Below are 288,358 nucleotides of genomic sequence, written 5' to 3' on the forward strand. Positions count from 1 at the left end.
ATGAAACATCAATGACTTCTCTGTGAAAATGGTATCACTTCTGAAGCGCACAGTCTTCCTGGAGCCAAACTTTTAAAAGATTCCTTGTTAGGTTAAAGGAGAAGGAAGGAATTGAACAGTGACTTGCTTCCCTGTCACTGCAAATAACATGTATAGAGTCTAACTGAATGGAGATTGTGAGCTCTAGAAAGTATTCAATCTAAAATTTTTATCTTCCAAGTGCAAGTTTCTGAACTCCTCCTTCTGTTCTTGGCACATGCAACGAATGACTTACACTGTTCTTTTTGTTCATTTATATCACCTTTATTATTTTTACAAATACCCAACACATCCTGCACTCATTCCTCTTATTTCCCCCTCAACAACAATCCTGTGATGTAAACTATATATATATATATATATATATGCCTACAATCCCATCAAGTCTTATGGAACCACAAGATGTATCTACTCGGTTAATAGCACTTGTTATCTGGAATTATATATATATATATATATATATATATATATATATATATATATTTGGGATAGGCTGGTTATGGAGTCTAGTCTAGTCTAGTCTAGTCTAGTCTAGTCTAGTCTAGTCTAGTCTAGTCTAGTTTAGTTTAGTTTAGTTTAGTTTAGTTTAGTTTAGGACTGGTTGTTTTTTCTGATCACTTTTATTCTTTCATTTATATGTATTGTGTCTTTTATATTTGTAAATCACCAAGACACTTTATTTTAAAATGGAAATAAAGAAATAAAATCTAATGATTGAGCATTCTAACTGCAATTGAAATCCAAAAATAGGCCAGGTCCAAAATTTTTCTACAGTTGATAGCAAAGGAAAATGTTTGGTAAAAATTCAAAAGTTCTGATACTACTAAGTAAGCATGAGTAAAATATTTTGGTTGTTTAAAAAAAATACTGAAACAGCTGTATTATGGCATTTTATGACTATATACAATAAAATTCTAAAGTATACTAAAATTTCTTTTTCAAATGAACTGGCATTTAGGTTATTGATTCAATCACTTTGTAATTTTGATTGTATTTTTAAAAGATGCTTTCATAATTTTATAAATGCCCATTAATAATAATGTAATCAATCTTCTCGTAAAGGGTATTAAAAAAATTCTTGTTAGTTAGAATCAACATGTGCAAGGCAACCTTGATTTTACCACCATCATTTGTTTCAGAAAACCAAAAAACCCACCCCAAAATTTAGTATCTTTAAGAAATAATAAACAAGATACTTGCCAGTTCTTAGAGCCAAGATTTTGAGCAAAGATATAATTTTAATCAAATTGTCACCCTGAAATGACTGAGGAGAAATGTGCAAACACCTGAGGTAATTTTAGAAAATAATGTTAAGGAGACAAAATCCTCATTGCAGAAAAAAAACAATTGCCTAATCAGCCAAGTTTAATTTAGAAGCAACGTAAAGCTCTAGAGAGAAGCTAAGTTCACTCCACACTAATTTGTTTTAACAACGGTTTGTTGAAGAAGTCACTATTGGCTAGTTCACACATTCTGTAAACCACAATGGCTGGCTTCACATAATATACATTAATATCTGACTAGCTTTTCTTAGGATTCAGGTCGTATGGAAAAAGCTTCCTCAGTACAAACTGTTCATAGAGCTGTCTGTCCTTAAATTGTATTAGCATCCTAGGCAAATGGGCTTCTCTCTGCTACTCAGGAGATGACATTTTCTCGTTTATGTAACATCTGAATGTGGCCAATGTATTGACGATTTGAATATTTGCAAGGATTGAACCAGGTTTTTCCTACTCATCATCCAGCATTCCGAACTATGCAGCACATTGATGATAGGATAAACTGAAGTTGCTTTTTTTAAAAAAGTCCTGTCTTTCTGTTTTTGTATAACAAACATAGACCTTAAAAGTGTGTATAGAAACAGTTCAGGAGTTGGAATAATTAAGTCTTATGGCATTGGGTTCGTTGTATTATGTCTGCACTTTAGTCTTAAATTCATTGGATTTGAATCAAATTCATGTTTTAAATCAAATACCTGTTTGTCAAATTCATGTAGGCCTCCTTGCCTATACTCCTATTTCAAATGTATCAAGGCATTAAGAAGTAGTGACATTTCATGCATTGAGAAGTATCCAAGATAACTCTTATTATACAACTTTGGAAAAATAAACTTTTGTTCATTTAAAGGAGTGGATTGTCATAATATGCTATTTAACTACATTTGAATTATTTGTTTTTTCAACAGAGGGGTTATTCAGAAAACAGAAGGTTTTCAAGCAATTTGAAACCATATCCTCAAATTATGTATTATGCGTATTTTCAGGCATATTTTCTTTTAAAATTTATTATATATATTATCAATACTATTGTTAATCCAAACCGTATTGATTGTTTATATTTGTGTAAGATCATATTTATATTGATGTATTTTTGTTTTTAACATTTTGTAATTTTATTTTTATTTTTTTATTAAAATTATTAATTTTATTAAAAATATTATTTCTTAAAAAGCAAGATAAGACATTTACTATTATACATTACTATAAATGCTGGTAATTCGCATAAGAAATTACAGTTTGGCAAGACATTGGCACAAATGAGCCATCAGTGGTCTAAATTAAAGAGCACTTAGAAAGATAACATTAGAGCCATTTAATGTGATAGCAAAAATCTTGTAATTATTTTCATTATAATAATTCAAGATGTTTCACTAAATGTATGTATGTAGGTGTGTATGCATAATGAATGAGATGTAGAAAAGTTACTTTTAATGTTTTCCATACTTAGTCTAACGCTTTTTAAAAACAGAGAGCATATTTTTTGGTAAAATAATTCATTACCTTAGGCAAAAATGGTTCCGTTTGACCCCACATTTCAATCCTGAGCTACAAATATTCTCCTTTATTGTGAATATATTTATTTATTTCCCATCTTTAATATTCTTTTTTTAAAATCTTGGAAGTATTTCTCTTGAAAACATTTAGTGATAACTGGTAATGCAATGTTTAGCCCTACAGGCCACTGAATAATTATTATGATATGAAAATGTAAGAATATAACAGAAAAACAGAAATGCAAAATTCCCATGGCAGTTATTGAAACATTTATGAAAATATCTAAGGAAAACTAAAATCAAGCTGGGCTTTGTGCTGGAAAAGTCATCATCTGGGTGGATACCAACTTTAAGAAAATTTCTGTTCAAAACTGTACAGGGAAAAGAAATAAAACCCTATACACATCTGCTTTTTGGTTTAAAACAGTAGATAGGGCTGGATGCAAAGTAAGCTTTTAATTGCATCAGGGACCAGACATCTCAGGATTTTGGGGTTTGTTTTTTTTCTGTCTTCACAACTGGGAATATGAAGTTTTGAGATGCTAAAAATGGTTCCGATCATAGATAGCTGCTTTGAGAAATCTACAGCCTGAATGCTCTCAACATAACTGTTCAATTAAAACATACATTTTAACTGCGGTAGCATCTTGTAGCCAAAAATGAAACAGTCTTTTTAACAGAAACCAACCTTTCAGCTGTTCCCATTAATGCAGACCAGAGAGGCATAATATTTCTCAGGACAAAACCTGTACTTTGAATGACTTTGAATGACATGCCAGGGGAAACTTTCCAAAAATAGGTAATATCAGGCCAAGAAATAAATGGAATCGGGACAAAAATCTACATTTCTTTAAAATTCAATGCAGCTTGCTTAGTTTTCTTTTTCTGACATATTACAAATACAATTTGATGACAATTTTTTAAGGGACTTTGGGCTATATCAAGTGATTTTGGAATGGGTCATGTCAGTGCTGAACCTCAAGACTGTACACCCTTGTATAAAAAATATTGGTGTAGAAAACAAAGGAACTACATTTTCTTATGGTGAATTACTAGTTCCCCACAAATCATCAGTTTATTAATTTATCAGTAAAATAGATGATACAAGCTACAATTACAAATGTCATATGTGAATGTTTTGCTATTTTTAAAAAAACCCTTCTTGCAAATTCTGTATATTATTAAGAAAACAATGTATATATTTTTTTTAATTTGCCCAAATGTTAACAATCTTCACTGCCAGCAAAGGATTGTCTGATTTTTGTAGCCCGGATGTAGTAGCCCTCTTTTAATAAGTGTGTTTAACTTTGCAGCCTTAATTCAGTTAAAACAGCTAAATTGGGATGTGTACACATATTAGCATGTAATGTAACTAGGTATTTAAATTTACTTTCTTCTGCATATTGATCAGCTCTGTTTCAGACCTGGTTGTTTTTTAATGGAATTTAGACGTGATCTGTAACTTTTGTCGGGCTGAACGAAACTCAGAAAGTCAGACAGAAGTTTTAGACCTTGTTTTTCCACTGAAAATTTGAATGGCAGAAAAAGTGCATAGAAAGCTCAAAGCATCTTGGATTCACAACAAAGATATTTTCCTTAGATAGCTGATGGAATATTTGGGCAAATAGAAGGCAGATCTGAAACAAATATGTTTAAGAGGGGTAGACTGATCTTGGAGATAGTCAGAAGTCCCAAGCAGTGATTCTCCTATGTTTGCAATTCAGCTTTGGAGGGGTTTATGGTCCTGTTTAGGTAAACAGCTTGTGACTGTTTATTTCATTACTGACCAGTAATAGGCCACCATTGTTTAATACAGGTGTCTGCCCAGCAGGTGGGAAATTGAAAAAACTCTTAAGTGTGATCCAGGAAAATGGTCTGCTCCTTCCTACACTTGATAAGGAAGGTGTCCTCTCTCTGTCTATGTCGGCATTATGGCAGTTATTACTATACATTTAGCCTCCAGGAATCTCCACAGCAGACTGTTTTCTACACTTTCACACTGCAGGAAACTAAATTAGCTCTTTTTCCCATTAGTTGAAATCAGGAGCTAACATTTGAGGTAACACTTTGTAGCAAATCTTCCACACTGTATGTCAATTCCGATCAATATCTCAAATCAGAGATGTTATAATATGTTAAATCTTTTCAGTATTAGTGGGTCCTTCATAACAAATACATTTCACTTTCACTAGACTGATAAATTGCCATCACTTTATTCCCACTTCCAAAAAAAGACTTCAAAGGTGTTTACATGTGCAGTTCCAAGACCTTAAAATGCAGCTGTTCTGCAAAATGTTCTCCAGGAATTGTTCCAATAATCAGAATGTCACCTAGATGTAAAATAAAATGCTCTTTTGAAGAAATAATCTGAACTTCTGCTAAAAGATCTTCCATTAACCTTCAGAATATCCTGCAGGTATTGCATATCCTAAATGGGATCATACTGAAGTCAAATATTAATTGCCCAATAATGTAGTTTGTACTACCGTATTTCCCCAAAAATAAGACCCTGTCTCACATTTATTTGAACCCTGAAATAAGCGCTTGGCCTTATTGCCATGCCCTCAAAAGTCTGATTGGGCTTATTATCAGGGGATGTCTTATTTGGGGGAAACAGGGTATATACCCATTTAAACCTCCCAATATCTACTGGTCGGACGTAACATAGAAAGTTATTAACCAACGTATCAAAGGTATTGTCAATTCTAAGAGAAAGTTAGACAGTTAACACAAAACATAATTATTCCATGGTTTCCCCACATAATGATACATAGATTTCATAGCATCTTTTCTGGTTATATATACTGTGTGTGTGTGTGTGTGTGTGTGTGTGTGCATATGTATATGTATATAGTCAGAACATATATATATATATATATATATATATATATATATATATATATATAGGTCTTTGTTATTGGTCTCCGTAAAATTGGAAGTGTCTTGGCGGCGTTTGACGAGTCTCATTCGTCATCTTCAGGCGTGCTTCTGAACATTGCTCCCAGAAGCACGAAGCTGAAGCCTGAAGATGACGAATGAGACTTCGTCAAACGCCGCCAAGACACTTCCAATTTTACGTGGAGAAACCCAAATAACCAAAGACCTACATACAAACACCCGCGAAAACCTCAGAAAACATATATATATATATATATATATATATATATATATATATATATATATATATATATATATATATATATGAACATATATATAAATGTATACATATATATACATTCTGACTATATACATACACACACACACACACACACATATATATATACATGCACACATACATATATGTATATAGGCATAAAGTTTAGGGTTAGTGTTAGGATCATGTTGAGCTTGAACAACCATTTCAAAAGCTTATGGTTTTTTAATGCAATTTGTTCGAATCTTACTGTACTTTATATAACTAATCACTTGTACTGGAACAAGACCCTTCTTCAAACAATGGGCTATAATTCTGGGGAGCCTAAACAGTTTAGAAGTGGGCTGGTCACATTTTTTTTAAAAAGCTGATCAGGCTTGTACAGGCAGAATAGGAACAGTCAAAAATCACTCTGATTTGGTTTAGGTAAATGCATAACAAATGGTTTCAGTGAAGTTTGAGCACCTGTGTTATATAGAGATTAAATTTTAATTTACTGGAATACTTATTTCTAGCTTGGGAGTTACAGAGATTCATTTATCATGTTAAGATACTATAGTACTGCAAAGTTCCCAATTGGCATGAATACATTGGTCCATGAAGTATATATTGCTTCTAACAATATTTCCCAATCTTTCCAATCCAATTTTTCACCGAATGATTAGTAGTTGCTTCATTTTGTAAAGGAACAACTAGTTCTTCTACTATCTTATCGTGCATCTTGGAATTTAAACTGCCTTCTCTCCTTGAAAATGTATTCTAATCAATGTTCAAATGTGAGTATTCCAACTTATTTCACCATACTTAAGAAATGGGTTCCATGCAGAACATCTGAACATAATTTTTATAGTCACTAAGAATTCATGAGCCAGTTTTATGTCATCTACAGTAAGTTTGCAGTTATTTAACTTATTCCACTAACAGGAAGGATAGACCATCACTCATTTTTTAAATTGTTTTTCAACCCTGTAGAGATTCCTTGATACTTTTCCTCTCTCCAAATATTAAGGATAAAAAAAATACTCTCTCTGTTTTCTTAACTGATAACAGTGACTATATACGATATGCCCATTGCTCAAGCCAATACTTCTATACCTGGATTATCTGGGTTATCTAAGGGACTGCCTCTCCCTGATTACACCAGCCAATTAGAATTGGTAAAGAAGGTATGTTGTGGGTACCAGCTGCCAGGGACTTACATTTGGTAGGACCCCGGAGGCAGGACTTCTATGCCATGATACCTGCCTTATGGAACATAGCTGCCCCACCCTCCAAAAAAATAGGTTATCTCCATCCTTCTTCATATTTTGGAAATCCCTCCAGACCTAGTTATGTCATCAGGCCTAGAGGGCCCAGGGAACCAGACATTCTTACATGGCTCCACTGTGGTTTCTATACTGTATTCACACGCTCTGTGTGGGTTTGTATATTTTACAATTTTAATAATATTCTAATTTTTAATAATGCTTTTAAAGTTTTATGATGTTGTTCTATTTTTTTATTCAATCATTGCATGCACAATATTGTGAATCCCTTCTTCAAGATGGGCAGCCATATAAACATTATTAATAAATAAAATAAGTTAAACTCTTTATACATATTCCTGTTATTTACATTGTACTTCATCGCCTTCAGCTTTCATGCTCAATTGTGCCATATTTCCATCTGTTGCTTCCTCAACTGTCTCAGTTCAATCTCCTTGAGTTTTAGACCTCAAGGAGAACTGCAGAAAAAACAATTGCTACCAACCTGCCTTCCATTGAGGACCTGTATACTGCACGAGTCAAAAAGAGGGCTGTGAAAATATTTACAGACCCCTCACACCCCGGACATAAACTGTTTCAATTCCTACTCTCAAAACGATGCTAGAGTACTACACACCAAAACAACTAGACACAAGAACAGTATTTTCCCGAACGCAATCACTATGCTAAACAAAATAATTCCCTCAAAACTGTCGAACTATTTACTAAATCTGCACTATTATTAATCTTCCCATCGTTCTCATCACCCATCTCCTCCCACTTATGACCCTATGACTGTAACTCTGTTGTTTGTATTCTTACGATTTATATTAATGTTTGCTGATTGTTTATTTGTACCCTATGACTATCATTAAGTGTTGTATCTTAGAATTCTTGATGAACATATCTTTTCTTTTATGTACACTGAGAGCATATGCACCAAGACAAATTCCTTGTGTGTCCAATCACACTTGGCGAATAAAAAATAAATAAATTCTATTCTATTCTATTCTATTCTATTCTATTCTATTCTATTCTATTCTATTCTATTCTATTCTATTCTCCTGGGATTTGTGAGTTGGTCAAATGTTTTGGCCTTATATGCATACTACTGAAACTGTGAGATATGATTTTTCCAGAGCAGAGGAAACTGATAATGTCTCTCTGAAAAATTGCACATCATAGATTCATATCCCATCTAATAGTGACTTCACATTTTTTTAACCAATTCAATCCTGTTGCTCAGTTAAAAAAAAATCACACTATACCCAAAATTATTTCAAATATTGATGACAGCTTTAAAATCTGCTATAAAATGAATCCTGAATCAAAAGTTGGAATTAAGATTGCTGGGAGAAATATCAACAATCTCAGATACGCAGATGATACCACTTTAATGGCAGAAAATAAAGAGGAACTTGATGCGGGTGAAGGAGGAGAGTGCAAAAGTTGGCTTGGAACTCAACATTAAGAAAACAAGGATCATGGCATCCGGCCCTCTCAATTCCTGGCAAATAGACGAGGAAGAAATGGAGGTAGTGACAGATTTTATTTTCCTGGGCTCCAAGAGCACCACAGATGGGGACTGTAGCCAAGAAATTAAAAGACGTTTGCTCCTGGGGAAGAAAGCTATGGCAAATCTAGACAGCATACTAAAAAGCAGAGATATCACCCTGCCAACAAAAGTGCATATAGTCAAGGCTACGGTTTTCCCAGTTGCAATGTATGTCTGTGAAAGTTGGACCATAAGAAAGGCTGAGCACCAAAGAATTGAGGCCTTTGAACTCTGGTGCTGGAGAAGACTCCTGCGAGTCCCTTGGACTGCAAGGTGATCCAACCGGTCAGTCCTAGAGGAGATCAACCCCTGACTGCTCTTTAGAAGGCCAGATCCTGAAGATGAGACTCAAATACTTTGGCCACCTAATGAGAAGGACTCTCTGGAGAAGAGCCTAATGCTGAGAAAGATTGAGGGCAAAAGAAGAATGGGACAAAAGAGAATGAGGTGGCTGGATGGAGTCACTTGTTCTGTTTCCCTTCCCCCAATACTCCCAGCAAAGAGTCCGTCAGAGGCCTTCCTTTTTTTTTTCCCTTTTATTTACATAGATACATGTCCTGGCCACGTCTACCCACGGGCCTGCCAAGTTTCTGGAGATAACGAGGAAATTATAGATAAGGCCAGAATTACTCACGAATATATTCTTCCCTCCATGAAATAGTTAGCTCGCGCCAAATTCATTGCTTTGTCCGAGACAAAAAACCAGGAAGTCCCGCCTCCTATTTATAGTCTCTGCAGATGTCACTGCATGACAATTATGACTTGGCTTTGTCCCAACTCTTCCGCTGCTGCGCGCCGATCAAGCCTTCGTAATCTTGCGTCCCTCCAAAACTGTTCTTGGGGCGTTGCCAAATCAGAAGAAGGCCGGAGAATCAGGCTTGCCGGCCCCTCCCTTTGAGTGGGTGCCAGGGAGGGAGAGGGCTCAAGAGAAACAGGGCTTGCCAGGTCTTCTCCCTCATTTTCTGAATCATCCGAGTCCAGGAGTCTGGGTCCAGGAACCTGGGTCACAACACTATCCCTCACCGCAGGGCCCTTCCCCCGGGGCTGACGATCGGGATGCGGTCGGGCTGGGTTCTGCTCATGGAAGGCCTGCACCAGGTCAGGGGCATGAACGTCGGAGGCATCTACCCAGGAGAAATCAGTCCCGTATCCCTTCCACGCGATCAAATATTGGAAACGACCCTTTAGCCAGCGAGAGTCTCGACGCTGTGGACTTCAGATTCCTCCGACCCGTCCTCGGCGACAGTGACGGTGCTGTTGGGCACCGAAGGGGACTCGGTGTGGCCTCAGGAACCAGAAGGGACCGGTGAAAACGGGTGGATCCGCATGGATCGTGGCAGGGTCAGTCGGTAGGCTACCGGGTTGATGACTGCCTCGACAGGGAACGGGCCGATGAATCGGTGGTCCAACTTCTTTACCGGCGGTCGGACGGGAGGTGTTTGGTGGAGAGCCACACCGGTCTCCAACTGCCAGCGGGGCGTTGCCCGTCGGGAGCGGTCAGCGGACGTTTGTAGTCCTCCTTTGCCCGATTCAGCTGCTGGCGTACCAACTGTTGGACCGCATGCAATTCCGTCAGGAAGGTCTGCGTTCGGGAACAGGAGAGTCCGGTGGTGCCAGAGGAAGAGCGCGGATGGTACCCCACATTGGCAAAGAACGGGTCATCTGAGTAGAGGTGTGCTGAGAGTTGTTAAAAGCAAACTCCGCCAGGGACAGGTAGTCGCCCAGTTGTCCTGTTGCTGGTTGATGAAGCAACGGAGATACTGTTCCAGTATACCGATGACCTTCTCTGTACCCCGCCGGTCTCCGGATGGTGCGATGACGACAGACATACCTGCACCTCCAACGCGCCATCAGGCTCTTCCAGAAGCGGGCTGTGAACTGAACTCCAGCGGTCCGAAACCACCCTGTCCGGTAGACCATGGAGGCGGAAGATGTGCTGCAGAAAGAGGCGGGCGTTTTGCGGCTGTGGGCAGTCCGCGGCATGGGATGAAGTGTGCCATCTTGGTGAGCATGTCCACCACCACCAGCACCGTGGTGAACCCAGAGGACGGCGGCAGGTCTGTCAGGAAATCCATAGAGATCGCCCCCCAGGGTCTGTCGGGTGTCGGCAAGGGTTGGAGGAGCCCGGGAGGGGCCCCCGTGGCGGTCTTGGCTTGCCGGCACGGTACGCAGGGTGTCACGGAGGCATGTATATCATGCCGCACTCGGGGCCACCAAAAGGTCCGTGTCACCAGGTGGAGGGTCTTGAAGAACCCAAAATGTCCTGCTGCAGGGTTGTCGTGGCACTGGGTCATGACGAGGGCTCGGAGTGGTCCTGTGGGTACATATAATCGCCCCCGAAACTTGAGTAAGTCCTCCTCCAAGGTCCAAGGAGGCGGGGCCCACCTCCGCTCTCCTTTGCTGCGACCAGGCGTCCTGGCGCTGCGCCTCGCACCTGGGCCCGCAAGTCCACTGGCTCCGTGCTGCGCCAAGGCTTCTGCCGCAGCACTGTCCGTGGAGGAAGGGGGTCCTTGGCGCAGAGGTACTCTGGCTTGCGGGACAGGGCATCCGCCCGGTTGTGACCGCTGGGAATGTAGGTCACGCGGAAGTTGAACCGGCAAAACAACGACCACGGATCTGCCGCTGGTTTAACTTCCGAGCTGTGGTGAGGTGCTCGAGATTCCGATGGTCCGTTCGGACCTCCACCTGATGTCGGGCCCTCCAGATGGTGTCGCCAAGCCTCGAATGCAGCCTTGATAGCCAGCAACTCTTTTCCCAGATAGTGTAGTTGCGCTCGGAAGGGTTGAGTTTCCGGGAGTAGTGCGCAGGAAAAGTGTGCCACCATTCGCCGGAGCCTGTAGCAGCACCGCTCCCAGAGCCACATTGACGCGTCCGTTTCCACCACAAAAGGCCGGAGCGGGTCGGGATGCCTCAGGACGGGTTCCGTGACGAAGGCTTTCTTGAGGCTGTGAATGCTTCTTGCTGCGGGGACCCCACGGAATGCAACCTTCTTCCTGAGGAGCTGGGTAAGTGGAGCTGTCAGTGTGGCGAAGCCGGGATGAAGGTCCGGTAGTAGTTGGCGAAGCCCAGTAGGCGCTGAACATCCTTCACCCGACGAGGGCTTCCCAGCTACACAAAGCTTCTACTTTACATGGGTCCATGGCTATGCCTCGGGCGAGATGATATGCCCGAGGAATTCTATGGAAGTCCGGAAGAAGACGATTTCTCCAGCTTCGCATTGAGTTGTTGCTCCCGCAAGCGTTGCAGAACCAGACTGACGTGTCGAAGGTGGCTTTCCTGGACCGGGAGTAAATCAGGATGTCGCCGAGGTAGATAACCACGAACCGATCCAACATGTCTCGAACACGCTGCTCATGAAGTGCTGAAAACGGCGGAGCATTGGTCAACCCAAATGGCATGACAGTGTATTCGTAGTGTCCGTATCGGGTGCCGAATGCCGTCTTCCATTCGTCTTCTTCTCGTATCCGCACCAGGTTGTAGGCCCCCCGGAGATCGAGCTTGGTGAAGATCGTGGCCTCCCGCAACCTTTCCAGTAGCTCCGGATGAGCGGCAGGGGTAGCGATTCCGCACCGTAATGGCGTTTAGCCGCGGTAATCACAGCATAGGCGCAAGTCCCTGTCTTCTTCTTCACAAAGAGGACCGGGGCCGAGAGAGGACTTTGAAGGCCGGATGAACCTCGGGCCAGGTTTTTGTCCAGGAAGTCCCTGAGGCGGCCAACTCGGGCTCCGACATGGAATACAGGCGTCCCACAGGCAGTGGTGCGTTGGGCAGAAGGTCCACGGGCAATCGTAGGGGCCGATGCGGGGTAGTCGGTCCGCCTCCTTCTCGCTGAACACGCCGGGCGAAGTCCGTCAGCTCAGGAGGCAAGGTGATGGCAGCGGTGGGGACGTTCTGGCCGGCACAGGTGTGGCGGATGTGATCGACGCACTGCAGACTCGGGAAAGAGATGGCGTTCGCGACCAGGCCACCTGAGGATCGTGGGTCCGCCAGGCCAACCCAAGGACCAAGGGAAAATGAAGGTCCGCCGTGACATAAAACTGGATCGCCTCCTCATGGTCCCCAATAGCCAGGCGCAAAGGCTGGGTGGCGAATTTAATGGGGCCGGACACCAGTTCTCGCCCATCAATTGTCTCTACCCGCATCGGAGGGTCCACCGGAACCACGGGACCGCAAACTGGGTCACAAAGGCCTGGTCCATAAAGTTTGTTGTGGCCCTGAGTCCACCAGCGCATGCGCCTGGAGCCCGTCCGACTGGTTCCCCAACCATATCCGTGTGTCCAGAATCAGATGCCGAGGGGCCCAGAGTCTACTTCCGCAACGCGTCCAGTGGGGCTTAATGCGTGCCCGACCTAGGGTTTCCCAGGTCGGGCCTGCTCCGCTTCGATTGGTCACGCTGTGATTCGGGACGGCGTCGTGCCCCCGCTTTCTGGGGCAAGAAGCGGCGGTGGCGGGCTCCCACAGTACAGGCACAATCCCCTTGGCGCCTCGGTTCCGCTCCTGGGCTGTTAGGCGAGGTCTGGCCGCTCCCAACTCCATGGGCTCTTCCGCAGCGGTTACAAAACGTGGGGCGACCCTGGGTGCTGGTGGTGCAGGAAGTGGGGTGCAGATGTCGACGGAGGGTCCCGGGGTGCGACGGGACGGTCGCCGTTGCAGACGGGCATCGAGGCGGAGACAAAGGGCACCAAGTTGTCGAGGGTCCGCGGCGCCCACGCGGGCCAGCTCGCCTTGCAATTCCTCTGAGAGTCCCTCCTGAACGCGCCCACCAGCGCTGCATCATTCCAGTCAGAGTCCTGGCACAAAAGACGAAATTCGGCGATGTACTCCTGCAGGGGCGTTTCCTTGACGGAGTTCCTTAAGGCGCCTGGTTGCCGCCAGCATTCGAACGGGTCCTCATACATGGTGCGAGGTGCTGCCAAAACGCTGTTGGTCCGCCAGCAGGGGCTGTCCTGGAGCAAGAGGGCGTGGCCCATCGAGCAGCCGAGCCGGAAAGAAGGTTAATCACGAAGGCCACCTTAGCCCGGTCGTCTGGGAAATCCTCTGGCCTCATAGCCATGTAGAGCTGGCACTGTCCCAAGAAGGTCGGGAACATCTCAGGCTGCCCAGAAAACTTATCCGCACGGTTATCGGGCACTGCGGCGAGGAGGAGGAGTGGGAGGATGGGGGGCTGCAGGCACATTCCTGGCAGCAAGTTGTCTCCTTTTATACAGTTCTGCTGGAGGCTTCGACCAATCAGCAACGTGCTGATTTCCCGCTCAAATATTTAAAGGTACAAACATGAATACATAACACTTACGATTTATATTAATGTTTGCTGATTGTTTATTTGTACCCTATGACTATCATTAAGTGTTGTATCTTAGAATTCTTGATGAACATATCTTTTCTTTTATGTACACTGAGAGCATATGCACCAAGACAAATTCCTTGTGTGTCCAATCACACTTGGCAAATAAAAAATAAATAAATTCTATTCTATTCTATTCTATTCTATTCTATTCTATTCTATTCTATTCTATTCTATTCTATTCTCCTGGGATTTGTGAGTTGGTCAAATGTTTTGGCCTTATATGCATACTACTGAAACTGTGAGATATGATTTTTCCAGAGCAGAGGAAACTGATAATGTCTCTCTGAAAAATTGCACATCATAGATTCATATCCCATCTAATAGTGACTTCACATTTTTTTAACCAATTCAATCCTGTTGCTCAGTTAAAAAAAAATCACACTATACCCAAAATTATTTCAAATATTGATGACAGCTTTAAAATCTGCTATAAAATGAATCCTGAATCAAAAGTTGGAATTAAGATTGCTGGGAGAAATATCAACAATCTCAGATACGCAGATGATACCACTTTAATGGCAGAAAATAAAGAGGAACTTGATGCGGGTGAAGGAGGAGAGTGCAAAAGTTGGCTTGGAACTCAACATTAAGAAAACAAGGATCATGGCATCCGGCCCTCTCAATTCCTGGCAAATAGACGAGGAAGAAATGGAGGTAGTGACAGATTTTATTTTCCTGGGCTCCAAGAGCACCACAGATGGGGACTGTAGCCAAGAAATTAAAAGCCGTTTGCTCCTGGGGAAGAAAGCTATGGCAAATCTAGACAGCATACTAAAAAGCAGAGATATCACCCTGCCAACAAAAGTGCATATAGTCAAGGCTACGGTTTTCCCAGTTGCAATGTATGTCTGTGAAAGTTGGACCATAAGAAAGGCTGAGCACCAAAGAATTGAGGCCTTTGAACTCTGGTGCTGGAGAAGACTCCTGCGAGTCCCTTGGACTGCAAGGTGATCCAACCGGTCAGTCCTAGAGGAGATCAACCCCTGACTGCTCTTTAGAAGGCCAGATCCTGAAGATGAGACTCAAATACTTTGGCCACCTAATGAGAAGGACTCTCTGGAGAAGAGCCTAATGCTGAGAAAGATTGAGGGCAAAAGAAGAATGGGACAAAAGAGAATGAGGTGGCTGGATGGAGTCACTGAAGCAGTAGATGTGAGCTGAAATGGACTCCAGAGGATGGTAGAGGACAGTAAGGCCTGGAGGAATGTTGTCCATGGGGTCATGATGATTTGGATATGACTTCGCAATTAACAACAATACAGTCAAGCCACAACAGGATACAGATATAGTCTTCAGAGGTTGTCCTCTTCTTTTACTTTTACGGAGCCCCTTTCTATCAGATCTATGATTCTTTGCAAAACTATACTCAATTGATAATAATCTCAACAGATTCCAGAATGTGGTCCTTATCAGCTTCATCAGCTTCTTCCTTGCAATTTTCCTTACTTTAAGAGCCAAAAAGCAGTGATAAGTTTCAATTTGTTCACCCCAATCTGTCTGCAGATATTTCCAGAAGAGGCTTTTTAGGGTTAAACACTTCCACAGACCTACTTTCATTGTTTCTTTTAATGAAGAAAATTAACAAGAGCCATGGAACATTATTTGCTGCTAATGTGATGCTATGTAGCAGTGTTTCTTAACCTTGGCAAATCTCAAACATATGGACTTCAACTCCCAGAATTCCCTAGCCAGACTTGCTGGCTTGTTGAAGTCCACATCTGAAAGTTGCCAAGGTTGAGAAACACCGCTATAGTATATGCTGTGATTTATTGTTGCAATTGCTAGCTTTTATCTGTATTTTATGCTGCAGCCAAATATTGATTTGATTTACACTATATATATTTTTAACAGATAGAGTTCCTACAAACTGTTGGGTGATTAATAATAATAACAACAGAGTTGGAAGGACCCTACACCATCTCAGTCAGATGGTTATCCAACATTTTCTTAAAAATTTCCAGTCTTGGAGCATTCACAACTTCTGCAGGCAAGTCGTTCCACTTATTAATTGTTCTAATTGTCAGGAAATTTCTCCTTAGTTCTAAGTTGCTTCTTCCTTGATCAGATATGATTTTGTAGTAAAAAGCAAGTCCATGTGTCATACCAATGAAAAAGTTCAGATTTTATGACGGTGACTATTTGGAGATGAATACTGTTTTTTAAAAAAGATTTTTTATTAAACTTATTTTCTGACATCTTGCTGTCATGCAAATCCAAAATCAGCAAGATGGGCATAAACTAAATTTAATAAAGACATCTATCTATCATCTTCCTTATGGCCAACCGCCAGATGAGTTGGATATGACTTCGCAATTAACAACAATACAGTCAAGCCACAACAGGATACAGATATAGTCTTCAGAGGTTGTCCTCTTCTTTTACTTTTACGGAGCCCCTTTCTATCAGATCTATGATTCTTTGCAAAACTATACTCAATTGATAATAATCTCAACAGATTCCAGAATGTGGTCCTTATCAGCTTCATCAGCTTCTTCCTTGCAATTTTCCTTACTTTAAGAGCCAAAAAGCAGTGATAAGTTTCAATTTGTTCACCCCAATCTGTCTGCAGATATTTCCAGAAGAGGCTTTTTAGGGTTAAACACTTCCACAGACCTACTTTCATTGTTTCTTTTAATGAAGAAAATACACTGATAAGAGAGATGAAAATGCTTCACAGTGTCTTTTTCCTTAAGGACCAATTCCCATTTACATTGCTACACTCATCTGAAGTCTTCTGGTTACTCTATCAAATGAGTTAAAGCATGATTAAGACAGTAAGCTTATCCTTATAATGGCACCATTTTCTTTTTAAATATGAAGAAAATTAACAAGAGCCATGGAACATTATTTGCTGCTAATGTGATGCTATGTAGCAGTGTTTCTTAACCTTGGCAAATCTCAAACATATGGACTTCAACTCCCAGAATTCCCTAGCCAGACTTGCTGGCTTGTTGAAGTCCACACATCTGAAAGTTGCCAAGGTTGAGAAACACCGCTATAGTATATGCTGTGATTTATTGTTGCAATTGCTAGCTTTTATCTGTATTTTATGCTGCAGCCAAATATTGATTTGATTTACACTATATATATTTTTTAACAGATAGAGTTCCCTACAAACTGTTGGGTGATTAATAATAATAGCAGCAACAAAAGTTTTTTTTGGAATATAAAAGCTCCATGACTAACCACTGAACTGAATAGAAGGTAGGATTGAACACAAACAGGAAAATACAGTAGTGAGTGAAGCGTCATCTCTTCCTTATGGCCAACCGCCAGATGATTTGGACCAGTGGTGAAATCCATTTTTTTTTACTACCGGTTCTGTGGGCATGGCTTGGTGGGCGTGGTGTGGCTTGGTGGGTGTGGCTTGGCAAGTGTGACAAAGGAAGGATACTGCAAAATCCCCATTCCCTCCCCACTCTGGGGCCAGCCAGAGGTGATATTTGCTGGTTCTCTGAACTGCTCAAAATTTCCGCTACCAGTTCTCCAGAACCTGTCAGAACCTGCTGGATTTCACCCCTGAGTTGGACTGGAGTCGTCTATTACTTCTAGATTTTAGATTGGGGATAGCTATGATTCAACCTTCAAGCATCCGTTGGTGGAAGTGATTGGAATGTAATAATAATAACAACAGAGTTGGAAGGGACCCTACACCATCTCAGTCAGTTGGTTATCCAACATTTTCTTAAAAATTTCCAGTCTTGGAGCATTCACAACTTCTGCAGGCAAGTCGTTCCACTTATTAATTGTTCTAATTGTCAGGAAATTTCTCCTTAGTTCTAAGTTGCTTCTTTCCTTGATCAGATATGATTTTGTAGTAAAAAGCAAGTCCATGTGTCATACCAATGAAAAAGTTCAGATTTTATGACGGTGACTATTTGGAGATGAATACGGTTTTTTAAAAAAGATTTTTTTATTAAACTTATTTTCTGACATCTTGCTGTCATGCAAATCCAAAATCAGCAAGATGGGCATAAACTAAATTTAATAAAGACATCTATCTATCTATCTATCTATCTATCTATCTATCTATCTATCTATCTATCTATCTATCTATCATCTTCCTTATGATTTATATTGATATATTGATCATCAATTGTGTTGTAAATGTTGTACCTTGATGAACGTATCTTTTCTTTTATGTACACTGAGAGCATATGCACCAAGACAAATTCCTTGTGTGTCCAATCACACTTGGCCAATAAAATTCTATTCTATTCTATTCTATTCTATTCTATTCTATTCTATTCTATTCTATTCTATCTATCTATCTATCTATCTATCTATCTATCTCTATCTATCTATCTATCTATCTATCTATCTATCTATCTATCTATCTTCTATCTATCCATCCATCCATCCATCCATCCATCCATCCATCCAACTGACCAACCAACCTTTATTTTCATAGATAATTCTAGGTGGCAAACATACCTAATATTCCTTCTTTCTTCTCTTTTTCCCACAACAACTCTGTGAGATAGGTTGGGGTGAGAGTGGCTGGCCCAAAAACATCCAAGTAGCTTTCATGTCTAAGTCAAGACTAGAATTCATAGTCTCCTGGTTTCTAAGGGTAGCTTAGCCACTAGACCAAATATATACAGTATTAATTTGTAACTTAAACCATTCATTTTTTCCGTTTGCTGAGAAAATAGGCATGTTACTTTATCTTCCAAATAACTTTGTAGGCTGAGATATAGTAAGTAGCTCAAAGATCACCCACAGAGTTTATATGGCTGAGTAGTGACTTGAACCCGAGTCCTTGTCTTCACTCAATGCTCTTTCTTTCTCTCTTACCATTGCACAACACTGTAATTTAGCCATAATGGTTGGCTGCTAATGCTACAATTTACGTAACAAAAAATCCTTTTATATGCAGTGTGTGGGTGATTTTAAGCCCACTGCCCAAATCACAAAACAAGCATAGAATGTTTGTAAAAATACTACCATTGTGGAACCTAAGCAGGAAGCCCCCTTTTAAAGAGTACTTACAATTAAAATCTAATTAAACAACCATAACTCAAGAAGCAATGAATGAACTGGCTAATTGCAACAAGTGTTAATCAAATAAAGCTCAATCGGTAAAGCAGCATTTTGCATCCCAAGGTTTATTTCCAGTTTAGAATTCTTTAACCAACTTAATGCACGTTTGCTGAGGAGAGGGCCTCTGAAAAGTCTCATCCAGCAAAAGCCTGAAACTAAGAAAAGCCTCTCTCACCCGGGGTAAATTATGTTTTTATGTTGTTTTTCAGAAAAACTTTTTCCAAAACAGTAATCCCAAAAAAGAGAGAAATTAAAAGAAAAGGAAAGAAAAGAATAAACACCCGAAAGAATCCGACGACGGTGGCTGTGCCCCCCCCTCCAGCTAATGTTTAACGTGAAGACGAGCAGTCAAGGTTCCCCATTAGCGAGAATTAGCGAGAGGGGATCGCCGAGTGGCTTGCTTTCTAGCCCGGCTGCCTCTTTCCGAAAGTGACGGGAGATACAAGCAGGGGGGGAGGCAGCCAGCAGCTCTCCAGATGGCTGGTGAAAGTGTTTGTCTTGGGTTACTCGAGGGCGGTCTGGACTTTTAAAGGAAGCAGCCGTGGGGAGCGGCTCGGCTGGGGAGCAAGTGGCACGTCCACTGTATAAGGGGGGAGGTAGGGGTGGGTGGGGGGAGGAGGCGGGAAAAGGCAGGAAAACGAAGGGAGCCTGCTGCCCAAGAGGACAAGAGACCCGAGGGTAGTTAACATATACTTGACCCCCCCACACACACACACACGCACCACCGTCCGCCCCGTTTTTTCCCTTTCCTCCCGACACAGATGTCTCCTAACTCTATCACCTCCCACTGCTTTAAGCCCTTCCTTCTGCACCTGGGTAGCTGAGCCAGGCCAGCTGCTTGCAGTCGGCTGCTTGACTTTAGAGGTGGCTGTAGAAGAGGAGGAGGAGTGGGTTGGGGGGGGGGAAGAAGAGACCCAGGCGCACTCACTCACTCACCCACGCACCCACCCATCCATACACGCGCGCACACGCACACACGCGGAGGGAGGCAAACAAACAAGCGGCGGAGACGCTCCTGCAGGGCGGGTCTGCGCAGCCATTGCATGGAGCGGCTTGCCCAAGGCGGTCGGGCGCAAGGGAAGCCCGCCGATCTATGACTCGCCGCCTTCGCGAGAGGCAGCAAGCGGGCGCCTCGCCGTTGACAGCGCCGGACGAGCGGCTGCTGCTGGGACTTCGGCTCGCCTCGGCTCGCCACAAAAGAGGATCTCCGGCCGGTCGCCTGTCAAGACTCTCGGCTCGTTTCCCCGCTTTTCTTTTTCTTTCTTTCTTTTCTTTTTTTTTTTTTTGCGCCGGGGATGATTTTGCAAACCAGGTGTGATTGCTCCTGGCTCTCGGCGCGGCCCCTCCAGTAAAGCTCCCGCAGCCCCAGCCAAAGCTGCACGGGCCGGAGGAAGGACAGCTGGACTTTGGGCTTTGTGTTTCGTTTCCCGTTTTCCCCCCCACTTTCCCGGCATTTGGACTCGAGTGCGCGGTCGTGTGGACCGGGGTCCTCCGGATTGGTGGGGGGGGGGAAGGATTTTTTTTAAAAAAAAAAAAGAAGAAGAAAGGAAGCGAGGTTCACCTTCTCCTCTTTCCTCGCTCGCCTTTCTCCGCCAGCCGGCCTGGGGCTGTCGGCTCTTCCTTCAAGAAGGACGGGAACTTTTTATTTTCAGCTCTCTCGGCCTGTGGCGAATGGTTGGAGTCTCCAGTCCTTTTCGGTGTAAGTATCTCTTCCGCCGCCGCCGCCCCATCCCCGGCAAAGCGTTTATCGTTGATAGGAGAGATCAGCAGCGCTGTTAAAGAGCCCGGAGCTGCGTTGGAGGACCGGATTCTGGGGGCAGGCGGGAAATCCTGAGCCTCTCCCCCTCCCGCGCTGCTGCTTAAACTAGGCGGGCTCCAGAGGCAGCCTTGCAGCCTCTCGGATTGAGGCTTCTCTTCGCCCGCCGAGAGGAGGGTTGCTTGGCGAAAAGCAGCAACGTCGGTTCTTGCCTTTTGGCCCGATCGACGTTTTCCTCCAAGCAACCCAGCGCAGGAGAAAAAAGTTTTAGCCCTGCGTTTTAAGTTCCGCCTGCCGTCTAGATCCGGAGCGGCAAGCGGCGTGTCTCATCCGAGACTTAAAAATCTGAGCTAATAGGAAAATAGACGGGGATTTTTCCTCGCTCTCTTTTTTTTCCCCCCCGAGGAAAAAAAGTACAGGAGCGCCTCTGAGCATGTACCGAATGATTTCGTTGAACGCCGAATAATAATCAGAGCCGTGCAGTTAGGCGAGTGGGGGGGGGGTGCTAAGTGCTAAGATATAACGCTGATTTCTTTCCTAAAAATGTGCTGTCCCCGTGGGAAGTTGTTCCTTGCTGGGTACGAGTTCGTGCGATGCAAGATTGTTTGACAGATTTTAAACACCCGTAGTGATGGCTTTGCTATATAGGTAATCATCAGGATAAATGCGGGTCAGGTACGTTCTGCACCGAACACAATATAGAAAGGGTATCAAAAGGCACCCTTTATTTGCCTTTATTGCAGAAATGCCTTTCAGGTAAGATGCACTAGGCGTTGCTTTTTCAAATCCGAAATTATTATGAGTGTCACTACAATACATGTCAATATGTGGAAGGAGAAATGCACAAAACTGTGTATTAACTGTAAAAAAACCCGGGAAATTGAAAGTTCTAATTAAATTACTTTCGGAAATGCTGGTTTTATGAAAAGAGGTCTGAAACAGGTTCCAGTTTTCTAAATGTATTGCATGTGCCTAACTGGACATGTTTACTTAGAAGTAGGAGTCACTGAGGTCAGTGGTCCTTCCAGGTAAGTGTATAGCATTTAGACAGAATTACAGCCCAAGTTTATAAATCACTGATATGTTTTCTTTAAAATCATCACTATTCAAAAATCATAGATATACAACTGATCACTAACCATTTTCATTGATTTGAAGTTTTATTCACTTTACTGTTAGGAAAAGCTGGTCAGGAAATCTCTTCAAACTATATTGGATTTAAATTAGCACATATGAGCCAGGCTTTCTTCTATTCTTTAGATGTAAGTGGAGTACTATTTATCCTTGAACCAGATAGGTGACTATCATATGGTGAATTACACCTTTGAACTACTTTTCTTTGACAGCACATCTGGAAATAGAAGGGTAGTGCAATTGTCCTATTGCACTGCACAGGACTTACTCCTAGATAAATGCATAAATATGCAGCCTTAGATTCGCTTTAGATTTTATATTAGATTTTATTTTTTTTAAAAAAGGTGGGAGATTTCCTAAGATATATAACAATCTGGCCCACCTCCTTGATGGATGACTTCTGAGTCTTGGAATGCAAAAATTCATGTACTTAATGTATCTCTGACCCCTTTAACTTTTAACATTGCTTCTCCTAATTAATCTGTTCAGGTCCCAGACTTAAATGGCTGTCTACAGCTGCTCAAAATTGATTTATTCCCTGATGGTGGTCCGAGTTGCTGACCAAATCATATTTTTTCTCCCTTTCAGTGCTAGGCAGATTTCTATCTGTTTTGACTGTTTAATGAATGCATAGTTCTGAAATAAACTCAAAATACCTTAATAGCAATTTCAGAATTGTATCACGTGAATATTTGTGTCATGAATAACGTACTTCAAATGCTCCCCAAATTGGTACCTTTTTAGACATGATGGCATTATTTGTTGAGAAAGATGCTCCTCATGCTGATCTCAAGGACTCTGTACTTAGTTTTTATTCAGCTAATCAATGATTAGCGAGACTGTAGAAAATAGAGAGCTATAACATGGATGGTATTCTTATACTAGATTTAAGGATTGAATCATAATCGATAAATGATAAAAGCTATTGCTTTTTTGAGAGATGCTGGAAAGATTAGTTTAAATAATTCTGGAATGATTTCCTGCATAAAGCCAACTGATATGATCTTACATTTTTTAAAAACAGAATTGTTTTCCAAAGACTTTTTTCTAGAAACCCAAACTGAATTTTTTTTTTTAATCAGAAGCACATGCCAATAACCAGTCATTAAATGAATGACAGGAGATGAGGAGATAGGTGGCTTCTTCAAGCCTCATCAATGATGAAATGTCATTATATTCACAAGTATTTTCTTTAAAGTATTGGTATGAAACTTTTCAAGACAGCATATCAAATTTCATTGTGCATAATGAATCAGCTTGGTCAATTCTACCTCTCCCTTTCTAACTCCAGTACTGTACTGTGTAACGTTATAAATATAGTTTATTGTTTAGTTTAGAAAGCTTATAGCAACAGCTGATTGGGAAATCAAATCTTCACATACAAACGAGAAATGCTTCACTTTCAAAATCTTGTGAATGAACCAAGTAATAATTCTATTTTGCAGTGGAATGTAGTTAATGATATCAGGCCATTTCATTCTAGTATCTGCTGCTATTCAGCTTTTTTTTCTTCAAAGGTATCCATCATTTCAGTTTTTTTTAATTTTATTTTTGAAATAGCATTTTCCCATTCCCATTGTTAAACTACTGCCGATGACCCTCCACTAAAGCGCCACAAGTATACCTTCTACTGTATCAATTTGTCATCATGTTTCTGCAGCACATCATATCTTATGCTGACAAGTACTGTGTGTTGCATGGAAAAGGAAGCAGGAAGCTCAGGGCACCTGAAATAGTGGTCAATGGCCAGCAAGCTTAAGGAATTCTCCTCTGTCAACTCCTATTTCTCACTGTTTTGAAATGGAGCTCAGCTGACAGCCACTGAAAGGAGAACCACTGAGCTTCTGTGGAGCATTTCTTTAGCAGGCATTCTGAAAGTAGTTTGCATTGCAGACAGGGAAGCATTCTTGAAATTGGGATTTGTTCATAACTTCAACTTTGTTTACTGCAGTCCCAGTGCTGTTAAATATTAGATAATTCCAAAGGATTTATATTTGGTAATCAGTGTGCCAATATGGACCTTTTTTTAAAAAAAACAAACCAAATATTTTCCAGTGCCCCCATTAAGTTCAATTTGAAACTACTCAACAGAAACAAAATAATAATCTGTTGTTCGATGAAGGTGATTTGTTTTGAATTGGCTCTGCCTAGAAGAAGTTTTTAAAAATGACATTTTTCTCAAGAGCTCTGACTTAAGAAGTGATCGTTATGGGAGTTTTACTATCACATAAAAAGGAATATTACTATTAGAATGTAAATGGACCATCTTTCATGGAAGAATGGACTTCAGTGTGAATTTTTTTTTTAAATCTCCACATTCCTTTTAACATGCTGAGCACTGAATGATCTCACTAGACAAAAGCCTTCCAATACATGGCATAATTACTTTTTCACATGAATTCATACATTGTTAAATACAGCATTTGATTTTTTTTTAAATTGAACAATTATATTATAATTCAAGCTTGATTTTATTTAAGCTATAGGGGAATAAAAGTAGCAGTGAATAAGACCAGTATTTACAAATAAGAATAGTTAAAAGATTAATGATTGTGAAAAGAGAGACTTTGATTTAGAATTTATTAGCTTAATCTGATAGACATCAACATCCATCTTCATTATTTTTTTACCTTCCTTGATAAGAAGTTCTCAAATGATGTTTGAAGAGCAGTGAATGTTTTTATTAAAGTAAGCATAGCCTTGGCATAATGGAAGTAATTGTGAGTGATAAGAAGAGAGTAGAGCTCTATATGTTGTCTAAACAGAAATAGATACTTTTGGTCTATTTCTAGAGCCCAGTTTGTATGAGAAGGGTCACCTGTCTGTTCACACTAATTAAAGACTGAAAAGAGAGAAGAAAGAAAGAAAGAAAGAAAGAAAGAAAGAAAGAAAGAAAGAAAGAAAGAAAGAAAGAAAGGAAAAGAAATTTCCTTGCAATGAAATTTAATTATATTATTACAAAGTAGTGGTGTATAAACAGGACAGTCCTAATTTTGAAAGGCAGTAAATGCTATGTGGTTGCCATGGACTTGTAGTATGCATCAGAGATGGATGAGCTGGGGATGCTAAATTTACATTAAGCATGAATTTTAGTAGCAAATCATAATATTCCTCATTTTAATACAAGATATGTAGGATAGTGTACAGAAATTTACTAAAATGAAAGAGGAATATTTTAGTCCAAGCATGCATTTTCTGTGCATTCTATTTAACCTGATTGTGTGGATACACATGATCACTAATCTTAGAGGACTAAAATATATACACTGTGCCATAAAAAAAGATCTTAGGAATTTCTACCACATCTGCTTATAGTAATTATGACCATAATTAACATAAGAATTACAAGCGAAGTGATGATGAGCTGAGCAATGAGGTATTATGGCATAATAGTCATATGTCGGTATTCTCACATTATTGCACACTAGAATTCACATATTCAATGCAAGAAAAGATGTTAGATTTCGAAGCATTAAGCAGCTAAAAAGGCTTCTCTGCCTAAGGCAGATGGACCTTTTTGATTTACAGGAAGGTAACCATTATTAAGAGAGAATCAGTTGAAATTAAGATTTATAGCCCCAAGCTTGAACTTTCAGACAGCTTTGATTATGAATGGTTCATCTCTTACACATTTTCATTCTGACTATCAAGTATATCATACATATTGCTTCCTTTTTCTGTAAAGAAAAAAGTAGTGGAACGTGTTAATAGATATTTTTTATCAAAAAATAAGATGCCTTATAAGGGCAGTGTATGTTGTAGGTCTGGAAAATAAGTACAGGGAATTTTGAACTAAACAGTTGGACAGAATTCTTTATTGGAAGATGTGTTGTAGACCTGGGTCCAAATTCAGTGTTTCTCATAATGACTTGTGCTTTTATTTTCTAAGATGTAATGTAGGATAAAGTTCAGATTGATTTTAAATTAGCAAACCAGTGCTGTGAATATTGACTTGGAATTAACGTTTTCTTAAGCCGTGATCATCTTAATTTGATTTCCTGAATAAATTATAATTATCTGGATATACGTAATTCACTAAACCATTACAAATCGTAATATGCTAAACCAAAAACAAGCTCACAAACGGGTATGTAAATCCAGCCATGGCATTCCATACATTTGCAGTCCTACATCTAAAATAGCTACTACCAGAAATGATCTATTTGCAGTGAGCATACTTTCTTTTTGTGTGAATATATATATCTATTTTTCTTTGAATCTAGTGGCCCAAAACATGAGTGTGAAGAGAAAGGGATAACAAGAAGTGGAAGTGTTGTGTCTTTCAAATAGATGAAAATGAACACATACCACTTTAAGCCAATATAATTTGTTATTTTTCACAATGTACATTTAGAAATTTTGGACAACAATTATCTAATTTTTCCTTTCCCTATAAAACTGATTTCTTGAAACAAAATTACATTGCAACTACTGGTACTTGGTTCTAGTAAATTATATTGATGATCAAGCTAATAGAACTGTCTCTTAAGGGTGTTTAAATAGAAATAAATGTAAGCATAAGCTTTATAGGAAAGAAAAGTACATGTCTCATCAATATCTTAATGATGCTATGAAAAAATTACATTATTTGTTTGTTTGATTATGTGTCATCAAGTCAGTGTTGACTCTTATATTATATTAGTTTACTCAGAGGATTTATGCTAAATAACCTTTATGTATGATATAAGTTTCCATATAAATGAATCACTCTTTTGATGTTAAATGCTGGATTGGACCTTTTATCCATTTACTTTAATAGAAAAGGGGTGCTAAAAAGATTTTGGGTGGGATAGTAGGGTACTTGTCCTTTGTTTTGCAGTTATTCCAAAATAAATTAAGGATCATATTATGGCAATGATTGCTCATTTCTACTTGTTGAGAGGTGCCTTTTAGATCAGGTCAGACATCAGTCTAGGCTTACATGCTGTGCCTGGTTTTGACAAACAGATGCTTCATGGAAGATTGCAAGCTGGGACAAATAATTGGGAGAAAAACATTTGCCTCTATTTGCCTTTATTTGATATCTAGAAGAATGCTTCTTCAGAATATACTGGTAGTTATTATGGCAAATAATTAATAGCACTTGATGCCGTCTCCATGAGCTTGTAGAATGTGTTGGTTGGTTATCCTGTTTGATATACAGTGTGAGTTTTTTTCCTACTTGGCTTTATTCTGATTTCATATAAAAATTGCATTTCTGTTTTTTACATCAGTTAGGAGAGGTCTCAATCACTAACCATCCCATTTGTTATTCTTCGGTACTCCTGTGTGAAAAAAGAATAACTTGTCCAATAGTTTCTTTTAAAAAATAAACATTGGCTTTGCCATTGGAAAGCAGTGGATTAGAAAAATGTCTTTCTTCTGTTTCATAAGCATATTAGATAGCAAAAGAAGAAATCCAAAAATGGTCAAAGACTGAATTCAATATGACTTGCTAATTTATCAGATTACATTACTTAGTTGTCTGTTTCACATAAATTAAAAGGAAGGGAAACCTTCTTAGTTGGCAGTTCAGGGAAGAGATTATAGATTGTATATCTCTTTTATTACATGTTGAAGCCAGTTAATTTGAGGTGGAATACATGGCTCATTGGGTTGTCAGTTTAGGACATATAGTTCAGATCCTAATTTAAGGTAGGTCATATTGATGGCACCACCACCATTTTTGTTCCTCCCTTTGTAACTATATTTGGGGGGGGGGGAAATTGGGGCAGGAAAGAAGGATGTAAAAATAAAATATAAGTAAAAGCAAACAAAATACAAGTCAAGTTTTTTGGAACCAAAAGTTATTCTTATTAATTGGCATAATTAGCCACATTGTACCAATGAAAATAAATATATTTTATTGTAAGATACATTTTTAATGGCATATAAAAATGAACCCAATTAATAAAATTTATTATCTAGATTGACTTTCTTGGCATGGCATATTCTAGTAAATAACTCCATCTTGGCACATTTCTTCATCAAACAAGAATGTGTTTTTGCTAGCTCTACACTGAAGGAAGACAACTAAAACTATTCCACTCAGCTTTGATTACAGCTTTCATTACCCATTACAGTGCGATATTATGCATTTTGCAAAATTAAACAAAGGGAAAAGAGCAAGCAGTCCATGAAATAGGCAGGTGGATTGACATGTATGAATGCTAATCATTAGAAAAGGAAAATTAAATTATTATTCAATGCTAAGGGAAACAGTTAATATGTTATATGAAAATGAACGAATGTCACCTTTCCTAATCTTGATTTTAAACCCTGGGGCAGATTGCTCATACAATCATATTGGTTGGACTACAGTGACTGTACCCTAATGCAATAAAATTAGATGTTTTTTGCAGTCCAAAACTCTGGAATGCCTGGATTGTCCTCTGTTAGGTGTTGAATTGAATTGAATACAGGATTGAATTCCCCATGGAGCTATGAAAAATTGGGTAACCTTGGACCACTCACCACCTTTCAGCCAATGCAGCATTACAGGATGGTTGTGAGCATAAAACACAGTCCATAGAAGAGTGGTGCACACTAGCCTGATCCCTTTGAGGAAACTTAGATTATAAATACAATAAATCAATTTGCCTGTGCATCCATTTTTTACTTCATATCTTTTGGGGCATGACACCTGGCTCAGAAAGAGCATTGCCTAGCATTCAACTTAGTCCTGTTCTGAGAGAGAGAGAGAGAGAGAGAGAGAGAGAGAGATGCTTACAAAGTGAATGTTAACTTAAGGGGAGAAAAAAAATGGAGATCTGGAAACCGCTTGCAGCTCTGCTTAGCAGGTGTGTGTGTGTTTGTGTGTGTATGTGTATCAAAGTTGGTCTTTCTACTTCCAGAAGGAGTTGCCCCTCTCAGTCATAGGCCAATGCCTTTCTCTCCCCCTCTGTTTATTTTTCCTGCTTCCATCTGGATCAGGCTGATATTGTAATCACCCTGATGCACATTGCCTCTCTCTCTCTCCCCCTACTCTCCCCCCTTTTCTCTCACACACAATGTGCCATCCTGACAAGGCTTTTACTTCAGATAAGCTGCAATGTGTGTTTAATGAATACAAAGCCCTCGCTGCGCTGCTGTCTCGGTTCCTGCCCGTGTGCTCCTCAGCCAGAAGGTAATCTCCAAGCAGAGGGAGGGAGGGAGGGAGAGAGGGAGGGGGGAGTACCATCGGTTCTGCCTCTTCTGCAACAGCCCTCGCCGGGTTTTTTTTCTCTCTCTCTAAATGATGCTAAAGTTGATAACAGGCTCCAAGTGAAGATGTAACCTCTTATCTTGCCTCTCCTCTTAGTTGGTGGAGAATTTACATTTAAAGATTAGCCTGGAGTGAGACGAGAAGAGGGATCTATCTACCTGTGTATGTTGGGGAGAGGTGTGATATACACCCTGTCCCTCCCCCCCCCATTTATTCAACCGGACTTGCAAAAGTGGGATTATTTTCCCCACCTTTCCTCGCTTCACTCTTGTTTGTTTAATTGTTCAACCTGATTGGATTTAGTTTTTCTTTTTAAAGAACACGATAAAGACACCATGGCTTTTGGGTGGGTGGGTAAAAAGGTACATTGACAAGCTTTTTACAGGCTGAGATGGGAATTAAAAATGAATCCCGTAAGAGTATATTTCATTCTTTTATTGAATGAGAATGGGGGAAAGAAGCTGTTTTTGTGTGTGTGCAAGATTTGGCCAGGGTGTGATGATTTTGGGATTGATGATTTTTTTGAAGAAATTGAGAAGGTTTATGTCTGCTCATCTCTTCTCATCCATCTTTACTAAAGTTCTTCCATTCATGTTCTGTGTTACGGGTTCAGGATGAATACATGTATGAATAAGAAGTCCCAAGCAGACTAATTTAGAAGTATGTTTAGACAGATCAATGAGGTTTACTCTTTTGCAATAGTTCAAATAGTTTTTAACTATTGAGTCTTTGTAGTAGGATATCTGATTTGGATTTTATACCTGGATGTGTGAATAATTTCTGTCAAAAAGAGTGATACTACAGTTTAAAGAAAGAAAATGTGTGTTTAATGTTAGAATCTTTGATTTTAGATGATATGGCTCGCATTTTCCTATGTAGGTTTTTTTTTAATGGTATTATGCTCAGTAGCCTTCAAAACTGGAAAAAAAGAGAAATAATATAATGGAGGAAATATTGTAAATTTGTAATTAATATTTTAAAAACTTTCTACTACTGTAAATATTTAAACTAAAAAAATGAAGTGAACTATAAATCGGCCCAGAGAATTGTTGTTTGTAAATAAGCTCCTTAGAAACCAAATATGTCTTAACACGGAGGGGATTAACCTTTTTGCTACAGTGCTTGGTCAGGTGTATGCATAGCTAGTTAAAGAAACATGATCCAATAGCTGCAAGCCTAATTAAAATCTGTTTAAAGCTGAACGGGGTGGGAAGTCATGGATCCATGTTGACAACAGAAGATCAATGGGATGAGACAATAGAGTCCCATTACTTTACTTGCATTGACTGAATATATTGACATTTCAGGTTTACGAGTGCCTCAGTAAGCAAGCATGATGGAACACAAGTTCACAAACAAGAATGCAGGAGTGCCACATATATTATTGTATGTTGTGTCTGCGTTCAGGTCTCCTTATCATTAAAGCAGAATAGCAATGGTTAATTGCAGAAGACATGGGAAGGTTTAGATCTCTATCTGTTACATAAAGCAAATCTTAGGAACTTCTTCAATTGACCCAAGAATATATAGTATTTCTGGGTTTGCATTTTCACATGTTGTGTCAGGAATTAGTTGGTTTACCATTTTTCTGTGAGAATTGGCAAATATTGGCAAATGTGGCAAAACCTATTATTCATTCGGAATCCACCATACCACTGGATTCATAGATTTAAATTATACCATTCATTTATCATATCTCTTTCTCTGAGTCCATGTCAGAGAAACAATTTCTCATATAATTGTTGTGATTTTATTTTGCTGGCATTTTGAATCATCGTCCACTGCCTGAGTGTACTGATATATTTTGAAGACAAGTTAGATATGAAACATATTAAAACCTTTATTATCTCAAATTCTTTGAGACACTATAAAATGGACCATTAGTACAATAAAACTCATCAGTGCTAGGCAAGCCTGGAAATAAAAATTAATTTAAAGCAGACAAAGAACTAACACGACAAGAATCACCAGTGATTTAACTCTTTTTTTAAAAAATGTCAATGAAAATATAGGATGAATTCAAATAGTACTATAATAATACAACAGTTGTGGCCATGAAGTGAACTCCTGATGTTTCTCTGAAATGATGTAGAGAAAATGAATCCTTCATAACATTTTCGTGAAAATTTTAGGTTTCGTTTGATCAGCAGGTGCTGCTGAGATGAAAGCCACGTGTAAATTTTCAGAAGGCCATAAGTGTAAATTCAGAAAAGGAAAGTGATAAGAGAAAATGCAATCAGTTTTCCTGTTTTCAATTTGTGCAGGATTTGAAGAGCTGTTTTGTTAAACTGCTACATCTGTTCCAATATGAATATTGAACTACTTCCACTAAAAATAACACCCTATAATTTGCAAGCCACTGCAATCTTTTGTTAATGTGAGTGGGTTATTTGGGGGAAAAATTGGTTCTGAAAAACTGATTCTAGCTTAATGTGCACTTTTGCTTATTAGCAATTTTATCAGGAGCAGGAAAATAGTATTATGAAGCTAGGAATTTATTATGATAATGAGAAATAAATGTGTTTTCTTAAGCAAACATTTGTACGTTGTGTAGCACTTGTTAATTTTGGGAGGAAAAGTCACTTTGAAACTAGCCTTAGATTATTTTTTCTCTTTATTTTAACATGACATGTATCCATTTTCTACTATTCTAGCATTCTGCACAATAATAATAATACAGTGCCTGTTTCTTCTTAGACCAGCAAATCAAAATTTTAAGGTAATCAAGGGTATTTTAGTCAATAGGTCTTTCAGTGCAACTTTTTCCATATTTAAATAAAATGGCTAAATTATGCTTGAGTGTATTCATTAGAAAGCCTCTTCAGTCACGTTGCTAATCAAATTTAATGGAATGCACAGGATACAAATTTTAAAAGCATGTGTGTAATAAAAAGTATAGAATAGGCAAGGGAAAGAGCTAAGCATTTGTGAAATCAGATTTTTTTAAAAAAACCAATGAAGGAAAAATGCTAAGTGATATTCAAAATGAGATATGAAAAAAGAGATTAGTATGCCAAGGGATTTTTTTGTAAGTGCAATAAATACCCAAGTTTTAAATACATATTTTTCTTCAGATTTTTGGTAATATTATAAATACAGTCATTGGCCTACTAAAAATAATATAACATCAGAAGCTCAGTTGAATAAGTAACAAGGTGAATTACGTTAGTGGAATAATCCACAAGTGAAAGGAAAGTTTCTGAAGAACCTTTTCTTTTCTTCGGTTCTACTCAGTAATTTGTATGGACTGTTACATAATGAAACAGAACATCTGAACGAAAAGATTTCCTATGTTACAAAGCAATTCTTGTAATTGCCATTATAGGCGAGACTCCATCTAGTGGATACATTTGTTCTTCCAGTAGCAACAATGAAACTGGACTATTGTTATTTTAAATTATTGGTTAGCATCGGTTAGCATAGGTCATTCTCCATCACATTTTAAAACCAGGAGTGTTAACCACCACCTGAGAAAGTAGTTTCACGGCCCACCTCAGTTATATAGGAACCTGTAGTTACCTTGATGGCTATAGGACGCTTCAATATCTGCCTGGCTGGATGTTAATATGCAATTTGCATAAGTAGCAGTCATTACCACCAACCAGTTTTCCTTTGTGATTCACTTTAACTGAAGAGCTATAGGCTACATTGCTTGCCTGACTGATGATGACCGCACAGTCACCTCCTTAGGTGGTAGTTCAAATGTCATGTTTCAATTCGCTGGGTCAAAAGACTTTCCACAATGGACTGTCTGGCTTATGTTCTGTTTTCAGTGTAACATTTCCTGATTGGTTTTAGAGCAGCAGGATGCAAACTACTCTTTCATCATTTTATCACAACATGTTGTGTTAATACATATAACAAGGTGGCATCAAGATGTTCATGTTGACACTTGCCATGATTTTTCCTCAATAATAAAAAAAAAGCTTACACCATTTATATCTGCTTTAATACCTCAGCTAAGTATTTGTTTTCCCCCCAAAACAATAATAACAAATGTTATTTGTTGTTCTCCATGATGAAAGGTTTGTATCCAAGAGTGGCACATTGTGATATAAATAGAAAGCATAGATGATGCATTTAAAATAAACCAGTTAAAAATGTAAAGTAGCATAGTAAAAAAGATCTTTGCTTTAGGGCCTGAGAAAATGCAGTTTAATGAACTGTTTAAAAACATCTCCTCAGATGGGCCTTAACCAAAGACTGTACTGCTATTGAATGGCAGCATTCCAAAGAATTAAGATGATAGAATTGCTATATGGAAGAATGGATAGCAAGGGACAGAAATGTTTGTTCCAATATGATTTTTCTCTGATATTGAAATAGAGAAGCATGCAAAAATACTTCTGCAAAGGAAATTTGGGAAGAATGCTACAGTAGATTAAGAAAGCATGCTTAAAGGGACTTCCAGGTAGAATTGTTTGTTAAAGCGATTAAGTCTCTCAGCTGCCAGAAATTTGATAGCATTGCCAGACATTTATGAACAATGGTGCCAGATTGTGGGTTTGTTCTTTAAACATAAATTAGTGCTGTTGCTGGGGCGAAAAGTGTCGCTATATTACAGAAAAACTTAAAAGGTAAATGTGTCAGCAGATTCAGAAGAGTTATAGAATTAGGATTCTAGTTCTGGATTGTGGAGTTGTGTTCTTTGAGGGAAGACTAATATATGACTGAAAAGATGCTTAACTTTATCATCTTTTACCTATCATTCCAACCTGACTATCAGGTTTTAAGTATACTGTGCAAAGCTGACTTGAAATGACATACTTACTTATCAGATATACACACCTCAGGTCAAAAAACATATTTCCAAATAAAAGGCCAATCTATTTTTCTGTACTTCCCCTTTCCATAAACCTTAAATTTATTGCATTTATTAAATTTGACTGGGAAACAGTAGTTGTACAATGAATAACGGAAAGTAGTCCCATACACAATAATTTAGGCACAAATGTGCTTCTTATAGATAGAAGATATTGTATATACAATGGCATTGCTTCTACTGTTTAGCCATGAGCTAAACAGTAGAAGCATTACCTACAGCAGCAGCATTTAGGGCTGAAAAGGTCTATTTCTTTGGTTGAATTTTTCATTCAAGTTGTGATTTTTAGTATAAAAAGGCATGTGAAAATATCTACAATCTTCATATGCAGTTCACTTATGCATTTTAGTGCTGTTTACCCAGGCATGTATTTTCGATTGGCCACTCCATCGCAAAATAGGAAAACCATAGAATATTTTTGTTTAGATTTGCATATTAGTTTGGAGAAGCATGAATGAGTATGGTTTGTATTAGCATATGAATCAAAATAATTTCTTCCTCATTCCTAATATTGTTGTTTCCTCAATATATATTTCAAAGCTATTGTTAAGAGATTGCCATTGTCTTAATTGTGTTTCCTTTGTTTGAAAATCTAACATGGATCTTAAAGCATTATTCCAGATAGCAAAATTGGTCTGTTTGGAATTATATATCACCTCACTGTGAACAATATTTCTAAAGTTTTATTCTCCAATATATCTTCCTAATTATAAGGGGAAGCAGGTATTGCAATACATTTTGGCAGATGTTAGTTGTCAACTTTCACACTTGCATTTATGAGCCAAGGTTCAGTAACTTTGCTTTCCCTTGGAATAATCGATGCTGCTCTTTGTGTTTTGAGGTGTTCCTATTCCATAATAAACACAATTGGGCATATTGCACTAGTCGCATGCATGGCTGTTTAAACAAACATAAAGGAAGAATATTCATTTAAAACTATTGTCATTTTACAGGGTGGTCCAAGTTAAAATGAGATTTGAAACCTTGGGATGTTTATGATCTTCGAGGCCCATGGCTAAGGAGAATAAATAAGATTAGTTAGTCTGGCTTGGTATAAACTGGCTTCCTATATAACGGCTGTTTTCAAGTGATGATCATTGAGGTGAGAATACGGTGTTAAAATTGATTTGTCAATCTTAAAAAGTTATGTTTTATCCATATCCTTCTATTATTATAAACATTATTTATGTATATGCTCTTGGGATTTTTGAAGTTGAGAGCCTAATGGAATGAGAAAAAGAAGAGCAACACAATGAAAATATTTATTGTTGTCTTGCCTTCATTATTTTCATAAATAACTCAATGCAGCAAAAAATCCTCCTTCTTGGGGTAATACTTGGGATAATAATAATGTTACTAATGATTATGATGTTGAAAGATGGTCACAGTGATGTTTAAGGATTCTGTTTCTAGGTTACTCACTGGGAGGTGGATCAGTGACATGGATGAATAAGAGAAATCCTTATTCATCCATGTGACTAGTGTATTTGTAGAATATGAAGTGGGGAGACTAAAAGTTTAGGCAACTGATACCAATTTTGCATTGATACACTTTTCTAAAGTGTGTGTGTGTGTGTGTGTGTGTGTGTGAGAGAGAGAGAGAGAGAGAGAGAGAGAGAGAGAGAGAGAGAGAGAGATCAGCTGCAGTAGTGGCAGCAATAGGCAAATAATGTTTGCAGCTGGGCAATTACAGAAGTCCCTAAGATCTGCGACTGTCAACCATGAACACAGATGCCTTCAAAGTTATGTTTTTCTTCTGTGTGGAAGTCACTGGCATGGAACAGATGCCTTCATTCTGAAGAAACCGGACACTGGATATAATTGATTCTGTCTTCTCTTTGTTCTCTAGGGATGGTCCCTCATCTATGATATTAGATAAGGGAGATGGAATAAAAAAGGGGAAACAAATATTTGTAGAGAGTTTTCATAGTGTGATATGAATTATTGCACTATGAAATTCTGATCTATTTGCAATGTATTTTCCTTTTATATTTAAAGATGGATCATATTTTTGTTCATTGTGTAAGGAGTTTTTTTTAATTAGAGTTTCTTCTTGGCAAGTATTAAATCAACAAGATTGGAATATGATGATTTATCAACCACCTGACGCTTAGAATGTAATGAGCGATGTTAGATATGTAAGTAAATACAAAATGATCACATGCAAAAGATCTATGTTTATTATTTTTCCATCTCTTAAAAATGGCAGACTTAGTTGGGAGATGTTGTACAAGTTTAAAAATACACAGCTTTTTCTTTGTGTTACACTGACAATTTTACTATGCTTCCTTCCTTCCTTCCTTCCTTCCTTCCTTCCTTCCTTCCTTCCTTCCTTCCTTCCTCCCTCCCTCCCTCCCTCCCTCCCTCCCTCCCTCCATCATAACTATAAAGGAACACATTACAGTGAACAAAATGGGCCTTCTTTAATGAAAAATAATTAATCAGTTGTAATAACTACAAGTTTGAACTACATATATTGAATTGATTGAGATTATAGCATGATTAACCTTTGGTTAGCCACATCTTTCAGTGAGATAAAACTAAATTACTCAAAGGGTACCCTAACTAAGGGTACCTACCCTGTTTTCCCGAAAATAAGACCCAACTGGAAAATAAGGCCTAGCATGATTTTTCAGGATGCTCATAATATAAGCCCTACCCCGGAAATAAGCCCCAGTTAAGATCGTCAGCAGATGGAGGCATTTATTACTGTATTTCCCCCCAAATAAGACCTAACCAGAAAATAAGCCATAATGCATCTTTTGGAGCAAAAATTAATATAAGACCCGGTCTTATTTTGGGAGACACACGGTAGTGATTATCCTGTTTGCTTTGCTTTTTTTGGAATTTTCATCTTTCCGGAATAATATGGAAATTGAGGCTATTCCTCAAAAGTACTTTGATTTTATTTGTTCAACTTATTTCTAACTCATTTGGGAATTCAATTTGGGAAACCGCTAGAGATAGAATCTCATCTTCTGTACTGATTCTGTAACTAACTTTGGATACTGTCCATTGAAAAACAGCCTCTTTGAATGAACTTGAAAATATATATATATATATTGCAGAGTCTCCAAGCTGTTGAATGATTTAGTGCATTTTGCAGTAGCTGTTCTTTGTTAGCTTGGCTTTTTCTCTGCACTTATAAATATTAATTCATACCTAGAGGCAAGAAATATCCTTTTTTCCTTTTAGAATTATTCCTAAACCATTTGAAATGTTATAATCCCCTTGTGTTGTTATATTTAGTTTATTCTCAGTTTTTTCTTTAAATTACCACTGGTAGTGGTTGAGTGAGGTTGGCTATCCTCCAAACCAGATGATCAACTAAAAATGTGACGTTTTATGTCCTAATTGCTCATGGATGCTGAATCACTGTTCGTAGTGAATTTAGCAATACCTCAAGTGTTCCTGACTGGAAGTGTTCAAAATTTTAAATCTTTCTTTTATTTTCAAGTCTGGAATACAATATCAAGATCTTGAAGTGCTGGGGTAATCGGCATTACTAACACACAATATGATTTGATCACTGTCTATTAATAATTATAGAACCGTGCTTTCTATTATACCACAGTACAGAATAGCAGGATATAAGAAGGATGTATCTTGAAACTTAGTGCAATAACTATAGTGGGAGGTAGAGCTAAGAAGATACAGTTAACTCAGTGGGGATTACTTCTAAGGACTGTGTGCTAAACATGTAGAATGACAAACTAGGACTGAGCATCCTAGACTCAGATTTTTATTCCGGCTATGAAGCTAACTGGGTAACCTTGGACCAATCTAAATCTTTCACTGAAGGCTATTAACATGGTAGTTGTGAAAATAAAATGAAATCGAGGAAGAACCATATATGCTGCCTTGGATTTTTCAAAAGAGGGAATAGACATTTATTTCATAGATAGAAAAATAAGCAAGAACCAAAGTCTTCTCTTCTTTCCTCCCATGAGACAAATCTCTTTGAAACAGACATTTCTAATGTCAGATTATCTATTTCTTCTTGTTAAATACAAATTCTTTGTATTAAGTTTCATTCCCCCTACCAGATCTATTACATTGTCAAATGACTAGTGGGGAATAAAATACCTAGGGGAATAAAATACCTAGGGTACAGGTATTTAGTTAAAATGAAGTTGGTACAGCCCTTAGTTTTTTTCACAGTTCCATAAGTTTGGGCTGACTTTGGCATGCAAACGTTTAATTTTGTAGTAAGCATTGTGCTTTGTTTTTTCACTTCCTGCACTACTTTTGTAATCTCTGCTTTGTGATACCATTTTAAAAGGATCTCTGTGATGGGATTATAGTAGCTCCTTTAGTCCAGGGGTCTCCAACCGTGGCAACTTTAAGACTTGTGGACTTCATCTCCCATTGTTCCTCGGCCAGCTTGAGGAACTCTGGGAGTTGAAGCCCACAAGTCTTAAAGTTGCCAAGGTTGGAGACCCCTACTTTAGTCCATCAACTCATTATGACCAAGTGATCAGGGGTGGGTTCTACTTACCTTTACTACTGGTTCGCAATGGGAGCACACTCACTTGCATTGCTCGCATACACACACGTGCTTCTGCGCATACGCAGATCATCCATGATAACATCCGGGCAGATGGGTGGAGCCACCCGCCGCTTTTATTACCGGTTGCAAGAACCGGACCAAACCGGGAGCAACCCACCACTGCAAGTGATAGCCTGGTAATATTCTGAAAAACAGATCTTTGTTTTAAAAAATATGCTATTCTTGTTCCAGAATACTGGTAATCAGAATTAAATATTTCTTGCTGTTTGTGAATTTCCTACTTTCTTTACAGTACATAGATAGCTTCCATTCATTTATATGGTGGGAAATAAATTGTTGCAGTTAGTTTTGAAAAAAAAACAGTGCAGACATTCTGATATAGGCCTTGTATTGCATATTTTATCACATTTATACTTTAATTGTCCATCATGAAAGCACTTGTTAAAGTTTTGCAATCTACTGCAGTTTCTTGAAATTTGGGATGCTGTGGATCTCCAGGCTACAGCCCATAAACTGGACTTTAGATTTGGAATTTCTGTTTTGGAAAATCACATTGAATATAGTTTTTTAAAAAACTATGTAGATAAGAAAGTTCAAGAGGGATTTTTTTTTTGCCAAAACTTTTGATTTGAGGTTGACATGCTAAATACACAATAACCTACTGAAACGATAAAAATATGAAATAATCTCTAATAAGAGAAAGATCTAGACAACTTTTCTTGACCAAAAATTGAAAATGCAACAAAATCAAGAACAAAAATAAAATGAAGGCCATGTACATATATCCCAACTAGGAATGCCTAATTTAGGAATATTCTTACTGTTCCTAACATATTTTCTGTATATGGGGTTATGAGCATTTGCTTCTAATAATATTTGCTCAGAAATATTCACAGTTGAGTATCAGTTGGTGCACACTTGCTTGCATTTTACAGATATGCACCTGTATATGGTATCTCTATGTAAGCGCAATTTAAAAATAGAAAAAGAATAAAATTGAATGTGCATACAGTACATATTATGTACTGATCAATCAGAGAATTTTTACTTCTATTTATATTATTGGATTGTTTCTCCTTTGCTGTGGATAGTACATTTCGCCAATATCTGTCCTAATCCAGCTCTAGTTACATAATGTTAAATATGATTAGCTGCATTAGTATTGAACAGAATGAACATCCCTTGTAACGTTGTACAAGCAGATATTGATAGTCAATTCTAATGAATATATAATTTATATAATTTATAGAATCTAATATAATATACAATTTATAGAATCTACATTCTAATGAATATATAATTTATTGTCCCAGCACTCTGCATCTATCACATGATCAAGAGTTTGCATGTTTCCCTCCATATCTTCTGGACAGAAAGTGGTAACTATATAACTATAACTATATTTACAATCCAGTAGCCAAGTATAAAAATGGAATCCTTAAAGTTAATGTATTATATATAATAAATAAATGTTTCTTCAATGTTTAGATCAATATTGGCTTGTTTAACTGAACTGTACAAGTAGTCCTCATTTAGTGATCATACTTGGGACTATAACTCAGTCCTTAAGTGAAACAATTGCTAAGTGAAACTGTGCTCACAGTTTTACTTCAATTTCTCTTTGTGTTACAACTGAAAATTGTAAATGTGAGAAATTACTTTTTCATCACCATCCTAAGTGGGAACAGTCACTAAATAAGGACTATTTGTAGTGAAGAGAAACCAGCTTCCAGGATTTAAGTAAAAAAATAAGCTGTAGATGAATAAAGTAAAATCCTGAGATTTCCTAATAGCTAGTCCAGAAAAGGGAATACAATTAATATTTATAAACAGGACAGAATTTAGAGATCAGAATACAAACCAAATGTACACATTCCTGGGACTAAGGTTTATTGCAATATTCAACAGCTGTATTTATTTTTTATTTATTTACTCAATAATACTCTTGATCTGATATGTTGGAATGACAACACTGACAAATGATTAAAGTATCGACATTCCTAAAAGTATAATTTTGTCCCTTTTAGGTTAAAAAAAGGGATATGAAAATTTTGCTAATTATGTGCCAGCAGTTTTGGCTCAAAAGCAATCTATCTGGAGTCTGATGCATTTCTCATGTGAACTGCTGTTGCTGAACAAATTGCTTTCTCTTTTCCAATGGTAATATAATCCTGTGTATGCTTAGGTGATGAAGGGATTCCTGACAGTAAGTAAGCAATGCAGGAATGGTAACTGCATTTGATTTTCTTTTACGTTGATTTCAATATGTGTAGTCTTTACATCCTATTAAATACTTTGAAAGATAAACTGAGGTTTGGACAGGCCCAGCAACCCCTCTTCTTAAAACCTTAGTTTGGCTGAATATCTTACAAGGGAGTAGAAGGAATAAGATAAAAGTATTCTTACTCTAAGGTTAACTGATTTCACTCTCTACCTATTGCATTCTATGAAAAATAAATACATTTCGCATATGGTTAAGATTGATCAAAAAATATTCTGCATGCCAGTGATTACATTCCCATCTGTGATTAAGAGTTTCTGTCTGCATCTGGTTTTCACATTATATTTCTGTAACAAGAATCTTTTATATGGCAGAGTTCATTCTCTGTATTTTCTATTAACTGCAGCTTGAACTACTGCACGGATCACAGATTTACACATATGGCTTTAATTACTTCATACCATTGAGAAAAAGTAATATTTGTTTGGAAATGTATGTTTTCAGCATTTCCATGGTTATGCAACACGATGAGCTTTTCGAATAATATTCTTAGGGAGAAATACAAATTGTTAAAGTTTAAAATCCTTTTGGCTGGATTTTAAATTGGTCCAGACATTTTAGTTTTAAGATTGAACATTAAGTAATAAAAATAGTATATTGCCTCCTTGCCTGTTTCATTTTTAGATGTAATAGAAAGAAAGATAGACTTTCAAAGTATATTTTAAAATTCTTATAATTATTACCGCTGCTACTATGACTACAGTATCATTTAAAATGATATTTTAGTAGTACTTTAGAAGGCAAAGCTATTCATAAAAAAATAAGTTGCAATATATCCACTTGCAGGGAGTAAAACCAGTTAAAGTTAATGGAACTTACTCCTAGTAGACTTATAGGGAGGGTACTTGAATGACACGTGCCTCAACCTTACACAAATGTTAATGATCAGTGCTATTGAACTGTCAATATATTCTTCATATAGATGTTTAGGATACTTTTCTTAATAAAAAGACAGGATGTAAATTCAATAATTAATAAAATAATGGGCTTGAACTGAGGCTGTGCAATAGGAATAAGTTTGTAAGTATGAGTGTTATGACTGAAATGGAGCCTGCCAATAAGGTTCTATTGTAACAACTCATGCAAGTTGTAAATTTGGTCATCTGTGTGACTGACCAGATTTTATATTTTTTGCAAGTTGTATAGCCAAGGTTATATACTGAACTAGTTCCATGGTTCTCTATCAAAAGTAAATGCCCGTTTTTGGCAAAACCATCATAAAACAAGCTCATGTGACTGTGGGACACTGCAAATGGCTGCCAATGTGGCCCAGTTGTCAATGCCTGAGGTGTGGCCAGCCTTGGAATTTGAAATTTGGATTATAAATACCCCCCAGGTAGATCCATTGTAACTTCCAACGATCGCTAAGTGACTGGTTGTAAGTTGAAGTTCACCTCTAATGCACCATTCTAGAAGTCCACCTTTAATGCACCGTACCACAGCTGCAGTGGCGCAGTGGTTAGAAAGCTGTACTGCAGGCTACTTCTGCTGACTGTCGGCTGCCTGAAATTTGGTAGTTTGAATCTCAACAAGCTCAAGGTTGACTCAGCCTTCCAGCCTTCTGAGGTCAGTGAAATGAGGACCCAGATTGTTGGGGGCAACGTGCTGACTATAAATCACTTATAGAGGGCTGTAAAGCACTGTTAAGCAGTATATACAGTGTTTCCCTGAAAATACGACATGTCCTGAAAATCAGTCCAAGCCTGATTTTTGGAGTGGGCGTAAATATACGCCCTCCCCCGAAAATAAGCCTTAGTGAAGGGTTGGGCATGGCCAGCATAGAAGGCAGTCCTTCCCTTCCCTGGTCAGCTAATGGCAGCTGGGCCCCTTAATCACAACCCACGGATCAGCTAAGCTGAATGGGAGCTGCCTCTCGTTCTCTCTCTCCCCAGGATTCTTGGCGCTCACCCATCTCCCATCCATCCATCCATCCCCCTCGCCTAAAAACTCCCACCCCACTTGCAAGAGAGCAGCTGGCCAGTACCTCTTGCCACGTGGTGCCGACCCAGCAGACACCCCACCTCCGCCAGGCAGAGCGCTATTCACCGACTGAGCGGTATCCTAGGATCATGATGTGGGCGAAGCCGGTGAGCACCAGGTCCTTGAGGAGTCTGTGCCGCTGCCATCCCAGCACTGAGGATGGCTTCCTCTGTGGCTTCCAACCCCTGGTTGGAACCATAGAGCAGGAAGCGCACTCCCAGAATGGCTGCTGCTGGTGCAGAGTCTTTTGGCAGCAGCCCCTCCGAGAGTGCACTTCCCGCTCTATGGTTCCAGTTCCATGTAGCTGCTCCGGCTCGGCAGTAGGCAGCTGGCTCAACTGGCCTCTTCTTCGCTTCCAGGGGCTTCCAGCCTGGGTTTGGAAGCCACAGAAGAAGCCATCCTCAGTGCTGGGACAGTGGCGCACAGACTCCCCGCGGGGCTCCCCATGCAGCTTCCTTCACCCTTCGCTGCCACTCTGCCCCAGATGCTGGAAGACTTGGCAGCAGGTGGCTGGCCCTACCAGCTTCTTCTCCACTTCCAGTCGGATGCTCACTGGCTTCGCCCACATCGACATGGTGAGGCCTGGGTGGCGTATGACTGGAGGCAGGGTGGAGACAGGTGCTCATGTGGCTTGGCACCTTTGGGCCACTCGTGTTCCACCAGCCCCTGTGGGAGGGGAGGGGCTTGATGGTGGCGTGTGGAGGGAGCCTATCTGCCGGACTCCCGGCTGTGAGTGTGCAGGCTACCTGGTGGCCACCATGTGGCAAGAGGTGCCGGGCAGCTGCTCTCTTGTGAGCAGGCTCCCAAAGAGTCGGGTGCAGGGACATGAGGACACGGGCACGACCTCGGGTGAATAGCTGACAAGCGGTCGTGTTGTGCTGCCAAAAGCAGTGCAACACAGCAGCAGCCATGAGCACTCCCAAAATAATAAGACCCCCCGATAATAATGCCAAGCCCTTATTTCAGGGTTCAAAAGAAAATAAGACTCTGTCTTACTTTCGGGAAAACACGGTAAGTCTAAGTGCTATTGCTATTCTTTGCAAATAACTGCTGTATATCATTTAAACAATTTTAGTAGGTTAGTTTATCCCCTATATAATTAATTCTTTTACTTTAAAAAAACAAAGTAGGTATTCAAGGAATGAAAGAGTGGGATAAATTTTGAATAAATAAGTAAATATAGCTACATAAAACATTAAATGTTTTGTTTAGTAAACTTGCAAAAATGTAGACAAATTATGTTCCTTTAAAACTGTCTGTTTCCAAATATTTGTAAATATCTAAGATTTATTTTGTAATTTGCATGAATCAGTATAATTAAACATATAGCCTTTATATTCTGCTTTGGACCTCAGAACACTATTTTGATAGTGATTTTGCATAATTTTTATAATATGCCATCTGCTAACCCTTTTTCTTGCATTAAACAGATTTGTGGAACCTATTAGTCAAATGATAATTGTTGTATAAAATAAATTATCTGTTTCAATATAACTCTTTAAACACTTTATTAAGATATCTCAAAGCATAAACATTATTCTTCTGAGGTTGCATGGTTTAAGGAGATGGGTTTGTAGCTGACAAATATTAGTTGGGCAAAACATGCTGCCTGTAAGTTTAATAAAAAAAATTAAATGTTATAACAATATAAAAGTTATTTTTTTAATATAAAAGGTTTTTTGTTTATTAAAAACATGGAAAATATCTCATTTGTGGCCTGATTTGTTTTTATAAATATTTAACTTCCATTAAAACTGTTAGGATTTACTTCCAAAGAAAGCATTGATTCATAATGTATCCTGGACATCTCAAATATGGTTTCCGTGAACACAAAACTCTGCCTACTAAGCCAGAGTGTGCCAAATGATTTCTAGGTAAATGAATGGATGAATTTTCACTTGCCAAGATTTTTTTACACAAGCGCGCATGTGCATGCACCTGCACACACAAACACACACACACACGGACGTGTTGGAGGGCATTCTGATTCCAGTTTTTTCCAGGGGTTCGGGAGAACCTTTAGTTAAGATTCTGTGCAGTTTGGAGAACCCCCAAATCCCACTCCTGGCTGGCCCTGGCCACCCTGCCCTGCACCTCCCAGGAGTCCCCACGCGGCCCATTTTGGATGCAGGTAAGTGCAGGGCATGTGCGGAGGCTTGGGGAGGGCGAAAAATGGGCCTACTGGAAGTTCGGGAAGGCCAGAAATGGCCCCGTTTCTGGTCTGCAGAACACCTCCAGAGCCCGGGGAGGGCAAAAATGCCCCCCCAACTGGTGCAGGAAACAGACTAGGCCATGCCCACCATGGCCATGCCCACCAAGCAACCAGGCAGAGAAACCCTTGCTAAAATTTTTGAAGCCCACTCCTGCCTTTATCTAAGATACAATCTCTTCCTCGCTAACCTTGAGATGACAGAATCTGGTGGTGAATTGGATTCCCCCCCCCCTTTTTTTTCCATCCAATTTTTCAACAGGACACTTTTTTTTTATCAAGTCACTTGATAAAACACAGAAGAGAGGAGACAAGGAAATCCTGTGGCTCCTGAAACTTTCCTTCCCTCCTTCCGTCTCAATTTTTAATTTCTTTTTGTTATATTAGTCTTTTTCCCCCCCTTCTTGTCCTCTGTGTTCTATAGATCAGGGGTCTCCAAACTTGGCAACTTTAAGACTTGTGGACTCAGCAAAGCAGGCTGAGGAATTCTGAGAGTTGAAGTCCACAAGTCTTAAAGTTGCCAAGGTTGGAGACCCCTGCTATAGATAGAACCACGACCAATTGCCTTTTCAAACGGCAGCAATACATTGCAGTTTGATGAAATACAACTGGAAGTAATAAATAAATAAATAAATAAATAAATAAATAAATAAATAAATAAATAAATAAATAAATAAAACTTCTCACAACTAGGAGTGGCTTGCTTATACTGTCTGTGTGTAAAGGAGCTGTACACAATTTTTTAAATCATTTTTGACTGCATGGTTGACTGCCTGAACAAGTCCGTGCAGTTTTCTTGACAGTATTTTAAGAAGTGGTTTGCCATTCTTTTCTTCCTAGGATTGAGAGTCTGGCTCAGGATCACCCATAGGCTTTGTGCTTAAGGCATGATGAGACATCCCCTTCTTCTGGTTTCTATCCTGTTGTTTTAACCACTGCACCAAACTGGCTGTGCAATAACATTACACAGACAGACAGACATTTTCTGTAACATCGTGTTACCTTGATGTTTTACAAAGCAAATGTATATTGATAAATTACATTAGAAAAATGCAGAAATAAAAGTAAATGAAACACAGAAAAGGTGCAGGTTTTATATTTCCATTTATCTAAAAAAAAATGCTTTACCGTCTGGTTGAACCTTGGTGGCAATCCTTGGAGCATTCATGGTAGCCCTATTCCCAGTCTGAGCTGATTGTAATTGGTTCTGAGATAATTCACTTGAAGTACTTTGAACAAGCCTGTTGTATCTGCTTAGTTTAATAGTATTTTCCCTTTTTGCTTAGTTGCCCTTGAAGAGTTTCCCCCTCCCTTCCCCCTTCCCCCTCCCTCTCTCATTTTACTCATCAAGACGTTTTGTAGGTAATCCATTTACCTCCAAACACGTAAATCTTTATGCAGAGCTTTAAATTAAACTTGTAGCTTGTAGCATTGAAAGAATATGTAGAATCCCAGGAAGCTGCCTAAACTGATTATTCTATCTTTGCACTGTCCTTAATCACTGTTAGTGATCCATTAGAGTTTCTGGTAAGAATTTTTCCTAGCTGGAGATAATAGGGTTAGTAACTGAGATTCTATCGATAGAAAGTGACTGTTTATATAATCACTGTAGATTTTACTTTGTTAAGATCATATATGCATCCTTTGACTAGTACAAGGGAGTGTAACATCAGAAAAGAAAGTTAACAGAGGCAGTTTTTAAAAACTTAGGAACCCAGCTATTTGTTTTGTTATTGAACAGACTAAAAAATAAAGCCCTAAAACAAAGTTAAAAAAAAAAACAGAACACAACAGTACAGAATAGCCTTATTTGGCCAAGTGTGATTAGTCACACAAGAAATTTCTCTCTGGTGCAGAAGCTCTTAAAGAAACATTAAGGTGCAACCAAGGTAAGAGCATAATCTAAAAGATATCTTGCTAAGAGCCTCCACGCAAGTGGAATGAGAATTATACTAAGAAATACTTAATCCCTTTGTATTTGCTTAACATTTGGAAAGGAAGAAAGAAGCTTCATGCAGAGATCTTCTGAAAACAGATAATTCTGCTTTGTTGCTACCTTGGTACTTGGGATTTATCAATAATTTCAAATCTCGTATTTTAGTTCTAGCAGATCCTGATTGCAAAGAGGCAGGGTGAGAACAAGCAGTTATCCGGTGGGCAGCCTCCTTTCTTGATGCTGCACAAATTGAAATTGTTGGGCTATGATACACTTTTTTGTAATCAAAGAGATATTAGTTATGGCAGATTGCTGGGCTGAAGAATATCTTCCCAATGGTACCCAACATGATTTACTGCATTTCACTTACCTTATATCACTGAAACCAATAAAGAAACATCAGCCGAAGAAACAAATTTACTACCTTTTAGGTGGTTGGAGAAAGAGATTTGATTTGGAAATCCGAATCTAATATATAGTTTTGCAGGGGATGGTGTCAACAACAGAGTCCATGACACGAATCCCAAAAGCTTCAGATTTAGTCCCTGCTGTCTGCAGAGTAATTAAAAAGGACCAGGTAACCACTGATAAGAAAATTTCATCTATTTGGACTTTTGGAAGGCTGAGTAGATAATTGAGTCTTATAGCCAGACCCAGGATGTAGCAGTTGCCTTGGTTTTTCTATAAACAGTTGATTTCACTTAAATCTTGGAGGTCATCCAGACTAGTAATTTGAAGCGTAATCCAGCCATCACTGTGGCGATATAAAACATGTCTCATTAGTAATATATTGTTGCAGCAGTGGCTGGAATGGGCCTATAAATTATCAACCTGAAGGAGTTCATAGTTACAAGCTATATATAATTGACTTTATTACTCATTCAGCATTTTTTGCATTTTCCTAGAGACTTAAACATTTACTAAATGTATTGGGTTCAGACTGTAAGTACAATGCAAAATATTGCCTTTAGGATTATGCCTTTTGTTCTTTTTAATTATTTTTTTTTAAAGCATCTAGTATTAACATGTAAACAGAAGGCCTTTGTGCTTCAGACTGGCTGTGATATGTGCGTTTTTGTTTTTCCTCCCCTTTTGTTGTTGTCAATAGAAAAGATTGATCACTGGACTGGTGAACGTAATAGCTGTCCCAGTCAGAAAAGGAGAGAGGAAATTAGCAGGAAGATTGGTGGAAAATGATATCTGTCAAAAGAAACACTTGGAGAGCACTGAGTTTAGTAATAGGTGACTGCCGGAAAAAAGGGAACTTTGAATTTTGCCAAGGTAAGGAACAGATTTGTAATTCAACATGCTGTTTTTGAGAAGAAAAATAATGATTTTTTTTTTGGCTTGTTTCTTAACTGTGTGTTTAAATCTCCTTGTTATCTTATATGTTTGCTGCTCCTCCTAAATTATTTGGTCTAACATTATAAAGCTTTTGGATTGTAGATGGCAAATTTAAGAGAATCTATAAAAGAAAATGCCTCATTTACTTTTATCTCAAATGAGTGAGATGCCCAATTGAGGGGAAGAAGACAGATATGTAATGAACACATACACTTTGCCCCTGCCTTCAATTTCTTCCCCTCCAATTTTGGATTTAAACTTCCAACAGCATCCATATACAACCAGACTTTCTCTCTATGGCTTCTTTCTCTGGTTTTTTCCAGAATCCCAGTTTCCAGGATACGCTAAAGAAAAATAAAGGCCTAAGCAAGGTTTTAACTGCACTTCCTTGTGGAAAGAGCCACCAGGTATAGTCTGAGCAGTATATCTTTAGCATTCTCCTGATTTGCTTTTAAGCCAAACTATAGCTAAGTGTGAGATCCTGATGCAATCAATGTTTAAGTCTGGGACAAAAAAGATGAGAGACTGCAGGAGAAAAGGTTGACCATGATTATTTAAGTTATTCTTGGCTTAATTTTAAGAGCCATGGTGTCACAGTGGTTAGAATGCAGTATTGCAGGCTAATTCTGCCAACTGCCAGCAGTTCAATTTTCATCGGTTCAAGGTTGACTCAGCCTTCCATCCTTGTGAGGTCAGTAAAATGAGAACCGAGTTTGTTGACGACAATATGCTGACTTAGTAAACCACTTAGAGAGGGCTGTAAAGCACTGTGAAGATATATATGTCTAAGTGCTATTGCTATTAATTTTAGGAAATTGTTTAAGAAATAAAAAAGCTGAAAAAGGGGTTCTTAAGGAACAATTGAAAAACAATCTTAAAAGATGGTGCTACACATCTGTTCTTAGAGATAGTTCCAGGATATGGCACAGCAGTGAAGAAAATATGAAGGCTTAAAGACTATTTTATGCTTAGTATATCAATATTAGAGCCAATATGTGCCACAAAATGAACAGGAATACTTTGAGTGGCAGGTGGCATATATATGTGTGGGATGTTTGAGATGGCATATTTCCCTCCTTATCACACATAGATATTGAAGGTTTTCAGTGTATATGATTGGCTCTTTAAAACTATATATGTCTACCCATTTATTCAGAAATAGATCCAGCGGCACTAATGAAGGAGTTGTAGACAAAGTACTTTAACGTAGCATCAACACTGCTATTAAAGTTGGAATCATTTTATGATTTAAATATTTTTTTTTACATTCTTTCAAATATGTCTTCGAGTTATGATGAATAATTCTAAAAGAGTTGAAAAGGCAACAACATTTTGAATGCACCATTTGATCTATATAGGTAGATACAGTAGACGAGGTATAAGGTATTTCCATTACAAATGACAGTCTTGGGTTTTGGCAATCCATGACAAAATTTAGCTTTTTTTCTGCCTTTTAGGCTACAAAGACTTTCTTTGGCCATGTCTCTGCAAAAAGGGAAGTCACTAATCATTTATTTTCATGAAGTCCTACATAAAGTATATTTATTTCAATCAGACCAGTTCTTATTAAACCTTCGCCATTTCACTTTAGTTGATCAGCCTACAAATGTTTTTTTTTTCTTTTCAAATGATATATGTTCATAATTTGCCTCATGTACCAACCATCTTGTGTCTCATTCCCTAACCGGTGTTTGTCTGAAGTGTTGGGACTACAACAAAATTACCAATAAGAAACTTCTCCAGCACTTATAGCTGTCTTCTTTTCTCCAAAAGCCAAACTCTTTGGGGATATTGGCCTTCTTCCATCATGTGAAACTCTGCAAAAGTTTTTAAACTTTTTTTCCTGGAGTACTTTAAATCCCATTTATTTCAGGGCAAAATAAAATACATCTTTCTTTCTCTTTTAGTGAATCAATAGGTTTGAAAATCAAGTGGTTTATTTGGATTAATAATAGATTTCAGAAAGTTTTGAACTGAAGGTCAACAAAACCTCCATTTTAAGATAAATTTTGGCAACCTTCAGATCATAGACATGCCCAAATATCTCCCCATCATGCCACTAAAATTCATTAGCAAACTGGTGGTTACCATGTCACATTTTTTCAGCTTTTTCCCCCTCAAAGGTTATTTCACAGAGTCCCACCATAGAAATAATTTAATGTTATTGAATGGGGTTTGCAGGGCTGCAGCAATGACCCCATGATAGACTAACCCTTTTTACCCACATAGAAAGCCTAATGTTTAATTACAGAATTTCAGGTACCATCTTGTATTTTGTACTCTGCCCTGCATGTGTCCCAGCTGATTGTGGGAAAAGTTTGTCTCTGACCCATTTTTTTTTTCTTTTTGTAACAGGAGGAGAGCTAGGTATATTATTTTTTCATTGGCTTTTAAGAGTTTTGTTTTGCTTCTGTTTGTAGTTTTAATTCTGTTACAATTTGTGGTTATAATTTTGTAAGCATACATTGATATTGGACAGTTTATGCCAGATGACAAATAAATTGCTTTGTATATTTCCTTCAATGATCTTAAAGTCTTTTTTTTAAGGTCTTTTTTCCCCTATTTCCTACAAATATTTTTTCCTATTCTCTGGACAATGTCAGAATTTTTCAAATTGGGTTCCACAAAACACTAGGGTTCTGCTAAACATTGATAAGTAAGCAATGTGGTGGCTCAGTGACTAATATGCTGAGCTTGTTGACTGAAAGGTCAGCAGTTCAGCGATTCTAATCCCTAGTGTCACATAATGATGAGCTCCCGTTACTTGTCCCAGCTTCTGCCAACCTAGCAATTCGAAAGCACTTAAAAATGCAAGTAGAAAGATAAGGACCACCTTTAGTGGGAAGGTAAAAGCGTTCCAGGTGCCTTTGGTGTTTAGTCATGCCGGCCACATGACCACGGAGACATCTTCCGACAGCGCTGGCTACTCGGCTTTGAAACAGAGATGAGCACTGCCCCCTAGAGTTTGGAACGACTAGCACATCGTTAGTTGTGCAAGGGGAACCTTTACCTTTACCTTTAATCTGTCCTAGAAAGAAAACATTGGGCAACAATATTTATATGAAACAGTCAAAAGATTATATGTATGTGGTAATAAGGTAACCTTTACCTTTTAAAGATTGATGGTCTCTAAGTAAAAAAAAAAAAAGCTCATTGGAACACAGCCAATTTTATGTCACTAGAGTTTTTGCCCTTGATCAGGAGCTCCAGAATATTTTTTTAAAAAAATAACAAGTTACAAGAAGTTACACTGTCTGAAAAAAGTTTGAAAACCACATTTCCTTCAGTCCTTAAAGGCTATAACATAATCCTTCCCTTCCCCATCTTTAGAGTTCAAAATAGGTTGCTCTGTTTTTGCAAAATCTCTAGGTTGCTTGCCCCTATCTAAAAGCATCTACTTATTAGTAGGCACTTATGAGATTGGAAATTTGGCCACTGATCTTAAACTGAACTAAATTTTTTCAAACAAATTGAGAAGCAATGCTGCCTTTTGAAATCATGTCAGGAAAGAACAATGCATACAGCAACCTTCTTCCAAGGTTTAGCTTAATGAATGTATTTCCTTTACATTTTTAAAGAAGTTGCCCTTTCAATGGTGTGATTAAGTATCAGATTTCATCTGCTTGTTAATGAAAAACAGAGATGAAACAAGCCTGAAATATCAGCATTACTTCCTCCAGAGACCTGAAAAAACGCTTAAGTAAGGTGGCCCATAGACTGCTTTATTTCTTATTTGCTATTTAGACTTTCAGTGGTGAAATAAAACAGTTACACTATTAAACCACTTGTCCACTGCAGTTCTTGAAAGAGTTTCCATTTCTATCCTGCGTCTTTAAAAATAATAAGTTAGACATTGTGTTGAGGATCAGAGAGACAGCTTCACATCCCTACTCAGCTGTTGCATTCTCAGCCAAGCCACATTACAGCGATATGGCAACAAGAATAAACCATGGTTGTTTGCCTGGAGAGACTCAAAATGTGGACGTAATAATAATAAGCAATTTGGAGAATAATGAGAATTAAAATCCCAATATAGGATTTTTATTTATTGTATGTATGTGTATGCAAGTCAAGTATTGACTGGATTAGTCTGCCTGCAATTTTCTTGGCAAGATTTTCAGAAGTGGTTTGGCATTGCCTGCTTCCTGGGAACTGAAAGAGAGAGTGACTGTCCCAAGGTCACCCAGATCAGTGGTCGGATTCAGCTGGTTCTCTCTGGATTGCGCAAACAAGCAGCGACTGCGGGAGGCTCTGCCCACCCGCCCGGACGTAATGTGCAACTACTGCACATGCGCAGAAGACCGTGCACATGCGCAGAGGTGGTGCGTGAAAGCGAAGCGAGAGTGCATGTTCGTGTGCATGCTCACATTTGCAAACCAGTAGGGAAGATGAGTGAATCCCACCTCTGACCCAGACGGCTTCAAGCTTAAAGTGGGACTAGAACTCCTGGTCTCCCAGTTTCTAGTCTGGTGCCTTAATCACTACACCAAACTGGCTCTTTATTATTGTGTTATAATTTACCTGAACTTGTTGAGGAGAAATATCATTATGTCAACAATAATAGTTTTTATTACTGTTTCAATTTAAAAGTTTAATTTACTTCTCACACATCACCACAGAACCTAGAATTGACTTATTAAAAAAGCTTATAGATTAATTATTACATTAATATCACAGTTTCCTTCAAGAGATACTTGGGATAGACGTGTAATCAATTTTGCAGAATACTTCCAGTTGTAATTAACCAGACAGTATTTTCATAAGCAAACCTACAACAAACTATGGAACGCCCTTTGGCTAGTTTCATTTAGGCATATAGCACACATAACAGGATAAGATATAGCAATTTTAAAAATCATAGAAGTCAATATTTATGACTTAGTGTGGTGTGAATGCACTTTGTTAAGGTTTCAGGACTGCCTAGACCCCAATAAAAGGTCCATATGACTGTGTAGGAATTCTTATTCTTTATATAAGCTGCGTTTATTGATCATTTTAATTTCTTACTTGTTTTAATTTATTGATGCTTATATTTGTTTAAATTGATTTACATTTGTTTAAACGTTTCGAATAGATATCTAACAATATTTCAAGGTACTTTGGAAAACTAGTATTCAAAAGTTGCTAAGAAATTCATTGTACTCAAGATTTATACATCTTCCTAGAGGTAAGAATAAAATTAGTCATTATATCGATTGATTGGTCAACAGGAATTGGCTGACTAGCTTATTGCCAGAGTCTGATGTTGGGGGTTGCTGAGAGGGATTGACCCAAAGTTACCCAGCTGGCCTGTGTACTTAATCCAGGACTTTAATTTACAGTCCCCTGGTTTCTAGCCTGGAGTCTTAACCAGTAGACCAAACTAGCTCTCTCATTGCATTTACATATAGGCAGAAATATTCCAATTTAGTACACAGAAATTACTGCCAGTAATCATCCCATTCAACCATTTCTTTCTTATGTTTAGTCATCATTTAGTATTATTTCTAAAGTCCACATTTTGCATGGTAATTTTACTTACAATTTTAAGTAATTACTGGTATAATTATATTGAGCAACCTCCCTTAAAAGGGGTGGCTCAGGGGCTAGGATGTTGAGCTTGTTGATCAAAAGGTCGGCATCTCGGCGGTTCGAATCTCTAGTGCTGCTGTGTAACGGGGTGAGCTCCCATTACTTGTCCCAGCTTCTGCCAAACTAGAAGTTTCGAAAGCATGTAAAAATGCAAGTAGAAAAAATAGGGACCACCTTTGGTGGGAAGGTAACAGCATTCCATACGCCTTTGGCGTTAAGTCATGCCAGCCACATGACCACGGAGATGTCTTCAGACAGCACTGGCTCTTTGGCTTTGAAACAGAGATGAGCACTGCCCCCTAGAGTCGGCAACGACTAGCACGTATGTGCGAGGGGAACCTTTACCTTTACCTTTAACCTCCTGTTCAACATCTATATGAAGCCGCTGGTGAGGTCATCAGTGGCTTTGGGGTGAGTTATCACCTGTACGCTGATGATACTCAGCTGTACTTTTCCACCCCAGGCCACCCCAGCGAAGCTGTCAGTGCTGTCCCGTTGTCTGGAGGCCGACGGGTCTGGATGGGGAGAAACAGACTCAGACTCAATCCATCCAAGACGGAGTGGCTGTGGATGCCGGCATCTCGGTACAGTCAGCTGCAACCGCAGCTGACTGTTGGGGGCGAGTCACTGGCCCCAACGGAAAGGGTGAGCAACCGTTCTCCTGGATGGACGGCTGTCGTCAAGATCATTTGGCGGCCATCTCCAGGAGAGCTTTACCAGGTTCGCCTGGTCCACCAGTTGCGCCTTTCTAGACCGGGATGCCTTATGCATGGTCACTCATGCTCGTCACTTCTCGCCTGGATTATTGCAATGCTCTCTACATGGGGCTACCCTGAAGTGCACTGAGACTTCAGCTAGTCCAGAATGCAGCTGCGCTGGTGATTGAGGGAGCACCACGTTGCTCCCGGTAACACCACTCCCGCGCAGTCTGCCCTGGCTACCTGTGGTCTTCCAGGTGCGCTTCAAGGTTTTGGTTACCACCTTCAAAGCGCTCCATGGCTTAGGGCCCGGGTACTTACGGGACCGCCTGCTGTTACCACATGCCTCCCACCGACCCGTGTGCTCTCACAGAGAGGTCTTCTCAGGGTGCCGTCCGCCAGGCAGTGTCGGCTGACGGCCCCAGGGAAGGGCCTTCTGTGGAGCACCTACTCTGGAACGAACTTCCCCAGTTTACGCCAATTACCTGACCTTCGGACCTTTCGCGGAACTGAAAACTTATTTATTCATTCAAGCGGACTGGCCTGATTTTTTAATTGCTAAATTTTAAATTCTTAAATTTTAAATTTTAATTGTATTTTATTGGGTATTTTATATGGTCAATTTGGAGGGTTTTAATTTCGGCCTTTATGGAATAAGTTTTTTAATTGTTATTTTAGGGTGTATATAAATTGTTTTAATGCAGGCTGTACACTGCCCTGAGTCCTTCGGGAGAAGGGCGGTATAAAAGTTTAATTTACTTCTCACACATCACCACAGAACCTAGAATTGACTTATTAAAAAAGCTTATAGATTAATTATTACATTAATATCACAGTTTCCTTCAAGAGATACTTGGGATAGACGTGTAATCAATTTTGCAGAATACTTCCAGTTGTAATTAACCAGACAGTATTTTCATAAGCAAACCTACAACAAACTATGGAACGCCCTTTGGCTAGTTTCATTTAGGCATATAGCACACATAACAGGATAAGATATAGCAATTTTAAAAATCATAGAAGTCAATATTTATGACTTAGTGTGGTGTGAATGCACTTTGTTAAGGTTTCAGGACTGCCTAGACCCCAATAAAAGGTCCATATGACTGTGTAGGAATTCTTATTCTTTATATAAGCTGCGTTTATTGATCATTTTAATTTCTTACTTGTTGTAATTTATTGATGCTTATATTTGTTTAAATTGATTTACATTTGTTTAAACATTTCGAATAGATATCTAACAATATTTCAAGGTACTTTGGAAAACTAGTATTCAAAAGTTGCTAAGAAATTCATTGTACTCAAGATTTATACATCTTCCTAGAGGTAAGAATAAAATTAGTCATTATATCGATTGATTGGTCAACAGGAATTGGCTGACTAGCTTATTGCCAGAGTCTGATGTTGGGGGTTGCTGAGAGGGATTGACCCAAAGTTACCCAGCTGGCCTGTGTACTTAATCCAGGACTTTAATTTACAGTCCCCTGGTTTCTAGCCTGGAGTCTTAACCAGTAGACCAAACTAGCTCTCTCATTGCATTTACATATAGGCAGAAATATTCCAATTTAGTACACAGAAATTACTGCCAGTAATCATCCCATTCAACCATTTCTTTCTTATGTTTAGTCATCCTTTAGTATTACTTCTAAAGCCCACATTTTGCATGGTAATTTTACTTACAATTTTAAGTAATTACTGGTATAATTATATTGAGCAACCTCCCTTAAAAGGGGTGGCTCAGGGGCTAGGACGTTGAGCTTGTTGATCGAAAGGTGGGCATCTCGGCGGTTCGAATCCCTAGTGCTGCTGTGTAATGGGGTGAGCTCCCATTACTTGTCCCAGCTTCTGCCAACCTAGAAGTTTCGAAAGCATGTAAAAATGCAAGTAGAAAAAATAGGGACCACCTTTGGTGGGAAGGTAACAGCATTCCATACGCCTTTGGCGTTGAGTCATGCCAGCCACATGACCACGGAGATGTCTTCGGACAGCACTGGCTCTTTGGCTTTGAAACAGAGATGAGCACTGCCCCCTAGAGTCGGCAACGACTAGCACGTATGTGCGAGGGGAACCTTTACCTTTACCTTTTAACCTCCCTTCACATATTTATTTTACAGAAATATGCAGAAACAGACTCAGACTCAATCCATCCAAGACGGAGTGGCTGTGGATGCCGGCATCTCGGTACAGTCAGCTGCAACCGCAGCTGACTGTTGGGGGCGAGTCACTGGCCCCAACGGAAAGGGTGCGCAACTTGGGCGTTCTCCTGGATGGACGGCTGTCGTTCGAAGATCATTTGGCGGCCATCTCCAGGAGAGCTTTTTACCAGGTTCGCCTGGTCCACCAGTTGCGCCCCTTTCTAGACCGGGATGCCTTATGCATGGTCACTCATGCTCTCGTCACTTCTCACCTGGATTATTGCAATGCTCTCTACATGGGGCTACCCCTGAAGTGCACTCGGAGACTTCAGCTAGTCCAGAATGCAGCTGCGCGGGTGATTGAGGGAGCACCACGTTGCTCCCGGGTAACACCACTCCTGCGCAGTCTGCACTGGCTACCTGTGGTCTTCCAGGTGCGCTTCAAGGTTTTGGTTACCACCTTCAAAGCGCTCCATGGCTTAGGGCCCGGGTACTTACGGGACCGCCTGCTGTTACCACATGCCTCCCACCGACCCGTGTGCTCTCACAGAGAGGGTCTTCTCAGGGTGCCGTCCGCCAGGCAGTGTCGGCTGACGGCCCCCAGGGGAAGGGCCTTCTCTGTGGGAGCACCTACTTTCTGGAACGAACTTCCCCCCAGTTTACGCCAATTACCTGACCTTCGGACCTTTCGCCGGGAACTGAAAACTTATTTATTCATTCAAGCGGGACTGGCCTGATTTTTTAATTGCTAAATTTTTAAATTCTTAAATTTTAAATTTTAATTGTATTTTATTGGGTATTTTATATGGTCAATTTGGAGGGTTTTAATTTCGGCCTTTATGGAATAAGTTTTTTAATTGTTATTTTAGGGTGTATATAAATTGTTTTAATGCAGGCTGTACACTGCCCTGAGTCCTTCGGGAGAAGGGCGGTATAAAAGTTTAATTAAATAAAATAAATAAATAAATAAATAAATTTATTTTACAGAAATATGCAGAAACGAGTGAATTATGTCCTTGCTATGTCAGTTGGATATTGTCCTAGTTCTCTAAAATTTTAGTAATGAACAATAACATAGGGATAAGGAGATATCCCCCTTCATCTACACCAGGGTCCCTAAAACCTGGCAGCTTTAAGACTTGTGGACTTAAACTCCCAGAATTCTCCAGCCAGCATAGCCAGCATTCTGGGAGTTGAAGTCCATGAATCTTAAAGCTGCCAAGTTTGAAGACTTCTGATTTACACAATACAAAACAAAAGGATAGAGCAAAACTTATTCAAGTTGTCAATGTGATTAGCAGGAAAAATAAGTGTAGAAAGAAAAATAAATGTAGAAAGAAAAATGCCCACATATTTTATCTGTGATTTTTTTATTTTATTTTAAGATTACCTTTCTAGGAATCCAGATTATATAGCAAACCTTGCTTTGGAGAACTGAAGTGAGTTGTATGTTCTCTTGACCTCTCTTGCCATATCTTTGATTTCTCTTGGACAGCTTGAGTTTATGGACAAGCTAAACCCTAAACCGGTTTTCTTTAAACAAATTATAATATATGTGTCCTGGTCTGTGGTACATTCTTTCTTTGTTTTTGCAAGCCCGGGGATTTAATGAAATACTGAAAATCATTGATCATGCTGGTTGAAGCTAACTGTAGTTGTTTTGCAAAATATTTGGAGGGTACCAGTTATTCCCGTATTACAGGAGTGTACATAAAATCAGCGCTTCTAAGTACAACTGATTTCTGGCTGAGATGCAACCCATTTGTTTGTGTAAGTCAGATTGAAATGGAACAATTAAAGAGGTGACTATTCTGTTCAACTTCCTTTCTCTGACTATAAGAAAATGCTGGGCTAGTGGCCAAATTCAGAAGTACAAACAAAATAGAGTAAACACATTATATAAAACATATATATTAGGAGACGACTTCCGGTATCCGGCGGCAACGGACATCTGGAGGTGCCTCTCCTGCCTCCAGTGTCCGAATCCGGCCGCCTCCGAGGCCCTTAGGGGCCAGGTGTTCCGAAAAGGACACCTGCCGCACGGACGGCTCGCCAGGGGTCTCCCAGCCGATATACAGGACTGGGGGGACCGATGCTGGCGCGTCCTAGGCTCGGAGGGGTTCGGAGGCCTCAGGCCGCGGCCATTACTTTGGTCGTCGCATGGGCCGCTGTGCCCGGTGACACCGGGGCTTTGGATTTATAATTGCAGCAGCCTGGTGGCGAACAGGAACGGAGAAGAATTGAGGAAGGAGAAGGGAAGGAGATATCGGCAAATGTGAGTGGAGTGCTCCGAGTGCGGGGGTTTCACATTTGCAAACCAGTAGGGAAGATGAGTGAATCCCACCTCTGACCCAGACGGCTTCAAGCTTAAGGTGGGACTAGAACTCCTGGTCTCCCAGTTTCTAGCCTGATGCCTTAATCACTAGACCAAACTGGCTCTTTATTATTGTGTTATAATTTACCTGAACTTGTTGAGGAGAAATATCATTATGTCAACAATAATAGTTTTTATTACTGTTTCAATTTAAAAGTTTAATTTACTTCTCACACATCACCACAGAACCTAGAATTGACTTATTAAAAAAGCTTATAGATTAATTATTACATTAATATCACAGTTTCCTTCAAGAGATACTTGGGATAGACGTGTAATCAATTTTGCAGAATACTTCCAGTTGTAATTAACCAGACAGTATTTTCATAAGCAAACCTACAACAAACTATGGAACGCCCTTTGGCTAGTTTCATTTAGGCATATAGCACACATAACAGGATAAGATATAGCAATTTTAAAAATCATAGAAGTCAATATTTATGACTTAGTGTGGTGTGAATGCACTTTGTTAAGGTTTCAGGACTGCCTAGACCCCAATAAAAGGTCCATATGACTGTGTAGGAATTCTTATTCTTTATATAAGCTGCGTTTATTGATCATTTTAATTTCTTACTTGTTGTAATTTATTGATGCTTATATTTGTTTAAATTGATTTACATTTGTTTAAACATTTCGAATAGATATCTAACAATATTTCAAGGTACTTTGGAAAACTAGTATTCAAAAGTTGCTAAGAAATTCATTGTACTCAAGATTTATACATCTTCCTAGAGGTAAGAATAAAATTAGTCATTATATCGATTGATTGGTCAACAGGAATTGGCTGACTAGCTTATTGCCAGAGTCTGATGTTGGGGGTTGCTGAGAGGGATTGACCCAAAGTTACCCAGCTGGCCTGTGTACTTAATCCAGGACTTTAATTTACAGTCCCCTGGTTTCTAGCCTGGAGTCTTAACCAGTAGACCAAACTAGCTCTCTCATTGCATTTACATATAGGCAGAAATATTCCAATTTAGTACACAGAAATTACTGCCAGTAATCATCCCATTCAACCATTTCTTTCTTATGTTTAGTCATCATTTAGTATTATTTCTAAAGCCCACATTTTGCATGGTAATTTTACTTACAATTTTAAGTAATTACTGGTATAATTATATTGAGCAACCTCCCTTAAAAGGGGTGGCTCAGGGGCTAGGACGTTGAGCTTGTTGATCGAAAGGTGGGCATCTCGGCGGTTCGAATCCCTAGTGCTGCTGTGTAATGGGGTGAGCTCCCATTACTTGTCCCAGCTTCTGCCAACCTAGAAGTTTCGAAAGCATGTAAAAATGCAAGTAGAAAAAATAGGGACCACCTTTGGTGGGAAGGTAACAGCATTCCATACGCCTTTGGCGTTGAGTCATGCCAGCCACATGACCACGGAGATGTCTTCGGACAGCACTGGCTCTTTGGCTTTGAAACGGAGATGAGCACTGCCCCCTAGAGTCGGCAACGACTAGCACGTATGTGCGAGGGGAACCTTTACCTTTACCTTTTAACCTCCCTTCACATATTTATTTTACAGAAATATGCAGAAACGAGTGAATTATGTCCTTGCTATGTCAGTTGGATATTGTCCTAGTTCTCTAAAATGTTAGTAATGAACAATAACATAGGGATAAGGAGATATCCCCCTTCATCTACACCAGGGTCCCTAAAACCTGGCAGCTTTAAGACTTGTGGACTTCAACTCCCAGAATTCTCCAACCAGCATAGCCAGCATTCTGGGAGTTGAAGTCCATGAATCTTAAAGCTGCCAAGTTTGAAGACTTCTGATCTACACAATACAAAACAAAAGGATAGAGCAAAACTTATTCAAGTTGTCAATGTGATTAGCAGGAAAAATAAGTGTAGAAAGAAAAATAAATGTAGAAAGAAAAATGCCCACATATTTTATCTGTGATTTTTTTATTTTATTTTAAGATTACCTTTCTAGGAATCCAGATTATATAGCAAACCTTGCTTTGGAGAACTGAAGTGAGTTGTATGTTCTCTTGACCTCTCTTGCCATATCTTTGATTTCTCTTGGACAGCTTGAGTTTATGGACAAGCTAAACCCAAAGCCTATTCAGTGCCAAACCACAGTTTACGGTTTTCTTTAAACAAATTATAATATATGTGTCCTGGTCTGTGGTACATTCTTTCTTTGTTTTTGCAAGCCCGGGGATTTAATGAAATACTGAAAATCATTGATCATGCTGGTTGAAGCTAACTGTAGTTGTTTTGCAAAATATTTGGAGGGTACCAGTTATTCCCGTATTACAGGAGTGTACATAAAATCAGCGCTTCTAAGTACAACTGATTTCTGGCTAAGATGCAACCCATTTGTTTGTGTAAGTCAGATTGAAATGGAACAATTAAAGAGGTGACTATTCTGTTCAACTTCCTTTCTCTGACTATAAGAAAATGCTGGGCTAGTGGCCAAATTCAGAAGTACAAACAAAATAGAGTAAACACATTATATAAAACATATATTAAAAATAAGAAGAATTCAGCTGGAAAACAGTATTTGAAGGAGAATGAAATGTTTTTCTTTTTGTCTTACTTTTTTTGTTCTGCTATAGTTTGCTATAACAAACTCTGGATTGCTTGCTTCAGAATTCAAAGCAAATTTTATTCGATTCCATAATGTTTTTAAAAATGGATCTTTCATTATATGGGTTCATGTCAGTGGTGGGATTCAAATTTTTTTACTACCGGTTCTGTGGGCATGGCTTGGTGGGCATGGCATGGGTAGGTGGGTGTCGCTTGGTGGGTGTGGCAGGGGAAGGATACTGTAAAATCTCCATTTCTTCTCGATCAGTTGGGACTCGGGAGGCAGAGAATAGATGGGGGGTGGGGCCAGTCAAAGGTGGTATTTACTGGTTCGCCAAACTACTCAAAATTTCTGCTAACGATTCTCCAGAACTGGTCAGAACCTGCTGAATACCACCTCTGGTTCACGTGACCCTTTACATAGATAGATCAAGGATCCGTTAGGGTGTGCTTTCTAGTAGTAGTTATATAGTTGGTGTTAGTATGATAATGGCTTTGGAGTGTAGGACAACCTCATGTTCTTAAAGGTTTTTGATTGCAATCCATTACTTTTAACCATGCTATTTGACACTCCTGAGAACTGAACCTGGAGTACATAAAACAAACTTGAGTCTGGCAACTGCCTGGATACCTCTAAGCAGTTTTCTTGGCAACATTTACAGAAGTGGCACTGCCTTTTTCTTAGGTTTGAGAGAGAACTCAAAGTCACCCAGCTGGCTCCCTGTCTAAGACAGGACTAGAATTTAAAGTATTCCAGTTTCTAATATGGTGCTGTTAACCACTACATTAAACTGACTTTCTAATTATATAAGTTGCTACAATAGCCTTATTCATTGCCGACCTGTCAAACTGCACAAATAAGCAATATAACATAAATAAGCTACAATTATTGGCAAAAGTTTGTGAGTTAAATTAAGGCTGAGATGTGGAGCGAGGTGATAGATGTTCCTTTCTATTATATGGAGATGAGCAATGTAGGGCTTATTGTTAAAATAAAACGATAAAATGGGACACGCATATTACACATTATCTACGTCAGCTCTTTTCATCCCTTTCTGTCAACAACTTTTCTGATCAGTTGTCCTACAGTAGAAGAGAAGACAGAAAAGTAATCAGTGGCCCTAGGAAAAATTAACATATGCTTTTGCTCCTTTTACTATAAATAATAGATTTAAAAGTAGCATAATGGTTGAATTAGGCTCAAGTATTCATGTAGCAACTTCTTAATTGCTTTAAGTATCCTGGTGGATTGTGGTAGTTGTTAATTGCTAATCTAGCAACTCACCCAGAAAGTACAGTTCCAAAAGAAGTTTTAAAGAAGTTGGCAGCTGAAACATGTTACATGTGGAACAAGACTTTTGAGCCGTGGTGGCGCAGTGGTTAGAGTGCAGTACTGCAGGCTATTTCTGCTGCATGCCGGCTGCCTGAAATTTGGCAGTTCAAATCTCATCAAGCTGAACGTTGACTCAGTCTTCCATCCTTCTGAGGGTAAAACGAGGAGGCAGATTGTTGGGGCAATATGCTGACTCTGTAAACCGCTTAGAGAGGGTGTTGTGTCTTGTCCGCTCTCACCGCAGCCGGGGTCTGCTTATCTGCTCCCGAACACGGAGGAATGTATGCCTCCCGGCCCCAGTCCTGGCTCCATGCCCAGACAAGCTGCAGAGGAGGGGGCACCTCCCGGTCCCAGCCCTGGCTCCATGCCCAAGCAGGCTGCAGAGGAGGGAGCATCCCCCGGCCCCAGCCCTGGCTCCATGCCCAGGCAAACGGAGCAGCTAGACCCCTCCCCCTCCTCCACAGCATGTGAGCCTGAGGAAAGTTTACTTCCAACAGGGCCGGTTTAGCTCACGCTGGTAAAGCCTGTTATTAAGAACACAGTAGCCTGCAATTACTGCAGGTTCGAGCCCGGCCCAAGGTTGACTCAGCCTTCCATCCTTTATAAGGTAGGTAAAATGAGGACCCAGATTGTTGGGGGGGCAATAAGTTGACTTTGTAAAAATATACAAAAATAGAATGAGACTATTGCCTTATACACTGTAAGCCGCCCTGAATCTTCGGAGAAGGGCGGGGTATAAATGTAAACAAAAAAAACAAAAAACAACAACAACAACAGCTGATTGGAGTGACCCTCGCATCAGAAGATTGGATAGGCGGAGGCAACAGAAGGAAGGGAGGGGCAGGCCTTAATGAGTGCTGAGTCATGGAGCCACACCCCATGGCCTATATAAAGGATCTACTTTCTGGCAGTCTCTGAGTCAGGCAAAAGTCGAACTTATCTTGCTGAAGTCACTTACTGGTCTCCTGCCTGCTCTGAGGACTTTGCTAGGACTTTGGGCAGAGCTGCAGAGGCAAGCCTGATTCGGATTTCCCTGACCTGGCCGTCAGCGGAGGAGTGGGACACGACAGAGGGCTTAGAGAGGGCTGTAAAGCAGTATATAAGCCTAAGTGCTATTGCTAAGTGTTATTATATTTACCTGATTCCCTATCTATGAGCTAATAGCTTGGTTCATAAAAAAATACAGACAATTATATTAAAAGAGATTAGAATCAGAGTAGGACAATACATGTGATAGCAAAACCCATGAGGAATGGTGTTGGAGATTCAGCGTATTCAAGATTTGTTTTAGAGCCATAAGCCTGTTTGATGGCTTTACAAAAGGAATAATAAAGGAGATAGATGGTGTTTTGAGTAAAATAGTATAAGAAGTCCTCACAATCATGTATTTAGCGATTGCTTGAAGTTACAATGGCACTGAAAAAGTGACTTATGACCATTGTCACACTTACAACCTTACAATATCCCTATAGTCATGTGATCAGAATTCAGATGCTTGGCAACTGCCATGTATATATAATGATTGCCATGTCCTGGGGTCATGTGATCACCTTTTGCAACCTTCTGACAAGCAAAGTCTACGGGGAAGCCAGATTCACTTAACAATCAAGTTACTAACGTAACAACTGAAGTGATTCACTTAACATCTGTGGCAGGGTCATAAAATGGGACAAAACTCACATAGCAACTGTCTTGCTTAACAGTGGAAATTTTGGGCTCAACTGTGATAGGTCAAGGTTTACCTGTAGTGAAATCTTCATAGTTCTGCAGCTGTAGTCAGTGTGGAATATAAGAAATCAGTTACTTTCACTTGAGCAATTAAAGGAAACTTTTAGGGTGTTCCTAGGAATCTCTTTAAGATTCTAATTCTGCCAGGTTTGTGTTGTTGCTTTTTTTAAGAATAAAATGGATTGTGTTGAGTCAAGGAGCTATACTGCATTAAAGAAAACATGACACAACGATAACCAAACAGAGAGCTAGCACACTTGAGTGTTTTTGTAACAACTATCTCTTGAAAATCCAATACTTATAGTGAAGTCCTATTGTTTTGGCTTCTTGTCCTGCAAGTGTGAGCCTTATGCGTTACCATTCCATAGTTAAATCCAAGATAATATGGAATGCACGCCCTCCACATCAAGACCATAAACATCAGGATCTGTTTCATGTAGTAATAATAATAATAACTGAGTTGGAAGGGACCTTGGAGGCCTTCTAGTCCAACCCCCTGCCCAGGCAGGAAACCCTACACCATTTCAGACAAATAGTTATCCAACATTTTCTTTAAAAATTCCATTGTTGGAGCATTCACAACTACAGCAGGCAAGTTGTTCCACCGATTAATTGTTCTAACCGTCAAGAAATTTCTCCTTAGTTCTAGGTTGCTTCTCTCCTTGATTATTTTCCATCCATTGCCTCTTGTCCTACCCTTAGGTGCTTTAGAGAATAGTTTGACTTCCTCTTCTTTCTGGCAACCCCTGAGATATTGGAACACTGCTATCATGTCTCCCCTAGTCCTTTTCGTTAAACTAGACGTATCGAGTTCCTGCAACCGTTCTTCATATGTTTTAGCCTCCAGTCCCCTAAACATCTTTGTTGCTCTTCTCTGCACTTTTTCTAGAGTCTCAACATCTTTTTTTACATCGTGGCGATCAAAACTGAATGCAATATTCCAAGTGTGGCCTTACCAAGGCATTATAAAGTGGTATTAACACTTCATGTGATCTTGATTCTATCCCTCTGTTTATGTAGTTCTTGAATGTTAAGACAACTTGAGTTTCCCTCTAAATATGGAAGGACTGGTTCGCTTGTGCTCAATTCCAGAGGCTGGTGAATCTAAATTTTGATCCAGATTAGAAGGTTTATGATGGTGTTACCTTATTACCACATGCCTATAACCTTCTGATTGTTTCATATAAATATTGCTGCCCAAAGTTTTCTTTCTAGGACAGATTAAAGGTAAAGGTAAAGGTTCCCCTCGCACATATGTGCTAGTCGTTCCTGACTCTAGGGGATGGTGCTCATCTCCGTTTCAAAGCCGAAGAGCCAGCGATGTCCGAAGACATCTCCGTGGTCATGTGGCCAGCACAACTAAACACCAAAGGTGCATGGAACCTTCCTACCAAAGGTGGTCCCTATTTTTCTACTTGCATTTTTTATGTGCTTTCGAACTGCTAGTTTGGCAGAAGCTAGGACAAGTAACCGAGCTCACCTGTTATGTGGCACTAGGGATTCGAACCGCTGAACTGCAGACCTTTCGATCAACAAGCTCAGCATCTTAGCCCCTGAGCCACCATTTGCTAGTTTGTTGTAATTTCTAGATTCTTTTATTAATAGGTCTAATGATTGGGAAGGGGAAAACGTCTCCATATATTAGAAAGGGCAATAGCAGAAACTTCAGAAATGGTGTCTGAAGGCATGTAGAGGATCACAGCAGGATTTTTAATCTCATGTTCACTGAAATGAGTGTTGCATGGGAGAAACATCTCTGGCTTAGAAAACTGTTCGTTTCCGCTCATGTTTGATTTGTTTCTTCTACAAAAAAAGCAAACATAAGTAGGGTATCATCAATCTCCAATGCTTTTCCATCAAAGGAAGCAAAATCCCATAGCAGTGGCCTTGCAGCTTAATGCTACTTAGAGCAAGTAGGGAATATAACATAACGTATGTTCAAAACAGTTAGAAACTGCCTTCAAAACATTCATACCTTTTAAAAGAAATATGTTAAACCTGTAAGATGATATTATGTAGGCAAAGAGAGAAAAGAGCCTTAGTTTATAAAATGAATATATATTTTAATTTATTCTACTTCTCTTTAGAGACAGATTTGGCCACATGTGTGCATGAGAGAGCAAACATTTTTCTTGGTAATATAGTAAGTGTCTGATACCATTAATAGGCTTTGCCTCACACAGAGTTCTGAGTATATTGTACCACTGCTCAGTGATCCAGGCCAGTGTGAGGCATGAAATCAATTTATTTGAATCTCTTTGCCTCTATAGGAATTTGGCAGCATGTCAGTTGTTTTCATTTAATGTTCTTTGTGTTGAACATGGACAAGTGAGCTTGCTTTTGTACAGCTCCTCTCTTGTCTTTCAGCCTGTGTTCTATACAACAAATTCTTGAGACAAAGCAGAATGTTACTCACTTTTTAATTTTAAAAAATGTTTTATTTCACATGGCATTTTAAACAGTAGGAAATTAGATCAATTTCAAAGCCTTTGCTTCTGTGTTGCTTGCCAGCCATGTGTTCTGCATCAAACAATTCAAACATCTCTGCTGTGTGGCTACTGGCAAATTTGTGTGTGTGTGTGTGTAGAGGAAGGGAGAGAGAGGGAAATTCTGTATTTACATTCTGTTAATTCCTAATGCTTCTTTAAATTACTGTTCCTATAATAAATCTTTGGGTTATGATAAGGTTTAACAATAATTAAGGAGGCAGATACTTTGATATCCATTAAAGTTAAGATGATCTTCTGGCAACCCTGTCTGTGTTCAATATATGGATGACCACCAGGTGGCATCAAAGAGATAGAGAGAACTCTTAATTCTTTTATGTCAACTCATAAGCATCCAGATTTTTGCAGCCCAGGAGACATCAGTCTAATTATTTATAATTTACGTATTCTTTACCCTTTACATATTTAAATTGCTAATTTATTTCTAGTTGATACAGTGTTCCTTCACATCTCTATTTCTTAAAATAAAAAAAACATTATGAAGCTGCTTACTCAGAACAATTCTGGGGGAAAAAACTAGCAAATTTGCTTCAGTGAAGGAAGAGTTGTGGGCACTTATGTCACTCAGAGAATACACATATCTAGAAGATTATGTTGATGCTTCAGGCAGTTCTTGCGGAAGTTGATATGTAGAAGCTTGGAGCCACCGCACTGGCTGAGTCTTGTACTTTCAAGCCCCTGCTTCCTTGTTTAATTACCTGAAGAGCAAAACATCCAATCTGGAAGCCTGTGAAAATCCAGTATCTCTCGCTGCAGGTTGTTGCTCCGATATCCTGGAAAGGCAACCCTGTCAATGTACTAACGTCAGGGCAGGTTCCTGACAGTCGGCTATCTCTGTTGGGCTTCAGTTCCTTTCATTCAGGAGGCATTGTCTACAAGAGGGCTTGGTCAGGAATGTGAGGTTCCTGCCGGTACTGTTCTTCCAGTGCTGACAACTCTGGCAGGGAAGGCCAAAATTTTTTTTGTCTTTCAAAAGGGGAAAAGAGTTGGCTCTGGTTATGCTTTCTTTTTATAATTTCTGGCCTTGGTGTATTGCTGACCTCTACTACAACATCACAGCATGTTGGCTGGTTGGCTTCTGAAGTATTCTTTTTTAGTTCAGTCGATGCTAGTTTAATCAATTCTGGTAATCCTGCAAGGAAAAAATATATATATTTGTGGCGAAAAACCATAGTGCCGTATAAAAGATTTTTCCTCCTGCTATTAAATAAACACAGCAAATCCATATTGAGGTAATGTTTGTTAGATTCTGACTTTGCTGTATTTTAAAAATGGATTGTTCCTTCATTGAAGGTTAAAAGTGTCGCATTTATTACTCTTTAAGGTGCTCTGCTTATGCCATAAACAAGCACAGACGCCCCACTGTACAATTCAAATTAATGTCCCTATATAAAAACAAAGTATTTTTTAGTGTCTTTGGTTTGTTTGCCTTAATTTGAGGATGAGGAAGGCTTTAGATGAAAGAGGATGCAATACTGTAGAATAAGGAGGAGAAAATGTTTCAACGGGGGTTTTTGTGTGTGTGCATTTTTAAATGTTTGTTGTAGTGTAACTATTGAATTAATATGTTCAATATGGAAAGTGAAATATTTAAGCATCTTTTATGAAGTATAATATACATGAGAATTATGTAAAACTAGGTTATTCCATTATATGGAAAGGTTTCTAGAGAATCAAATGAGAGATTGGATTTTTTCTTCCAAGATCGGAGCAGGGAAACAAACATCAACTCTACCCTTCTGACTCTTGAAGGAATATCTGGAGCAGCCTTCCAATCCACAAATCTGGAGCTCTGATATCAGGAAGTTAAAAAACGGGGAGGGTGAGGAATGGAATCTGTGTCATGAGCTGGATGGGAGACTATTTGGATCCAAACATTCCAGAGGTTTTTCCAGCTTTCCAAGTTTAAAACAATCCTTGAGTGGATTTAAATTAACTATTTTTTTAAAAAAAGAAAAGCTAACTGGAAATGGCAAAAGGAATGCCAACATATTTTTATTTATTTTATTTTATTTTATTAGATTTATAAACCACCCTTCTCCCAAAGGACTCAGGGCGGTGTACAGCCAAAATAAAAAGAAACAATGTACAGTTAAAATAAAATTGAAAAACTTATTATACAGTGTGGCCGGAATTAAAACAGTTAAAAAATCTAAAAAACCCCAATTAAAACCAGAGAGAAATTTAAAATTTAAAACTAAACAATTTAAGAAAGCCCCGCACGAACAAACAGATATGTTTTCAGTTCGCGGCGAAAAGTCTAAAGGTCAGGTATTTGACGTAAACCAGGGGGAAGTTCATTCCAAAGAGTGGGGGCCCCCACAGAGAAGGATCTTCCCCTGGGGGCCGCCAGCCGACATTGTCTGGCGGATGGCACCCTGAGAAGGCCCTCTCTGTGCGAGCGTACGGGTCGGTGGGAGGCATGAGGTAACAGAAGGCGGTCCCGTAAGTACCTCAATTCTGCACCTCAATTCTGTTGTGGTGTTTGCCTTCACAGGATCCTGGATTCCTTAATAGTCCCAGACCTGGCACATTCTAAGAAGTCTTGTAGGATTAAAATGCCTGTTCTTTATTCAGTAGGCTTAAGTCTTGGCTGTAGGTTTGTTCAAGAAAATATCAAATAATCGAGGCCTACAAGAAAATTTTTCTGTTCAATCTTATAATTTTGATACTACTTAATAAAAGGCTGTAGATAATGTACTACAATATAATGCATGATGTAAACATAAAAAAGAAGGTATCCTTTAAATCTCTAATAAAAATATTATATATTTTTTAAATATAAATATTAAATATTAACCATCACTAAAGTAGCACCCAGCATTCACATTAAAATAACCCAACAGCATCAAAAGTTCAGTACCAAAAATCATCTTGGGATGGGAGGAGCCAGGTCAACTTCAGAAAGCTTAATTTTCTTTTGTTCCATGCAGTCTTCAGTTACTAAACTCTTCACTTAATCTCTGGCCCAACCAGATAATATTTTACGTCAAAAACCAGATTACCTTTTCTGGCAGTTTCATGTACCCATATTTTTCAGAGTATAAGACGCACCTGAGTATAAGACGCACCTTAGTTTTTGGGGAGGAAAATAAGAAAAAAGCTGATTGGTAGGTGGATCGACCTCTCGGAAGACCCCCAATCAGCTGTTTCCAGAGGTGAATTTTAGCAACAGTTTCCTTGGTTGTGAGCTCTGTGCCTTGATTATTATTTTTTTTTGCTTTTTTTTCTGCCTCTGAAACTTCTAAAACTCAGTTTTAGAAAAAACCCTTTTTTCTGCCTCTGAAAGCCCCCAAACAGAGCTTCAGAAAAAAAGCCTCTGAAGCTCTTCTTTGGGAGCTTCTTTTCTGAAGCTCTGTTTGGAGGCTGTTTTTCTGAAGCTCTGTTTTCTGAAGCTTTTTTTCTGATGCTTTTTCAGCCTCTGAAACCTCCGTTTGAGAAGCTGGATGGGGCTACATTCGTAGTATAAGACGCACCCAGATTTTCACCCTCTTTTGGGGAAAAAAGGTGCGTCTATACTATGAAAAATACGGTAAATGTTAAATGACATAAAGAAAAAAATGAGTCTCGGGGTACAAAACACTGCAGCAACTATGAATATAGTTCTTCTCATAATCACTGATTCATCCATTCCACTCAGGAAGGAGTGGAACAATTGTAAAATGGTTGACCCTAGATTTGCAAGTAGACTAGAAGAGTGTCATTAAGAGTTCTAATAGGACAAAGATATATCGGGTACAAGCAACCAGAGCCACTTGTGAGTAATCTCAAGCAGAAGCTTTATTGTTAACCTATATTACAGGACGCTTACTAGACTGACTGTATTTTTTTGGGGATGGTCAGATAAAGCTTCAGGGATTCGGGAAGAAATCAGGTCTGTGCTACTTTCTGCAGTGCAAGGACTCTTAAACTCAGCCCCTCTTGACACGTCCCTTCAGTATAGTTGGAGATTCTACTGCAGTGTAACATTCAAGTTTGGACATGACTCATCCCCCAGTGCCGAAGTCTCAATTCCAACTGGAAGGGATTCTAACAGTTTGCTTCATCTAGTATTCTCTGTAGCCAAAGCCCTACCATCTTCTTGAAAACTTTCTCCACAAAAGGAAAAAAATGAAAACAATGTGAAAATTGTATACCCCCTCCACTAAAGACACATTCATAGAATCCTAGAGTTGCAAGAGACTTTGAAGGTCTTCTAATCCAGACCGCTGTTTAGGGAGGAATTTTGCAGACCAAGGTCCACCCAGTTTTTTTGAAAACTTCCAGTTATGGAGCACCCACAATTTCAGAAGGCAAAGTAAATGAGGCGCTATCCAATAAGAAGTGTTTCTTCAAATATGTCAACAGCAAGAAGACAACAATTGGCTTACCTTGAATGGAGACATTTTAGCAAATGAATAAGCCGAGGGGTTGTTCTGGAGAAGATTTATATAGAACAAGAACCATGTCATAGGTTATTGTTGATTTTCTCCCAACAACTGCACAAGGAGGTTTATCTGGAAGGAGTCTAGATGTGCCAGTTTAACTTATTGTGACTTTGTTCTCCCCATATTTTATTACAGTATGCTACAGTACAGTTCCGCTACCTTAGGTCAAATCTGATTCCATCAAGCATATTTCCATCAAGGTGTCTGCAATACTTGCCATCAATAGAGAAAATCTACTATACAGATAGTCCTCGACTTACAGCCATTCATTTCATGACAGTTCGGAGTTACAACAGCACTGAAAAAAGTGACTTTCAACTATTCCTTGAACTTACGACTATTGTAGCAGCACCACATTCACAGGATCAAAATTTAGACGCTTTGCAACCAGCATGTGTTTACAATGATTTCAACATCCCAGGATCACTTGATTACTGTTAGAGAGCTTCCCAGCCAGCTTCTGACAACAGAGTTAATGGGAGGAGTTGGATTGGCTTAACAACTAAACAATTCGCTTAACAACTGCAGCGATTTGTTGAACAACCCTGGCAAAAGTCATAAAATCAGGAACGGCTCACTTAACAGCTGCCTTACTTAGCAATGGAAATTTTTATCCCAGTTTTGGTCAGAGGTCGAGGATTACCAATATAAATTTGAGAAATAAATAAATAAAACCTATATGTTTCTTAAATGAGTAAGGATGAGTTACAGATACGATTTGAGAAGTGTTTGCGACACCATTAAACTAATTTGACAAGTCCCAGTTGAAGTAAAGGCACTCATAGTAAACGAAAGAGCCAAAGATCGTTCTTTGGGAAATTATGTTTAAGATGATATCTATCATATAATATTTTCATATTACTCAGAAGTACAGGAAAGAATGGTGCAACACTCTGGTTGCTATATGTATCTAGTTGCAATTAATGTGAGTTTGAATAATATGATTATTTGATTTAGTGTGAATTTTGCACCATTGAGGCTTGCAAGCGCGCAATTACAGTTGGAGTTTAGAAGCTGTTAATCTTTTTGTGTGTAATATGGAAAAAAGAAAAATTCCATTAGAGGAAAACAGTACAAGTTTTTAAAAGAAGACACATTATTACTTTACAGAAAAAAAAAATAGATGTAACTGAATAGTATGGACGTGATCATAGCAACGCTAAAATAGAATGGAGTTGGAATGCCTGAATCTACAATAATTTTTAAAAAAATTTTGCTTTCTGTAATTACTCTGTGACTTTGTCAACCGTAAATTGAAATTAGGTGTACATTCTTTTTATCATTTACTGCAATATTTCTTTAGTATGCATATTAAACATGTATTTTTGAACATTTTCATGGACTTTTTTGTCAAGCTAGACCCATTTACCTTATTTTCCATAGAAATAGTACTTCAAATAGTACAAATTCAACTAATGTCCATGGGATTCTCTAACTTCACTAATCAAGACTTATCTGTATGAGAAACTTTAAACAAGCACCACACACCAAAATGGTTGTGCACTTGATCCCAACCATCAACAGCTGCTGGAAAGCTGTCCTTTAATCAAGGAGAGAGCATGGCATTTATTTTCTTTCTGTCTTCTTCAGTGTAGGCTAGTAACTCAACCATAACCACTTCCCAAAGCCTGGGATTTCGGCTGGGATAATTTAAAGACAAGTGATGATAAATCTATCCCAGTGAGGCAAATTCCACTAACCAAGACATTTGGATAACATTGGTGTGTAAATTAGCAGCTCTAGAGTATAGCTAATGGATATATTAAATAGAAAAGAAGGGGAAAAGGAAAAACTAGCAGCCTCCCCTTACAGTATTACTGTAGTTTAGTAATCTGAATTTATATAGACAGCTCTATAGTGTTGCATATTTGCTCCACCTGGTGGATTTCATGAAGAATGTCTTAATCCCTTTTAATAAGGAGCTTCGTCCAACTGAAACACAAGATCCTACTCAGAGTAAAGCCATCTTTCAAATTTATTTTACAATAAAGTCCTTCTTTAAAAGGCAATCTATTCAAAGTAAAAAATTGATATCAGATGGTTTGCTTCCCTGCATTCATTTAGTTTAGTGATTCTTTAGCAAGCAGACATATGTCAAACCAATTAATAAGCCCCCTACCTCAATTTCATCTAAATATGCAACTTTTTGAGGTTCAGAATGATAGTTGAAAGTTGTCTCTCACTCCTTTGCGAACAGGCAACAGTTGATATAAGAAATAGCAGTTCCACCCCAAGTAGGTGATTGTGTGCAGAGATATTTCTGTAGAGTATTTGGCATAAGAAAGTCCAAGTCTAGCTGACAGAGGTTATTTTCTTCGGAATCCAATTGGATATGTTAATATATGGATTATATCACTTCAGCCTTCCTGCATTTCTCCCTCCCTGTCTCCCACATATACACAGCTAATTCTAAATTTTAAACAATCTTTAGCATAAAGTGAAAGTTAGAAACTCGGGTTGCCATATGTGGAGAATTTTGAAATCTTTTTGTTCCCTTTATTTAAACATGCTGCCCACAATCCTTTTTAGCATTTATTGTTGTAATAAAATGGGGGGGGAGGGGAACCAGAGGTGGGGAATGAAATTGGTATCCCATGAATGGTTCCACAGAGCTCTGGAGCTCTGAAATGTTACTTGCAGTGTGGTGTGGAGCAAGTATTCAGAAAAAAAAATATCTGTCCAGATGGCTGCCAGAGATGCTGGTTTTTGTCTCTGGTGCTGAGAGGAGGGAAGTCACTGGAGCATACGCTATCAACCCTTTGCATTTTAACAAAACTAACTCGCTCTCTTGTCAAAATGGGGAGGTGGTGACACTGGAACAAAAAAAAAGTTTTCTATTGCAATCCCTTCTCAAAAGGGGGAAAACACATCAGAAATATCAAAATCCTCCTTTTTTGTTTTTTTTTTTAAAAGGAAGTCTAATATTTATATAAAGGAATTACTGCATTCCCTTTTGGAAGCTATATTGCATTGGGCATATACCAAAGGCCTTTCTATGTATGGATGTACAATGAAACAATAATGGATTGGTTTTAATGTCAGATATAAGAGATTCAAATCATTTGGGAGATGATATTTGTGCTCAGAATAAGATTTCTGGACATTAATTAGCTTCATTGGTTATATGGAAGTCTGTATGGTAGGTTACAGATATTTCTATTATACATTTATGATTGAATATAAAGTTAAAGGTATAGCATTGTTTCATTGGAAAGATGTATGTGAGCTGTCTAGTCCCTTTCAATTTGCAAAGTGAATTGCAAGATAGTAACTGATTATTCATAATGTTTATTTATGTTATTTGTATAATATCCAGTTTATAAGACTCTGGACAGTACCTTATTTCCAGTTTGAAATGGCTTAAATTAGGTGTATATAATTTTTAGTATGCGTGTTAATTTTACATAATTTCATTAACTGGATTTAGATTTTATTTATTACATTCAGTATGTAGCCAAGTTACCATGATGCTGACAAATTTCACATAGTTGGCCTCCTTCTAAATGTATAGAGTGTACATTTAATACATAAGACCTCTTTTAAGATTATTATAGAGGAGGATTCCCTGTTCCCGCCTATCCCAAAGCATATTGAGAATAGAAAAAAACAACCTCCCTCCTTCCCTCTTCCCCCATACAAAAAAATACACATACGCTAGTCTCTAAACATAGCTACTTTTTAAAGAAAAAAAGTATTTAGGCAAAGTGTTGGCATTATTCTTTTTTTCTTCCAGATATAAATTGAAAAAACAAATCACATGTCATCATGAATTATTTTAATGATTTTTTGAGTGGAAAGAAAATTGTCTTTGTTAAAGGTTTAGTGTAGATACTGTGTCATGGCAGGACTAAGAAGAAAATCAATTATTTGAATCTCTGATCTCTGTTGGAACATTTGTGCTCTAACTTGAGTGCAGTTATGATATCTAAATGCAGGTCTTTACACACAGATTTATCTTTTGTAAAAGGTGTGACACATCTAATTTTCATCTTAATATGAAATAAGACAAAACACATTACTGGAAACCTGTTTTCAATGTTTTTTAACGAAAGGAAAGTGACATAGAAATTTGCTAGAGAAATATAATAGAGAATACTGTCACTCAGTGCAAGACATTAATAGATGATTTCATTTGATATTGTGTTTACTGTACATCACATTGACAGTCTAATGAATAAAGTTACGAAAGCGTCCAAAAGGAATTTCTCCACAAAAAAAAACACCTCAACACTTCTTTATTTGTTAGGTGGGTTTGCCTTGTCAGTAAAATTTCTAGTGAAAACACTGATGACTTCCAGCTGAGTGGAAAAATCCAGTCTTTGGGATCTAACAAAACCTAGCAGATCAGAATTCAAAAGCCCAATGAATGCTTCTTTTTTCACTTATCGGTCACCCATAAAATATTATTTTCCAATATGTCAGCCTCATTTGGTGTCCAGTGGCCTGAGTAGGAAAATGGAACAAGTGAGTGGACATTACTGAGTCTGTTCTTTTCAACTAGCATGCTGCTTCATGGAGTAGCTTTTCCTCTAGATGAGGGGGTGTCCTAATGACCATTCATCAGTCCTCGTTGCCTGATCATTGAGTGCCTCCTCATTCAGTTTATCAAGCCTTGCACATAAAAAGTCAGAATAAGCATTATTCAGCTTTGTTAATGCCAAGTAGGAGTAAAATGCTCCATTTGAACCCATTTTGCCCTAGGTTTTTTCACTTTGTTAATGCAGTCCTGCTTAAATAAGTGCCTTTATTGGGTCAGTCAGACTATCTGAAACTATTAATTGTCTTGAACTGAATAGCTGGTGGCAGGCCAGAACAGATGGGATAGAAAAGTATTTGGTTGGATGTATTGCTTTCAATTAGGATCAATGAGGTTTCAATGCCTTTGAATTAACTCACTTAATAGTGGCTGTGTGAAGTCACAGTGTATCACAACAGTCTGTGTGGATAAGAGAATGGAAGTTGGAAAGATCCTCAGAAAAGCATTTTCTTCCATAGCTGCTGATAACAAAGAACTTTCATCAACTATATATGCAGTTCAAGGGACTTCCATGTATTGTAGTAAGTTAGCATAAGCACAAGGAGGAAAAGGGTCTGTTTTCAAGTTACAGGCCACTATCCTGACCTGCATATTGTTTTATTATGCTTACATTAATTTCAGCACACCTGATTGCACAAGGAGTTATAGGCTTAAGGCTCTAGCATGTGGGAATATTCTTTCCTGTGGATAATTTTTTAGTTATAGTTTTATAAGTACACTACATTTCTCTGCACACAAGAAACAGGAATATGTTTAGTTTCTTGTATTGATGAGGGGATTCTATGCAAACCAGGCAAGGAATACTGATAGTTTTCAGAAATGCTAATCACTATTCAGATGTTCTTAATCACTTATTTTGGGCTCATTTTATGAAAAACAAAACAAAAAGTGAAATTGAGTAAAAACTGTTACAGCATTGCTTAAATGCATTAAAAAATTTAAAAAATCCAGAAGTATTTATTTAAGGAGAACTGGCAAATCGGTTGCTTGCCTCGGAGTACTAAATATGGGAGGGGGTGGCAGGGCAAGTAGATTATTCTGCATCTGGCTGCTTGAGAAAATGCTGAAGTAGGCCTCAGATGTACAGGCATTCTGTGAGCCGCCTTCCATAAGTAGTCTTCTAGGTGAGAATCTCTAGGGATCCAGTTTTTGTTGACGTGGATCAATTTAAATGGCAATTACTGTAGTCAGATAACAGCTTAAAAAGCCTTTTTACACATAGAAAAGATGCATAATCACACAGCATATGGTAGCATTCAATTTTCTGAGCCATAGTTTAAGGATTTACAATGTGTTGATATTGACCCACTTTTAAGATTGAATACAATTCTATTTTATTTAAATGTGTGGTACCTTTAGACCCATTCTTTTCTCCTCTGTTTCTAAAGCTACATCTGCCTTGCTTGTGCAGTGATGAAACACTGCTTTTCCATTAGCAAAAATGCCCCCTGTCTACTCACATCTGAAGCATAGCCTTATCTGTTTGCTTTTAAATCATAAATAAAGAAGTAGTGGTCTCTCTTAAACACTTCATTGCATAAATATTATCATCATGTTCCCTTTTGCTTTCTTCTTTTCAGGTTAGTTGATGATGTCTGTAACACATTTGCTTTATAAGAGTTTTGTTCTCATTTCCTACATCACCCAGAACTGTATTGTATAATATACATTAGACATCTGACTGCTGTTGTCCTCCAAACAAATACCATTATGTTGTTACCGTTGGCATTGAGGAAGCATTGTACATTTTTTCTTTAAAAAAAGAATACCACAAATTCAGCAGTAGACTTCTCTCTATGTGTGTGTCTCCCTCCCTCCCTCCCTCCCTCCCATGCCTGAAAGTATAGTACATCATTTAATACATGATCAGTAGCAAGTATAATCAGTTTGCTTCAAAGTGCCAAGTAGTTCATCAGACAATTCCTACTTTTATATATTCTTCCTTCCTTTCTTCCTCCCTCCATCCCTCCCTCCCTCTTTCCTTCCTGGAAGAAAAAGACAATAAATACAACACATACTGAGTAGATTACATTTTCACTTAGGTCCAAAACATTCCTTTATATACTGACACATTTAAATGGCTTTTCTTCCCTGGTAAATTGACATGAACATATAGATTTGGGGAAACGTTTAGAGAAAAAGCAGTAATATGGCTTTGTTTGAATGGAGCTTAAATTGGAAACAAGGTGAGGTGTTTTGTTTTGTTTTTAAATGGGAGGGGATAGTGGATGAGTGAATAGAGTTGGCTTTTCCCCTTGCTTGGAATTTTGCGTAAGCCTGAATGCATTGTGGAAGGTATATGGGGATCAAGCTTCTGTTTCGCCTAAGAAGCAGAGGATGCTTTACAAAGGACAGAAGACAGACTGCTGAGAGGAAAATAGGCGGCTTTAGATAAAGCACTGTAACAAAGACTCGTAGTTTTATGTATCATGGTGTCCATTAAAGCTTAATAAGGAAGAGTGCATTGAACCTAGTCAGGCATATGTTATTCATGGAAAGAATAAACATTTAGGAGACGTGCAGAAATAAAAAAAAAATGGGAAGAAACACGATTGTTTAGCTTTTGAAAAAAGCTTTGCAGGGAAGATTTCTGTTTTCATCTCCCACAGTTTGATATGCAAGGTAGAGGGGAGAGTAAGCTACAAATGTTTGGAGCATATCAATGCTAGAATCCCAGGGGGGTTAAATGCACTGTGGTAAAATGAAACTGGACTGCCTTTAAGTGTGTTCTATTTTATACATTCCATTGAGAGCCTGACAAAAGGAATGATTTTGATACTCTGCTCACAGTGATAAAAACCATATCTCCACAGCAAAATTATTTCCCTTTCCTTGAAAAAAAAAAAAACACTCGTATGCTTAAACCCATTGCTTCTGCACTTTAAAATTAGCAGTCCAGGTTCAGCTGCCCCCTCCCCTTTTAACATTTTATAGCCATTAATTGGGAAGAGAAACAGAGAAGGAAGCGCGGGTTTTTAATAGATGCTTTCTCTGGAAGAAAGGGTTAACTTTTAAAGAGGGAGAAAATGAATAATTCAGTGTTCAGCTTTATCACTCTGCATTTTGCTATCTATTCTTTTGGTCCTCTGGAACTTGCCGTGAAAGGTACAGTAGAAGAAGTCAGCTGTGGGGAGGGGGGACTGTGATAATTTGCACACCCATCCCTGTCATTGTTCTGCCTGAAGAGATGGGGTTAGGTTCAAGGCCACATGTGCTCCTGTCATCATTCACATTTCTGCTCCAAGTGCAATAGAGAGTGTCAGCTCTCCATCTGTCTTTGCAAATGTATGAGCCCAGCATCCTGCTTCCAGCTACAGAGGCACAATCAGTTAGGATGGCCCTCCTTGTTCCTCTGTGTTCATTCCAGAACAGGAGGCACTGAGACCTAAATAACCTCGCCTTTAGGAGAGAATCGGTTACTGTGGCTCTGTTTTATTCATAATGCCTGGTAAGTGCCCCCCTTTCTTTCTTTCTTTCTTTCTTTCTTTCTTTCTTTCTTTCTTTCTTTCTTTCTTTCTTTCTTTCTTTCTTTCTTGATTTTCCTTCTACGCACTAATCATTTTATGGACAGTTTTTTTGACAGATAAACAGAAGACTTTTGAGGCTGGCATATGCAAAGAATAGTTTGAAATGTGAATTGCATCCTATTTGTAGCGGGGCTGTGTAAAGTGTGTGAACGAGTGTGTATGTGTGTGTGTGTTGAGAGAGAGAGACAGAAGGATTATTTAGGGTATAATACATTGCAATGTTGAATATTAAAGGAAGAAAACGCAGTGGCCAGCCCGTCTGCCTAGAAATGCACGATTCGGTGAGTTTGTGATGAGAAAAGGGGTTTTATTTCTTATGTTTGATTATATTCTTTTATCTGTAAATCTTACATCAAGGAAGGAGGACTTGTGTAATCGTGAGGAAAGTCCTCACAATGAGCTTTCGGAAAAGCTGTTTGTGTTAGAGACCTGAAGTGAGAGGGAATACAAGAAATTGCTTCTGATTTTGCACTTAATACCAACCCGCTGTCTTTCACAAGCAGCAGCTGAATATTGGAACTGTATTTCTCCTTAACATCTCCTTAAAACTGCATATCTGCTGAATGAGTGAAACTGTTATGGAAGTGGAAATTTTTAGCATGTCAGTTTCCTCCTGAAAATATTATCCTTGGACCTTGACCTCTTGCCTAATTGATAAATGGTACTGCCAGTGGAAATATTTCATTGGTGTCGAGTAAATTATGTGAAGGGATTGGGGGGGGAGTATGTGTGCGAGAGAGGAAAAAGGGAATCTTTTGTAAACGAAGGAAGAATGGAGCCTTTCTCTTGAGTGTGCATTCTGCAATGTACATGTATATTTGCAACATATTCGTGTAATGATAATTGCATTACTTATATATATATAGATTTTAAATAACACTGAGTGATTCTATAACTGGTTATTTTAGGTGATGGGGAGGGGAGAAGAAAAGATGCTGTCTTTGCTGAAGTGTGTGTACCCATCACAGATGGTGTTTTGAAATAGTATCTGCCAGTTTGCTTTGACCACAGTTGTATGTAGGTATTGCCAGTGTTTGAAGAATTTATTTTTCTAGGATATGTATTCCTGATCATTTCTGTCACTGATTTTTGTCACAATTGCAGTCCGAAATCAAGAAAGTGAGAATACATGTGCTCATAGAACAAGGCTGAGAATTGATGCAGAGATACAGGAAAATTAATTTGAATAAATATCAACCAAAGATAGGAAATATCAGTTTTAACTCTTTGTCTGGAAGTGATAATGTGCAGATCTTGTATTCTGAGAGAAGTAATCTTAATTAGTTACATAGCTATGACTGCAGTGATCCTTCACATTGAAATGCTGCAATGTTTTCTATCGGAGTTTTGATGTATAGATATATAAACTGTAAATGCTTCTTTGGAATGTTATGTTTGTTATAAAGACGGTCTTAGAAATAAATAGTTTTGTGATACTTAAACTGTCACAGAGGGTCTAAAGCATGCATATCTATATACAGTTATCTGTATCTTTAAACTTAATAAGTCATTGGCTCTCAAATTACTTAATCTACCTACTAGTTAAATCACCATGCATCTTTAATAAAAAGGGGTTGAACTCCACTTGTTTCTATAGACACTTATCAGCGCTGTAGAATTTAATAATTACATAAAATTTTAATTTCCAGCAGGCTTTTTAACTGGAAACAAAAATGATGTACAAGCGAGGCTTTGGGAAGAGAGAGTCGTAATGTTAGCTCTGAGTGTTAGAAAACCTTGCACTTGGATACAGAGAATACCCTAACAGCTGTGACTGAGAGCATGTGCCAGAATGAAGATACTTGAGCAGATCTGACACTTGGCTATTTTTGACACCCATCTGTACTCCCTACCCCCCTTTCCTTTAGGATGCACTGCCTCTCAATCTGTTCATAGCATATTTCAGCCTTTTATTATTATATTGTTGGTATTTTTTCCTCCAAATCGACATTATTAGCCATCTGGGAAAGATTTTGTACTTTTAAAATAAAGATATAATTCTCAGGAGAGGAAAAGATGTTTAAATTTTATGAAATCAATATTATGTCATTGCTGTTGTATGTATGTGCCTTGAGTTTTGGGGAAGCATTCTTGCAAGAAATTCAGGTATTTGGGATTCTTGCATTGCAAGAAAAAAAATTGAAGGATTACATACAGTATTCATATCTTTTCTGGTTTTAAGTATAGCAATAATACTCTTAGTTATAAGTGTGATTAGCTATAAATATTTGCTGTAGGTGGAAACCTTTCTAAAGCCACTATTGCTAGAGAGGGATAGGTAAAATTATAGTACAATAAGATAGGTATTTTAAATAAATTTATATAGATATATGGATGGTACCAATACATGACATTTTACAACATAGCATTTCAAGTTGGTCCATAATACACAGCCCTATTCATAATTCTATGAAACTAGGCCTTAATTTTCAGTAAATTCAGTAAATCATATAAAGTATACATGTCTTTAAGGTTGGAGCTTTATAGTCTCTTGAATTTAGTAGGAATTACTTCTGAGTAGATGTAATTAAAATTGTACAGAATGGCAGTAATTTTGTACTGTTCACTTTTTAAACAAAACGCCAGCCACAGTTTATGAATTTGTTTTGTTATTAACATTGGTTTAGAGTTGTTTTTTTGTTTTTTTTGCTTTTGTAAAATTACAAATCTACCAGTCATTTTACTATCCTTTCAAATAGCAGATGTTGGCCTACAGAATGCTTTATTGTTGCCCTTAGCAATCTTCAGGATAGTTGCCTTAAAAGGACAATCACTAATCACAGTCGTTGCAGCCCAGAAATAATGCTGTTCTTTCAGAAGATGGCTGGTATTAGGTCAGACCACCCCTTCTTTACTTCTGCTCTCCAGATGTGGCTGCAAAACTTTTTAAGTTCATGTTTCTAGGGGGAGGAAAAAAAAAAGAGGAGGAGGGAATGTTTTCAAATCTGGTTTTACTTAAGACATCTCCATTCTGGAGTACATTTCATAAATTGCCCACATATTTTTCTTAGCAGAGAACTTAACTGGCTATAATTTTAAACACATGGTTACATCATGTGATATTTTCAAAACATTTGTACACATAAGCTATAAGGTCCCAGCCGAAATGATCCATCATCTCACAACCAGCCCTTTTTTAAACAGTATATCTGCATTTTCCATTTAGCAGAGCTATATATTATTAGCTTACTTTCTGGGTAGTAAAACATTGCATTGCTGATTGTAAAACATGGACTTTATTATCTGTTGAAAATTGATTTGGCATTTATAGCCACTGTGTACCAGAGAAAGGCTTTCTGGATTTAAAATTAGTGCAAGCCACTGATGATATGTTTAAAGAAAGGAAGCACAATAGCTGTTGTCCCAGTAACTTCACCTTAGGAAGATCCACCTGTATCAAACTTTATGTTTATTTCATTCTGGTTGAATGTACATGTGAATACTATTATGCAGCAAACAGCTTAAACGCTATTAACTTGGCTCAGTTCTGTATTAACTTGCTGTTGCTATGCTATTACTTCAGGACAATGCTTTACAAAACAAGTGTTCTGCCAATTGTAGAAAGTATGTCTGGAAATATTTAAAGGGCTTCAGCAGTTAATGCTGTATCACTGTTTCAGTCATCATACTTAACTCTTGGCCCAACTGAGGGGTTTAGCCAGTGAGTAAAACCTGGATGGATACTTTTGCCTCCTGGAAAACATATTGACAGTTGGAGAAAGTTATTTAAATATTTTCAAGAGGCACAATTTTGTTCTCTCTGTCATCTTTCATGTTAGCAAGAGTTTCTGAAGTTATTCAGAATAAATCTATTTTGGTGATTTTGAGAGAAGAACTTTCTGTCTGGCTTGCATACAATATAATCTAAATAGAGCTGTTATTTCTCAATAGTAGAACTTAATCTTAATTATTTCTCAGTAATAATATTAAATCTTTCTAACAGACAGATTCTCTCATATATTCAGTTTATCCTCCTGAAACTTATTTCAGGCAAAAGATTCTAATAGGCAGTCAGTCTGTCTATATGTCTCTATGCATCCATCTCCGATTATTGATTTGATTTCACAATTTTGGGCCCCAATTTTGACCAGAACCTTATGGAATTTTTGTATAGAAAGTGAATAATGAATTTCTGTCATAAATCAGTCCACAATTGATTTATTTAAAAAAACTTGAATGGTGAATGAATTTATATGTAGGCACATCAGTATGTGTATATTTGTTAGATATGGAGACTTTTATTTTCTCCAGGACCTATAAGTAGCTTGCATAGAGACTACTATTTAATTTTATCCTCGCTACAAAAACCTGTAACATATAATGTGAGGCACGATAACTAATCCAATGTTACCCAGTACATTTCTACAACTATGAATGTACCTGAAACAGAGTTGAGTCAGTCCAAATCCCATATTTTGACCACTGGCTCTTGACGAAAGCAAAAATTGCAAATTCAATAAGGTAAAGGTAAAAGCTCCCCTCGCAGATATGTGCTAGTCGTTCCCGACTCTAGGCGTGGTGCTCATCTCCGTTTCAAGGCCGAAGAGCCAGTATCTCCGTGGTCATGTGGCCAGCATGACTAAACGCCAAAGGCGCACGGACCGCTGTTACCTTCCCACCAAAGGTGGTCCCTATTTTTCTACTTGCATTTTTTACGTGCTTTTGAACTGTTAGGTTGGCAGAAGCTGGGACAAGTAACAGGAGCTCATCCTGTTACGCGGCACTAGGGATTCAAACTGCTGAACTTCTGACCTTCCGATCAACAAGCTCAGCTTCTTAGCCTGTACAGCTATTTTCCAAGTCTGGTGTTCTTTAGATACTTTGGCCATCAGCTCCATGTTTTTTGAATCACCTTTTTATTCTTATTGAGGAACACAATAAGATTTGAATAATTTTGTGTGGGACTGTACTGAAATATACCAGGAGCATATTTACAACTTTTGCTTTACTTAATTATACTAAATCACGGGTGTCAAACTCTCGGCATCACGTTGCTATCACTTGACATATTGTGACCTTTTCCCCATTCGCGGACCTGGGGTAGGCGTGGAATGCACAAGATGCATCTGGCCCAAGGGCCTGCTATTTTGACACCCATGTACTACATTGTAGCTCAGTTCTCATGATTGGCTTAGCAAGGATGAAGTGTGAGTGAATGACAATATGTCAATTTTTTGTCTTTCTCTATGTTCTTCATTGAACTTCAGCAATGTCACAGCCAAAGTGTTTTCTTTTTTTCACTGTGTAGAATCTGTATATTCTGCATGCAAACAAACTTTAGGACTTATACCTGAATTTTGGAACTATCTCAATTGAAGAATATTAAGGTTGAGATAATGCAAAAGGACAGAAAAAATTCAGAACAAATGTACTATTTAAAAAAAAACACCTTTCCAACTCTATTTCCTCCCTTACATTTTATACTCTTTTCTCATATGATAATGTGCCAGGGACACGGTAGCTCAGTGGCTAAGACACTAAGCTTGTCGACTGAAAGGTCGGCAGTTGAGTGGTTCGAATCCCTAGTGTCACATAACAGGGTGAGCTCCCATTACTTGTCCCAGTTTCTGCCAACCTAGCAGTTTGAAAGCAGGTAAAAAATAGGAACCAGCGTTCCATCCGTCTTTGGTGTTTAATCATGCTGGCCACATGACCATGGAGATGTCTTCGGACAGCACTGGCTCTTGGGCTTTGAAATGGAGATGAGCACCGCTCCCTAGAGTTGGGAACAACTAGCACATATGTGCAAGGGGAACATTTACCTTTACATATAATAATGTAAATTACTACAAGGTGGGCTTGATTAAATTGTGTTAAACAACCTGTTTTTAGCATGCTACAGTTAGGTATTATCAGACCCATAAAATCCCTAGACATTAATGTTTTAGGAGCTTTAACCAATTCATTCTTCATTTCCTAAAATCAACTTGGCAAAGAATAAACATAGCCACTGTTTCATTTTAGGTGAATTTACATTAGGAGGACCAGGTCTACATTGCAAAGCTGTAGATGGTGTTAGATAGTAGGCATTTTGTGTTTTTCTTTGTTGCCACTTATGGTTATCTGAATTTTTGAAGCCCAATTCTGAAAGATTTAACATACATGCAATCTGTACTTTTGTATAGAAGGAAATACTTGCTTATGCATTGTGAAAGGCTGAGGCATTAACAATTGAACAAAAATTCACAAAGCCCGAAAGTTGTTTCTTGCAAGCCCCATTAATTATATATGACTATATTGCTCAGAAAATTTTAGTAGATAATCATCATATGTGATTATTATAAGTGCTACCATGTTGTCTTCTTTGATAACTACCTATATAGTAGGTATTATACTCTTCTGTATACCTTATACAGAAATTAAAGGACTGAGACTTTTAATGGCACCTATACTTTCAACATTTTCATGTGAAGGTTTAGAATTATAAGCATCTGATTATTACTTTAATTATTATTCATTATCCCTTCAAGGTAGATCAGGTAGATCTACCCTTTAAGGTAGATCAGATTAGGAATTCAATGTAATGTAGGTCAATACTACAATTATTGTAAAAGTATAATAACAGATTCTTGCAAATCTGAATGTACTTCCTGCTTTCCTCCCTTTACCTTCGTAAGAACTTCATAGGGGTGAAATTATTCAGATTACATTCTTGCTCCAGTCTCAATCCTCTTTTATTTGACTATTGTCTTGGTAGGGACTTTTCCTCCTGTCCTTCAGGGCCATTCCCTCTGTCCTCTACACATTACCACTTTTGATACATTTGATTTTTTGGTTTGGGGGGGAGGAGGAGAAGCAGCAGCAGGAATTTGGCACTGTGCAACATACATTCTATTAACACTTCAAACAAGAAATATTATTATGCACATAGTTATGAATGCTCATTTGATTTTTGTTCCTCTTCTTCATTTAGCTCATTTCACTTTTAGCTCTGTAGTTAGACATTTTTTCCATTCACAGTATTTCAAAGACAAGTTGGACTTGAAAGTGCATATTTGCTAGGGATTTCATTTAAATAAACTATAACACTTTTTTAATAATTGTTGAAAAAAGTCTCAGATTTTAAAAAGCAGCTATGGAGAAAATTAAACTGCCAAATATATCCATCATTATATATTCTTAATCTTGGAAACAAAAAAGAAATGTATACACTAATAACTACACAGTATAGGAACACAAGGAATATTGCATGATGAATTCATCTAATTTAATATCTTTCCCAAATATAAGAAATTAATATATTTCAACTTTTATGATAGGATGGTGGAGAAAAAGGACAAGGTAGCTGTTAGAACTACTTACAACGTATTAAATGAGAGCAGTGAAGGATCTGTCTTGTCAATTGCATTATTTTGCAATCCAGATAGTAATTTTTTTTTTTGTTTGTTTTACATTTATACCCTGCCCTTCTCCGAAGACTCAGGGCGGCTTACAGTGTATAAGGCAATAGTCTCATTCTATTTGTATATTTTTACAAAGTCAACTTATTGCCCCCCCAACAATCTGGGTCCTCATTTTACCTACCTTATAAAGGATGGAAGGCTGAGTCAACCTTGGGCCGGGCTTGAACCTGCAGTAATTGCAGGCTTTGTGTTCTTAATAACAGGCTTTACCAGCCTGCGCTATTTCACCGGCCCTTGCAGCAGAACATACCTGTCTTTGCTCTACTACATATCAAGTGCTTTACTGATATTTGGTTAGGTTCAGACTTAGCTAGGGTTGGATGACAGGGCCAACCTTCTGCAGCCAGCTGACCTGTATGTGTGTTCAAGTTATTATTCATGGAATTTCCAGTCAGCACAACAAAAGCATTCAGTATGCTAACATTGCCTATTTCTGGTTTCGGTGTTATATCAGCATCCTGTTTGTGCATAGTTGCATTTTATTTTTATTTTTTTAAAAAAAATGCCTATGGAAACATCTATTTCAGGAGACTTAGTTCATAATGAATTTTAAAAGAAAGAAAAAGTGCAATTTCTGCTTCCCTCAATATATAGAATACTTACTCAATCAAAATGACAAGAAGTATATAATTTGTTAGCCATGTGGAAAAACGTCTTTTCTCCTCACAATTTTATCTAAAAATTCAAAGCTTCCCGCAGTTGTTTCATTTGTGGGGAAGCGGGTGTTCCTTTTGAAATTGATAGTAAGCAAAAAGATTCTAGAACCACTGAATTGGAGGAAGCCTAGTAGGCCACTCAGTTCACATCTAGCTTATCGTCCCGCCATCTGGAGGTAGGAAATCCAGTTCTAGTATATCCCCAAGAGATTGCTATCCATTCTCTTTAAAGATCTTCAGTGAAATATAGAGAAAGAGCCATCTGCTCTTTTAATTAATTAGTTCTGTTCTTAAACTACTCTTTCAATAAAAGATTAAACCAAAAGACTGTAAAATCTAGTTTTTATTGCATTTTTAAATTATTTTATTGGTTTCTTAAGCTGTTAAAACATTTTAGATATTTTTAATGTTTAAACTATGTTTTGTAATCTGTCTAAAATGCTTCATATGTAGAATGGAAATACAATACTGTCAGTTATTATAATGTATGTCACATGTCACTGAGAAGTTCACAAGCGATACAGTCCTGTTCATATTCCCAGCATCCTAATGACTACTGATATTATTTATTATTAATTGGTTTGATTTGTTTTGATTTGTATAGCTGCCCTTCCTTATCACCCAAGTGATTCTGAGTGGCTCTCAGAGTTAAAACAACAATCCAATTAAATGTTTAAAAACCAGTATAGCTACATAAAGCGATCAATATCTAATCCTTAATTGTGTAATCTGTTTTTAAAAACATTTAAATGGATATATTTCATCACAATTTTGGGAGTACATTCCACAGATTTATCACATAGTTTGGGAAACATATTTTGTCTTTAATTTCCTATTGTTTAGTTATCAGGTCTAATTTCATATTTTTTCTAAGCTACCATGTTTAGAAAGCAAAAACAATTCTGTGAGAGATAAGTTTGTGGTTGGTAATAATAAATGCATTTCTCTTTTCTATAATTTCTGTTTTAAGGAAGAGAGATGGAGAAGGGAGTGTTAAAAAAGAAGAAACAATAGAGAGAGAATTAGATCACTCAATGAAGGGCACTTTGAGTGAATATAGCCCTTCAGATTTTTATTTATATGGCCATCCTTCTCTAATTAGAACTTCCATTCTAATCCCTGCTCTGACTGCAAGCTAGGAATATTTTTCTCAAAATAATTTTTATTAGTCATCTAGTATAAATACGGAACATTAAATAAACCAATACACAAAGGTAATAATCTTTCAATTACATCTCTGCTCCCTCTTTTATAACAATACAGGTATTTCCAGCAATTATCAATTCTTTATAGCTGTATGTCAAGGTTACCCATCTTCAATTATCCTTTCTTCTTTATAGTACCACAATCGGCATCACTGATGCATATTTTTAAAATAAACAGGAAAATAGAGGATAAATATAGCTGAGAGAAAAAAAAGTGTACATACAGACACAAGTAGAAAGAGGAACAAAACACATCACTATTGCAATGTATAAACATGTATAAGTAACAAAGAGAGACATTGCTATTGGGATCAAATATTTTAATAATGCTTTGTATTCTTGTTTCTTTGCTTTCCTTCATGTAGCTCTAGAAGCTTGTCAGTCATCTGAAGTTATTTGCCCTATTGGCATCTTCTTATGGCGCACCTGTTGTCTTGCAGCCATTTTTTGAACAAACTGAAATAGAAAAAGAGCGTGATGTAACCAGAAGGCAATGTTCCACTTCATGTTCTGGAAAGAGAAATATTATATGTGAATGGCTGGCTCATATAAGCATTGTTTACATTTAGAAAATAAGCGTATCAGGATTTCTGTACATCCTGTCGATAATCCTGTGTTCCACCATCCTTCTAGAATGATCTCAGAAATGGTAAATCACAAACTACTGGTGGCCACACATTGTGATGAGCAAGATGGAACTCATTTTAACATTATAGCAATAGCAATGGCAATTAGACTTACATACCGCTTTACAGCCCTCTCTAAGTGATTTACAGAGTCAGCATATTGCTCCCAACAATTTGGGTTCTCATTTTACCTACCTCGGAAGGATGGAAGGCTGAGTCAACCTTGAACCTGGTGAGATTTGAACTGCGGAACAGCAGGCACCTGGCAGTCAGCAGAAGTAACCAGCAGTACTGAACTCTAACCACTGCACGACCATGGATCGTTATTATGCTTTTATTTTTAGATAACAATTTTGGTCCATGCTTACTTCTGCCAATAATAATACAAAAGCTATAGTTCTAGACTTTAAAAAGTCATAGTACTGATTTTTGTAATCTGGGTCCCACTGCTGAACTCAAATAAGTTTGTTATGATCATTACCAATAGATTTAAATGCTATTATGCCACACAATTCTGTCCAGAGAAGTCTCAGCAATAGCAGTTAATATAACTATTCTAATTAAAAATGCATAAACTCTTCTGGACTTCAAAGATTAATGCTATCAATTGTGTAGCTAGTCAGTAGAGTCAAGGGGGACAATCATACTAATATCCTTCATGCAGCCTAGAGTTATTAAAAACTGAAATAAGTTATTCTCTTTTGAAACCAGATATGGTAACTTTTTACACTAATATCTGTCTATTCTGATTGAAATAAACTCCTTAGTATATCAAACAGAGATTTCCCCCATACTTGATTCCTGAATCTTTAACTGCAGATTTTAAGATTTTGATTTTAAAACCCTCAACTTCAGTTTTGCTCAGTTTGTAATCTTAGCATCGTACTTCTCAAAATCCTCTGATCATTTACTTAAAAATATAAACACATATAAATGCATTGTGATAGCTAATTCATGAAATTATCAAGATAAGAGTGATGGTCATGGTTAAAAAAAGGAATGGGCAGCTTGAGTTTAGAAAGCTAGGTGGGTTTTTGTTTTTGTTTTTTGCTATGGCCATTGATGTAGTATGACAAGCCCAGTCGGGCAGATAAACTTAAAGTTATTAACAAGGAACTTTTGGATACAAAAATATAATTTCCAAATCATTAAAAACATGAAATTATCTAAATCTTGTGAAAATAGCTGAAGTCAATCAGGTTAGTTTATGGATATCTCATTGCTATTCTAATATTTATGATGATATGCTTCAACTAAATGCAGAGAAGACATGGAAAAAACACACATAAGTGAGTTGCATAATGGACAGGATAACTGATACATTTTGCAGAAATGTTTGTCTGGGAGGTTTATAGAGCTGTGCAGGCCATCTTTGTTTTTAGATGAATGAAGGTGAACAACAATTCACCTTCTAGTCCCTTCCGTTGTATGTTCCTCTTGCTACCTTAACTATTTTCACCTAAAGCAGGGGTCTGCAAAGTTGGCTCTTTTAAGACTTGTGGACTTCAACTCCCAGAGTTCCTCAGCCAGCAAAGCTTGCTGAGGAACTCTGGGATTTGAAGTCCACAAGTCTTAAAAGAGCCAAGTTTGCAGACCCCTGACCTAAAGCATCTGGATAACATAGTGGTTAGTGCACTGCCCTTTGATTCAGGAACCTTGGGTTTAAATTTCAGCTGCTACCTCTTTACCTGTAGGGGTCCTTGAGCAAAGACACCTTAATGTTTCACCTGCCTACCTCAGATACACAGTAAGAAAAACTAAAAAGTCGTGCCAGCTCAGACATCATGAAGATTAACAAGGTCCACACGAATTGTGGGAGAAACAGAACAGTCTAAACCAGGGGTGTCCAAACTTGGCAACTTTAAGACTTGTGCTGGCTGAGGAATACTGGGAGTTGAAGTCCACAAGTCTTAAAGTTGCCAAGTTTGGACACCCCTGCTCTATCCATTTTGGACATCTCTGGACTCTTAAAGAAGACTTTTGCACTGAAATTAGCTTTGAACAACACAGTAAGCTGTAGATAGATATACTACTAGAGGCAGAGAGAGAAGCTCAGAGAGCAAAGCCGGCTGAGGAATTCTGGGAGCTGAAATCCACAAGTCTTAAAGTTGGCAAGTTTGGACACCCCGGTCTAAAAAATAAGCAGGCCATTGGAACAAACCAATACATTCATGAGACAAGAGAGCCTGGAATTAATAGCATCCTTCTACAACAGAGACGATATATGATATATGAAACATATAAGAGAACGATAGATGGTCAGAACTCCCTCAGCCAGAAAATTACAATGATTGGATACAGATACAAGTTCAAAAGTGAAATTACCATCAGCTACCTCCTTTGCATGGATAAGTTGAAATAGTGTTCAAAGAGTGAATGAGACATTGATTCATTGATCCAGCTGTCACAGCTCTACAGTGAGGACATTGGGATGTCATTCAGATGAAGAAGTGGGGATGGATCGTAGTAAAGAAAGGGAAGGCAGTTAAGACTGATGGGGTGGAATTATCAACAGGCCACATAGCAGACATACAAACCAGCTATAAGTACTCAGGCAGCACCAGACAGGATGAAAGTCAAACACAGGAACTGCCATGGCAAGAGAGGAACTGCCATGCCAAGGCTCTTCATGGGAGGTACCATTTAGAAAATTTTACCAGTGCCTGGACAAAAAGACAGCACTGAGGTACTAATCATAGCAGCACAAGAAGAAGCACTGCTACACTAGACAGGATCCAAGATGCAGAGAGGCCCCAGAGACAGTTCAATTTATAATGGCAGAGAGTAAGATAAAGGCAGGAACAGTATGCATTGAACATTACAACCAGATAGTGTTGTGTACAGAAACATCTATAGAGGGTTAGACCCTTGAAAGTCCAAATGGCACATTCCCCAGAAGATTGTGGAGGGTTAAGATTTTGTGGGATGTCTAGATCAGATAGGCGAATACTGGCCCATTAACTAGGTATCATAATAATAGATATGGACTAGAAAACAGTGCTAGTGATAGATGTAGCCATGCCAAGTGACAGTACCATTAGAAATAAATGTGAGAAGCTGGAGAAGTACCAGGGTCTGAAGGAAGAACCAGAGAGGATGAGAAAAGTAACCAAGAAACTGGTCTCATTGACAATATGTTCTCTCTTTCTCTCTCTCTCCCTCACTCCCTCTCTCTCTCTCCACTCTTTCTCTGCCCCTCTTCCTTCTCTTTTCTCTTTCTGTTTGTGCAGCAAGCCAGTCAGTTAACTCCTGTCACAACCAATGGATCAATCAAGTGTTGATCCAAAACAAAAAAAAGTGAACCCTTGCAGGAGTATGCTAGAAAGGAGAGAGGGAGGGGAGGAGAGAGAGAGAATGTGTGTATGTGTATATGTTTTAATTCATATATATTTTAATTTAATATTATTTTTTGTGTTTTGATAATATTGCAAAATACTATCAAATAATGTTTCCATTTGGAATTTACATGCCAAGATCTGACTTCTTGCTTCAAGCATGTTTCCTTCTAATTCATTAGAGATGAGCAATCTATGGCATGCAGGCCACTTATGATTTCCTAGCACACCCCCTAATTTTGTGCTTTCAATTTCAGTAGCCAAATGACTGTTGTTGTTGTTGTTGTTGTTGTTGTAATGTGCAATTTTCACTTGGATAAGAGGTAGTGTTAGGATTTAAGAACGGGATAGCTCAGGCTGTTAAGAGCCTGTTATTAGAACACAGTAGCCTGCAATTACTGCAGGTTCAAGCCCGGCTCAAGGTTGATTCAGCCTTCCATCCTTTATAAGGTAGGTAAAATGAGGACCCAGATTGTTGGGGGGGCAATAAGTTGACTTTGTAAAAAATATACAAATAGAATGAGACTATTGCCTTATACACTGTAAGCCGCCCTGAGTCTTCGGAGAAGGGCGGGATATAAATGTAAACAAAAAAAAAAAAGAACTATGAGATTAAATTTTAAATCTGCTCAAAAAACAAACAAAAACATTTTCATAATCACTCTTTCATTCCATCCAGTCCCTAAAATGAATGAGGCAAGCTGATGTTTTTCAGCCTAGCAGAGCCATAGCTCTCAGAGGAAATTACCATTAAAAGAGAAATAAGGAAAGAGCTATGGAACTGGGTCACAGTGACAAGGATGGGAGCTCATTTTTCACTTCCAATACTTAAGTTGGTTACCTGATTATGTCTTCTCACATATTATTTCTAATATAACAACCTGTCCCTAATCTATTACATTTTTTAAGTCTGAAAAATTCCAGGAAGCTACAGAAACAAGTAGATTGTATAAAAATGTGAGAAATGGGATGAATTGTTCTTTTGAGATTTGAGTGATGGATTTCTCCCTTTCTTCTTAATCTACTCATGAGCATTAAAGTGTGCACATTAATGGCTGGTTGATTTTGCCTGAAAACACTGCTGGTTCAGAACACAACTTTGTATAATAATTCAAGAGATGGCACTGCAGAAAAAAAATAACAATATAGATGGCAAAGGCAAGAACATTAAAATGACACAATTCTCTTTTATCTGTTAGCCTTGGTTTTCACTTCAAATAAAGTAAAACAATGAATTGTTAATTCTGTTAAGAGCTTCTGTGAGTTACCAAATATAATTGTCCACTGTCTTTCATCCATTTTCTTTTCAATTTTTAGAATAAGATTGTAATTTTACAGATTATCCCAACTTGTGCCTCCGGTTCTAAGATAGCTGGGTCACTAACAACACTTACTTATCCTTTAGAACAGCAAATATTTATTCATTTATCTTTTCTAAAATACCTACTAGGCATATTGCATTAAGGGAACACCTCTGAGGCAGGGGAAGTTGTTGTTCTTGGATCTTCTTGGATCTTCATACATAATAATAGTAAATTCTAATAGTTTGTAAAAAGTGTTTAGGGATGGTGGAGGTTTTTTTGGCAGTAGACAGTTTTACAGCCTTGCTATCCTAGTTATCAAATGGTGCTAAGGAGAACTCTGAAGGTATTTGGAGTAACCCGAGTTTCTTTCATCAAAATTATAGTGGCCTTTAGATACAGTGTGTCTGTGCGTGTTACACACACATGTATAATACACACATATATAACTTAGAACAAACACACACACACATCAGTGGTGAAATTCAATTTTTTTTTACTACCAGTTCTGTGGGCATGGCATGGTGAGCATGGTGTGGCTTGGTGGGCATGGCAGGAGAAGGATACTGCAAAATCTCCATTCCCACCCCACTCCAGGGGAAGGATATTGCAAAATCCCTATTCCCTCCCCACTTGGGCCAGCCAGAGGTGGCATTTGCCAGTTCTCCAAACTACTCAAAATTTCCGCTACTGGTTCTCCAGAACCTGTCAGAACCTGATTGATTTCACTCATGACACATACGCAGATACATGCTAGTCATTCCAAACTCTAGGGAGCGATGCTTATCTCCGTTTGAAAGCTAAAAATCCTGTGGTGTCCAAAGATATCTCCATTGTCATGTGGCCGGCATAACTAAATGCCAAAGCTACACGGAACGCTGTTACCTTCCCACCAAAGGTGGTCCCTATTTTTCTATTTGCATTTTTTACATGCTTCCGAACTGCTAGGTTGGCAGAAGCTGGGGCAAGTAATGGGACCTCACCCCATTACGTGGCACTAGGGATTCGAACCGCTGAACTGCCAACGTTTAGATCGACAAGCTAAGCATCTTAGCCACTGAGCCACTTTATATATATGTGTGTGTGTGTGTGTAAAATTGGAAGTGCCTTGGCGACGTTTCGACGAAGTCTCATTTGTCATCTTCAGGCTGGTGTTTACAGCTTTGTGCTTCTAGGAGCACCCCTACCCAAACAGAATACACCCCCATCCAATCAGAGCACAGCCAACCCCACCATCCAATCAGAGCACAGCCAAACTCCCAACCAATCAGAACACCTCCACCCAATCAGAACACAGCCAAGCTCCCAACCAATCAGTTCAAACCCCCACTAGCACTTAAAAGGAAGAAACAGCTGCAATCATACATTGCTCCTAGAAGCACGAAGCTGTAAACACCAGCCTGAAGATGACAAAGGAGACTTTGTCGAAACGTCGCCAAGACACTTCTAATTTTATGCGGGAGAAAACCCGAATAACAAGAGACAGACAGACAGACAGACAGACAGACAGACAGACATATATATGTGTGTGTGTGTGTGTGTGTGTGTGTGTGTGTGTGTGTAGATCTTTGGTTATTCGGGTTTTCTCCCGCGTAAAATTGGAAGTGTCTTGGCGACGTTTCGACGAAGTCTCATTTGTCATCTTCAGGCTGGTGTTTACAGCTTCGTGCTTCTAGGAGCACCCCTACCCAAACAGAATACACCCCCATCCAATCAGAGCACAGCCAACCCCACCATCCAATCAGAGCACAGCCAAACTCCCAACCAATCAGAACACACCTCCACCCAATCAGAACACAGCCAAGCTCCCAACCAATCAGTTCAAACCCCCACTAGCACTTAAAAGGAAGAAACAGCTGCAATCATACATTGTTCCTAGAAGCACGAAGCTGTAAACACCAGCCTGAAGGTGACAAAGGAGACTTTGTCGAAATGTCGCCAAGACACTTCTAATTTTATGCGGGAGAAAACCCGAATAACCAGAGACAGACAGACAGACAGACAGACAGACAGACAGACAGACAGACAGACATATATATATGTGTGTGTGTGTGTGTGTGTGTGTGTGTGTGTGTGTGTGTGTGTGTGTGTAGATCTTTGGTTATTCAGGTTTTCTCCTGCGTAAAATTGGAAGTGTCTTGGCGACGTTTCGACGAAGTCTCATTCGTCATCTTCAGGCTTCAGCTTCGTGCTTCTGGGAGCAATGTGTGACTGCAGCTGTTTCTTCCTTTTTAACTGCTAGTGGGGGTTTGAACTGATTGGGTGGGAGCTTGGCTGTGCTCTGATTGGATGGGGTTTTTTTGGTGCTCTGATTGGATGGGGGTGTGTCCTGTTTGGGTGGGGGCTTGGTTGTGCTCAGATTAGTCTGAGCTGCAGGGGCATTTGAGCTGGTGAGCTGCACAGCTGTTGTCCGGCTTCGTGTTGGTGGTCGTGCCACATCTTCACAGTGGGTGTCAGTCTGCTGCATGTATGGATTGGAGGGGTTTGAAATGGCCATTGAGATAGAAAAACGCCCACACAGCATGAACAAACAAGATGATACCTCCCGCCTACCAGCCATTTGGAAACCTGCCCTTATTGACAAACGTGTCCCTAACACGAGGAATGACAGCAGACCCACACTCACGAGGTCCACACAGGATGTCACCACCACACATCCACCCAGAAAGCAGACCCAAACCCACACTGATCATGAAGCACGATTAAGGACCAGAAGCCAGACCGCAGCTGCAACATTGGCCATTTCAAACCCCTCCAATCTATACATGCAGCAGACTGACACCCACTGTGAAGATGTGGCACGACCGCCAACACGAAGCCGGACAACAGCTGTGCAGCTCACCAGCTCAAATCCCCCTGCAGCTCAGACTAATCTGAGCACAACCAAGCCCCCACCCAAAGAGGACACACCCCCATCCAATCAGAGCACCAAAAAACGCCCATCCAATCAGAGCACAGCCAAGCTCCCACCCAATCAGTTCAAACCCCCACTAGCAGTTAAAAAGGAAGAAACAGCTGCAGTCACACATTGCTCCCAGAAGCACGAAGCTGAAGCCTGAAGATGACGAATGAGACTTCGTCGAAACGTCGCCAAGACACTTCCAATTTTACACGAGAGAAAACCCAAATAACCAAAGATCTACATACAAACACCCGCGAAAACCTCAGAAAATATATATATAATAAACAAATAATATATGTTCATGTATATGTGTGTGTAAACTTACATGAATAATATTAAGCAGTGAATGGTTGGGATGAATGAAATCTCTGGCAAAGTTTTACAGTCCAGTAGAATTACAAATAGCTGTTTGGGTAAATTCAGTAAAATCAAAGCAAGGTCAGTGATCAAACACTGTTTCAGAGTCACCATCAGGTAAAGATTTGTAAGCCTAATTATTAGGAAACCTTTCTAAGTCTATCATTTGATCACAAGATAGATCTTTGCAGGCCTTCTACTCAGAAGGACATTCTGGTTTAAGATAATTCTGTAAGAAGCCATTAAATTGACCTGATTTGCTCTGTTACATAACCTTCATAGGATTAGTCAATGATTCAACTTAGTACTTTATTAGAAGGGACCTTTTCTCCATCTTGAGGGAGTAGATGTGGTTGAGAGATCTCCCCACAGAGAATAAGTGTTTTCCATTCCTCCTCCAAGTTGCTGCTTTAATTCAAGAAAATCCAGGAAATAATAGAATTCTGAAAACTTTTGGAAACTAAAATCTCTGATTCCCTAAATTAATCTGAATGTGAAATTCATTTTTGAGATATGAATGATAAGAGAGGGAAGAACACAGTGTATGACAAGCTGTTTGTTGATCATTGTTGTTACTATCTTTCAGAATTGGTACTTTTCAATAAGTGTAGCCTGGCCCTGTTTCTTGCCTTTCCTTTATGAGATAAAATAGATTGAAAAGGATGCTTTGACATCTTTGGAGAAATCTGCTTTGGGAGCAGATAATAAATACTAAGAAACGTGTAAGAATAGGCAAAGCTGAGGATTTCCTGTTTAAATAAAGAAAAAAGAAAGCAGGGAGCATTAATACATCTTCCTAGGGTTTGATGAGACATCTCTGCCTACCATTCCATCTGGTGCTTATGATACCATGGCATATTAACTTGCTGCATGCTGCAAGTTTATAATGTATTCAAAGCAGGAAAGCATCACTTGCATATTAATTGACACATCTTCTACTTAGGAGCCTTCTTTTGCATTTCAATTATGTTCATTTCATTTAAGCCTTGAGCATACAGAGGTGAGTTGTTGTTGTTGTTTTTAACTTTTTCTTCTCTTTTGGAATTGTGCAAATGCCATGTATAATTTATACCTGAGAGCAAATTCTTACGTATTAATTAGGGAGAGGATTATGATTGCTAGTGGCCAAGATACAAAATTCTGATTTTTTAAAATATTCTGTTTTCCAATATATCACATTATATCTTTTAGTCAGATAGGAAAAGGTTTATTCTTATAAAATAGCCTTGGCTGTGCCCTTTAAAATATTTCATAATGGTATTTGGAGAAATTGAAAATTTCTATGATTTTCTATCTTCATTATCCAAAAAGTTATGTAGCACCTACTATCTGATTTTATTTTTCCTCTTTAAGCAATATTTTTAAAAGAAACTTTGACTATGCAAATAATTAATGTTGTTTAATTTTGAGTCTATCTTTCCTGCAAACTGTAGGTCTTAACTTATGATCATATTTTAACAGTTCGTCGTTTCATTTGGTGACTTATTCTTTTGACATAGTTGTTTAATCTCTTGTAACTTATCAGAAGTTAATCTATCCCTAATAAATAAAGCCACCCAGATTGCTTAAGATAGGCAGTCATATAAATATTTTAAATAAAATATATAAAAATAAATGTATGCAAACTGTGCTAAACAATTATTGCCTATACATATTTGTATGATTAAAAGAGACAGCTATACTGTACTATACTATACTACTATAGTACATAGTATAACGTTTATTCAAAATGGTTCTTGTCTCCTTGTTTTTTTTTCTTTATTTTAAAAAATAGTAACCATCTGAAATTTGGAAGTGTGAGGAGACAACTTTTAAGTATTTGGTACTGCCTTTCCTAATCAAAATTAGGGCTCCTGTTTGCCCTGGGAAAAAAGTTGCCATTGGTGCTAATTGGAGGATTGAATTAATGGTTAATTACAGTGACCTGAGCCACCAGCAGTGAGTTTAAAATCCTCTGAAAGCAGGAGCTGCTAATTATTGTAGGGCTAGTCTATGGTGCCATATTTGAATTCATATGATAAACAGCTGTTACTTGGTCATTGGTTTTCTCAAGAAATGCATAATTTATTATCTGCCAATTAAATTATCTGAAAGTTCCACAAGCATGTGACATTTAGGATTTTCTGATTTATCTATCATTATCTATATAGGTTTGAACCCCAAGAGCTATAATCAGAACACGAAAATATGTTCATATGGTTCTATTAACTTTTGGGTAGGCATATGAATTGCTGCTAGGTGTCTCACAGTGCTACATCATCATAATTCAGAATGGAGTTATTAGAATAATACAGGGAATATAATGAGTTAGGAAGATACAATCTGTAAATATAGAGTTACCTCTAATACAGAACTCAGTGTACAATGCTTTAAGCAGACAGATTTATCTGATTCAGGGTTATTCTTCTCAAGTGATCATTTTTTTAAAAAAACTTTCTTTTAAATCAGAAATACTTCTTCCTTACTATTAAAGGGAACGAAGAGCTATTGTTGGCCTTTGAGTGCATGTAGCAGAAGGTCACATTAATAAAATAGGGCAAAGAAGGAACAGAAAAGTAAGTAGAATGATGTGGGTTTTGATCATAAACTCCTGTGGGGATACACACTGGCATTGGGATCCACATTTAAAATTATTTCCATCTACTTTTACATGTTCTTTTTAATATTTATTTTTCTTTGAATTTACCTTTGAAATCAAATAATGCAGACATCCATCCACATATACACACTCAGAAAACCTTCTTCCAGTGGAATTTTGATAGAAGAACATCTGGAAATAAACAGTTGAACTAGCATCGGACAGCTTGAAAAAGCACTGATGATTATGAGCCAGTGCTGTTTTCTTTGATCATACTATGGTAAAGATTATATGACCTTTGACTTGGTAGTTGGTTGTTATTTGCATTTTTCTTAGAAAAGTAAGAAAAGTTTAATCTTCTTACTTGATGATTGAATCAAATGTTGATTGTAGGTTGGCAAAATGAGCAGGAGGACAGTGCAGATGAAGCAGGATGCAAAGCTATTATGATAAACAAAAGACTTTCTTCTTCTTGATGGTTTACGTTCATAACTTGTACAACTGTGTGCAAATGTACAGTGTTCCCACTGTTTTAAATCAAAGAGTAAACTTGGAACTTGGTGGGTAGAGATTGGAGATTAGATTAGACTGTCATTTTTGCATTGGTGTATACTGCTGACTGAAGCTGAACAATTAAATGCAACTTCTTGCTTTATTGAAATGACTATACAGTATGTTGTTTAAATAACTAAGCAGCAATATCATCAGTAATAATATAGGTTCGCTGTAAACAAAAAGAATTGGGGTTACACACCTGCAAAGAATTTACAAATGAGTTAAAGATGATGTAGCATTTAAAATGCAGATCAACAAGCACATATGAAACACCATAGATCAGAAGGTGCTGCTATTGTAAAAAAAATGGTTCATACATGTAGCAATATCAAGGAAAAGTCAAATTAAACATACACACACACACACAGTGCAACAAAATGTCAGGATTTGCAAATTTGCAAAGGTGCAAGTTTTTGGAAGAAAAACTCAAGTATAGTACCAATAGTAATCAAAGCTCTTTGAGCTATACCGAATTCTAGCACAATTCATCAGAGTTGATACCATTGACTGTAAAAAAAACCAAAAACCTTGCTAGCAACTTCCTACATATTCCAATGTCATCTTCATGATTCCTAGGCTGTTTTTTAGAACCTGATTCATCAGAAAATACTCAGTCTAAAACCTGTGGTATTCACTGGGTAAACAGATAATTGTAATAGAGCAGCAGCTGTAGATATAAAGAGCTTTTGAAAGTGTTATTTATGCATAATGTTACTGAAACTGTTAACAGCAGCAATCCTCTAAGGAAGTTAAACATTATTCATGTCACATATTGCAGAAGGGAGAAATAAAACTGAGAATGGCTTGGCAAACGAATATAATGTAAAATATTTCTTTTGTACATAATTTTCTCAAATATATACTTTTTAGTACACATCGTCCTTCTACAATGTAATGTGTAGAGTCTTAGAATCCAGGTAAAGCTTGTTTGTGTTACACAAAGTCAATTTTGGAAGACGACTAGAGTTTTCTAACGGAGGAATTAGTCATGGATTTTTCCAACATATATCCCCAAAAATCTTTGATCTTGGTAACTTTATATTCATGTATAAATGCTCTGGAGCCAAATGTGAGAGGTGGCCCAGTTGAACAGGAATGAATCATTTACCTATGTGCTATTATAGATATAAAAATTAAAAATATGAAACATTAAAGATGTTTTTTAAAAAAATTGCTATAGTGATTGATGTATTAAACAACCATCCAGAAAGCAAGTGGATATGGGTATAAGTGACACAATTATAAACTTTTTTGAAATAAAAATGAAATAAACTGGTAAAGAAAATATCCCATAACCCCTCCCCACCGCTCCCTGGAGGGTAAAGCTCATTTGGCTCCTTAATGCTTGAAGAACTATTTCTGCCAAAGCCACTTTACTAAGTGGAGCAACAGATGCTGCCGTCATTCTTTTTTCCTCTTGGCTCTTTTGTATTTTTTGCTAGGAAAAGTATTCCTAAAAAATGTTATACTATTGCTGCTCCCCTAAGCAGCTCCTGGAATTTTCTGCCTCTGCCTCCCATTGTACCTTTTATTGAGAAAATATTAATTTCAAACCATAAGAAATTTAAACCACAAACCATTTTCTATTTATCTAAGTAAGATTTATAGTGATGGTGATAAGGAAGCATGATTCCAATGAAGAAAACCAACGATGCTCATCAAAATGCTTTAATATCTATTTTAGATGCTGCAAGATATTTACAATTACACACATTAAACACGGGCATTGGAGAACAAAGGAAAATATAAGATATCATCAAGAGAGTAAAAGAATTAAACTGGAAATGGGCTGATCGCATAGCAAGAAGAAGTGATGGAAAGTGGGCCAAGGAAGTCGTAGAATAGATCCCACTTGATAAAAAGTGTCCACGAAAGAGACCTAAAACTAGATGGATCAATGACATCAGCAAGTATTGTGGGCCCAGTTGGCAAAAGGAAAGTCAGGACCATATTGGTTGGAAACATACAGAAGAGGCTTTCATCCTGCAGTGGATAGACAATACCTAAAATGATGATGATGACGTGCACACACGCACACGTTGAATAAATTGATATTTTATATATGGGAGAAAGCTGATATAATTTTCCGTATCTATATTTTTATTTGTTTATTGTTTTTAGGAATTTTTTTTGACATATTGACTCCCAAAGTAATTAAGGATAAAAACAATAATAATAGTTCTAATCTAAAACCAAATTTAAAAAATAATTGACATAAAGTCTGATCTAACAATATAACCTGGGCAATCAAATCAGAAAATCAGAATTAGCAAAATTAGTAATACTATTAGAAGTAAAAAAAAACCACAGAGCAAATCACATGAACAATATGGATATGGATAAAATGTGCAACAGGCTCATAATTTCTAGAGCTGAGCAAATCATTTGATGGGTCACTTTGCAAGTAAATATGATGCCATTGTGAATCTATTTCTCAGAGGATCGATGCATCCACTTGAGGTTTTGGAGCAGCTGTTTCAAGGCACTTCTGAAATCTTCTGAACATGTTTGTGGATGCCCAAAAATACTTTTGTTGAAATAATCAGGAATGGTGTAAGATGGCAAAGACAAGAGCTTGAACCATACTTAAAATAGAAGCTCATGGAAATGCCTTTATAAACGATTTAAATGGACCTATTCTAAATTTTAAGTGTAACCCAAAAAACCCAAATCCAGTAAAAAGTCAAATAATTGCCCTTAAATATCCATTTGGATTAAGGTACATATTTAAATATTTAAATACAGAAAAACAATAAAGAGCGCACCCTTTTAATGAACGGATAGTCTTTTAGGTCACAGTTGACTGAATTAAATATTCTAAAACCTTTATCAGAAACCAGATCATTCTTGCTTCTGTATGTCCCTCTAGTCCACATATGAATTGACTGCAGTGGTGAAATCCAATTTATTTTTACTACCGGTTTTGTGGGCGTGGCTTGGTGGGCGTGGCAGGGGAAGGATACTGCAAAATCCCCATTCCCTCCCCACTCTGGGGCCGCCAGGGGTGGTATTTGCCAGTTCTCTGAACTGCTCAAAATTTCCACTACCGGTTCTCCAGACCCTGTTAGAACCTGCTGGTTTCATCCAGATTTGACTGTATATGTAATATCCTTGCCATTCTAATTAAAATATAAAGGAAACTTCCAATTGCCTTCTAGATTTTGAAAATCTATTTTGAATTGTCCCGCAGATTCCAAAAAGTCATAATGGATGTGAAATGATTTATTAAGGGTTTCTTAGAAAATATGTTTTTTTTGCTTAGCATGGTTTGTTTCAAGATTCCTACTTGCCAATAATGATTCCTTAGGTGATTCTATTTGGAGGCAAAATAGATGGCAAAAGTTAGTATGGACTACTGTACTGGTAGTCCTAGATTTACAATAGTTCATTTAGTGACCATTCAAAGCTATAATAGCACTGAAAAAAGTGACTTATGACCATTTTTCACACTTACATTGCAGACTCCCCATGGTCACATTATCAAAATTCAGAAGTTTGGCAACTGATTCATACTTATGACGGTTGAAGGTCCTGGAGTCATGTGATTAGGTTTTGTGACCTTCTGACAAGCAAAATCAATGGGAATCTAGATTCATTTAACAACCATATTGCTAACTAAGTATGAAATGATTCACTTAACAGTTGTGGCAAGAAGCGTCATAAAATGGGGCAAAACTCACTTAACAAATGTTTCACTTAGCAACATAAATTTATGGCTCAGTTGTGGTTGTAACTCAAGGACTACCTCCATTTGTAGTGTGGCTTTTTTATTTCTGGAGAGTCACATGAACAAGATGACAAAACTGTAAAATAATATTTCTTCCATCCCTCTTACCTTCTTTTTCTTTTCCTGTTCTTTTCTCTGTCCACTCCCTTCCTTGAGAAGCATACCAGGCATTGAAATCAACCTAGTGAATCATTCTACAAATAAAGATTTCAAGCACTGGGAGATTGCACTAATGACTCTCCTACCTTACTTCTTTTTAAATATTGTTTTAGCAATTATCTGTGTATGTACTGTGGCTGTGGATCATATGCTGCACAGGAGGATGCTGAAGATACTGAGAATTAGTAACAGCTATGTGGTAACGTGATTAGCAACTCAAAAAAAATACCGAAAAACCAGAGAGGGCAGTCAGCCCAAGACATTATGCTGCCTATGGAGATGGCAAATGTTTCTCTTCTTTAAATAAAAATATATAAGACTGAAGGCCGGCCAAGTTATTTAGGGGTGTTAAGCAGATATACACAGAAAGAGACATAGACAGAGTGTGTAATTAATTAAATAAATCAGGGAACCCAAATCAGTTTTCTGAGGTAACCGCCTCATGCTTCATAGTTCCAAGAAACTAAAAAGATCTTAGGGACTATTTGAAGAGTAGATAGGTTGATTGGTAGGTAGGTAGATGATAGACAGACAGACAGACAGACGTGTGTCTATTAACTTCTACATGAAAGTAAATGGGAACATATTAGAATCAGCACTCAAATAATAGACATTAATAGTAATAGAAATAGAATAGGAATTTTAAAATTATCTGAAATGGGATCTTTATTTATCCTTAGCAGATAATTTCCTTCCATTGTATCAGAAAGTGGGGAAAAAGGAGTTGATCCCACTAACCTTAATCCTAAAATCCTGTTCCAAAATTTATTTATCTATTGCAAACCAATAGATGTAATCTACATACACTTCTGCAAAGCTTTTGACTCAGTAGTACACGATAAACTTCTAAAATTAAAATCCTACGGCATTTCAGGACCTCTTCACAATTGGATAACTGCTTTCCTGTCAAACAGACAACAAGTGGTCAAAATTGGCAATGCTCTATCAAATCCTGTTCCTGTCAAAAGTGGCGTTCCTCAAGGCAGCGTTCTTGGACCAACACTTTCATACTATACATAAATGATCTCTGTGACCATATCTCAAGTTATTGTGTTCTCTTTGCTGACGATGTCAAACTATTTAACACCACCAACAATACTACTACCCTTCAAAAAGTCCTTGACTTTGTATCTGATTGGTCTAAAACTTGGCAACTCCAAATCTCAACCAGCAAATGCTCTGTCTTACACATTGGAAAAAAGAACTCAAATACTAAGTACAAGCTTGATGGACATTACCTTACAGATGACCCCCACCCTGTTAAAGACCCAATAAACTTAAATATCAACTGACCTTTATCAATACTCTGACCAAAATACCACAATGGGTTTCAAACATTTTAAGGTTTTTTTAAATGTGCACATTTTGGGTTATTTTTAATTTTGTTTTCATATATATTTCCTTTCCTCACTCATCAGATATTGTAGAACCTAATGTTCTTTTATAAGGAATTCAAAATAAAACTCATTCTGTAAAAAGAAAATAGTATTCAAATAACTGGGTTTGCCGCCAAATATATGAAATTGAAATGTTTTGCTAGCATATTATTTATTTATTTATTTATTTATTTATTTATTTATTTATTTCCAATCCCTGTATAAATTTGTATATTTAGGTTTATATTATTATATGATTTGATTTTAGGAAAGTTTTTATGCCTGATTTTGTAGGAAATGACCAGGAGATTAAAATTAAGCATGGGAAATCAGAAATCCAGGCAGTTCAAATGAATATAAAGGTTCATTGTAAGCTTATGTTCTGCAGAAGTCAGAACTACTAAAGGTCAAAGCAAATTGGTGGTAGATAAGAGTCAATAGAATTCAAGGTAGGCTGGATTTAAATCTCTTGTGGGCATGCAAGAACTCAAGACTGATGACATACTTGACACCGCCCCCTTGGGGTCAGCCTGATCATCTCCTACAGATTTACTTTGCAATTTTTTTTTGTTTACTGCTAGGAGATGAACATTTTGAAATAATTATAATTCTTAATGCATTAGGACATTGTGATAATATTAAAATTAAGTTTTTTATAATTTTGAGTTCTTAATCACTCTTTTTTTCTTCTGATGGTGTTGAGTCATCATTGGCTTTTCTTGGTCATTTCCTGAACAAGTCTCTGTAGTTTTCATGGCAAGGTTTTCAGAAGTAGTTTGCCATTGCCTCCATCCTGGCTGTGAGAGAGAATGACTGACCCAAGGTCATCCAACTGACTTTGTGTCATAGGCAGGATTAGAATTTATGGTCTCCCAGTTTCTAGTCCGATTCTGTAACACTGCACCAACTTGGTTCATGTTTATTGTCTGTTAGCTGGTATGAAATCTATGTTTATTAAAAATACATTTGGTCTTAGTCATTTTCACTAACAGGTGGTTGATTATTAGTTACGGGTAAAGCAGCAACTTTAGTCAGCATTTCAATAACCTTGAATGGCATCTTACAATATTGTTAACATCTGCACATTTTGTGAAGAGTCATATTTATTGCAGCTGTACTTGAGCCTGAATGTATGAAAAAAGGAAAATAAAGTTAAGAATGATGCAGCTGTCTTTCATGAAAAAGACTTATCATTTTTTTCTCATTGCAATAGTTTTATATGCTAGTAGAGCTGTTTACAGCAACATTTTTAATAGTGATTGAAAAAGTCATAACTTCAAGTACAAGTGACGTAAAATTTGAAGAACCTCAATTTCCCCCAAATATGGGGAAAATTACCACATATGAACACATAGGTTATATTATAGTAATGGTTGAAAGTATTTAGATAGAAGACTATCAGAAAATTCTGTAAATCAGGTGGAGAAGTAACGTCTTGGAAGAAGACAATGGCAAACAACTTTCATGTTCCTCCCAAGAACACTATATAGATGTGTTATTTAGCGCTTCTACTTATATTCCCAACATATAGTATGCATATGTTTTCCTTTTAAACTTCTCCTCCTAAAAAGCAAAACTTAGCTTGAGTGAAAAATTATTCCAAGAAGTGGTTAGCGAACTATTCACTTCAGTTACTTATTATTTCTCTAATATATTCTGTAGATTTTAGTAAAAGTGCATAGAAATATTACTTGTGAAGAACTTTTTAAAGTTAAAAAAGTGAAATGGACATGTGTGTCCAAGCTTTCAAAGAGTTGTTCTTTTCTTTTCTTTTTTTCCCCTTAAGATTGAAAAAATCCAAATGCAGGATAAGAAGAAACTTACAGAATTGTCTATCTTTCATTTTTCAGATACATAGATAACATAAATATACAAAGTATATACTCCTCAAACTGTATACTTTTCTATTGCTTTTCTCTTCCAAAGTAGTAGTCTTGTTTCTATCAAGAACTGTATGTGAGAGTAACACAACCAATGTTGACAAATTCAGGGGCAAGGTTTTAATAGCATATGCATTTTCCCTGAACTTCTATAGAAGCAATGTAAGTACCGATATTTGATATCAGTAGAAATAGTTGATGTTGTCAATTTAGCAACATTATATTCATGTTGAAATTTAAGAGATATTAATAGGCTGAAAATACTTATTTTATTTGAAAGGAAATGGAGCAAACTGCAATGTATTCAAAATTGGAATACATTGGAATTGGAGTGTTTCTAATTCAGATCTTCCCTTTAGATACTGTAGGCAGTTGTTATTTTTCTTTTGATCATAGGTATTTGCTGAGAAGCAGGAACCATTACACAAAAATTTTAGTGGGAAAATATGGCCTTTGTGAGAGATTTCTTTTCTAGCTTTCATCATAGTATATCAGGCCTCTGTCATAGTTTATCAATGTTTCTTGCATGAACTACCACCAGATGCTTTTGATATATACCTAATTGCAACCATTTATAACCATATAAAAATCTGTATCTTTGAAACATCTGATATGGTTTAGAAACTGAAATAGGATTAAAACAATCCTGTTCATATTGGTTTGGAAACAAAAGTACATGACTACGGGGGGGTTGGGAGGAACTATATACCATCTTTTAGCAGCCTATTGGTGGTATTGGACTATCTTCAAGAGAAGCAACCATTGAAAATGTTTCCATATTTAATAAAGAACTGCCTTAGTCAAGAGGCAGCCTGGGAGGTGTGGTAAATTATAGAAGTGGCAAGGAAATACATAAAGACCAACCCACTTAGACTTTCATTGTTCCTTGAATTAATTGGTAATCATAGGATTCACATCTGGCTAGTAAGAATGTTAGCCTTAATTTTCTTAAATAATTTTGAAATCAGTTTTAAAAAATAATTACAATTTTGCTTTCTAACCTTATGACTAATAGCCATTAAACAGGATAAATTGGGGTCCAAGTTAGTTCTATATGTAATTTTTGCATAGGTGATGGGGGGGGGAGAAGGAGAGAGAGAAAGAGAGAATGAGAGAATAATATACAAGAAGATGTGAGGAGGGGAAATTATTTCTCCCCCTGGTCTGTTACAGCTCTATATTTGAATCAATATATAGCTTCATTTTCTGTTGGTGAAATAATTATCTCAGATTTTTTTTCTAAAATACAATAACATACACTGTTTTATTATTTAAAATTGCTGTGTTCTAATTCCTTTTGGCCACACAACTGCATATTTTTTTATAAAGGAAAAGCAATGTAGTTTACAAATTTTAGAAGCTATTCTATTTAGAAAACTTCATCTTGTTTATTGATCAATGGTTTACTGAGAATTAATGGTCAAGATAGCGTTGGTTTATTGCAGATGGACATAGAACATTAAAAGAAATTGATATTCATCGTATAAAGGAAATGACCTTTATAATAACAATAGAATTTTAAACTGCTTACTGTCACTTAAGTAAAAGAACATCCTATACTTCCTAGATTAGTTATGGATTAGAAACTTTTTTCTTACATCCTATACCTTACTCTCAACTCCAATTGACCTGTTTTTATGGCTTGAAATGATATTTTCAGTTTCAGAAAGATGGAAAAGTGTTTTCATGAGATGATACTATAAACCTTGATTTACTAATGATGAGAAAAAAAAGAAATAAATGAAGGAATTCTGTCTGTGTCTGTTGTCATGTAAAAACTATAAAAAAAGTAGTTTGAAAAGAGTTTGAAAGATGCTGTAGTAAAAAATAAAGGTAAAAGTTTCCCTGCCAGTCATGTCCGACTCTAGGGCATGGTGCTCATCTCTGTTTCTTGGTGAAGGAAGCCAATCTTGTCCAAAGATAATGGTCATGTGGGAAGCATGGCTATAGGCCAAAAGCACACAAAACACCATTACTTTCCCACTGAAGTGGTATCTATTAATCTACTTGCGTTAGTAGATTAATATGCTGTAGTATCAATATGTAATATGAAAATTATTTGAAGAAAATCTTCATACCAAATGTTTTTGCAGCTGTCAAACAGCTTTCAACTTGTGGACAAGATCCACCAAGCAGAAGAGGATATGTAGAGCTAACGATTTGTTGGACATTAACTGCTGAAACTGCCCGCAAAGCAAGGTGCCTTAAAGTGAACCATGGAACTTCCCTCTAGCAGTTTTACAGAAGCAGCTTAAACTACCTGTATTATTATTTACACTACACTTGTAGAGTGTTGTTGTTGTTTTTAATATTATTTTTAAAAGTATTAATTTAAAAAAAACCAATACAACAAGCTATGTCCTCTTTTACCAGCCTTTTACTGAAAGGCTAGATAAAACATATTCATCTGACCTCTTGATCAAACTGCAGTTGCTGTTGTTGTTTTCTGTGTTGAAATAGAAACATATATGTGTTACCTTGTGATTGACTATGAGTGTGATGTAGGTTATCTTCTCCTTTCAAGGGACCCCATTTTTCAAGTTTCCATAGAAAAAGGAGTGACTTTATAAATTGTGATTTGACAAGTCACTAATATTGTGCTAATATTTTTCAGTCCCAGATTTCTGGTCAGTTGATAATGCAATTGAGCAGGGGTCTCCAACCTTGTTCCCTTTAAGACTCCAAGGTTGGAGACCCCTGCAATTGAGAATTCAGAGAAACTTGAAGGATTTTAAAGGGGAAAAAATGCATGGTTACTGATAGTAAAGACTAACTGTTCATACTCAAGTAGTCAAGAAAAGTTCTGTTTATTTTGTCACCAGATGGTATTGTTACTTTCAAGGTATGTTGATCAGATTTGACAGGGTTTGTTTAAGCTTACTGTTTGTTATATTGACGACATATTTCTCTACAAATGTACAATATGTCATTTTGTTTGAAAAGTGTACAGTTGTTTAACTGCATACAGTATTCAAGAAATGAAAAGAATATGTATGAATGTATGTGTGCATATAAATTTTTTTTTTTTTAAGGAAAAAAGTGGCACACAATATTTTCTGGGCTGAAAAGCAGTTCTTGGTCTACAAATGAAATTAAAATGGTAAATACAGTTACTATCAGAACTATGCACAGAGTTGGATTTTAAGGCCAAAGCGTGATTCTGAGTATGCATATTTATAAATGTAGCACCTGTTGGGAATGCCATAGAGCAGTATTTTTGATGATCTTTCGCAGCTGCTCAGAGATGGCCAGGAAAATATATTTAGCTGAAGTTGTTCTCAGAAAGTGTAACAGGTCCTTCTCATCTGATTACTGCCCCAACAAATAAGTTAATGTTGATATTTTAAATATATTGAACTATTTCCTCATTGTCTCATAATTTGAGGAGGACCTTGAGAAGATTGTGTATGATTCTGGGACTAAACTGTATAGGCATTGTTTCACAAGTTGTTCCTTATAACTGGTTAATAGTCACCAGGAGGTTAATACATTGATGTATTCTACTCATCTTAATCAGGACAGAATGAACAGAAATGCTGTCCACGTTGACTGTTATGGCTCAAGACACTTCTGTTTTGAAAATGCGGTTGTATCCATGGTTGTATCCATCATGGGAACAAATTGCGAGATACATTTTCTTTTAGCCATCTTTTAAACATCCATAGGCTTGAATGACCATCCTAGAATTGAGAAAGATTATTATTGTGCTGAAAATTTCAGGATTTTGATCCATGCATTGGTAACAGGATGGTTTCATAAGCCAGTCCCAACATGCTTCCAAATCATTCAGCTGATTTTTCAGCTTGTTTATGCAGAAAATGTACTCTACTAACCATAGTTTTATTAAAGGTTCATGCAATTGCACTGTTAATACTTATTGCGCTCTTTCATCTCCATCCCAGATGGGACTTGTTCATTTCCATGTATCCTTCTCAAAATGAAGTATCTTCTTTATCTCCTGATTAACCACTTGGAGATATAAAAACTGCTCTCTCATAGTCTCACTGACAACTGAAAATTTGAACTTCAATTTCATCAAACCAGATTCAGTATGTTCAAAGTACAAGGACAAATACAAACTGGAAAAGATTGGTTGCACATATTATCAGGGCCAATGAATTAATGGTTCTAAAGCACTTAGAGCCAACTTGTTCATTTGGAGTATTTACAAACAATATTTATACTTTGCCTACCTGCACTGCAGCTGGAGACAATGGATTCAACATAAAATCAGTGGCTTCTCTCTTCTTTTCTCCATTCTTGAGTATGAAATTCAGTCCTCTGCTTCTATTATTATTATTGGCTATCTAGATCAGGGGTGTCAAACTCAAGGCCCGTGGGCCAGATTCAGCCAGCAGGGTGTTTAGATCTAGCCCATGGGGCTGTCCTGGAAACAGCAAAGTACTGGCCCGTGGTGCCTCTGCCAACAAAAACAGAGCTCAGGAGGGCCACGCACAGCCCTCCAGAGATCCGTTTTCACTGGCAGAGGGTTGCAGGAAGCCATTACAGTGGAAAACAGAGCTTGTGAGCCTGTTTTCGCTGGCAGAGCACTCAGGCTACCATAGGTGAGCTGGCCACACCCATCCTGCCATGCCCACCCCACCCCACCCCACCCCAGCCCCCCGAGATTAAACACAACCCTGATGCAGCCCTCAATGAAATTAAGTTTGACACCCCTGATCTAGATGTTTTTTATTCCCATAAATGATTCTGTGTTTGCCTTACAGTCCTTCTGCACAGGCCACATTTTATGTGAAATCATAGGCTTAATACTTCAGTCTCTTATCATAACGAAGCCAAAGTAATTCCAGCTTCCTTCGATTTCTCTCTATAGCCTTCCCTAATGCCATTTCCCCCCTCCATTTTTAAGTTACTTCAATATGTGTTTTTTCTTACTCTGCAAGAAAAAATAATGTTTTCAATTATTTGACAAAGGCATGAATTAAAAATTACTTTTGAAGCATTATGTAAACATTATTATCACTCAAAGCCAGACTTTTAAAGTTATTCGGCACTAAAAAAAAACAACTTAGTATTTTACCAACATGAAAACAAAACAAATTTAATACATTTTAGAAATCAAATGATATAAAAAAGTATCACATAGTCATAAAACAGAACATAAAATTTGATGCCCAGAAACTGTTTCAGATACTTTCATTAAAAGATACATAGAGGAATAAGCTTGCCAACATTAAAAATAGGAATGCAAGATACTCCTATTGGACCACCCAGCAATGTTATCATTGTTGACATATTTTCATATTTTACTTTCCATATAATTGATTCCCTGGCTAACACTATTCATGAGGATGCTATTCTGTGGCTTGTAAATGTTCTTTATATGAGAGAGCTCAGACAGTGATATCAATATTGCTCTTAGATGTCAATCCATTTTTTTCTCTGTATCCATCATTGCACTTTCCCCATCACTACTATTACTATTCTTAATAAATTCTGTTTACCTGATTCTCCTGTATGAAATATAAGTGCTTTTCCTGGATTGATGGATATTTAATTTCTACTGTCATGCTAGTTTAATAGTTAACTTGGTTCTAGGTGAAATAAAGACAAAGCAATCTAAATGATTTACTTAGCATTTTTATACAGTAGATGAGCATTATGGAGTAGAGTCTATTAATAGCATTTGCATTTGTGAATTCTTTTGCAATTTCTTCCAAACCTTGCATTTACTATATATCCTTTAATTTTGATCACTGTCTTTGAGACAAAGAAAATGTTTGGTTGTAAATTATTCCAAATATATCATTTCTCATTTGTATTAAAATAAAGGTAAAGTTTCCCCTGACACATATATGCTAGTCGTTCCTGACTCTAGGAGGCAATGCTCATCTCCATTTCAAAGCTGAAGAGCCAGCTTTGTCCAAAGACGACATCTCTGTGGTCATGTGGCCAGGATGAATAAACGCCAAAGGCGCACGGAACGCTGTTACCTTCCCACCAAAGGTGGTCCCTATTTTTCTACTTGCATTTTTTACGTGCTTTCGAACTGCTTGTTTGTCAGAAGCTGGGACAAGTAACAGGAGCTCATCCCGTTACGAGGCACTAGGGATTCGAACCGTTGAACTGCCGACCTTTCGATCGACAAACTCAGTGTCTTAGCCACTAAGCCACCACATCCCTCTTATATTAAAAATACCAAATAACAATTCATGGAAGATTTATCAGTGGATTACCATAATAAGAAACCCTGCGGTACATTGGTTAGAATGCAGTATTGCAGGCAAACTCTGCTCACAGCCTGGAGTTTGGTACAATATATAGGTAGCGATAATGTTAAATGACATTTTCAAGACAAGTCAAGCAAATTAGCATATTTGAATAAATATAAAAGATGTGATTGGAATTGTTAGGGAAAGCTTTGTGATCAGGTGCTTTAATTCATCTAATGCTTATTTTGCTTTTGTATATAAAAATACTTATTTAAATTGCTTTGCGGATTATAGGTAATCAATAGATCTACTTAAAGCTACCTCTCTACCATTTTGTTTCCTTTATTTCAGTTAATATCCTTTTTGCAAACAGCCCACTTATGGATTCTTACGTTAATGAATTACATTTATGAATTAATGGATTTCTAAATTAACGAATGAATTACATTAAGGAGTAGAGGCAGTTATTATATATCCCTTCCTCTTATAAATATCAATGTACTGCAAGCTTCCTAAAAATAAATTAAAAAGACACATGAACAGGATTACACAATACTGGTAATACTTATTGATTTAAATTTCCAGAGACATCAATGTCCTTCTCTGCCTATAGTAATTGCAACATACCAGTTTCCAGCATCCTTCCAAAGCGTTCAGCTGATTCTTCTTTATGCACAAAGTGAATATTGTTAAAACAAATTGGGCAGTATTTTTATTAAAAGTCCATAGAATTGTAGTGTTAATACTTGCTGTACTCTTCCACTTCCACCCAGATGGGACTTTAGCAAATTGAGTATAGTTTACTTCCTTGCTTCCTCTGTTTTGGAGTCTTGGTCAAAAGAGAGAGACAGTATAAGTAGTGGATAAAACATTACACTGGCATCAGGAGATCCAGGTCTTAGTCCATCCTCAGCCACAGAAACTCACTGGATGATTTTAGGCATGTGTCTCAGCATGACCCACCTCATAGGGCTGGTGCTGTGTAAAAATTAGGAGTGGGGAGTTATATGCATACACCCTTGAACACCTTAACAGAAAAGTAGATAATGCATAAATGAGAACATGAAAGGTAGATGAGTTAAGGAGGCTTCCTTACACAAAAGGATACAAGAGGTCAGAAGCCCCATATAGGACTCCAAATACTGTATGCTGCTTGGTGGTTAGCAGTCAAACCGTTTATGTAAAACCAATTTCTTAACCCAGTTTCTGTTTTATTTTGTTTTTGCTTTATATATAAAGTAGCATAGGATACCCAGCTTCTTTTCCTAATTTGTAATCCAGTTGATTCTATGGGCAGTGCCTTCAGGGAAGGATCACTATCACGTAATTTATAAAACACGATCTCTCACTTGAGTAAACATTCTTGCTGTATTTTTAATTTCTGATTTTAATTACGGTAGTATGCTTAATAAGAATGGTTGGTTAGATTTTGAAAGCTGCTTTAAACAGCAACTAAAAATATAAGTAAACCGCACTGTGAAAAATCAATTAAATGCATTGAAAAAAAGTATTAGGATAAAAAGTCTACAAAGCTATTAAATAATTGCTAAGTGAGGAAGTACGTCAGAAAGCTCAAACCCTTATATAGGTTGTATTGCAGACTTAGCCATTCTGCAGACATATTGACATGTTTATGGGGAGTACATCTTCCAGCAGCTTTTGATAACTGTGGATCATAGTATTCTCCTGGATTCCCATTGAAGGGAGTGGTTATGGTGGAAGGAAAGGTCTCAGAGACTATTGAGTGACTGTGCCTCTAAATCCTGGCATTTATGTTATCAATTGCACAGAACATTTAACTTGGAGTATTTGCTGCTATCTGAAGTTTTGGGAGGCAGGTACCAGGCATCTGGCACTAGTCTCATCAAAATCCTGATGACATTCAGATCTTGTTCTGCATAACATTTGAATTAGGAAAACTATGTCTGGTTTTGATCTAATAACTGGATACTGTGATTTGATGATGATGATGAGCAATAAACAAAATCTAAATACTGACGAATGAAAAACTTTGCGGATGGGTTTCTAGGTATGGGAATTGGCATTTGACTGTTTTCATTTTGATTGCATTTCCTTGGAAAGATTAGGTATGTATCTTGGGGTGCTTCTAGACTCATTGCTATTATTATAGTGATGGTGAAGTGGGTTACAGTTCATGAAAAGGTCTTAAGCCTTTTACTAAAATTTATTAGTCAAAAAAGATGTTACCTAATTTTTGACTACAGTAGATTAACATTTTTCTTCTACATTCCAGTTAATATACCTATGCCCTTTCCCAGCTTTGATAGTCTATGTATTGTTGTCTATAATGCACTGATAACCTCTTGCACATATTAAGTCTATTGTTTTTGAAGTTGGGTTATCTTTTGATCCTACATTGTGGACTAAACTGACCCTTGATATTTTGTAAGAACGTACAGTTAACATTTTAACTCCTTTGTCTCTTAGAGCCTCTGTATAAAAGTTAGATGGGTATTTTCCTGTGTTTCTGCTTTCCTGTCTTTTTTGTTTTTAGTATGTCTTCTTTAAATGTATTGTATATTTTAAAATTTTGTTTTGAGATAATTTTGTATAGGAACAGTATAAAAATATCATAATCATCCCTTTTGTTTAAATTAGCATGACCATCTTCATCCTTGTTAAAATGAGATATAATAAAACTAACTTATCCCACTAGATATATAGCCATTCAGCTATTATGTTGTTCCATAATTCTTCCACATATCTCAAGCTATAAAAAAATACTTTGGGTAAATTCATGTCAGTTTCATAATTTCAAGTTGTAGGGTCAGGTTGGCTCACAAATGATGAGTCAAAAACTATCTGTCTTGGACATGGTGGAGATGGAATAAAAGAGGTTGAGGTGGAACCTTGTGATATCTTATAATTGATATACCTTATAAGCGGAATAATTGTATTTTTCCTCTTCGTACATTTATGTGTCTTTCTTACGAAGGCTCCCTGATCTTTTGTAGAAAAGTACAGAATTGTTATCATTGGCAAAAGAAAATTTCTTTCTAAATATTGTTCTATAAAATATTCAATGAATATATATTTAAGATCTGCCTTAAAACTTCTTCATCCATCAATAGATCAATAGATGTCCAAAGGCAGAGGTACTTCTGCCTTGTAGCTCAATTGTCTCCACCAATCAATTTAGCTTGCAGCCTTATTTATCAAGAAAAGACTAGGATGGCCTATAGTATATCAAAAATGTGATCTATCTTTCCTTAAAACGCTTCAAGATTTGTGTATGTGTATTCTTAATTGTAACATGTAATGATAACTCATCTGCACATACTTTTTGGAGCATTTAAACCCATGTTTCCATTTGCTATCTGTATAATCATAATTCTTCCTATAATCATAGTGCTTGATTTGCCATCGAATGCAACTGACGTAGTACAAAATTTAGTTAATAACACTAGACAAAACAAATAGTATGCTTAATACACTCATGTGACCCACAGACACAATTATTTCTGGAGTTCCAGATCACTTTATGCCTTCTTGAGTATCAGATCAGTTTTGCATACATGAGGAATTAAAACTTCATAATTGGTTGATAAGGTACATTCTAAAGTAGTGGGATGGCAAAAAAAAATGATACATTCAGCAAACTTTATAAATATTATACTGATTTTCTACAGGTTAGCAGAAACATGTTCTCACAATGAATCAGTGAAGAGTACTTTTTAAGAATCTTTTATGCCTGGACATACATCTGGAACTCCTTATACTAGCTAACAGTAAAGTAAATGCCACTGCTTATTATATCCTACTTTTTTATTTTAAAGAGGAAATTGAAACCACACCACTTGCAGAACTGCCTGACATTAAATTGGCTATTGAAAAAGCATCAGTTGTGTATTTACATATTCCATATTTTGTTCCATACATCACCCTTCCCTGATGCACTTGAATTGGATGTTTTCCATATAAGCTAAAAATATATGAAAAACTATCTTGTTTTTCAAAATGGGCTGGCTATAAAAACCATTTTTTTTCTGTAAGTGGACACATTTTTTTAGTGATTTCTTTCTTTGTGTGTGTGTATGTATATGTATGTATATGTTTTCTGAGGTTTTCGTGGGTGTTTGTATGTAGGTCTTTGGTTATTTGGGTTTTCTCCCGTGTAATATTGGAAGTGTCTTGGCGACATTTCGACGAAGTCTCATTTCGCAGCTGCAACATTAGCCATTTCAAACCCCTCCAATCCATACATGCAGCAGACTGACACCCACTATGAAGATGTAGCACGACCACGAACACGAAGCCAAACAGCAGCAGTGCAGCTCACCAGCTCAAATCCCCCTGCAACTCAGACTAATCTGAGCACAACCAAGCCCCCACCCAAACAGGACACACCCCCAGCCAATCAGAGCACAAAAAAACGCCCATCCAATCAGAGCACAGCCAAGCTCCCACCCAATCAGTTCAAACCCCCACTAGCAGTTAAAAAGGAAGAAACAGCTGCAATCACACATTGCTCCCAGAAGCATGAAGCTGAAGCCTGAAGATGACGAATGAGACTTCGTCGAAATGTCGCCAAGACACTTCCAATTTTACGCGGGAGAAAACCCGAATAACCAAAGACCTACATGTATGTGTGTGTGTGTGTGTGTGTGTGTGTGTGTGTATATGTGTGTGTGTATATACACACACATACACATATACATACATACACACACACACACACACACGTGTGTGTGTGTGTGTGTATGTGTGTTTTCATAGGTTTTCACGGGTATAGGTATGTAGGTCTTGGTGTATTCGGGTCTTTTCCCGTGTAAGGTTGAGAGTATTTTGGCGACGTTTCGACAAGGTCTCACTCATCTTCAAGTGGTGCTTACAGCTTCATGCTTGTGCGAGCAAAGTGTGGTTGGAGTTGCCGTCTCTATATAAATACTGGTGTGGAGTGTTGGCTTTGTTGCTGTAAGCGGGTTGGTTGTCTGTGTGGTTGCATCTTGATTGGTAGGTGAAGTGGTTGTTTGCAGATTAGTCGACTGTTTCATAGGCACACAATTAGGACCACACTCACACAGGATGCCCACACCAACTAATGGGCACACAACTAGGACCACACCCACACAGGATGCTATGAAACAGCCGACTAATCTGCAAACACACTCTACCTACCAATCAAGATGCAATCACACAGCCAACCAACCCGCTTACAGCAACAAAGTCAACACTCCACACCTCCCTACCAGTATTTATAGAGAGGCAGCAGCTCCGACCACGCTTTGCTCGCACAAGCATAAAGCTGTAAGCACCAGCCGGAAGGTGACGAGTGAGACCTCGTCGAAATGTCGCCAAGATACTCTCAACCTTACATGGGAAAAGACCCAAATAAGCCAAGACCGACCTACACACACACACACACACACACACACACACACACACACACACACACACACACACACACATACATATATTTATATATATATATATATATATATATATATATATATATATATATATATATATATATATTTATATATATATATATATATATATAATATTTGTTTTCGTAGGTTTTCACGGGTATAGGTTTTGGCATATTCGGGTCTTTTCCCGTGTAAGGTTGAGAGTATCTTGGCGACATTTCTATGAGGTCTCACTCATCATCTTCAAGCTGGTACTTTTGCCTTCGAGCTTCTGTGGGTAAATCAAGATGCAACCACACAGCCAACCAATCTGCTCACAGCAACACTCCCCATCTCCCACCAGTATTTATAGAGAAACGGCAGCTCCGACCACGCTTTGCCCACAGAAGCTCAAAGCCGAAAGCACCAGCCTGAAGATGATGAGTGAGACCTCATCGAAATATCGCCAAGATACTCTTAACCTTACACGGGAAAAGACCCGAATAAGCCAAGACCGACCGACCTACCTACACACATACACACACACACACACACACACACACATATATATATAAGTTGGAAACACTTGCAGTACATATAGCAGTTCATCTAAAAGCTAGGTATAGAGTTAAAAATAATTCCCATAATAAGAACCAAATGTATGACAAAGAACAGCTCAGTGTCAGATACCAAAACAATCCACAGAAGAGACGTCATAATTTAAAGTTGGTTTTACAGCATTCTTTAATTTAGAGTGGGGCAAAATGCTTCTGTGATTAAATCACAGCTTCCTGCTCTTTGCTTCTAGAAGAGGTTCAAGAATGTATATTTCATTTTTAAAATATAATACGAAACAAATGGAGGACATGTGTGCAGACTTAAAGCATATTTTATGAATTTATCTTAAGGCTCTCCTGTTACCAGAGGATTGTGAGTGCATAGGTTGGATTTGGGCTGTTATTTCACCATCTACTCTCATCATGAATTTATTGCAGAGACAAAAGCCAATGAGTTTCAACCAAATCTATTTCCTTGGCTTTAAGCTGTGTTAGAAAAGTTGGCTGTTTCTCAGTTTTTAAAATGCAGCACATATTTCTTTACAGTTCATAAGGAACTTATATAAAGCAAAACACAGTGGTTGAACTTTGCAGCAAAGAGAGCTAAATTATTGGGTTACCTGCATAAGATTTGCTGAGTCTGTTTTTTGTTAGAAATTCACAAGAAAAGACCCTTGACCCGTGGGTGCCAATAGTTGTAGACATTTTGCTTTGTGTCCTTAATAGGTCAGACTCTTGCAGTGACCTCAGTTAGATCCTACCATAATTAAATCCTAGCGTCTTGGTTACTTACCTGTCCTGTGTTCTTGGTAAGATAGTATCCCGAGAATTCTTGACACATGGAAAAGTATGCCAAACTCTTATAGATAAGATTTCAGGTTATTAATATCAGAAGGAAAGAAGGAAATACTGTAAAAAAAATCAAGAAATATTGTTGTTGAACATCTGAAGAAAAACATTTTATAATTCTACGCTTTAATAGACAGAATGGCAATCACTATCAGTATGAAAGTGTTTCCAACTTGAGTTCATTGCCCCACACACATGCAGTCTCAAAATAATTATGGCTCCATCATGGTTTTTGGAATGCTTCTTGTTGGACTACAGTTGAGTTGTTGATGTTCACAGAATTTTATTGAGGTGTGGATCACTCAAAAGAAGGTGCAGCGATTTGTGTATTTATTGTACTCATGAGCAATTAATTGGTATACCACCTGGTATCACACTTCAGTTTCATGTAACTATAAATCTAGGCTCTCCACTCCTTATTCTGAAATTGGTTTCCTCAGTGGTAAATTCACACACAACTCAGTTGATGCAGATATTTTACTGCAGACAAAAATGAAGCCTGGCACAAACAGAATCTCTACTTATTACAGTATACAGCAATATTTCTGTGTCTGTCTATAAGAAAAAGAGACAGCTTGTATGTCTGCTTCCTATCATAGAAGGCTGTTGAGATAAATTGTAATATCAAAACAGTTCTCTTAAAAAATAATCTTGACTTCTAAAGCACATTTTTCTATTTCTTCAATAGTTTAAAATGGTTATTTCAAATAAGAAAAGCTGAGGATGGACTTTAAAAAAATTCTTATGTGATACTACTTCAGTGAAGTAATTAATTTATTGCATGACTCTTGGTGTCCAACAATTAAAAACAAAAACAATTTAATACTATAAAATAGCATCTGGGAACAACACACAACAAACAAAACACTGTCAATACAGCCAAGAAACAATCCAGATCTTTGCTGGTTTGACTAATTGGTCTACAATGATATAGCATATAGGATAGCATACAATGACATGCTAAAGAGTACCTGAGTGGAGATTTCTCATATGCTATAGGACTACAGCTATGGCTTAATGATAATAGCTAGCCATGCTATTCATGTTAGCTCTACTAACATAAAATAATGACAGTGAATTAGTCTTTAAGCAACTCAGTAAAGAAAAAGAAAAAAGGAAGCAGAGAACAGAGAGAAAATCTTATGGTTTCTTTCATTTGCCTGTTCTCTGAATTTGGGATTAATTTGCCTTTGAATCCATATTTGTACAAAATACTTTGCATCCTCAATATTCCTCAATACAATTGGTAAATGAAGCACATCTCAAATGTTACTTATTTAATATTTTTCTTTAGTTTGGAGATGAGAACTTTAATTCCAGAGTTAAGAATAGAACAAATTAAACATTTCAGATATCTTTCTCCCCATTCTTCCCTCTGGGAAATTTAAGAGCGTGAGATTGAGGAACAAATTACAGATATTCTCATATCTTCTGTTTCCTATTTCAATCAGCTCTTAGTTTTGAGTAAAAGTGGGGGGAAAATCATGTCACATACCAAATAATGTTTTGCCTTAACATTATGCTAATTTACTCCTGGGAGAGAATTTCAGAGCATGGGTAGCAGTGTTTTGTGGGGGGAGGACAGGAGCAAAATTTCAGTTGTGGTGCCCTGAGCTTGAATTTTCTTCAGAGAGCTGAAATAGGCTACAATTACATCTGGTTAGTCTCTATAAAAGATGTGAAGATACCTTGAATTTCATTTCCTAGATAGTCACACAAAATTAAAGTAATGACTAATTCATACACACCCTAGATGTGATTGTAAAACGTTTTTGGTTTGCTTGCCCACTTTTGTGCCTAGCCAATACATAGTCAGCCTGGCATTGTGACTATAAATAACAACAAAATAATCTTGCTCCTTTGCAGACCCAAAAAAGACTTAAGAAAATAAAATGTGTCTCGCATCCTGCCCTTGACTCACAGAAAAACAAAGATGATTAAGGGACTAGAGGCTAAAACACATAAAGCAGGGCTGTGAAACTACAGATGCGTAACACACTGGCCATATCCATGCCCGGTTTAGTGAAGAGGAAAAAAGTCCCGATACATCACGTGACGCCACTGTGACAACATGAGTTTAACATCCCTGATATAAAGAATGGTTGTTGGAATTGGGTATGGCTAGCTTAGTGAAAAGAAGGAGTAGGAATGACATGATAGCAGTGTTCCGATATCTAAGGTGCTGCCGTAAATGTTGTACCTTGATGAACGTATCTTTTCTTTTATGTACACTGAGAGCATATGCACCAAGACAAATTCCTTGTGTGTCCAATCACACTTGGCCAATAAAATTCTATTCTATTCTATTCTATTCTATTCTATTCTATTCTATTCTATTCTATTCTATTCTATTCTAAAGAAGGAGACAATCTATTCTCCAAAGCACCTGAAGACACCAAAGCACTTGAAGAAGTAATGGATGGAAACAAACAAGGAGAGAAGCAACCTAGAAATAAGGATAAATTTTCTAACAGTTAGAACAATTAACCAGTGGAACAACTTCAAGAAGTTGTGGGTGCTCCAACCCTGGAAGTTGTTAAGAAGATGTTGGATAACCATTTGTCTGAAATGGTATAGGGCGGTGATGGCGAACCTTTTAGCCACAGAATGCCCAAACCAGAAGGCACATCCATGCCAGAGCGCCGGAACCTGACAACCAGCTGGCCAGCGCACATGCGCGCATCGGAAACCCGACAACCAGCTGGCTGAGCTGGGGCGACGGGGCACATGCCCACAGACAGGGCTCTGGTACGCGTGCTATAGGTTCGCCATCACAGGTATAGGATTTCCTGCCTGAGCAGGGGGTTGGATTAGAAGACCTCCAAGATCCCTTCCAACTCTGATATTCTGTTATTCTGTTATAGAAACAAAGGACTACTTCTACAAAGGACAGCCATCTATTACTCCTATTTTTGTTACTTTGAAAAATTGAATTTTTTATGGGATCCTTCTGACTATAACCACTCATTGCCATTATCTTGCCAATTTGATCTATAGGTTGTATTAGAATGAAATTATCAAGATTGCTATCCATTTTTCTTTGCCCTAAGTGATGGGAGAAAGGTAAATTTGTGTTGAAAATTTAACAGGTGAAGTGGAAGATAAGCCTGAGATAAAGTGGGGGGAGCTTTTTGGAGATGCTATGTGAGCCTCCTCCTGCTTCATCCGACTTCTTTCCTATGATCCATTGATCTCTGAGAGGTGAATTAAAACTTTAGTTACATAAACTCATTCTGTCATACCTAAATATAACTTGATCTAGTAATTAGAACATCTAACATGGAAATTCTGACCACCTTTACTAGCTAGCTTCTACTTCTTAATAGCTTTTTTTTCTGTTATTAGTACATTTACAAAAACATAAAGCTGCCATTTGCAGGTTTACAATCTTTCTACATCTCCTTTGTTTCAGTGTCAAAGTTAGATTTAAAAATTAATAACACTGTCTAAGATAACTCAGTTTTTGTGATTGCTTTTGACATTATGGACAGATTTCCATCATGATAGTGTACATTGCACATCTAGTTCCGTTCAAAAATAATACATATAATTATGGCCAATGATTGATGCAGATTTTGAAAAGTATTTTTTAAAATGTCCAATGTAGCATATAGTTATAGTGTTTAAGTTTTAAGATTTGTCATTTCCTCAATTCTACCATTTTTTACACATTTACAAGGTATCAGAATTATCCAAATTACTGGTAAGTCGTCTTTTATATGATTCCTCAAGCCCATTCCAACAACTGAAGGATTTCTTTGAAACCCTGGGAACTAATAGAAGTTCCATATACCAAAAATTCTTATAATATTGAATAACACTACTAATTAATTTATAATTAGGTTACATAGATTATTATTATGCATAATCATTTCAAATTAGTTTAAATTCATTTTTAAAAGCTTAGAAAGTAATTTACAGATTGAAAGATACCAGTTGTTTTTAATAGTGCCGTGTGCGATATATGAACTAGTATTGTGTTCACCAACACAACAGACTGCTAGCCAAGTGGTTTACAGTCTTTTACCTTGCCCCAAAACTCTGAGAACGTAGATTGCATAGTAAGCGGAAGGTAATTGCAAGGAGTTGGAAAATATAACTCTCATTATATTAATAGAAGACTTCATCTATAATATTGGCTATAAACCTTATGGGGCAACTAATATATCAGAATAGGATGTTCTCTTGTCTAGTTGAATAATAAATGGAGCTTTTGCCTTGAAGATGGTACAGTCATTCAGGCCACCCACACTTACTTTCCTCTTTTTTTTCCTTCCTTTTTTGAGCTCAACCCATTTTTCAACTGCTCTAAAATGGGAGGCAATATGTTGCCATTGTGTTGTAGAGAGAAAGAAATTACTTTTTCAGTTCCCAGGAATTGAACTGGAGGGATATCTTGTGATTACCTTTTCACAACTGGAATATAACTTCCTTTCCTTCCTCCATATACCGCTCCCTCTCTGTTCATGTCCAGGCTCACACATGTTTTCAGATCTGTGTACCTGGAATACATTCTCCAACACTTCAGCATGAGTGTTAGCAGAATGCAAAACAGATGGGCCAGCAGTTGCCAATGTTATCTTCTGGCCAGCTCTGGCAAGTCTCTCTTCTCTCTCCTTTCTTGGCATGGCAGAAATATCTGCCTTTATTTAGGGCAGCCTGTATTCCCTGCCATGCCTCTTTTCCTCTGTTGCATTGTAGGCTAAATGCTATTTATTTGCTCGCTGCGGAGGCTGTAGGTGAGTGCAACCAACAATTAACATTTCCAAACTTGTCGGGTTTAAATTTATTTACCTTGCCTATTAAATATTTGGTCACAGTATCAGCCAAGTCATTTCTTTTCCTAGGGAACACTCATTTTCACCCATATCTGTAGATGTCTTAATATTTAGTCCCACAGTTTGCCAAGTGCTTTACTTTTTAGGTTTAATTCTGTAAAAAAAAAAAAAAGGTTAACTCTGATAAGTTCTGAGAATGAAATGATGACTCCCGGTCTTTATTTTCCATTACAAAATTCTATTTTCTCTTAAAAGAAATTTTGAAAAATAAATGCTTGATTGTCTACTGAATTGAAATTATAACCTGAAGGAGTCAGAGTTTCTACAGATTGCAGTTTCTTTCTTGAAAGTGACACATTCAAACATGGGCTTGTTTTCATATTGTTACTGCTCACTTCAGCGGGGTTTCCATTGGATTTAATTGTTTTGGATGCTACCCAAACATATTCTTTTTCACTGATCTTGTCCTCTTGTGCCTTTGATTTTTTTAAAAACAAAGGTTTGAAGAGGATTTTTTAAAAATTCATTTTACCCATTGTGACCTGCAAAATAAATCATACAGGAAATCAAACTGGATTTAGCTATATTTATTTAAGTGTTTGTATTTCAGTCACTGTCGTTTAATGATTAGACTTCTTACACAGACTTTTAATTCAATGCTATTAAATTTAGCATCATCTTAATATTGTATCTTCTGCCAAGGGAAGTGGCTAAGGGACCATCGATACAGCCAATATAAACAATTGGGGTGTGAAAAAGAAAAATATGAAACAATGTTTTGCCCTTTTACTTCCATGGAGATTTCTATTAACTGCTAGTTTGATTTTTAAAGTCTAAATAGCAAATTATGTTTACTAATTTTTCTCTATCCACAAAGATAACTTGATACACTATTTTTCCAACGTTCTTATAAAATGTAGCACTTTTATACTAGTAAGTTTGCAAAGCATGTAACATCATCCCTGACTAAACAACCTTCTCAGATTTTTTTTCTCAAATGTCAAATTTGATGATTCAGAGACTACAAGAAATTCAAACAATCCACAGTATTAAGAATAAATCACACAGTTAATTTCCAGACGTTATGTGGAATATTAACCATGCCATTAAGGATTATATGTGGTGCTTTGTAAATGCTTTCATCTTTACACAGACCTTACAGCTGTTAGGTTGCTTGCTGTGCGCATGTATCAAGTGTATAGGGGAAAAAAGGTATAGGAAAAAGACTACCTTGCTTGGCCACTTAATCTAGCAATATCATGAGAAATATTGTGTAATCATGAGTTATATTAGGGAGTCAGAGAAGTTTCCAGTTTTGTAGGTGACTTTGAAAATTAATTAACATTGATGTACATTAAAGTACCTCCTTAAATAGCATATAAAATGTCTTCATGGTATGCTTACATGCTACATCACTAAGAGTATTTAATCAAATGTATATTATATCAAGTCTTAAATGTATTAACTTGGAAGTATTGCTGTTGCTTCATTGTAGAAACATGACTGAGTACAGGGATATAGTTACATTTGATTGATTGCATTCAGCAGTGGGTTTTTGCTCAACCATGGAAGAAGATACAGGTGGTCCTCGACTTACAACATTTCATTTAGTGACCCTTCAAAGGTACAACAGCAAAATACAACAGAAAAGTGACTTGTGATGGTTTGTCATATTTATGACCATTGCAGCATCCCCATGGTCATGTGACCAAAATTCAGATGGAATTTTGAATAGAATAGAATTCTTTATTGGCCCTGTGTGATTGGACACACAAGGAATTTGTCTTTGGTGCATATGCTCTCAGTGTACATAAAAAAACAAGATATATTCGTCAATAATCATAAGTACAACACTTAATGATAGTCATAGGATACAAATAAGCAATCATACTAGGAAACAATATCAATATAAATCGTAAGGATACAAGCAACATAGTTACAGTCATGCAGTCATAAGTGGGAGGAGATGATGATAGGAACGATGAGAAAACTAATAGTAATGCAAACTTAGTGAATAGTTTGACAGTGTTGAGGGAATTATTTGTTTAGCAGAGTGATGGCGTTTGGGAAAAAACTGTTCTTGTGTCTAGTTGTTTTGGTGTGCAGTGCTCTGTAGTGTCGTTTTGAGGGTAGGAGTTGAAACAGTTTATGTCCAGGATGTGAGGGGTCTATAAATATTTTCACAGCCCTCTTTTTGACTCATGCAGTATACAGGTCCTCAATCGCAGGTTGGTAGTAAAAGATGCTTGGCAACTAGTTCATACTTATGATGGTTGCAGTACCTTGGGATTGTGTGATCAACTTTTGCAACTTTCCGACAAGTAAAGTCAATGGGGAAGCTAGATTCACAGAACAACCGTGTCACTAACTTAACAACTGCAGGGATTCACTTAACCACAGTGGGAAGAAAAGACGTAAAATGGGGCAGAGCTCACTTCACAAATGTCTGACTTAGCAACAGAAAGTTTGGGCTCAATTGTGATTGTAAGTCGAGGATTACCTATAGTTATAGCAAGCCAAATCACAGACTAATTTTTATTAAAAGCAATGCATTGGGAAAACTGGTGGAATATGCCCTTGTGTCTACAATCCAAACTCTAATTGCGAAGAACTGGATCTTTCTAACTTTCATGGGTTTGTTTACAGTGTTTGGCCCATAGAATGGCAGTGCCAGGAAAATAAAATAGAGTAAATATCAAATGTTGAAAGTGTTGTGTAGCTGATCTTCATGAAAGAATCATAATGCCAGCATTTCTCACTTAGTTATTGATGGCCCTCTTCTTAAGGCTATAATCTCTTTATACCAAGCATCATTCTTCCAGTGACAACACCACCTGAACTCAATTATAGAAGACTTAAGGATAATGCTATCACACATTCTGGTTCGCTTTCAATAACGGGAAAAAATGATTCTCAAATTAAAGAAACTTATCCAATCCTAAAATATATTTGTACATCTCAGAACTGAAAAATGTTATATTTGGTAGCTGGTATTTTTGTTGTCATTGTTTTCTGCACCTATTTGACCACATAATTTTTTTTATCTATTACAGATCGGATTGAGAAGCATTCCACAATGCCAGATTCACCTGTGGATGTGAAGACACAATCCAGGCTGACCCCTCCAACAATGCCTCCTCCCCCAACTACCCAAGGAGCCCCAAGAACCAGTTCTTTCACACCCACAACATGTAAGGCAGAAACTATTGATCTGTCATTGACCAATAGAAGTACATTCAGTAAAGTGAACCAAATAAAACTGTCCCCTAACAATTATTGGTGTTTTGTGAGTGAAGTTTACACATAAAGTAGTGAAATTCACTCATGGCATGTAATTATACTTTTCTTCTATATATATATATGTTTCTGATAAGCAAAGTGAAGTTGCAGCAAACATCTTGAACTTTCTTTTTGCTTTCATGTTCTCATTTTGGATAGCAAGAGATAAGAGATAAACTTACTTTCTAAAAACAAGAGTCATAATATTAATTAAACTATTAATTGTCCCCCTCCACTATACAAATCTCCAGCATTTGCTTATCCTTGCTCATCCTTCTCTCCAGCTCAATAGTTAAGTCTATTGTTTGTTTGCATTGTAGCCTTCTGAATAAGAGTTGATAGAGAAAATGGTGATAGGGAAAAAAATGAACTTTTTTGACACCCGAATTAGCCATTTCCAATTTATTACATTTACTATATTGGTATATCTATCCAGCTGATTGTGGTAGATTTAAAGCTCACTCATTTTTAAAAGCAGCTCAACAACTATTTAGATTGGAAAGTTGTGCCTCAATTTGTAATAATTGTAACCCAACTTCTCTAACCACATAATGACAGGGATGCTATTATATATTTCTGTTTTTCCTGTTCTATTTTCAGAAGCATTGTTTCCCCACTGTCAGCAGCTGTCTGGTTTTTCCCTATTCTTATAGTATATTGTGATAAGTAACATCTGTATACATGCTCAGATAGGAGCAGTGCCAGAAAAAACCCAACAAGCTGTACTTCCTCATATTTCCCTATATTAAGGAGAGGTTATTTAAAACTGAAAAGTATTAGAACCACAAAAAATAAAGATATTAAAAATATATGCAACATTAATTCTTTCAGGTTAGAAGGGGAGGCTTGTGTGTGCATACACACGCACACAAAAAATACCAAAAATTAAATTTCTACCTACAACTCAGGTCCAGGTAATCCAGTCCAATCTCCTCCATGAAGGTTCTTCAGGCTATAATTTTAAAAAGTATAAAGTCTTCAATGAATTTGTTTCACTTTTTTATAACTTTTCAAAAATCCAGTGCAATTATGGCAAGCCTGGGCTCATGACAGATCCTTTTTTCTTTTTTCAGTCACTTCCTGCAATGAATTTATGATCACAGAATTCTGCTTCGTGGTATTGTTACTCTGTACTGTACTGTACTCTGTACTGTTATGAGATCAGTCTTATTCGCCTGGGTTTGAGTCTCAAAACCCTCTCAGTCTGGAATATTTCATTATACATTAAAGAGGTCCTTATAAAAAAAGAATCACGTCCTGAAAATTGCCCAGTCAATTCATGCTAAAGAATGAAGCACAGTTTTGAAAACCTGCACACTTTACATAATGTAACATGTGCAGGAACCAGGTTTTTATGGGGTTTTATGCACAGAGCCATACAATCAACACAATTGGGAATTTAAGGAACTTGTGATCAGACAGCAAATGCATTTTTTAAAAAAGAAGCCTTTCTCTTTTACTCTTTCTCATGGAAGCCAAGAGAGAAAATTAAAAACATACTAGTTTTGAGTCACAGTTTTAAGGAATGTGGTGGGTTCCTTATTTTAAACCCACAAGATTTCAATGTTATGGAAACAGTAATTATTGATTCTAAAAGTCTTTTTGGATAAACTCCATAAGGATGTTGTTTTGAAAAAAGAATGGTAAGAGTTTCCTAGGTAGGCCATCTTAATCTTCTGGAAGAAAGGTTAACTTTCAATCTAATGAATACTTACATATGTGTGTGTACATTTCAACAAAATGCTTACTTTGGTAATCAGGTTTTCATTCCATTAAAATGTATCATGTGCGCCTATTGAAGCCAACAATTATAATTGCAAAACTATATGCATGCAGAATTTACCTCCTGAAGGACAACAGGAAGCTGATATTTGCCTCCTATTTAAAATATCAGAAAAAGATAGTTATTCAATATGTTGTTCTCTTTTAGGATAAGATTAATGTTAGGGCTGAGAAAGAGCTGAGAGACTCATTTGGATTTTGAAAGCATGTTGGAAGAACCCTAAAAAAAATAGCTGGGATTGATAGTTTGCGAAATATCTACTATGATTGATGTAGTTTTGCAACTAATCCTCTGGTACCCCAATTTTAAATTAAAGTCAAGTAGGATAGGGAAGTTGTAAGTAATCACTCAAAGAATCCACGGGTCTGTTTCTGAGAATCTAATAAAAGAAAGCTATTGCCCAATACCTTTTTGAAATCTAAAGCATTTACTGCAATTTATCTACAGTATCTTTACTATTTAAGAAAACAACAAGTTAGTGAACTAACGGGATAATAGAATTGGAAGAGACCTTGGAAGTCTTCTAGTCCAATAGAATAGAATAGAATAGAATTTTTTATTGGCCAAGTGTGATTGGACACACAAGGAATTTGTCTTGGTGCATATGCTCTCAGTGTACATAAAAGAAAAGATCCTCTGCTCGAGCAGGAAACCCTATACTATTTTGGATAAATGGTTGTCCAATTGCTTTAAACCATTGCATTTCCCCATTGCTTATTTGTACAAAATACTGCCTTCAGAAATATTCTAACTTGGGGAAATATGAAACTGACAACATGTCTTTCTCTTCTTCTTTCCTTTTTTAGTAACTAATGGCACAAGCCATTCACCAACAGCTTTGAATGGGGCTCCTTCCCCACCAAATGGCTTTAGCAATGGCCCATCTTCCTCCTCCTCCTCATCTTTGGCTAATCAGCAATTACCACCAGCTTGTGGAGCTCGGCAGCTTAGCAAACTGAAGAGATTTCTTACAACTTTACAGCAATTTGGCAATGACATTTCACCAGAGATTGGGGAGAGAGTGCGTACCCTTGTGCTAGGACTTGTGGTGAGTGAATTAAATTATTGAATGACTCTGGATTTCTTTCTTTCTCTTCAGACTTTCCTTGAAACCTCCCTTTTATTTATATACCTGACAAGAAGATAAGTGGTACTTACATTTTATTTATTTCATTTATACCCCAGCATTCTTCCAAGGGGCTCAAAGAAGTGTTTTTAGCCTGATCTATCCTGTTGAGGCAAGTAAGTCTTAATCATAATGATTTGCCCAATCTTTGAACCCTGTTTGAACCCTGGATTTCCATAATACTCTAAAAAAAATCTTCCTGTTTCATGATTTTAGAACTACCCTGCACATAGTATGATTGGAATTTTAGGACAGAGAAGGAAAGTACTTTATCACATACCACAGATTTAATTTATGAGCTTGTTAGCACAAGGTGATGGCCGTTAAAAGGGGATCAGGTGTCTTCTTGGATCTTGGGAGCCATGGTGGTGCAGTGATTAGAACGAAGTATTGCAGGTTGACTCTGACTCTGCCCACTGCAAGGAGTTTGATCCAACTGGCTCAAGGTTAACTCAGCCTTCCAACCTTCTGAGATCAGTAAAATGAGGACCCAGATTGTTGGGGACAATATGCTTATTCTGTAAACAGTTTAGAGAGTGCTGTAAAATACTATGAAGCTATATGTAAGTCTAAGTCTTATTGCCAGTGCTGTATCAGTCACTGGTATAGAATTCTTATAGGATTTGCAACCATTTCTGCTAGACTTCCAATCATATATGTTTTTTGTTTCCAGAATACTATGGTTGTGCCACCATAAAAGGAAAATAATGGATGTTATGGTCTGATTCAGCATACCCCCTATGTTTTTGCATTCCAACAGTAGTAGATATTGAGCTTATGCTCTATTTAAATGAAGGAAGTGGGTTTATCAGTCTCAGATACTCAGATTAAATATAGGTTTCAGCAGAGCATTCACATATTTCTTTACTTGGATTGTGTATAAACAATGGAGAATCATGAGGTACTCAGAGGCAATATAGGTAGTCCTTGACTTACAACAGTTCTTTTTTATATTTTATTGATTGATTGATTGATTGATTGATTGATTGACTGTTTGAAGTTACAATGGCACTGAAAAAACTGACTGATGACCATTTTTCATACATATGACCATTACAGTATCTCCATGGTCACATGATCAGACTCTTGGTAACTGGCTCATATATATGATGTTGCAGTGTCTTGGAGTCATATGATCATCTTTTGCGACTGTCTGACAAGCAAAGTCAGTGGGGAAGCCAGATTCACTTAACAGCTGTGTTACTAACTTCACAACTTCAGTGATTCACTTAACCAACTGTGGCAACAAAGGTCATAAAATGGAACAAAATGCATTTAACAACTGTTTCACTTAGCAACAGAAATTTTATGCTCAGTTAGGTTGAGAAGTTGAGGCCCACCCGTACTGAAAATAGCCTTCGACAAGACAGCCGCATCTCATTCTGAGTTTACAACTGATTAACACACACACTGCGCTGTAGGAATTGAATCTCCACAAATCTTTATGGAAAATAATATAAAAAATCAATACATACTGAGTTATGGCTGGGCCATTATTTACTGTCTTGAAGCTCTGTACCAATAGCAGTATGAGTAGTAACTGTCATGCAGAGACAATTGACTGTTAAATAGATGTTTCTGCTAGTTTGGTACTTTCCCCAAATATATTATCCCTGTTCTGTTTCTCATACATGAGGTACAAACATGACTGCATAAAGACATGAATTTCAATGAAACCAGACCCTTTTTCCCCAGAACTAATATAATCTTAAAGGTAATCTGAATTACAGAAATACAACAATAAAAGTAGTGGTGGTATTTTTAATACTATATTAGTAATGTTTTTTCTGAGGTAAAGTGAATGCTACAACATTATTAATACAAAGCTGTTAAGAACAATTCTCTGTGTAAAATATTGCAAGCCTAATATATATTGCCAAAACATTTCTATTATCCATTTTACAGAGTCAGTTTTTTTTTTTCATTCAACAGAACTCTACTTTGACAATTGAAGAATTTCATTCCAAACTGCAAGAAGCCACTAACTTCCCACTGCGACCTTTTGTCATCCCATTTTTGAAGGTATTGCACAGATCATTGATCTGGAAACTATTTTAAACCATATCATTGCTCGGTCACAGATGTGTATTATAGTTCTGTTTTTTAAGTGAGTGAGGAAAATGATTCTCATTTTTAAGGGCTCCATTTTTAGCGTAAGTGGGATAAACTCTTTTAGAATAATTATTTCCTATATATTCATAGCTAACTAGATAGAATTTGTCAGCTCTGTAATATCTATTTTCAGTTATAAAATCATTTTTCAGTTGTGCTACCTCATACTCTGTTCAATCCATTTTCTCCTATGTATGGTTGATTGACAGTGCCTCCTTCAGCAGATATAGCTCCATTGATCCAACTCTTGCACAGCTTGGTTTATTTATTATAATAGTAGCAGTAAAAATTGAAATCGCCTAATAATGTTCCTGCCGTTTTAGTAACAAGGTTCAAGCTAAATTTCTGATACTCATATTTAAAAAGGTGGAAAACACTAGATAGATAGATAGATAGATAGATAGATAGATAGATAGATAGATAGATAGATAGATAGATAGATAGATGATAGATAGATAAGAGATGAGAGAGAGAGAAAGATCATTTCACACATGATGTGATAACATAATGACCTGGAAGCCCATACACAGATAGTCCTTAACTTAACAACAGTTCATTTAGTGATAGTTCAAAGTTACAGTGATACTGAAAAAAATTACTTATCACCATTGCTCACACTTACCATCATTGCAACATCCCCATGGTCACGTAATCAAAATTCAGAAATTTGGGAACTGACAATTCATATTTATGACAGTTGCAGTGTCCCAGGGTCATGTGATCACTTTTTGTAGCTTTCTGACAAGCAAAGCCAATGGGGAAACCAGATTCACTTAACAATCCTGTTACTAACTTCACAACTGCAGTGATTTACTTAAACCCTATGGGAAGAAAGGTCGTAAAACTCATTTAACAAATGTCTCGCTTAGCAACAGAAATTTGGGGCTCAGTTGTGGTCATAAATCGAGGACTACCTGTATATACTTTGAAAAGACTCTTCTCTGAAACTTATACAGTTGAACATTACAAAGACCAATCAGAATCATCTGGAGGATACAGTGCTTTCATCAAAATAATGAAAACAGAACCTTACTGCACACTCCACCTTACAAATACATATACTGTACATGTCTACAACATCACAGCAAGCACAAGGGGTGAAGCTTTTTCTCAGCAATATCTTTCATCCAGACAGTTAGGTTAGAACTGGTGATTTGGCTTATAATATATTGCATGTATTGTGTCAGCTGGCCAACAGAAAACCCTTTTTCAATCTCTTGCATTAGGAAACCAGATGTCTTGAGTTTCCCTTCCCCCTTAGATATCCTGTCAGAATCACCAGCTTCCTACAGCAAGGAACTAGTGATCTGAAACAAAATCATTCAGCACAGTGAAAGCCTCATTACTTTCCACTTCCTTCAAGCAAACTTGGTCAAGATTTCTGTGAGGAAGGGCTCTTCAATAAATATATACAGGAAACAATTTCAGCCTTTCCTCATATGTCACATTACTAAACGTGCCATTTGCAAAAGGTTCACTATCTCATATCAAAATTCAGTTAACTTCATATATTGCCTTATACACTGTAAGCCGCCCTGAGTCTTCGGAGAAGGGCGGGGTATAAATGTAAAAACAAAACAAAAACAAAACAAATATGGTGCCAAAAAAAAATGGAAAACACTGGCTCTACCAGGTTTTTATTTTATAAAAATGAATACAACAAAAGATAAAACATGCAGACCACGGGTCATATGGTTTCCCTCAGTTACATGAAATAAGCAATGCTGATTTATTGGATTTTATTTTCCAGGGTAGGAGGTTGGAGCAGAAAATTTAAAGACCTCTTTTAAAAAAGCAAATATTCCCAAATCCCTAAAATGAAAAAGAGGTTAAGAAGTAAAGCCTGTTTGCTACAGAAATATCTTGAAGTTTTGAATTCCCAGATTTTCCCTCAGGCATTGGGTCTGGATGGTAATTGAGTCTAGTGTATAAAGCTGCTGTTGTTATTAGATTTTTTGCTTTTTTTGCTTTTTTCCAATAGTGTATTGGGAACTTTGCTCAGCCACATTGTATTATTTATATTTAAATTTGGGAAATAGATATTTAAGCTATTATTTTTACTTTTTTGTTATCAGTTGTTGGCTTTTTTTCAACAGTCATATAATTTGATAATTATAATTTCTCACCTTTATTGTTTTTTTGTAAATATCTCAAGGTGGTGAACACACACATTACTCCTTCTTCCTCCTATTTTCGCCACAACAAAAACCCTGTGAGGTGGACTGGGCTGAGAGAGATTGGCCCAAGGTCACCCAGCTGGCTTTCATGGCTAAGACAAGACTTGAACTCACAATTTCCGGCTTTCTAGCCTAGAGCCTTAACCACTAGACCAAACTCACTCTGTATGTTCTCAATTTTCAATGTTTTATGGCTCGACTATGTTGAGATGGGCAGGCACTTAAACCATTTAAATAAAATAAGTAATCATCCATAGACTTTGTAACTCCTATCTAAAACAAAATCAACAATATTGCCTTCCCCAGTCCCAATTCATTATATATAAATTATGAGGTGGCAGTCCCATAGGAGCTTTTTCAAAAGGCAACTGAACTTTCTTGTTTTTCTTTGAAGATGTTTCGCTTCTCATCCAAGAATCTTCTTCAGCTCTGAGCTGAAGAAGCTTCTTGGATAAGAAGCAAAACGTCTTCAAAGAAAAACAAGGAAGTCCAGTTGCCTCTTGAAAATGCATCTTTGGGACAACCGTGACCTGGATTACTGCGTCTCTCCATAGACATGAGGTGGCAGAATATAAAAGAAATTACAAAGTATTATTGATTGTTATGTGATAAAACTTAGTATTTTACTGTTATATTGTAATGCATATGAAGCTGGGATGAATCTAGAATTATTTAATCAGAACAGATCTGCAAATAAAAAAAATACCCATAAAACAGAAACTTTAATTTCAATTCAAAAGCAATTCCTATCATTTTAAATAGCCACATGTCAAATACTTGTTATTCATTGTTATTATGTACAACGTTTTTATTCAGTTGTTTAACAAGACGAGTGGGGAGGGAGAAACATTCAGTTACAATTCTCACATCGAATGAGATTTTATTTTTCTGCGTGTCTTTAAGAGGGAGAAGTATTTCAGTGTTGCATTTCATCATATCTAAATATTATCATGGTGAAGTAAACAGCTTTAAAAAGGGAATACAAAAGAGAATAAGTGGGGGGGGGGACTGCAAGGATACTTCTAGACCTTTCCATCATTGCTTCACACCATATGGTTGTCATATCATTTATTTGGGATCACTAGAATCAAAGATGCAACTTCTCTTTTCTTCTTCTAATTTTAGTGCTTTTCCTCAAAGGAGACATTAATGACAAAAACCATATGGTTGTGGCAACACGGGCCTTAATAAGTGCATTGAAATGCTGCTGTAACAATATGCATTAAAGTCTTGTTTTCATTAAGCTAATGTAACTCACAGACCCTCAGTTCCATTTTGCATTTATGGAGAAACATTTACTGGAAGGATATTAGACACCGTTCTAATTACCTAATCTGGCACCAGAATTAGAGCAAGCAAAATTGCTTTGCATTACCATATTTAAAAAAAAAATTGGCAGAAGATGTTTATGGAGTCAGTAAATTAAACAGAGTACTAAGGGAAAGAGTGCATGTATTATGTCATTTGTATGTATACATTTGTTAATGGTCATGTATATGTCTCTCATTACTTATTTGCTTATGTAGCTATGCATATTTAATCTATCAATTATAGCATAATTTAATATATTCCCCAATCCCAATAGGTATTTTCAGTACAAATTTCTCTAATTATAGGTTCTTTTTTTCTTATTAATAAATATTAATTTAAAACAAGTTTTCAGCAATTCGTTGTGAATGTGCTTGATTTAATTCAATTTTAATAAAATATTAGAAGCTTACGGATCTCATCATTCCATTGCAAAGCTTGTTTATATTTTGTGACCAGGATTTCTTTTTCAAACACATATTAATTCCCTTTCTGGGGATGAGCCAAAAAAGCCTGGCCAAAAACATCTGCATGCAAGATGTCTAGCACATGATATCATTTTCCTAAATACCATTTGGGAATGATATTTAAAGACTGCATAGATGCATCCGTATGCAGGCTGAAAACACTTCCTACATAATGCTAGGAAGAAAACTTTGGTACAGATGGGAAGAGGATAGCAAGTAGATATGAGTGGGCTTTTAGATATATGTCCATATACTAATATGAGTTCTACCTATGCTATTTCAAAATGAAAACTTCAGAAAACTTCATGAAATTAATATTAATTTATAATCCTGTTTCATGTATCTGGTAGAAGGAATAGAACTTTTAATGCCTCTGAGAAGATAAATGTGGAAGCTTCCAATATGGGCACAAATTAGGAATGCACATGATGAAAAAGCCATCCAGAAGTTTCCTTGTTCACGTTTATACACACATGTACGCATGCAAAGCTTCTTTGGCTCAGAAAAAAATGTTTTTTTAAAAAAGTTTCTTATAAAAGTAGATATCTAGAATTAGTTAGCATAGGAGAATACAACATATGATGGATTCTGTAGCAAACAATCACCTTTTCAACAAGCTGCAAAACATGCTTGCTGAAATTTATCACATGGTACCTATTGCAGACAACTCATATCATATCACATTCAGCACAAAACATGAACATTAACAGGAAGGGACCTTGGAGGTCCTCTAGTCTAACCCCCTGCTCAAGCAGTTGTTTAAATTTTCCTGCAAATTCCAAGTTTCAAGAGACAATTCTTGATTTGGAAGTGCATGCTAATGAATTCTCATAGAAGAAAGAAAATTACAGAAGCTCTGAGAATCTTTTAAGATTACAAGAAAAGTTTTATTTGCCTTTAAGAACTCTCTCTTTCCCCCCTCCCTTCTTCTCTCGCTTTCTCTCTCCCCACTCTCTCTCTCATTCCTCTCTCTGTCTCCCCTCCTTCTCTCTCTTCCCCTCCCTCCCCTCTCTCCTCTCTCTCTCTCTCCCTCCTTCCCGCTCTCTCTCCTCTCTTTCATTCATCTCTCCCCTCCCTCTCTCTCCCCTCCTTCTCTTTCCCCTCCCACTCTCTCTCCTCTCCCTTTCCCCTCCCTTTCTCTCTCCTCTCTCATTCCTCTTTCTCTCCCCTCCGTCTCTTTCTCTCTTCTCCCACCTCTCTCCTCCCTCTCTCTTTTTCTCATTCCTCTCTCTCCCCTCCCTCCCTTTCTTCTCCCTCCCTCTCTCACTCATTCATTTCTCTCTCTTTCCCCTCCCCCTCCCTCCCTCTCTCTCTCCCTTGTGTTGTGTGTGCGTGTGTGCACACATGTGTACATATCTTTCTTTCCTCTCCTATCATCCTCTTCTGTCAAAGAGACCTTCACCTCCCCCAAGCACGCTGCAGTGTTTTTCCTTATTTCTGCCTGAGGCTGTACACAGCAGCTGGAGAAGGGCCAGATGGTCACAGAGGAGAGAGATGTTTGTTGTTCAGTATTGCAAAGCATATGATAGTTTTTCGTAGCCAGGAGAGTTTTGCTTTCCACTCTCCTTTCTAAAAAAGCCCCATTCAAAGCTTTGTATTATTGGCAAAGTTACCAAACCATTGTTTGTTGGCACTGGAACTATCAGTTTTGATACATTTTTTCCCCCAATGTTATCAATATTTAACATTGGGGGACAAGGTGATGACTTCAGCCCAGTGGTGAAATCCAATTCTTTTTACTACTGGTTCTGTGGGCGTGGCGTGGTGTCGCTTGGTGGGCATAGCAGAGGAAAGATATTGCAAAATCTCCATTCCCACCTCATTCTGGGGCCCAATCAGAGGTGATATTCGCCAGTTCTCCGAACTACTCAAAATTGATTCTCCAGAACCTGTCAGAACCTGCTGGATGTCACCCCTGCTTCATCCTTCACAGACCCAGTTTTCTCCTGATGTGTTGAGATTAGACATTGCAGAATGTTTAGTCTGCATAGACAAGTCATGTGAGAAGTAAAATCCCACCTTTTCGTAATTGAAATTACATTCCATTTTTATCTATATATTTGTGACAGAGCTAACTGCTCAGTGATATATGTCATAAGCTCCTTTTCTATTCTCCCAGGCCAATTTGCCCCTGCTACAGCGGGAGCTCCTACATTGTGCAAGGCTGGCCAAGCAAAATCCCGCCCAGTACCTCGCTCAACATGAGCAGCTGCTTCTGGATGCCAGCACCACCTCACCTGTTGACTCCTCAGAGCTGCTTCTCGATGTGAACGAAAACGGGAAGAGGCGAACTCCAGACAGGTAAACATCTATGAGTATTTCTTCCAGGTAAACTGCCTTTGCAATGTTTATTTTGTCAATTTTTGTCTCAACAGTATGCCTTCTTCTCCCTGCACGAATACCACAGATCTCCATCATCCAGCAAAAAGCTTCTTCCTGTGTGTAAGGATGGATGGATGGATGAGCATAAGCAAAGTAGACGGATGGAGGGATGGGAATGGAATGTGTTACTTTAGCTTTGCCCTAGCAGAACACTGGCATACAGTAAAGAAAAGCTACAGTCAGAAAATGTAGCCCTTGGAGTGAAACTACCCCCCTTACCTGTATTGGGCAGAAGGGATTTCAATGCATTGAGTCGCTTTGACTGCGTTTTCAAAATATTTCAAGAGGAACTGTAAAGAGAAAATGAGGGTCTGTTACATTATTTTATTGGACACATGTGAATAGAAAAATGTGATGCACAAAGGGAAGTGGATTTTGATTTAGCTCTTTTTATAGATTATGAAGTAATTTATAGTAATGGCACATTTGTCATTATTTGTTGTTGTTAGTGTGTCCGACCCATCGCAACCCCATGGACAACATTCCTTCAGGCCTTCCTGTCCTCCACCATCCCCCGGAGACCATTTAAGCTCATGCCAATTGCTTCAGTGACTCTATCCAGCCACCTCATTCTCTGTCGTCCCTTCTTCTTTTGCCCTCAATCTTTCCCAGCATTAGGCACTTCTCCAGTGAATCCTTCCTTCTCATTAGGTGGCCAAAGTATTTGAGTTTCATCTTCAGGATCTGGACTTCTAAAGAGAAGTCAGGGTTGATCTCCTCTAGGACTGACTGGTTTGATTGCCTTGCAATCCAAAGGACTTGCAGGAGTCTTCTCCAGCACCATAGTTCAAATGCTTCCAATCTTTGGCGCTCAGATTTTCTTATGGTCCAACTTTCACAGCCATACATTGCAACTGGGAAAACCATAGCCTTGACTATATGCACTTTTGTTGGCAGGATGATGTCTCTGCTTTTTAGTACGCTGTCTAAGTTTGCCATAGTTGTCATTATTATTATTATTATTACCCCACAGTTTATATATTGGAAAAGAATTATTATTGAATTCAACTGTAGTTTACATATTATTTGCAAATTATGTAAACATACTGGGTGTGATTTAATTTGCAGAGTTTTCACATTGAAGAATGCTCATACTCTAAAAAAGATCCACTTTTTTACTTCCAATGTTTTCATTTAGTCCATTAGAATATATGCAACTTGAACTACCCAGAATGTGGGGGAAAGCATACAAAATTTGCCAAAATATCTCACAGTAATGTAATTATTAACTACTAAGATTCCTATACATTCCATATTGGCCTGCACATGATTGTCATATTTGAGAATATTTGGATAAATGTGCTGAATATATTGAAACCCCAGATCTTGCATATGTAATAGAAGGGTCTCAAAGTTGCAGCCTTGTATAAAATATATTGAATGACCACCTGCTGGATGGCCCATAGATAGAAGAAGAGCAGCAAGCAAAGATGACCTGTTGGCTGGTTTTGGGTCACCACAGCATGTCTCCTGGCCACAGTAAGATATGGTTGGCTGGGCTGCACAGGGGTGCCCTTCAGAAATTCTGATTAGTTCTCCAGTCCATGGCGGTTGTGCTTTGGGGGCAATGCCACCCTTTTTGATCAGGGTGGGAGGGAATCAACACTTCTCTAGAGAAGACAGGCTAGAAAGGTTGAGCTGCATGAAAGAAAGAAGAAGGAAGTAGTCAAAGAGGAAGGACACTCTCTTTGTTGGGGAAGAGTGGGAAAAACAGTAAAAAACAAGAACTCTAGGCAGGCAGGCAGGCAGGAAGGAAGGAAGAAAGGAAGGGAGGAAGGAGATGGAAAAGAAAAAGAAAAAAGATTGTGGCAGCTGTTAGTTAAATACCATTTCAGTAGCAAAAGTGAAATTGTGTTTGATTAGTGAAATAGTTTTATTATTAGATTTGCATGCTTCTAAATCCTTCTAGACCTCCAGTGGCTTACAGTAGTGCATATCATGCAAAGTTCAGCAGGTCCCTGGGTTAACAGCATCCCAGTTTGAGGGAAAGGAGCCTATTGTAGCAAAGTTTGTGTTAAATACACAATGATTCAAGTTAAATACACAATGGTTCAAATCCATTGTACAATACTACTTATACAATAATACTATTCCAGCTGACATACAATTTAATTGAAGGACAGACCTTGGGAACAGATCTCTTTATTAAACTGAGGACTACCTGTAATAAAATACCATGGTAACCTGAACAAAATCCGTATAAAATATAGAGTATACTAAGATAATTCCTGCAGCTTGCCAAAGTGGTTCTTTTCTACTCCACTACCCATGGAATGGAGCTGAAATTAGCAGAAAACTTTTTTTTGTTGTATCTAGTTAATGATCCAGGCAATCACTTAACATCCACAACTGGAAATGCCAGGATTGTGGTTCATGAGCAAAATATTCACATTGGCATCTTATTTCATGCCAGTGGTGAAATCTGAACCGGTTTACTACCGGTTTGCTGGCTGCGCATGTGTGCTTTGTGCCAAACGCTCACTGTGCGCATGCATGCGCAGTGCGCAGCACGCAGCAAATACGAGGTGCATGCACACGTGCAGTGCACAGCAAAAGGAGGCATGGAGTTAGTAGAACAGCGTGTGGGGGGCATAATCAGCATTGGCGTGTGATCTTTTTATTTTTAAAAGCATTTTTTACAACCCATTTGGCCAAATAGGTTATAAAAAAATGCTTTTAGAAGTAAAAAAAAAAATAAGGCTGTGATGATCAGGCAGCTCAGCTGTGATAGTCAGAGCCTTTTTTTACCTTTTAAAAGCATTTTTTAAAACCTATTCCTACCATTCGGGTGGGAAAAGCGAGCAAGCAGGAAAGAAGCAGCAAGCAGGCAAGTGGGCGATTGGATGGGCATGGACAGGGTGGGGGCAGGGATTTTTGCTACCAGTTCTGCGAACCACCCACCACCATCGCTACCGGATCGGCTGATCCAGTCCGAATCAGGAGCCTTTCACCCCTGCTTCATGCCCACTTTACTCAATGATTGAGATTTTGGTCTTAATTGCAGTCACAAGTTAGAGACTATCATGCCCTTTCTATCTTGGCTGTATGGTCAAATAGAGAAAAATAAAAAAAAATTAGAATGGATACTGAAGATAAAAATGCCCATATCATATCGGTATTTTTGAAATTGCTGAAACATTGTTTCATTTTCTTCATGAATAGAAGTAAATTTGGCATCCTGAAGCAAGTTTTTATCAGCTACTTGCTTTCAAGAATACTCCTATTCTTCTGGAAGCAATGTAAGAACATTTTAAGGCAGGAATTTTATTCCACTTTTTGTCTTTTGGCTGAGGCTGGATTTAGTTTGGCTTTGTTTTATTTTTTGGCAATTTAATACATTATAAACACAAAGTATTTTTAAGTAGACCCATATTTAATAATTACCTCAATTTACATTCTCCATTTACATTTGTCACATTACATGCTATCTTTTCTGTTAAAATAGAAAAGAAACACTGCATTTCTTGTTTTAATTTTGATCTATGCCCCTCCTACCTTAATTACTTGAACAATAGCAGTAGCACTTGGACTTATATACTGCTTCGCAGTGCTTTACAGCCCTTTCTGAGCAGTTTACAGAGTCAGCAAATTGCCCTCAACAATCTGGGTCCTCATTTTACTGACCTTGGAAAGATGGAAGGCCATGTCAGCCTTAAGCCGGTCAGAATCGAATTCCTGGCAGTCTGCAGAACTAGCTTGCCATACTGATATTATATACAACTTCTACCTAGCTACCTACTTTCCTTCCCTTCTCTTCCCTCCCTCCCTCCCTCCCTCCCTTTCCTTCCTTCCTTCCTTCCTTCCTTCCTTCCTTCCTTTCTTTCTCACCATGTCTGCATATTAATTTTCTACCTCTTGCTTTATATCTATATGCCCACTTCGGCTGTATGCAAAGTTTTATGAAATACTGACAGCAAAGCTCTCAGTGAATGTTTTCTTGGTGCATATGGTCTGACATGGATGAGCAGCCACGGTGAGATTTTGGAGTCTATTAAATGAGCTCATTAAAAAGATCAATCTGTTTCTGTAATAACACTGGAAGCCATCAGTCACTGAATGAGAGAAGAGAATGACACCTGAGGAGACAACACATTTTTAATAATTTTGTTTGGTATATTAGAAACAAAGTGAGAAATGGGTATAGATATATGTATATATGCATATAAATCTGTATATGTATATATACAATTCTTTTTTTCAATCCCTACAGAAAATGTGTATGTTTTCTAAAAAGAAGAGCTCATATTTGTGCATTTTTTAAAAAAAAACTATTCATTTATATACAGCAGTGGTAGTCAACCTGGTCCCTACCGCCCACTAGTGGGCGTTCCAGCTTTCATGGTGGCGGTAGGGGTTTTGTCCGATACTGAAGCACTTTCCTTTTTTTTAATTGACTTAAAAAAAAAATTCATAGAATTATTTAAAAACATTTTCATTAGGTTTTCATAAAATTCCCCGTGAAAATTTAAATTTCTGAAAATATACTATTTGTATCGCCCGCACATTTAGTTCACGTTACGTAAGTGAAACTAAATGGCGGTATAGTGCGACTGCAAACAAAAGAGCCTCATGACATCATGGTAACATATGGACTAGGTGCGAATGGGAAAAGGATCTAAGTTTTGTAAACCAGTTGTGATGCATCTGCTATGAAAGCAAATGCTATTTGGGATGTATTAATAGGAGCAAAGAGTCCAGTTGATGGAAAGCAATTATCTCTTTTTTAAATAGACCCCACTTGGAATATTGCATTTGATTCTGGGCATCACAAAACATCAACAAATGGTAAATAAAGAAAAGAACTACTCAAATGGTAAAGGGGACTAGAAACCAAATCCTAGAAGAAACTGGTTTTAGTAATCTAAAAGTTGTCATGTAAAGACAGAACATGTCTTGTTATATGTTCTCGGTTGTCTGAAAAAAGAGGACTAGAATGAAAAGTTGAAAATACAGAGAAGTCGATTTTGGCTAGATCAGTAACAGCTAACCTTTTCTGGACCGAGTGCCCAAAGCACACGTATGCATGAATGCGTGCATGCCCAAACCCCCAAAATGCAATTCACGCATGCCCCACACCCATGTGCATGCCCCCGCACGTGCCCCGCCCCCACACTTGCGCACGTGGCCCTCGCGCATGCGATCTGCCCCCACATGCACCCCACTCATGCATGCACGCGCAGCCTCCCTGCATGCACCCCATCCCCTGCACATGTGTAGCAGAGATCCAATGAGCAGCTGGCTAGCGGAAGGCACATGTGCATGCACGGCGGAGCTGAACTGGGGTGACGGCTCGCATGCCCACAGAGAGGGCACTGCGTGCCATAGGTCCTTCATCACGGGGCTAGATATTAGAAGGGATTTTATATTGGTAAAAGAGGTCAACCAACTGAATGGATTTCTTTATAAAGTAGCAATAGAACTAAAGCACTTAGACTTATAAACTGCTTCACAGTACTTTACAGCTCTCTCTCAGCAGTTTACAAAGTCAGTGTATTGCCCCAACAATCTGGATCCACATTTTACCAACCTTGGAAGTATGAGTCAACCTTGAGCGTGGTAAGATTCAAACTGCCAAATTGCAGTCACCCAGCAGTCAGCAGAAGAAGGCTTCAATACTGCATTCTAACCACTACGCCAAAGCAGCTCTTCCTTTCCTACTATGTTTAGTAGTAGGTTTCTTCATTGGCAGTCTTCATTTAGTGGCTGGATAATCATCTGTATGAAATGGTTTAGTAAGTCCTGTATCAAGTGAGGTATTGTAATAGATGACCTTCCAACTTCATGATTCTATTATTTTATTGAACCAATTTAAAATGGAATAGCAATACACAGCTCAAAATAGTTGTTTAAATGTTAAGATTCAGATATGGTTCCCCACTTCTAAACTCTTGTCAAAAATATTTGCTTTACAGCTTTATAAACCAAAGCCAATTTTTCAGTTCCATCTTTCCAAAACAATCAAATAAAATATACAGGTTTAACATTTGGTATCTTCTGTCATAAAACTAAGATTTTATTTTCCTTATAAGGAGATAAGAGGTTGTTTTTTTTAACATTTCTATTACCATTGGTAGGTTTATCAAGGAAGAACGATCGTTTTGTCTGTAACAGCAATCACATGCAATAAATTTTAAAAAGTACAGAAAGTGATCAATGTGTATTTGCAGTAGGTTCTCAGTAGCTATTGAAAGAATCCAATTTGAAAAATGAAAATGATCATCTCAAAAGTACAGTAAAGTAAACATGTTATGACACTTTTCTTTCAACTTTACTTTTGCTTTGTCTGTCTCTCCATATTGAAGAAAAACTTCATTTCAACCTCTGCTTTAATGCTATTATACAAACATAGATATTTTACAAGTGGCCTTTGAATATGAAGTTTCTAAAATGCATCTGTAAAATATTTGAAATGTAAATAGAAGACTCTGCAGAATCCTGATTACTTGATGTGCAGTATGGATATAGAAATAAACAGATTTTTCCTGATTTGCCAAGATTTTTACATTAAAAATGATTATATAGGCAGTTTCTAGGTTAAGAATGTCCAACCTACAATGATCTGCTGTGTGATTTTCTCATGCTTCCACTTACATTATAGCTGAGGTGGGCAAGAAATATTAGAACTCTATTGATAAAGGCTGTAAATAACAGACTCTTGAAAGCTCAATTGCATTTCCCTCTTCTTCCCTCTTATACCGGAGGAAAATCAAAGCAAGACAAATGGTGTAACAATGATTTGAAGGTACTGAATAAGTGACTTATACTAAACAGGCTCTCACTGCAGGGTTAGCAAAAAAACTAAATCAAAAGATACACTGAGAAAAAGAAGGCAAAAATAATAAGCCATTTGGTTAAAGTTACAAACATAGGACTGCTACCTCTGTATGATTTGTTTCAAACCCTATCATTCATTTATTCATATATACAATTTGTATTTGCCTTTTTTCCCATAGGACACTCAACCTAAACTGAATATATTTTGAGTTGACTCTAAAATTAGTATCAGTAGTAAATAATCTACAGGTAGTCCTCAATTTACAACCACAACTAAGACCAAAATTAATTCACCCATTTTATGACTTTTCTTGCCACATGAATCGTTGCAGTTGTTAAATTAGTAATATAGTTGTCGAGTGAATCTGGTTTCCCCATTTATTTTGCTTGTCAAAAGGTTGCAAAAGGGGGATCACATGACCCCGGGACACTGCGACCGTCATAAATGTGAGTCAATTGTCAAGCATCCCGAATGTCAATCACGTGACCATGGGATGCTGCAATTGTCATAAGTGTGGGGAAATGACCATAAGTCACTTTTTTTCAGGGCCGTTGTAACTTTGAACTGTCACTAAGTGAACTGTTGTAAGTTAAGGATTACCTGTACTGTAGTTTTCTCAAGCTGACACCTTCTACATAGGTTGGGACTTTATCTCCCTATTTCTTGGTGGGGAGGAGCAGAGGAATTGGAGAAGGCAAAATAATCAAAGTTGTGCAGCACTTCCTTGTGGCTTGGAAAAAGCCTTAATCAAATGTATGTATCTTTTTTTCCCGTAGAACCAAAGAAAATGGCTTTGACAGAGAGCCTTTGCACTCAGAGCATCCAAGCAAGCGGCCGTGCACTATTAGCCCGGGCCAGCGGTACAGTCCAAATAACAGCTTGTCTTACCAGCCTAATGGTCTGCCTCACCCTACTCCGCCTCCACCTCAGCATTACCGTTTGGATGATATGGCCATTGCCCACCACTACAGGGACTCATACAGACACCCCAACCACAGGGACCTCAGGGACAGAAACAGACCTATGGGTAAGCAAAGCTCTTCCTTCACTGGGGCTTCAGTCTCCATACATATCACCCTTTGGTTGTTATTTGAATCCCAGTGCTTGCCTGAAGATACCCATCCATGATAAATTGTTTTATTTAGCCATGGTGGTGCATTGGTTAGAGTTCAGTACTGCAGGCTACTTCTACTGGCTGCCGGCTGCCTACAATTTGGCAGTTCAAATCTCACCAGGCTCAAGGTTGACTCAACCTTCCATCCATGAGGACCCAGATTATTGGGGGCAATAGGCTGACTCTGTAAACCGCTTAGAGAGAGCTGTAAAGCACTGTGAACTGGTATATAAGTCTAAGTGCTATTGCTAAGTGCTATTTAGTTTCCTAGTATGGTTTTGATTGCTTATTTAGTGTCCTGTGAGTATCACTAAGTGTTGTATCTTATGATTCATGATGAATGTATTTTTTATGTACACTGAGAGCATATGTACCGAAGACAAATTCCTTGTGTGCCCAATCACACTTGGCCAATAAAGATTTATATCCTATCCTATCCTATCCTATCCTATCCTATCCTATCCTATCCTATCCTATCCTATCCTATCCTGAATGGCATTGCATTGCATTGCTTCCTCTTTTAGTGCAGGGCTCATGCAATCAAGTGTGAGGCCTATGTGACCATACAAGTTTTTATATGTCAGTCAGTGTGCTAGTTCTTGAGTAAACAACAAAGCTTTAGCCCAGGGGTCCCCAAACTTGGCAGCTTTAAGACTTGTGGACTTCAACTCCCAGAATTCTCAGCTATGTTGGCTGGAGAATTCTGGGAGTTGAAGTCCACAAGTCTTAAAGCTGCCAAGTTTGGGGACCCCTGCTTTAGCCTGTGAGTTCTCATTATGTTGGATCATAATGCTGTTAGCCAGTAATGGGCCCTTTTCTACCCTATGAAATGGAATACTTTTCTTACAAAATTAAAGAGGTCTTTGTCTTCATTTTGTATGATTTTTTTCCTATTGTTTTGTAATGACTCTCTTATGGATCAAAAGAAATCTATATACTTGTTAGTGGATTACTTTGGTTTGCCTTTATGGGATGTATTTCATTATATATGTAAGCTGCTTGGAGTAGATAAAGAGAAAAAAACTTCAAATCCATTAACCAAAATAATTCTTCCTATCCTCATTCTTCCCTATTTCTTTTTGAATGTTGATTAGATTAGATTAGCTTGCCTTAGTGTTTAATGATGCTCCTCTGTCCTGGGTATTGATCTGGCAGTCAGGGAATTAGAAAGGGATCCTTGATTATTATTTTTTTCTACTCTGAAAAATCTTACTGCTGATTCTAAGCATCATGAGCCACGGTGGCGCAGTGGTTAGAGTGCAGTACTGCAGGATATTTCTGCTGCCTGCAATTTGGCAGTTCAAGTCCCACTGGCTCAAGGTTGACTCAGCCTTCCATCCTTCCAAGTTAGGTAAAATGAGGACCCGGATTGTTGGGGGCAATAGGCTGACTCTGTAAACCGCTTAGAGAAGGCTGTAAAAGCACTATGAAATGGTATATAAGTCTAAGTACTATTGCTATTGCTATCATTACAAATTGGGTCTTAGGATTTTTTTTTTCTATTTTTAATTCTGTAGATTTACTTGATCCCAGAACTAATCCATGAGAATCAGGTCATTTTTTTTATTTACAACCATTTAATTACGACAACCTTGGAAAAAGTGGCTTACAGCCTGTACTTGCACTTATGACCATTGCACTATCCCAGTGGTCATGTAATCACAGTTCTGTGTTTGGCAGCTGGCTTGTATTTATTACTTGTTGCAGTATCCTCGGATCACATGATTACCATTTGGCAATTTTCAGCCAAAAACATCCATTTGGGGAAGGTGGACTTGCTTAATAACTGTGTGATTCATTTAACAACCATGTGATTTGCTTAAAAACCACCATAAAATTGTATATAAAATTGGGTCCAACTTGACATACAACTGCAATAATTTACAGAAAGTTCAGTCCCAATTGTGGTTGAAACTAAAGAACTACCTGTACTATGCAATGCCCCTAATCAAGCAATGTTAGTAATGCATATATTTATAGCCATAAGCTGAATAGGGAGCTATTATTAGATGACTCGTTCATGTTATTTATATGTAATACTTTACACTTTTTCTGGCAGGGTTGCATGGGACACGTCAAGAAGAAATGATTGATCATAGACTAACAGATAGAGAATGGGCCGAAGAATGGAAACACCTTGACCATGTAAGGAATGTCTGTATTCTATTTTGTAGTATAGACATCACACGTTTTAAATTTAATTTTAAGTTTAAAATTAGTCAGAAATGCTTATTATCTTTGTCCATAGATTATGAAAATTTGCAGCCTAATCCTAAATACACTTATAGATTGGAGTGGTTTTCACCTCTGTTATATTAGCACATGACAAGCAAACCCCATCATTATGTTCACACATAATGATGAATCCCGTTTCCTAACTTCATGGGTTTTGTTTGTCTTTGTGCTAATGTAACAGAGATGAAGACCACTCCAATCTATAAACATATTTAGGATTAGGCTGCAAATTTTCATAATCTGTATATATGAGAGAGAAAGATAGAGAGAAGGAATGTTATTTATGGTTACAAGAAGAAAACTGCTAATTTGAATGTCAACTATTTTGAACTCATTGAAGTGACGCTTGCCATTTTCACATGTGATATCACTGAAATTTTGCAAGATTTGGAAAGTCCACGATGACATGTTTAAAAAATTATTTGGAATCATTGAATTGCCAATTCCTGAAACATTCATTAAGATGTCCAAATGGATCTAAAATAACTGGACTCAAATTGTCCCTTATCTTTAAAACTACTTCCCAAGCCATCCCATGATAAATGAGCCCAACAGTTTTCACAGGATAAGCATGAAAACAAATGTTTATAGCAGATGGGCATACAACCATTCAAATTGTTGAAGGTTCCTTTGAAAACCAGTAGTAAGCATAGTATCAGGATCTGCTGGAGAATGGCCAAAAATGTCAAATCTGGATACTGGGACTTCCTTTGCTTTCTTATTTAAAAATAAATATAAATAAATTACAAATTATAAATTATAAATAATATGCCTAAAGAAGAGTAGGAGATTTATGTATAAGAGGTAGCCCTCCTACACATTCTTTGGAACAAAAAATCAGGGTGTTCACAGACTAAATACCTTATTTCCTTTGCACACCTGATTAGAAGAATAGAAATTGGAAATAGAACTTTTAAGACAGTATTGGGAGGAAGGAGATTCAGAGCATATGGCAATAGCTGTGACACCTTCATCCTTCATCTCTGCCTTGTGTGTCTGTCCTACACCTTCTCAACATTTCAGACATTGTTCCCACTGCAGAAAAAGTTGGAACTCCAAGCTAACTTCACCATTGAGCCCTGTATAGTAGATGCTATAACAGACGCAGTACTTCTGGAACAGCAATAGCAGCCACTTCTCTCACCTGTCCTCGCTCCACCCACAGTAAATATGGCCCTTCTGAATGGAAAATGACTTGGACTAACAGTTAGACGTGCTCTGTGCTGGCTGACCACCAGATTAAATTGGCTAAAATCCACTGCACTGCTTTGTTAATGTCAGTTTGGATACCATGTTCCAGATACTCAAACATAATCAGCCACCCAGACAGAGTGAGCCAGTTTAGTTCTCATTCAATGACACCACATTCACCTAGAAAGTATAGTCTGTTTGTGTGGCAGTCGGTGGTGAAACTTAAGTAGCATGTCCTACTGGGAAAATATGACAGCAGTAGATGGTGGGAGTCTATTTGGCACTTTTATGCAAGTGTGACCCTGCTCTATGGAATCTGGGTCTCATGGGCAGAATATTATGGGCAGTATTCCAGTATTTGAGAGGTTGCCACAAAGAGGAGGGGGTCAACTTATTCTCCAAAGCACCAGAAAGCAGGACAAGAAACAATGGATGGAAGCTAATCAAGGATAGAGGCAACCTGGAATTAAGGAGAAACTTCCTAACCATGAGAACAATTAACCAGTGGAACAGCTTGCCATCAGAAGTTCTGGGTGCTTCATCACTGGAGGTTTTTAAGAAGAGACTGGTCTGTCACTTTCTGAAATGGTTTAGGGTCTCCTGCTTGAGCAGGGGGTTAGACTAGTACATCTCGAAGGTCCCTTCCAGCTCTATTCTGATTGATATACATCAAATAAGCATTAATGTTTCATTATTCCCTTCCCCTTTTTGACATCTAGCTCTTAAATTGCATCATGGACATGGTAGAAAAAACAAGGCGATCTCTCACTGTGCTACGGCGATGTCAAGAAGCTGACCGGGAAGAACTTAATTACTGGATACGGCGGTACAGCGATGCAGAGGATTTGAAAAAAGGCAACGGTAGCAATCATTCTAGGCAGCAGAGTCCAGTGAACCCGGATCCTATCCCTTTAGGTATGGTGTCTTTAAACAATTCAGAAACAACTTCGAACACTTTTATGTTGCTGTGTTTATGAACTTGCATCTGTCTTCTTTTTTTAATCTTGGTCATATTTTTTTAATTACAGTTTTGTGGCTATAAAAAGGTTGCCTTTATTTAAAATCACACATTAAAGAGAAGGTCGAGGATTATCGAAATACGATATTTAGCTCTATGCATTCACTTGGATTAGGCTGTAGGGATTCTGTTTATTGGGGTAGAAAAAGAAAAGGGTTAGTAAATCGTTGTAAATTGATACACGAAAGAACTGTTCTGACCCCACCTTGGTATCTCTTGAAAATACAGAATATTAAAAACTTTCAAGCACGTGCCTTTCATTTGCAGCTTCTCTTTTAAACATGGTATGATAATAATGAATTAGAATTAGATTGTCTTACAAATTATAGAATTTAATAAAAGGAGAATAATATCATGGCAGTGTGTTATTAGTTCATAAGGAAAATAGTCAACAATTGATGAGTTGCCTATAAGGCAAGATAAGAACTATATCAACGTAGGTGCTATCCCACACTTACAGCATGTTTTTAAAAAATATTGTATCACAAAGAACAAACACTGCATTTTTCTGTATGTTGTAAATGTCACAAATCCCCTTTGTCATTTTTAATGAGCTAAACCACCCAGTAAAAATTACCAGCTTGTCATCTCCAGTAGCTATGGATGGAGGAAAAGAGGGCCATCTGTTATGCCTTTGTGTCTCCCCCCCTCCCCCCTTTATGAATTATATCAGTACCCATTCTGTAGATCAGTTTCAATTATAGCTATAATCTATCCTTTCTCAAGTTTATAATAATGCCTTTAATCCAGAATTCTCTGCAACCTTTGCACCAGGTGAAGTAGCAAGCACACATATGCTAGTCGCTACTCTGGCTTATGACCTTTCTAATAATAAGAAATGGTGTGAGATAAGGTACCGTAGCAGATGCATGCCGAATTGTGGGCATCTACTGTTAAAAGTAATTTATGAGTGTTGAGATATACAGTATCTCTGCCTGAGACCTTGGAGAACTGTGGTTGAAAGAAATAGCATTAGCACAGACTCGGAGTTTAAAACACTCCTTCCCCTTCCGCCCCCCCCAAAAAAACAGCTTTATTGATTTATTAGTTTTCTATCCTGTTGCAGTGATAAGAATCAATAATTGTAATGTTAATTGCATTATTTTTTCTTACATTTAAATTTATATATTCTGAACCACTTTCTTGAAATTTCTATACACTATTTATATTTGCATGTTTTATTTACTTATTTATTTATATCTGGTCTTTATTTTTTAAAAAAAATACTCAAGACGGTGAACATGCCGAATACTCTTACCTGCTCCTATTATTACCCACAACAACAACACTGTGTGGTGGGTTAGGCTGGGAGGAAATGCCTGGCCAAAAGTCACCCATATGGCTTTCATGCCTAAAGTGGGACTAGAACTCAGTTTCCTGGTTTCTAGACCAACAAGTTAAACACTACACCAAACTGACTTAAAGCTTCATTTTATTTATCCACTTGATAGAATGATAGATTGTTTTTCCTACTCTATGAATTTCTGTTGAAGAAGCCAATTTACTTGCTCAAGGACAGCTTGAGATACCTTTTGGGATTAAGAAAAGAACGAGATACTTTTTGTGATTAAGGAAGCTCTTCATTTATATTATCTTCTACACTTGTGAATAAATGCTAGATCGGTGTATCTTAGGCCTAATTTCATTAAAGACTACATAAGAATAAAAACACAACACATGTAGGAAGGAGGTAGATTTCCAGGAGGAAAGGGGTCCATTCCAGAGATATAAGACACAACTCAATCTAGATATCATGTGGGAAGGAAAAGGGTGAACCTAATAATTCACTGAATATATTGTAGATGCAGACAGTAGAGTTCTCAGTCTGCCAGGATTTTGTCTATATGTGAAACAATGAAAACTCAGATGGGAAGAAACACCAAGAGTCTTTGTTGGTTTGGGGCCTGACATACAGTATGTTAAGGTGGCTTGTTTCTATATCAGATCTATCTCAATTTCATTTGTTGATATTTTTCACAAAGCAAGCCTCATCAGTGTCCAAATATGATCTTTAGATAAGAAAGAGACAGTGTGGTTCCTTAGCTAACCTTACCCCAACCTTACCCAGGCATGAGATTGAAAAATTTCAGCAACCAGTTCACTGCCCGGTTGCTGGGTGGGTGTGGCCATGGGGCCGTGGCCTACTCAGCCTCCTGCACCACAGCGGGGGGGGCAGCATTTTCACCTTCCCCAGGCTCCAGAGGCTTTCTTGGAGCCTCCAGGAGGGCGAAAATGGCCTTCCCTGGGCACCGGAGGCTCTCCAGAGACCAGAAATGGGGCTGTTTCCAGACTTCTGATACTTCCAGTATGCCTGTTTTTCACCCTCTTCAGGCTCCAGAGTCTTTCCTAGAGCCTCCAGGAGAGTGAAAAGGGTCTCCCCCAGGCACTGGAGGTCCTCCGGAGGCTGGAAACAGGCCTGTTTCTGGACATCCGGTAGGTCTGTTTTTCGCCTTCCCAGAGCCTCCATGTGTGCCCTGCACTTACATGACATCTAAAACGGGCCGCATGGGGATTCCTGGGAGGGGCGGGGTCAGCCAGTCCTTGGAACAATCGGTTCAGCAAACCAGATTAAAATTAACATCCGGTTCTCCCGAACTAGTCCGAACCGGCTGAATCCCACCCCTGCCCAAATTCCAAAGATGCTTTTTTCAAGAGGCAACTGGACTTCCTGGTTTTTCTTTAAAGACGTTTCGCTGCTCATCCAAAAAGCTCCTTTAACTCTGAAGCTTCTTCAGCTTCTTGGATGACAAGTGAAATGTCGTCCGTGAAAACTTAAAAAGTCTAGTTGCCTCTTCAAAAAGCACCTTTGGGAAAACCATGACCTGGATGACTGAGAATCTCTATAGACACTTACCCCAAATGCCATTTTGTATATTACAAGACTGCTGATTATTCTTGCCTCTTACTTTACAAGATGAGATAGACCAACAACAAAATTTAAATGAGAAATCAAGTTCTAGCTGCATTTTTTACTATTATTCAGAGAATTCCCCCATTACTTCCATCCTATCCCAATGTAATAATTTCCTAATAATAATTATGCAAATATGAATAGAGCTTTACTTTTTCTATGAAAAAGCTCAAGGAATTGGGATAAATAAAATGAGTTAGAGATTTTTTTTATCAAACTGTCAGTTTGTTTTAGCTGTCAACCTGCATTTTCTCTTTTCATGCTTACAACACTGGTGATTTCTGTTGCATCAAATTCCCATATGATTTGCTGAATTCCAAAGTGCTTCTTACTAACAGGATTATAGACTGTCCTGTTCTTGAGGTTGATTAAGCTGCTTTATATTACTTTGACAATAGGACATGTCATCTTAATTTGTAAGGATCTTGTGAACTGAGTAAAATAATTGGTTAATGGTATTCATTGCATACGGTATGCCAAATCCATTGCAGTTTGGAACATATTTCATTTTGCTGTTATGTTTTTCTGTTTTCTTGTTCAGCGCTGAACAAATATATATTGGTCTAGTAGTTAGAAAAAAATCATTGAGTTATTGTGATTAACCTATTGTCATTTGAAAAGTAAAACATTAATATCCAAGTGATGCTTTTATTGTTTTTTTAATAAAAGCTACATCTCAGGTACAGAAGAATTTGTCAGTGTTGTTTCAAAGCCACTTCCTATTTTCAGGAAATAGAATAGAAGCAAATTTTATACCAGTCAATCAATGTTGATATTTAGACAAATTTCTAAAACAGAATATTAATTAGCTAGCTCACATCTAGAAAAAGATAATAGATTATAAGATACAAAGTCTGTTTATAAGAATTAGTCAACCGTATCTCTTTTGATTGAATCAGTGTTGATTATAAGCAAGCATTTGACAGAATCTCTGAAATTCGTAAAATGTAGATTATCTGATATTATTTGATTTATGAATCAATAATTTTAAAGAAATGTTTTGAATGTATGCTACAATTTTTGTCTGTGTACGATCATTGTTTCTAGTTCTATGAATTAAGTGAATAATATTATAAAGAGAGCAGTTGGGAGGACTCATTAACACCCTGCAAGACAGAGACAAGATTCAAACATGTTGAGAGGCTACAATGCTAGACTTGAAAACAAGGAAATATCCAACATGGATAAATGTCATGTACCAATACGACAATATTTGATTTCTTCAGAAGCTCTATCCCAGCAGTTTCTCATACATGTTAATACATTAGACATACTTCTCTAAAATATTATGTTGACTTCCATATCACAGAACATACATCATCAGATGAGAGACTAACTCTCTTCAAGGAATAACTTGCCACAGATGCCACATAACTTCTAACTGTTTAATTTGCTACAACAAAATTATATATTCTCTGCATCAAGAATTTATAAAAGAAGTTTCAAAAAAAACTGAGAAAGAATACATTATTTCTCCCAAGTACCAAAAAGACCATCCACTAGAGATGCTAAATTATCTTAATCTTATACTGTAAAATAGCAAAAATGGTATGACCTAATTTGCACATGCTAAACTAATGTGTGATTTGGATTGTACACTTCACTGAAACCATCTATGCAGTTCTAATTCAAAAATTATGGGCAAAAATATGGTAGCAAATGTTGTGTACAAAACAATAAATTAGAGAAAGATGCATTAAAAAAAACAAATTGAAATAAATATAAATTCCTTTTATTAGGTTCTCTCGCTAGCCTATTTGCAGATTAATGTGGGGCAAAAAATGAAGGAAACAATGCTATGTATGATACTATGGGTTCTTGGAGGAAAAGTGCATGTAAATGGAAATAAATAACCTCAGAATAGTAAAAAAATGTGATGGAATGAAGTGATGATTGAGGACTTTGAAATTTGGGAAAAGTGATACAGACTGCTGATAACATCTCTGTTAACATAACACATATAAAATAGATCTAGGATTGTTCCAGGTGAAGTTCTCTTATCCCAGGCAAAACACAATTTTTTAAGGAACTGTATATTCCTAAATATACAAGGAGGCACACTTTTCTTCTAAAATAAAATATTTATTATTGCAGCCAGCAACAAGATATAATGCTCTTGACTTTGCAAAACATCAACAAGATTCTCAAAGAAATAAGTCTGGACCATTTTCCTCCTCTATTTTCAAATCTTATAACTCTTTCCTTAGATGAGTGATATGGTATAAAATAATTAGAAATTTTGTTTACTTTCTGTTCTAAAATTATAAGATATTTGTCTCTGAAAACACAAAGTTATCTGGGCTAGCTTCACCCTATTCGTTTTTAAAATTATTTTTAAAATGTGGAAGTGTGTTTCTTATTTTCAGCATATATTATACCATACTTTCCTTTCCAGAAAAGAAAATTAAAAGCCATGTGGAAGTCCTTCATAGATCTTGATTTAATCTTTCTAATAGTGTCTTGGCTTTGTTATCTATATGAATTATGGGTTGGAATATGAGCTTGATTGATCTTCGTGCCTGGAAATTGAACCAATTAGCTGGCAATCCAGTGAATGATATCACTGAATTCCATTTAGCTTTGACTGTTACATACCTAAACAAATCAATACAGCATCTTGTTCCAGTTTTTATATCGTACCAAAAGGCTACTCTGTAGTAAAAATCATAGTTCCACTGAATGGCTTCTGCTCTTTTCTGCCCTACAGAAAATATTTATTCTAGTGTTCCATAATTCCTAGTATGTTACCTTTCTTGTAGCATTTAAAGGTTACACTACTCAGCATAGTTTCATTGATTTCAAAATCTAGTTATGGATTTTAATATTTTATAATAGCAAACAGTTAGCATTAAAATGTTTGTTATAGTTTTGTTTTGTTTTTCATAGTTCATGTTACTTTCTGTACACTGAATTGGTTTCATTTTGTCATACAGGTTAAGTGTCCTAGATCATTTAAAAAATTAAAAAATATTTTTCACCCCAGCACTCTAAATCAGTGGTCTCCAACCTTGGTCCCTTTAAGACTTGCGGACTTCAACTCCCAGAGCAAAGCTGGCTGAGGAACTCTGGAAGTTGAAGTCCGCAAGTCTTAAAGGGACCAAGGTTGGAGATCCCTGCTCTAAATAGCACTTTACTGATATTTTCAGTGTCTCCAGCTTCCTTTGGCTTGTAGACTTTGGAAACAAAGAAAAGAGGGCTTAAGAAGCAGTAATTTCAGACACAGATTGTCCTTAGGACAATCAATTTAGGACCACAATTGGGACCAGAATTTCTGTTACTGAACAGGATGTTTGTTAAGTGAATCATATCCAGTTGTATGATCTTTAAACTAATCATTGCAGATTGTTAGGCAAATCTGGCCTAACATCTTCCCCCATTTATTTTGCTTTCCAGAAGTCAGTTGGGAAGGTCACAAATGATTACATGACCCCAGGACGCCTCAGACATCATAAATACAAATTAGTTGCTAAGCTCCCAAATTGTTATCAACTGACTGTGGGGATTCTACGACAATTATAAGTAGTGGGGCTGGTTGTAAGTCACTTTTTTCAGTGTAATTTCCAGTTGTGATTTTGAACGGTCACTAAACAAATGGTTGTAGGTCAAGGACTACCCTTACATTGCATATTTTCATGTTGTACAGATTTTCCAAGGTTTCAGTGAGTATTGCTAACAGATAAGATACAAGCCCCCAAGTGCATTTAGGAATCATCAGGATGTAGCACTTTGAATGGATTCTCTTGACAGATCTTTAACCAATCCTCCCCCATAAAGGCCAATAGCAGCCACCAGCATCAAACTGACTGAGGAGTTTATGTGTATAATATCAGAGTTACAACCAGCCCCTCTACTTTCTCATCAACATCTCAAACTGAATATGAAATCTAGTATATGTCCTGCTGAATGATTCAGGCCAAATAACAGGAGAGGTTGATGATCATCATGGTAAAAATGAAATCCTTAACCATTGTTAACTTGGCAATCTTAGTGTGGCCCTGTTTTGTGTAGGAATTACTTTAATTATTTCTGCCAACTGCCTTTCAGCTGTCGTTTTAATCACCATTTAGGAAATAGGTGCAAGTGTTAAACACGGTTGCAGAATATTCATGACTATTCAGCAAGACGAGAGAGGCAAAGGTTATTTTATTAAGTATATACTGATTAACAAGATAGAAAAACTTAGAACAACAGAGTTGGAAGTGACCTTGGATATCTTCTAAATTCAATCCTTGCTCAAGCAGGAAATCCAACATCATTGCACACCAATTCTTCTTAAAAGCCTCCAAGAGCACTCACAACTTTTGGAGCATGGGTGTCAAATTCAATCGCGTCACGTGACATATCATGACTTTTTTGCCTTTGCAGAGCTGGGGTGGGTGATGCATCTGGCCCACGGGCCACCAGTTTAACAGGCCTGTTCTAGAGGCAAGTCGTTTCACTGATTAATTGTTCTGTCAGGAAATTTCTCCTTAGTTCTAGGTTGGTTCTCTCCTTGATTAGCTTCCATCCATTGCTTCTTGTCCTGCCTTCCGATGCTTTAGAGAATAGATTGACCTCCTCTTCTTTGGGGCAGCTCCTTAGATATTGTAACACTGCTATCATGTCACCCCTAGTCCTTCTCTTCATTAAACTAGACATATTAAATTCGTGCATCCTTTCTTCATATGTTTTAGCTTCCAGTCCCCTAGAGGGTTTTATAAAGCCCTTATGGTAGGGTTTATTCAGGATTAAGCATATGAAGTCTTGTTTCAAATACCTATAGATAAAAAGTGTGCAGACTATGCACATTGGGATTATTATTCCACTCAATTTCCACAAATCAAAGGAAGGGAGCCTGACCATAAGGGTATGTATATATAATGCAGTACACACCTCTCCAAAATATACCCCTTAAAACAGTGCATATTATTAATGGTGATTGTGATGATAATGATTACTGTGCTGTGGCACTATTTGTGATCAATCTAAAAGGAATGATGGGTATTGTTAACTTTGAACATACACAAGAAAAGTATTCCTTTCTGCTGAAGAACAGGTTTGCCTAAAGAAGACATTGGTAACTACAAAAACAGAGAGAGAGAGAGATTCTAAAGATGCAAGTTATAGAAAAGATTACTAAAGGATTGAAAAAGATAAGAAATAAAATAGAAATATCTCCCTTTAACTGAATAGAACATAGCATTAAAAGCATGTTTGATAGAATCCAGATGGAGCTACAGTTTCAAGCTACAAGCATAGACTGAAAAAGGCTGCAAAAAATAATGTATCTCCCAAGAATAACCAGGATATATTCAGGACATGAGCTTTCACCACAAGAACATGTCAGTCCTGATTACATCTCTCTTGTCCTTTAACCTTTATGCCTGAGGGCTGCCAACCACAAGGGATAAAAGAAAATAAGTCTTCCACAAATTTCCAAATCTAAATCAAAATAGTCCAAAAGCAGCCGACAAAGCACCCATAAGCAAAACTGCAAGGAGTAGACATTATAATTTTTTATAAGGGCAAAAGATAAAGAGCACTGAACAAAAGAGGCAAGCTGAAGTATTTCAGTTAAAGAGTCAAGCACAATTTAAAATCCAGAGTTGGATCATAAAATCCAATTCCCTGTTTGGTGCAGGAATCTATTACTCCAGATTACTTCAGAGGATAATTAGAACTGCAGAAAAAATAATTGCTACCAACCTGCCTTCCATTGAGAACCTGTATACTGCACGAATCAAGGAGAGGGCCGTGAAAATATTTACAGACCCCTTGCATCCTGGACATAAACTGTTTCAACTCCTACCCTCAAAACGACACTATAGAGCACTGCACACCAGAACAACTAGACACAAGAACAGTTTTTTCCCGAAGGCCATCACTCTGCTAAACAAATAATTCTATCAACACTGTCAAACTATTTACTGAATCTGCACTACTATTAATCATCTTATAGTTCCCATCACCAATCTCTTTCCACTTATGACTGTATGACTATAACTTGTTGCTGGCAATCCTTATGATTTATATTGATATGTTGACCATCAATTGTGTTGTAAATGTTGTACCTTGATGAACGTATCTTTTCTTTTATGTACACTGAGAGCATATGCACCAAGACAAATTCCTTGTGTGTCCAATCACACTTGGCCAATAAAATTCTATTCTATTCGATTCGATTCGATAGATAAGATTGTATAGGTACTGTCTCAAAAGGAGATGCCAAAACTGAGTCCAGAAAACAAATTCAGCTCATCAGAAAGTAGATCATAACTGAGATCTCTAAACCATAAACTTTCCAATAATTGCAATTCTTTACCAGTTACTGTTTAAAATTTTGCTTTCTGCTCATGCTTCAGTCCTCACTCTTTTCAATATCCCTGATTATCTCATTCTAGCAAACCATACTTTAGTAAGGCCAGCAATATTTGGTAACTTATCCCAATTGTAATCCCAGCCCTTCTCCAATACTTGCAATCAAAATAAGGTTCTCTGCCTTAAGGGGTGTCAAAAGAACCACTTTAAGGGTCATTCCCTTATCAGCAAGCCTTCTAATAGCAAAACCACCACCTCAGGGAGCAAAAGTTAGGTTGAGAGTTAGAATTTCTGTGGGCAGACTTATCAGTTATATCAACAATTCACTCAGTTTTTAGATGAAAAACACAGGCCAAAGCAACTGGGAAAAGCAGGAAAAAGAAGTTTCCTGTAGAGAAATACAAAGGTGACCTGTGAAAAAGTATGCAAAAAGGGTTACAAAAACATGCTTAACATTGGGAAGCAAAACATGAGGAGGAAACTCAAATTGGCTCTACCCTAACTTCCTGGAATATAAGAGGGAAGGGAGAGAAAATGCAATCAGGCTTTCAAGATTCTGTTACTAATAAACTAGAGTTCCATTGAAACTTGTTGAGTCATTTTCCTGGTCTGATCCACCTTGAAGGACTGTCAAATTATATACAATGAGGAAAAATAAAGAATTGCCTCTTTATTCTAACAAAAAGCAATCAACCATTTTAAGCGTTTACATCTACTATGCAATAAAGATTCTTATCTACTACTCTGTGTGTCTGAGGAGCTTCAGTGAATTTGAACCTAGGGACTTATTCAAGCTGTATCAAGAGTAGCATCTGATAATTACCCACTCACCAAGTTCTTGTCAAGAAACCTGAAATGGGCTGATGTTTCACCTGGACAAGTCTTCAGTGCTTCTGGTCCTGCAAATACCAAGGGCAGTTGTTTGCAGCATTCCTAAAGAACAATAAACCTTTCAATGTATGGCTGTGAAAGTTGGACCATAAGAAACTGAGCGCCAAAGAATTGAGGCCTTTGAACTACGGTGCTGGAGAAGACTCCTGCGAGTCCCTTGGACAACAAGGCAATCAAACCAGTCAGTCCTAGAGGAGATCAACCTTGACTGCTCTTTAGAAGGCCAGATCCTAAAGATGAAACTCAAAATACTTTAGCCATGTAATGAGAAAAAAGGACTCACTGGAGAAGAACCTAATGCTGGGAAAGATTGAGGGCAAAAGAAGATGGGAACGGCAGAGAATGAGGTGGCTGGATGGAGTCACTGAAACAGTAGGCATGAGCTTAAATGGTCTCCGGGAGATGGTAGAGGACAGGAAGGCCTGGAGGAACATTGTCCATGTGGTCATGATGAGTTGGACATGACTTTGCAACTAACAACATCAACCCATGGATGGTATAGCCTTGATATACAGAAAGGCTAGGCATGTTTTCTGTGGTTCTGATCCTGCAAACAGCCCTGGCAGGGACAGTTGTTAAATTGTTACATTGGCAGCATGTCTACTCCTAAGGTTCACCAGTCTCAAAGCAAATTCCTTTTATACTAGCCAACAATAAATTATTTCTTTAGTAGAGAACAACTGTTGAGGCAATCCCACAGATATTCAATTTGTTTGCCACAATCGTAAACTAAAAGGGTTGCCATTATAATTAGCTTTCCCTCATTTTTCTAGAATGAGAAATCTTGACTGCCATTTGTAGTTTGTGTTCACAAATTGCCTTTCTATATCTTACAGTGGGACTCTGTAATCCATTATGAAGTACATTAAAGAAAAAAATTGCTATTATTAAGTTGCAATAATGCAATTTAGGGTACATTTCAGGGACTAATCATAGTTTTTTCCATATGTATATGGAAAAACTAAGATATATATATAGATATATAGATATATAGATATATATATTTGTTTTCTGAGGTTTTCGCGGGTGTTTGTGTGTAGGTCTTTGGTTATTCGGGTTTTCTCCCGCGTAAAATTGGAAGTGTCTTGGCGACGTTTCGATGAAGTCTCATTCGTCATCTTCAGGCTTCAGCTTCGTGCTTCTGGGAGCAATGTGTGATTGCAGCTGTTTCTTCCTTTTTAACTGCTAGTGGGGGTTTGAACTGATTGGGTGGGAGCTTGGCTGTGCTCTGATTGGATGGGGGGATTTTTTTGTGCTCTGATTGGATGGGGGTGTGTCCTGTTTGGGTGGGGGCTTGGTTGTGCTCAGATTAGTCTGAGCTGCAGGGGGATTTGAGCTGGTGAACTGCACTGCTGCCGTTTGGCTTCGTGTTCGTGGTCGTGCTACATCTTTGTAGTGGGTGTCCAAGACCCTGCATACAAGCCCCTAAAAACAGACCCCACCACCTACCTAGAAAAAACCACTAGATCCAAAATAAAAGCCTCCCTCCCCCATCAGTGAAGAAATCCAACAAAGAATCATTCCCAGAGAGAAATCATCCAGATGCCCTAAGCTCTACGGCCTCCCCAAGATACACAAAGAAGGAACCCCACTCAGACCCATAGTCAGCTCCATAGGCTCACCTCTACAAAACCTAGCCAAATTTCTCGCCAAACAACTACAGCCCTATGCAGAATCGCCTCACATGTAAAAAACTCATTCCAGTTCATAGATATCATAAAGAAACAAAACTTACAGCCCAGCGACCTACTCGTGAGCTTTGATGTCATATCCCTCTTCACCCAAGTGCCAATCAAAGAAGCCTTGACAGCTATCCAAAACAAATATAACCCCCCCAAGCACATCCTAGATCTGACCAACCACTGCCTATCCAACACATACTTCATCTATAATGGACAAAAATACAAACAAATAGAAGGCGCACCCATGGGATCACCCCTCTCACCTGTCATTGCCAACCTCTACATGGAACACTTTGAAACCCAAGCACTAGAAAAATCTGATCACAAACCCAAACTCTGGCTCAGATATGTAGACGACACCTTCATAATCTGGCCACACGGGAAAGAAAAACTTGACAACTTCCTCACACACCTCAATAGCCTACACCCCAAAATACAGTTCACCATGGAAACAGAAGTTAACAACCAACTTCCCTTCCTAGATGTCTTAGTCTACAAGAAACCCAATGGCTCCCTAGGACACACCATCTACCAGAAGAAAACACACACAAACCGCTATCTGCACGCACTCTCACACCATCACCCAGCACAGATCAACTCCGTAGCCAAGACACTCATCTCTAGAACAAAACGCTTAGCTGATGAACAACACCTAAAAACTGAACTACACACTCTCACAAACGTACTAACATCCAATGGATTCCAGAGAAATAAGATTACCAAACTAATCCAAAAAGAACCCCCCACTAAAACCCAAGACAGAGAACAAGAAAATGGCACAGCCCTCCTCCCATATATAAAAGGTACCACAGACAGAATCAGCAAGATCCTCCACAAACATAACATCAAGACAGCATTCTGCACAAACCAAAAAGTATCCACCATCCTAAGAAACCCCAAAGACAAAATTGAGTTAGAAAATCAAGGAGTATATGAAATCCCATGCACCGCCTGCCCCACCACATACATTGGACAAACCAACAGAAGAATAAGTGCACACATTGACGAACACAAGAACTCAGTCAAAAAAGAGGAACCAACTTCTTCCCTGGTCCAACACCTTAAAGCCACAGGACACGATATTGACTTTAAAAAGACCAGAACTATCGCCAAAACTGAACACTTTAACAACAGAATAATCAGAGAAGCCAACGAGATAGAAAAACGCCCACACAGCATGAACAAACGAGATGATACCTCCCGCCTACCAGCCATTTGGAAACCCGCCCTTATTGACAAACGAGTCCTTAACACGAGGAATGACACCAGACACACATTCACGAGGTCCACACAAGATGTCACCACCACACATCCACCCAGAAAGCAGACCCAAACCCACACTGATCAGGAAGCACGACCAAGGACCAGAAGCCAGACCGCAGCTGCAACATTAGCCATTTCAAACTCCTCCAATCCATACATGCAGCAGACTGACACCCACTACAAAGATGTAGCACGACCACGACCACGAAGCCAAACAGCAGCAGTGCAGTTCACCAGCTCAAATCCCCCTGCAGCTCAGACTAATCTGAGCACAACCAAGCCCCCACCCAAACAGGCCACACCCCCATCCAATCAGAGCACAAAAAAAACCCCATCCAATCAGAGCACAGCCAAGCTCCCACCCAATCAGTTCAAACCTCCACTAGCAGTTAAAAAGGAACAAACAGCTGCAATCACACATTGCTCCCAGAAGCACGAAGCTGAAGCCTGAAGATGACGAATGAAATGTTGCCAAGACACTTCTAATTTTACACAGGAGAAAACCCGAACAACCAAAGACACACACACACACACACACACACACACACACACACACACATATATATATATATATATATATATATATATATATATATATATATATATATATATATATATTTTCTGAGGTTTTCAGGTGTTTGATGTAGGTCTTTGGTTATTCGGGTTTTCTCAGAATATGAATGTCTGCTGACGACTCTCACTGTCATCTCAGGCTTCAGCTCGTGTTTCTGGGAGCAAAGCTTCTGGGAGCAAATCTTTTGCTCCCAGAAGCACGAAGCTGAAGCCTGAAGATGACGAATGAGACTTCGTCGAAACGTCGCCAAGACACTTCCAATTTTACGCAGGAGAAAACCCGAATAACCAAAGACCTACATATATATATGTGTGTGTGTATATATATATATATAGAAATTTTGAGTAGTTTGGATAACCGGTAAATACCACCTTTGACTGGCCCCACCCCCATTTATTCTCTGCCTCCCAAGTCTTAGCTGATCAGGAGGAAATGAGGATTTTGCAGTAACCTTCACCTGGAGTGGGGACAGAATGGAGATTTTACAGAATGCAGTATCCTTCCCCTGCCACGCCCACCAAGCCATGCCCACATAACCGGTAGTTGGGGGGGCGCGCGCTCGATGTCTGCAGGCGATCGCGCGCCCCAATCCCTCGTCCGATCCCTCATCCTTTTCCCGTTCCCCGGATGGTCAAGACCCTCAGAGCCTGGGCCTTCGGCTGATGTTATGCAATGCACGGTCCGTAGTTAATAAGGCCCCCCTAATATACGATCTTATTCAGGGGGGCACCGCGGACCTCATAGGCGTTACGGAAACCTGGCTGGGCACGGAAGGGGGTGTGCCCCTTGTTGAGATGTGCCTGCCGGGTTTCCGTGCATTCCATCAGCCGAGGGCTCAGGGTAGGGGTGGGGGTGGTTGTGATTAGAGAGAGTCTAGAGCTGAGGGAGACCACTGTACCTCAGATTGCCGGGTGCGAATCCCTCTTTGTGAGATGGGGTCATAGGTGTCAGATGGGTTTGCTGATCACGTACCTGGCTCCTTGCTGCGTGACAGCTGCCCTGCCCGAGCTCCTGGAGGTGCTGGCTGGGGTGGCAGTTGAGACCCCCAGACTTTTAGTCATGGGGGACTTTAACTTGCCATCTTCCGGCTCGTCATCGACGGCAGCTCGGGAGTTCACGGCTTCCATGACGGCCTTGGACCTGACCCAAGTAGTTGATGGCCCTACTCACATTGGGGGTGGCACTCTGGACCTGATCTTTGTCTCTGGTCAGTGGTCGAGAGATCTGGACTTGAAGGAAATAGTCACTGAACCTTTGTCATGGTCAGATCACTCTTCTTTGCCTGGCCTTTCTGACCGCCATCCACCACAGCAGGGAGACGGCGCCGACCCGTTGGTTCCGCCCCAGGCGCCTGATGGACCCGGAGGGGTTCCGGACGGAGCTTGGGCCATTTCCTGAGGGTCTGGCTCACGGCTCGGCTGAGGAACTTGTTGCGCCTGGGAACGGGCCGCGCGGGGCCTTAGACCGTGTCGTGCCTTTGCGGCCTCTGACCCGGCGCAGGTCCCAACCGCCCTTGGTTCTCCGAGGAGCTGAGAGGATGAAGCGCCGGAGAAGACGCCTAGAGAGTTCCTGGAGGTCTAGCCGTTCGAAGCTGATCGGACACTAGTGAAGTCCTATACTAGGGCTTACCTAGTGGCATTGAGGGAAGCGAGGCGAGCTACGCCTCCTCATTGCATCGGCAGATAACCGCCCAGCCACCCTGTTTGGGTGACCCGCCTCCTACACCAGGGGAGCGGGATGACCCGCTGCAGGGACGTGCTGAGGAGTTTAACAGTTATCTATACGATAAAATCGCTCAGCTTCGGGATGGTCTGGACCAAAATTGCGGTGACGCGGGTGAGACGGCTGAGGTGGTCTTGGTGACATTTTATGGGATGAGTTTGACCCTGTGGCTCCGAGGACATGGACAGGTTGTTGGGTAGGTTGAATGCCACCACGTGTTTATTGGACCTGCCCTCCTGGTTGGTGCTGGCCACCAGGAGGTGACACGAGGCTGGCTCCAGGCAATTACGAGCGCTTCCTTGGTGGAGGGAGTCTTCCGCCGCCTTGAAAGAGGCGGTGGTGAGACCCTCCTCAAGAAGCCTTCCTGACCCGCTGTTTTAGGTAATTATCGTCCGGTCTCCAACCTTCGCTTTGCAGCGAAGGTTGTAGAGAGTATGGTGGCATATCAGTTTCCCTTACACCTGGGTGGAACTGTCTATCTAGACCCGTTCCAGGCCGGTTTCCGCCCGGTTACAGCACTGAGACGGCTTTGGTCGCTGGTGGATGATCTCTGGAGGGCCAGGATAGGGATGTTCCTCTGCCCTGGTCCTATTAGACCTCTCAGCGGCTTTCGATACCATCGACCATGGTATCCTGCTGCGCCGGTTGGGGATTGGGAGTGGAGGCACCGCTTATCGGTGGTTCTCCTCCTATCTCTCCGATCGGTCGCAGACGGTGTTGACAGGGGGCAGAGGTCGGCCCGAGGCGCCTCACTTGTGGGGTGCCGCGGGGTCGATCTCTCGCCTTCTGTTCAACATCTATATGAAGCCGCTGGGTGAGATCATCAGTGGCTTCGTGTGAGGTACCAGCTGTACGCTGATGACACCCAGCTGTATTTTTCCACACCGGGCCACCCCAACGGTTATCAAGTGTTGTCCCGGTGCTTGGAGGCCGACGGGTCTGGATGGGGAGAAACAGGCTCAAGCTCAATCCTCCAAGACAGAGTGGCTGTGGATGCGGCATCCCGGTACAGTCAGCTGAGTTCTCGGCTGACTGTTGGGGCGAGTCATTGGCCCCGATGGAAAGGGTGCGCAACTTGGGCGTCCTCCTGGATGAGCGGCTGTCTTTGAAGATCATTTGACGGCCGTCTCCAGGAGAGCTTTTACCAGGTTCGCCTGGTGCGCCAGTTGCGCCTTTCTAGACCGGGATGCCCTATGCACGGTCACTCACGCCTCGTGACGTCTCGCCTGGATTACTGCAATGCTCTCTACATGGGGCTCCCTTGAAGGGCATCCGGAGGCTGCAGTTAGTTCAGAATGCGGCTGCGCGGGTTATAGAGGAGCCCTCGTGGCTCCGTGATGACACCAATCCTGCGCAGGCTGCACTGGCTACCTGTGGCCTTCCGGGTGCGCTTCAAGGTTTTGGTAACCACCTTCAAAGCGCTCCATGGCATAGGGCCGGGTTATTTACGGGACCGCCTACTGCTACCGAATACCTCTCACCGACCCGTGCGCTCTCACAGAGAGGGACTCCTCAGGGTGCCGTCAGCTAGGCAGTGTCATCTGGCGACGCCCAGGGGAAGGGCCTTCTCTGTGGGGGCTCCCACCCTCTGGAACGAACTCCCCCCAGGACTCCGTCAACTTCCGGACCTCCGAACCTTTCGTCGTGAGCTCAAGACACATTTATTCATCTGTGCAGGACTGGCTTAGATTTTAAATTTATAGGGGTTTTAAATTGGTTTTAATATTTATATTTCTATTTTTAATAATTGGGCATTAGAATAAGTTTTTTAATGATTATTTTAATTTGTATATAAATGTTTTATATGCCTGTGAACCGCCCTGAGTCCTTCGGGAGATAGGGCGGTATACAAATATGAATAATAAATAAATAAATAAATAAATAGTAGGAGTTATTTCAAACATGATTGCTCTCTTCATTTTTAATCAACGTTATAGTTTTAATCCCTTGACTGAATTATGAAAAGCAGCTTTAAAAAAAAAAAGTCTATTTAACCAGTATTTAAAATATACTGTTTTATTTCTCTTATTCTCCCCCTGGTTCTTATAGACTCACATCGGGAATTCCTTCACAGGCCTGCTTCTGGATATGTGCCAGAGGAGATCTGGAAGAAAGCTGGTAAGAATTGTTAAAAAACATGAGCATAACAGTTTGGCAGCTGTGTGTATTTGTTAATATGCTTTGATATAAGGAATTTTAAAAAGAAAAATTAGAGACTGGTAATAAACCAGTTTTAATTCCTAATACTTAGCTGGAATGGATCAGAACACAAAATAATTTTAATTACCACAGCATCTATGTCAGAAGATAAAGGGGTATCAATATAACACTAAAAGAAGAAAGAAACCCAGATTATATCACCTATCCTTCTGGAGAAGTCTAATCTAATGATTTTTATACATCATTATTCCAATGGTTGGCAGGCTGCTAATAAAGCCATTGTGTTGTATGATAAGATCTAAATCAGGTGTTTTTTTTCACTTACATACTTTGTGTGAAGCCTGAGCTATAAATAAATATTTGTATTTGCTTGACTGCAATTGAATCTATTGGCTAAATAAAAAGGAAATCTAGCCTGGTAAATTGTCTGTCTTGATGATGATAAAGTTGAGAAATTAAATTTGGGGGATGAATTTTTTTAAAGTCCATGATTTGGATCAGACAAGTATTCTCATTTTTTTACCAGTTATTGTTGCTCACCCACATCCCCAAACATTTCCCATATTACTCTTCCCATTATTTACTATCATAAAGTATGAGTGTAGTAATGAATAGGAAGAGGGATTCCCCCCCCACACACACACACACCCTTATTTCTCTCTCTCTTTCTACAGAGATGAGGAATGGCTTTCGGGATTGGGAGTTACAAAACCAAAAAGAGTTTCTCTTTTTTTCTTTCTTATGATTTCTTCTTGTTACTTGAACTAGTGGCAATATCTCCCCTTTGTACTAAACAAAGGCAAGGATTGGGAAGTTGTTTGGTGGAATAGAATAGAATAGAATAGAATAGAATAGAATAGAATAGAATAGAATAGAATAGAATAGAATAACAGAGTTGAAAGGGACCTTGGAGGTCTTCTAGTCCAATCCCCTGCTTAGGCAGGAAACCCTACACCACTTCAGACAAATGGTTATCCAACATCTTCTTAAAAACTTCCAGTGTTGGAACATTCACAACTTCTGGAGGCAACTTGTTCCACTGATTAATTGTTCCAATTAATTTGCAAGAGAGAGATTTCTCATTTTCTTATTGCTGAATGGATCAAGACATTAAATTGTTTCTAGGTTTTTTTGAATGAAAAGAATTCATTTTTTGGCCAGACCAAGGAAACTTTAGAATATCTCTCCATTTCTACTTTTGCGTTGGATACTTCCTGTGCTCTTCCTACATGTTAGCACAAAAAATGCGACAAATGTCCCTTTTACTAGACTATTACCCTACTTTTAAGATGTATTTAGCATGTTCAGCTGAAGTTTGGGTTCAGAACCACAATAAACAGACCCTAGGTTTATATGTTGGTTGAGTTCTAATAAATATTAGTTGATATTAATTATTACTGCTTTAGTAATGTTTTGGAGTACTGTATGCTTATAAAACTCTAGGCTCCAAGGGTAAGCACTAATATTTGTAATTTTTCAGGTTACACAAAATATTATAAAATAGAAATGTGATTGGTAATTACACATAAAAAAGCCTGTAATCACTTCTTCTTTTTAAAAACGTTTGTAAAGACAATAATATGATTTTCATTTGTGGGTTTGTCTTCATGTATTTCTTTTTCACGGGATCTGAAAATGTTTGCAGTTGGTAATAAATATTCAAACATCTTGCAAATGTCCTACCAATTCTCTTTGCTGATCTTTGTATGCCGGTGGGACTAGAATAGGAATGCATAATTTAAATATAAATTGCCTTATTTGCATATACAATTAGTCAAGCTGCAGCTTTGATCGTAAGCAAAAATTATTGTCCTGTTGCCACTTACACAGAATAGTAATTCACCTTGAATATTCAAAATAAATGAATCTTGACTTGCATAGCCTCCAAATATTTACGGGAGGGTAAACTGAAGACATATTTTAAGTTTCATAAACTTAACATTTTTCCTCTCCAGGCACAATATCAATATTTATCTTAACATGTTTTAAAAGAGGGTGAGATATTAATAACCATATGTTCCAGACACAGAAGGTGCCGCATGTAATGCATGATAACTATTCGGAATTATCAAACAGATCAATACTTTTCATTAAAGCTAATAGAGAATTGTAGTTCCAAAAACTTATTCCAATTTTTTGTATAATTTTTCCACACATTCCTATAGATTGGGTTACTTCAGTGAATAAACAACAGTGGGGAAAAACATTTTTAGAGTGAGAAGATAGAGAAAGGGAAGGCATCTGCCCCTCATACTTCACAGAGAAAGGTTCTATATCTGGCAATTTCCATACCCTGAACAATATGGATTGTTGATTAATTGAATATATTGTATTGCCTTCAGATACACTAATGTAGCAGAACCGCCTACATGCTACTACAGAAACTGTATGAACATTTTGGTTTATTAAGCTGATAAATATTTATCCAAATTGGTCACTGAAATGTCTTACATTTCCAGCTATCTAGAAAAAGTGATAGTTCTATTGCCGGGAGAGAGTGGGGAGATCACATTTATCACATATAAAATCAGACTTCTATTGACACGAAGACAAGTTTCAAATGCAGTTGATGATGAGATGGAAGTTTTGATGTTCTTCAGCCAAAAGTTTAAGCATACCCAATGCAGGTCCAAGGTTCTCAATCTACTCTATGCAGTTAACGAGAGCACAGTTATTTGCTTATCTTCATACAAGTAAGTCTCATTGAATCTATTGAGACTTAATCTATAATAAGAATTCCTAAAGTTGTAGCTTTAAATTCAGATAAGTTTAAGAATAGGATGGCATCAGATAAGGAGATCTAAATTTATAGTACTGGAAAATAATGTACATCTCACTATAACCACTGAGCTTTTGTAACTCAAATATTTTTATTTTACAGTTAAACATTTTTATTAGAAATCTTATGTTTTTAATTAAACAGAACATTTAATTAAGGTGCTTCTTAAGTGGGTGAAACAATTAAGTGCAAATACTTGAATGAAACATGTCATAATTAGTTTTAATAGAGTGTTAATTGGTACTACATTTGCCAAGTTAATAATTAGTGCTTATTAAATTTTCAATTAATCATTGTCATTTTGCTTTGAATAAAGATGAAAATTAGATACACTAAATCAGAGGGAGGATAGTTTCCTTGTTAATTAGAGTAGTTAGTGTTATTTTTTTAAATCACTTGTTTTAGTTGTCAGTTGAATACATGAAATCTTCCACTTCTCTTGCATCAAACAAAACCCAGTCAGCTCATTGACAACGAATCATGTTATATACTGTGAAAAAGAATATTGCATTATGGTAATTTTTGCTAGCTAATGTAAATTAGCAACTCTCTTTGCATTGTTCTAAAATTCTGATTTCTAGAAAGATATTTGAAAAAAGCCATTAACCCCATTGAGTTCAACCACCACCAAACTCCCATAAAAACTCTTTTAACAGTGAAATCTGGACTTGTGCCAATTTTGTCCTTTTTTGTTCTACTAAGCCTCTGCAGTATAAGTACTGTATTTGAAAGCAGGTTAGAGGAAATTTCTAAAAAAAACCTCTTACTGTATTTACCGAATTTTCTATGAAGTTTTTGTACCATTTCTGTGTTATTTTGTCCTCTGGGGTTTATGTTAGGGTTAATTAGTCATTTTCTATTTTTCCGTTCCTCCCAGTAATTAATATGTCCTCTTTTCATAGTGGTTATAGATCTGCATTTCTGGAGCATTTGTGTATCAAAATTTATTATGACAGCTTTGTGAATATTACCCCTTTGATATCATCTATAGCATAGAACATCCCTTTGGGACCCCAGTAAATTAGAAAGCTGAAAATATGTTCTATTGTTTAGTAGCTGGTATCATGTAGTCTTTGAATTCAAAGACATTTACCCAAATATAGAATATTGACATTATATAAATCAGTAGCTTCTGTAATCTGACTACTTTTGTGCATAAAAATCAGTCGTCTTTTGATCTTGCTCTTGCTGAACCAAGAGAAATTTCTTATTTTGTTTACAGAGGAAGCAGTCAATGAAGTAAAACGGCAAGCAATGACCGAGTTGCAGAAGGCAGTGTCAGAGGCAGAACGGAAAGCCCATGATATGATTACTTCGGAGAGAGCTAAAATGGAGCGCACGGTGGCAGAGGCTAAGCGACAGGCAGCAGAGGATGCATTAAGTGTGATCAATCAGCAAGAGGATTCTAGTGAGGTGAGAATTTTCATGGTGGTAAATAAGGCCATATCTGTGTCCAAAAACCATAGACACAGTAATAAGTAAATAATACATTTATCAGAATTGGCAATGGAAGTTTTAGCGAATCCATAAATTATCAGGAACTTTCTAGTCTATAGAAGAAAGAGAAGAAGGTTGGTGATGATGATGATCCCTCCTGATCGAGTAATTTTAAAAACTACACATCCTGAGCTCCGTTTTCAATGGCAGAGGGTTGCAGGATGCCATCACAACCGAAAATGGAGTTCAAGAGCCCATTTTCGCTAGCAGAGGCACTGTGGACCAGTCCTTTGCTGTTTCCAGGGCGGCTTCATGGGCCAGATCTAAGCATCCCACCGGCCGGACCTGGGCCCTGGGCCTTGAGTTTGACACCCCTTGGTTAGATAATGTTGCAGTAATAAATCTGATTGATTTTATTTTTTGAATATGTTTAAAGCTGAGAGCCAATTTGGTCTAGAGGTTTAGGAACTTGATTTGGAGTAAGCAGATCTCAGTTCTAATACTCTCTGAGGTACAAAAGTGAATTTTATTTATTTATTTATTTTATTTATTCATATTTTTATACCGCCCTTCTCCGAAGATTCAGGGCCGGTGTACAGCCAATAAAACGACAAAAATCCTAAACAAATTAAAGTACTATAACAAGTTTAAAAATCTGATTCAAATTCAAATTTTGGGCCAGTCATTCTCTCTCAGCCCCAGGAAGAAGGCAGTGGCCAGCCATTTTTAAAATTAAGTAATTGTACACAGCCTTGTATGTCCTATGTTCATATGAGTTGCCATATAACAAGCCAAAACATTCCTTTGTTTGTTATGATTGACAGAGATATCTCCTAACTCTTGTACTTTCCATTCTATTCACTGGGATGAAATTTGAATCTATATTATTCAAAGTTTGACCCAATTTGGTGTTGTGGTTAAGGCATTATTAGGCTAGAAACCAGAAGACCCTGAGTTCTAGTTCTGCATTGGGCATAAAATCAGTAACCACTCACTTTTTCTCAGCCCTCAGGAGGCAATGTCAAACCACTTTTGAAAAAACTTGCCAAGAGAACTGCAGGGATTTTCCAGATAGATTTTGAGAATCGGATATGATGGAAGGAAAAAAAATGCAAACTATAAATTGTACATTAAGATAAAGTTATCCATTATCATTATGTCAGCCTGAGATTGCAATGTTTGTGCTCACTTAGTATGGAGTAATGCCACTAAGTCAATGGAACAGGATTTCGAAGTAAGGATATTTTGAATTCTCCAATGCAAATATTAAAATAGTTTTAAAAGTATTTAGATCATATTTATTGAGTTCATGTTTTCCTTCTGATTTCATGTATTCCACAGTGTGCTAACATGCAGTCACTGCAAATGCTACTCTAAATTTCCATATTTTATTTTGTGATTGTATGCTGGTTCCTCCTTAATGTAGATAGGATGGACATATTCATAGTCATAATGAATAATAAAACAATGTCATCTTGTGTCAATAGTTACATTGACATTGAAAAAAATCTCACTTGATAAATAAATATTATTAGAAGTGTAAACTTATAGTGGGGATTTCTAACTAATTTTGAGGTGTATATATATAGTTTTTAAAAAATTCAAAATAGAATGCTTTTCAAATACTTTTCAACCAATAGAAAGGGCATATATTTCAGTAGAAAATAAATCATTTTGTATAAATATAATAAAAATAGGACTTTTAGTATACTTGTATGGTCAATGAAGAAAAAGAGGTTTTTAGAATGCAAACAAAAGATGCTATCAGATTTGTGAGATCCTTTTCTGAATCCATTACTTCAACTGCAGGGTATTCTGTAAATGGAATGGTGGGAAAACAGCATCTGGCAGAAGAAAACAGATACAAAGAGCAACAAAGAGTAAATTAGGGACAACGATGATAAACCTTAGTTCAGGCTGGAAGATGTCAGTGAAAGCTTTTGTGGGGCACATATGGCACCATATATAACAGGAAGTAAAGATACAGAGGGGAGGATCATATATTCTGTTGCAAATCCTAAAGTGTTTTGGATAAAATGAATTCTTGTGTCTTTCAGAGAAAAAAGAAATGTTAAAATCCATGCGGAAAGGGAAGTCTTGATTAAACCTGCCCCCAATAAACAGATGCTAAGTATAATTTCTTTCAGCTTAACATTGATGGGAGATTTTGTTTATGGTCTTTCTTTTTTATCATATCTTTTTACATGTACCAACATTTTTGTGAGTGTAGGTTTTAATATTTTTTAAAATACTAAATTAAGATATTTGTAAGATCTTAATTTAGTATTTTAAAATTATGTGAAATATTTCGCATGATTTATCTACTTTGAAATATTTACACACTTTTAATTATTCTAAGCACGATATTTTATGTGTTTAGTAAGTTGGTAAAATCTAGAGTGATTTAGGTGCAAAAATTCCAATTAAGCCCTTGCTCCATCCTGAAAGAAGTGGCAAAAATCACAGGCAAAATCTACAGCATGGAGCAATGTACATCCATTCTTTAAGGGAGAGTAAGGTTTTAATTGGTCCCAGGCATCACCAAAGATGAAAGGCTATTGGGTAATGACTAGATGCCCAGAGTTTCAACTTAATGTGTAGCAGATGAATGAAGAAGAGACATAAGGAATTGATTAACAACATCTGAAAGTTTCCTTTAAAAAAAAACAACAACTTAAGAATGAATGTGTGTCTGTTTGTGTGTATGTGTATGAAATAGAAATGTCATTCTTAGCAAATCTTTTGTAGAATTAAATTTGATATAAATTAAAATGTATTGGCATTATGTATTTCACTTATGCCAAGGCAGTTTTGTTTGTGAATGTGATCTTAAAACGGTCGCAACCATTCCAATATGTTGAAAATGAAATTCCAGAATTTCCAGCCAATAGAAACTTCAGGGAAATGCAGACTAAATAGTTCTAGAGAGGTGGAGGTCAGGGAAAGCTGAATTATTATCCTACCTCGAGACAGAGAGGGAGGTATAGATATAATGTATATTTTGTTATGCGAAGATAACCCATGGGGAATATAGTGGTTAAGATTCTGTAATTGTAATTCACCTACAGTCAAAGAACCTATTTAATAACTTTGGACCTTTGGTCTCTCTCTCTCTTTCCCTTCGGCCAATCCACTTCACAGGGTTGTTGTTGCAAGGATAACATGTAAACCCTGTCTAACAAGGTTTGAGCTCTTGGAAGAGAGATATATGTAGGTCTTGGCATATTCGGGTCTTTTCCCGTGTAAGGTTGAGAGTATCTTGGCGACGTTTCAATGAGGTCTCACTCATCATCTTCAGGCTGGTGCTTTTGGCATTGTGCTTCTGTGAGCAAAGTGTGGTCGGAGCTGCCGTCTCTCTATAAATACTGGTGGGGAGTGTTGCTGTTGTTGGTTGGCTGTGTGGTTGCATCTTGATTGGTAGATGGAGTGGGTGTTTGCAGATTGGTTGACTGTTTCGTAGCATCCCACTCGTGAGTGCAAACACCCACTCCATCTACCAATCAAGATGCAACCACACAGCCAAACAACCCACTCACAGCAACACTCCCCACCTCCCCACCAGTATTTATAGAGAGATGGCAGCTCCAACCATGCTTTGCTCACAGAAGCACGAAGCCGAAAGCACCAGCCTGAAGGGCGACGTTTTGACAAGGTCTCACTCATCATCTTCAGGCTGGTGCTTACAGCTTTGTGCTTGTGTGAGCAAAGCAAAGCTTGCACAAGCACGAAGCCGTAAGCACCAGCCTGAAGATGACGAATGAGACCTCATCAAAACATCGCCAAGATACTCTCAACCTTACATGGGAAAAGACCCCAATACGCCAAGACCTACATACCTATACCCGTGAAAACCTTTAATTTATTCAACGTCTTTAAAAGCTCAGCCTCTTTGGGAAGAACAAGATATTTCAAATAGTCTGATATCAAGACATGTAACTCATAAACAGCTGTAATAACTGTGACCAAAAGCAGACCAAGTAGCCAGGGAATCCTTTTTAGCAAGAAACTAAAGGTGCTCTCTAAAAATGTTTGTGGTTAATAATATGTCCCAAAGGTGCTTTTTCAAAAGGCACCTAGGCTTTCTTTGTTTTTCCTTGAAGACATTTCGCTTCTCATCCCAGAAGCTTCTTCAGTTTTTAATAATATGGTTGTAGATTTGGAATCAGCTGAAGTGGTAGACACTTTCAGAACTAGGATTATTGTGTAATAATAAGATGAAACAAAAATATGTTTCAGCAGAGCTTGGGTGTATCCAAACATAAGCAAAGACAGTACTATAGGCTTCATTATACAAACATACCCCAAGCATTCACTAAATCCAATCAATTCTGCTTCAGGACTGAATCCAGAAGCAATCAATTATGGTTTGAAGTAATAAAAAAATCTGGAGAGGAATACTGAACATTATTGGTATAAAGTCCGTCTAGCTGGATTTCTTTGTCACTTCTCTTATCTCCTGCCTTTAATTTCTTTGACTTATTATTTCTTACTCTTTTCCTGTGCTTGGAATACCATTGGTTACCCCTGAAGTGAATGTCCTGGATATATGTGTATGATGTAAAAATGAGGATTGTAAAGACTGGAATCAGTACTATAGAGTTGTAACTATAGGTAAAGCAAAATAACATTGTGAATAGGCTTTAATGGGAGCACTCATGTTCTTAAGCCTTTTCTCCCTGCATTGATTCCAAGTGCATCATGGAAGCCAGACAGAACAGCATTGTTTATCAAGTGTTTTTAAGTAATCATAGATCAGATCCAGCAAAAGTTAAGCACATTTTAGTGCCATTAACACTGATTGAAGCATATGTTTATAGATAGGACTTGGTATACATTTATATGGTAGAACTTCACTGTTCTATATATAGTTTCTTATATTCACATCCAAGGAGGTTTAGGCTATAATCAACACACAGACCTCAATACACAGGCAGGGCTTTGCACAAGAAAAATGTTTACTATTACAGTTGTTTTAGACACATGATGAGACAAAATTATTGTCTCATACGATATGAGACAATATATCGCAGATACGATTTAGCATCTCTAAGCACCGAAGGCAGAACTATGACTTAAGACCCAGAAGGAGGGCATGCAAATTCATGACAATTTTTGCCTTCACAATGCCCTGATTGGCCACTGTGTCAAAATTTGAGAACCTTTTGCCAGGAGCACTAAACTACTCTTAATACTTCCTTAGGAGAAATAGCTAGTGAAGAACAAGAAATGCCTCTCTTTTCACTTATTGCCATAAAATAACACTTCCTGAATATTAGTCCCTTAGCGATATAACAGAAGCCAAAGAGAACAGGATTAGTACATCTTTCCTTTTTACTTTTCATACTGCTCCAAGCTACAATCTATAATTTTATCCAAGTATTGAATAACTATGCCCTGCTAGATTATAGCCTCAATATGTTTTCCCCAAGGCTTCAAATCAATTGACTAATAGCAATAAGCTTGTGTTTTTTTTACAATTGCCCATTAATGTAGCTGTGCATGGAGACATACAATAAAATAGATTTGTTATCCAATGTGCAGTATTCGTTATTCCATAAATAATAAAAGGTGGGGTAAAAAATAATCTAAAAAACCTGGCAGACCATGAGTTCTATTCCCACCTTAGGCACAAAGCCAGCTGAGTGACCTTAGGCCAGTCACTTCTTTTAGCTCTAGAAAAGAAGCAACAGCAAACCACTTCTGAAAAATCTTGCTAAGAAAACTGCAGGGACTTGTCCAGACAGTGTCTGAGAATCAGGCACGATTGAATGGAAGAAAAAAAAGTCAAGCATTATACAATCAGATACCTCTGTGGAAGCCATGTGTCTCCTACAGCCCAACAGAAAATTGTTTTGGAGGCAGGGCCCAGTGAATGGGAAGGGAGATGTGCATCTGCAGAACCACAAGTAGCCAATGGATGTTGGGTAGATCCGATTTTGACAGTGTCACCAATCACATCATTTATTAAGGATGCTAGATATTATCCACACCTAAAATTATGTCAGGAGAAGAGGGAAACCACTAGAACTGAAACAGCAAAGTATGATATTAAGCTTCCTCAGCTGTAGGCTGGCAGTGAGACGAAGAAAATGTTACCAGGCTATGTCATGCAAAAACAGTTACCAGGGCATATTTGTGCCACTGTTAGGGGGACATGACAATATCCCTAACTGCCTCTCCAACCCAATATTGTCAAACTTCTTTGGAGTAGCTCTTCAGTTTCACAAGCCAAGTTCTTTACCATTCCTGGTCCATGACCCTTTTAACTGAAGTTGCCAAGGAGTCTGTCTTTACAAGTAACCCCTGGAAATTTTAGATGCAGAACTTTCAAAATTGTTGTTATTCTAAATCCACTCAAATGGTGGTTTCTAGCAGAGAGTGTTGATGTGGGAAGTTTCCTCAGAGACATAAAACTGATTACTAATGACTAGCACTGTCTCCTTCTTTCCCTGAGATTTCCATAAGGTTTCTGCTTTGGCTCCAATAAAATAATGCACACTGTACAGCTGGGTTGCAAAACAAACTAAACTCAGCAAAATCTTTTGGAAATGTCCCATTGTTTGTGATTTCATAATTTTTCATCATGATAGTCCCCTCCCCATGAAATAATGGTAAAATTACAGTGAACTATCCTCCAATCCTCAGAATGAATCTGAAACCATGGACAGTGAATCAAAACCAGCTGATGGCAGACAAGGAGCCTATGTTCCCTGCAATTGAACCACTAAAAACATCTGTTTCTCTGTGCTAGTAATTCCACCTTTTAAGAAGAGTTTTTAAAAGATGGGAACAATTTCTGCAAATACACACACACAAAAAGCACCTAACCGCTAACTCATGCATTTGTAATTACCTGGTTTAGTCTGCACACTTCATCGGTATGAGTTTAGATAGAAATGCTGCAGACATCTGAATTCAATCTATTAAGGAGAAAGAGAAAGGAAAGTAGGTATGAGTACTGGACACTTAACTATTCTTGCATCTGCCAAAACATTCCTGTGCGCCCCCACCCAAAAAGAGAGAGAGAGAGAGAGAGTATATCTTACACTAGAACCGTTTTCTAAAGAAGCCACTTGACTCCGATTAAATGTTTAATTTCCTTAAAACAGTATTTTGGACTTAGGCCTTTGTTCTTCCTGGTAATTGGGATTTCTGTTGTAGTTTAGGAATTTCACTTATCTGCTGGCTTTGCTCCAGTGATCCAGCTGGCATAGTCAAGCTGGAGGGAAAGGAGCAGCAGGCATCCCTTTGGTGGCTTTCTATTTGGCAGGGAGCAGAAATGTAAGATGCCATCAGCTGGCTATGTACTTAACAAGGAATTCTTGTACTTTGGAATGAAACGTAGACAGGGACAGAATTTCAATATCTTAAGTAGCAACTTTTTGAATGGGAAAAAAAGAGATTTCAGCAATACATCCTTGCTTGTTATCCCGCAGTGAAAATCTATTGATGGTGCATCAATACAGGGAGGCCAGAAAAATCCAACATACTAATATAATTTCTGAAATTTTGGAGTGGTTTTTTTTCCACTCGAGTTCAGGAAGGAGAACTGTACTTATATGTTTAATATTGAAAATGTTATGTTTTAGAGTATCCAAGCTATCTTGTGAGTGTATCTTATGAGTATTATTTAAATTATAATACATTCGATTTATAGAGTACCATCATAAAATAGAATTATTTATTTTTTATTTATTTATTTTTATTTGCATTTATATCCCGCCCTTCTCCAAAGACTCAGGGCGGCTTACACTATGTTAGCAATAGTCTTCATCCTATTCGTATATTTATATACAAAGTCAACTTATTGCCCCCAACAATCTGGGTCCTCATTTTACCTACCTTATAAAGGATGGAAGGCTGAGTCAACCTTGGGCCTGGTGGGGCTTGAACCTGCAGTAATTGCAAGCAGCTGTGTTAATAACAGATTTTTAGAATTAGGAGAATTAAATTAATAAAGAAAAGCAATAATATGCATTTTAAATGTAGGACCATCTAGTTGGTCCAGGGAATATAAAAAGACTTAAGCCTGGCGCTCACCAAATTTGGTACCAAGTAGATATCCCTTTGAAGATTTCTTCAAATGCCAATGTTGGATTTTCTTTCTTGGTCATAACCTGCTTAAATGTCAGAGTTTGGACTATATGAAGAATGGCCTTAAATGACAAAAGTTAACATTTTAATGGGTGGAAGAGTGACAGAGTCCTAGTTTCTACTACCCAGACTTTCAATCTCTAAATGCATGTAATATCAGGCCCAAAATGGCATTTGGTGATTCTTCCAAACTGATTTAAAAAAAAAAAAATCACATCTACTGTATACTACAGTGTTTTCCCAAAAATAAGGCCCAACCAGAAAAAAGGTGCTAGCATGATTTTTCAGGATGCTCATAATGCACTTTCGGGTATACGCCCTACCCAAAAATAAAACCCAGTTAAGATCATCAGGCAAATGAATACATTTAGTACTGTATTTCCCTGACAATAAGACCTAACCCAAAAATAAGCCCTAATGCATCTTTTGGAGCAAAAACTTATTTTCTTGCCAGGCTGACTACTCTATTATAGAGTCCAAGACAACTCACTACTGTCAACATGATGCAACCTCCTCAGCCCAGTTGTCATGCCCCGGCCAATTTATCATGGGGCAACATGGGACAGCATGGGCCAATTTATCATGGGGTAACTCGCCATGGGACAATTCCTTTTATTAGTTACATCAGTCTAATGTAATATAATGGGAGAATGGCGGAGGTGAGAGGAACCTCCTGCTCCTCTTCTGTAGCTCAGATTATGGGAAAAAATCATAACAAAATGATCAGAAAAAAGAACACTTGGGACACAGAGTTCAAGAGGTATTGGTGGGGGGAGAGGGTAAGCTGGATCAAGGAGGGAGAGAGAGGAAGAGAGTGGAGGAGAGGGTGGTTCCCCTCCTTCCAGCCTTCTCCAGTGGTGAATTGTGCTGTGATGAATTGCCTGCGGTGATCCGGCAGCAACACCGATGCGGCGATTTGTCCCATTCTGTCTATTGTATACATCTGCAATATACTCTGTGAAGAGTTTGTCTTCACACTGTTTCATATATAACATCCAGACTGAATGTATCTTACTCCTCTTGAATGCGCCTCCTTATGACATGCCATTATATCTGGACTGCATATGAAGTACTTTTCCCTTTCCACAGTGTTTCTCAACCTTGGCAACCTTTGAAGACGTGGGGATTTCAAATCCCAGAATTTCCCAGCGATCCAGATGAGATCCATAGGTCTTGAAATTGACAAGGTTGAGAAGCGCTGGATTAGAATAAGCAATCAGGTCCCTGTGACTAAGTTCTGCTACCAATCATCATCATCCAGCAGTGTCCAATCTTCTTTAATATCTCTCTTTTGAGTTAAACAGTAAGCTGGTGCTTTTAAATTGCAAAAAAATTGCTTTCTTTTTTTATCCAATTGTCAGGAGCACTACGTTGTCTGAATTTTGGTGAACTAGATGAAGAAAAAATTAATTTGATAGGGAAGAAGCCTTTCCCTTCCCCATGCACACACTTTCAGCAACGAGATGTTTTGGCTTTCTTTTGCTCAGCTGACTTATGTAAAGTCAAAGACTTATGTAAAGTTTATGACTGTCGTAAAAATCTACTTCTGCTGTTAGAGTCATGAAAACCATGATTTCTGTGCTAATCTATAGCAACATTTCCCCTTCCTTTTATGCAGCAGACAGTTAATTGTGAAGTTTTATTTAGACCAAGGACATTACAGGAAGTCCTTGACTTATGACTAGTTGCTTACTGACCTTTCGAAGTTGTGCCAACCTCCCTGGGCTACTTAAGTCCAATTTTGAAGTTACAGCAGCCATTCTGCCCTCCACAATCAAGGGACACCCCGCATCCAGCACACATTTAGGGCTATTTGAAGCATTCTCACAGTTACCTGACCACAACTTACCATGTTTTTTTGCCAGTAACAGACATTTAATTCTGGTTTCCAGAGGAAAAAAAAACCCCACCCATTGCAGATAATGAATTCGCTTAACAACTTTCACAAAAAAGATCATAAAATTAGACACGGTCACATGATCGTGCAGCACAACTTAGGACCATAATTCTGGGCTCAGTTACAGCTGTAAGTCAAGGACTGCAGTCGTTTTTCATGAGAAAATTATTTGATGCATCTCTTTCTTAAGTGCGCTGTGTCCTGGCTTCTGCAGGAAGGCATAATATAGTGAAATCTCTTTTTTTAAAAAACCGGTAGTGGATTAATTGTATTCCAGAATGTCCATTGAATGAGGGAAATTTGGTCCAATGCATGCAAAATCTACTGCATCAAGATCTGGTACATGGAGGTTTTTATAGCGGTATAAAATGGTGATGCAATTGTGAAATATTTCCCTTGACAAGTTATTTTCGAATGCTGAGGATTGATGCAATAAAACTGAATCTTGATATCTTCGCTATGTTGCCTAAATATAATAAGGCCTTTGCAAAACTCCAGAAAACTCAGTTATTATGTGATCATGGTCATAGCAGGTAGCAGCAGTTAACTGACTTTTTCTGATCTCAGAAGGTTGCACAGGGTTGGGCCTGGATAGTCTTTAAATGGTAGACCACCACAACTTCCAAGGAAAAACAGGGACGTTGAAAAAGATCCTGGAAGAAGAGAAAGACAAAGTATGTCTTTGTATGGGTGTGTCCAGGTATCTACTAGAAATCCACCTTGGCTCAATATGCATCAATATGTGGATTTTTTAATTTTGCTTTTGTGCTTCCCTTACCATTTTGAGCAAAGCATGCTTCAAAGCTTAATTCAGTCTTAAATCTTCCTCCATTTAATGACTATGGCTGGAGCATTGTTTGGGTGTTTGGTGAGATCCAAAATTGTTGGTTCCAAGGAAGAGTTTCGTAAAACCAATGCATTTCCTTTCTAAAGGTTAGATGTCAGTGGTTTCTAACCACTATTAGAATAGAATAGAATTTTTTATTGGCCAAGTGTGATTGGACACACAAGGAATTTGTTTTGGTGCATATGCTCTCAGTGTACGTAAAAGAAAAAATAGGTTCATCAAGAATTCTAAGGTACAACACTTAATGATAGTCATAGGGTACAAATAAGCAATCAGGATACAATCAATATCAATATAAATTGTAATTATACAAGCAACAAAGTTATAGTTGTACAGTCATAAGTGGGAGGAGATGGGTGATGGGAATGATGAGACGTTTAATAGTAGTGCAGATTTATAATAGTTTGACAACGTTGAGGGAATTATTTGTTTAGCAGAGTGATGGCGTTCGGGAAGAAACTGTTCTTGTGTCTAATATTACTATTTTTTAATTGGATCAGTTGTAGTGGAATTTATTTATAAGTCATAAAAATACACCAGTGCAGGTTACCAAATCTTATGTGCTATTGTGGCAGATGTTCTAAAAGAGATCCTAGCTGTGGCCTCTCAAATGGTCAAGATTTTGATATTTTGGATATTCCTCTATGTATTAAAACTGGTTTGAAGTTTTCTCCTTCCCTCACACAGTTTCTCAAAATTGATAGCTTCATGCTCATTCTACCCATAGAATTTCTCACCAATTTTTTTACATCCTTTGTTCTTTTCACCCTATCTCTCTATGCAGAGTTGCTGGAACTGTGGCCGTAAAGCCAGCGAAACTTGCAGTGGTTGCAACACTGCACGTTACTGTGGCTCGTTTTGCCAACATAAAGACTGGGAGAAACATCACCACCTCTGTGGACAGACTCTACAGGCCCAGCCACAAGGGGAGACACCAGCAGTCAGCTCCTCCGCAACACCGAATAGTGGAGCCGGGAGCCCCATTGACACCCCACCAGCAGCTACTCCTAGGTCAAACACCCCTGGAACTCCAAGCACCATAGAGTCAACTCCTCGCTAAGACTGAACTTTCAAATACTTAAAGACAAATACAAAACAAAACAAAACCCTCATCCTCAGATACTCAAAGGTTTCTACTGAACTTTCACATTTCAATATTATAAAAGAAATTATATTGTATCTTGAGGTAGAAGCGAAACCCAGAAGGCCAGTAACGGGTCATAATGACTTATTCTGGATAACAAAGATATCTTTTCTTTAGGAAACAGAGAAGATTGAACATACACACAATGATAGATTTGACCTCCTCCCTGTTATTTTCCAGTAGCTGGGATTTTAAACTAGGTGACCTCATTAACAAAATGCTTTACCAAACAGCAAACCAAGAGATTGCTAATTGCTGTTGAAAGCAAAAATGCTAATAATATAAAGTCACAATGTTCTTTGTAACAAAACAAAAAAAAGGATTTTTTTTAACTGCGAGAAAGAGAGAGAGAATGAGAGAGAGAGAGAGAGAGAAAGTAAGAAAGAAAGAAAACAAACTCCCTCATGGGCTTAAGCATTGGATAAAGCAGCAGACATTTTAATAAGAAGATGAATAGCGTCCATGGGTTACTGACTTGAACTCTGAAGACCCGTATCAAAAACACGCAGATGTGCAGCAGATTAGAAGGAGACACAGATGTTCATTTTTTTTTCTTGTTTCTGAATGAAATAATAATATCCAGGTCAACAGAATGAAAAATGGAAGATGATTGCAGTGGGATGAAGGACTTAAAAGAGCAGCAAAGAGAAAATAAAAATACCATCACACAAAGATCTCCTCTTCTTTTCTGTCCTTTGTTTCGTTTTTTTTAGTGGGGATTATTTTTCTGTTTTGTTTTGGTTTTGTATTTTTTTTTAGAACAGAAATAAGAACACAGCCTGCAGTTAATTAGCATTTTGGCAGCTAAAATATCAACCAGCTGCCTCTATCCTTCCCCTTCTCAAAAAAGGAAGAAAAAAAAAAACAAGCTTCAAAATTTCCTTCACTTTTTTTACAAGCTTCCACAGAGGAAGACCATCCGGTCTGTTTCGCCTAGTCCGTTTTTGTATCCGCGATGGTGACAATGCAGTGACTCCAGCTCCAGATCTCATCCAAATTCTTTCCATCTCATCCTGTCTGGGATATTAATTTAAAAAAAAAAATTAAAAATAAGGAAAAATATAGTAGTTCTCTTGGTGTAAAAGCACTTCTGTCCTGTGAGGTTTCCCAATTGTGTTTTTTTTTTCCCTTGTAAATGTGTTGGGGCAAATGTGAAAATGCATTGTAGTTAACTATGCTCACATTTAAGTCTTCTTTATTACTAGTAGGTGAGAAACTTTCTATGCTGCTTTTATATCTGTCTGTAGTAGTAATATTTCTCTAGAAGGTCAAAAGAAAAGAAAAGGAAAAAAAAAAAGAAACCCCCCCTCCTTTTTTCATTTCTCCTGAAGAAAAGAAAAGGAAAAAAGCTATCTTTCGGAGCTGCTATTTCACTCTCTTATAGGGGGAAAAACATTCTGAAACCTAGCATGCTTCCTGGAATGCTAAAATATTGGTGTTTTTCTAAGAGGGATGTACATAAATGTATTTTGCACTGTCATAATGACTCCTAGGCATGCTTTTTTGGGGCAAACTCTTTTTAAAGATGCTAGAGCCATTTCACCGAATTTATCTGTAGGTTAGAATAGTGGTGGGTTATTTTTTAATTTTTCTCTCCCCTCCTGTTTTTGTTTTCTTTCGTTTTTTCTTTTTTCTTTTGCAAAATTCATTAATATGTATTTTATAAAAAAAATAAAAATAAAACAGGCTATCATACTTTTTTAATAAAAAGCAGTGCATGCATTATCACTGTAAGGTTGTACGGTATTTCTGATTTTACAAAATAGAAATTATGATGATTAGAGCTCCAAATGCTGAGATGTAGATTGACAGCTTTAACACTGCTGAATGCCAGGTTTATATTACAGTATTATTACAAAAAAACAAAAACAAAAAAAAAGGGAAGTCAGCCAAAGACTGATTTGATGGACCAAAATCTGAGTTCTGAAAGCATTGTTTCTATTTTCCAAATTATCAGCAGGTTAAACATGTTCAGCAAAGGCATAATGTACATTCATTTAACCCTTCATTGTCCATTGTCTAGGCCAGAAATATTTGTAAATGAAAACAATAAGATGGTTATGTGCTTTTCTATCAAGTAAGCCATGAAATAAATTGGTTTTAATATCTTTATTGAATGCCACTGTAGAAGGCATTCCTAAATGTTTTTATTTGAAGCTTTCTCCAAGAAAAAAAAAACAATTCTGTGCCATACAGTTAAAGTGGATTGAATAGGTCTTGAATACAAAGAACTCCCTCAGTTACAGGGCTGCTCGGTGGCTACAGACATTTTGTTTAAATATCTCTATTACAGATAGTCCTAACTTAACCAACTACTTGGTCCGTGACCGTTCAGATTATGATGGCACTGAATAATGAAACTTGCATCTGGTCATTAAATTTGTGGCCACTGCAGTGACCCTGCAGTCAGGGGATGATGATTAACTTGGCAACTAGTGCACAATGATCTGGGCATCCCACAGTCACATGATCAACATTTTCAACTTTTTCAGCTAGCTTCTGAAAAGCAAAATCAATGGGGAAGCCAGCAGGAATTCACAAGTTGCAGTTACATTATGTACATAAAGCTGTGGTGGCACAATGGTTAGATTGCAGCACTGAATGCTACTTCTGCCGACTGCCAGCAGTTCAATTCTCACCAGACTCAAGGTTGACTCAGCCTTCCACCCTTCTGAGGTCGGTAAAATGAGGACCCAGATTGTCGGGGGCAATATGCTGACTCTGTAAACTGCTTAGAAAGGGCTTTTAAACAGTGGTGGGATTCAGCCAGTTCGCACCACTTCGGGAGAACCAGTTGTTAACTTTCTGAGCAGTTTGGTGAACTGGTTGTTTGAAGAAATCATTAGGGCAGAGAACCGGTTGTTAAATTATTTGAATCCCACCACTGGCTGTAAAGCACTGTGAAGTGGTAAATATGTCTAAGTGCTATTACTATTGCTATTCACTTAATGACTACAGCCAGAAGTGATGAACTGTCATAAGTCTCTTGCAAACATGTGATTTTCTACTTTACAATGACATTGCTGAGCAATGGAAAGGCCAGTCCCAATTACAGTTGGTAGGTGAGGACTACTAGTATTAAAATCACATTTTGAGTTTTCTGGATAGGAGAAACTGTTCCTTCTAGTATTATTCAACAGATAAGGAAGATTTAGAAATCTGTGTGAGACAATGCCTGTATAAGCTGAGGTGGAGTTTTCTCTTTCCCCATTTTACTTTTGTCCAGGACAAGAAAGGCAACCTCTACCAAATGTCCAATTTTCTGCTGAGTTTCCAATGCTGGAAACTGGAGAAGCTGCAAATACAAAACATCCGTACAGACAACAACGACTCGTAGGGGCTTGCGGAACTAGGTTGCCTCATTGTTGAGAAACCTGGCTCTTATATAGCAGAAGTATGGATGTTTGCCAACTGCCTTGCTTTACATGGAAATCAAAAGCACATAACATCTTCCCTTTGATCATGGTGCTCCCAAATTCATTCCGATCTCTTTTGGTTCTTATTCTGCTTATGACACTGGAGTCCATTCCTCTAGAGCTCTAGACAATGAAGGGTTTAATAATCCAAAATGTATATGTATGTGTATGTATGGAGGTGCATATATAGATACATGCACGCACACATACGCACATAAATATATGGTGTTATCTCATAATTCTATGTCTCTAGAAGCTATGATGTATGTGAAACAACACTGTTGCTCTTGAACATAAGTGTGTGAAAGAGGGTTTAGTACAGTATGTCTCATTACTTTATAATTCAGGGCACCCGGAGTGAAAAAAAAATACAAATACAAAAAAAAAAAGAGAGAGATTACCCCCTAACTCTGAGCTCTGTCTCCTCCTCTTCCTCCTCTCCTCCTGTTTTGCTACAGTCTCCTCAGTGGCAAAAAGTTTCACTCTACCTCTGACAGCATGTATATTGCACCAGTAGCTAACAAAAAAAAACTGGTCTAGTCTAGTCAAACCAAATGGGCACCGAAGAACCAGGATACCAAAAGTTAAGCTCATACAGCTGCAAACCATATCACTTCTTGGTAACAATGCAGACCTCATAAACCTAAAGAAGAGAAAGAAAGAAAAAAAAACCATTTTGTTACTTTCCTTTTTTGCTTGTCACTTATTATACAGGCTACGCGAGAGTATAATTTGTAGGAATAAACACATTTTAAAAAATAAAAAAAAGCTAACTTCATTGAGTTAGATCTGAATCGTGGTCGCTAATAGAACTAGGGCGTCCGCTGATCTGTCTCTTCCTCTCCTCTTCCTCTTTTTCTCGGTCATGAAACTGTGTGTTGAGTGTGCGTGTGGCAGGGGCTACCAGTCTCTTCTTTAAAGAAAAAAAAAACACCCTTCTGTTATCCTTACTTTTTAAAAGAAAATTGTGTGCGGGGTGGGGGGTGCGTATGCCTGTTGGTGTGTGCGCGTGCGTGCGTGTGTGTGTCGGTGCATGTCTTGGGGATTTGAAATGTACAAGGCTGGATTATATGCAAAGCATGCCAACGTCTGGAAAACATTTAGGGGGGAAAACGTTGACTCCATGTTGTCTGAACTGCTCAAGGGACAGGACAAAATAAATAAATTGGAGACTGTTGAAATGCAGTTTTTTTTTTAAATTTTTTGTTTCTGTTTTCAAGTACTTTGGTTTTCTTTTTGTTTTATGTTTATTTTGAATTTTTGTTTTGGGTTCTGCGACATTATTGTGAAAAGAAAAAAGAAAAAAGTTGTTGTGCAATACTTAATTCAGACATGTACCACAAGTTAATGGTAGACTAACACTGGGGTGAGGGGGGCGGCGGGTGGGATACTAGGCATCATGCTTTTGTCAACATACTCTTGAGCTTTTAAGTCTACTATGTCTGAACTGTGGTTTCCTGTTAATCCTTCTTTTTTTCCTTTAGTTGGACTGTAATGTATGGTCTGTCAACCTGTGAATCTTTAAAGTATGATTCAGGTATTGTTGTATTCTTTACTGTGTAATAAAAAATGTTAAAAATCCATATTTTTCCATTCTTTCTATGTTGTGTTTTCTCTGTGTGTGTGTGTGTGTGTGTGTTTGTGTCTGCGTGTGTGTTCCTTTGAAAGAGTTATGAAAACAAGCAGCCATACATTGATATCACAAGTGTTCAGAAAGTTATTCTGTTCAAGACACAGCTAGTCTTTGATTTATGACCATAATGGAAGCTGCCCGTTACGGTTCTAAATTGTGACTTTCGTAAAGCAAGGTCACCCATGTGACCAACCCAAGTTTATGATCTTTTTTGCAGCAGTCATTAAGCAAGCACCATGGTCATTAGGCAAATCCATTGTTTACTATTGGACGTTTTTGCCCAAAACCAGAAGTAAATGCCGGGTTTGGGCAAAAATATCATAAATCATATAACCACATGCTGCAAATGGATGTAATCTCTGGCTGGTTGCCTAACGCACAAAATTTGGTTACTTAATCTTGGGTAGAAGCACTGGAACTTTGGAATGGACTTGGGGTATCCATCGTAACGTTGGAATAGTTACAAAACATCTGGCTGTAAGTCAAAAACTACCTGTAGGTCTCAACAGCTTTATTTGAGTAACCTCCTTCTAATATGAATTTAGCAGGCATGTACAAGTTTCTGTTGTTTAAAAGACGGCTTATCAATTAGCTTTAATGTCAAATAATTCACCAAAATAACTCTTAAAGACTGTAGGTAAAGAACTGGGTTAGTTTAGCTCACAAAAATCTCATGTCTTTAAATAAAATTGGTTAATCAGAAAAGATGCCCCTGGACCTATCCTGATTTTCAAAATATTGTTATTGACTGTAGAGGATGTTGCCATTCCTTTAATCTTTATCTTTAAAAACAAAGACACCCAAGTTGCGCCTCCTTTGCAAGGAAATAATTCTTTAAAAAATGGCTGGATAGTCAAGATTTGTCTGCAAGAGTTGTAGAAGGACACATACAAAGCCAATTTATTTTTGTGCAGTCCAATAGGGATTTGTTAACTTTTAAGATAAATAAAGGCTAGTTAACTGTTAAACCTTAGGCTAGTTGATATGTCAACTAGCCTATGTGTGCATACAATAGAAAGGCTAGTTGATATATCCTATCAAAATACAATTAGGGTTTGGTTTTACCTAAGTACGTTGTATTAATACAAGCATTGAAAACTAACCCTGAACTACAGCTTAGTGTAATATAAGACCACAGTCAATTGTGGCTTTAAGAAACCATTGTTTATCATAAAGTGAACACCCATCCCCACAAACACAGGCTGGTTGCACAGTTTGAAGAATTTGTATTATTCTCAGATGAACTATGCCAGGGGTCTCCAACCTTGGCAACTTTAAGACGTGTGGACTTCAACTCCCAGAGTTCCTCAGCCACCAAAGCTGGCTGAAGAATTCTGGGAGTTGAAGTCCACACGTCTTAAAGTTGCCAAGATTGGAGACCCCTGAACTATGCAGTCATCACAGGTAGCCATCACAACATTCAAAGTTATGACAGTGTTGAAAACGTAATTTTACAACCTGTCCTCGCGCTTAGAATGGTCACAGCATCTCCATGGTCATGAGATTGACATTCAGGCAAGGCATTTAATGACTCACAGATTCCTCTGCTCACATAACTGTCTTTTGTGTTCTTCACATCCTGCTTCCATCAAACAGTCAATAGAGATGCCTGCAGTAAAATTGCAAGTTGTGGTCATTTGATGTCTCGCATACTGATGCAGTTACCAGTTCCAATTTTGGATGTTAAGCAAGGACTATCTGTATTTTTCTGACCATTCTAACTATGAGAACAATCTTAAATATAGGATAGTTTCCAGTCTAATACTTGGCTGTTTTCTCAGGGACAATACAGCCAAGTCACATATAGAGCAGACTGTTAGTCTCTGGCTTGCACCCTAAACCAGGTTTAGCTTGCCGAGAGGACTCTCTATTATCCATCTGCCTGTTCTTCGGCAGAAAGGCTGTTTTGGATTAACCAGAATGCAGAGAGAAGCTTGATGAGAAAGGCACTTAACAGAGATCATACATACATGCGTTTGTTTTTTGTAATTAGACACAGTGTTAGTAGAAACATCTACTTTAAGCAATAGTTGCTTATTTGCACAAACAGAAGGACCATATGTTCCTGTGGGTGTGGAAGGATGTTGATAAAACTAGAAACTTCATAAATTTCATTGCATGAAATGTTGCACGGTTCCTTCCACGAGATGTTGACACCTGAGTCATAGTCCTCAATTCCTGTCTTCAACCTTTTTCCTCAGTAAAAAAAAATATGCTAAATTGAATAAAAATAAATAAGCAAGTATACACAAAACAGATGCCTGGGAAATATTCAAACTTGATTGTTTGAAATCAGAAAATTAAAACTGTAGCTGTGCAAATGAATGGATATTCAGATGTTATCACAGAGTAAGAGACTATTTGTTTGTGTCCTTTAAAATAATCCATCAACAAGCGAAGTGTTCATTGGACCCTAAAAGGATGATGGCTCAGGCCACTCGTCCTATGACTGCAAAGGAGAAATTTGCCAAAAGCTTTTGAACATCGAAGCACACTACTGAATTATTTCTATCCAGATGTTTGTTGACATTCTTAAATGAGTTCAAAGGTTCATGGGATTCTCATTTGCGCTGATTGTTCTTCAACAAGGCTTGATCTTTAACAGGCTTTTTAGAAGCAATTCCAGTATTTAAGTTTTTTAAATATTTTGAATGTCATTGTTGGGAATTGTCAGTTTATTGATTTTTAACTTGTTGATACAGGTATAGTCAGAACCAGAGGTGGGTTTCAGCAGGTTCTGAGCAGTTCTGGAGAACCGGTAGTGGAAATTTTGAGTGGTTCGGAGAACTGGTAGTAAAAATTCTGACTGGCCCCACCCCCATCTATTCTCTGCCTCCCAAGTCCCAGCTGATTGGGAGGAAATGGGGGTTTTGCAGTAACCTTCCCCTGGATTGGGGAGGGAATGGAGATTTTATAGTATCCTTCCCCTGGAGTGGGGTGGGAATGGAGATTTTACAGTATCCTTCCCCTACTACTCCCACTAAGCCATACCCACAGAACCAGAGTAAAAAAATTGAAACCCACCACTGGTCAGAACCTCATAATTTACAATTCTATTCTCTTAGAGTCTCTTCCTAGTATATCAATTCAAGCTTAGACATCATTTTTATGCTGCTCTTTCATTAATCCCCAGGAAAATTAAGACAACTTCATAGGTTCATCAGGGAAGCCACACTTAATGACCCACCTGGTGTAAAGGATTTAGGAATTGAAATATTAATATTTCAATAGCTCTCTGCCTATTCATCTAATGAGCCTGTTAGGTAAGAAATGATACCTCCCTGGCGGACATATATGGGGTTCTTCTGATTAACTTGCCCAGACCTAAGAAGCTACGTAACTAAGCAGAGAAATGTTTTGAACCAACAAAAGAAATCCAGTTGCCATGACTCAACTTCCAGACAACTCTACATGGATGACTGAGAATCTTCACTGACAATTAGACATCAACGTTTTCTACGGTGAAGTCACAAAAATGCAAATTATTCATTCAACCATTCTGCCCTCCTTTAGTAGTAGTTTTGTGTTTCAAATGTAACAGTGTCAATTCAGCACCAATCAAATCCCTAAGACCACAGCACCAAAACCACCCAAAATGGCAACAAGTTCTTGCAAGATGTCTTAAAATCCGAAATCTATCACCAAAGCCCACCAGATCAGAAGAGGTCATTCTTGTTCATTTTTATCACTACTTTTCTGTTTGAATTTCTTTGCCAAAGGTTTAATTCCTTTTTAAAATATTTTAATAATTAATAATTTAATCTTTTATAAAAATTCTCTGCTATGAAATTTGTTCCTTTTAATTACACTTCCTTGTAATTCTTACAGAATGTCTACTTGAAGGTAAGCATAACTTGCAAATTATCTTCAATTAACCAGGGTTTTTTTTTAATGCAATAAATGTTTCCAAGCTCTTCAACTGTCCCAGCTTGGTCTGGTAGCTACTAGCCTTAGATAGAAGTACATCAATTTGCAGTTCTCTCTCCAAATAGCTCCAGCTTTTGCAGTTTTGTACATTGGCCTTTGGCCTTACAATGATTATCAGATATCATCATATAACTATTGCCTAGTTTACCCTGTCAGCGGCTTGATAATTAAAATCAATTAATTTTCATTTTGTAGGAATAATTCATTTCAGACTGAATATACAGATTCTATACATTTTCACTTAGGAATCTCTTGATATTTAATTTATTAAATAAATTTATACAGCTGTCCACATCATACAGGTGACCCCCTGGAGGCTTACAACATTAAAAAAATCCCCAACATAAGAAATCATACTCTTCCCTCATGGCAGCAGCACACAATCAAATCAACCATTTGATTGACTTCCTCTCCATTCATGGTCTACAGGCCCACTGACAAGACCATGTCTTCAGAGTTTTTGGAAAATCAACATGGTGGGGAGGGAATGATCCTTCAGGGGAATGATGTTTGACCTATTTATTCAAGCGGGACTGGATTGAAATTTTATTGGGGTATTTATGTTTTAAGATTTTAAATGGTTTTAAAATTTCGGCCACATTATAATATTTCTTTTTAACTTCTTTTTAATGTTTATATATTGAATTTTTACTTGGCTGTACACCGCCCTGAGTCCTCCGGGAGAAGGGCGGTATAAAAATCGAAATAAATAAATAAATAAATAAATAAATAAATAAATAAATAAATAAATAAATAAATAAATAAATAAATAAATAAATGTTTTACAAAGAAGGGGCCACCACCAAGAAGGCCCTTTTTTGGTGGACCCACCAAATGTGCTTCCCTAATAGATAGGACCTGTCGCACCTGCACCTGAATAGAATAGAATAGAATAGAATAGAATAGAATAACTTTTTATTGGCCAAATGTGATTGGACACACAAGGAATTTGTCTTGGTGCATATGCTCTCAATGTACATAAAAGAAAAGATACGTTCATCAAGGTGCAACATTTACAACACTTAATGATAGTCATAGAGTACAAATTTAATACTTAATAATAGTCATAGGCTACAATTAAGCAATCAGGAAACAATCAATATCAGAATAAATCATAAGGATACAAGCAACAAAGTGCCCCAAGCCAAATAGGACTAGGCCCCAGTAGCCTGATTCCATATCAGTTCAAATGGACTTCAATCTTTTCAAACATAATGCAGTGAATAAAAAATACAAATAATTCTAATATTGTAAGTTTATCTTCCAATTTCTAACTATCTAGCTGGCCTGATACAGAACCATGTTGGTCTCAAATTTAACTTCCTACCTTGAAATCTACCTTTTCCCCCTCAGAACTTCTGGTCTATATTTCCATACCCCATTGACATAACCAACAATTGATTCTTCCTTATGTTTGTCTCACAGTCTCTCTCTCACTCTCTTTCCCTCCCTCCTTCCCCTCTCCCTCCTTCACCTTCAATGCTTACATTGACCCTCCTGTACCTTGTTTATCTTTTCATTGCAAATTTCACACCTTCACAAATTCAGCATAAAGAAATGAAACACAAATCTTCTTGGCCTTGTTTATCTTTCATTTCCAAACTGTAACATCACATAAAGAAGAACTCTCAGATAATCAAAATCTATTCAATGGGATTTATTTCTCTGCAAAAAAAAAAAAAGATATTTATCTGATTAATTTCATCTTTCTTTCCCAAAACATCAAGGCAGATAACTAAAGTATTTTTAGTAAAGGCCTCTTTCTTACTTTTGTTTTGCAATTCCATTCCAGCAATTTTCCAACTAACTTGGCTTTTTGTTGGTGTAGTGTTAATGTCCTTGACCATTATTCTCAGAAATTGCCCTGAAGATTAAAGGAACCCTAAAACTCTCAGAATGATAGATTTACTTTCTAGGGGAGCGGGAAACCACATTAAACTCTGTTCTGAAGCAAAGAGATTTTTAATAATTTACCTTTTTTGTGTACTAACCATTTTATTTGAGATGCTATCTCAAGACAACAGATGTGAAGTGCTAACAAATGGAGCCAGTCTCAGGAACCTTCTAATCTAAATGTTTTTAATGTATAAATGCCATATGTTGAATGGATTTCTTGTCCTTTGCAGACTACCTTTTTTAACTCTATTCTTTCATGAAACTCCCCAGTAAGGAACAGTAAGACAGGTGAATATGTCATTACTGACCATGTTGCTGTAAGGCTTATTGCTCTCATCCAATTTTAAAGTCAACTGAAAGGGCAAGAGAAGAAGAAATATAAACGATGAGACACAAAGGGAAAACCTTTTTCCACACTAACTTGAGGTACCAGCCAATACACATATGGAAATGGTTATTTTACACCTACATTCTAATTCTCATTCTCTTCTCCTTCTCCTTCTCCTTCTCCTTCTCCTTCTCCTTCTCCTTCTCTCTCTCTCTCTCTCTCTCTCTCTCTCCCTCCCTCCCTTCCTTCCTCTCTCCTTCTCTCCCTCCCCCCCTCTCCTTCATAATAGAAGGCTCCACAATATCTAAAACCATGTCCATTTGGCTTAAGGTCCCTTTAAACTGAGTATGTAAGAAATATTCACAATTTTAAACTTATAAGAAAAAGTCAAGTGACAACTGAATTATATTGGGAGAAAAAAATGAAGATCTTTCTGCTTAATTGTTTAAAGCAAAGATATTTGTGGATAGATCACAAAGCAAGTCTAGCATAATTGTATGAAAGTTGCACTAGATTCAGAAATAGTATCCTTGCCGTGGGTGAAATAGCATGTTCTGAAAGGTTCTGGAGAACCGGTAGCGGAAATTTTGAGCAATTCGGAGAACCGGTAGCGGAAATTTTGAGTAGTTCATTGAACCAGCAAATATCACCTCTGGCTGATCCCAGAGTGGTTGGGAATGGAGATTTTGCAATATCCTTTGCCCTGGAGTGGGGAGAGAATGGAGTTTTGTAGTATCTTTCCCCTGCTAAGCCCACCAAGCCACACCCACCAAGCCACACCACACCCACCAAGCCACGCCCACAGAACCATTAGTAAAAAAAATTGGATGTCATTACTGATCCTTACCTGTATGTTTTCTTCCCTAAAGACAAGACTTAATCTTATTTTTAAAAAATACCAGTAGGTTATCCTATTTAAGTTTTAAGTTTAAGCTTTAAGTTCCATTCAGAGAAATAAACCTTAATATATAATACATCAATGTGTACTGGAAGTCCATGAATACTTTATGATAAAATAAAAATAATGCTACCATATCTCAGAAGTATAGTGATATAATCCTGCATTGTTGCCCAGGAAAAGGAATTCAGCAAACCCCAGTAAAATACATGAGAAGTAATTCCATATTATTTTTCATAATGTAATAAGTATACTATTGACTGCCTTGAAATTTTTTATTTTTTTCCACAACAGTAGTGGAAAGACATATTGATAGGCAAATGGGAATATTGATTAAAAATGAGATAATTAGTAAAGTCAAAGCATCAAAATGATTTCTTTTTTAGATGCTTCTCTATAATAAAAAGTATTTGAAGAACTTTTCATATATCAAATAAAAAGAAATGCAAGTAGAGAAAGAAAAATAAAATAAAATTGAGGTAACAGTTGTCAAAATAAACAAAAAAGTAGCAATTGACTAATGCATAAAACTATCCATACAGCATTTTATGCACTAGTTAGGGTTTTTTAAAAAAGTTTTTATTAATGTTTTACAAAACACAAAAATCTAGTACAAGCTAAGAAAGAGCAGAAGCAAGCCAGAAAGAATTTAAAAAACAGAAAGATGTTTCTAATTTCCTGTGCAACAAATATGAGTACGTTTATAAAATTCTCTCTTAATATATGATTATAAAAAATAGCACCCTTTTTCTATAATACTTTTTTTTCTAATCTACAAAACCACAACCATACATTCATTTTTTTTATTTCATGCAAAAAGTCTACAAATGGTTTCCAATCAACCATAAATGTAAATAATTGGTTTTTTTCTCTAATTAATGAGATTAATTTAGCCAACACCACAAATTCTGTTATCTTCACCAACTATTCCTCTGTTGTAGGTAGTGTCAAGCCTTTTCACTTTTGTGAATATAATAGCCTCACTGCAGTTGTCATACACAACAACAACATTCCATGACTTTTTTCAGGACTATTCATTAATCTCAATGACCTTTAAAATCATTGGAATCAATTGTATTTGTATCCAAAATATTTTGGCTTGTTTAGATGTCCACTAAACATGATAAAATATTCCTTCAAGTCATTAACATTTCCAGCAAAGATTCAAAGAACTATTACAACATTCTAGGCAATTTCTCTGGTGACATTACCTACGATGCATCATCTATTATCTAAGACTAGAATGCAATGTAAATTTTATGCACTAGTTTTAAAAGGGCATCAGGTACCAGTCTCTCATACAGAAAATGTGATGAAAATCTTCTCTAAATTTGTTGTCTTCTTTTCTCCATGGCACAAAAGTGTGATCAAGCTGTTCAAGGATGATGTCACTTGAGAATGAAGGTACAGATAACATTTTTCTATTGGATGTCTGTATCTTTTTTATTATTATGTTTTGACTTCCTCTTCACAGATCATCTTTTTCAAATGTATGGACACATTTCTCTGGTGGTCTGAAGTGTTATAATTTAGACATGTGTTTTTTCACTATACAATTGGATGTTTTAAGGGCTAGACTCATTGAGATTAACTAGATGCAACTTGCTAACAAGGGGGTTGACAATATACCACCTCAAAGATGGCTTCGAATTCATGCTGCTCCCTAGCAGAACCACAACACTTTAAAAAAAATTAGAGTTACTTATCTCTCAAGCAATTTTAGACAAGAATGCCAACGTTTCATAGATTTTGTAGTAGGACGGCCATATTAGTTTATGATGTCAAGAAATTAGGAGTCTGGTATCAGCTTCTTGAACTAACAAATGTTATTAAAGATATTTTAATAACATTTGCCACTTCATCAGATCTTCACTTTATTGCAGTTCATGAAAGCTTTTCCTTTTTAACATTTATGCTACCAGACTATGGATGATGATGATGATGATGATGATGATGATGATGATGATTATCTCTTTTATTCGTTAAACATCAAACTCAGTCAACTGGACATTTAAAAATGTGTCACAAATACCATTGACTGTGCTAATGGTTGATACGGATAGGTTGCTGTCAGCGCCCTGGGTATCAACCAAGTATCTTCTTAAAATATATGATGTTCCAAGTAGCGTAGTTTTTTGCAGTTCCACTGGTGTTATTGCAGGAAGCTGCAATTTCTTGATGTGTTTTGTAAAATTCTTGGATATGTTTTGTAAAATTCTTGGATATTATCAAATACCCCAATGACAATGGGTATCACTGTTACATGTTTCATCCATAGCCATGTAGTTTTGATGGCCAGGTCACAATATTTCATGATTTTTTCCAGTTCTTTTTCTTTGACTTTGGCATCTCCTGGTATAGTGATATCAATAAATTGTATGCTTCAGCCCTCAACAACAGCCGTTGAGGGCCGTAGCATACAGTTTATTGATATCGGAGGTTTTTGCAGTTCCGCTGGTGCAGGAACCTGAAATTTCTTGATGTGTTGTTGTTGTTGTTGTTGTTGTTAAATTTTTGAATGTTCAGTTGACTGAGTTTCATGTTTAATGAATGAAGTAATATGAATAATAATAATATCCTTTTTTTTTTTTGGCCAAAAGGAATGTTTTGAGATCTTGGGAGGTTGCTTTGCTTTCTGAAACAGAGTAGCTGGAATATTTTGCAGAATTTCAGAATATTTTCTGATATTTTAAATTGCTGAGTCTCCTTGCTTTTATGGAACTCATTTTGGCAGAGACCTGCAAGTGTACTTCATCCTCTAAAATCTGTTATCTGAACTCTGAGTTCTGAGTATCTTTCACATAATTATGCATCCTGCTCATATGCATAATAGAATGTAAAACACTTTGGTATTTGATCTTTTTCTTTTTCTCTATCTCCTCCCTTTCAGATGTTCAAGATGTCTGTTCCCAGAGGAATGGGTTGAATTCATTACCATAAATATCTCCAGGCTATCAAAAAAACTTATTTTAATACAGGCTATATAGAACTATATTTCTCCTTGCTTGCAGTTAGGGCTTACAAATTTAATGACCATCCTTGATCTTCCCACATAGAGTGTTAATTATGCTTTGATAAACTGTGGGAAGGTGGGAAGAAGCAGTTGGGGGGGGAAAAATATGACAATATTAACTGGATTTTTTTTTACAAGACTATTCAGTATAGAATGCATATGTATCTCCAGAAAACTCCAGAAAACTCAGAGGAAATCCCAAGCTTTGGTGAGAAAGCAACCAGAATTAAAACCATGGGGAAAATCCAGATTTTTTTCAGAGCTGTATTGTTTTTTCTATTGGTGAGAAATACATCCAAAGTTGTGGCTATTGTGATCCAGGATAAAAGATGAAGGTTCCCCTTGCACATACGTGCTAGTTGTTCCCAAAAAGTCGGCAGTTCAGGGGTTCGAATCCCTAGTGCCACATAACGGGGTGAGCTCCCGTTACTTGTCTCAGCTTCTGCCAACTTAGCAGTTCAAAAGGATAGTCATAAGCTATGTTAAAAATTGTTTAGGCAGAAACATATCTCAAGTAGTAAAGAACAATAAGCAGACATCATCTGAAAGAAAAATTGTTTGGAAGAAATTATTTAAACATAAACTGAGGATGCTACTGTACTTGTCCAGTTTTTAGGGTGTTTTTTTTTCCCAGTGTGAGGCAACAGACTGTTATAGCATTTTGTAACAGCTGGCCATATTTGCAAATACACAAGATGATCCCAATAGAGACAGTGTTTAACTGTGGCAGTCTCAATTCACCAGTCCACATCATCAGAAAAATAAATGTTATAACAGTATCCTGTTGGGTAGCAACTTGGGTGCTTTCTGCAGCCAAGCAACATTTCCCTTGCTAAGATGTGAGTATGGCAGGTGAACATTATGATCACTGCATTATTGAGCAAAAAACAATGGCTGACCCCATTGGGCAGTGCTAGAATCCCTCTCTCCCCCTTCCGGTGGCACCAGGACATTGTCTCATATTTTCAAGAGACATCATATCCTACATTACAGTGTGTTGTGGTGGCCTAGAAGTGGAGCTCTTTCCTCACAATCAGGAGGCTGTGAGTTCGATCCTAGGTAGAGGCAGATATTTCTATCTCTGGGCACACTGAGACTATATCTGCTGAACAAAACTCTGCATTGGTGACAGGAAGGGCATTCGGCCATTAAAACACTCTACTAGTTGCCCTGACTCCACTCGGCAAGGGATTATGGGGTCGTTAAAAGAAAGATCATATCCTACATTACGAAGATGATGCCAGTAATATTGGAAAAAAGGATGAAGACTGTTCAGTGTTGCATTTTGTTTTGCAAAGAAAAAAGAAAAAAAAATACTTGGTCCATTTATTTTTAAATTCCTAAAAGTTCTTAAAATTCCTAAAAGTCTCCAAATTCTGGACAAAGACATTCTGTTGAAGATAAATTGACAATGCCATTAACTTGACACACTAATTCCCACAATGCAAGAGTGAATGGTAAAGATGATAGAGTTAACAGAGATGGTGAAATTGACTGTTTTGATTAAAGAGAAGAATCTATCTAATTCTGTTTCTGTTTTGAAACTGTTTCTGGACTTTTTTTTTTTTTTGCTCCAAACTGATAAAAATAAAAATTTCATTTTAAGTTTTGATTATTAAAAACTTTGTTATTACAGAAACGGCTTGAAATGTTGTGAAATGTAAAGCAAAAGGTTGAGGTCGTATTTTTCCTGTATTTTGCTGAAATGAAAAATTTGGAAATCACTTCTCTTTTTTTCTCTCTCTCTGCCCTACTCTCTTTCTTTCTCTAGGTTTTCTAACTTTTTTCTATATTTTAATCTTAAAATGAAACAATAAAATTCGTTAAAAAAATGAAAGAATCCCATTAACTTGGGTAAGCGATGTGTGACTCAGTGTTACTGTGAACCCCAATTTATTTTTTTTTAATCCTCAAGGGCAACTGTGAGAGGAATCAAAACACTACAGATGGTAGCTGTCTTTAAGTGATCAAAGTCTCGTCACTTTTATAGGTGTGCCACAAAGACGAAGCACAAAAAAAGGAATGGGAATTTAATCAGGTGGTTTTGGAAGGATCTTCATTTTTTTACATACCCCGTCCCCTTTGCAGCTTCATTTATAGGCTCATCCCCTATAGAAGGAGTGATATCCAGGAAGTGGGAAGGGTGGAGGGGAAATTCACAAGCTGGTGGACAGAGCCACACAATGCAAATCTCTCCATTTTCTACATGCAACAATACTCAAATACCTTTTGTATTTGAGATGATCAGGCTCGTCAGTGTTTCTAGTAAAAGGTAAAGGTTCCCCTTGCACATATGTGCTAGTCATTCTAGGGGGCAGTGCTCATCTCCGTTTCAAAGAGCCAGCACTGTCCAAAGACTTCTCCGTGATCATGTGGCTGGCATGACTAAATGCCAAAGGCACACGGAACGCTGTTACCTTCCCACCAAAGGTGGTCCCTATTTTTCTACTTGCAATTCTTTTACGTGCTTTTGAACTGCTAGGTTGGCAGAAGCTGGGACAAGTAACGGAGCTCACCCTGTTACACGACACTAGAGATTCAAACCGCTGAACTGCCAACCTTTCAATCGACATCTACTAAAAAGATAGTTCCTATAGTTATCTCTTAAGTATAAGTTAAATAGATCCTTGTGTTTGACTTATTTAGCCGATGTTTCATTAACCGAACTAATAAAATTGAAATAGCTGAACTGTCCAAATATATGATCTGAATTATAAAGATCTCAGTGCCGTGCAGGTTCATTTCATCAAAAACCTAAAAGCTTATTTAATTGCATAATAATTTAGCAAAGGAACTAGACTCCAATAATCTCCCTTTTTGTTCCTTGAACTTGTGATGGCAAAGGTGTTATTTTTAGAATTTTATAAAACTTTTAGACATTCTGCCAACATTTTTATTCCAAACAGGATTTACCTCTTTCTTTTCAGTCATATTGCAAAATCTTTCCCTGGACTTAGGTATGTCAAATGAAGCTCAGTATTATTTTTCCAAAGTTCAAGAAATGTTAGTGGAGAAAACTCGCACTTAACTTTTAAGGCAGAATGATTTGTTCTAAGCAAGTGACAGCTTCTTTTCCTAAATGTCATGCCCTTTCACTTTTTTTACATTTTAAATATTAGTTGCCAGATGCAGAAAAAGGTATCTTTACATCCAGCTTTACTTCTCTTTCTGCCTCTAGTAGTATAGCTATCTACAGCTTACTGTGTTGTTCAAAGCTAATTTCAGTGCAAAAGTCTTCTGCCAAGAATTCAGAGATGTCCCAAATAGATAGAGAGTGCAGAGAAGAAATAAAGAGCTCGTTGAAAAATCTTCTTTCCTACAACAATATTCTTTTAAAAAAATGATGCATTCACCAGATCTGGGCTGCAATAATCTGGAGACAGACTAGATAAAAAAGAATTCATCCAAATTTTTGCCAGTGTGATTTGGAAGTTCTGTGTTAAGGGTGGGAAAGGGGGAGCACACTGACAGAAAGTCAGCTGTCGATTCCATAGATGCACAGAAGATTCATTTCTTCATGCAATGCAAGAATTCATGCATGCAAAAATAGGGATTGTGAAAACAATAAATACAACCTAACAAAAAAGCCTCAGCTGGCCTAAGTGTTGGCATCAACTGACCCCTGACCCCACCCACCCCCCAACCCTGGCCCCAGTGAGTGTTCACTTTTCTTGAAAGTGAACACCTAAAGGCTATTTAAGGTCACTAAATCCAATCATCCCCAACTTCCTGACATTACTCATTCCAGAAATCCCAATTATAGCATTTTCAAGAGAGAGGTGCCTTGTCTTTGCTTGAACACCTCTATTGATGGGAAGTCCACCAAGGTAATTGATTCAATTGTTAAAATGCTATTATTTGAGGAAGTTTTCTTAATTTTCAACTGAAATCTCCCTCCTTATGGATTACAGCCATTATTCTAGGTCCTGCACTCTGCGATGAACAATGGCCTTTTCCACCCTTTCAGATATTTGAAAGATCTTATTATATTCCCCCCACCTGTCATATTTTCACTATGCTAAGCATACTTGTCTTCCTTCAGTCTTTCCTTATAACTTGTCCTATCGCCTGATCATGTTCTTTTCATTTTTCTTGAGCATGATCTATGCTTGTTTGCATCCTTTATAAAATGTAGCACAGTCTAAAACTAGGCACAATCCTCTAGAAGGGGTATGATCAGAATGGAATGTAACTACCGTGTTTCCCCAAAAATAAGACTCTGTCTTATATTTTTTTGAACCCTGAAATAAGCGCTTGGCTTTATTGCCATGCGCTCAAAAGCCCGATTGGACTTATTATCAGGGGATGTCTTATATTGGGGGAAGCAGGGTAATAACAACCCATGACCAATCTTCTACTGATGCTTTTTTTTTTCAATTTAATTACACTGCCAATCAACTTGTGGATGCTTGTGGAAATCAACTTGGACAAGATGCTTTCACAAGTCCAGTTAATATTCCATGTTCATCAGTTTATTTCTCCATCTGATCGAGAAGTAGTTGTGTGATGGTATCTTTTCATTCACTTTCCCTATGATCTTCATTCTCTCAAAGCAGCTGGTATTACATGAGTCTTGAATGATGCCACTGATCCAGGAATGGTTGAAGCCCTTGCTTAGGCACTGCCTTCTCCTGCTTCTCTTTCAATAAGTAAGTTATTCAGAAGTGGCCTAGATGAGAACAATCTGACCTTAGGATCTGAGGTGCCTTCCTCTTCTTCCTTCTCCAGGTGTGAAAATGGTGTCCTTTCCCATAGCATTTGGTGATAGTTCAGGAGCAGAAGTTTGCAATGTGCTTGCATAATCATTGGAGAACCACTTGGCTCCCTGCCTCACAGATTAAAGAGCCACAAACTCTACTACAATCACTATGAAACTGACTAGCATCAATTATTTAGGATATTTACATCTTGCATTTCAATTTCAATGTATATAGTAAAGGCAATTGGCTTAAGTAATCACACCCAAACTTTCTAAGCAAGAATTATAAGGACCTTTTTGAACACAAACTTGCTTCCTCCTTAACAAAACAACTGTTTCCTTCCTTCCTTCCTTCCTTCCTTCCTTCCTTCCTTCCTTCCTTCCTTCCTTCCTTTTTTCTTCTTTTCCTTTCTTCCTTTCTTCCTTTCCTTTTTTCTCTTTCTTGTTGCTTGCTTGCTTGTGTGCTATTCATAATGCATAATCATACTTAGCATGATTTTCTGTTTAGAATAATAACACTTCTTTAACAATATTGGATGCAACAGAAAGATAGGCAAAGAGACGTACCAATCCGAAAATATGATATTGTATGTTTATTTAGGATATTTAGCTACCTGATTTCTTTGCAGAAAAATCAAGGTACTTTTCATAACTCCTAAAACCATTTTATTTTATTTTATTTATTTATTTATCGAGTATGTATTAGATAATGTATATAAGTATAACCATGACTTGAATACATAAAATGAATACAATTAAAGGGAACATTAGGACAGGGACAGTAGGCATGCTGGTGTTCTTATGCACGCCCCTTTGCTATAACAAACACCATTTAAAAAGGCAATTATACAGTAATCAGTTGAAATCAAGGAAGATTTTTTAAAATAAATAAATATGTTCTGTCTTAGGAGTATTGCTATGTTAAAGAATCTGGATGTGGTCCAGTCTTAATACTTCAAAAACTGATTGAATGAAATGCAATATCTCTTTTGCCAAAGGCAGTGTGTGGGAGAATAATACGGAATGTCTTTACTGTATCTCGGCTTTTACATACTTAGGTGCAGGTAAAAACTAGGTCTTTAAATTACAACTGGAAATACATGGGAAGATGAAACCAAATGGATCTGTTAATCAGGCTTTAGAAACCAGTTAGGCTAATCCGTTGATTGGGCTTCCTACTGTAGGTCCCTAGGTTCACGTTTAAATGCAATGCCTTTTGCACACTAGAATTCCTAATAATAATTGGAAGTGTAGAAGACGCAGCCATTAAGGATAGTGAAGTTGTGGCTGATTAACAGGCTTTTCATAAACACACTGGCAGCACACTTTTTTTTTAATTATCTCAGGCTGCAAATGAGCATCATCCATTTTGCTATCATATTTTCTCAGCCTGCAAAGTGCATTCTCACTTTCAGATTTCATCTAGGAATGAAAAATGACAGAATTTGGAATGAGCGGAGTGAACAACATGTTATCAACACCCTTTCACCACGAAAAAGGCATCACATCAGGCTTCTAAATCACGTCTCTGCCACACCTTTGGGCATCTGTGATTTTGCCAGAGCCCTCAAAATCTGCTATGTCTATCACCAGGTGCAGCCTTTGAACGTTGAAATGCTATCTGCCATGCTGGTTGGCATGGCAACAGTTGTCAAATCATCCCTTGATAATGTTCTTTAATTGATTGTATAAATTATTTCTGAGCTATGCTTCCATGAACTGATGTTCTGAGTCTCTTAAGTGAAAGGCTCAGATTGACTGCACTTAAAAATGCATTGCATTTAGTGACCTTAGTTGGGAAACTGACTCCCTTACAAAAATAGAACAAAGCATTAATGTTAAGCATCAGTGTAGGAAACAATATACAGCTCTGGTCAAGGCAACCAAGTGTATGTTAACTGCTGCTTGAACAAAGCTATATTGCTTTGAATGTTACAAGAAAAATGTGTAAGTCATACCCCCCTCTGTAAAGCTTAATTGCTGTTTCTGCCATGATAATAACGTATTTTTTTAAAAAAACTTTCAAATGCCATTATGACCCACCCAGCAAAACCAAATAAATCTCCCTCCTTGGTTTTTTCCTAGAACAATGGCTGCTAGTCTTCTTCTTCTTCTTCATCATCATCTAGCTTCATATATTGTATTAACACTTGTACATCATATTTAGCAGTTTATTTTGGGAAAAGGCCACAGAGTTTAAGAAATACTAGATTAAATGGACCTATGGTCTACTTTAAAGTTAGGCTTCCTATTTGCATTCCACTACAGACTTTAAAATCTGGCATTAACTCTTTATCATTGCACAAAAGCCAATAAGCCGCATATAACCATACTGGCTGTGGTTCTACTGGTATTAAAACATAGTGCTTTCTGACCAACATTGTAAACCATCTTCATTCTGTACCATGGCTGGCATATTCATTTTTATCCATATCACAGTTCAGTCCAGTTTTTCCCAGTTCTGCTCACCTGTGATCAATTCCTCTTGTTTACTTATCTTTAATTTGCATTTACTTTTCTCACTTTGAGCCACCAGATCAGTTTAATAAATGGAGGGCAAGATATAAAGCTATGTCAAATCCAGCAGACTGCTAAGTAACAGCTGCTGCTTTTAATAGGGAAATGAAATCAAGTCCTTATTATTTCCCAGTCATTATACATATGGGAAACTTTTTAGAAATGGCAAGCATCATGGCAGTTGCATAAAGCTAGATCTTTTCTTCCATGCAATTGCTTTCCAGCAAAATAATACACTAATACAAATAATACAAAAAAATACACACGTACACAATAGATGCAAACTTAAAGTGAACCGCTCCAAACCTGATTACAGAAAATATGACTTCAGTAACAGAGGTGTTAATGCTGGCTGGAATGCACAACCAGACTCTGTGGTCTCATCCCAAAACCCCAAAAACTTTAACCTCAGACTGTCTACTGTTGACCTCACCCCATTCCTAAGAGGTCTGCAAAGGGCATGCATACAAGCACCAGCATGCTTACCATCCCTGTCCTAATGTTCCCTTTAATTGTATTAACTTTATGTATTCAATTCATGCTTATATATATTATCTAATATGTACTTGACAAAATAAATAAATAAATAAATAAATAAATAAATAAATAAAAACCTCTTGAGATCTATGGCTGGTTTCACACAAGGCTCTAAACCCAGCTTAATGTAACTTACTGCTATTTTGTTAAACTACAATAGATTCCCTAAGCCATGTAAAGGATGGACTGATGGCCTTGCTCATGTAACTTGATGAACTACAACCAGTCCTGATCTACTATTTTGTGTGAAACTAGCCTGTATGTGATCTTTTTAAGTGGCAGGCTTACTTATAAAAGTGTGTTAACACAGAAAAGCTGTGTTCTTTGTGATTAAAGTTCTCCAGGAATATACTTTGTGATGTCACTGAAATAGCTTTGCTTCCAATTTTCCTAGTCTGAAAGATAAGCGTCGAGCAATCTGTCTATTAATTCCCTGATCTCCCAGGTGAAACCAATAGAAACTAGAAGGTACCCAATGAGACTAACTTAAAGGATTATATCAAAATGTACTCCAGCCTTTCTAGAATAGATAAGCCAGTGACAAGTGCATACAAAGTTGTTTATGTTGTTTTCCTACTGAAGGTTTGCTTTGCCTTCAGGGGAGGAAGAGGAGCTTCATACTGTGTTGATCTTCATTTCAGCACTTTTAAATATGTTTTATAATCTAATGCTTTCCTTTCTCCTATGTTCCTGGGTGGAATTCCCTTTTTAAGAATGAGAGATTGAAGAGAAATGTTAGCAAGTAACGTATTATGAAGAAAACTTTAATTGGATAGCCTATACCGATTTCCTAGTGGACCATTGAGGAAGAGCAAGAAAGCACTACAAACTGATAGCAGAAAGATTTAAACTTTCATCCCAGCCCATCTTAATCATCTACCACATTGCTGATCATTGAATTCCTTTCTTTTCCCCATTGGCAGCAATTCCATGGCTCAACCCTAAGATGCATTCCAGTTCAAAACAAAAGTCTGAGTTCATGATTGGATTTAAACAACTTTTTACCAACTGGTCAGTCCTTGAGTGGCTAAAACCTAGATTGCACTAGTCAAAAATGGGTAAAGACAGGTCTCTTCAACTAAGGTTTGACTTCTGTGAACTGATTTGCCAGAAACAGTTATTCCCATTAAGCAATGGTTCTCAGTAAAGTAGGTTCCAGCTCTGATGCCTGGAATCTTACAATGTTTGCTGAGTGGATCCCAAGAACAGCTGGTCTGTGGAAGTAACTTCCAGCAATCATAAAAGCCAATGGTGGGCTAAAACCGGTTTAGCAACCAGTTCTGTGAGTACATGAGCCTAACTCCCTTCGGCGCAGCATTCAAAATACAGCAATTTGAAGCTCAGCTGCTTACCTTCTAAGGCAGCCCCAATAAGTAAAACAGTGGAGGTGCAGAAATCAGCTGTGCCGTGCGAATCAGCTGAGCCAGAAAGAAAGAACTATAGAACAAAATAGGGCAGGGGTGGAGCCAGCTGATCATCAAAACTACCCGTTCACGTGAACCGGTCCAAATCGGCAGCAGCCCACTACTGGAAAGAAATGTTGCTACGGGGCACAAAAATTCTGCATTTTTTTCTAACAGTTCTCTCTCTCTCTCTCTCTCTCTCTCTCTCTCTTTCTCTCTCTCTCCCTCCCTCCCTCCCTCTCTCCCTTCCTCTTTAGAATTTCTTTCAAACAAGAAAATCAATCAGAAGAATATAATGGGAGAATGGTCTATTTGTATTTAATTCCAAGGAGACCAAAGATACGGTAGGATCCATCCATCTCTTCCCCTGTCTCTCTCAAAGTCATCCTCATGTACCGTTACATTCCTAGAGCAACTTAGAGAAGTCATCCACTCAATATTTGTTGGAGAATTCAAAAAGGCATTCATCAAACAGAAAGCTTCTGTGTGCACTAGGTATATCACAGAGGTATCTGATTCTGAAGTTGTTCCATTCTCCTGCTGCACTCTTATCAATAAAGTACTTTTGCCTGGTCTTACTTATTACAAAGGAGCTAGTCAAATTTGGGGAACTGTCCTAGTTCCTTTTCTAATTTCAATCCAAAAGCCTTCAACCAAGTCTGCTGTTAGCTCTCCAACCAGCAGGCACCACTAAGGGCCATTAGTCTCACCTTCCACAAATCCAGTAAGACCCAAAAGATAAATTTCCAGGAATGGAGAAACTAATTTGTTATTTGCATTCAGAAATGGCTGGGAGCAGTTCTATTTTAATACATCAAATAATAACTTTATGTGTCAGATTCACATAATTACAACAATAATTTTACCTCAAAATAGCTATTGAAATCAATGGGAATGAATCTTTCTCCATCACCATCACCACCCCATCTTCTGTGAGACTTAGCAAGAAGCCTCTTTAAAGAGAGGTGATACATTTTAAAATCAAACACATTCACATCTTTCAACACTTTAGTTTCCTTGTGAAAGTCTCATAGAGCACTTTCCACTCACCTAGCCTTGGCTTGTTCCCACTTGATTCCTTGCCACTCCTACTTACCGTACTCAATCCAGATCCAGCTTTCTTAGCTCCTCAGTTCTCCAGATCTGCCAGTCCTAATCCATTCAATGGGCACTTCTCATCCTCTTGGCTTCTACTGAGACCCCACCCACCTCCTGGGTGATTTCTGCCATAGGCAGAGCCTGTCAGCTGATCCACCTTGCCTGCTTCCAATTCCTTCGTGCAGCATTATGGTACAAACAAAACAGAAATCTAACCCTAATGTTTTCCCAATTTCTATGATACATGGAATACAGAACTGGGCAGCTGAATATATTCTTTAGATCCAAATGTATTTTACACTTTATTGCTTAAAAGAGGAAAGCAAAATAAATAGAATACCAGTAAATATCTAGGACACAATTTTATTAAGGATCCCCCAAAGTATATTCAGTAAAATAACTTGTACCTTTGAAAAGTAGGTAGTGCATATCTGATACTTCAGAAGTGAACTTAGCCCTGAGAATGTTTTCAATTCATTTTAATACGAATTACCTTTTGTTTCCATGCGGTCCTTTTATCACTTAGGTATGCTCTTACAAGTAAATGCATTATGCATCTTGATTTCTTCCATCTCATACAGATTCTATGACTCCACACCATCAGTGGCTTCACAGTCTGCAATCAGCAGGTGGGTTCTGTTCACAACATATCCTGCTGCTTTGGGCACTTTCATCATGATGCACACAATTTTTATTCACCCACTATTTTCAAGAAGCGATTTCGTCTCTTTCCCCACAAAAATCTTTTGCAAAAGGCAGGGGAAAGAGAAACACGAGGGAAAATCATCATCTGAGCTCAGTTCTATTACCAGACAGGACAGGAAGTGGCTCAAGCAACTTCAGAAGGAAAGCAAGACCCACCACCAGCTGGGCAAAGAAAATATAGGCACACCAGGGATAGGTCTCAATGATCAGTCAACTGTAAAAACCAATTCTTACTAAGAAGCATAATTCCACAAAGCATCAATGCCTAGCTGTACTAGGGCTAACCAGACCGTTGACCTTACTGCATTAATAACCAGTTGTCAAGACTGATTTACCAAGTCTGGTTTGGATTTTTTTTAAAAAAAGCTAGGTTTTCAGAGCCCGCCTCTCAATGCATCAAGATATTTGTACAGTATAATTCATACATTAGATCAGTGGTGATATTCAGCCAGTTCTATCCGGCTCGGGAAAACTGGTAGCGGTGGCTGCGAGAGACTCCACCCACCTGCCCGGACGTCATCAGATCCAGTTTTTGACAATCTACGCATGTGCAGAAGGCCCTTTGCGAACTGGTAGCAAAGGTAAGTGAATACCACCCCTTCATTAGATCCCTTTTGAGGAAGTGATTAATGTGTGCATCATCCTAAGCATATCGATGGGCACAGAATCCATCAGCAATGTCCATTTTCTCTCCAAATTCATGGTCACATAACACTAATCCTAAATGGATTTTCCGCAAATGGGAATTTTCCATATGTTTTACCAGGAAATGTAGATAAGGCACAAATGAAAAGTATGCTCCCTCCTAACCCCACTCATGCACATGAAATCCTTTGGTGATGTCCATATTTCTCTCTGCATTCATGGAAACTTAACCCTAACCCTAATTGGTTTTTCCATGAAGGAGATTTTCATTTGTATTTTCCCAGATTCAGAACCCATTGGTATGCTCCGGAGGGTGCATATCTTTGAGTCTGCCGTATGCGGTTCCATTTAGGGTTAGGGTTAGGTCCACATGAATTTGTAGAGCAAAATGTACATTTCAGATTCAGAGCCAATTGGTATTTTTAGATGCATATCTATTGAGTCTATGTTATCTACGTTTCCTGGAGAAATACACGAAAAATTCCCATTCATGGAAAATCCACTTAGGGTTAGGGTTAGGTCCACATGAATTCATGAAGCAAAATGGACACCGCCAATTGATTAGGAACCCATCGGTATGTTTAGGAGGGTGCATATGTGTCATGTCCCCCTCCCCCTCCGACGGTCGGGTCTGGGAAGTCTGTATCAAGTGTGGCCACAAAGCCTCTGCAGCTTTGCCAAATTCCTTTCAGATTTCTCAGGGCAGGCAGGAATCCAAGGTATGACTTCAGCAAACCAGATGAGACTTTGCTTGACTCAAGGAATGCCAAAAAGCAGATCCTTTATATAGGCCATGGGGTGTGGCTCCATGACTCAGCCCTTATCCAGGCCTGCCCCTTCCTTCCTTTTGCTGATGTCACCTCTCAATTCTCCGGAAGCGGGGATCCGTCCACTGTGAACTCCCTTCCTCCTGATCTGCTGACGGCAATTCTAGCACATGGCTGGCTTCGTGCTCACACGCTGTAGGAGTGAGGTTCGTTTGTGCATTCCTGACATTCTGTCCGGGCATGGTGCCAGGGCTGGGGGCTGGAGGCAAGCCAGGCCATTCCTCTTCATTATCAGTGAATCGGATAGCAGGAGATGGGAGTGGCCCGGCTGAGGAGAGGAGGGCGGGCGAGGCACAACACTATGTTTCAAATGTGTTTTATGTATGATTCCTGGGAAAAATGGGAAAATCCACTTGTGGTTAGGGTTAGGTCCACATGAATTTGTTGAGGAAAATGGACATCGCCAATTGATTCGGTGCCCATCATTATGCTTAGGAGTATGCATACTTTTTGAACCTGCCTTATCTACGTTTCTTAGTAAAATACATGGGAAAGTCCCATTTCCAAAAAATCCAGTAAGGATTAGGGTTAGGTGATCCTGAATATGGAGAGAAAAATAGATATTGCTAATGGATTCTGAGCCTATCAGTATACTTGTGGGGGAGCATAGCTTTCTAGCCTGCATTATTTACGTTTCCTGTATAAATGCTAAATCCCATTCACTGAAAATCAGTTTGAGTTAGGTGACCTTTTATATGGAGAGAAAAATGGACATCACCAAAGAATTTGGAGCAAAAAGGTATTGTTAGGAGTGTGCATACTTTTCGAACCTGAGTTATCTAAATTTTCCTGGAAAAATACATGAGAAAATCCCTTTTGAGGAAAGTCCACTTAGGGTTAGGGTTAGGTCTCCATGAATTTGGAGAGAAAAATGGAGATCGTCAATGGATTTGGAACTTATGGGTATTGTTAAGAGGGTGCATACTTTTCAAGATTGCATTAGCTATGTTTCCTGGGAAAATACATGGGAAAATGATTTTCTTGCATTGAACATCAAAGTCAGCTAGGTGATCTTGGGGAAGTCACTCTCTTTCATCCCTAGTAAAGCTGTAGGATAGATCCCAATAGCAAACCACTTCCAAAAAACCTTGGTCCCAAGAATGTATATGAGCATGGCCCTTCTTATGACTTACTGAGCTATGAAGGTACAGACCCCATACTTCTGCAACTTCCACAGCCTCTAAACATTGTGTCAAAATGGAGTATTGCTTTCAAGAATTGTTGTGGTCCGGTGTTAAATGCTGCCATGTTACCAAAAAATTATGGCATGTCACCTTAGACCAGGGGTCTCCAACCTTGGCAACTTTAAGCCTGGAGGACTTCAACACCCAGAATTCTGGGAGTTGAAGTCCTCCAGGCTTAAAGTTGCCAAGGTTGGAGACCCCTGCCTTAGATACGCATGTCATAAGTTCACCAGCACTGGTTTATGAAAATATAAATAGGAAAGCACATATTAGAAAGTTCTTCCCCTTATAATTTTACTAGTTTTTAAATGTTTTTAATCATTTGTAAGCCATTTAGTCTCTGGATGTCAGGATATTTTTTATTATTATAATTTACAATGGGAAGCCAGAACTGTTAGTTCTTTGCTGTTGGCCTTCATATCCTTCAACTTCTTCCTAAGGACATAGTATGTTGTAATGTGTCAGACTACTATATGTTGTTGTTGTTGTTGTTGTTGTTGTTGTTGTTGTTGTTATTTCAATCCTAAAATGGATCAGAGGAAAAAGACAACTTGGCAAATTAGTTCTGAATGGCAGCAAATGCTTAAGAGTTTCTCTCTGTGCCGAAACATTATTCATGCTGGCCAGTTACAACTATTTTCCTCATATAATTACTTTTCAATTGATGTAAAACTCAAGATACCATCTGTGTCTTTTTCTCTGATTTTGACAGCTAAGTGGAAGAGAGCATGGGCATCGATGATGGAAAAGGTGATGAAAGAAGGCATGTTTGAAAATGACAAAAAAGTGGCAGTCTTTGCAGGAGATTCTTTCTTCTTATCTGCTTGCTGTTGTTATTGTCATTGTGTTTCACTTTCAAGTTGATAACAGCAGAAGCCCAGCTGAAATATTCTGATTTTCTTCCCTAGTTTCACTTTGGAGTTCATTGTGACTTCTCTTTTTCAGTCATCAGCAGAAAGAGGCAGCTCCTGAATTAAGCAGGAACTGCGGAACTTGGAGAAGGCGATAACAATACAAATGGATTTTCTCTAACAGAGAAAAACAGCTGTCCCTATTATTTGAATGCTTCACCTTTCTCCATTCCATTAATTGGTTCTTTGATCACAAGCTGAGGTGGAGAGGCCCTGATAAGAAATAGGTTATTAGTAAAGTAGCCTACAGGAATGAATTGGGCCAAGTACTCACTATAGAAGATGAGATAAACCCGTAATGCTCATGTATGTGAGTGGTAGCAAGCGATAGGGCCCTCCGACTGCATGGAACCGCTCACAGAGTGAGAAAGCTAATACTGTCGTACTATGATAGCTACGGCACCATATAAATTTAGCTCCCGGGAATGGAATAGGATGAAAATTCCATAAAGAGTTTTCTGTAAATGGCTTAGACTTTTATATCAAACTGTGTCAGAGTATTCGCTTTTTAAAAAAAAAAATCATTTCTTGATCTCACTATGTTAAACACAACTGAGAGCTTTCAGTATAAGAGGAAATTACTGTTAATTTTTTCCCCACCAAGACAATTCATAAGAGCACCCTTTGAAGTGTGGCAAAGCTAAATTGGAGGAATTAAATTTGATTGAATCTAAGCCAGTTGATTTTACTACCCCCACTGCTGACGAGAACCATTGAGTAATTTGTAATATTTCACAGGAAAATCTTCAGGAATTTTCTATCATGTAATCCCCCCATTAAAAAAAAAAAACCCTCAAGAAAACGAGTGTGGGGGCAAGGCCATATTGGTTTATTGTTAATGTACTGGAAAGAAGTATTATAGAGAAAACAGTTAATATTAAATTATGAACACAAGGTTATCTTTCTCTTGCACATGCTCCATTGCCCTAGGCAGAGGTAATCTGTTAATAGCATTCAGTCAAAATGACACCATTAAGAAACGGAAGCTCTGCTGATTTTGCCAACTGAATGATGTATAAAGTTGAGCTTCTGTCATCCAAGTTGCAACTGTTAGTTATGCATTAAAATCCAGTACAGGACCAATAGCTAGCAAAACGGGTACCAGCCTTTACCGCCCCCCCCAACAAAAACCCTTGAGAAAGGGTTCCTTGAGAAAGGAAATAAAAAAGCATCAGCTTTGATTTGTAACTTACATTTTATTCTTCATTTTGCAAACTTACAAGTGAGCACCTGGACACAAAATCATTGTGTTCATACTTCCAGCTAAACCAGTTCACTTATCCATATTTTCTTGAATAAGACACAATTTGTTGGTCATAAAACATGCTTGATACCGCACATTGTTTGTGTATACACATTACACTAAGCCGAATGAACCATAATATGATCAGCCACTTATCTGGTAAAAAGCCATAAACACGTCAAAATGAATTTTGATGAACAAAATGAACAAATTGGCCATCAACAGTCACATAGACAAAAACGACATCTACATGTTGTTTTTACATGTACAACTTCTAGATGAGTACAACTACCTGACCTTAGGACCTTTCGCCGCGAACTTAAAACTTATTTATTTCGTATGGCTGGATTAGCTTGATTTTTATCTTTAAATTTTAAGTGAATTTGATGGGTTTTTAAAGTTTTGTAATAATTTGGAGTGTGTTATTTTAACATTTGGGCAAATTTAATTTAGTTTTTTAAGGGATGTTTTTAACTATTGTGTGTATCTGTATTTTATCTGCCTGTTCACCGCCCTGAATCCTTCGGGAGAAGGGCGGTATACAAATTAAAATATTCATTCATTCATTCATATTCATCTACATGAACCCTGACAATACCATTCAAAAGAGACAATCAAAAAGGAAACAAAAAGACTAAAACACATCTTCACCAGCAATCAACACCCAAATATGAACAAAGATTAACACTAATATTAACATTAGACCAACAACCAAGAAACAAACAATACCCCAATTAAGAAAGTGCCAAACAAGCTAACAAGCCCAATCAAGGAACCACCAAGATCACTCTCACCAACACTGACAGGGCAAGCCAGAAGTATATAAAATGAGACCAAATCTCACTCCCTATTAGCACTGATAATGTTACCCGATTTGGTAACGAAATGTCTACAAGAAAATGACCAAGTTTGGAGAGCATTAAGGACCCCATAGACAGGAGACTTGAGGATATAACAGGGAAACATACTTTGAAACTAAGCAAAGCAGGGGAGATTAATTCAAGGTATCATTATTCATTTCTGTTCTTCTTTCCAGCAATGAGTCAACTGGATAGTGTGGATAAATTGACAATACACTTTCTCTCAACTCATAAGTGTGTCCTGATTTAAAGTATAGCCCAAATAATTTTTAAATGACAGAAAGGAGATAATTGTTAAATAGGAGGACAAAATTCCTATTACACTATGTTTAATTCTTCTCCTTCTCCTTCTCCTTCTCCTTCTCCTTCTCCTTCTTCTTTTTAGTTTTGTCCTTTTTTACCCCTCAACATACCCCTCAACATCATCAACAACAACAAAAACGTGCAACTCAAAGGCTAAGAACTTAAGAACAAGATAGTTATCTTGAAAAAAAAATTCAAATCCTCTATTAGGGTAAGAAAATCAATTAAATGAATAATATCAGTTGAGTTTGTTGGAAATTTGGCTGGATTTGGATAAAATTATTCCACAGTAATTGTACAAAATTATTGCCCATTTTATCTGGTTATCTTTTGGGAAATATTTATTTATTTACTTACTTAGTTACTTACTTACTTGTTTACTTATTTATTTATTTATTTATTTATCACATTTTTAAACCGCCCACTTCTGTCACTGAGCATTATTATGCTGTTAAAGTAACTTGTCTTGATACAATCATTTCACACATTATCTCTCATGTGATAATTATATATACAGTTTTGGAAAATCACGAAGGGGGTTTACTTGAACCATCTTTAGCATCATTTTACTCTTCAGCCTGGATTTGTTCCAGAATGTCACAGATGTGTATGGTCTACAGGCACCGCTTTCCCTTGAGTGCATTGCGGAAAGAAAATGGAATTCCACATAATAAAATCAGTTATTAAGCAAGTGCAGCTTTGCTACCAGTTTGCTCTAACCAGCAAGTATACAAAGAAGTGATCAAAGTTAGGAAGGGAAGTATTCCATCTACAAAGGGCTATCATTACAAATGCATATTTCCCTAAAAATGGATTGCTTACTTCTCCGTTGGCAAGCATGATTTCTCATGAATGAGAGTATTACATTATATTCAGAAAATAAACATGGTGATGCTTTTGGATGATAAATTGTTATAATTATATGTCAGAGTAAAGTGTGGCTGAAGAACCTTTTTTCTTCTGAGGGCATAATCCTGCAGAAATAATTTATGGAGGACTATTAATGGACAAGGATGAAGGAATTAAACCACCTATTTATTTATTTATTTTATTTTGTCACAACAGTATACACAAAAAATTGTCATAGATAAAACAACATGTATTGAAGAAAATATATAAGTAAAAATATGCATCAATAATATTAATTTGATATAATGAAGGGAACAATAGGACAGGAACAGTAGGCACTATTGTGCTCTTATGCACGCCCCTTATAGTCCTCTTAGGAATGGGGTGAGGTCAATAGTAGACAGTTTTTGGTTGAAGATTTTGGGATTTTGAGTAGAGACTATGGAGTCAGGTAGTGAGTTCCAAGCATTAACAACTCTGTTACAGAAATCATATTTTCTGCAATCAAGTTTGAAGCGGTTGACGTTTAGCTTGAATCTATTCTTTGCTCTTGTAATATTGCAATTGAAGCTGAAGTAGTCTTTTATAGGAAGGATATTGCTATAGATGATTTTGTGTGTTAAACACAGGTCATGTCGGAGTCGATGGAGTTGTAAGTTTTCTAATCCCAGGATTTCAAGTCTGTTGGTATAAGGTATTTTGTTGTTTTCAGAGGAATGAAGGACTCTTCTAGTGAAATATTTCTGGACTCGTTCTATTGTATTTATGTCAGAGATGAGGTATGGGTTCCAGACGGATGAGCTGTAGAACTTTTCCCACACCCACCTGCTTTATTTAAGCATTTCTTTATCTTTATTTCCTCTTTCTTCTATCTCTCTTACCTCATGTAGTAAGCAGCTAGAAAAGAACAGATTCATCACCCTTGCAATATTCAGAACTGTACATTTGCAAGAGACAGCTGAAATACTATCAGAGCTAAATACGGTTTTCATGGTTATAAAGGCTCTTGCAATTATCCCATTCCATCCACCAGTGAAATACTAGAACAATGCTGACTATTAGCTATTTAAATTTCTACTCCACTTTTTTTTGAAGGTTTAACATATAAAGGTATTGAAATGCCATGTAAAATTCAGAAATTCTGTCCCAACTTTAAACAAAAGGTACATCTTCATTTCTGAAGCATCCTAAAATGCAAATCTAGTCTTCTAAGAGTTTGGACTTCCCTAGTAAGCCTCTCTACACGACATCGCCAGTTTCACTTTTCATACTGAAGTAATCCATGACAAAGTCATGTCAAATATGCACGTGTTTGGTATGATAAGAAATCATCTCATGTGTTTTCATTTCTAATATACAGTTTTTAATGGTAGGCTTATTTTATGCAGCTTAGCCCTAGACAAGTCAAGTTAGACATTTTGATGCTTCCAGCCATGCCTGTGGCTTGATAATCTGTACCACAGATGTTCGTCATTGCTCCTATGATACTGTAAAAAGTTTTCTTATAGAAATATCCCCGTTTTAAGAACTGAAAATGCTAGAAGGAGATCCTGATTTGGTGACAGGGTATCAGAGTTTAAAGGTAAAGCTAAAGGTTCCCCTTGCACGTACGTGCTAGTCATTCCCGACTCTGGGGGGCAGTGCTCATCTCCATTTCAAAGCCGAAGAACCAGCGCTGTCCAAAGACGTCTCCATGGTCATGTGGCCAGCATGACTCAATGCCAAAGGCGCATGGAACACTGTTACCTTCCCACCAAAGGTGGTCCCTATTTTTTCTACTTCCATATTTTACGTGCTTTCGAACTGCTAGGTTGACAGAAACTGGGACAAGTAACAGGAGCTCACCCCATTACACGGCAGCACTAGGGATTTGAACCGCTAAACTGCCAACCTTTCGATCAACAAGCTCAGTGTCTTAGCCCCTGAGTCACCGCATCCCTGATATCAGAGTTTAAATGCATGCTACTATGGCATGAAGGGTCCGCAAACTTTAAGGCACCTATTTTGTTTCTGAAACTCTTGGGTGCCATCACATTGCCATCATATTGGCATTAACTCTTAGCAACATGGATAGATTTTCTGTAGGGTGATCTGTCTTCAAACCTGGTCATCTAAGTCTCCTAATGGACATCCACCACTGCTATAATCAACTACTCACTGCTGGTTGACTTCCATTTTCCTCTACCCTTCTCAGCATTATTGATGTCTGAAACTTCTAAATTACCCCAAAGTGAAAAGGACTAAAAATCCAGTTTCCTATTGATGCATGTTGCCCAATCAAAAGTGATTCAATGTTCTGCTAAATCTTGCTAATTTGTAGGTGAATTCTAATTTATGTATCTAATATTATGATTTATGGAGATGCATGGTAAAGTAGTGTTTTGTTTGACTTTAGATTTTATTTCAAAGCAAGATCTATTAAAAACAACCATATATAGTTTGTTACTACAAATCTTCCTCTCCTGTATATTGTTTTAAGATAAGGTTTCCCATGATACTCATTTAAAATGTTCCTGATGTGCTATTTTATATATAAATTCCTCTAATGGGTCCAAACTTTGAAGACAAATTAAAAGACTTAGAATCACACATGAGGAGTTGATGGGATCTCTTGACATTTATACTGGAGATTTATTTGAATTTAGAAAAGCAGAGCTGAGCTTCCTCATAACTTAACTTGCTCCATATTTCACAATAAAGCTATTTAGGCGATTTACATTGTTATCTCTAGGTTCAGACTACCAAATAGTAGGAGAATTTTTTTCTAATCGTCTTTTAATCTGAAGACCAATTTACACTGGACTATCCCCAGAGCTTCCCAATGCATAGAAAAAGACAAAAGATTTATTTAGACCAAATTAAATCTAAAGATGCTAGGAAAATTATGGAAACTTAGCATTCAGACAAATCGGCATCAATGGACACACACAGACAAACCATATTTACACATCATTCAAAAGAGTCAATAAGAAAACTAAGAAGGAAACAGAAAGATCAGAACATATCCTTTCCAGCAACCAACACCCAGATAAGCAGGAATTAGTACCAGACAAACAATCTAGCAGAAAACAATGCTCCAATCAAGGAATCACCAAGGAGAAAATCACGCCCAAGCAATACAGGGCAAGATATTGCATATAACAATAACTAAATCACACACCCACTAGCACTGATGATGTTATCTAGTCTGGTAATGAAATGTTGGCAAGCAAATGATGAAGTTCAGAGAGCACAAAGAACTCTGATATCATTTCTAGAGTTTCTTTGAAGTAGTTTATCTAATTTCAGCACATCTAGTGTATATAATGCAGGTAGAGAGATTGCTTATATTGTGAAATAAAACAAGAGGGGAATAATAAGAAAATTAAATTCCACCCTCTCCAAAATGGAGAAAAATGAGCACACACCCTACTTACTTTGAACTTTAGTCAGAATCATGACTGATACCAAGCACAAATCTGCATCATATCCAGTTTTGTAAAAAAAAACACAGTCCAGTTTGATAAGACATACTTTCTGTCATCTGAAGTTCGTATCACTAGGGAACTTGAAATCTGGCAAGTTGTTTAGTGATTTTGCTTCCCGGATTCCTGAATGCAGCAAGATAAATGTTTCTTGACAGCTGTTTGAGTAATTCTTTTGTCCAAACAAATAGAGACCTATTATCAGCCTTATAAAAATTCATGTACTGGGATAAGTAAAAATAAAATGTTTAACAGAGATTAGCCAATTTAAATAACTTTGGAATAATCCAAAGAAAGTCACATGCACTTCAGTGACAAATCTGAGTGACATTCAAGATGAGCTAAGATTATTGTTATTCATTGCTCCATTCTCTGCAATCTTTTCTCGTTCTAATGTCATTCTCAATTATTAATGCTGTATCGTAAAGCAAGTCGCCTTTGCCTCTTTTCAGGTCTCCCTTTTTATTTCATGGGATATAAATAGTCACCACTGAGAGTGGAAATCATCAAAGTCATTGTTGTTCCATCCATATTTATTTGAGTGGAACTGCTTCAGTCATCACTAAGTGCTTCAATTACGGTGGATTTTTTTTCAAAGGCATCATTCTTCTCATAGTTGTTCAGTCACTAAGTCATGTCTGACTCTTTGCAACCCTTTGAACCATAGCATGCCCCATCTCAAAATTTGTGTCCCAGAATTTGCCCAAATTCATGTTCATTGCATTGCTGACATTATCTAACCATCTGATCCTCATCCTCAGCCATAGGCTTCTCCTTCTCCTTTTCCCATTATCAGGGTCTTTTCCAATGATCCCCTCTTCTCATTTGGTGGCCAAAATATTTGAGGTTCAGCTTCAGTATCTGTCCTTCCAAAGAACAGTCAGTCAATTTCCTTTAAGATTGACTGATTTGATCTCCTCTCAAGAGTCTTCTCCAACACTACAATTCTTCAGCACCCAATCTTCCTTATGGTCCAACTCTCACAGCTGTACATTACTGGGAAAACCATTGCTTTGACTATACAGACCTTTGTCAACAAGGTTTACCATAGCTTTCCTCCCAAGAAGCAAGCATCTTTTAATTTCATGGCTGCAGATTTCATTGGGTACATGCCATTTTATGACCTTAACAATAACTTCCTTAAGAATTACTATGTGGAGCTCTGGAGAGAAGAATATCATAACTATTTCCATTTACCATTGAAAAGAAAATGGCTTTTAATAATATATTTATTTATGTATAACCCAACTTTATTATTTTTATAAATAACTCAATATCTGGCTATATCAGATTTTTGAGAAGGACTTGATAGCTGGATTGAAATGCCAAAATCAGTCTGAACATCTGGCTGACTGTGCAACAAATTACAATACAGTAATGGGTTTTAAAGTTTTAACTTCTTCTCACACTTTTATTATCTTCTTCTGCTTCTTTCTCTGCTTTCATTCTTATATGTAATTCATCTTTTAAAAAAATAAGCATTTAAATGAAGAGAAAATTATTCTTTCCTCTGGCAAACTTATTTTAAATTGGCCAATGACTCACAAACCACCATCTAAGTGCTGAGTTCAAGTGCAGATGACACCAAGATGACATTGCAGATGACACCAAGCTGGCAGGAACAGCCAACACTCCAGAAGATAGGCTCAAGTTACAGAAGGATCTTGACAGACTAGATCATTGGGCGCTATCTAACAAAATGAAATTCAACAGTGAAAAAAGTAAGGTTCTACATTTAGGCCAAAAAAACAAAATGCACAGGTACCGGATATGTGGTACCTTGCTCAATAGTAGTAACTGTGAGAGGGAACTTGGAGTCCTAGTGGACAACCATTTAGATATGAGCCAGCAGTGTGCAGCAGCTGCCAAAAAAGCCAACACAGTTCTGGGCTGCATAAACAGAGAGATAGAATCAAGATCACGTGAAGAGTTAATATCACTTTATAATGCCTTTGTAAGGCCACACTTGGAATATTGCATTCAGTTTTGGTCGCTACGATGTAAAAAAGATGTTGAGACTCTAGAAAGAGTGCAGAGAAGAGCAACAAAGATGATTAGGGGACTGGAGGCTAAAACATATGAAGAATGGTTGCAAGAACTTGGTATGCCTAGTTTAATGAAAAGAAGGACTAGGGGAGACATGATAGCAATATTCCAATATCTCAGGGGTTGCCACAAAGAAGAGGGGGTCAAACTATTCTCCAAAGCACCTGAGGGTAGAACAAGAAGCAATGGATGGAAACTAATCAAGGAGAGATGCAACTTAAAACTAAGGAGAAATTTCCTGACAGTTAGAACAATTAATCAGTGGAAAAACTTGCCTGCAGAAGTTGTGAATGCTCCAACACTGGAAATTTTTAAGAAAATGTTGGATAACCATTTGTCTGAAATGGTGTAGGGTTTCCTGCCTGGGCAGAGGGTTGAACTAGAAGACCTCCAAGGTCCCTTCCAACTCTGTTGTTGTTGTTGTTGTTGTTGTTGTTGTTGTTGTTATTGTTGTTTTTGTTGTTGTTGTGATGATGATGATGATGATGATGATGATGATGATGATGATGATGATGATGATGTATTGGATCTCGTAAATATCTGAGAGGTCCTTAATGCTCTCTGAGCTTGGTTGTTGTCTTGAAGATGTTTCATTATCCAAACTAGGTAACATTATCAGTGCTAATTACCTAGTTTGGGTAATGAAACATCTGCAAGAAAACAAGGTCAAAGAGCACCAAGGACCACTCATTTCATCTCTGAGTTACACATATTTTCCTCTAACCATCAAATAACTGTGGAAGCATGCTTTTTAAAAAAAAAAAATCTAGAAAAAAATCACAGACATACTTACTGCCATTTTTAACACTCACTTTAGAAAGAAAATGTTAATAAAATATCGAGAAAACTAAGTTCAAACTGCCAAAATATTCTATTCGTGTTTCAAATGGACTTCATTTAAGAAAACCCTCCCTTCATCTCAATTGCTGCACATACTCCCGCTAATAGTCCCCAGATCTGCTTTGCAGAGTCCTCCCCCTCTAAGGCCAGGTGTTTCTGCAAGATATGGTCACTTGCGACAAAAAAACAAAAAAAAATAGGCAGAACTTTGTACTTCTCTCTGTCCTGACTGCCATCTTGACATTTTGACCACACCCTGCAGACATATCTGACCAGAATTGTGAGAAAAGGACAGCCCGTTCACCAAGTATGTTTGCTTTAGCCAGACATTGTTGGCCTTCATCCAAGACTATGTTAAAGCATAAATGAAACCAGACTTTGATTCATTCTATTGTTTTATCAGTAGATTAAGAGCCCATCTGGAAATAGATCTCGGTAAGAACAACTTGACATTTAGAAATATGAGACTATTAAGAATTCATTACAATATCTAGCTCTTTATTTCTGAAATAATTCAGAGTTTAAAGGTAAAGCATGTTCTATGCATCTTTTGTACATTCACATTTGCTTTCTAAGGGAGTTAACATTTAAAATGTATAATTGGTGGTATTTATAGTTGATCCTGACTTTTTCCATTCTATGTGTATTCACTATTTAGAAGAGTCCTGAATGGAGATAGATAGATAGATAGATAGATAGATAGATAGATAGATAGATAGATAGATAGATAGATAGATAGATAGATAGATAGATGATATAGATGATGAATGGATAGATGGATAGAAGATAGATAGATAGATAGATAGATAGATAGATAGATAGATAGATAGATAGTAGAAGAATATTGTAAAACAGACATCCCATATATTGTAAATATCTATGAAAATCTCAAATTAAAACTTCCCTTAATTCATTCATTAATTCATTTGTATCACTAGAAATTATATCTGTCATAGGCCAGATGGTATTAAAATATTTCATCAGCTTATCAATCTGTAAATAAATAAAACAATAAACCATACTGAAATATTGAATAGGTTCCTCTAAATATATTTCCAATTGTTCTTTGCTGTTAGAAACTGCTTTCAAAAACCCATAAAAATTGCTTGCTTAGCTTGACAGATGCAACATGTTAGGAAGGAACAGAACTGCATAGTATTGTGATATATATAATTAGGCACAAGCCTATTTAATTTTAATTTTATTATTTAATTTTATTTTTTTATTATATTTTTTATTGTTTTTATTGTTTTATTATTTATTTTATTTTAATCCTGAGAGGGGGTTTGTACTCAGTTTCTGAAATTTTGCTTGATTATATCCAAATTACCAGTTTGTCTGTCTCCAACTTTTATTCAGAACATTATTGCTGCAAAGTATTGGACAAACCACCAATTAATCAGAGCTATGAATTCCCACCATGGTTATTTAATTTTTCAGTCAAAAGATTCTTGGCACTTTTGGGAACTTATGATATACCTCCCACTAGGATGAGATGAGAGAAAAAGAGAGACCAATCTCAAAAAAATGTCTCAGAAATTCCAACAAAGAAAATAGAATCTTATTGAATAGAATATTCATATTTATTTATTTATTTATTTATTTATTTATTTATTTATTTATTTATTTATTTATTTATTTATTTATTTATTTTGTCACATAGTATATGTAAGCATAAGCATGAAATAACTATACAGTATATAAGCATATATATAAGTATGAGTATGTAATAACTATATTAATTGGATATAACGAAAGGAAACAATAGGACAGGAACGGTAGGCATGTTTGTGCTCTTATGCACGCCCCTTACAGACCTCTTAGGAATGGGGTGAGGTCAATAGAAGACAGTTTTTGGTTGAAGCTTTGGGGATTTTGGGACAGACTGTCTATGGGCTCTAAAGCCTTTCCAACCTTCCCTTCCAAAATTGAACTCTTTTCAATTATGCCCCCCTCTGGGAAGGCCATTCTACTTTGTCTTGGCTGCCACACTGAATTACAATGGGGTTTTGTTTTGACCTTCATATTTGTTTTGATTACATTATGAGGGATTCCAACCTATAGCATCACTAAAGAATTGACAAAAAAGCTTGGACACTTCTCAGAGTCCATCAACTCCCCACTGCAGTGCTTCCAAAGAATCAAAGACCTGACAATAGTTGAAAATGAAATCCTGGTCTCATTTGATGTCATAACACTTTACATCCATAGACCCAGAATTAACAAAAAAAAATCCATGACAGCACTACTGCAAAGCACACCTGACCTAATTGAATACATTAATATTGAAATAACTAGAATTGTGGTCCTCATTAACCTTTGCCTGACCAGATATTTTTTTTATTTTTATTTTTTATTATTATTATTATTATTATTATTATTATTAATATTATTAATATTATTAATTAAATTTTTATACCGCCCTTCTCCCAAAGGACTCAGGGCGGTGTACAGCCAAAAAATAAAACACAAAATATATACAATTAAAAACAACAGTTAAAACATAGCAGATTATAAAAGGCTGATAATTAAAATTAAAATTTTAAATTTTAAAATTCATAAAACCCCAATTAAAATTTAACACTATTATGCCAGTCCCGCTTGAATGAATAGATGTGTTTTGAGCTCCCGACGGAAGGTCCGAAGATCAGGCACTTGACGTAGGCCAGGGGGAAGTTCGTTCCAGAGCGTCACTGCCCCCACAGAGAAGGCCCTACTCCTGGGGGCGCCAGCCGACACTGTTTGGCGGACGGCACCCTGAGGAGACCCTCTCTGTGAGAGCGTACGGGTCGGTGGGAGGCAAAAGGTAACAGCAGGCGGTCTCGTAAGTACCCAGGTCCTAAGCCATGGAGCGGTTTAAAGATGGTAACCAAAATCTTGAAGCATACCCGAAAAACCACAGGAAGCCAGTGCAGACTGCGTAGTAGTGGTGTTACATGGGAGCCACGAACGGCTCCCGTTACTACTCGCGCAGCCTCATTCTGGACTAACTGTAGCCTCCGGGTGCACCTCAAGGGCAGCCCCATGTAGAGAGCATTGCAGTAATCCAACCTAGACGTAACCAGAGCATGAGTGACCGTGCATAAGGCATCCCGGTCAAGGAAGGGACGCAACTGGCGGACCAAGCGAACTTGGTAAAAGGCCCTCCTGGAGACGGCCGCCAGGATCAGATTTCACTCTGATGGATAAATATATCAACAAATCAAATCATGGGATTTCTACTTTCAGGATTCATATCTGAGACTATGATGCAATGCATAGAATCTATAGCATTCCCATGCATATGACCCAAGCTATGGATCCAGTATGTAGACAACACCTTTGTCATAAAGACCCAGCAGCCTCAGAAGAAAAAACAGAAATCATCTATATTCCATAACATATAGTTCTACAACTGTAACAGCCACTATGTAGCACAAGCAAGTTGAAGACTAGCAGACAGCATCCATGAGCATCAACTAGCAATCAAAAGACATGATAAAAACTCCTTTATTTCAAAACACATGGATAGACTTAAACATTGTCTATCCATGTGTTGCGAAATTAAGGAGTTTTCCAACTAAGGAGTACAACTAAGCTGCCTTGTAGCATTCTGGTAATCGGCTGCACAAAAATCCTTTCTGAGGACACGTCAGACATTTCCCAAACAATTTTTAGCTTGAACGTCCTTCCTTCCTTCCTTCCTTCCTTCCTTCCTTCCTTCCTTCCTTCCTTCCTTCCTTCCTTCCTTCCTTCCTTCCTTCCTTCTTTTCTCCCTCCCTCTCAGGAATGCATGTCCCACACCTGGTGGGACCCAGAAGAAGGATCTTCTCCGTGGTGGCTCCCTCTCTCTGGAACATCATTCCCCCAGAGATTAGAACGGCCCCCACTCTAATTCTCTTCTGGAAGGTGCTGAAGACTTGATTCTATAAGAGGTCCTGGGGAACCCAGAGTGGGATGGAGCCCATTAAATGGCTTGTGTGATCAGCTGTCGCTGGGGCGGGAGGTGATTTTCTTACATTAATTTATTTGATTTTTTAAAATTCATTTTACTGTTTTTAAATGTGATTTTTATATTCTGTAAGCCGCCTTGAGTCACCATGGGTGAATAGGCGGCAATATAAATTTAATAAATACATAATAAAATAAATTATTTACATTCATGGGTTTATGTTGATGACTGGCCCAATTTTACAGAAAATGTTTTTTTTAGAAAACATTTTATAAGCCATGTACATCCTACACTGCCATTTCCAATAACAGAAATAATTCCATAGATGTTATGTTTCCTCCCTGGGTACTGGCCTCTGTTAAACTATATATACTGGGCTTCGCCAAATTGCTTTATTTGGTTGGTTTTTTTTAAATGCAATAACAGTAAGCTTGTCTTTGTGTTTTCTGACTATTCAGCTGTGGTTACAGAAAAGTTACAGTGATATTTTGCTGGCAAAATAGATTCCTCTTTGTCTTCAATACATGTCTGACTCTTCTAGGGGACAGCGAGATGAAGCCTTTATTGTTGTACAAACCACAGAGAAATGTTTGAACTGAGACATGTTTATCTTAAAGTGCTGCTGATCTGACTGAGCTATAGCCCCATTTTCCGCTCCCTTCTTTTGGAAACTTGTAAGGGTTTTCTACATCTGAAACTGTAGGGCTAAAAAAAAGCTTCAGTATCTTGGAAACAAAGCTGGGAGGTGGTCTTTTCTTTGATGTTTCCATTTATTTCCCTTAGTAAAAGAAAAGCAGGTCATCCTCTTTTTTGTTTGTCTTCTCCTTCTGTGATGAGTCTTTTCTAGTAGTAGAGACAGGTAGTCCTTGACCTAGAACCGTGATGGAGAACCTATGGCACATGTGCCAGAGGTGGGACACAGAACTCTCTCTGTGGGCATGCGGGCCATCACCAGCTGCTCTTCTGGTTTCTGTTTTCAGGCCATTTCCGGGCCGTTTACAGGCCATTTTTGGCCCAGAAAATGGCCTGTTTTTTGTCTGTTTTTTGGAGCATTTTCAGGGTGTTTTTTAAGGCATTTTCAGGGCATTTTATTTATTTATTTATTTATTTATTATTTACATTTCTATACCGCTCTTCTCCGAAGACTCAGGGCGGTTTACAGCCAAGTTAAAAAGTCATATACAAAAATTAAAACACAATATTTGAAATTTAAAAATCTGAAACCATAAGGCCGAATATTAAAATAACAAGAAATAAAACCACTCAATTAAAAATTACTCTTAGGCCAACCCTGCTCGTTGAAACAAAAAAGTCTTTGAGCTTGCGCTTAAAGGCCCGGAGGTTGGGAAGAAGGCGTAGCCCCAGAGGCAGTTCATTCCATAGGGTAGGTGCCCCAACAGAGAAGGCTCTTCCCCTGGGGGCCGCCAGCCGACATTGTTTAGCTGACGGCACCCCGAGGAGACCCTCCCTGTGGGAGCGCACAGGTCGATGGGAGGCTATTGGCGGCAGTAGGCGGTCCCATAAGTAACCTGGTCCTATGCCATGGAGCACTTTAAAGGTGATCACCAACACCTTGAATCGCACGCGGAAGACCACCGGGTGTTTTGAGGTGTTTTCAGGGTGTTTTTTGGGGTGTTTGCAGGGCATTTTTTGGAGCATTTTCAGGGCATTTTGGGGCCAAAAACAATCCAGAAAATGGCCAAAAAATTGGCATGTGTGCGCCGGCCAGCTGGTCCTTGGGTTTCTGGCATTCCGGCTTGCACACATGCATGCACATTCCGGTTTGGGCACTCAGTGCTGAAAAGGTTCATCATCACTGACCTAGAACCACAATTTATGTATGTATGTATTTATTTATTAGTTTGTCAAACATGTCCAAGATAGCAGGTATGAATATGAACATGGACATGAATGAGGGAAATGAATACAAATAAATTAGGGACAGTAGGACAGGGATGGTAGGCACGCTGGTGCGCTTAGGCATTCCCCCTTTACAGACCTCTTAGGAACGGGGTGAGGTCCATGCAGATGTGAAATCTACTTACCTTCCTTAACAGCTTGGAAATGCACATGCCACACAAAACCAGGCAGTAATGACACCTGGGCGGTGTTCCGCCATCACTACCGGATCACCGAACTACCAGCCGTGATCACTACCGGATCATGCGATCTGGTCTGATCCGGTAGCATTTCACCCCTGGCTCCATGGTAGACAGTTTAAGGTTGAAGCTGTGGGGGTTTGAGGATGTAACAATGGAATCGGGTAGAGCATCCCAGGCATTGACCACTCCGCTGCTGAAGTCATATTTTCTGCAATCGAGTTTGGAGCGGTTGGTGTTTGTATCGATTATTTGCCCGCGTATTATTGAGGTTAAAGCTGAAGTAGTCATTGACAGGTAAGATATTGTAGCAGATAATTTTGTGTACTATGCTTAGATCAAACCACAGTTCCAGATTGTTCAAGCCCAATGACAAGCCTGGTGGCATAAGGGATTCTAATGTGAGTAGAGGAGTGGAGTACTCTTCTCGTGAAATACCTCTGGACCTACTCAATCAAATTTGGTTCCAAGAATTTCCATTGCTAAGCAAGATGGCTATTAAATGCCTGATTTCATGACCTGCAGTTGTTAAGTACATCTTAAGTCATTAAACAAATCTGGCTCTGCTTATCAGAAGCTGGCTAGGAAAATTGATAATCACATGACCCTGGGATGCTGTAGCCATTGTAAATATATGCCAGTTGCCAAGTGCCTGAATTTTGATCATGTGATCATGAGAATGCTGCAGTGGTCATAAGTGTGTGGATGGTCATAAGTCACTTTTTCCAGTGTCATTGTAACTTTCAACCATCGCTAAACAAACAATAGTAAATTGAGGATTATCTGTAGTGGGTTTGGCACAGCAAGAAGAAATAGAATCAAGAATTCAAGAAGTCCTTGGGAGGGGCTAAGTAATATCAAAGGCCAAGACACCATTGACTTCAGTTTATCAGAGACAGCAAGAGAGAGCCTGAAAAATGACTTACTGCAGGGCTCTCTGAATTTGACAACTTTAAGACTTGTGGACTTCAACTCCCAGAATTCCTCAGTCAACTGGCTAAGTGATTCTGGGAGTTGAAGTCCATATGTACTAAAGTTTTCAAGTTTAGAGACCCCTGACCTATTAGATGACAAAAAATATTTTGAAAGAAAGAAAAAGTCAGAACTTGAAATCATGTCTCATAGTTCAACATCATCTAAAATGGGGAGAGCAGGGGCGGGGGGGGGTCAGAGAATGGGGGAGTGAAAAAGTTTTTTCCCAAAGAACAAGCCCAGGAGAACGTCGTCTCTACAATTAGAGAAGTAAAAATCGTGTTAGCATGACTTCGCAGAGAATCAAAAATGATGCATTAAATACATGAGTCCAAATCATGGGATTAAGTCAATTAACCAGCCCAATGAATAATATTTCTGACAGCTTAAAATTTTTCAAAGGAGGCTAACAATGGTGTTTCAAAGTAGTATAAATGGCATGTCTATGCATCTCTTTTTCCCTAGTCAACTGTTATCTACATTCTAAGCATCCATATTAATACTTATAATTATTTTTCAAGCTGTCCAAATCATCAGATGTAAGCCCCTCACTTCTTTTACCCCCAACTCCCCAGAGGAACTAGCTTCTTATGCTTTGCTGCACTAATTGGATTTTTTTTTTTAAAAAAAAACTACTATAGTTTACTTTATTTTCTTTGGCATTTCTTAATGTAATCAATTTAATGAACTACAAGGTGCCAGTCTGGTATTCTGAGTCTCTCAGGGCTATCATTTATCTACAAATCAATTCCTGTTGTATAATGTATGGTGAGCCAATATCTCTCCGCTCAAGCCATAGAGCATGAATTGAAGCACTGTCTTTTCCCATCATTCAGTACACTACAGGTTTGTGGCTATAGATACTTGCCGGTTAGAATATCAGTAATCAGGCAGTGGCAAAATTTAACAGTGCAGGATAAGCGGACAGTTACAAGGGAACCAGAAGATTTGTTTGGAGTTGTACAGCCCATTCTAAGCATCTGTCTTTTCTCTGGCAATTTTTCATCTGCTTGTCTCGGTGGTTTGTCCTCTGTTAGTACAATACACAATCTGATTACTCATGAATAGCACCTTGATGTGTACGTTATGTCCAGCATTTGAATATGTAAAAAAAAGTAGTTCACACAAAAGGTGCAAATTCATATAGACCTGTGGTAGAGTTGTCCAGCTCCTGTGGTCAAAAGCCAGCAAGATCTTGAAGAGAACTCAGAGGATAATGGACCTTGGCATGCTCTTTGCTGAGTTCCTTTTCAGAAAACGCACCAGCTCAATTATCTGGGAACTCAGAGAACGGCTTTTTCATCCTTTTGCCATTTCTCAGCCAAGCAAAAATATTAATGGCTTAAAAAGGAAAGTCATAGACTCTTTAAATCTCAGGTCAGCCGCAATCAAGGATGGAGCGAAGCAATAAACAATCCACCTTTGCAGTTAATCCTCAACTTATAACCATTTATTTAGAGCTGTGATGGCGAACCTATGGCATGCGTGCCAGAGGTGGCACGCAGTGCCCTCTCTGATGGCACACGAGCCGCCACCCCAGTCCAGCTCTGCCGCACATGCGCTTGCGCCTCCCACTGGCCAGCTGGTCTTTGGGTCTCTGCTGTGCATGTGTGGGGGAGCACATGTTGGGGGGGCACGTGCATGCACTGGGGGAGGGATGTGCTGGGGGCATATACCGAGGGCACGTGCATATGCACGGGGCTGAGGCACATCTGGGAGACTGGCACGCATGGGCAGAGAGCAGGGCATATGCGGGGGCGCATGTGGATGTGGGGGGTGGGCACATGCGGGAGTGGACATGCATTGCATTTTGTGGGTTTGAGCACTCAGTCTGGAAAAGGTTATCCATCACTGGTTTAGAGACTGAAGTTACAATGGCATTGATAAAAGTGACTTACAACCGTTGCAGCATTGCTACAATCATGTGATAAAAATTTGGATGGTTGACTACTGGCATATATTTATGATGGTTGCAGCACCAATGAAGTTTGGGTCAAGTGAACACCATTTGCAATCTTCCCAGCTGGCTACCTACAAAGCCAATGTCAGAAGTAGATTTGCTTAATGACCACACGATTCACTTAATCATTGCAGTGATTCACTTAACTGTGGAAAAAAGATCATAAAAATCAGGCATGACTCACTTAACAACTCGGGCCCAAACTGTGGTCTTAAGTCGATGACTCCCTTTATAAGAGTTGATGACAGATATAGCTGGGCTGCAGTGAAGTGCTGGAACTGAGTTCTGACTTTGCCAAAAGACAAAGTAGTTTATGCCTCTTCCCATTCTTTGTGAGCAACTATTAAATGTTGTATGCTTTGCTTTCTTAGAGTACTCAGTTGCTGATGTCACATCATTTGTATCTGCATCCACCAATTCAATCTATAAGCTTGGTTATTTCATATGCATTGGCCCTCTGTATGCTTTAGATTACAATTTCCCACATATCAGGGTTCAGTGCTTTATTGAAGTTGGACAACTTGCCCCCTTTCCTAGAAGCAAAATCATTATCCTTCTTAACTAGACATATGGCTGTCTGTGCCTTTTAAATTCACGCATTCTACTTTAAAGACGGTTTATTTCATGAAACTAGATCTCATACAACTATAACTTGCCAAGGTATTGTACAGAGAATGGGGTTGAGAGTGGATCTCTCCTTTCCTTCTCCAATACATGGACAGCAGTCCAAGTCCCACTGATTAAGCTGCAGCATCCAATCAGACCCATGCAAAATCTGAAGTTTTGTGAAGGTCAGTGATCCTATGAGGTTTTACCCATTTTTACTAGCTGCAATCTAGAGGAGTCAGAGCATCCACGAGGACCATATTTCTCATCAAAAGCAGGCACACAGTGACCTCTGAAAGAGTCCAGCGGTAATGTCTCTGGTGACTCAGACTGGTAAGACAGTCTGTTATTAACAGCAGCTGCTTGCAATTACTGCAGGTTCAAGTCCCACCAGGCCCAAGGTTGACTCAGCCTTCCATCCTTTATAAGGTAGGTAAAATGAGGACCCAGATTGTTGGGGGCAATAAGTTGACTTTGTATATAATATACAAATGGATGAAGACTATTGCTTGACATAGTGTAAGCCACCCTGAGTCTTCGGAGAAGGGCGGGATATAAATGCAAATTTAAAAAAATGTAATAGTCCACATAATTAAAAATCCAGGATCCACTGCTTCAAGAGGAAAGAGGAATAAGTGAAAAATGTTTTCCACATGTTTTCTCAACAGAACAGTCTGTGGATGGAATGCTTTTTGCAAGGTCTCTGAAGTCAAATTCAGAGTTTTCTGCTGTACGTATAGGGAGTTTCTTGCCATTGTCCCTGGAGAAGACCATTTTGTCTTAGGGAGGCAGAACAGAATGAAAAGGGTGACTTCCTTTTAAAAATGTAGAACAGACCTTTGTGCCATACCAGTGCTTAAGATCCCAATACCGTTCTTTTGACATTCACAGGTTTGTAAAGTGTTGACAGCCCTTTGGCTAAAAAGACTTGAACAGAGCATCTTCCTCGCAAATCATTTCCCCCATGTCAGGGGGACTGTCAGAAACAGGCATCAGAAGGGTGTGATTTTCTGACAGATGCCTTTATGTACTAATGTTTAAGATGTCTCCAAAATCTGCTCTGCTATTATGGCTGCCCATAGGGTTGAGAAACTCAAGTATGTCTTATCTGGAGTCTGCCTAGGCAATAAGGAAATGAGCTTCCTTCACCACCCTGTCTGGTGCCATTCTGTTAAAATATATATATATATATATCCAGAAATAGTGAAGAGTTGGCTCTTTGTCCCAGTAGAGTGTTTTTGTTTCATTGTTGTTTTTTTCCTACAAACTCTACCAACTTTGCTTTCTTTTTTAATTGAAGAAGAAAAGTTGGAAAGCTTGGTTTCTTTCATAGGAGATGAGAAGATTGACTATGCAAGAGCATATCATAAACAAGAATCAGGAGAAAACTCTTGAGAACAACTTTGGAGGCTAAGATTGCTCTCCTTGGATGTTAAAGATTTTATTGGATGCATGTTTAGTACTGTGGGTCCTCCTGTCAAAAGGAAGCAACATAGCAAAGAAGGGAAGTGAAGCTTCATTTTTTAAAATTTTTATTTATTTATTTTTGTCATAACAGCATACATAAGCATAAGTATGAAGCAACTATATAACATATAAGCATATATATGAGTATAAGTATGTAATAACTATATACATTGGATAAAATGAAAAGAAACAGTAGGACAGGAATGGTAGGCACGTTTGTGCTCTTATGCATGCCCATTAAAGACCTCTTAGGAATGGGGTGAGGTCAATAGTAGACAGTTTTTGGTTGAAGTTTTGGGGATTTTGGGAGGAGACCACAGAGTCAGGTAATGTACTCCAAGCATTAACAACTCTGTTACTGAAGTCATATTTTCTGCAATCAAGATTGAAGCGGTTAACATTAAGTTTAAATCTATTGTTTGCTCTTGTATTGTTGTGATTGAAGCTGAAGTAGTTTTCAACAGGAAGAACATTGCAATAGATGATTCTATTTTATTTTATGGAGGAAAATGTTCATTCTGCTCAGCTCCATCTTGTAAGTCATTCCTCTGGAGAAAAAAATAATAATAATTCAAACTACACATTTCCGTGGAATTGCAATGGTTTTAAAACCATTATTTTCAATGCTGTGGTGAATGAAACTGGTTATTTTTAGTGAATGCTAATTAAGACAAAGTGAAAGGCAGCTATATCTGTAACATTCAAACACAAAATTTCTGACTAGAATTTCAAGGAAGAAACATTTTAACATCTGAAGTAACTCTAGAAAGAATCACTAAAAGGTTTTATGGCAGAACTTGTGACTTTGAATGAGTCAAATGAATTGACTTAGACGATTCATTTGGCCTACATCTCAATTTTCTCTCCCTAAGACAATTTTGTAACTGTTTTTCTACTAGAAAGATGTGCCTATTTGTGTATGCAAATAGACAGACATTTCTTGCCAGTTTTTCATGATGGGCTGTAAATTGGGGTAACAGTTTTTAATGGTAAAAAGTTATTCTAACCTAGCAGACACATCATTTCCCAAAGGACAGACTGCAATTAATAGGATCCCTAGGCTACAAACCATGGGTGAAATGCTCCCAGACCGGACCGGATTGCGCGATACAGTAGTAATCGTGGCCAGTAGTTTGGTGATCCGGTAGCGATGGCAGAGCAGAGTTCCACCCACCCGCCCAGATGTCATTACTTCCCGGTTTTAATCAGGAAGCAATGTGTTTTTTACCTTCTGTGCATGCGCAGAAAGTTTTGCGCGGCGCATGCACTTCCAAACTGGTAAAGAAGGTAAGTAGATTTCACCCCTGCTACAAACCTCAGTTATCTAGGTGTACATTATGTTGGAGCTATACCACATTAAAGAAAAACTTCCCAAGACTTTTCGATCATCTGCTTAAATCTGCTAATGCTAGGAAAAGTCATTATACATACATCACAGAAAGCTAGACCTGCAGTAATCTAACCTCATCCAAAACGATGTAGCTAAGATAAAGAAATAAAAGGTTTTCTAATTAGCTTTGCTTTGCCAATTGTGGGAATCCTTGCCTGTTGCCACTTCTTACCCCTAGTTGAGCCCTAAACCCAATGTGCTCTTAAGTCCCTTTTTCCTTGAGGAGTCAGCATGCTAGGCAAGGTATTGGAAAGAAGACCGGAATGGCTGCTGCTGAATAGGGGTGTAAAAAAAGTCCAGGTGATGTTGCAATCATGCAATCAAAGCCCCACCATTTTTACGTGATGTGACAAAAAAGAATGCAGCTTCAATCACTTGGTTGTGGCCTTTGACCCTTCTCCTTGTGAACCATCCTGCTGCAGAGTTTGAGAGAGAATGAGCAAGAAACAAATTCTTTTCATAGGTCCAGATTTGTAGACCTCAGGCTTGAACAATGTGTATTTGGACAAATTATCTATCAAAGATATGCCTAATTGTCAAGTAAAAAGGTTAAGTCAAAGAGAATTATTATCAGGGGCATCTGCATAGTCTTTTAATGACCCCGTAATCCCTTGCATCGGGGTGGAGTCGGGGCAACTGAATGGAGCTGTTTACTGGCCAGGTTGCTGCAGACATTTTCCATTGTGAGGGGCATCTGCATAGTGTGGTCAACAAAATCAAAAATGGAGATCATGATAAGGTGATTGAAGTTCTGCCTATTTTTTTATGTGTGAAAAAAAGATTGAGCTTCTGTTATACCACTGTGGCTGCCATCTTGACTTTTTTTTTAACCACACCTTGTAGTTACTCTTGATTATCATACAGTTCCCCAAAAAGTTCTTTTGGGAAAGAATCTTAATTACTTCTTTCTTAGAAACATACAGTAACTATATAGCAGAACATAAACCTAGAAGCCTTATCTTTTCAGCATTTATGCAGCCTATTTGTAAGAGTTTTTCATTCCTGAAAGGGGAGGCAAAACAGAAGCGGGGAACATGCTCAGTTGCACATCTTTAATGTAAATGTACCTTATGGATTGTTGAACTTTCAGGAGCTACTGCTGTGCTGATTAATTGCTAATGAATGCTAATGAAGGGCTAAGGTGAATATACAGTAGATATATTTATGTGGTGATTGATTGGCTTTAACATGGACTATCAGGAGAGTGCTTACCACATGCCCAAGCCAGTCAATAAATATGCATAAAGCTGTTGGTTGCCTCACTAGGAGCTCTTCTGATCTTACAAGTTGAGTGGTGATAAATAGGATAGCTGCCTCTTAAGTCTTCCTCCTAAAATGAACCTGTTTTTCAAGAACAACAGTGTTTCGTAGAAGAGTCCTGAATGAAGCACTGCTTCGCAGATGGGCATAGAGCAAGGTTAATTTTTTTATTCTTATGCGAAATCAACCCCTGTGAAATATATGACAGTGAACTAGACTGTTTTGAGTGCTATAAAGGTGCGTGGAGATTGAAGGGCGGGTGAATCTAGTGCTCTTTCCTGTCATGTTGAGATCTAGAGGCAAAAGTTAGTGATCACCTGCCAACTTTCCCAGCTGGCGAGGTTACTCAGCTTTTTTTGGAGCACAATCCTCACATCCAGAAATCCCACTGTGGAAAATCAATAGGTTTCCAGCAGGGATTAAGCAGCAGGCAAGCATGGTCAACATCTGGATGTGAAAGGGATTGGAGAGCATTTCACATCTGTCTGGGTGCAATGTGTTTGCTAATGGAAAATCTCAATCGACCGGGACAAGGAGAAGGAGTTTAACTGAGAAGCAAGGTCTGACAAGAAACACATGTCGGTAGATAACACATGGCAAGTAGTGGTGCTGTGTGTGCAGCATGCATGAATCTTTCAGGGTTTGAGACTAAATCTGCACAGGGGTCAGTAGGGAACTATTTCCTTTTTTTAAAAAAAATATTTTTATTAAACGTTTTTCAAAAAACAAAAAAGAATTTTTAAACAATAGTTTCTTTCCAACAATTTTGCAACGGTTAAACATTTCTTACTTGTCCATTTTTTCTCCCTTATTTCAATGTATCCTTTATACATACAAGTATAATATTAATTTATTTACATGTATACATATAAATAACAGTGTTCACAATTTCATTTCTACAACTACATTTTTTCTGTTTCTTCTTGTTGTTGTTGTTACATTTCTACTCCTATATCTTAGTAGGGAACTATTATAACTATTTCTATTGCTGCTGCTGCTTTTAGTAGCACTAGTTGAAGTAACATCTAGTGGCTACAACTCAATTGGAGATCATCACACATAGCCTTTTTTACATACAAGGCAGATAGGCAGGACTCTGGGAGACAAAATAGAAATGGAGAAATGGCATAAAAAGTTCCAAAAACACACTAGGTCCACACTTACACCAAAAGACTATAGGTTCCTTAATGCGGAAGTTAAATAATAAGTCACTATCAACTTATGGCAACTTTCAGAACCATCCCATCATTTTTGGAGACTTCCAGTGTGGTCATGGTGAGCTTGTCTGAGCAGGAAGGCATTGGTATTTTTGACATGTATCAGGTTTTCCAGAAGTATAGTAGACTACTGGCATATATCAGAAAATGTTCACAGAGACATGTAGATCAGGTATGGTGACCCTGATCCTTATGGGAGAAATAAACTTGAGGCGAGTGCTTTCCCAGCTTCTTTCTTCTTTCATTTTTCTGCAGTGTCAGAGAACTGGTGGTCAAAAAGCTGTGCCTCCATGCTAACACTCACACCCACATTTCTCTTGCCTTTCCTCCAAGCCCCCATAGTATGCTATAAGGTTTCACAGATGTAGAAAGAAAAGTGGGAGAGACAATTCTTGGATATGGGGAGAAGCCAATTTGGAAAGACCCAGACTTTTCTACTGCCAAAAGTAGAATTATGTTGTAAAGGATTGGCCAAGAGAGATCTGAGAGAAGAGGAGACCTGTTTGAAGCAGTTTTGACTGGCCATTCGTAGCTAAGCAGAATCCAGGCTCTGACTTTATCACCACTAGCCTCATCATGAAAATCTCATATATTCAGTGGTGGGGTTCAGCCAGTTCGCACCTATTAGGGAGAACCGGTTGTTAACTTTCTAAGCAGTTCGGACAACCGGTTGTTGGAAGAAATCTCATTTTGTTTTGTTTTTTCCACTTTACAGGGCTAATCCTGTAAGGAAGGCAGGAAGGAAACATTCTGGTGTTGTTTCTAGCCTAATCTTTATTGCCCTGCTTAGGGAAACTGCCTCTCTGGTTAACTCTTATTACATTGTAACAGCTAAGGAGACGCGCCCATCAACGTGAGTGATGTTGAGTTGGCTATGCTCACACAGTCACATGACCACCAAGCTATGCCTACCTAGCTGGTCATTAGGGGAGAGAACCGGTTGTTAAATTATTTGAATCCCACCACTGCATATATTGTTCATACAGCACTGGAAGTATTTCCTCCCAATTATATTGAACTAGTTGGACTGATTCCAATCAGATCTTCAGGTAACCAACTGCCAAGCCATGGAGGGGTTCACAGGTTAACACCAGCCTGCTGAATTGCAATCTGAAAGCCTACTGTAACCAGTGGAGAGCTTGCAGTATTTGGATCACATTGCAACAGGTGATGATGAGAGCATGAGTCACTGAAGTAAGATTCTCCTATCTACTAGGAAGGCCAAAACTGGCAAACCAGCCAATGCTGCCACCTTCATCTGCTCTTCTGTAGGAGTCCAAAAGGAGACTCCTGGTCTGTATGTACCATCTTCGGAGTAGTACCACTGTAAGTACCAGTGAAAAAGATGACCTCAGTGGCCAACTGTAATGTTTTCCTCCTTGGATTTAATTCAACTGTACCTCTACCAATAGGTCCCTCACAACTTCCAGATACTGAGATAGGCTTTGGCAGCATTAAGTAGCTTTTGGAGGGTCTGTCATAGCTTCGAACAGTCACTAAGTGACTGATCATAAGACTAGGACTATTTGTATTCTGTGAATGAAGCGGAAGTGTAAAACAGTTCAATGCCTTTCCATTTTTATCAAAGAAAATCTGTACATCATCACTGAAATAATATCAAACATGACCAGATCAGATCATTCAAATAATTCTCTTCCATAACATACTTGATGGTTGCTGAAAACTTTATACACCACTCAGGATCCAATAGTGAAAGATGTTTAGCAGCTTATTTCAGCATAGACTAACATTCTCCCTACTAACACAGTTATGTGTAAATATTCAACTTCATGTTTTCCTTTCTTTCTACTATATATTAGCATCTTACTTGAGCCAGCAGAGGTCAGGATTTATTGAACAAAAATAAAGCATAACATGGAAAACCAAAGCAGAAGGTATAAAAGGAGTATGTTTCATTTAGAAAAGTGAAACCCAGTGCTGGAATGATGTTGCAATTATCCAGTAACTCTATAATGTGTGCTGCTTAGCATCCTTATCTGATACATAAAAGCCTATTGCATAATGTATTGATATTTTATATTCAGCTGTACTTGCTACTGAAAATTAGTTTGGTATAGTGGTATGATAGCTGTGCTATTAACCATCTTCACATCTTGAGATATTCAGCTTTTTAATTATAGGAAAATTAAAATAGGGGTAGGAAACTTTTATGGCTGGGGCAGGGATTAGAATTTTAAGAACACGTTATGATGGTCATTGTAAGCATAGCTTTTCCCAAGGTAGCTATTTACTAGGAAACATATGGCTCCCTTCCTCAAACTGATAAGATCTGGTGGGTCCTAAAGATCTGCTAAGAACCAGTTTGCTATCAGGCTAAGAACTGGTGTAGGAGAAAGAACGGCAGAAACTGGGGGTGAAGTCAAAAAAGGAATCAGCCTTGAATTGCTACATAGCCACAAACAGACTAAGTCCAACCCAGTTTCAATTCTGATAATCCTTATCTAGCACCGAAATAGGACTAAAAGTTAATTGAGTAGATACCTGTGCAAAGACATGAATAGTAATAAATCAGTTTAATAGGAACTGCAATCCTATTGTGTCCTTTGTGCCTGACCAAGAAAGACCAAGAGTTACAGTCCTGTCTTAGGTACAAGGCCAGTCAGAGTTTTGTATAGTCTTGGATATCATTGTGACTTATTTGATAACCTTTTGTAGATGCCCTGATGCCAGCCTTCTTGCTGTTATTGCCTACTGGTGGTTTTTAAAAGGACAGAGTGTTTTTAAAAATATTGCATACATTTTCTACTAATTTTATTATAGAGACTTCCTCTAATGAAACCACATTTACTTTTCAGGTTGTAGTGCAGCAAAAATGGTCCATTGGTAGAAGAAATGTCAGCATTGTTCCAGAAATGTTGGTTTCTCTGTGATTCACATTTCATTGTTAAGTGTATTTTGTTCTTTGTAAGTTAGTAGAATTCCAGGAAAAAAATTCCTTACATTCAGTAGGAAAGGGCTAGTACAGTAAAAACTAAAAATGCCCCTCTCTTAGAATGCCAATTGATAACACCGCAATATTATATGTGTTAGATCGGAATGATGGAAGAGGCAGACACAGCTCCTTCAGTAACAACAGCTCTTTATGAGTAGACCAGTACAACCCAACAACTTGCTTGTCTGACAGTGTGCCCTTTTATAGGGGGCTGTCAGACTTCTTAACCAATGAGCTTTAAGTATTTTCCCGCCATTTTGACAGACCTGAGTGAAGCCTGTAGCTCACTCCTTATTTGGTACATAACAATATGAAAAGTTGGAAGTTCTTGTTTCAAACTTTTCCTTTCCTTCTGGAAAATAGAAGGGAAAAAAAATGGGCTTTTTTTTCTTTCCAGAACTTTTCTCACTAACTACCATTATCCCAATCACTCCCTTTTGGACAGTTACTTTCTTAATCAAAACCAGATACTTCTTTATGTCCTGGGAAAGAAATTATATTTGGTTAAGCTTTTCCCAAGCTCCTGAGGTTTGAGCTGTGGACCATATCCATGAAAGATTTACACTCCTGTTTATCATTTCCTATAATTACCCTTATTTTTCGAACTATTTTCTGAACAGTAGAATGTTCACCTTTGCCGAAGTTCATATTCAAACCACATATCTTGAACACTAAGTATGTTACTCTGGCAGCTCTTTGTTTCTGATGTTTACTTCTGAAAAACAAAACAAAACATTTTTTCCACCCAGATCACTCTTTTTTTGTCTCCACATTTCACAAAATATTTAACCATTTAAGCAAGAAATGTGGGTCTAATCCCATCTCAAGTAGAAACGTACTCTAAGAATTCTTTTCATATTACTGTATTGCACAACAGGTTTCAAATTTCTGACTCAATTTTATTACTGCAGATAATCCCCTGGGCTGGGGGTTGCATGCAAAGCGTTTATTTTGTATAGCCTCTAGAATTTCCCACAACCCCAAATCCCCAAGATCATGTCACTGAAAGGAGATACAGTATTAAAAAGAAAAACAAGAGAGCTGATCGCATCCCTTTGAAGAACATTCACTCTACAAGTTTCAACAATCTCACGCATTTAAAACTGAAGCCTCCATTAAAAAAGAAAGATGTGGATTATGGCATGGAAAAAAGGAGGACGAGAGAAGCTTTCAGAATCAAGAAATTGCCATGGGCAACCTGAGATGCTTGCTTGGAGCTAACTCTCAATGGCCAACAGGGGTGTCTGAAGCACAGGTCAAAGCAGTCAAGATGGCAGCTAGGACTGCATAACCTGCCTACCCTTGTGCTTTTCACTTCTGGGATCACTTCTAGCCTGAGGAGAACAGGAAGAGGGAGAAATGACTCTTTGTGGAGTGTGTGGGCAAGGAGGGAGAGGCTTCCTGGATTCCAACACCTTGGTCAATCTGTCCAAAATTGATGTCTCGCCTGTTATCTGAAAAAGTTAGTCCTGTCCCATGGGGCGTGGGGAGGTTCACTCCCCAGTCTTCCTGTCACAGGGCCCGCTGGATTTTGCCTCCTTCAGCAACACAATATTGCCAGTCTGCACCACAGGGGTGAAATGCTCCCGGATCGGACGGGATCGCGCGATCCGGTAGCGATGGCGGCTGCTGGTTCGGAGGACCGGTAGCAAAAATCCCTGGCCCCGCCCCCCCGCCTCTGCTGAGCCACACCATCAGCAGAGGGTTTTTTTTTTTACTTTTAAAAGCCGGTTTTGCTTCAGCCGAAACCTGCCTTTAAAAGTAAAAAAAAGCCTTTGAGGATCCCGCCCCTCAGCTGAGATCGGCAGCCTTTAAACTTAAAAATAAAAATAAAATTTAAAGGCTACTCTGGGGATCTCACCTGAGTTCCTCATCAGCAGAAAACATGTTTTCTGTAGAAAACATGTAAAAAAACTCCTTTTAAAAGAGTCTAAGCCACTTACCTGATTACTGATCGACCTCATGGCTTTTCTCACAGCCAGAAAGCCCCAGTTTCACTTTTGGCCCCAGACAGAACTAATCTAAACTTAGCTAATCTATTTCACCACTGAGTGATTAATGCTGTCTGGCTGAGGAACTCTGGGAATTGAAGTCCACAATAAAATAAAATAAAATAAAATAATAAAATAAAATATTTGTGCAGCTTTCTGAGATTTGGTGTGTTTCTGTAGCGTTTCACTCTAACTACACAAACACACAAAATCTCAGAAAGCTGTATGTGGTATTTTGTGTGTGTGTGTGTGTGTGTGTCAGTTGTGTGTGTGTAAAGTGTAAAAGTTGGTTTTTGAGCTTTTTGTGGCTGTGTGAAGTGTGAAGTGCAGCTGCTTTTACATTGTGCGTGAGTCAGTTGTGTTGTGTTGTGTGTGTAAAGTGTAAAAGTTGGTTTTTGAGCTTTTTGTGGCTGTGTGAAGTGTGAAGTGCAGCTGCTTTTACATTGTGCGTGAGTCAGTTGTGTTGTGTTGTGTGTTTGTAAAGTGCGAAAGTTGGTTTTTGGTACCTCTTATTGTTTTTTTATACTTTTTTATTATTTATTGTTATTGGCCACTCCCACCCAGTCATTTGACCACCAAGCCACGGCCACCAATTAAGCCACACCCACAGAACCGGTAGGGAAAATTTTTAGATTTCACCCATGCCGCACCACACAAAACAATCTAAGAGAGCCCAACAACCTCCATTAGCTCCTGCTTCTCACCTTTTATAGGTTTATAGCTAGAAGGCAGATTCTACTTTTAATCAGCTTCTTGGTATCCATTATGATACTGAACCTGATTTTGGTCCACAGGAGGAAAAAAAAAACCCTACAAACTTTTAACCACTGCAGGCCATCAGGGCAATTCATCCTGTCACAAGGCAATGGAAGCACTTGACACACACACAAAAGAGATTTTCCTCCTCTTGAGATCCAAGGATCATCTTTAAAAGATACTGGTAATTTGGAATATAAATGCAATGACAAAGCATTACAAAACCTTTATAACATAAGTTTGCCTTTCTCATAAGTAGCTGAATGGTATACTGTTTCCCCAGCGGGCTGGGGGTTGCCGATAAAATGTTTATTTGTTGAAATCTGAATAAGCCCCCAATTTACCATTATTCCAACCTATCACAGCACAATATTCAGTGTTGATAATATTAATAATAAAATTTAATTTATATTAAATTTAATTGATATCAGGAAGATATTTTCCCATGAAACAAACAGGAAAAACATTTCAAGGACTGGATAAGTAGCATTATTGTGCTTATGTTTTTATTGTTACTGCTAGTAGTATGGCTGTAAGAAACATTATAATGTTATGTTTGTTATGATATGTTACCTGTTTTGTTGTGATCTGATACAATGAAAAGTACCATGCGTCCTGGGTCCCTAAATATATTTTGATAAAACATAGGCAGTTAGGAGCCAACTTATCCATTTGATTTGAACTGCTTAAATATTTAGGTATAGGAAGCTTTCAATTTATCACCACAATTGGAATCAGAATTGTGTTGCTAAGCGAGGCAGTTGTTAAGTGATTCACCCACAAATTTGTCTTTTTTTCACTGTTGTCAAGTGAATCATTGCAATTGTTAAACAAATCATACAGTTGTAATCTGGATTTCTCCCATTGACTTTACTTGTCAGAAACTGGCTGGGAAGGTTACAAATGGTGATCACATGACCCCAGGATGCTGCAACTCTCATAAATGCATGGCAAGCACCCAAATTTTGATCATGTGACCATGGGGACACTGCAATGGCTGTAAGTGCGAGGACTGATTGTAAGTCACTTTTGTCACTACTGTTGTAATATCAAACGGTCAACATCAAAATAGCTGTAAGTGAAGGATTATATTCTTCACTTGTATTCTTGCTGAATAGATTTTGCAAGGGCCCAATCAGCACTCATTAAATAAATATTTGTTGCAATTTGACCTCGTTGAGATGCAAATGCTCAGCATGAATTGTTAATGGCAAATGTTTGATGGTTCTACTTTAACTTTTGCAGGACTCATTTAGTGTGAATATTTTGGCCCTCACCAGCATATGTGAGGTTGGGCTACCTTTGCCCTCAATAAAAGGCTCCACCTTTTGTTTTGTTCCTCCTTCTCAGGAGGATGAGGCAAGTGAAATGCTATAACTATTCATGAAGCTTCAGCCTTTTTAACTATGCTAATCATGATTACTTTGATTTATATTGCTCTGTTTTTCTGTGCATGCTTTGTGTGCAGTTGCTTCCTTATACCTTAAATGTAAATGAAGAATCTCAAACAAAAGCCTACAGTAATTCGTGACATTCATGTTCCAGTTTTCTGAATGGATCTTGATTAAGCTACTAAGCTTAGCATATTGTCAGACTTAAAACAGGTTCCCCGTGAAAAACTTTGTTGTTAACCTTACTGCTTTGAAGAGCTTCTTGTTCCCATCAACAAGTAGAAAGAAATGAAATTTTGCTAAGGCTGCAGGTGAGGAAACAGGGTGATGCTTAACACCTTTGCCTGGAACAGGAAAAACATATAAACCGCAGCAATAAAAGGAAGGGTTCTGGCACATGTATATATAATGCCAGTTTCTGGAACAGCTGTTATACAGATGCAAAAGAACCAGAAAAGCAAGGAAGCAAGAAACCTTATTCAAAAAAGAAGAACCTTAATAGTAAAAGACTATGCAATTGTTCAGTGGGATGACTTGATTTGATGAAGCTTCATTTCATCAACTTTACAAATTGAACTCCTGAAGCCCTTTGATGAGTAGAATCCAATTGGATACCAACAACAATCTGATTTGGTTTTGGCAGAGTTTGTGAGAATGTTGCAGTTTGGCTTGCAAAGCTAAGTGGGACTTGATTTAATTGGCTCTCTGAGATTTATTAGACTGTGCATGCTTCAAAAGTGCTTTTGAAGAAACGCTCAAGACCTCCCCCGAGTGTCAGGACAGTATCTCTCATATTCATTAAAGCACCTTTTTTCCCCCCATACATCACCATGGTCTCTCCTTAATCTCAATATTTTTTTCTTTTGTCCCTGAATAGTTTCCTAATGAAGAACAGCCAGTGGAGAAAAAGAATTGGGGATGCGGTGTGGAGGTTAGCTAATTATAGAAGCTATAGGTTGAAAAGCTATAGGTACCTTGATGAACGTATCTTTTCTTTTATGTACACTGAGAGCATATGCACCAAGACAAATTCCTTGTGTGTCCAATCACACTTGGCCAATAAAATTCTATTCTATTCTATTCTATTCTATTCTAAAAATTAAGTAATAATCATATGATATTTGCAAGTTGATACAAATGAATAGGCGAACATAGTAAGATGCTTACAGAAGCAACATTTGAGAAAGTTTCAAATGTGATAATTTTCCCTTTATGATATGCATACATTTTTTTGTCCTCCCTTCTAATGCCAGGTATACTTGATCTATTTGGCAGAAAAAAATTCAAACAGATCTGCCAAATGCCCACAAACAAAAACTGACACTACAAATAATGATTAAAATGAAACAAATATTTGCTATAAATGTAACAATTTAACAAAAGCTAATGACGATTCCGAGATATGCCGGCTATGCTCAAATTACGTCCATCACTCCTGCCTGAATATAAACAAATCAAAAGAAAACCACCTATCAGATCCTACATTTATTCATTTCTGTCAATCCTGTATACTTAAACTAGACTACCTAATTTCCATGTCTAATAGACTCCATAACATCGAAACAACTTTAATGTCACAACAAACCACTCAAACAAACTTAGAAAAAGAAAATACTAGCATGTATAGAACCACGTCTCACAAATCTTGAAAAAAGAATTATTACAGTACAAAAAAATGGAAACTCCACAGAACAAAATCTCTTCCCAGTCCAACAAACATTGCCTAATCCACAACCTAAACCACATATATATTCTAATCAATCAATCAAACAAACAAACAATGTAACTATTTTAATTAAAGATACCATTGAAAGAGAACAGAAATGTCAAAATGCAATATTATTTGGACTAGAAAATACCAGTGAATCTGATATTACTAAAGTTCGTAACATTATTACAAACTACATTTCACCAACCTCTCCCTTTCACCTCTCCCCTGATGAAATAACGGAAGTCTCCAGAGATGGACCTGAATACACAAACAGTGATGGAACAGTGGCACCTAAATTCTGTAGAGTCATCTGCAAAAATGAGATCAGCAAACGGAAGTTCATTCAAGCCATAATCAAAATTGCCAGAACCAATCTCAACTTCAACGAACTTAGAGTAAGACCTGATTTATCTTTTCTGCAACGGATTCGCTTCCGTGAACTTCGCACAGAACTCAAACGAAGGCAGGATGAAGGAGAAACCAATCTTTACATCGACTACCGTGCTGATTGCATAAAAAGAAAAACCTACATCCAACCCCCCATCAATCAAAGCATCCAACCATCTGTCACACCGAACATCAATCAAAGCATCCAACCATCTGTCACACCGAACATCAATCACAGCATCCAACCATCTGTCGCACCGAACATCAATCACAGCATCCAACCATCCATTACACCAACCAACCTCCAACTGCCAGTCGAACAGAACTTCCAACCTTTCATAGCTCAACCAACCAACCTCCAGCTGTCTGTTGAACAGAACCCCCAAACATTTGTAGTTCAAGCAACCAACCTCCAAATATCCTTTGAACAGAACCTCCAAACATTCGTAGATCAAAACCTCCAACCAACTATCATCAATAACTAGGTACACACACCCCTTATTTCCTCTTCACCAAACACTGCAGACCTTAAATGCAAATTGATAAATGCAAGGAGCATTGTAAACAAATTGCCTGAATTTATCCTCATGTTAAAAAATGGTACATTTGATACTATATTTGTATGTGAAATATGGCTTAACTCATCCATCTCTGACTCCATTATTTCAGACAAAGAGTACCATGTTTTTAGATCAGATCGTGAAACCTGCAGAGGTGGTGGAGTAGGTATCTTTCATAAAAAGTCACTAAATCTAAAAAATGTTCAAGTTGCACAAAATCTAGCTATCCCAGAAACCATTGTATGTGACCTATCCCTTAACACCACACTTCGATTCCTACTATGCTACAGAGCTCCTGACTACGACATCGCACATGCGAACAAGTTAACCTCACTACTAACTTGGGCTACCTCTTGCCCATATCCTCTCATCTTCCTGGGTGACCTCAATCTACCTCTTATTAACTGGATAACAAATGAATGTACAACTGAACCCATCCATGCTACCCTATACAATGCTGTTACAAATCTAGGTCTTGAACAATTAGTAACTAACAATAGACTAAACAACTGCCTTGACCTCATCTTCTGCAATAACACAAACTCAATTTATGGGCTACAAATAAAAGAACCCTTTTCCAACAGTGACCACAGTACGATAGACTTTTGCCTCAATATATGCCCTTACAAAAATCGTCATAATAATAGTAATCCAATCTACAATTTCAAAAAAGCCAACTATGACCTTATAAACACCTACCTCTCATTTCTTGATTGGCAAAATCTATTCTCAACCTGTATCACTGCTGAAGACCACTACGAAGTTTTCCTACTCGAAGTCAATAGAGTCATTAAACTCTATGTACCACTAACCACCACCAAAATCAGGAAAAACAAATTACCCATATGAATAAAAAAGCTCCAATCCAAAAAAAAAATCCCTTTGGAGAAAAAACAAAAAGGGGCATGTAGCGAATTTCAAAAACCGCTACAGAGATGTATGCAACCAAATAAAAATTGAATGCACAAATTACCACACCAAGCAAGAAGAAGACCTTCTGCGCACAAATTCCAATCGTGCTTTTTATAATTTTGTGAATGTCTCGAGATCCATCCCACCACTAAAAAAAATCTAACGGCAAAGAAAATAATGACGAAACAGTTAAAGCAAACCTCTTTAACACATTCTTCGGCTCAGTCTTTGTCAACAGCAATGGCTCAAATCCGAAATTTCCCAACCGCACCAACAACAACCTAACACATATTTTCACTGAAGAAAATGTTGAAAAAGCTCTTCGCAATTTAAAACCATCCCTATCTATAGGACCTGATGGACTATGTGCACACTTCTTAAAAAAGCTTTCCACTTATATAGCAGAACCCCTAAGCATAATATTTGAAAAAGCCTTCACGACCGGTTCCCTTCCCAAACTTTGGTCACTAGCCATGGTCATCCCTGTCTTCAAACAAGGAGACCCCAGCTTAGTTGAAAATTACAGACCACTCTCTCTATGCTGCGTTACCTGTAAAGTTATGGAATCCATCATCAACCAATACATTACTCTCCACCTAGAAACAAACAACCTACTCTCTAATAAACAATTTGGTTTCAGAAAAAAATTATCATGTAACTTACAACTTCTTCACTGCGAAAATATATGGACTACTAATCTTGATCAAAGCAAAACAATAGATGCAATTTACATAGACTTCTGTAAAGCTTTTGACTCAGTGGTACACGACAAACTTCTCCTCAAACTAAAATCCTACAGCATCTCTGGACCCCTCCATAATTGGATAACAGCATTCCTGTCAAACAGACAACAAGTGGTCAAAATAGGCAGTGCCCTATCAAATCCTGTTCCTATCAATAGCGGCGTTCCCCAAGGCAGCGTTCTTGGACCAACACTCTTCATTTTATACATTAATGATCTCTGTGACCATATTATAAGTAATTGTGTTCTCTTTGCTGATGATGTCAAACTATTTAACACCACCAACAATACAGACCTTGACTTTGTGTCAGAATGGTCAAAAACTTGCCAACTCCAAATCTCAACCAGCAAATGCTCTGTCTTACACATTGGAAAAAAGAATCTAAACACTAAATGCAAACTCGACGGACAAAAACTGTCTACTATTGACCTCACCCCTTTCCTAAGAGGTCTATAAGGGGCATGCATAAGAGCACGAATGTGCCTACCGTTCCTGTCCTACTGTTTCCTTTCATTATATCCAATTTATATAGTTATTACGTGCTTATATTCATATATATGCTTATATGTTGTATAGTTGCTTCATGCTTATACTTATGTATGCTGTTATGACAAATAAAATAAAATAAAATAAAAAATAAAAATAAACAATCATCTTAAATTTTGCTGATACTGAGAATTGCCAGATGTATTTATAGGAACTTGTTTAATAACTGAAAGAAGTTGCTCGAGGGCAGAATCCTTCTAAAAGCCTTCTCCAATATCAAAGGAACCCCCCCCCTTGCCCTTCCCTAATCAGAGCAGCAACACTCTGAAAATATCAGGGAATTATCACTGAAATTTCCAAAAGTGTCTCTGAAAAGGTGCTCAAAGAACTCACTAGTATGCAGGTGGGCATCACAAGCTGCCAGATGTTCCCAGAACTCAGTTGCTTGTACAGGTACTAAATCTGAGAATCCCATTTAGCTGAAAAGAATCATTTCAAATTTTGAATGCCACCTTTGAAAATCACAAATGATTAAAACTGGGTTATGCAACTTCTTTTAGACTCAGGAATGCATTTAAGCCATAAAAGACAGGTTGGGAACATCATGGAGCCAGAACAGCAAAATTGGATTTGACTGACATTTACTTCAGATTATGCTATAATTATATGCTGATTCTTTCTGACATATTAAACATTGCAATTTGTGGATAACTTTTGGAGGATTGGTTGGAACCTCACTGAAAACATTGAGTAGTCACATGGACACATGAACTTGTGCTCATCTGATTTACTTCTGTATTATGCAAGTAGCTTCCTTTGCACTTTTCTGATAATTGAAGTACATTCTCACAGTATTCATAGTATTGTGCCATTTTCACATAGGATCCTACCTCTTGGTCTTTAACTGGCAGGCTCGCTTAGAAAGAAGGGGCTTCCCTAAATGCAGCATATAGATACGACTTTACCTGATTGAATTTGAGCATCATGAATGATCTACTCTGCTTCTCAGCATCTGGGGGAGGGGATGTTAAAACAGATTCTGTGATCTTGCTTAGCTGGAATCTTCACTGAAACAAAGTGCTGCTTTAAAGCTGTGCATTACTCTTTCTCTACATTAACCTGTCCCCTTTCTCCTTTTCTCCTTCACTCTATATATAATATACATATATTGTATGTATATAATATATGTATATTATATTATAATATATGTATATGTATATGTATATATGTATATAGATGGGGAAGAAATGGAGGTAGTGTCAGATTTTATTTTTCTGGGCTCCAATATCACCGCAGATGGGGATTGGAGCCAAAAAATTAAAAGACGCTTCCTCCTGGGGAGAAAAGCTATGGCAAATCTAGACAGCATACTAAACAGCAGAGACATCACACTGCCAACAAAAGTACGTATAGTCAAGGCTATGGTTTTCCCAGTTGCAATGTATGGCTGTGAAAGTTGGACCATAAGAAAGGCTGAGCGCCAAAGAATTGAGGCCTTTGAACTCTGGTGCTGGAGAAGACTCCTGCAAGTCCCTTGGATGGCAAGGCAAACAAACAAGTCAGTCCTAGAAGAAATCAACCCTGACTGCTCTTTAGAAGGCCAGATCCTGAAGATGAAACTCAAATACTTTGGCCTCCTAATGAGAAGGAAGGACTCACTGGAGAAGAGCCTAATGCTGAGAAAGATTGAGGGCAAAAGAAGAAGGGGACGACAGAGAATGAGGTGGCTGGATGGAGTCACTGAAGCAGTGGGCATGAGCTTAAATGGACTCCAGAGGATGGTCGAGGACAGGAAGGCCTGGAGGAATGTTGTCCATGGGGTCCCGATGCAACTAACAACAACATTCTCTCAAAATGCTATTCAGAAGTTTATTCATACATTTAATCTTGTGAACATTTCGTGATGAAAATTCAGAGAAGTAAAAATAAAATTGTTGTTGCCAATTCCTAAGCAATCCAAATAATACCTGTTAGCACACTTTGTATAAGAATTTGAAAAGGTTGAATTCTTGACATGTGCACTGAGACAGTTCAATTCAGTGTATTGTAGTGCATTCATCTGTATGGGATCTGACAGCAATAATCCCACTGACTGAAATATGGCATTTTTAAGAAAAATACATTGATCTTGAGTTGTAGCCAAAAAGTTAAACAAGTTAGTATTATATCACAAGTAAAAAACAGGAACATGAAATAGTTGTTCAAAACATTGAGTTCATAACATTTTGAGCTTAAAAAGAATAGAAAACATCAGCTACCCAATAATTTTGTTTCAACCTCAAAAAGATACTCTGATTTTGTTCCATTATCAGAACATTTTACCAGCCTTGTTTTGCCAGACTGTTCCAAAAGTTTTCATTGCCCTTTGGTTTAGTGAAATGTGGTTCTGATGCTGTTTGCAAAGATTTTTCCACCCTCTCAATATACCACATGGGAAGCCTTATTTGGTTCTTTTAAAAATTCAAATTCAGAGAAGACATGCTTTAAAGAAGGTGGGACCAACTCATGTATTCTCTGTAGCAACTCTTTAAAGCAGCTGCACCTTTTGCCATAATCACATGGCTGTCCTCCAGAGAAGAAGCTTCTTGGAAGAGAAGTGAAACACCTTCAAAGAAAAACCAGAAAATTCAGTTGCCTCTTGAAAAAGCACCTTTGGGGCAACCATGACCTGGATACTGAGAATCTCCATAGACACTCTGGGAAAGATGTGCTTGATTTAGGGAGTAATTTGTGTCATCAAGAGTCAATACGAACTTGATGTCACATAGTCAACATAATCATTATGCACACTGCCACATGTTTCAAAAATATCCACCCTTTTGAATTTGAAGTATGGCATATCCCAGTTGCTATTAGTTTAAACTGGACAGAGTGATCAGGATGTACAGCAGGGGTTTCAAACTCATGTCATCATGGCGGTGTCACGTGACGTATCGGGACTTTTTCCCCCTTTGCTAAACCAAGCATGCGGCCCATGGGCTGGGAATTTGAGAGTCCTAATCTACAGTATTGAGAAGAAAACAAAAAAACAAGTTTGTGGCTTAAAGAATTGGTTTGGATTTGCTCTACTGCTTGGAGACAGAGACTGTCTGCCTCAATTAAATGAACGCGGTGGCTCAGGGGCTAGGACGTTGAGCTTGTCGATTGAAAGGTCGGCAACTCAGCAGTTCAAATCCCCAGTGCAGCCTTGTAATGGGGTGAGCTCCCATTACTTGTCCCAGCTTCTGCCAACCTAGCAGTTTCAAAAGCATGTAAAAAATGCAAGTAGAAAAAATAAAACCCTTTGGTGTTCCGTGCGCCTTTGCATTGAGTCATGCCGGCCACATGACCACAGAGATGTCTTCGGACAGTGCTGGCTCTTTGGCTTTGAAACGGAGATGAGCACCGCCCACTAGAGTCGGCAACGACTAGCACAAATGTGCGAGGGGAACCTTTACCTTTACCTTTTTATACTTTATATATAGTATAGCATTTTGTTTTAGTAAATCCTTACTTTTGCCACATTAGAAATTTAAATATGCTTTTGGACCTCCACAGTAAAGTGAGGGTGGCTATCTTCAACCCTATTTCTTACTCCCAATGAAGAAAGGATAAAAACAACAAGTAGCAGAACCCGGAATAAATATGAAAGTTGCCAAGAAAAATAAACAAGCATCCATTCAGCAGATTTGTCTCTAGCCCTCATCCACCAACAGAGCAGCAAAACTTTGCATCCTTTGATTCTTTAAATAACAACATTTGATCTTTAAAAAAGTAGCAGCAATAATGTTTACATTAAGCATTACCTTTAACTCTGTTTTATATTAAATATATTTAGCACAGCTACTCTCAGTCACATCCATTACTTCCCCTTTTGACAGATTAAACATGGCAATCTTTAAAGAACAATTTTGAGAGGGCTACGTTTCTGAGAGATCCCTGCAAATTGGAGTTTTTGGGTATGCAACACATCAATTTTCCTTTGGGTCAGTTCTTTACTACTCGTTATTTCATAAGCACCCACGTGCACTTCTTGTGCAATAGACAGTGTTTCTTAAACTTGGCATCTTTAAGATATACAAACTTCAATTCCCAGAATTCTCCAGCCAGCAAAGTTGCCAGGTGTGAGAAGCAATACCTTCTTCTAAGATATTGTTTGCAACTTTCCAGGCAAGGCAACAGTCCTGGAATTCCCCAATGATTTGAGTCCAATACAAACCAGGCAACCCTGCTTAGCTTCTCAGCTCAGACATAATTGGCCTGCAGGCTGCCACCCACTGAGACTCACATTAGGCACTTTAGTGCCCCAATAAAGGGGACAGAAGAGGGACTGTATTCAACCAATGTTCAGATAAGTTTTCAAAATGCTCTCAGGGGCAGGAACTCTTAAATACCCACTTATGTTTGTATATTGTTCCTAGATGGAATGGAACAATTATGACTGTTTATTTTCTTCTTCTGACACTGTAGTTCCATGTCGCCAAATTGCTCCAGGGGAAAAAAAGCTGCTTTGTGCTGTAAACTAAAGATACAGCTGAGTCAAAATTAACTGTTATAATAATCTGGCCACTTTTGATTGAAAAAATTTGGGAGGGGGGGGGCGGAGAAAATTCAACAGTAGCATTACCATAACTGCATCAGCACAATCATGCTCTGCTCCATTTATACTCAAGCGTTTTTAGAGACGGTGAGATTCTGGACGATCATTTTTCAAAGCACCATAATGACTCCAAACAGGGAGGATGTGGAAGATGACAGAATGCAAAGTGTCAGAACACACATGAGCTTCCATTGCCCTCAGAGTGGTGATTAGTAATGTGAAAGAGCCAGAATGTGGAAAAGTGTCCAAAGTTCCTATGAACAAAATTTATAGCTCACAGATTCAGCATCCCTTGGTCTTTGCCAGCTGTTCTGCACCTGGAAGTGGAACAAAGAAATATCTTTCTTCCATTTATCTTCTTTGTACTTGTTGCTTAGGGGACTAAGATGGCAGGTGACAGGGAAATAGTAGCAGAATACTAAATATTCACATACAGAGCCCTAATTCCAAGTGGAAATGTTTCAGGCATAAGTAGCCAACCTTTGTGTCATCTAAAGTTTTAAAGCTTTTCTAATGGGTATCTCAGGTTCTTAGATGCTCTGCATTTTCTTCAGTTTTGTTTACCTCAGAGAAAATTGCCTTTTCCATGTCAAAAGGTTGTCGAAAGCAAGAGGTTCTTGCCTCCGGAATGGGACAATTTCCATGGCCAACTCACTACAGTCAACTTGCCATGGCCAACTCACCCCATGACAACTCACTGTGGGACAAATCAATAATTCAATTTCATTATTTAAAATATTTTTTTAAAAAATTTTTTGTCATCCACATTTCATTTTATCCCTCCTTTGACATCCTTTCTTTAATGATTCTATACCACCATTGCTTTGATATTTGTGTAACTTGTCTTATGATGAATTGTCCTGTGGCAAGTTGACCAGGTTGAGCTATCCTGCAACAAGGATGGCTGTGGCAAGTTGGCTGACTTGGCCACAGCAAGTTGGCTATAGCAAGTTGTCCTGGACCCCTTGCCTCTTCCTTCCTGTAAAGTGGGGTAATTGAGCAATTAGAAAATTTAGCTCTTTTTAGGGAAAAGACTAGGAAAGGTAGTGACCTTTATAGCAACCAGCCCTACCCTTCAACCTTCAAATGTGGTAGAGCAGAATTCCCACATTTCACAACCAGTGTAGCCAAGCTGCCTCTGCATTCTATAATTTAATTGTTGCGGTATATTTTGGGAGACATATTCCAGACAGAAATTCTTGGCTTCACTTTTATAATTTTGTTCTTCAGAGAATGGAAGAAGTCCAAAAGGATTGGTTATCCCTAATTTGTTATCTATCAATAAGGAAGAGTAGGTCAATGGAGCAGAAATACCAGGCACAATGGGAAATTATAATATAACCAGAGCAATTATTAGCCTGGCCAACCATAATCAAACAATCCAATTAACTCATAATCAAACAATTTGTGACTGTTAAGAGAAGTTAAAGCTGAGTATAGAATACCTATTGTTGACTTTATGAAAGGGGATGTAATACAACCAGAGCAATGATTAGGATGGTCAATGACAATAAGGGATTCTAATTGGGTGAGAATTTCTTTAAAAAGTGGAAATTAATTACAGCTACAAACAAATCCAATGAAGAAATAAATGAAAGAATAAGAAGGTAATGAGGCTTCAGTGAAGATCTAAAAAGAAAATGAACACTCAGAACAGGAAAGTGGAAGGCAGGTGACCAAGAAATCACAGTCTTGAACTGTAGAAAAATCTAAAGCTCAGAATACACTCAGTTTGGAAAAGGATTCTGAGAATAGCAAAAATGGTTCTTTCTGATGTATGAAAATAATAATAATAATAATAATAATAATAATAATAATAATAATAATAATAATAATAATAATAATAATAATAATAATATTTTAATTTGTATACCGCCCTTCTCCCGAAGGACTCAGGGCAGTGAACAACCAAATAAAATGCAAGAAACAAAACACATACAATATTAAAAACAACCCTTAAAAAACTTATTCGATTGGCCAAAAATTTAAAATAAAATTACACCCTATAAAATTACAGGAATTTAAAACCCATTTAAATCAAATTAAAATTTTTCTTTTTTAAAAAATCAAGCCAGTCCAGCCATACGAAATAAATAGGTTTTAAGTTTTAAGTTCTTTAAAATAAAAGGAAGAGAAAAGAATAATTACACCAGCTGCTCAATAGAACTGTCAATGATATTTTACAAATTCAAAAAAGTTTTAATAGAGATAAAAGAATTCTTCAGCTCATATTTAAACTCTGTGTTCTCCAAGAGGATCTCCAGGCAATTGGAGAACAGGAATCTGAGAATCTGATTATTTAAATCAGTTTAAATCTTCATGGTGAGAGGAAATATCTCCAAGTGCAGGGGTCTCCAACCTTGGTAATTTTAAGACTTGTGGACTTCAACTCTCAGAGTTCCTCAGCCAGCTCAGCTGGCTGAGGAACTCTGGGAGTTGAAGTCCACAAGTCTTAAAGTTGCCAAGGTTGGAGGCCCCTGTCCTAAGGTGCTGAGAAAACTTGATCCCTCGCAACTTCTGTGTTGCATGGAGCTATGAGCAAATTCCTTCCCTACTGTGCTTTGTGAGATAAGTCTCAGGTATTATATGGGTTCCTTCCGTATCTCTGATAAGAAGGCTCTGAAACACCAGTTCACCAATTCCTACACACACCTGCAACAGATAAACCGGCAATTAGCACAAGAAAGAGATGATCAGACAGGATATTGTGACCCAGGCCCCAGTAGGTAGTAGGAAACTCAGTCAGTGTAAAACAAACAAACTTTATTCGAACAGCTGAGAATTACTTTATTCTCAGAGTAGTTCAACTAAACGAAAGCAAATTCCTCCCAACACAAATTCCTCAATCCTATCACCAATCTTGGTCCAATTAGGCAAACTGCCAAAAGCCTTTCTTGGCAAAAGTTCAGAAGACACCGATACTAAATAAATGCAAGAAGACAAAGCTATCAATGTTGTTTTCTGGCAAAGCCCAAACACCGTTGCTGGTCTTTTAAGCCTTATGGGAGGGGCCAATCATCTCTTGGCCCTACTCATGAGTCGTCCTCTTTGCTTGAGCTGCTCTTGCCTTCTGGCAGCTCTTCTCATGCATGCATTAGGAACAAGCTCCTCCTGTTCCTCTGCCTCACTACTGTCTGTCTCTGGAGGCTCTAGAATCTGCACCTCACTCCCCGATGGCCCTGGCCCACCTCAGCCTCTGATGCAGAGCCCTCATCCGGGCCTTCCCCAGCCTCCAGGACTGGCCCACGCTCTTCCTCAGCGTCATCGCTGTTTGACTCGGTTGCCAGCTCCGCAGGCTGCTGGCGGACCACAACACAGGACCAGTGAAGCACTTTCACTGGTGGATCAGTGAAATATTGGCTATTGATTAAAAGACAAAAGCAGGTTAATTGGGGCTCCAGCTGTTTAAGGTGACATTACCAGGCCAACAAATCCTATAAAAAGAAATTGAACACTATATATAAATATAAGTGTGTATTCCAAAAAGGCATGGCAATTTGTAGTCAAATACCCTAGATAGCTAGGAACTAATGTCTATCAAATATCCGATTCCCACAAGGCACATAAAAACCGATTAGAAGCAGAAACTACAATGAAAAGGAGCACAACTAGATCACTTTATAATAACAGCCAGATGTTTTCCCCAATGACAAGCATGTATTTTGATAGGCAGTCAAAAAGAGTCACAGAGGCAGATGTTTCATAGAACAGATCTCATCTGGAGGTGTTCTAATCCACATCTCAAATTATCTTGATTCAGTTGAAGAGTCTCTTTTTTTTATAAATACCTATTTATAAAATTGATGCAAATGTAACTATTGGCAGAAATGTAACTATTTATTTATTCCACATGTTTTTCTGCTCATTCAGCTATCTGATTGACATAGCAAAATACAACCTGTAACCCAATAAACTACCAAGTATATATATATCAAAAAACAAATAGAATAATAATAGTCATATTCTAAATCATAAAACCATGGTGCCATTTTATAAAAAAATTATTTATTTGTATCGGACCTTTATTATTCTTATAAATAATTCAAGGCGGTGAACATCCCGCCTGGATTACTGCAATGGTCTCTACATGGGGCTTCCCTTGAGGAGCACCCGGAGGCTCCAGTTAGTCCAGAATGCAGCTGCGTGGGTGATAGAGGGAGCCCCTCATGGCTCCCATGTGACACCACTCCTGCGCAGACTGCACTGGCTGCCTGTGGCCTTCCGGGTGTGCTTCAAGGTTTTGGTAACCATCTTCAAAGCGCTCCATGGCTCAGGGCCGGGTTACTTACGGGACCGTCTACTGCCACCGATTGCCTCCCACCGACCCGTGTGCTCTCACAGGGAGGGACTCCTTAGGATGCCGTCCGCCAGGCAGTGCCGACTGGCGACACCCAGGGGAAGGGCCTTCTCTGTGGGGGCTCCCACCCTCTGGAATGAACTTCCCCCAGGACTCCGCCAACTTCCTGACCTTCAAACCTTCCGCCGCGAGCTTAAAACCCATCTATTTATTTGTGCAGGACTGGACTAGAATTTTAGTTTTAAATTTAATTTTAATGGGTTTTTTGTCATTTTAATTGTAATTTTAAATTTTGGTCTATTTAAATAAGTTTTTTAATTTAGTGTTTTATCTTGTATTATATTTGTATTTTTATCGGGCTGTAAACCACCCTGAGTCCTTCGGGAGAGAGGGCGGTATAAAAATTTGATTAAATAAATAAATAAATAAATAAACATTTCCAACACAGCAACAAAACTTCATCCTATATTCAGGTTTGACTCCTAGAATGCGCTCTACATGGAGTTGCCCTGAAAACCACCCAGAAATTTCAACTGATCCAGAATGAGGCAGCTTGAACAGTGATAACATGCCTTGATATGCCTATGTAATACCACAGTTTTGCAAGCTGCACTGGCTGCCAGACTGCTTCTGGATGTGATCTTAAGGAACTGATTATTAGCTATAAAACTCTACATGGAACAAAGGCTGGTTATTTGACAGACTGTTTGTCTCTCATAGCATCTGTCCAACTGCTTCAATTTTGCAGGGTTGGTGTGCTCCTTGCCCTTTCAATGTAATAATGTCCATTATTGGATCCTGGAAGTGTGCCTTCTCTGTAGCAGTGTCTTCTCCCTATGAATGAAGTTCTCCCAACATCCAGAAGCCCTCCCCTCCCCTCTGCTCTTGTTCAGAAGGGAACAAGAACACCTTAGTGATGTTTCAGTGATCTGAGAGCACATTTCAGAACCTGCAGTTTGGAAGTGAGGTTGGATACTTCCCCTTAAAATGGGGTCCAAGACTAACCAGGCAATGTAGCTGGTCTGTCATTTTGGTGAATTGTCCCTTGCCATGTGTTGTTCCATGATTATATATTATATATTAATTCCACTTCCAATTCCACTTCCATACCTAAAGCCATCGCTAGGAATAAATTTAATATTTATATTATAATAAAATAATATTTTGTAGTCATGCACAAACAAAAGAATGGGGAAACACAATAAAAATTGAAATTAAAATACATGTATACCAGTTGGCCCTGTTTTATTCCAACTAGTTGATGGGGAGGGGCTTCCACAGCCATTGAGAGAGATAATTTTCTAGTTTCCCTGGCTAAACACCTCAGGAAACTGGAATTTGCTGTAATTGTATCAATTACTACAAGTCTGCTCACAATAGCTCACATTCACTGCCAAGATGTCACAATGGGTTTGGATTAGAAGAAAGAGGATTTTTAAATACTCAGGAGGGCAAATTGACAGTGAACAGGAAAATAGTAATTATTATGTTTGCGCTATTGCAGAGAGAAAACTTTTGTTAATATAAAAAAAACCTATTTCTTTTTTTAAAAATTAAGATAGTATGAAATCATGTTTTACCTGTGGGGCAAAAGTATTATTTATAAATAATCGCTAACACCAACTGGGCAACAGAATACTTAATGACTCCTAAATTATGTATCAATAAGAGCATGAAATAAGTCTAATTAGACTAGATAGATAATAGATAGGAGAGAGAGGGGAGGGAGGGAGCAAGAAAGAGAGGTGGGGAAGAGAGAAACAGAGAATAGAAACTGTTTCGTGTAGTAGCATCAGACTAGAAACTGAGACCATGAGTTTTAGTCCCACCGTAGATAAAGCCTTAGATCAGGGGTGTCAAGCTCACATCGTTATGGTGGCATCATGTGACATATCAGGGCTTTTTTTCCTCTTCACTAAACCGGGCATGGGCGTGGCCAGCATGTGACACATCTGGCCTGTGGGACGGAAGTTTGATAGCCCTGTCTTACAGTCAGCTGGCTCAGTGGCTAAGACACTGAGCTTGTTGATCAGAAAGGTCGGCAGTTCAGCCGACCTTTTGAATCCCTAGTACAGGTCTAATGCATGAGCAAGGGGTTGGACTAGATGACCTCCAAGGTCCCTTTACTTGCGAGCACTCAAACTGAATTGATTGGAGTATTGTTTTGCAAATCAATAGCAGAAGCAAAGAGACAGTGAGAGATTAAAAGAGAAAGAAAAAATAAAGTACTAATACATTTAGGTAAAAGTCATTGTTTGGAATGCCTTCCAATGCTTGAGTTGTTGTTCATTAATGATTTACAGATGAGCAGAACCGCCTTACAATCTCAATTTTATCCCATTCCTTTCCACCAGCCAGCATCCAACACAGAAGCAAGCAAGGAAAATTAGAATGAGACATTATACCAGTGACTTTTCCTGCAACTGTAGCAAAAACTGTTTTTTTCTATGGGTTGCTCTCATAAAAAGGATTTTTGCCAGAGTTGCTTCATCAGCTCACAATATAGAAACACTGTATTAAATAAGTTATCAGTCAGTATCAGCATCAATAAGTACCAAATTTCTAGGTACAAATTTTTACACTACCAAATTTTCAAGATTTTTCTTTGCCTTACACTATGATGTGCCAGTTTTGTAGCCCCAACCTATTTCTATAAGCCTGGTTTTCTTAGGTATCACAATAGAAAATGTTTTAAATTAGACACATTCCTTGCTTCAGAAGACAAGTTTTAGAATGATCTGGTAAAGGAATGCTTGTGCGTTTCATTTCGCTAATGATTGCCACTATAGGGGATAGTGCTCATCTCCATTTCAAGGCCTTTGAGCCAACACTGTTCGAAGACATTTCCACGGTCATGTGGCCAGCATGACATCACGGAATATTGTTAATGATCTGGGGCTATGAATAAATAGTCCAGGATCTATCTATCTATCCATCTATCATCTATCTATCTATCTATCTATCTATCTATCCATCCATCTATCATCTCTACCATCTTTCTACGGTATCTCTCTATCATCTGTCTGTCTGTCTGATTATCATTTAATTTATAGCAGCATTTTACAATGGTAGAACTATAGCTAATTCAGGAAAAGTCATTTCCACTGTGCTGTTTGCAAAATTTTGAAATCCTGAACCTTCAGTGAAAGAAACCTCTCAATATTTGACAGTGCCCCTTCTCAGCACATTCCAGGTAATAATCATGCATTCATCCAAAGGCTTCTTTTCACCTTAAAATAAAAACATTTTTATAAAAAGCACGCATTAAGTGCAAATTTTAAAAGTTGAGGTATCTGCACATTCGCAGATTTATTTATTTTATTTATTTTATTTGCATTTATATCCCGCCCTTCTCCAAAGACTCAGGGCGGCTTACACTATGTTAGCAATAGTCTTCATTCTATTTGTATATTTATATACAAAGTCAACTTATTGCCCCCAACAATCTGGGTCCTCATTTTACCTACCTTATAAAGGATGGAAGGCTGAGTCAACCTTGGGCCTGGTGGGACTTGAACCTGCAGTAATTGCAGGCAGCTGCTGTTAATAACAGACTGCATTAGCAGTCTGAGCCACAGAGGCCCCAAGTCCAGATCAGAAATATGATGGAAGCATTAAATTCTTGGATGAATAGAACAATCTTCAATCAAGACAATTGAAGACAACTTGGAACTATCACAGTCAGAGACAGATGTCACACAAATTGCAAGCAATCGCATAAATATCATGTTTCTGAATTATATCTGCAGAAATAGCTTCTTAAAGATGTACAAGTACCTGCTTTCAGAGTCCTTACCAGAAAACAAGAAAGACTCATTTCATTAGCTTGTGTCTTCTAGCCTGTATCTTCTCTCTGCCTTTTTCTTCCAACATAACTTTTTCATTATACTTTGGGCACCTAATGAGAAGGAAGGACTCAGTGGAGAAGAGCCTAATGCTGGGAAAGATTGAGGGCAAAAGAAGAAGGCGATGACAGAGAATGAGGTGACTGGATGGAGTCACTGAAGCAGTTGGTGTGAGCTTAAATGGTCTCTGGGGAATGGTAGAGGACAGGAAGGACTGGAGGAACGTTGTCCATGGGGTCACAATGGGTCGGACACTGACTTTGCAACTAACAACAACAACAACAACTTTTTTGTTATTGCTTTAGTGTGCACCTTAATTAATATAAGAGAAGATTATACTGTAGAATATAAAACAAACAAGAGGGGGGAAAAAGAAATTTATTGCAGATTGAAGAATGAACATATTGTTCCTACACATAAAGACTTTTGCCCAAAAAAACCCCACAAAATGAAAGATGACACCAGCCAATGCTTCTTATCCAACATGGTTCCAAAGAGACCTTCCAATGGGAATGAACCTGCAAGCAGCTTCCGTTTCAAAGGCAAGGAAGTCAAAGATGAGATTGTCAAAAGCAAGTTTCAAACAAACAAACAAAAAAAGCAGTAGAAAATACTTGCATTAGATTGAACTCAGTTGCCCCAATTTTGAAAAATAAGGCAAAAATTTTGTGTAAAGTCATTCTCTCTTCCTGAATGTGTGCTGCTCTTTTCCCCCATGCCTTCAGAAAGCCTCTTTCAACCGACAGGAGGATGTTTTGCCTCTTCAGACTTTCACAAAATGAGGGATTGTATAACGTGCTGTTCTGTTACATATTTCCTTCTCTTGTGTTTTGCTGCTGTTGTGGAAGAAAAAAGAGTGCAGGAATAATTGGGGCATTAACTATTGTAATCATTGATGCATGTCCTCAGTCTAACCATGTTAATATGCTAACATTATTCACCTCTAACCATTTTCTCTCTCTTTCTCTTCTGTGCTGAAACAAAGCTCCAAGAAGCATTCTGCTTGCATGTGGCTAAAGCACAAAGAGAGAGAGAGACAGAGACAGAGAGAGCTATGGATGTGAGAACAGTTGTGATGTACCAGGTAATCCTTGACCAGGTATACCTTAATAGAGTCTACCTATTACAATCGTAGGCTCTGATTATCATAAAGCAGGTCATCATGAGACCAGATCTAATTTTACTACCTTTTTTGCAGTGATCCTTAAGCAAACACGATTGTAGAAAAGCAAGCCCATTATTTACTATGAGCCATTGTCCTGAAAACTGGAAGTAAAGGTCAGTCTTCAATAAAAATGTCATAAATTGCAGTCACATCTGGGACATTGCAGTGGCCAGAAATGTGGACTGGTTGCCAAGTTCCCAAAATGTAATTATATGACTGCGGGGGGGCTGTTGTCAGAACTTCGAAACTGGGTCATGAGTACCTTTTGAGGGATCCATTGTAACTTTGGTCACTAAATAACTAGTCATAATTCAAGACCTGCTTGTAATTAAATGCAGCAATAAGGATCAGAGACAGAGATACCCTTAAAGCAGTGGAGAAATCTGAACAGGTTTACTACCGAATTGCTGGCTGCGCATGCGTGTGCATGCACAATACACACTAAACGCATGCGGCGTGCGCACATGTGCAGCATGCGCCAAAAGGACGCTTCAGAAGGTAAGTAGAACAGCTGGGGGGGGAATCAGTTGTGGCACGTGAGCTTGGGAACCTTTTTAAAAACCTTTTAAAAGCATTGTTATAGCAATGGTTATAGAGAACCGGTAGTAAAAAAATGCTTTAAAAAGTTTTTTAAAAGGTTCCGACGATCGCATGCCACAGCTGTGATCGTCAGAACCTCTTTTTTTACCCTTTTAAAGCATTTTTTATTACTGGTTCCAGAGAACCGGTAGTAAAAAATGCTTAAAAAGTAAAAAAAAAAGTTCTGAAGATCAGCGGAGCAACGCGTGATTGTCAGCACTTTTTACTTTTTAGCATTTTTTACTACCGGTTCTCTGGAACCCGTAGTTAAAAATGCTTTAAAAGGGTAAAAAAAAAAAGTTCGGATGATCTTGCATTGCTCAGATGATCTTTGGAACTTTTTTTTTTTTACTACAGGTTCAATGAACCAGTAGCATTTTTTACTACCAGTTTGGGTGAACTGACCCGAACCAGTTGTCAGCTTTGGAAGCCATATTAGGTCGGAAGCTTCCGTGCTGCCACTTTCTCATGTGTGGGAAAGTAGGAGGGGGGATTTAGTAGAGGGTTTGTCTTTAGAGACAATAGCATTCTTCCTGTCGGTCATGGTCGGGCTGATCCTGCATCTGGAGAAGGAGTGGTCAGAGTGATGTCTCAAGATGGGATGTTTGGTGATTGGAGCATGTGATCGACTGAGGAGCAAGGACATGATTTTGGGGGGTTTGATTTACTGAGGAAAAACCCGGACCTTTCAGATTCAGGTTTTCCCAAATGTGCCAGTTTACCTATCCTAGTAAACAGAACTTTGAAAGATGCTTGCTTCAGAGTTTTTACTTTTTGCAGTGATCCTTAAGCAAACACGATTGTAGAAAAGCAAGCCCATTATTTACTATGAGCCATTGTCCTGAAAACTGGAAGTAAAGGTCAGTCTTCAATAAAAATGTCATAAATTGCAGTCACATCTGGGACATTGCAGTGGCCAGAAATGTGGACTGGTTGCCAAGTTCCCAAAATGTAATTATATGACTGCGGGGGGGCTGTTGTCAGAACTTCGAAACTGGGTCATGAGTACCTTTTGAGGGATCCATTGTAACTTTGGTCACTAAATAACTAGTCATAATTCAAGACCTGCTTGTAATTAAATGCAGCAATAAGGATCAGAGACAGAGATACCCTTAAAGCAGTGGAGAAATCTGAACAGGTTTACTACCGAATTGCTGGCTGCGCATGCGCGTGCATGCACAATACACACTAAACGCATGCGGCGTGCGCACATGTGCAGCATGCGCCAAAAGGACGCTTCAGAAGGTAAGTAGAACAGCTGGGGGGGGAATCAGTTGTGGCACGTGAGCTTGGGAACCTTTTTAAAAACCTTTTAAAAGCATTGTTAACTACCGGTTATAGAGAACCGGTAGTAAAAAAATGCTTTAAAAAGTTTTTTAAAAGGTTCCGACGATCGCATGCCACAGCTGTGATCGTCAGAACCTCTTTTTTTACCCTTTTAAAGCATTTTTTATTACTGGTTCCAGAGAACCGGTAGTAAAAAATGCTTAAAAAGTAAAAAAAAAAAGTTCTGAAGATCAGCGGAGCAACGCGTGATTGTCAGCACTTTTTACTTTTTAGCATTTTTTACTACCGGTTCTCTGGAACCCGTAGTTAAAAATGCTTTAAAAGGGTAAAAAAAAAAAGTTCGGATGATCTTGCATTGCTCAGATGATCTTTGGAACTTTTTTTTTTTACTACAGGTTCAATGAACCAGTAGCATTTTTTACTACCAGTTTGGGCGAACTGACCCGAACCAGTTGTCAGCTTTGGAAGCCATATTAGGTCGGAAGCTTCCGTGCTGCCACTTTCTCATGTGTGGGAAAGTAGGAGGGGGGATTTAGTAGAGGGTTTGTCTTTAGAGACAATAGCATTCTTCCTGTCGGTCATGGTCGGGCTGATCCTGCATCTGGAGAAGGAGTGGTCAGAGTGATGTCTCGAGATGGGATGTTTGGTGATTGGAGCATGTGATCGACTGAGGAGCAAGGACATGATTTTGGGGGGTTTGATTTACTGAGGAAAAACCCGGACCTTTCAGATTCAGGTTTTCCCAAATGTGCCAGTTTACCTATCCTAGTAAACAGAACTTTGAAAGATGCTTGCTTCAGAGTTTTTACTTGGGTTTGGGTTTTTTTCTAGAACTCTAACACCAGTAGCATTTCACCCCTGCCTTAAAGTACTTCTCAAGCAGTGGAACTCGAAGCTTCTCAGTGCGGGACAGAATTTATCGTCTCAATTTTTATAGTCATGTGCTCACTGATACATCAGGGTCAAAGCAATGTTCTCTGCATCTTGATTTTTGATGCATTTATTGATACACTGTGCATGTACCTTGCATTAAAAAACCAAGCTTACTGTTAATTTAAAAACTACTGAATTAAACTACAATTTATTTTATATCACTCTGAATTCTTGCAGCTATTGTTGCAGTAGATTTATGTCTCTAAAGGACTGAGAGGAAAAAATGACAGTCCCTTTTTATTGTGGTACACCAGTAAGAAATTTAAAAAAAAAACTGACAAAGGGAGTAAACAATATTTTCAGGGAAACATATCACTGTTTTTGTTTTGTCTTCTGATCAATGTCCTGGCATCAAGAAAACAAAGAGATATGACTTTTTCTCTACTTAAAAAGTCCAAAGGGACTAAGATAAGAAAATGGCTACAGAATCCCAAGTGTAAAATTTGATTAATTAAAAAAGATGAGAGGATTGTATTATAAATTCCTGGAGGTAGTTAGTTAACCATATGTTTGAGATAAGCACTCATAATTCACTCAATATCTTCCTTTCTCTGTTCAACACCAACTTTCTTATAAACATCCCCCTATTTCTGATTCATTCAGTTCTTTCTTCAGCTCACTGTATTTACAAAAGAGCTCTAACACAACCAACATGGATCTTCTTTTTTTAAGAAAAGGCTTATCCTTTTGTAAATAACAAAATCAGAAAGAGATTTCTCTGCAAAATAGCTTTTCCATCACTACTGTATTGGTTTTTATCTATCATGTTCAGCTGCAAGAGAGTCTGGTATATTTTAGGGTAAAAATTTAGAACAAATTACACAGTTAAAATAATTACACTGTCATTAAGACATGTGCCTGAAATACTAGAGAGCTATGGCAATCCAAGCAAGATCTTGACAAAATAATAGTTAATAATTAATAAACTAGAAGAGAAAGCATCCTCTTCTAATAAATTAGAAGATATTATGTCCTAAGAACAGTGGTTCTCAACCTTTATAGTGCTGCGACCCCTTTAATACAATTCCCCACGATGTGGTGACCCCTTTAATACAATTCCCCACGATGTGGTGACCCCTTTAATACAATTCCCCACGATGTGGTGACCCCTTTAATACAATTCCCCATGATGTGGTGACCCCTTTAATACAATTCCCCACGATGTGGCGACCCCAACCATAAAATTATTTTCGTTTTGAATTTATTGCGCCTGAAGCCGTATTGGCTAGCGATCTGAACTGCTTGCGATAGCCTTGAGGACGGAGGCACTAAAGCGGAGACTCCTCCCCTATTAAGTTTATCGCGCCTGAAGCCAGATTAGGCTAGCAATTGGGAGTGATTGCAGCTGGCTTGAGAGGGAGACATCAGAGCAAAGATTTCTCTCTTTTTTAATTCATTGCGCCTGAAGCCGAATTCGGCTAGCGATTTGAAGAGCCTGCAGCTGGCTTGTGGAGTCAACCATTGGAGTGCGATTCTTCGACTTGCAAGTATACTTCCCACATTTCCGATGGTCTTAGGCGACCCCTGGCAAATCGTCATTCGACCCCCAAAGGGGTCCTGACCCACAGGTTGAGAACCCCTGCCTAAGAGCCATTGTGGTTCAGTGGTTAGAAGATAGTACTGCAGGCTAACTCTGCATTCCACTGCAGAGTTAGCCTCCAGGTTGACAGCCTTCCATCCTTCTGTGGTCAGTAAAATGAGGATTTTTGGGGTCAATATACTGATTTTTAAACCACTTAGAGGGTGCTGTAAAGTGCTATGAAGCAGTATATAAGTCTGTAAGTGCTTTTGCTATGACTTATTACTTTCAGCTGCAAAATTTCAAACACTATTGAGTGTCAAATACAGCTACCAGATTCAGAGATACACAAATATCCAAAGACTATCTGGAGCTTCCTCAGTGTAAAACTCAGTAAACATTTGTTTAAATTCAGCAGAATGCAAATCAGTCCCCCGTTTCCCCAAAATAAGACATCCACTGATAATAAGCCCAATCAGGCTTTTGAGCGCATGGCAATAAGGCCAAGCGCTTATTTCAGGGTTCAAAAAAATATAAGACAGGCAGTGGTGAAATCCTAATCATTTTTTACCGGTTCATTGGCCGTGCATGGACACTGTGTACCAAACACACACTCTGCACTCATGCATGCATAGTACATGCTAAAAGGAGGCTTGGGAAAGTAAGTAGAACAGCAAGGGAGGGGAATCAGCTGTGGCATGCGATTTAGCTTTGCTAGAAAGCAGGATTTCCTGCTTTCTAGGAAAGCTAAACCATGCTGCACAGCTGATCATTGGAAATACTGGTTAGGAGGAACCAGTAGCTTTTTTTAACTACCAGCACTACTCGAACCGGTAGCTAACTTTTTTTTACTACTACTTCGTCCAAACTGGTAGTTTATATCACTACTGATTCGCCCGAACCAGAGCAAACTGGTAGCATTTCACCCCTGAAGACAGGGTCTTATTTTCAGGAAAACGGTAGTTGGTTAGTGACAAAACAATATTTTCAGAATCTTTATGGAAATCCAGCCAAGGTTCAGAATCTATTTATCCCTATAAAAAGAATCCATCACTTTTTCCTTGGAAAAAGAGACATTTAAAAAACTCTTTTCACATCTTTGATATGTGAAATTACTTTGCCCTGTTAGCTATTTTTAGCTATAGATGGGAAATATACACATTTTTGTGCCTATATGTTATCTTTAAAAGGTGTCCTAGGTACACTTTGTATTGAGAATTCACATAGAAGGGAATTATCCCTAGGCGTGATTCAAACACAGACCTCCTTTCTGAATTACTATATAATTTTTGGTAAAATAAATTGATGTTAATGATTTAAATCTATATTGATTGTTTAAGCCTTGGGGCCTTTTAAATATTTCCATGTCTAGGATTAGAGCTACACTGTGCTAACATCTCTCAGAAACACATACATAGACCACAATTCTCCAAAATGACTCTTCTGATACTCTGTTTCCCCAAAAATAAGATATCCCTGATAATAAGCCCAATCGGGCTTTTAAGCACATATGCTAAAATAAGCCCTCCCTGAAAATAAGCCCTCTCTGAAAATATTTAAACAAATGCCCAGCCAGTCCTCACCATTTCCTCTGGTTTCCTCTATGTGCCCTAAAATAATAAGACCACCCCAAAAACAAGGCCAAGTGCTTATTTCGGGGTTCAGAAAAATATAAGAAGGTCTTATTTTCAGGGAAACATGGTAGAGAGGGGAAAAGATCCTATGAGGAAAAACATTCAGACATAGATAAAAGAAGTGGAAGAAAAGCTCAATAATTTGTCAGAAAGTGAGCATTTCATGATAACATTTTTACAGTTCTTTTTAATACTTATGAGAATCACCGATTGCTGAAATGGTTACATATTGATGAAATGGTTGTTAGAAAAACACATCCAACAAATTTTCACATAACACTTATTTTCAAAAGATTTTTCCAAAAGATGAGGTGGGAGTAAGGAAATCATCTTTCCACTCAGATCTGCTCTGAAACACATAATTGCTTTGCTGCTAATACAGGTAGTCCTCAACTTACAACCATATGTTTAGTGAGCGTTCAGTTACGATGTTGAAAAAAGTGACATTCATTTAACAAGCATGGCAAAAAAGGTCATACAATTGAGTATGACTCATTTAACAACTGCTTGCTTAGCAACGAAAGTTACAACCTTATTGTGGCTGTAAGTTGAAGACTTGCTGTATTGTTCTGGGCCCTTCTCTACTATTAGGCAAAAAGAAGTAACCCAATATTTCATTGTACTTCTTTGTTGAACCGATACATGTACTCCATGCCAGTCTCGAAAAGGGCACTGTCAGGTTGGCAAGGTAGAGGTTAAGTGTTGTTGTTAGTTGTGAAGTTGTGTCTGACCCATCGCGACTCCATGGACAACGTTCCTCCAAGCTTTCCTGTCCTCTACCATCCTCTGGAGTCCATTTAAACTCATGCCTACTGCTTCAGTGACTCCATCCAGACACCTCGTTCTCTGTCGTCCCCTTCTTCTTTTTCCCTCAATCTTTCCCAGCATTAGGCTCTTCTCCAGTGAGTCCTTCTTTCTCATTAGGTGGCCAAAGTATTTCAGTTTCATCTTCAGGATCTGGCCTTCTAAAGAGCAGTCAGGGTTGATCTCCTCTAGAACTGACTTGTTTGTTCGCCTTGCAGTCCAAGGGACATGCAGGAGTCTTCTCCAGCACCAGAGTTCAAAGGCCTCAATTCTTTGGTGCTCAGCCTTTCTTATGGTCCAACCTTCACAGCCATACATTGCAACTGGGAAAACCATAGCCTTAACTATACGTACTTTTGTTGGCAGGGTGATGTCTCAGGTTAAATAGAGTCCATTTATTGCACACATAGTACAGCATCAAATGACCCACCAAAGGTGCCAGTGAACCTCCGCCCTACACCTCAGTTTTCCCTCAGTCCAAATTCCCCAGTTCCATTAAGTCCTAGCTGAACCATAAGGCAAAGAGGGAAGTCACAATACCCACAAATACCAAGTCTGCAACACAAATCCAGGATTCCAAAAAACCAAAGTCAGAGAGCTCACAAGTAAAGTCTGACGTTCAGAGCCAAGAAACATGATCCAAGATTCACAAGGCAGTATTCACAAAGGTGCGTATCAAAGCAAATAGGTGTTCCTGACAAATTCACCTCCCTTCCCCCCCCACTGTGTTAAATCACCCTCTCCCAGATGTTCCTTGTGAAGGAGGGGCTGGGCTGCTTCCTTGTGAGCAACTTCGCCAACCTCCTCTGTGCTTCCCTCCACTCTGCTCTCCACACTCACGGATGGGGCAGGGGACAAAGCTGTTCTTCATCAGAGATGGTATGGAGCCTTAATCTCCACTGACCTTCTGCAATTGATCCACTCCTGCAGGTGCCTCTCCACATAGTTGGCCACCCCCCATCCCTCTAGCTAAATGGCCCTGGAACTGCCTCATCCTCAGCCCCTGGACTCTCCACTTGTTCTGAGGAGATTGTGCCATCCCCATTGGGTAATCCTGTTCCAATTCTTCCTCCTCCTCTTTGTCCAAATTGGGATCTGATGGAGCCATGACAGGAATCATTTTGTCATTCCCCTGGAGCAACAAAATTCTTAGACAAGCCCCATGTCTTCTTCCTTTTTTTCCCGAGTAGAGAAACCACAATGTTTGCTCTTCTGTCTTAAATCTAAAATATCTAGAAATACAAAATGCCATACATTTTAGTTTTTAGTTTAAAAAATGGAAGTCAATGCATATTTTAGTGAGAAGGTGTGATTAAAAACTCAAACAATGTTAAAATGCTTGCATACCTTTTTATTTCTATTAAGGGCAATTAAAATGAGACACTGTTCCATATCTAGAAGCATCACCCTTATTGTTTGTTCACAGGTCAGGCATCAGCTACCTGAACTCTGGCCCTATTGAAATGTTTCTCTTACACATAAGGTGACCCGAACTACTTTGTCCTTGGCTTTTCCTGCACTGTGACTGCCACTTGAGTGCAATTATGCAGCATGATTTTGAGCTTGTGACCTTCACACTATTGGAAGTTCAACTGAGTTGCGTACTTACCCAGAGGAGCTTGCAATAATTATTCTGTATGCTAAATGTAAGAGACAGCGCCAGTGGACATGTCCTCAGCATTTTGATTTATGATAATATTAGGGAGAAATAATAGGGACAACGGAATTGTAAGATGAGTCATAAACTACATATTAAAGATATGAAACAATAAGATATTGACTAACATTAAATATGAATTAGAAAACCCATGCCCTTTTGGGTCATTGTTTCAGAGATATTTTCTCAGTTAAATAGAAAAACAGAATGACCAAGTGTGGACAAAAAAGCAGCGAGAGCAGAAGTGACTTCCAACTTTCTGCTGGCTTTGCCATTGAGTTTCCTTGTGAGAATCTGACAGGGAGCATCATAGAACAGTAGAATAGAACATAGAATAATAGTAACAGCAATAGCACTTAGACTTATATACCACTTCATAGTGCTTTTACAGCCCCCTCTAAAGTTTACGGAGTCAACCCAAAATTTGGGTCCTCATTTTACTCACCTTGGAAGGATGGAAAGCTGAGTCAACCTTGAACCAGTGAGATTTGAACTGCCGAACTGCAACTAGCAGTCAGCTGAAATAGCCTGCAGTACTGCACTCTAACCACTGCACCATCTCGGCTCTTCCAATAGTGTTGGAAGGGACCTTGGAGGTCTTCCAGTCCAACCCCAAGACGCAATGGATGGAAGCTAATCAAGGAAAGATCCAATCTAGAAATATGGAGAAATTTCTTGACAGATAGAACAATCAATCAGTGGAACAGCTTGCTTTCAAAAGTTGTGGGTACTCCATCACTGAGATTTTTAAAAAGATATTTGTCTGAAAAGGTATAGAGTCTCCTGCTTGAGCAAGAGGGTAGACTAGAAAACTCCAAGATCCCTTCAACTTTGTTATTCTGTATTCTGTTAAACCAGTAGAAATTGCAAAAGGCAGTCATTTGACTGCAGGATATTCTAATTGCATGAGATTTGCCTAACAATAGTAATTGGGACTGTCAGAACTGTTGCCATAAGTCATTGCACTGACCTGTGGTGTCACATTTTACCATCACATCACTGACTATCAGAATTGGTTCCAATTACCATTGTTAAGCAAGGATTATCTGTAGTCCTCTTACGTGATTACAATTCAGTTAACTTTTTGAAGATTCTCTGGACATACTTTAACTCTGTTCCTCAACAGCTGAACTTCTGTCACCACTGCTCATGCCTTGGTTTCTCTTCCACAGTTTCCAGGAAAGATTGTCCAAGACAATGAATGTGGAGAATCAACCAACATGGCCAACAACCAGGGGTGAAATCCAACCAGTTCGGACCAGTTCGGGCAAACCACTAGGAATTATTGGCATTGGTTCACAGAACTGGTAGCAATTATTTTTATTATTATTTATTCTATTTATTTATTTTATTTTTATACCGCCCTTCTCCCGAAGGACTCAGGGCGGTGTACAGGCAGAATAAAACAAACAATACAAAATACAATTAAAATGCAATTTAAAAAACTTATTTAAATTAGCCTGACAATTTAAAAATTTACCATACACTAAAAAACCCCATTTAAAATTAATAAAATTTGACATTTAAAATTCAATTTAAGCCAGCCCCACGCGGATAAAAAGGTGTGTCTTCAGTTCGTGGCGAAAAGTCCGAAGGTCAGGTATTTGGCGTAAACCTGGGGGAAGCTCGTTCCAGAGTGTGGGAGCCCCCACAGAGAAGGCCCTTCCCCTGGGGGCTGGCAGCCGACATTGTTTGGCGGACGGCCCTGAGAAGTCCTTCTCTGTGAAAGCGTACGGGTCGGTGGGAGGCATGTGGTAACAGCAGGTGGTCCCGTAAGTACCCAGGCCCTAAGCCATGGAGCGCTTTAAAGGTCGTAACCAACACCTTAAAGTGCACTCGAAAGGCCACAGGTAGCCAGTGCAGTCTGCGCAGGAGCGGTGTTACGCGTAGCTCCCTCTATCACCCGCGCAGCTGCATTCTGGACTAACTGAAGCCTCCGAGTGCACTTCAGGGGGAGCCCCATGTAGAGAGCATTACAATAATCCAAGCGAGAGGTAACGAGCGCATGAGTGACTGTGCACAAGGCATCCCGATCAAGGAAGGGGCGCAACTGCCGAACCAGGCGGACCTGGTGGAAGGCCCCCCTGGAGACGGCCGTCACATGGTCTTCAAACGACAGCCGCTCATCCAGGAGGACCCCTAGGTTGCGCACCCTGTCCTTTGGGGCCAGTAACTCGCCTCCAACAGTCAACCGCGGCTGCAGTTGACTGAATCGGGATGCCGGCATCCACAGCCACTCCGTCTTGGAGGGATTAAGCTTGAGCCTGTTTCTCCCCATCCAGACCCGTACGGCTTCCAAACACCGGGACAGCACTTCAACAACTTCATTGGGGTGGCCTGGGGTGGAAAAGTACAGCTGAGTGTCATCAGCGTACTGATGATACCTCACCCCGAAGCCACTGATGATCTCACCCAACGGCTTCATGTAGATGTTGAACAGAAGGGGCGAGAGAATCGACCCCTGCGGGACCCCACAAGTGAGGCACCCCTCGTTGCAATCACCCCTCGTTGCCCTCACCCACACACAGCCGCTGGCCGTTCACCTCTTCCAGCCGCTCAATATTCCACAGAATTCAATATTAAATGCAGCAGAGAGAATGCTAACTTTTCTCCCTCCTTTCAGAATGCAGCTGCTGCAGACTGTCCCTTTAAGGTACTCCCCAGGAGGGAGGGGGCCCAGAGGTAACCATAAAGGGAGCAGCAGCTCCCTTCTGAATGGAGGGAGAAAAGTTAGCATTCTCTCTGCCACAGAATTCAACGTAAAAGCAGCAAAGAAAATCCTAACTTTTCTCCTTCCATTCACAAAGGAACTGCTGCAGCCTGTCCCTTTAAGGTAGTCCCCAGGAGGGAGTGGGATGGGGAAGCAACTGAATCGAGATGCCGGCATCCACAGCCACTCCGTCTTGGAGGGATTAAGCTTGAGCCTGTTTCTCCCCATCCAGACCCGTACGGCTTCCAAACACCGGGACAGCACTTCAACAACTTCATTGGGGTGGCCTGGGGTGGAAAAGTACAGCTGAGTGTCATCAGCGTACTGATGATACCTCACCCGAAGCCACTGATGATCTCACCCAACGGCCTCATGTAGATGTTGAACAGAAGGGGCGAGAGAATCGACCCCTGCGGGACCCCACAAGTGAGGCACCCCTCGTTGCAATCACCCCTCGTTGCCCTCACCCACACACAGCCGCTGGCCGTTCACCTCTTCCAGCCGCTCAATATTCCACAGAATTCAATATTAAATGCAGCAGAGAGAATGCTAACTTTTCTCCCTCCTTTCAGAATGCAGCTGCTGCAGACTGTCCCTTTAAGGTACTCCCCAGGAGGGAGGGGGCCCAGAGGTAACCATAAAGGGAGCAGCAGCTCCCTTCTGAATGGAGGGAGAAAAGTTAGCATTCTCTCTGCCACAGAATTCAACGTAAAAGCAGCAAAGAAAATCCTAACTTTTCTCCTTCCATTCACAAAGGAACTGCTGCAGCCTGTCCCTTTAAGGTAGTCCCCAGGAGGGAGTGGGATGGGGAAGCAACTGGAATCGAGCCATTTTCGTGAAAGGCAGGAAAATGGGGAAGGGGATTTTCCTGCCTGTCATCCATTCCTCAATCTCAGCACAGACTGCGGGAAGGCTGGTAGGCAGGAATATTCCCCTCCCCAGTTTCCTGCCATTCACAAGGAGTGGCTGGGAGGGGAGGTGTCAGTGAGGAGCCCCTCAATGAGAGGGATGTCGAGTTGGCCACACCCACACCCAGTCACATAACCTTCCCCCAACAAGCCACACCCACAGAACCGGTAGGAGAAATTTTTTAATTTCACCACTGCCAATGGCCCACATATTTGAGCAATTTTAGATGCTAAACTGAAAATTAGAATTAGAGGTTGGGAAGAAGGCTCACAATAAAATAGGACTCCTGTGGCAACCAATGTCTCCAGAGGCCAAACAGTAGGCTGGATAGAAGGGGATGGTATCTTAGATATCTATGTGGTTTCATTCTTCAGTTGAGACCCTGCTATTGAATGACATTCCATATTTTCAACAAGCATCTCTTTGGGAGGCCATCTGTGTGGCAGCTGCGGGATATTATGAGAGCTGTTCCAACAGAAGCTCATGCTTGTATCTATTGTTGGCAGTGGAGGAAAACAGTGATTGTAAAGCTCAGCTACCTCCTATTCAGCCCATCATAAAAATGACAGACAGAAAGTGGCTGGTAGAGAGAGGAGCAGCAGAAAAAGAAGCCTGTTGTAGAAGTTCCAAGCATCGGATTACCCATTACCAAAGGATCGCTGCAAAAACACACACACACACCACACACACACACATATATTGTCATTTAGTGGCTATTTGAATTATTGCAGCTCCTAGACGGTAGCCTTGTTCAAGCGTAGCAATCGCTGAATGCTGCTCTTTCGCTTTAAAATATGGTCCATCCCAATATTACTCCAGCCATGTATGAAGATCATTTGGAAATAAGGAAACAAGGACTACTTAGATTTCTGCAAAGATCTTTATTGCTGAGAGGGATACTGTAATATAACCTTGAAATGCTCTAGAGCAATTTATTTATTTATTTATTTATTTATTTATTTATTTTGTCACACAATATATATGAGCGTAAGCATGAAATAACTATACAGTATATAAGTATACATACATATATATATATATATATATATATATATATATATATATATATATATATATATATATATATATATATATATATATATATATATGTATGCATATGTAATAACTAAATTAATTGATTATAAAGAAAGGAAACAATAGGACAGGAACAATAGGCACTCTTTTGCTCTTATGCACGCCCCTTGTAGACCTCTTAGGAATGGGGTAAGGTCAATAGTAGACAGTTTTTGGTTGAAGATTTGGGGATTTTGGGAAGAGACCCATACTTCCTGTCAACCCAAACTCAGCATAATTAAGGAGCTTTGGGTCTGTCTCATCCTTCCCCCATCCAGGAGCTGAGGTGTCTCTTATACAACAGATTGTAAACATTCCTTCATAGCCAGAAGAAGTCATGTCTTATTACTGTGTGGCTGGACTACTGCACTGCGTTCTATCTGAGTTTACCTTTGAAGACCATTGGAAAATGCAATTAGTTCGGAATGTAGCAGCGGACTTAAAATGAACGAAAATCACCATAGCCATGTGTCATGGCTTCATTCTTGATGTCAGCCTAGCAAGATAGTCCAGACCAGAAGCACAACCAAATGGACTAAATCTACTTTATTGTAAGGTTACATTAACAGAATTGGAAGGGACCTTTAGGTCATATAGTCCAACCCCCTGCTCAAGCAGGAGACCCTACACCATTTCTGACAAATGGCAGTCTAATTTTTTCTTGAAAGTCTCAAGATGAAGCTCCCACAATTTCCGAAGGCAAGCTGTTCCATTGGTTGATTGTTCTCACTGTCAGAAAGTTCCTCCTCATTTCTAGGTTGGATCTCTCCTTGGTCAGTTTCCATCCATTATTCCTTGCCTGGCCTTCGGGTACCTTGGAAAATAGTGTGACCCCCTCCTCTCTGTGGCACCCCTCAAATATGGAAGACTGCTGCAAGATGAAGTTATTAAGAAAATAATGGAATGTGCTGAAATGAGTAAATTGACATTTGAAATTAGAGAGCAGGAAGATAAACAATATTATAAAATATGGGATTTATTTTACCAATGATTAGTTAAAAATATGTTAATGAAATTTGATAAAGGTTTTTATAATGTAAGAATTTTCAAAATACACATTGATTCAAGATGAAGAAATGAATGATTCCTTAACATAAAATTTAGAACATTTTATATGAAATGAGGGAAGAAAAACTTATAGTTAAATAAATGATTAATTGACCAAAATACTTAAGATATATATTAGATTGGTAAAATGTAAAACTAGATAAATCACACGTTATGAATATGGTGAAATTGCACAAAAGATTTGTAACCAACCAACTGAAACACTGTTTGTATTTAAGATGTTTTTATGTATGTTTGTCTAAAAAATTTTTTAAAAAATGGAAGTCTGCTATTATGTCTCCCCTGGTCCTTCTCTTCACTAGACCAGCCATGCCCAGTTCCTGTAACCGTTCTTCATATGTTTTAGTCCTTCTTTGGGCTAAGCTGCCTCTTATCTGACTTAAGAACCTGTGCATGATTCTTCCCTGTCTCCCAAGGTCTCTTCCCCATACTATTATATCTGGGAACATTCAGGACCATCTTTCCCAGGTGGAATCATTTAGACTCATGCATCTTGGGATGAATGCAAATGCCAATGTGTTCACCTACTTTTGCTTGGTAATAACTGCTCTAAGATGAGATCATCTCTTAATACTGCTTTTTCTTTATACTAAGCTTGTCTAAGCTTTAAAATCCTGTTTTATTGTTTTTTCTTTGTGCACCAATCTGAGTTTCCTTAGGAAGAGGAGGAGGATAAAAATAACACTAAACAAATAATCCTGTCACTCAATAGGCAAGCAGGCAAATAGATCCTATGACAGAGTACTGTGTTTTTATAATGTAAGAATTTTCAAAATACACATTGATTCAAGATGAAGCTCCCACAATTTCCGAAGGCAAGCTGTTCCATTGGTTGATTGTTCTCACTGTCAGAAAGTTCCTCCTCATTTCTAGGTTGGATCTCTCCTTGGTCAGTTTCATCCATTATTCCTTGCCTGGCCTTGGTACCTTGGAAAATAGTGTGACCCCTCCTCTCTGTGGCACCCTCAAATATGGAAGACTGCTGCAAGATGAAGTTATTAAGAAAATAATGGAATGTGCTGAAATGAGTAAATTGACATTTGAAATTAGAGAGCAGGAAGATAAACAATATTATAAAATATGGATTTATTTTACCAATGATTAGTTAAAAATATGTTAATGAAATTTGATAAAGGTTTTATAATGTAAGAATTTTCAAAATACACATTGATTCAAGATGAAGCTCCCACAATTTCCGAAGGCAAGCTGTTCCATTGGTTGATTGTTCTCACTGTCAGAAAGTTCCTCCTCATTTCTAGGTTGGATCTCTCCTTGGTCAGTTTCCATCCATTATTCCTTGCCTGGCCTTCGGGTACCTTGGAAAATAGTGTGACCCCCTCCTCTCTGTGGCACCCCTCAAATATGGAAGACTGCTGCAAGATGAAGTTATTAAGAAAATAATGGAATGTGCTGAAATGAGTAAATTGACATTTGAAATTAGAGAGCAGGAAGATAAACAATATTATAAAATATGGGATTTATTTTACCAATGATTAGTTAAAAATATGTTAATGAAATTTGATAAAGGTTTTTATAATGTAAGAATTTTCAAAATACACATTGATTCAAGATGAAGAAATGAATGATTCCTTAACATAAAATTTAGAACATTTTATATGAAATGAGGGAAGAAAAACTTATAGTTAAATAAATGATTAATTGACCAAAATACTTAAGATATATATTAGATTGGTAAAATGTAAAACTAGATAAATCACACGTTATGAATATGGTGAAATTGCACAAAAGATTTGTAACCAACCAACTGAAACACTGTTTGTATTTAAGATGTTTTTATGTATGTTTGTCTAAAAAATTTTTTAAAAAATGGAAGTCTGCTATTATGTCTCCCCTGGTCCTTCTCTTCACTAGACCAGCCATGCCCAGTTCCTGTAACCGTTCTTCATATGTTTTAGTCCTTCTTTGGGCTAAGCTGCCTCTTATCTGACTTAAGAACCTGTGCATGATTCTTCCCTGTCTCCCAAGGTCTCTTCCCCATACTATTATATCTGGGAACATTCAGGACCATCTTTCCCAGGTGGAATCATTTAGACTCATGCATCTTGGGATGAATGCAAATGCCAATGTGTTCACCTACTTTTGCTTGGTAATAACTGCTCTAAGATGAGATCATCTCTTAATACTGCTTTTTCTTTATACTAAGCTTGTCTAAGCTTTAAAATCCTGTTTTATTGTTTTTTCTTTGTGCACCAATCTGAGTTTCCTTAGGAAGAGGAGGAGGATAAAAATAACACTAAACAAATAATCCTGTCACTCAATAGGCAAGCAGGCAAATAGATCCTATGACAGAGTACTGTGTTTTTTTATAATAGAGTACTGCATTTGCACCGACATCTTTTTATTCCTCTTAGGATTTTGGAAGTTGCTCTTCTTTTCCAGTAATTTTATTTGAAGCTTTTTTACCTGGAAATTTTGAGGCATTGCTTTACGACCAACCCAGAAGATTTTTGAACAAAATTCTGCTCATTTTTTTTTCTTTGAAGATATTTTGCTTCTTATCCAAGAAGCTTCTTGAAGTGAAATGTCTTGAAGGAAAAACTTCTTGAAAAGTGAAATGTTTTCAAGGAATAACAAAATCCAGTTGCCTTTTGAAAAAGCACCTTGGGATAACCATGAACTGGATGACTGAAAATCTCATAAAACAGTGTTTCTCAACTTTGGTGACTTTAAGATCTGACCGTAAAGTTTGCTGGCTGACGAATTTTGGAAGCTGAAGTCTACACGGCCATAGAAGATTCTGCTCAAAGTTTCAATTAAACCGAATAATGTTTCTGTCCAATCAAATAGCTCCCACTGTTCTTTTTAAAGTTCAAGTTAGTTATTGAACTGCACACTTCTATCCTAAAAGGATAATAACGATATGATTGTATGAATTTGAATAAAGTATTTTAGCAAAAGGTGCGGAGTATCTGAACAAGTTTTCACTAAGGTGATAGGAAAGATTAAGTGTACAAGTCACCAAATATATATGTATATATAAGATCTCACCCAGGGAAACTCTTCGAATGTTCCTGCACAGTTGAAGTAAAGCTACTGTGGAGCAAAGCATTATACAAAACCCACATCCCTCCCCTTAAAACACAGTAATTAGAGAGCCTCTGGTAAACAGTTCCCACTGATTAGAACTATCAGTCATTCAACTTCTTCTCTTCTTTCCCTCCCCCTCCTGGTGTTTTCCATATGTGGAAAAGAAAAGTAGCAATAAACTGCGCTCTAATTTTCTGCAGCCCACCCACACACCAAATCACTCTGCAAATTTCATTAAAATTGTTTATTCTGCATTAAATTGCAAGTTATTCAGTTACTTAGATCACCTGCTATTAAACTAATTAAACATCTTGGAAGTCCTTTGAAGCCTAGGGCGCACAACTTTGGGAAGACGGAGAAGTCCCTTTGACAGGGCATCCCAAGAGCCAAACAGTGAAATCTGGGTGGGGCAAACACAAAAACTAAATTTGATTTCAGTGGAAATTTAATTAGCTTATAAAAAGCAAACTAAATTTAGCATTAAATTAAATACGATTGATGTTTCTAATAATTTCTCCTTCTGTCACATCTGATGACAACTTTCTCTACAGCTTGCTTCTGTGGCCTCTCCCAAAACTCTGTGGGAACTACAGTTTATAAACCTTTGATCTAAATAGTCTTATTATTGTAAGTGTCACATACAAATACCTATTCTACTCTTTGGTGAACCACTGGTGTTCTGCAAAATATAAATACAAACATTAAATACAAAAATATAAAATACAAACATCCTATTCTTATTCATTGGATATATTGTTTTAAAAATCAGAACATTAAGCACAATTATATCTCATGCAGCAGTGTGCATTTATAAAGATTATAACAAACAATCTTTGAACAACCCAACTAGTTTTTGTATACTGTCTGCCATTCAAAAAGCTTCACCCCTGGAATATTTCCTCGATCTAAGATAAATGCTCTCTTTGACTGTGTGAGCGGGGTGTTTTCAGCAAGATTAAGTACATATGCCACCGGCAATTAATACAGCAGCACCCTTACGATTATTAATGTGAAATAAATATGGATTGCAGATGTTCTGTCTCATTGTTAAATAAAGTGGGTGATTTATAAATTGTCAGTTTTCAGACTAAATTCCCTATCTGTAGGAAGCATCGGAACTGGATTTATTTGGAAGAAATGCTCAATAGCAGAAGGTTTTTGTGTGTGGCTTTTGTTTTCTTTGTAATCATTAAGGAGATACAGAGAGCATTATAAATCACGTGCTGGATATAAAGTGCAATTTGCAAAGCATTCAGCAATTTGTTAAGCAATTATAAAAAAACAGAAATGAAACAATCTAAGTTTGGGCAGAAGTCTTGGGAAAAACTCATTTATAGTTTATCTGGAGAATATTTTCTTATATTTAAATAAAAACCTTCATTTCATAATCTTTACTAACTAAATAATGATACTTCTCTGAATTTCTGGCAACTATTAGGTCATGAAAATGACTGGACTAACTTTGGGTTTTCTCTTTGTCGCTTCTTGCATCTGGACAAATTAGATGTTAGTTGTCTAAAGTGCTCGGTAGTCATAAACACAGTAAGCAGTAATATTTATGTCTCAACAAGCTGAGTTAGTTTGTTAAAAAGACAAACAAAACATAAAGCTGAAGAAACTCCTTTGTGAAATTATAGATCCCTCTGGACTTTTAGAAATTTCAATACCATTAAATAAATATCCTGCAAGATCATTAAATTCCACATACTTAAATATACTAAATATCTCTAAGAAAGAATATCTATTAAAAGATTATATCTTTTATATCTTACCAATTAATTATGGGCTGTAAATATGAAGCAGTCTCTACTTGTTCAGTACAGGATGCTAAAAACATTTATATACAATATCAATTTCTTGTCTTGTTGGGTTCTGCAACCCAGCAAGAAAGACAGACTTCAGAGGATAATTAGAACTGCAGAAAAAATAATTGCTACCAACCTGCCTTCCATTGAGGACCTGTATACTGCAGGAATCAAAAAGAGGGCCGTGAAAATATTTACAGATCCCTCACATCCTGGACATAAACTGTTTCAACTCCTACCCTCAAAACGACGCTATAGAGCACTGCACACCAGAACAACTAGACACAAGAACAGTTTTTTCCCAAAGGCCATCACTCTGCTAAACAAATAATTCCCTCAACACTGTCAAACTATTTACTAAATCTGCACTACTATTAATCTTCTCATCGTTCCCATCATCAATCTCTTTCCACTTATGACTGTATGACTGTAACTTTGTTGCTGGTAATCCTTTTGATTTATATTGATATGTTGACCATCATTTGTGTTGTAAATGTTGTACCTTGATGAAGGTATCTTTTCTTTTATGTACACTAAGAGCATATGCACCAAGACAAATTCCTTGTGTGTCCAATCACACTTGGCCAATAAAAAACTCTATTCTATTCTATTCTATTTAAAGAATGCAGGTGCTGTTCTGCGGATTTTCACAGCACATCAAATAATGTAATAAAATAACCATTTGGGTGATCTGTCATAAATTATGTGCCATCGAGTTGATATTGACTCACAGTGACCACATAGATTTTTTCCCCAGGAAATCCTTCATAATAGTTTTGTCTCACTATGGCATCCAACTGTGTATAAGAGCTGAAGTTTAAGAGCTGCAACATCACAAGATCTGCTGGCAACTTAGTTTTTCCCATAGTAGACAACTTCCAGATCTGTAAATTCTCCTCAAGAATTTCTTACCCAGCATTGTTGTTGCTGATTATCGTAAGAATTGAAGGCCACTTATCTGGAGAGTACCCAGGCTGAACTACGTTACTGTATTCCTTAAACCCACAAATAGTATAGTTAGAAGCAAACAGCATTGATGAGGGGAATTTTCCTCAGGAAATCAGAACAGAAAAGAAACAAATAACTACACCCCATAAAATCATGCCAATTTGGAAAATACCTCCAGATGTTTGTTATTTATGACAAACATTTGTTAACATTTGTTAACCTAAAATATGTGCATAATATAATGTAATTTGACCCTAGGTTTATGGTAGAAATGAAATTTAAAGAAAAGAGCTTTACCAGTAATATCATGTTACTCAAAAAATGAAAGAAAAAACAGACCCTGGACTGATATGTTCAATTTTATTGCCAATATAGAACATGCAAATATGTATTTATTTATTTATTTATTATTATTATTATTATTATTATTATTATTATTATTATTATTATTATTATTATTATTATTATTATTATTATTTTATTTATTTATTTATTTATTTATTTATTTATTTATTTATTTATTTATTTATTATTAAATTTTTATACCGCCCTTCTCCCGAAGGACTCAGGGTGGTTTACAGCCATAATAAAAAACAACAGCAATATACACATAAAACCATAATTTAAAAAACTTATTATACAAATGGCCGAATTAAAACATTTAGAATAAAACCCCAAATTTTAAAATGTTAAAACATTAAAACTAATTAAAATCCTATTAAAATCCTATGCCAGTCCTGCGCGAACAAACAAATATCATAACTTAATATCTTTAATATCATAACATAAATAACATAAATAAACTTAATAACTTTAATATCATAACTTTCATATTTTTGAATCTACTGTTTACAGAAAACAAAAACAGTGATCTATGGGAACTAATGATGTGATAGGATACCAGCAAACTGGAAAGATTTCTCACATGGTGTAACATTGTCTTTTTTTACTCTCCACCCATAAAGGTTTATAAATATATCTTAACTTTTCTTTTTCCACAAAAACTTCTTCCACAAAAATAATAAATGCCAAGATGTTTCTTTTTTGAATACATGAGTAGTTTAAACTGGTTTTGTGCCAATAGAGATTGCAATGTCCCTTTTTGCCCTGCCATGATTTCTTGGTATTTATCTGGAGATAGACACTGAACAGTAACATTTTGCTTTGCAATGCATCTTCCAATTATCTATGATTAAGCAAGAAAAATGGATATTCCTACAAATAAAGCAACACCTATTGATTTGCTGAAAGATTGCTAAAACTATTATGATAATAAAATATGGAAACTACTTATTTTGAAGTAGAAGTTTGTATCCTCTCTAATGAATCAGGAAAAGGGAAATATAAATGATGACGCTTGTGATTCTAATAAACTAGTTTATTAATTATAACTATTATTATCTTGCTTTCCTGTTTTAATGTTCATATATTCAATCAGATATATATTTATATGTTAAAAACATGTTTGCAAATAAACCTTGAAAGACTTCTATTGTTCTGTTTGTTGTCAGCATTTGTTACCCCTTTTAATCAAACTACTGTTGCAGTACAATATCATTCCCCCCCTTTTTTTTATTTGAATTTATATCCCGCCCTTCTCTGAAGACTCAGGGCGGCTTACATTGTGTTAAGCAATAGTCTCATCCATTTGTATATTATATACAAAGTCAACTTTTATTGCCCCCAACAATCTGGGTCCTCATTTTACCTACCTTATAAAGGATGGAAGGCTGAGTCAACCTTGGGCCTGGTGGGACTTGAACTTGCAGTAATTGCAAGCAGCTGTGTTAATAACAGACTGTTGAGCCACCAGAGGCCCTTAAAAGATCCTCTAAAGCAAAAGTCTCTGTTTTGTTCTGGTTGCTCTCATCTTGCAAATATTTCTTTCTTTTGGGTTCAGAATGGTAAGAAATACAATCTTGGTAGAGTTAGAACAATGTTTTTCAAACTTGGCAACTTTAAGTTGTGCAGATAATCACTTTGGCTGGGGAATTCTGGGAGCTGGTCCACGTATCTTAAGGTTGCCAAGTTTTAAAAACACTGAGTTAGAGAAAGAAATGAGTTAATCTCTGACTAGAGCAGGTTTGTGCTAAATCATAAACAAAATTCATTTTTAAAAAACATATTTTGGCCTCTCCTACAACTTTAAGTGGACTATAGAGAGACCAATTAAGTCAGCTTTATGTTTACTCCATTTGTCATTTTCCAACCTGAGCATAGTTCACACCTAGTCATTGTATCTATTCACAGAATTAAAACTGGAACACATCTTCCTACGTTTAGCATGTTTTTGAGTCGCAAGGCCCGCTTTCAGAATGGCTGCAGTTGTTGTT

General features: G+C 38.1%; 1 protein-coding gene across 7 annotated transcripts; it reads left to right on the plus strand.

Annotated features, from left to right (window-relative positions):
- The first annotated feature begins 19,895 nt into the window (after positions 1-19,895).
- RUNX1T1 (RUNX1 partner transcriptional co-repressor 1) lies at positions 19,896-191,127 on the plus strand. 7 transcript variants are annotated; one of them, XM_058175005.1, is made up of 12 exons: positions 19,896-20,854; positions 48,075-48,247; positions 128,519-128,656; positions 131,334-131,575; positions 133,586-133,675; positions 139,837-140,018; positions 147,651-147,901; positions 150,048-150,133; positions 152,134-152,329; positions 169,822-169,890; positions 173,934-174,124; positions 176,206-177,658. In XM_058175005.1, exons 2-12 carry the CDS (start codon positions 48,160-48,162, stop codon positions 176,221-176,223), a joined length of 1,551 nt encoding a protein of 516 aa, XP_058030988.1. In that variant the 5' UTR covers positions 19,896-20,854; positions 48,075-48,159; the 3' UTR covers positions 176,224-177,658. The 7 variants fall into 7 exon arrangements, with proteins under 7 accessions (XP_058030988.1, XP_058030981.1, XP_058030985.1 ...); XM_058174998.1 differs by lacking the exon at positions 176,206-177,658 and adding an exon at positions 185,771-191,127 and having other exon boundaries at positions 19,907-20,854; XM_058175000.1 differs by lacking the exons at positions 19,896-20,854; positions 176,206-177,658 and adding exons at positions 29,090-29,150; positions 185,771-191,127.
- Positions 191,128-288,358: the final 97,231 nt, after the last annotated feature.

This window comes from Ahaetulla prasina, chromosome 3 (genome assembly GCF_028640845.1).
Source record: "Ahaetulla prasina isolate Xishuangbanna chromosome 3, ASM2864084v1, whole genome shotgun sequence".
Classification (NCBI taxonomy): Eukaryota; Metazoa; Chordata; class Lepidosauria; order Squamata; family Colubridae; genus Ahaetulla; species Ahaetulla prasina.

Excerpts from the sequence above, each read along its gene's own strand:
- RUNX1T1 (XM_058174998.1), top strand. The coding sequence starts at position 48,160 with ATGATATCTGTCAAAAGAAACACTTGGAGAGCACTGAGTTTAGTAATA. Across the intron at positions 150,134-152,133 it reads AATGGAAACACCTTGACCAT|CTCTTAAATTGCATCATGGA; the intron begins GTAAGGAATGTC and ends TTTGACATCTAG. Across the intron at positions 169,891-173,933 it reads GGAGATCTGGAAGAAAGCTG|AGGAAGCAGTCAATGAAGTA; the intron begins GTAAGAATTGTT and ends TTTTGTTTACAG.